At 43.6% G+C, this 288,358-nt stretch overlaps 1 protein-coding gene and 1 pseudogene across 2 annotated transcripts; both read left to right on the forward strand.

Moving 5' to 3' along the window:
• The first annotated feature begins 40,135 nt into the window (after window positions 1–40,135).
• On the forward strand, window positions 40,136–207,325 carry NLGN4X (neuroligin 4 X-linked). Of its 2 annotated transcripts, XM_066619598.1 has the most exons (6): window positions 40,136–40,607; window positions 95,511–95,570; window positions 102,336–102,488; window positions 190,362–190,547; window positions 195,888–196,677; window positions 206,488–207,325. In XM_066619598.1, the coding sequence occupies exons 1-6, from the start codon at window positions 40,136–40,138 to the stop codon at window positions 207,323–207,325; spliced, it is 2,499 nt and encodes an 832-aa protein (XP_066475695.1). The 2 variants fall into 2 exon arrangements, with proteins under 2 accessions (XP_066475695.1, XP_066475696.1); XM_066619599.1 differs by lacking the exon at window positions 95,511–95,570.
• Window positions 103,470–103,587, forward strand: LOC136646454 (5S ribosomal RNA; annotated as a pseudogene).
• Window positions 207,326–288,358: the final 81,033 nt, after the last annotated feature.

Raw genomic sequence — 288,358 nt, forward strand, 5'->3', positions numbered from 1 at the left:
GCTAGAGCGGCATGTCACCCAGAAGCAAATGGACTGGAGTAATCATCCCAATAGCAGTCATGAGTCAGTCGCCGATATGCTCCTTGAGGTGCCTTGGTACTTTTAATCAGAGTAACGCTGAGTAAGCCAGTAGGGCCTCTGGTCTAAAAATCCAACCAATTTTTACATGAAATTTAGGAAAACATTCAAAGAAAAGATTTCCTTGCATTTGTTACATAGCCTTCATTCATACGTCCTGAAATCATTTTTATCTGAATAGCTTTTTCATGATGCTTCTCTCTAGGATCACTTCGCAGCTCAGCAGCTGAGAGGTGCTCCCCAAAGTGACACCTTGGCTGAAGCAGCGCTGCTGAAAGGGTGTTCCATATGATAACGGGGATCTCCCAGCACATTGGCAGCTTCTCCCCTTCTCACCCTTCTTGGTGTGCCCCTTCCCCTGTTCTGTTGATGGCTTTCTGAGGCCTCCTTTCCTCTCTTCCTCCCAGTGTCTTTGCAGAAGTGGTGTTGCTAAAAGGACAGCCTGCTTGATAATTGGGCTCTCCCAGTGCCGCCTTTTCAGCACTGCCGCTTCTACTTATTCATCAGCTGGTGATTCTGCTTATTCATCTGCTGCTTATTCATCAGCTCAAGAACAGGTGGTGGTGCTGGGAGAGCCCAGTGATCATGTAGAATGCATAAAGAGCTGTATCTGGCCCACAGGCCTTATGTTTGACGCCCCTGGTTTAGATTATGATGATAGGAAAAAAACAAAAATTACAGTCCTTTATCAAGTCACAGGATTCAATGCAAATTGTGCTGGCATAAAACATATTTTTTTTAATGCACTTGAATTTTTCCCATCTGAACTTTCCTATAGTAAAAGCATCTAATTTGCATTTAATATTGACATTTTGGGGAGGAAAATTAAGAAGGGAAAATAATTTGGCAGTTCAGTTAATATATTTTATGCCAGGGTGTTTATTATTATTATTATTTAAATAGCAAACATATAATTTGCAAGTAACACTGAGGTTGTGAGGAGAAACATCTTGGTCACATCATAAGCGAAAACAGTGAAGGAAATAGAGGTTAACAGAGCATTTAAAAGATCTTTATTTAAACGATGGATCATTTAGTTGGGAACGTTTCCTGTGTTTGGTTAGACAAATGCTGCCATTGCATGGTTTCCTTTCTCTAAGTCTTAGGAGTGTCCACACATTATTAAGTCATCCTTTGCAGATGTTTGCTTCGTTTAGCCCAAATCATATTTTTTTAAAAAATATCTACATTAATTTCCATAAATTGAGTAAATAATAACATTATTTTGTGCATGTGCAGAATTTCATTCTAAGAAAAACTTGTCAAAGAAATAACATGGGCTGCCCGAACATACAAGGGCTGCCGTGATGATGGAACACATGTTCCACTGGTGCTGGCTACTAAGAAGCAGCCATAAAGTGCTGAAAGTCCAGAGCTTTCCTGTGTGTGCCAGTGAACCTAAGGATGCCTTTTGGGTCAGGTAAACCTGGCACAGCAGTTGGAACAGGGCAGAAGAAGGGTGGAACAGATGGGAGAGTGCACAGTGGGGAGGGGATGGGCTGATCATGCCTAGGAGGAGTGCAGGTTTGGCAGCAGAGCAAACCCCAAACCCCCAAATCCAAACCCCCTTCCCGGGTCTGATCTGCCTGCATGGATCAGCTATAGAGATGGTGCAGATCTGAGCTGACCCAAAATAGTCCTTGCCGCGTGGAAACCTCCAGCAGTCAAACTCCCCTATATCCCACAGAGATACAGTGGAGGCTGTGCCACTGCTGTCGCATTGCCACGTGGGAAGTTGGGTAGGATTTGGCCATCATAATACATTTGAGGGCCCAATTCTATCCCCTGAGGACCAGATGGTCCAGGAGTGGTAACTAAAATTTTTTTAAAACTTTCATCTTAGTAGGCTGCCTGGTCTTCAATGGGTTTCCTTCGACCTATACCAGTGTTGATTATTTAGTTTGCAGGATTTTGCAAAACTACCTTTTGAAGTTTTAGCATTAAAGTTTATGATAACATTCCCAATGAGATTTTCCCTGATTTTTAATATCTGCATATTTTGGAGATCGGTACATATGAAACTATTTTTTGTCACCATTTTAAAAAATGCTGAATATGACGTTTTCCAAATTTTTCCAAGGTTGTATTTAGATTTTGCCATTGTATGTCTTTGAGATATTTGTTCTCTCTTTAAAAACATTTTGTCCATTTGTTGTGAGAAAATCTACTGTCGTGTATTTTTCTTTTCCTAGGAACCTATTTGTTTGAGCCACATGTAGGAGAGTCTATAGGGTGAAAACCACCTGTGTTTCTGACTTTGTCTCCTTACCGTTATCCAAAACTCTAACTCATAGATCTCATCTATGGTCAATGAACTCTGAACGTGAAGCCCTGAATGGGAACTAAGTGGTTCTGAAGTGAATAATGTTAGCAATTGGATGTATGAATGGTTGTTGTATCTGTAATGGCTGTTACAAAATAAAGTCTAGGTTCAACTTGAGATAGTATAGTTCAGTAGTTCCCAAACCTTTTGGTCTGCAGATCCCTTTACGCTTCTAAAGATTGTGGACCCCTCAAGAGCTTTTGTCTTACCTATCAGTGTCTACTGCAATAGAATTTAAAACATGAAAAATGAATAATTAAAAAAAAAATTCTTGTTAAATGTTATATTTTTTTCCCCAAAACAATATTTTTTTGTGAGAAGAGTCTCATTGTTTTATTTACAGTTTTGCAAATGGAAAATGTCTGGATTTTTTTTTTAATGGTGAAAGAGAACAAAATACCAAACCATGAAATAGGGCTGTGAACTGTTTAATTTTTTTCTATTATATATGTTGGGGCTAATGTGGATTGCTTGGCTAATGTGCATAAAACCACTGCGATTGTGCCCTTTCTCTATGCTTAATGGAGAAGGTGTACATCATCTGTCCATGAAGAGGCAATCGTACACTTTTCTCCTTCAATATATTAATATTCAAATGGAAAACGTGACCATATATGCACATTCCCTGAAACCTGTTGGAGATTATGCACATTTAAATCATAATTTAACATGTTGCTCAAATCTTTAAACCACAGATTAAAACACATTATAGGATTTAGTCTCAGTGTTTCACTTTCAACTGTGGAAAGCATCTTCAGGGGTTGTAAAGAATTTGTATCCTCCCATCTGTCGGTTGGCTACTGGCTGGACTGCCAACTCCTGCTTGAATTTTTAAAGGCATGCTCTTTTGCCTGTTAATCTTTACTGCAATTTCTTATATAGGTTTCTCCTCAAAGTTCACATTGCCCGGGAATGCTGATGAGATACGCCACAACCCCCAAAGTCAATGGGCATTTGTACATACTGGTTGCAAAATATGTAGGATTGTCTCTTCATGGGCAGACGACACACACATTTTCCAATGGGGTGGGGTGAATATGAACAAATGGCCAAGTGTTGTGCACACTGTGCACATTAAGCAGGAACATACAGTGTGGGGGCAGCAGTTGAAGCAGAACTGCCCCACTATAGTCCATGGTAAAGCACTGCAGCTGCCCTGCCTGCTTACACCTGAGGAGGCTCTCCTTACACTGAGGAATTAAGCCAGATAGAGGTTAAGCCAGATAGAGGTTAAAAGAGAAGGTGTTTCAGACCTAACTGACAAATTAAAGGTCAGTAAGTCACCGGGCCCTGATGGCATCCACCCAAGAGTTATTAAGGAATTGAAGAATGAAGTTGCTGATTTCTTGACTAAAATATGCAACTTGTCCCTCAAAACGGCCACAGTGCCAGAGGATTGGAGGATAGCAAATGTCACACTGATATTTAAAAAGGGAAGAAGAGGGGATCCGGGAAATTATAGGCCAGTCAGCCTAACGTCTGTTCCAGGTAAGATGGTGGAATGCCTAAGCAAAGATAAAATCTTAAAACACGTGGATGAACAAGCATTGCTGAGGGAGAATCAGCATGGCTTCTGTAAGGGTAAGTCTTGCCTCACGAACAGTTTAGAATTATTTGAAAAGGTCAACAGGCATGTGGATGCGGGAGAACCTGTGGACATTATATATCTGGACTTTCAGAAGGCGTTTGACATGGTCCCTCACCAAAGGCTGCTGAGAAAACTCCACAGCAAGGGAATTAGAGGGCAGGTCCTCTCCTGGATTAGGAACTGGTTGAAGTCCAGGAAGCAGAGAGTGGTTGTCAATGGGTAATTTTCACAGTGGAGAGAGGTGGAAAGTGGAGTACCCCAAGGATCTGTCCCGGGACCTATACTTTTCAACCTGTTCATAAATGACCTGGAGGCAAGGCTAAGCAGCGAGGTGGCCAAGCTTGCAGACGACACCAAACTTTTCCAAGTGGTGAAGACTAGAAGTGATTGTGAGGAGCTCCAGAATGATCTCTCCAAACTGGGAGACTGGTCAGCAAAATGGCAGATGTGTTTCAATGTAAGTAAGTGTAGTCATGCACATTGGGGTAAAGAATCAAAACTTTACATATAGGCTAATGGGTTCTGAGCTGTCTGAGAAAGATCAGGAGAGAGATCTTGGGGTACTCGTGGGCAGCTAGATGAAAGTGACAACCCAATGCGTGGCAGCAGTGAAGAGGGCTAATTCCATGCTTGGGATCATTAGCAAAGGCACTGAGAATAAGACAGCTAATATTGTAATGCCATTGTACAAATTGATGGTAAGGCTGCTCCTGGAGTATTGTGTCCAGTTCTGGTCGCCACATCTCAAAAAGGAAATAGTGGAGATGGAGAAGGTGCAAAAGAGAGCAACCAAAATGATTACTGGGCTGGGGCATCTTCCCTATGAGGAAAGGCTGCAGCGTTTGGGCCTCTTCAGTCTAGAAAAGAGGCGCCTGAGGGGGGGATATGATTGAGACGTACAAAATCATGCAGGAGATGGACAGAGTTGATAGGGAGACGCTCTTTTCCCTCTCGCATAACACCAGAACCAGGGGACATCCACGAAAGCTGAGTGTTGGGAGAGTTAGGACAGACAGAAGAAAATATTTCTTTACCCAGCGTGTAATTAGTTTGTGGAACTCTTTGCCACAAGAAGTAGTGATGGCATCTTGCCTGGCACTGGGACATCCAGTGGCACTGGGATGGCACTGGGAGGGCACTGGGACACAGGTTGTGTCTGTTGTCTTGTGTGTTCCCTGGGGCATTTGGTGGGCCACTGTGAGATACAGGAAGCTGGACTAGATGGGCCTTTGGCCTGATCCAGTGGGGCTCTTCTTATGCTTTCTCGGAAATAAGGAGAGCCTCCTCGTGTGGCAGGGTGGTACTTTTCCATGGACTACGATGGGGTAGTTCTGCCTCACCTGCCGTCCCCACACAGCACGTCCCTGACATTAAGTGCATGTGCAGAATTTCACTTTAAATTGTAGAAAAACTTATCAACGAAATGACATGAGCAGCCTGATCCTGTAGTCTTTGTGACCTTTGTAGACTGGTCAGAATCTCTTTTGTGACACTCCTTCCTCTGCCCTGTGGATTCAGGGAAGAGAAGATGGGAGCTGGAAAGTGGATCTGTGAGCAGTGCTTAGAGGCATGCTCCTTTCTACTCTGTCCCGCCCCTCAGCGGAACTAGATCAAATCTAAGAGCTCCTGGCAGATTATGGGGCTGTGCTGACAGAACCCCTGAAGAGGTCTCACGGAGCCCCAGGGTTCCATGGAGCACAGTGAGAAACGCTGGTATCGTTTATTTGAAAAAAATAAAATAAAATAACTATTAGATTGTATACCATTTTTTATCTGCTGCATTCTACAGCTTTCCCAAAAGCAATCAATCACTGTTCTCCTTTTAAAGTTGGGCCCTGCAGACAGCATAGTCAATATTTCGTTAAATGGCTTGAATTGGCTACTGTGAGCAGAATAAGAAGCACATCAGCTAATTTCCATTTAAGTGCTCCCTAATACTAAACTGTCCGCTGAAGTCACTTCCAGCTTTTTATAGGATGCACCAAATCGTCTGCACAATCTTGATCCACATAAAACACGTTATTCCTGGTAATGAAGTTTTTCACTGCAGAGGTCTCTTCTATGACATTAAAATGTTTCAGATATCCTTCTTGAAATCTTTTGAATGGTACATCATGAGCAAAAGCAACAAACAAGCAAAAAATAAGAGGAAAAAAAATGTGTGCTTTGGTTCAATATTTTATTGCATTTCTAAGACCTGTCTAAGAATAACAATGAAACTGTCATGATCATCCAACATATTTTTTGGTTAAGATGATATTTCAACTCATACATTGGAGTTTATTTTGTATCTTGATCTAAACCGAAGGAGGACTTGTTTATTTGTACAGATGTAGTTCATGATAATATGCGCTGTTTGTTCCAGCCCACATCTTTCTTTTCTTTTTTTTTAAACTGTCAGCTTCCCCTTAATCCAACCTGTGAAGTATTCCATTCTAACCAGCGCAAAATGGCTGACTGTGGAACATGATTTCCTATAAATTCTACCTCTACATTAACTCCCAAGCCCCTTAACTTTCATGGTACTTACTTCCAAGTAAGTGTGTTTTAGATTGCAGCCCATGTTTTAGTACTTGCACCAGTGTCTGTTTTATGGTGACAAATCTCCAGGAACTTTAATAAGAATACTGATACTTCTTCAGTGTTCAAGGCAAAAATTCCTTAACACCCCTCATTTATATTGAGATCTCTGTTGGTTTAATTATATTCCCAGAGAGGTTAGGCAGACTTCCCCTCTGACCACACTTTGGTGGAAACTGGGGATTTTCCTATTCTGGAACACATTTTATTCTACTGCTTGAATATACTTTATTCTTTGCTGTGCTCTATTTTTATAGTACTGTTAACTCTTTGAATTGCTGCTGTTGTGTTTTTTTTTTTTTACAAATTTGACAATGTGCATTCATATTTTGTTTCTGCTTAATTTTTTTTTATAAATGCTTTGATGTATTCTCTTAAAGCTACTCTAAATATACTAATTCAGTGGTTCTTAACCAGTGGGCCATGACCCAATTTTGAATGGGTCTTGATGGGTCTTGAAACTGACAAGCTGATAGCTGACAAGGAAAATGCACTGAGATCTATGGAAACCAAAACAGAGCAACATGTGCATGTTTATTCATGAATAAGCGACTATGCTCAATCCACTTCAAAGAAGAGACTGAAGGGAATGCAACACCACCAGAATGGTGGCCACCCAAACTGATGAATGCAGGCCCCAAAAAACTCTCAGGAAGTAAGTTCCTCTTCATGCTGACAAGGAAAATGTATTGAGTCCAGTGGTGTAGCTGGCTGGTGGTGGTTAAAATGCTAACTTTTTCAGGCACCTGAACACCCATGTAAAGCAGCCCTTCCCCTCACCTTCGGAGCCATGGTGCAGTGAGAACAATGTGGAGAAGACAACTCTGTGTTGTTCCCTCTGCCTACTCTGGCTCAGGCAGCAAGGGGGAGCGGCTGCTTTACACGGGCATTAAATTGCCTGGAAAATGTAGCATTTAGACCCCTCTTTAGCTACACCACTGATTGAACCATATAAAAAACAAAACCGAGCCACATGTGCATGTTTACCCATAAGTAGATGAACTTGCTTTGGCTGTAGTTGAACACCATGCAAAGGGGAATGCAAGGCCACCAGAATAGTTCTGATCCAATGAACATGGAGCTCAATGAACGCTCCAGAAGGTAGTCCCTCCAGACCATAATAAAAAGGATAAAAACAGAGGCTAGAGCATCTGATAAAGTGATTAATCTAGGTGGGTCCTGATAGAGTGTCATTTTAAAAAGTGAATCCCAGTGCTAAAAAGCTTGGGAACCATTACACTAAATAACAACATCAAGAATCAGTGTTGATTTATGCTTTCATTGCACACATTTCAAATGTAATCCTTTTCATATGATATGGATTATACTTCTGAGTCATGGCAGAATCATACAGATTTGGCTTGTGGTCACTTGCTGTTCATTGATCCATACAACTGAAATATATTTCAGTTATCTTTCATTTTATATCTAAAGCTTTCTATTGATGAAATTGTCCTGGATTTTTTTTTTTAAGGAAACATTTCTTTCTCTAAGGACTTAATAAGCCTTGTAGAAAGCCTATGCTTGCAATGCCAATAAAGCAATTAGGTAGAACATGAATGTCTGTAGGGATGTAAACCTGTAATTACATTATAATGTAAGCATCTGAAATTTTCATGAGCTGTTGGGGAAGAAAGAAAATGGCTGCACTGCTTTTCCAGATTGTATATGCTCTCTGGTGGCATTTCACTTGGTTTTAGTAACTAAAAAAACCAATGAATAAGAATTATTCCCTGAATCTACCAAGTCTGGGGTGCATATCTACTAGTACTAATCTTTGCACTGAAGTGTGATTTTTCCACATATTTCAAAGCACTTCTTTTTACGTGCTCAGTCAAGGGTGTGATGTGGGTGGAAGCTGTGTTATACAGGGTCTCTGAGATCAGAGGTTTGAGCTGGAAAAACAGTAACTTCCTTGATTAGGATGATGCTTGACCCTATGCTTTGGGCTAGATGCCTTTAAAAGGGGATTGGACAGATTTATGGAGGAAAAGTCCATCACAGATTACAAGCCTTGATGGTTATATGCAACCTCCTGGTTTTAGAAGTAGGCTATCTCTGAATGCCAGATGCATCTAGTGGGCCACTGTGAGATACAGGAAGCTGGATTAGATGGTCCCTTGACTGCACCCAGCAAGGCTCTTCTTTTATGTCCTGTTGTCCTTGTTCCTGGGTTTTATAGTCGTGGGTGTGTATGTGGTTCCATCTGAACCTCTACATTGCTGCTAAACCTACTTTATTTAACTTTTAAAAAACTTTAGTAGGTTTAATTAGGTTGTTCACATAAGAGATACCACACTTCATGCTTCCAGTGAGAACTATTTATTCTTAGGGTCGGTGTAAAATGGTAAAAACGAAATAACACCACTATAATGCGAAATTTGGCTTATAAAATGATAAAACATGATTTCCTGCCCAATTAATGAAATAACACAGAAATGTCCCTATTGAAGTGGCTGCAGAGTGCCTGTGGATTGTCCTAAGTGCTTTTGACTGTGTTTCTGAAAGCCCCTAACTCCGTTGGAGCATTGTTGGTTGAACTGACCAACAGTTCAGTCTTGAGTTCAGTTCAGTTCAGTTGAGTCTTTTGAGCATACTCAGAAGCTGCCAATGAAAATGCATGGAGCCCTATGGAAAGTGAAACTAATCCGCAGTGTGTATTTACTTGTGAGTAGGTGACCGTGCCTTGGTTCATTGGTCAGGCAGGCTGAGAGGAATGCAGCACCACCAGAACTGTCCTGACCTGATGAATGCAGGTCCCAAAAACACTTGAGAAGGGAGTCCCTCCTTTCCTCCAAGCTGATAAATGTATTGAATCTTATGGAAAGCAAAACTGAGCTACACCTTTGTGTTTACTCATAAGTAAGCAAATGTTTAATGGTTCCTTGCTGTGTTGGTGGTGGTTTTATTTCCCCCCCCCCTGCACTTTAAAACCAGTTTGTTTCCATAGCTATGGAATGCTATGTTCGATTCTGTTGGTTCAAGCCACAATGTTTTAATCTGGCAGTGTTTTAATTAGTTTGTGTTTGGCGGCATTTGGTTCCTTGTAGTTGTTCATTCAAGTAGCATGCAAATCTTAAATGGCTCCTGTAAGTTTAATTCAAATAGTTGATTATGTAGTTGTGCTCTTTGGGTGTGTGTGCGTGAGAGAGAGAGATGTTTTATTCCTGTGGCTATATCTGTTAACAGCCCGAGGCATAAAAGACATATATACCGCCTATATGACAATGATTGCACTTGATAAAAATACTTTAAAATTGAATAAAGTATTAATTTGGAATTAAAACACATAACATGGCTTTCAGCCCTCCCCCTTTTTAAGCATAGCACTGCCATCCGTGAAAAATTAAGACCATTTTAGACTGACTCTGTTTATTGTACATCTAACCCAAATACTCAACTAAGGGCCCAGTCTGATCCAATTTTCCAGTGCTGGTGCAGCTGTGCCAATGGGACATGCACTGCATCTTGTGGTAGGGCAGCAGTCACAGAGACCTCCTTAAGGTATGGGACCATTTGTTCCCTTACCTTGGGGCTGCATTATGGCTGCACTGGTGCTGGAAACTTGGATAGGATTGGGCCCTTAAATCCTTATCTAACAGAGGTGCCTAAATGTACCTTTTTGGCCTTTGTCTTTTTTCTCCGGCACAACCACCCACCAAGGCCTCTGTAGCAGGACTGAACCATTAGACCTTGCAGTCATCTTTTGACCTGTCTCTTCAAGGCACAATGCATGACAGGTTTAGTAGCACATGCAGAGGTGCAGTCTGGATAAAACGACACCCTTGGTGATTAAGAAATACAAGGGGAGGGGTGAGGACATGGTTTAGCCCCGACACATCCTTAAATGTGTGGGTCTGGTCAGGTAACCAAATACCATCAATTGGGCCTTGCATAGTATTCAGAAGTATGCAATGTAACTGGTGTATACACCCCTGAAGAAATGTCATGTGGTTGATGGACTGGTACCTGGGGTGACCAGACGTCCTCTTTTTCCAGGACATGCCCTTTTTATGCCTTGTGTCTCGGAAAAAAGCCTGAAATGCCCTCCTTTTCCCTGTGAGCAGCCCCTGCAGGCAGCACATAGCCTTCTTGTAATTAATAAATTATATGTCATACAGTTTTAAATTTAATAGTAAGTAATACAGTGTTCATATTAACCGCATGAAATCAAAATACGAGCGTTTTTAGCTTTCATTTGGTCATGTACCACATTAATTTTGGATGTCCTACATTTTGGGGTGCTTTGTCCTCCTTTGTGGTTATGAGATCTGGTCACCCTGATTGTGCCTTAATGAAATGTCCACCACTCCAGTGACCAGCGGCAAGTTCATCAGATCTTCTGGCAAGGATCAGGATCAGAATCTCTTGGATCAGGCAGAATCTTTTTGCAAGAGCAGATGTTGGGAGAAGGGAAGAAGCAGAGAGGGGACACTCGTATTGACATGGGTGACATAAGACTCAGCCTGTCAGACTCCCATCAGAGGGCTCAGGTAGCAGGCCTGACTCCTGACTCCTCGGTATTAGTGGCAGCACCCAATGCATTATTAGGAGGCTAGTGTGAAGAATTGGGGGGGGGGGAGTCCAGTGCTGGGCATTGTCTTAGGGCTCACAGCAAACCTAATGTTTGTACTGCCGGAGGGATGAGAGAAGGAACAATGAGAAGGACTTCCTTTCAGGCTTCTCTATACTTACTGGAGCAGTTTCTTCTCACTTTGTGCAGCAGTCTGGAGAAGGGGGGCGGGATGCAGCAGGAGAGACTTCTGCTGTTTCCATTTCCACACCAAAGAGATTAGAAATCATTACCATTTATCAAAGCCTTTTGTATGTGCCAGAGGACTTGGGTCTGTGTAGGATTGTTAGTAAGGACAGAGGCTTGTAAGCCAAGACAATATTTATGAACCACTGGCATCAATATAAACTGTTTTAGGTGTACCTTTTGAGACTTCTTTGCACTTTTTCACTTCATAACCAGGCAGATGGTGGCCATGTTTATTACTGGCTGTGATTTCATTATCTGCCACATGACTTGGCAGGTTTGACATATCTGCATATCTGGGTTTAACTGCGTGTTGTACCAACATATCGTCCCAGTGAGGTTGGTCCAACACATTTTATGCAATTCTGTAGATGTAGAAATGATACATTCAATTCTAAGCACTAATCTGCTGGTTCAAGATGCCTTGGAATCAGATTGTCACTTATTTAGCAATACAGTGGGCCCTCCTTATCCAGCAACAGTGGATTTGAATATCTGTAGATGCCGAGCCCAGTGCTGGAGGACCTCAGAGGACCTCCTGGATATGACCACAGTTGGCCTCCCTATGTCTCAGAAGGCCTCCCTGATGCAACTGGAAGGCACTTCTGGTTTGCCAGGAAAACCAGATGTGCCTTCCAGTTGTGTCCGAAGGTGATGGTATAAGTGGTATAAGTGGTTCCCAAACTGTGAGTTGTGGCACCCTTCGCAGTCACAGGGATGAAGTATGGCCTCTTCATCCTGACTCACTGGACCGAGGTAACTCAAGGCAGAGCATCGTGGACAAAGGGTGCCACAGCAGTGGTATGTTTGGGAGCCACTGGTATGACTACATGCATACAAAGTGTTGCTCCCTCTTTTGAAATGGATAGTGGGACTGATGGTTCCTTGAGTGTGGGAAGATCCCTGTCTGAACTGATCCTCATTGCCTGAAAGAGATGGTAGGTTTGGGGTAATGCTGTGCTATGATCCAAGAAAAGATAAGACAAATTGAAGTTTAATTCCTAGTTTATTATTGCCATTGAATTTCTCAATAATTTCAAACATTTGGGTCTTTTGGCTGCCAGAACTCCTAATTCAGGGGTTCTCAAACCTCTTGGGTCTTTGCGGAGGTGGGAGTGAAGTCAGTGATGTGATTCTCAGAATTGCTTCACTAATGGGGGCAAAGGGGGGGGGGTGTTTGTACTTATAGAGGGCTGGTGCAAGGTCCAGGAGTTGCAGGAAGCCCCATGCAGCCCTGTTCAGGGCTCCCCGAATCTTAGAATACTGAGAAAAAGTGATCACAAACCTCTTTTGGTTTTGTGATCGCAAATGTCCTGCAGCTCCTGGACCTTGCGCCAGACCTCTGTAAGTAAAAACACCCCCCTTCAACGCTGTTAGCAATGAGATCCTGGGGATTGTATTGCTGCCTTCCCCCTTCTTCTGCCCTAAAGGGGCCAGTAGCTGAGGCTCTCAGGCAGGGTCGCCATGATACCTCAGTTTGATAACCTCCGTCCTAATTGGTTCATTTCTGGTGTTCTGTTTCACATTTAAATTTGTAATCTGGGTGCACTGTGCACATTGCTTGTAATCTCTGTCAGAAAGTAACAACTATACATGGAAATAATTGTTTACTGACTATGATCTCAAACACTTTAAGAATAATTCTTTGGGTGGTATCCCAACTAACATTTCTGCTACTGGAAATTCATTTTGTGAACGGAGGAAGAGTGTTCCACGTGTTCAAGAATTCCCTGCACAAGCACGAGGACCTTGCCTAGTGGAGCACTCCTTCTGGAGAGAGTTTCCATTCCCAGATGAAGCTCACAGTGGTGGAAGTGGTAGTTGGGATGCTACCCATAACTTTGTTAAATTTGAAATTATGCGTGTTATCACCAACCCTCTATGTCTTGATTCACTTGAATCATCTGAAGTATGGTTCTCAATGATGAACAAATTGTTTTCTTCTGGTTTATAGGATTCATCTGCCAATCAACCCATACTTATTTACACTACAGGAAAATAGGGAAATCTATCAGATACTCTTTCCTTAAATGATCTTTTCTGCCCTTAGTATTGCTTTGAAATCCAGTGGTATTGATCGATTCCTGGATTGTTGGTTTTTATTTTTTCTTTGAGTGCTACAAGTGCAGAGTAGAATCATGAGCTAATCCTGTTAACATACTTCTGGGGATAGTTTCACCAACTAAGATGATGCTATTTAATCAATTCTCAGTTATGGACCCTGCCACGTCAGGTGTTATCTTTACAACTTGGATTAAAAGTGTAACTGTGGCAGCAGCCAATTTCAGCTGGAGCACTGTGTAATCAATGCTGGTGTGTACAGCAGTTTATACTGAACATATCACAAATGCAACCCATAGAACTAAGGATTTAACCCCTGCTATTTGGTTAAGAGGCACTTTTTCAAGTGGGTGCTCCTTTTTTTAGCAGGGGGAGAGTAACTGGCCCACCTCACCCCAGCACTGTCTGTTCTAGTGGCTGTCTGCTGGTATTCATTTGCATCTTTTTAGATTGTGAGCCCTTTTGGGACAGGGAGCCATTTAGTTGTTTGATTTTTCTCTGTAAACCGCTTTGTGAACTTTTAGTTGAAAAGCGGTATATAAATACTGTTAATAATAATAATAATTTAGCTAAATAATTTGGAAAGGTATGTAAAGTATTCTGTATTCATGACACAGCAACTTTGTCACTTATATAAAATACCAGATTTGGACTGAGGCAAGAGATATACGGTCGTATCTCCCAATGCATTTGTGTTTAAAGCAGTCACTGTTTTTATTGGAGGACTGGATCTGGCTGAGTGTTTAACTCTTTTTTCCTCAAGGGGGTTTGAATTTAATGTTGGGAAAGTCACACTGAGGTCTTCCTCCTCCTTTTTCATTCCATTCATTTCAGTCCATTATTCCAAACACTGTTCCTGTTTCTATACTGCTACAGAAGCCAGGAGTGAAGAAGAGTGTCAGAGCAGCCAACTGTGAAAAAGGAGTAGAAAAAGTTGATAGTTCAGTTCCATGTACAGTGATACCTCGCAAGACGAATGCCTCGCGCAACAAAAAACTTGCAAGACGAAAGCATTTTGCGATTTTTTTTGGTGACTCGCAAGACGAATTTTTCTAGGGCTGTGCTTCGCAAGATGAATTTTTTTGCATTTTTTTTTGTTTTGGTTTGTTTTAAATCACACAACCATTAATACCCAGGATGCATTGAAGTTTTGTGCTTGAAATTTTTGAAATCCTCTGTACAGTATGTATGCCTTTAAAGAGCACTTAATAAACACTTTGTAAACCAAATTTGACTTTGTTCTGACTTTTTTTGCCCATAGGAACGCTTTAATTAAATTTCAGTGCATTCCTATGGGAAACCGCGCTTCGCAAGACGAAATTTTCGTAATACGAAACGACTCGCGGAACGAATTAATTTCGTCTTGCGAGGCATCACTGTACTTCTTTTACTGTTAAAGTAACACCTCCTCCTCACTCTCCTCACCACCATGCTTTGCATGTGAATGATGGCCCTATCACATCTGGTTGCTTCTAACTGTTCAGCTCTTGACATTGGAAATGGCAGTGTTCTTGTATTTTGAGTACAGTGTTAGGAAATTGCACAACCTATTGTGTAAGAATTGGAATCTTGTGTACAGCCCGGCTGGTCAGTACAGGAGTTCCCATGTATCAAGAGATATTTGTGGTGATTAATTATTACTCGTCAACAAGTGAATTTCAATAAGTGACTCAAGCAGGCTACAGATAGCAATATCTATTATCTTAACTGAGATTCTCTATCCCAGCGATGTCAAACTCTTTTTATATAGTGAGCTGAATAGTATTCATGGCACCAGCTGAGGGCAGGAAGTGACATCATTAAACAGATGATGGCCAGAAATAAGCACTTTTGTTCTCACATAGGAACATATTAGCGTAAAATGGCAGAAGAGAAAGTCTGCAACTCTTGATCATATTTTCAAGATATAGGTGAGCCCAATTATCATGCAGGCTGCCTTTTTAGCAGGAATGCTTCTGCTGAGGTGTCACTTCATAGTTCAACAGCAGAGAGGTGGTCTATAAAGTAATATCTTGGTGGAAGTGGCGCTGCTGAAAGAGCAGCTTGCATAATAACTGGGCTCTCCCAGCCCCTCAGTAGCATATCTCTCTCTCACCCCTCTTGATCTGCTCCTTCCCCTCTAATGTTTCTTCTGAAGCCTCCTTCTGTCCCTTCCTTCCAGAACTCTGGCAGAAGCAGTGCTGCTGAAACAGTAGTGCTGGGGGAGTCCAATTAGCATATGGGCCAAAATAAAGAGCTTCCAGCACACGCGCTTTAGATTTGCCACCCGTGGTCTAATGGGTAGAGAGTCAGACAGAATTATCATGCAATAGCATCACTTGATGCGAGAGTCCATCCCCATGATGGACCGCCTCCCATGTAGTGAGTGGGTCAATACCCCAGGCAGTGGGTGTGGTGAGGTACCATCACCCCACCTCCACGGATTTTTTGGCTATAACTTTTGATAGATATTTCTACACAGTTTGTTTCATTGTATTGATATATAACATGATGGTATTCTTCGAAAATACCAAGGTTTAAAATTTTTTGGAGAGTGCTGGTGTCACATTGCCCCATGGGTGTCACCGGTCTGGCCCACCCCCGCCCCCCTAGTGACACCACTGTTATCATGCTTAAAAGCAGCTCAGGCCTTTCAGGTTGCATTTACTTGTCACTGATGTTTTCAATGACTCATTTAAATGACCTCTGCAAGAGCAGAGACTTCTCTATACTGTTTTCTCACAGCGCCCATGCTAGCATATTTGTGTTATTTTGGGATGATAGTGTGAACCTGGAGGGCAGTTGGAGAGACTCAACTGACTCAACATCATTAGATGCATGCTAAGAAAACTATAAATATAACTACAGTATATAGGGTTTTTACTATTCAGATAATATCTTTGAAAACTATGCACAAATAGGAATGGAACATATGTCAAGCTAGCTATGCAGAATTTTGTATAGCAAAAATTAGTGACTTTTGTCTTTGTAAACCCAGGACAAAAACAGGGATAGGTGAATCGTATCTGTCTGCAAAGATACACATACACAGCTCTGTGTGCGTATGAGAAGGACCAATGGGAGAGAAATTTGCAGGAGATAATCCTCTGTGTTGAGAGGCACGCAGAGGCAAGGATGAAAAGGATGTGGTGGGTAACAGTATCTTCTCTCAACTTAAGTATGCAGCTGACATTGACTTGGATCTAAAATTGCCATCCTGCAAGTAGAAAGTATTTTCACCCATATAAGATGAATCCCAAGTTTGTTGATTTACCCTCCCCACTACATTCCCCAACTCGCAACTGTTCTTAAGGCTGTCTCAGTCCTTAGGAGGAAGTATTGAGGGCACATTTGGATGTAAGGGGAATTGATGTAAAAATTGGGGACCCCAGTTGCAACAGCACCTTTGGATTCAAACCATTGTATGTATAACCACCAGTACATTGGTGCTGGGGGTGGTTTGTGGGTGGTTTGCAGATCAGGGCAGAGAGTGGGTCAGGCTGGGGGAGGCAAGGGGTAAATCTCAGTGGCACTAGTGCATAAAGGATCCTGTCCTCCTTCCTGATCTGTTCCTGCCCTCAGTGTCTCCTCAGATTTACACCAGCTAAACAGGTTCTTCACTTACCTTTCTTGGGGTGGCTGATCTTCTGGCCCATAGCATGCCGTACACACTCTGCAAGTGGCGCTCCATGCTCTGGGCTGGCAAGGGATGGGACTGGGCTCTTAAAGAATGGTGTTCAAAAATGTAAAGTGAACTGGAAAACTCCAGCCATCATGCAGAATTTTTCTGTTATTTGTACAATGCTAAGTTGACTGAAAGGTCAAAGCTGTATTTTTGTATGTTTCAAAAAATTCTCTTTGTGCCTGCATCTGCTTCTGATGTGTAATTTATCTCTAGGCAAAAAATGCCTAAAATAGTTGTGAAGACAGCAATTGAAACTCACACAGATTAAGTCTACGTAACTACTGGAAATGGTCAGCAGAGGTCAATGCGGTTAAGTAGGGATGTGCACAGGCTCAATAAAAGTCTGAAAGCTTTTAAAATTACAAATGACCAAGAGGAATTGGGCAGGCTCAAAAATAAGCAGAATGTAAAACACACGCACACACAAATGGAAGCAAATGTTTTCAAGAATGTATGTTAAAATTAACTGTCCTTGTAATTCTGTATGATGAGTGGGGATCTTCAAAATTTTACTTGAAGAAAAATCATGAGTAACAAATTGCACAGAACACTTTAGTCCAGTGGTTCCCAAACTTTTTGGACTAGTGTCTCCTTTGACCTCCTTTGACAGCTGGTCATTGGCACCAGCTCCCCTTTAGGGCTACAATCAGATTGTATGCGGCAACATGTTTTCATGAGGATTCTGCAGTTCCCCAGACTGGTTTCCACTACTCTCTGGGAAGCCACAGCTCACAGTTTGGGAATCTCTGCTTTAGTCCTATTGCTGTTCATAGGTCTCAAAACAAAGAGCTTGAAGAATGCATCTTAAGGTCTTGGGAGTCTTAAAACATATAGTAAAAGGTAAGAGCTTCAGGCAGATAGTCTGGTGATGATTTTGAAAAAAGGAAGTGATGAACAGAAGATGATGTATGCTTACTCTGAAATTTCATTGCTTATACACCATAGGATCCTAGCACCATAGAGGTGGCTGCAAATTCCTGCGGTCTTATGTTGGAGAGTTGCTAACCTGTGTTGTTACCATCAAGTTTGTGCTATAAGGGCAGAGCTCTGAAGTGGTCATTTAGTGAAGTGGCCACTCATTCCCAATTCTCCATTGAACACTATGTACTTTAATGAGAAAGGAAATGGGGAAAAAGTGTTTTCATGGTGTAGGGAATATTGTACTATAAGTGAATGCACAGGGTTGTTGAGAATAATCGTTGTACAGAGTCACAAAATGCCTGCAGTTAGAACAGGCTTCTGAGATAGACTTACAGAAAAATACACAGAAGGGGCAGGATTGGGGGGGGGATAATTGGTGTTAGCATCAGAATGGGTGTTGGTAGTGGGGAGGGAGAGTGGCACAGGCAAGCAGTGGGTGAATGATTGTTCCCAAGTAGTTGTTGCCAAGACCAGCATCTGGTGTAAGAATCATGCACTGAACCAGTGACAGACTTCAGTACTGTCTGATGGGTGTTCTGTTTCTTGGAGAACAATGACAGGTTTGTTATTTTTCTTTTGAAAGACCAAATGTAGCACATGAAGTTTCAGTGTGTGCACTGAAAAGTGCTGTGCCACTATGCAGTTTTGTAGTGAAACACTGCCTAGCATGCTTATGGGTTTTATCAGTGGGAGAGTCCTTCAGTAGCCTTTTCCCTGCTACGCTAACTCCATTGTTTGATTACAGTCTGGGAAGATTTTTTCTTCTTCACAAAAGCATACTTTGGCAGTGACTGAAGCCATTGAAAAGAGCAGTAGAATACCCAGAAGGTATCTCTTTTCTTACTGCAAATTTAGTTTCACACACACCCCCCCCCCCAACAATTCCAAAAGTTCATATGACAATTGACAAAGCATAGCTCATTTCAGAAGAGGGGGCAAAGAAGCACTCAGTCTGAACTTGAACAAGCAAACTATGCATTACTGTAGCAGTTCTCAAACTTTTTTACAGCATGACCCACTTTGTCAGCCACACTGTGCCCCAGAATGCAAGGCTGCAAGGCATATTGGAGTGAAAAGTAGTCTGCAAAGTGCTTTGTGTACTGGTGCAACCGGGAAGCTGCAAGGCATTATGGGGCACAACATGGCCCAGAATATCTTGTGGCTTCTGAGTAGCACTGGCTCCGTAACTCACCAAAAATCAGTTTGTGACCCACTTGTGGGTCGCACCCACAGTTTGAGAATCACTGCATTTCTGTATATGCTTACTCACAAGAGTGGCAGTACTTCCTTCTCTTTTTAAAGTTCTGATATACACGGGCAGTGTGACCTGGAATGCCATCCCATGCTGATGCTGTGGTTGCTGCCTCTGCCTTGGCACTGTAGAAAACTGTTTCTTGTACAGTGTGAGACTCCGTATTTTTATCAAAAGGGATGGCGCGCACCCTGTAAATAAAACTGGAAGTCCTGCAGCTGTGTCTTTGGTTCCCAAATTGTGAGCTGTGGCTCCTCAGGGAGCGGTGGAAAGCAGCCAGGGGAGCCACTGAATCCTTGTTGTTGGGAAAGTCCATCCAACCAGCTCCATGCATTTAAAGAGATGTGTATTCATGGAAACCCACATCATGGCGCCTCTGCTTGCTTCTTTGTAAATATTCCTAATCACGTTGGCGGAGAAGGGTTTATCTAAACAGGTAGAGAAGCAATTCTGACTCCTTCCCTGCTCATGGTTAGAAATATTTAAGGGATAACCACACACATCTTTAAATGTGTGCTTGCCCACTGGACAGAGAAGGTATTGTTTGAACTGGTGGTTGGCAACCTTCAGTCTCGAAAGACTATGGTATAAGCCTACAGCACCCAGTATTCCCAGGCGGTCTCCCATCCAAGTAATAACCAGGCCTGACCCTGCTTAGCTTCCAAGATCAGACTAGATCAGGCATCTGCAGGGTCCTGTTGATTATTGCTGCCGCATTTGGGGAAGCTATGATCCCTGCAGACAGACTTTCCTCCTTCTCACACCCTCGCTTTGGTGAATAGGTAAATAGAGTCTCCATATGTTCCACTGCTCTTGTTGCTTTTTGGATTGGGTCCATAGACTTTAACTGTAGCTGAGAGTTTTCTTAGATGAATGACATAAACAAGGGCAGAAGCCTAACCAATTTGCAATGTTTCTTCCCTTACCTCAGAGTTGCATTGCCCTTACCTCGGTGCTGGAAAATTGGTTAGGATTGAGCCCTAAGTATCATGATCATTATTGAGCAGCTAATAACTAACTTCAGAAGTTGTCTTCCCTTTACAGAAAGTTTATTTTCAAAAAGCTAAAAAATCAGTGTGACATACATTTTGAGGCAGTGCTATCATTTGTTTTACTGAAAGGCATTTGGTACCTCTTTCCAACAGGGGAACAGCATTCTGCCTGTACAATGACATTATGCTGCTTCCCACAGGTAGATTCTGAAGGTTTCTCAAACAATACAGTTGCTAAGTGTTTTAACCCATTTCTGCCCAACCCACAGGTGTACACATTTGATCCCTGTTGCGTATATGCAACGTTGGGCAGAAATTGCTCTAATAAACCACTGCCTGATACTGACTAGGATCGGACCAGCACGTGGAGGAATTTACAACAGCAGAACAAAGTTAGCAGAGTTCCTCTGTCATAAAACGGCTGCTGACAACATTTTTCCAAGTACTGTTGCGAGAGGCTTTTACTCTTTTAACCACAGAGATTCAGATTGCACTGAGATGCCTGTCTACACTTACCTGCGAGTAAGCCCCATTGACTGCAATGGGACTTACAGCTGAGTAGACAGGTATAGCATTGAATTGTCTCAAGATGTATTGTCTTTGTCTCAAGATGAATTAACAAAGCGTGACAGATACTGAAGTTACAGTAAGTAGGGGTGTGATTGATGGGAGACATCTCTTCATTGCAGATCATGGCCTCTTGATATGTCAGGCTCATAACACTCTTAACTTGAGAGGCGCTGATGCTCGCACTTGGGATGCATTACTGATGCTTTCCCCCATCATCACTTAAGCAGAAGCCACATGAACCAGTGTTTTCTCCTCATGTTTTCTCATGAGGAATGCTGATAAAACCAGCCTTTCAGCAAATGAGAGCTTTGCAGTGTCATGGCATCAGTGTTTGTCATATGTTGGCTCCATTAAGCCAAGAGCAAGAGAGTCAAAGATAGACGATAGAAAAGCAAACTAGCGAAATGTTATATGAAATGAAAAAAATTGGAAGACACTGTGAAGTAAACTTATTTTTTCTGATTTGACATGAAGGGGCTTCAGAACAGACTAGGACATTTGAACTTTTTTGCTAAATAATCGCATGCTCATACGGGCAGGAGGTCTGGTCTAGAGGGTTGAGCCTCCATGTGCATGAAGATAACATCCGAAGGTCGCCAGTTCGAGGCCACCGGCACCGTGCGACCTTGAAGCAGCTGACAAGCTGAGCCGAGCTATTCCACCTGCTCTGAGCGTGGGAGGATGGAGGCCAGAATGTGAGACCAGATCAGAAAGAAACATCTGAATGTTGTGGTTTCTTGAAAGATAGAAACCTTCTTTCAAATTGTAAAAATCCCTACGGGGATTTAAAAATTGCCTGCCTATGTAAACCGGCTTGAATAAAGTCTAAGGAGAAATCTGAGGACCAAGAAAGGCGGTGTAGAAATACCTGTATTATTATTTGTATTATTATTATACACATTCCTGCAGTTGGATTTCTTAATTATGTTGGACTTGGGGCCAATCCTATATTAGGCTGCAGTACAAGCATACCGCTGGCTCTGGGTATCGCTAATGTGCTGTAAAGCACGTTTGTGGCACTTGGCGAGGAGGGAGCACCGAAGCTGGGCCAGTACCACTCAGCACAGGGGCCTCCGCTCCGGATAGACGCCATGGAGGAGCAGCCAACGGTAAGCAACAGCACTAGGTGGCGATGGGGCTTTTCAGAGCTGGGGGAGGGAAGGATTGGGCCTGGGAGGGGATGGAGATGGCAGCAGAGCAAAAGAGGGATGGTGTGGTAAGTACAGCACACTCTGCAATGCACGGTGTAAGTGCCCCCCCTCGGTGTCGGAGCTATTCAGGGTAGTGATGGTACCTTGCCATCACTGCTTCAAATGGCTCCAGTGCCAAGGGGGAGGGACTGCTTACACGGCAGGTTGTGGAAAGTGCAGTACTGACTGCGCTGCCCCTCTGCTCTGCATCTGCGGCAGAGTCTGTTGCCATATATTATCCCCTCTCCCTGTGTGTTGGCAAGCTTCAGTCTCGAAAGACTATGGTATCGCGCTCTGAATGGTGGTTCTGGAACAGCGTCTAGTGTGGCTGAAAAGGCCGATTCGGGAGTGACAATCCCTTCCACACCGGGAGCAAGTGCAGTCTGTCCCTGGTCTGTCTCCCTGGCTATGGGCCTTCCTTCTTTGCCTCTTAGCCTCAGACTGTTGGCAAAGTGTCTCTTCAAACTGGGAAAGGCCATGCTGCACAGCCTGCCTCCAAGCGGGCCGCTCAGAGGCCAGGGTTTCCCACCTGTTGGGGTCCACTCCTAAGGCCTTCAAATCCCTCTTGCAGTTGTCCTTGTAACGCAGCTGTGGTCTACCTGTAGGGCGCTTTCCTTGCACGAGTTCTCCATAGAGGAGATCCTTTGGGATCCGGCCATCATCCATTCTCACCACATGACCGAGCCAACGCAGGCGTCTCTGTTTCAGCAGTGCATACATGCTAGGGATTCCAGCTCGTTCCAGGACTGTGTTGTTTGGAACTTTGTCCTGCCAGGTGATGCCGAGGATGCATTGGAGGCAGCGCATGTGGAAAGCGTTCAGTTTCCCCTCTCCCTGGCGGGGCAGCATGTCACAGGCCTCCTTGAGTCTGCGCCTTGTGTCTCATTCTGTGTCCAATTCTTATGCTCACCTTGACTGAATATGAACCTGCAGGACTGGGCACACACCCTTACAGTAAGGGTGCCATGATTCTTATGCTCACCTTGACTGAATATGAACCTGCAGGACTGGGCACACACCCTTACAGTAAGCACAATATTTTCTTGGAAGCAGCATAGTCGTTGCAGGATGAAATGTGGCATAATTTCAGGCCTACATCTGTACCTTTTGTTTCCCGCTCTTAAATATTGGGCTTATTTGTTTTTGTTTTAAAGTAGCATGTTATTGAAATTGGGTTTTTTTTCTGTTTTTACCTGCTTCCTTACTGATGGTGCTCTTTTACTAATTTTATGAATGACACTATGCTCTGGACCTTCCCAAAAGAGGAGGAAAATGAAGTGTAAATTATATAAATTAACTAATGGGATAACAACTGTAATTCCAAGGCCATGGAAATTCAAGCAAGCCAAAAACAACAGGCATGAGAAATTTGCGTTCTGATGTGGTGCTGGTAGACGGTAAATTGTTTGATTTTCAGATGTCTATAGTGGTGACACAGATGGAAGTGATCTGAGACATCACTGCTATTATTGCTTGTGACAGGGTTTCCATTAATAGATGCACTGGCTCAGAGGCTGTAAGCATGAAATGAACTAATCTAAGCAGAAAAGTGAGTGATCCAGGCTCAACTGTGTGTTTAAAAATATACAGTGGATCAGTGGGATCAGGATTTCATCTTGAACATGAAAAATGCAGCACGAAAAACTGGCGAGATGGATTCCCTCTGGACAAATTACAACTGTAAATTGAATGTTGTTGCTTAAACAGAGATTATTCTTGGCTGTGCCACCGTCAGTTGTAAATTAATGACTGCCAAATACAATTTGCACAATCAGGATTGTTTAATTTTATATTTCCGTATAAATTACTAAGGTGTACAGGATAATGGACAACCTCCAGTTCATGCGCAGAGATTGTAATGCAGGGAGGTGAGTCCACATCCTGAACCATGACCTGTGTTTTCTTCAGGCTGATTGTCAGTCCAAAATCTTGGCAGGCCTTGCTAAAATGATCCATGAGCTGCTGGAGATCTTTGGCAGAGTGGGTAGTGATAGCTGCATCGTCGGCAAAGAGGAAGTCACGCAGACATTTCAGCTGGACTTTGGACTTTGCTCTCAGTCTGGAGAGGTTGAAGAGCTTTCCATCTGATCTGGTCTGGAGATAGATGCCTTCTGTTGTAGTTCCAAAGGCCTGCTTCAGCAGGACAGCGAAGAAGATCCCAAACAAGGTTGGTGCAAGAACACAGCCCTGCTTCACACCGCTTCGGATGTCAAAGGGGTCTGATGTGGAGCCATCAAAGACAACAGTGCCCTTCATGTCGTTGTGGAAGGATCTGATGATGCTGAGGAGCCTGTGTGGACATCCAATCTTGGGGAGAATCTTGAAGAGGCCATCCCTGCTGACCAGGTCGAAAGCCTTCGTGAGATCTATGAAGGCTATAAAGAGTGGCTGTCGTTGTTCCCTGCATTTCTCCTGCAGTTGAACTGCGCATGAACTGGAGGTTGTCCATGACTTTGTGTACCTTGGCTCAACGATCTCCGACACTCTTTCTCTCGATACCGAGCTAAACAAACGCATCGGTAAAGCAGCTACCACGTTTTCCAGACTCACAAAGAGAGTCTGGTCCAACAAGAAGCTGACGGAACATACCAAGATCCAGGTCTACAGAGCTTGCGTCCTGAGTACACTTCTGTACTGCAGCGAGTCATGGACTCTTCACTCACAACAGGAGAGGAAACTGAATGCTTTCCACATGCACTGCCTCCGACGTATTCTCGGCATCACCTGGCAGGACAAAGTTCCAAACAACACAGTCCTGGAATGTGCTGGAATCCCTAGCATGTATGCACTACTGAAACAGAGACGCCTGCGTTGGCTCGGTCATGTGGTGAGAATGGATGATGGCCGGATCCCAAAGGATCTCCTCTATGGAGAACTCGTGCAAGGAAAGCGCCCTACAGGTAGACCACAGCTGCGATACAAGGACATCTGCAAGAGGGATCTGAAGGCCTTAGGAGTGGACCTCAACAAGTGGGAAACCCTGGCCTCTGAGCGGCCCACCTGGAGGCAGGCTGTGCAACATGGCCTTTCCCAGTTTGAAGAGACACTTTGCCAACAGTCTGAGGCTAAGAGGCAAAGAAGGAAGGCCCATAGCCAGGGAGACAGACCAGGGACAGACTGCACTTGCTCCCAGTGTGGAAGGGATTGTCACTCCCGAATCGGCCTTTTCAGCCACACTAGACGCTGTTCCAGAACCACCTTTCAGAGCGCGATACCATAGTCTTTCGAGACTGAAGGTTGCCAACTACTAACTACAGGATAATGGTTTGAGTGTTTATTTAATGCAAATATTAGGCTGGCTAGATTTTTAAATACTAAAGCTATGGTGTCTAGGTGTGGTGTAGGTAGCCACTGACTCATAAGAAGCACATCTTACCTTTGTTGCAAGCTTGTGGTATGTGGAACTTAGGCCAACCAGTATTCTCTCACTCAGAAGTGCCTGATCTTTATTGTTTCCATGATACTGGCCTACTTTACCAGGCATTAGGGTTACTGTCCAGGAAACACTTGGAATGCTTGAAATGTGTTCTGTCAATTCTAATAATTGTTACTTGTTAGTAGTAGTCATTTATTTAAAGAGACAGTGTGCTCTTTCCATTGGTGTACACCAATTAATTGATCCAATTTCTGTAGCATCTTATGTACCCTAACTTTTAATATCTCAGTGTTTTCTCCTATTACTTAGTGTGAAATTTCACAGCATTTCCATTTTACAAGTTGGCATGAGGATTCAGCAATAGTGACTAAACTCTATCTGCTTTCTGATAATAGATAGTTGTGCAGTTTAGTTGAACCAGGGAACTGCTTGTGATGAAACCACTATGGGGTGGTACCAGACATGGGTATTTCGATTGCTATATATTTTGAGCTGTTGTTTTTCAGCATAAAGACATTTTGGCTGGTTCTTTCATTGTCCAGAGGAATTCTAAAGCTGTTTTAGGATATAACTGGAGGTAATCATCCTGATCTGTCAAGGAAGATACTGTGTGAAAGCAGCCTTCCATATGTGGAAATGCTACGCATTTAATGAGGTTTTGAGCAGTGTTAAAAAAATAAAGCAAAACAAAAAACCCTCCCCCCCCAAAAAAAAAACAAAACAAAAAACCAAACCTGCATCCAAGACTAATGGTTGCATGCACAGGGATACATGGCAAGTCCATTCCCAGACAAATGGTGGGCAGCCCAACCCTATCCTTCCCAGCGCCCTCTGGAGCAGCAGTGCCAAACACACCGCATTTTCCCCAATGGCCCTTATACTATATGACCCTTCCCCAAACTACCAGGGCACATCTTCAGACCATTCACCAATGTGCTGTGTCACAGTGGTTGAGAATTGCTGAATTAGAGTCTACCCAATCTTCACTTCCCCTCATGTTCTTTTAAATGAAGAACATCATCCTAAGTCATTTATCTTCCCTGAGGGTGGTGAATAAAGATTGAGGAGTTGAGGAGTAAAGATTATTCTGTTTACTTAGGAAGTTCATAAACACTGATTTGTTTCGTCATGTTTGGCAAATTGTTCTTTGATCTCCAAACTTTGAATGCTGTTAGAACAAAACAATGCAATAAAAGGATTTTAACTGATGAGATAGAACTACATCAGTCTCATTCCATGCCAAATGTAAGCAATCCACCTCAATTATGCTAATTAGTGCCCTAAAAGCAAATGATACAGCTGTTTAGTGAATTAGGAAGGTAGAGATATTTTCTTTTCCTTTAGAAAACATTCCACAATGTTCTTGCCAGCAGGCAAGTGCTCTCTCTCTCTCTCTCTCTCTCTCTCTCTCTCTCTGTTCGTTTGTGTGTGTATGTTATTTAAAAAATCATATAATTTGGTGTATGAGCATTAAAATTCTGCATTTGTACGAGCTGCAAATATTTCTACTCTTTGAATAATCTGAAGGCCTGTATTTAGTCAGATTTAGTTGGTGAGATGGCTTCTCACTCACCAAATCAGATGATCATTTGACCACATAAAAATGTTTTCAGTGCCCAGTCTAATAAGCTTAAACAGCACAATCTAAACTGTCCAAATCAGGGGAAAGTAGGCACCTGGCTAGGCTGTTAAGATGGCCCTTTCACAGTATCACAAGTTACTGGCCCTGTTTAGAATTGTGTGACGGTTGAGCAGAAGCATGTGTGCCTAGCTTCCCACATTTACAATAAGCCAGGGTGGTTTACTGGTACTGATGTTGAACCTAAAGGTGAAAGATCCAGATTCAAATCCCTGCTCAGCCGTGATGCTGCCTGAGTGACCTAGGGCCAGTCACTCTCTCAGCTTCACCTAGCTCAACTGGGATCCCTTCTTTTCAGGATTCTGTGACAAGTCTTTCAAACCATACAATAAATATGTGGAGGATGTGGGTGCACATAATTCCCCCCTTTTCATATCACCTCTGTGTACAGCTATGGTTGGCTCACATTTCTGTTTCTTTATTGTTTCCATGATACTGGCCTACTTTACCAGGCATTAGGGTTACTGTCCAGGAAACACTTGGAATGCTTGAAATGTGTTCTGTCAATTCTAATAATTGTTACTTGTTAGTAGTAGTCATTTATTTAAAGAGACAGTGTGCTCTTTCCATTGGTGTACACCAATTAATTGATCCAATTTCTGTAGCATCTTATGTACCCTAACTTTTAATATCTCAGTGTTTTCTCCTATTACTTAGTGTGAAATTTCACAGCATTTCCATTTTACAAGTTGGCATGAGGATTCAGCAATAGTGACTAAACTCTATCTGCTTTCTGATAATAGATAGTTGTGCAGTTCATGGCCAGATTATATAAAACAAAGCAAATACTGTAGGATGCTGTGCAAGTGGCAGATTGAAATGGTTCTCACCACTTATTCCCTTTCTCCACTTTTGCTCCTGCTAGAAAAGCACCGGAACCCTTTGGATGAGTTGTTATCGAATGTGTGAGCTCAGACTTTTGTACGGAACCTTAGGGAACCTGTCCTTTAATGCTTGCAGAGCTAGAAACTGACGTATATTATTATGTATTTTTCTTTGGACTGATTTGGATAACACTGTCTGTTGGCCAGGCCTATATTAACAGTGAGGAAGCTCCTGCTCCACCCTCTATGTGAGTAAGCAGAATAGAACAGAATGCTGGGTGTGAGCAGAACATACTGAACATTAATCATGTGGTGGTGACACTATATCACTCAGATCAGCCCAATCATTTTGTTTATTCATTGCATGTGGGTTCTGTTGCAAAGAACCAAGCTCATGATACAAAAAAGCCCCCATTTTGTAGCCCCAACATTCAACTGAAAGCCCAATCCAAAAGGTACTTTGTGCCAATGCAAGTTTCCTGGGCCAACACAATGACGAACGCTGGCCTGCCAGCTCCAGCTTCGATCCCCACACAGGCCAGCACAGGTGACTGAAGTGGTGCAGGGGCAGGAGAGGATAGTCGGAGGGTGTTTTGGGGGTGGGAAGGGGGTGTTTCTGGGCAGGGAGAAAAATATCTCCTTATCAGCAACCTTATCTCCTGGCCAGCAGCTTTCCAACCTGTGTAGGATACAGTGTGGACCACTGTGGCCTAGTAGTACCGGCGCAGGTTAGGATTGCACCCTGAATTAGTTTCTCTCGTTCATGTGGATGCGTATACACATGTATACCGATACAACATGAACCATCTTCCTAAATTTTACTATTTTTTCCCCATCCAGTGATGTAGAAACAAGCTAGGCACGTCTATGCAAGAAAGATAATAAAATTGGATCTAAGACTTTATGCCTGCCGAATAAGGCTTTACTTGCCAAATACACCTTCTCTGGTTGTTAACATACTGGGTATGTTTGTTTCTAGTTACTTTCTCCGTCACCAATTTGTTTTGATGGTGTCATAAAAGAGCATTCCCTTGGTGTATATAGGACAGTAATTCTAGAAAAACCAATCAGAACAATCAGTCTTTATTGCACTTTTCTCTTTGGTGATATTGCTTCTCTCTAGCTCATCAGCTTTCTGACTAGTGATGCTTGAAGGGCTTGTTTTCTGTCTGATTCAGACAGAATATGTTTGTTAGTTAATTAGATGTGTCTGACACGTACTTATCCCTTGGGAAATGAGCTACTTTCTGTTAATCTAACGTAGTGGTGCATGTCCATGTATGGGCATTCGTGTCCTTACAATGGTCCTTATGAGTGTGGCATATTGGATTGAGTGCAAGACTTGGACTCAGATTCTTGCTAAGCCCTGAAGTTTACTGAAGGCCGCTGGGCCAATCACTGTTTCTCAACCAAGATAATCTGACAGGGTCATTGTGAGTTTAAATTACATAATCCTCATGAGTGTCTTGAGCTCCCAGGACAAAGGCCAAAGAATGGTACATGTTCCTATTCACCTGTATTTAGTTCAATGGGAAGCTCTGCACAAGGATTCCATTTCCTGTGCAAAACTGTCCTGGCATTGCAGGAATCAGGAAGAAGCCTGCATGCATGGAGGTTCTGGGTCTATATCGTATCAGTTTGTATCAGAGCCATATTGTACCATTCATGCTCCTATGACTCATGCTCTTTGTTCATACTGACTTTGGAGATTAATGTAAGTGTTATTTTTGTCCACTGTCTGGTTTCAGTCAACTCTATGGGTGATTGGATTTGTGACACTGAGCAATGAAGAAAATAAATATTATACCTTGCAATGTTTGTTACATGGAAGCCAAGAAAAAAAATATATAAACTTTTGTAGATCATAAAGAATCCTAACGGACATAAAAGTAATGACAAGAATATACAGTTATGCCCAAGTCATACATATTTTATCCATTATTTGTTCCTTAAATAATTGTAGTTTACCTCTTGCAGAACTTGTGATAAACCTGTTGCAAAAAGGTCTGCTGTGTGCTTGACAAACCCCCATTAGTGCAGTCCCAGTTAGGCAACTAAGGGCCTAATCCTAAAGTGGACCAGTGCCAGTGCTGGCACATCTGCAACACCTTGCATGGAGTCAGCACTGGTGCCAGCCCAGCGTCAGTCGATGCTGAGCCCAGTGCCGACCAGACTCTGTTGGGAGCTAAGTACAAGCTCTGAGTGGCAGTAAGAGCCTTGGTGGTGAAGATGAGGTGTTACAGGGTGGGGAGAAGCACCAGGGTGGGCAGGGTGGTACTGGCCGAACCCTGCTCTGCCAGTTCCTGAACTCCAGGTTGGGCTGGAAGGCCCGACGTGGAGTCTCTCAAGTCTGCATCTCAAAATAGCATGTGCAGACTTGAGAAACCTTATTGTGGGGCTTGGGGTTTTCCCCAAGGAGACCTGCAGCAGCCCTGGCAGTGCAGCTGGATGCAGCAATAGCTGTTTTGATGCCGCTGCACGCTGCCACCTTCAGGTTGGGCTTCCCATGTCCAATCCTATGCATGTCTAATCAGAAGTAAGCCCCACAGTAGTGGGGCATACTCCCAGGTAAGGATAGGATTACAGCCAAAAACAGTTTGCTAAGGAATGTGGGCTGACACATCTGGATAGTGGACTGTATTTGGTTTAGTGAGTCACAAGGTAGGTCACAATTCATTTCATGAGCCTTTAAACTCTTTTGTAAATATAATCTGGCCATGAGCTTTCTGAGCTTTCCTTTCTTCCTCTTAATGGGCATTTATTGCTTTATTTGAAATCTGCCTAAATGGCAGAGTGGTTGGCACTAGCTCTTTGAACAAAGTGAACATGCTTTTAAAAGAAAACATGTGTTTGCCAATAATTTTCTTTCAATGATTTGCTGATCTCAATGCCATGTCTACTAGAACACTGTGTATACTGCAACTGTGTACATGCAACAAAACCTCTATGCATACACTGTATATGCCAAACTACACATTATCATAATTATGTCATTGAGATTTATGCATTAAGACCAGCAATATCTCTTCCTAGGCTAAGCATTCTGCAAGAAAAGGAGAGTTATTTAGATGAATGACTATTTACCTAAGTGATGATACTTAGGGCTGCTTTGCTATCCTGTATCTCAGTGACCAACTGGCTTTCTCTTTCTGTGTCCTTTGCATCCAAAAGAGAGTCTTGCTGACCAATGGCAATGACGCTGAACAACTCCTTTTTGAATCTAGCAGCTCCTTCCATGTTTTTGGTTATCCAAGCTTGGAAGGTACGTACGGCTCATTGACCAAGCAGGAAGATGACTGACAGTTGCCCAATTGAAGTAGAGGCAATATAAAGTTTTTAAAACATATGCAGATGAAAGGGGAGTATTTCTATTGTCTAAGTATCTGACAGAGAATTCACAAAGGAAATTAAACATGCCAGCAGGTTGTGTTGGAATGAAGCCTTGGACCTTAGAAGTATGGACCTTGTAAGTTCCCCCCCCCCCCAAACAAACAAACAAAAATCCAGCCAATTTCCATCACATGTGCAGAAAGGAATTTCACCATTGCTCTGACATGCTTGGTTCCATCATGCATATTTGCCCAGAGATGCATGTAATAATTCCACAGAAAAGTGGCTCTCCATTGCTACAACGTGAATGAGCCCAGGCCCAGCCTGTGAAACTGATGAAGGCAGTCCTCTCAGTTGGTGAATTGGCAGGAGCACCCTCTATTTGCCCACCTCAGATGCAAGTGTCGTGGACTGGCCCTGAAGAGAACATAGTTTGGGAGGTCACTTGGACGTTTCATGTGGCCAGAGACTGTCCCTGTTGTGTATGTAGTAAACTTTGAGCCATGTGACATTGGCATCTCATGGGTCCTAGTTGTCCACGTGAGGATCATTGAGAGACTCCCTTACAAACAACAAAGAGCCTTGTTTACTGTCTACATTGGGGTAAGAGCGCCATTATTCTTCATCTCGGATGTAATGTTTTTGCAAACAACAGTGGTTCTTGTGTAAAGAACTGCTGTTAGAGATGGTGAAAACGATCTGATAACCCTGTGAAGTGAAAGATGACTCTGCTTCAGGGAAAACAGAATATGGAGTAAAGCTTTGAAAATAACACAAAGGTCTCACAGTGGCATGGCAAGTTAGTACTGAAGGGGAAAAATTGTCAACTTCAGAGAATATTTAAAGGTCACAGAAAAAGAGAATTGTTGTGGTCATTTCATGACCAAAATACAGAGTACAATTCTACTAAGGAAAATTTTACCATTTTAAGGGAAAGCCTTGTTCACAGACCTTACATTTTATTTTAAATTGATCAGAAAATTGCATAATCACAATAATTATCTATTTGCATAATTGTAATTTAATCATAGAAAAAGATGATACGTTTTAAAGTGTTAAAATAGACTTTAAGACTGCAATCCTATATACACTTACTTGGAAGTAACAGCCCAATCTTATCCCGCACCACTCCATAGCATGCAGCTACGCCAACCGAGCGTGCACTGCAGGCCATGGGTGGGAGGAACCAGAAAGCCAATGAGAGGTAAGTAAAAACTTACTATGGCGGAGTTCTGCTCTGTCATATCCTGAACACAGTCTTGGGCCACAAGGAGTCTCTCAAGTCATTGCCTGGGGCTTTTCCTGAGGGAAGGGGATGAAAATTCCCTTCCCCTGAGGAAACTTCTGGCTGCTTCCCAGCACCTGTTGGATACATCAGTAGCTGCTTTGGCACTGCTGTTCCAGTGGGCACTGGGAAGCTCAGGATAAGGCTGTTAGGGCACAGTCCTAACCAACTTTCCCACACTGGCATAGCTGTGCCAGTGGGGCATATGCTACATCCTGCAGTTGAGGGGGAGTCGTGGAGACCTCCTCAAGGGAAGGCAATGTTTGTTCCCTTACCTCGGAGTCGCATTTCCTTTATGTCAGTGCTGGACACTAGTCTCTTTGAACTCAGTGAGATTTACTTCCGAGAAGACATACATAGGATTGTGGTGTAAGGCAGTGGTTTTCAGACTGGGGTGTTGCAACACCCCAGCCTGAGGTGCCCTGGCCTCTTTTCCCTTAAGGGGCGTGGGCTGGGGGGAGGCAGGGAGGAGGCAGCGACACGATCCCCAGGATCGCACCGCTCAGGAGGGCTGCAGGGACTGGGCTGCACTCACCAGTCCCTGCAGCAACCTGTCTGGGCTTTAGGGAGCCCTGTGCAAGTGTCTGCAGGGCTCCCCAGGTCATCAGAAGTGAAAGTGAAGCGATCGCGCTTCACTTCTGCAAAACTGGAAGTGGAGTGCGATCGCTTCACTTTCACTTCTGATGACCTGGGGAGCCCTGCAGACACTCTTGCAGGGCTCCTCACACCTTCGACAGGCTGCTGCAGGGACGGGTGAGTGAATCCCAGTCCCTTCAGCCCTCCTGAGTGGCGTGATCCTGGGGATCGTGTCGCTGCCTTCCCCCTGCCTCTGCTGCCTTCCCCTGCCCCCACAAGGACTTAAAGCGGTGCAGACTCTCCTAGAGAGTTTAAAAACCGCCGGTTTAAGGTATTCTTATTTTGTACCGTTGTGATATAGGCCGTAGCTAGCCAGTGACGGATACAGGCCCAGGCTATAAGTACCATTTCCGTAAGATGCTATCTTACCCCCTCAGACCACGATGTATTTCAGAATAGGTGAAACACAAAATAATCTTTAGTGCCCCAATTTTGACAATTGCCAGTGAGCTGCAACAGTGGGAGGCCCAGTTAGGATAGGATAGTAACTGGAATAGCTATGGGAAATACTGTTTTATTGAATAGTACTTACTGAAAACTTTCAGCAAATGGAATAATGCTAGAACAGGGAAGATATGAGATATCTCGTGACTATTATTTTGTTTTTGTTTTTTGACTCGCCTTTTTCCGGAACAAAGATGCTGAACTGAGTCGAAATTCTGAAAGCTCATTGATGTGCAAAAATGTAATTAAGCACTGGATGAAATTTTTAAATTTTTTGTGTTTGGCTGGATGATAAGGGCTGTCAAGCAAATCATTTTAACAGGTTTAGCTCTGTTATTACAGAAAAGCACTGAGACAGCATGTTTTCTTACCAGGGACTTGCCATGAATAATAAAATTATGTCTCCTTCCCTTATTCACTGTTTTCCTTGCTTGTAGGGGAATAAGACAGGATTCTAAGCCTCTGCTCATCTAATTAAATTGCATGTCTACAGTATTTTCTCTTTTCAATTTTGTACTGAAATATATTATTAAAAAACATACCATTATGATTATGGCATCTGCTTTTGCAATGCTGGATTTTGTCCTGTAATTGATCATTTTTAGTCCTTTATCAAGGTGAGATAGAAGAGGGATAAAGAATTGGATATTATGCCTTTTAAAAGACAATACCTTAATCTCCTTCTCTGTGAGCTGTTTGAGTAGCAACCCTCGCGGAGCCTTAGTGGAACAGCTATCAGTCCATTTACAATGCTTAGTCAGCCAGTGCCAGTATCAATAGATACAGAAATTATATATGGGTAGAGGAAATGAACAGCTCTATCTAGTTCCTGATCATCAGTTCCAGTAGTCTAAAATTCAGGGCATTGTCATCAAAGGGGTGTGTGTCCTGATTATATTTGGGACTGGTTTCTAAAATGTTGGGTTCCCCCCTCCCCCCATTTTGTGCAAGTCCTCTTACCTGTTTCCTGAGCAAGTATAACGTGTGTGTTTGCAGTTTAGCGATCTCAGGTGCCATCTTGCAGGGGCAGAGAATTGGGAACTTACTGTTAAGTTGCAGTTATCTACTTCACAGTGAGGACTGTATTATATGGGACCCAATATTGGAAAAAAAATACAAGTGGTAATACAAGAAGGATGTGCTTAAACATGCGTACTTTGAAATATGGATTAAATAGCTAATGCTTGCATTCTTTGGCCTTGGTGGTGCTATTGTCCTACACAGTTGGAGTACTGCCCTGTGCCCTTTGCAGACATTCAGAGGATTCTGGCTGCATTCTCACTTAAGTCAGGGCAGTGGTACAAACCAGGCCAAATATAACTAATGGGATTGTTGTGTACCATTTCCACCCCAATCAATTCCCTTAAATGAAGAAAGGATGCCCTTGAAGTGATCTATGTGACAGCATATAGAACTCTGGAGTACATTTCAACTTCTAACGGCCTGCTTCCTTCCAGCCATCTCATGCTTCCTTCTTCCTTGTCTTTGGGGGTGGGGGTGAGAAGTAGCCAGTACTGGAGGCATCTGGAGCAGAAAGAAGATAACCCCCCTTAAGGGTCTTGACTTGGCCTCTGGGTCACTAGATGCCAAACACTGTCTTTTGTAGAGATGGTTAATTCATATTTCATGCAAATTACCCTCTGCAACTGGGAGAGAAACTTTTTGTTCTTTTCTGCAATCCATGAATGTTTCCAAACATAAGAAAAATTTAAGAAATACAGTTTCACAGAAACCATATAAGAAATACAACCTAATTTGGAATAGGACTGCACAAACTGTTGATGTAGCTTAAGAATTTTTATTCATTATTAATGTTATTTACTTAACAAAGTACCTAAAAGAACTACAAAAGTCTGACATTTTCTCAGGCTGTCATTGGTGACTCCATTTCATTTTCTTTGCATGAAAATATTCCTACACACTGTCGTACCTTCCAGGCTGGAACCTTTGTCGACGGTCATTTGTGGGGCAGGTTACTTCATTCTAGCTTGACATCAGTGTAAATTCATGGGGGTTATCGATTGATGTTCTGACATAGCTGGATTGGCAGTGTAAGGAAGGCCTTTTGCTAAAATATATAGGACCAATGTGTAGGAATAGATTTTTTTATTAATAGAAAACCTTAGTGCTGCAGAACTAGTATAATTGAGCATGAAAGACCATCACATTAACTGCTATTTCTTTTATACTTAACTACTATATGATGCAACAAATCTCACTCACCACTTATAAAATATGTGTAGAAACATATTTCTGTTTACACACATACACACACACTTTTATACCACCCTTACTTAAGGTGATGTACATAGTTCTTCCCCTCATTTTGTCCACACCTACCACCTGTGAGGTAGGTGAGACTGAGAGATAATGTGTTTCACTAGTATGATAGAAATTATCAACTTGAGCAATCTCTTCCATTCATGACCAACACTTAGTCCAATTATTGGTGGATAATCTGTCCTTCTTCCAACTGAACTAAGCACCATCAATTTAGGAACAATAAACCAAATCAATCCCACACCATTATTTTCTTTTCCTATTTTTAACTCTGTAATCCTCTGAAAAATAAGTGCCCAAAGTACTACCAGATTCACTAATATGATGGTGGATCAAGGAAACATCCATACATGTCCCAATCTGACATTTCCCAATCATGTCATCATTTCCTCATCCTCATCTTCTGCAGACCTCTAAACAACTCCATCTCCTTAAGCCCCAAGTTTGCTGCCTGTTGTTCTTCACAGAAAAATACCAATGAAGGAATTAAAGGACTTGACTGTTTCCCATTCTTCCGCTTGGTGTCTATGACAGCCTCAATTGGCCAGCTCTCTCATTGAGAAGACTGTGATGTCCCTGTCTAAAACTCCCATATGATAAGGGCAAGCAATGGCTTTCAGAACTGACAGCACCAAGTGTTCATTTCTTCCAAGAATGTTGGCATGGCACAGTGCATTTCGTCGAATATGGAAAATTGCTTCTTAATCGGAATCTTGAATGGACACTTCTGTGAGCATATGTTGCTGCTTTCATTGCTAGAATAATGTAGCTATGACAACGCATCCCTTGACTGCAGACAAATAATAGAATCTACATTTGTTGTAAGCATTTTATCTAGGCTTCCGGTCTGCCCACCCCAAAGGCTCAGAGTGGATAAATAACACATGTGAGGCCTCCCTGTGGGGGGAGGGGAGGGCCTGCCCGGCCTTTCCGAGGTAGACCCCCTTGTGGAGGCCTCAGACTAGTTCACCAGAAGAAAGGGGGGGTTGTGTCAGCCGGCTCCCCCTCTTTGGGTTGGCAGCATTTGCACAAGTCAGGAGCAGGGGCTGCTGTCAGCAGATCCTCCTACCTGCTCTTCTGGCTCCCAACTGCCTTGTCATCCCTGGCCTCCAGGTTTATGTAGGGCAGACCCCTCCCCTTTGGACCCTCCCCTTCCCTCACAGGGATGGTACAAAGAGGGCCTGTCTCTGGGACTGCCCTCCCCTGGGATGACCACAACTCCTCCCCTTCCTCTCCCTGTTTCCCTCCCACCTCCTCTCACCTGGAGCTGCCAGGGTTGCTCCTGAGATGGCTGGGAAGGCTGCTGCCTCTGCTCTGGACTCCGCCTTTGGGGGTTGGGCTGGCCCTGCCCACCTGGGTCTTGTAGCTCTGCAGACGACATCGGAAAGTCCAGCTGTGGGCTCCCGATGTCACAGGCAGGTGCCCTGCCTGGCAAGGCAGGCCCTGGCTGGCTGGGCTAGGGAGTGCTCCCCTTCTCCCCCGAGGCGGGGGGAGAGGTGGCTGCCCAGCAGCCAAATGGCCTGCATCCTGTCTCCCCCCTCCCTCCTCCAAGGCGGAGGGAGAAGCAGGGGGTTCGGCACGCAGTGTTCCTCTGCTGCGCTTTGCTGTCCACAGGAGTGCCCAGGCAGCTTATGGGCAGGTGGCCCCCTGCTCCACCGGCTTCCTCCCTGATCCTCTGACCCAGAAATCCTCTCCCTGGGTAAGTTGGGGACCTGTGGGAGGAGGGGAACCCTGACAACACACAAAAACCTATGTAGTCTGTTAAGCTGCAATAATTAATAGCTAAAAACACATTGTTGTTCCTGATGTAACTATTAAAACCCATCTCAGATACTTCTAAAAGATACTCAGATTTGGATCTCCAGGGAAGGAGGTGTAGAGCACATAACACATGATGTTGAAAGCATTTTGAAACTTCCCATTTACTGTTTGGATACAGAAGTGAGTACAGGTTGTGCCTTGTTATCCACTGGGGTTCTGTTCTGAAACTAAAAAAATATTAAGTAAATACCAAATAAAGTTTGGTATGATTTGGTACCACTTCCAGGTTTCTTGCTCCTCCATTGTCACCCCAGAATGCTTTGGTATAGACGTTATAATGCAGTCATCCACTAGATGGGGTGAATAATGCAATCTAATGGAATGAAATTATAATTGTTTAATAGCACAAAGGTAGGAAATTAGATTTTGGTGCTTTTTTTCCTTGTTGTGAGGCATTTAAAGGTGGACCTCGGTAGCAGTGGTGAGTCAAACTAGTACATACCAAATCAGTGGATAGCAAGATTCCATCTGTATTGTCCATGTTGGAATAGAAAGCCCATTTCAACATCACATTTAGTTGAATGTTTGCCCTACGCAGGTGGGGGAGAGGAGCACTTTTTGTGTCATGTGTAAACACCTTAAGAGATGAGATGGTGATAGACAGTCCAATTGGCTTAACTGTTACCCTGCACATGCCTGATCTTGTCTGATCTTGGAAGCTAAGCAGGGTCAGGCCTGGTTAGTACTTGGATGGGAGACTGCCTGGGAATACCAGGTGCTGTAGGCTTATACCATAGTCTTTCGAGACTGAAGGTTGCCAACCAGACAGTCCAATCCTAACCAAATCACCACTGGGTCAATGGAGTGCATGCTGTATGGGGGGGGGGGGCGCTATGGAGACCTACTTGAGATAAGGGAACTTTTGTTCCTCTACCCCAGAATAAGTCTCCCCTGCCCCAGTGGATCTCCAGATATTTTGCTGTGAAGTTCAAGGAGAGTAGGGAGTGGGAAGGGAATGAGATTACCATAGATACTCAAGTATAAGTTAATCACAGATAGGTCAATGGCAGGTTTTTGAGCCAAAAATCATGGAATTTTCTATGAGCCCCAGATAAGTCCGGGTAAAACTAAGGTGTATGTGAAATTCTTTGAAAACGTTTTTTGAATTGTTCTGAGGCAATAGCAAAAAGTCCAAAAGAAACGGCGTCACTTTACCTTCTTCTCCAAACAGGAAGAGAGATGAAGGTGCTTATGATAGGCTTTGTGAGGAGTAGAGTACCGCACTTCCATAGCAGCAGGCCTCATACAGAACAGTTCCCATAAGTGCCTTCACTTCTCTTCCTGTTTAGAGAAGAAGCTGCAATGCCTACTGTTTTTTGCTTGCTTCTGCTGCTGCCTCAGAACAATTATTGGTAAGTTAAATTGCTCCTTTTCTTCGCCACCCATCCGCATTCTGCTTCTCAGCCCAGTCCCACCCCCACCTCACCCAGCAGCTGCTCTTGGAAGCTTCATTCACCGTGCTGACCCATGTATAAGTCAACTCATGTTTTCAGGACCAGTTTTAAGGCATACATTTTTCGATACATGAGAATATATGGTAAGCCCCAATGAGTTGAATGGGACTTACTCCCAGGTCAGTGCGTATAGGATTGCAGACTTAATGTAACGTACCTCACGGGTTTGAGGAGAAAACAGGGAATGTTTCCTGTAGGCTCAGAGCTTCTTGGTTTGAGGGATATAAATAGTTAATGCACACAACTGTAGTGAAAACTGGTCCCTTCTGTTCAGTTTCTCTAATTCGAGTTATTACTTTACAAAAAAAAAAAAAATTGGTTGACAGATGGTGTATGGTAGACAGTTCTGCAGCTAGTTGCTGATCTTCTGTGAAATGAAATGTGCCTGTACTGCCTGGTGGCAATAACTTCAGTTTAATGGTGTATTACCAAAGCATGTCTCATTAGTGTATATGTCCCACTGGACTGATAGGCCTTGGGGAACCCTTGCCTCCTCAAATGGCCGCACAATCTGTTCCCAAAGTGTGATGCTGATCTCATAGAAATGGATGATGGTAGCAAAGTAGTTGGAAATCATATTGGATCATGTCATATTAAATGTTTTTGGTAACCGAAAGTATACACATTTGATGTTCTTTCTCTTTTTTTTCTTTGCTCAGGTCGTTCCATCATGCTGGAGTTAACTGAAAGGAATGATTACGCCCGTGTTGCCGAGTAGATGCAGAACACTTTACTTTTGCTACTTTTTGGAGAGTGACCGCAATCTGTAAACGGAGCCAAGGGATGGGCTTTAGGCACAAGGACTCCCCCACTTTCTGCACCGCTGGGATTTGTCTATGGTCGGTTTGCTGAGGCACGTACCGTATCATCTTTGGGCTTTCCGCTGCCTTTTTGCCCCTATTTCCTTGGTCAACTGTTTTTTCTCTCTCCTTCCCTTCCTCCCACACTCACACGCACACCACACGCAAACACACTTTTCTCTTTTTTTTCATTTTTTGTCTTTTCCTGACTAATTTGATTTCCTGTCTTGGTGTGGAAGACAGAGGCCTACTAATGTTGATTTAAACCATGTCAAGGCCAATGGGACTCTTATGGCTGCCTTTGATCTTTACTCCGGTTTGTGTCATGCTGAATTCGAATTTCCTCCTCTGGATAACTGCTCTAGCGATACGGTTTACACTGATTGATGGGCAAGCACAATACCCAGTTGTAACTACGAATTATGGCAAAATACGTGGTGTAAGAACACCCTTGCCCAATGAAATCCTGGGTCCAGTGGAGCAATACTTGGGAGTTCCTTATGCGTCTCCTCCAACTGGGGAAAGACGATTCCAGCCTCCGGAGCCTCCTTCCTCCTGGACTGGGGTGCGGAATGCCACTCAGTTTGCTGCTGTCTGCCCACAGTATCTGGATGAGAGATCACTGCTGAATGACATGCTGCCTGTTTGGTTTACTGCCAATTTGGATACTGTGATGACATATGTGCAAGATCAAAATGAAGATTGCTTGTATCTGAATATCTACGTGCCCACAGAGGATGGTAAGTATAGTATTCAGCCATAAGCTGACCAACTAGCCTAAATCCTATTAATAAATGAAGCTAGGGGATCTACTACAGAGAACAGTGCATTCACCTTTTACCTTGTTTTATCTGTCAGGTGTTTCCTTGACTCTTCCGTGGCAAATGTTATATAGAAATAGTGCCATGTTTGTAAGGATGCTGTTGTGTGTGTCTGCTATTTATAACTGTAAATATATATAACTGTATTTGTCATCCTGATGTAATTATGTCTTCAAATAATTGCCATATTTATAAGTTATTAATGGAACAAAAGTAATCAAACAAGGCAAAGGACCTTGGATGGATTTGAGGAAGAGGAAAAACCAAATACACTTATTTAAATATATTAAGATATTTCAAATATTAGTGTACTGTATAGGTCTTCTGAGCAGAAGATTTCTATAGCCTATTTGATTTTATAGACAACTTCTGAAATGTCTTTAATTTTGTGGGAAGTAACTATATTTTAAATTGCTTGAGCGTATCAAACACTGTTTAATTCCCATTTTTTTCAGCTTAAAGACCACATGATTTTTGGAGTAATCACCATTTTAGTAGTGATTTACATATATTGTTTTTCATCCCAGCAATTAAAAAAGATCCAATAGCAATGTCATAAACCATTACCATCAGTTGTTGCAGGATCAATACCCTCTAATAATTGCTGTTTGATGTTGTTTCATTGTAAATATTTCTGTTAGTGGTATACTTTTCAAGTATAATTTTTAAATAGTTCGTGTTGCAACATACAATAAAACTCCAATAGTCGGGCACCTCTGGGACCTAGGTGGTACCAGATTATTGGATTATTGGATGATGCTATCATCCCTGGATCTAGCAACAGGGTCAACTATTTACCTTACCCTCTTAGCAATGCCATCACTGATGGCAATGCCATCACAAACCCAAACTGCTTGGGTTGTCAGTAATGTGTTGGGTTGTTCCTGAGTGGCTTCCGTAACTTGTTTTGGTTATGTCACCACTGAACCAAGCATAACTCTTTGTATGCAAAGGCCAGAGAGGTCAAGAATTAAACTCTTTTTCATGACTATTTTCATGCTGGAGTGCCAGACAATTGGGCCTGGACTATTAGAGTTTTACTGTACTCATCTGTTTTGCTGTTTGTTTGTTTTTTTTTCACTTGAGATATTGATCTCTTACCTCAAGATAACATTATACTGGACAAATAACTTGTTGGTTCTCCTTACAGAGCCAGGAAGAATTATGTCAGGCAACAATATCAGTAATTTACTCAGGGCAGACCTTTTCTATTAGCTTCCAATGTATTTTACAATACATAATCTACACAGGTCCAGGTATGGAAGACTGATGACCACAAGTGATTTTATTTTAAAGAGCTAAACACGTATATGGTTGTCAAATATTTAAATATCCAAATTTTAATTACTCTTGCTTGGTCCTGCTTGGATTCATGATTCCTTGCTGGCTTAATGATCTCTCATTTCAGGCATGGACATGTAGGAAAACAAAGGATACTTGATTAAAAAAATAGAGTATATATAAGACATTGAATCCACAACCAAAAAGAGTTCTAGCAGAAACCAGCAAAACCTTTCCTTCCTTCCTTCCTTCCTTCCTTCTGCTGCCCCCTGCTGCTTCAGTTGACTCACCACAATATAACTAGGCCATTCAAGAAAGATCATCCTTCTACCTCGCTTTGGGGCAGCCAGTGATTTGCTCTTTCACAGGGCCCCTTACTCAGCAACATTGACTGGAGAGAAGTCTTCAAGTCCAACTGGATGTTAGAGGCTTGAAGAATGAAATGCCTACTGAAAACTCCCAAATGAAGTATGGGAGCCTTGGTTTAGTATGAATGGCCTGATCACATTGCAGTATGCTCAAGGAGAGAGTGTTACCAAGGGAGTTGCATGGGAATCATTCATAAATGTTTCGCTCAAGAATAATACAGGATAGCTGGTCCTGCCTATTCCAAACAAAAGTAGCTAAGAAAAACAGCTCTTTAGTAAGAAATCTTTAAACAGGGCAGTGGTGTAGTGAAGGAGGTGCAGGGGGTAGCAACTGCACCGGGCAACAAGCTTTAGAGGGGCAACAAGCTGAGCTTGACACTAGTGGCCAAAATTGTGAAAACCTTGGTATGTACGAGTAATACTATCATGTTATATATCATTGGAAAGGAAATTTAATGCAGAATACAATGAAACAAACCGCATTGGAAAGTTTTGTATTCTATCAAAACTTATGGCCAGTTAACCAGAAAACAGAACTGCCTTATGGAACAAAAAGTGAATTTCTTTAACTCAAAACTGACCTATGAGACTGATTGTTCTGAGAGCCAATGAGATGTTGTTATGAAATAGCTTGGAACCAATGAGGTGTTAATATGAGTCAGCTCTCATTTCCATGTATAATAGTAGTTATCCCTGCTAACTGGGTAAACTTTTTCAAGTGGTACTCCTCTTATATTTAGCAGGGGGAGAACAACCATCCCTTTTCACCCCAGCACTGGCGTCGCTAGCGGGGTGCAGGGGGTGCAGGCTGCACTGGGTGACGCGCCGGGGGGACACGCCCTGGGGGAGGATGCGCTAAAATCGTGGCATTAGGAGCTACCATGTCATGCCATACACTGTTGGATGTGGAATGGCCGGCGGAGTACAATGCAAAAAACAGAATTGCTATAGCTCCTTTCCTTCAAAAGTTATGGCCAAAAAACCAGAATGAAAAAATGCATGGAGCCCTATGGAAAGTGAAAGTGAGCCGTATCGCGTTTATTCGTGAGTAGGCGTACTTGCCATAGTCTGTCGGAAAGGGAAGTCTGAGAAGAATCCAATGACACCACAATGGTCCCAATCCAATGAATGCAGCCCCCAAAAAACACCTGAGTAGCTCCCCCCTCCCAGCTGCGAGTCTGAGCCCAAAATGAAGCAACGTGGCCATGTTTACTCATGAGTAGGTGGACTTGCCTTAGTGGAGGCAGGCTGAGAGGCTCCAAGGATGTCAGAATGGTCCTGATCCAATGAATGCAGCCCTCAAAAACACAGAGAAGGAGGTCCCCCCTCCCAGCTGCGAGTCTATGGAGCCCTATGGAAAGTGAAGCAGCCTCATGTCGTGCTTACTTGTGAGTAGGCAGAAGTGCCTTGGCTGTTGGTCAGGCCAGCAAAGGGGAATGTGAGGCCACCACAATGGTCCCGATCCAATGGAGCTGGAGTGCAACTAATGCTCCAGAAGGCAGCCTCCCCCCACTAAAAAGGACAAAAAAGGAGGCTTCAACTGGTAAAACGAAAGTTTTCTATTTTGCACTTGTAAAGTCAGGTGGGTCCTTGTATTGATATGCTTGAAACAGAAGAACTATAAACTGGGCACTGGGGAGGGCTGGAAATCTCACTGATTCTTTTTGGGGGGTTGTTATTGCAGGCAGGCTACAGAGTAAGCTCTATTGACCATTATGGGACTTACTTCAGAGTAGACATGCATAGGATTGGGCTCACAGGCTGCAATCCTACCCACACTTTCCTGAGAGTAAGCCCCATTGACCACAATAGGACTTACTTCAGAGTAGATTCACTTGGTGGAACAGGACTGGCTCCCCCTTATTTAATTATTTCTTTTATTTTAATTTAATTATTTATAATTATTTATTTTAATTTGCTTGATGATGTCACTTCTGGCCATGACATCACTTCCAATGGGTCCTGGACAGACTGTCATTCTAAAAATTGGGTCCCAGTGCTAAAAGTTTGAGAACTGCTGCAATAAGGTGTTAGTAAGTTGTCACGGGGTGTGTGTGAGAGAGACTCTACAAGTTTTCAAAATCAATAAAATCAGAATTTGGAGGAATAATCCTGTCAAGTTATATATCAATCAATGCGTAATTTCATGCAGAATGCAATGAAACAATCCACATTGAAATATTTGTGTTCTAACAAAAGGCACAGCCAAAAAACCGGTGGGGGCGGGGTGATGGCACATTACCATGCCCACCTGGGGCATTGCCCCGCCCACTACATGGGGTGACGCGCAGGCCTCCCGCACCGGATGACGCGAATCCTAGTGACGCCACTGCACCCCAGCACAGTGTCTCTGACGAATCAGGGGCACACTTTTTATTAATTCATTTAATTAATTGAGGGCCCAATCCAAACCTGAATTTGGGCTGACGCATGTCCCTTATGCCAGCCTGGGAGTGTCACAAAAGTGCCGAAAAACACTTTTGTGCCACTCTTCTGGGAGATAGGATGATACATTGATGTGTGCCAGCCTCCCTGTACTGTTGCGGGCCCTGGAAAGAAGGTGAGTTGTGTTGGCCAAGGTTGGCCAATGCAGGGGTCTGGGGGGGCGTGGGGAGGATGCCTTTCAGGGCGGTGGGAGGGCAGGTGGTGGACGTTCCCAGGGGAGGTTGGAGAGTGGGAGGTGGGACCAGGACCTGGCAGTTATGCTGGATCCTGACCCCAGGTGGCCCAGGACAGTCCTGGGCTGCTCGAATTTGTGGTGCAAATCCAAGTAGACCCATTGGGGCTGCTGCAGCACAACCCAGGGTAAGGAGAAACGTTTCCCCTTGCCTCGCGCTGCAACGCATTTGGCCCCAAACTTGTGCTGGATGCATGCAGGCCCATTTTGTCATGGAGGGGGGCTACAAAATCTTCTTTGACCCCAAGTAGCAGATAGATGTCTTAGCTATGCCACTGGCTGTGGGGAGGCGGCAGAGCAAGTGGGTGGCAAGCTGCTGGAGGGAGGAGGCGGTTCACTGATTTTTTACTTTTCTAAAAGCCTGGGTGTGATGTCACTTCCAGTTGTGACATCATTTCTGGGGCATTATTTTGAGCTTGGCACTTGATCATTAGCTACACCACTGAAACAAGGCATAAAACCAGTGCCGTGCAGAAATAAGGAATTTGTCTTTTAAATGAGGGGGAGAGAGAGAGCGAGAGAGCACTTCCAATCACAGGGTGTAGATTTATTAATTGCATATACACAACAGGGGCCAAATTTGTACACCTGTAGGCTGTGCAGTTATAGAGATAATAAAAATGTCAACATTTAAAAATAATAATAATATGCTTCCCATATTATGTGTGCATTGTATGCCTGACTGTGATACAATATTCAGTCCAGAACCCCTGTGGATGCCAAAACCCACGAGTAACCAAACCCGTGGGTCAGGTCTCTCACCTGACCTCTTTTCATGACTGGAAGTACCTTCTGGTTGTGTGTGGAGTTGTTCTGAATCCTGGAGAGGCTGTGTGTGTCCTCCTCGACCCAGAGAAAGCCTCTCAGAAGTGACTTCCGGTCATGTCTGGGAGGTTGGTGGGGCCTTCCACTGTGGGTTTGGAACCTGCGGTGAGTCAAATCCATGAGTTCTGAACCTGTGGATAAAAAAGACCCACCTGTAAATGTGTATTTAGAGTGCATCTGAGGGAAGAAAGAAGAAAAAATAGAGGTTGGAAAGGAGGTGTTGCAAGGAGAAATTTTTTCTTTATTTGTGTCAGAAGCACTTACAGAAGTGTAATTTTATACATGTAAGATAACAATATACTCGTAAAAAAGGTTAAAACTAGATATCATTCACCCAGTCCCAACATAAGATCTTCCTCCGTACATATTGAAGGGCACCGTATATACTGTAACATATGTGAGGTGGTTTGTTCCTCTCCACATTCTCCACATTCATACAGAGTGTCTTATGGGGAAACCCCATTTCCTCAAATTATCCTTTGATCCTCTTACCCCAGCACACAGTCTGTTTGAAGCTTTCCGTACAGGCCAAGAACATAAGAACAGCCCCACTGGATCAGGCCATATGCCCATCTAGTCCAGCTTCCTGTAACTCACAGCAGCACCACCAAATGCCCCAGGGAGCACACCTGATAACAAGAGACCTGCATCCTGGTGCCCTCCCTTGCATTGGCATTCTGACATAGCCCATTTCTAAAATCAGGAGGTTGCACATAGACATCATGGCTTGTAACCTGTAATGGATTTTTCCTCCAGAAACTTGTCCAATCCCCTTTTAAAGGCATCCAGGCCAGATTCTGTCACCACATCCTGTGGCAAGGAGTTCCACAGACCAACCACACGCTGAGGTTGTTGTTGGTCAGGTGACGGGCAGGCATATGCTTGTTCCCATTTCTCCTTACTCACTTTCCATTATTCTAGAGCAGTCTGTGGTGACTGGTTGTTGGGTGGGGGCGCAGTCTGAAGGAATCTATTCCTCGATCTCAGTCTTAACCATGGGAGTTGATGGCCATATAGTGGATGTGTTTTTAAGGATGTCGTTTTAACCCACTCTTTCTGTGCTGCGCTTTCCCACTGAAATGGGGGGGGGGGAATCTGCTAGATAATACACCTTTTGTATTGTGATCGGTTTTAGACATCCTGTGACCAATCTTGCTGTTTCGTTTAAAGCCACATCCGCCTGTTTTGCATGTTCGATCTATACCAGACAGAGCTGGCATATTCTCCAGCAAAGTAGCAAAATGCAAATGCAGAAGTTCTTAATATATGTGGTTGGGCACCCCATCTTGTGTCTGTTATTTTCCTCAAAGTATTATTTCTAGTGAAGACTTTGTTTGGTGTTAAAACAATGATTCTTCAAAGTAAGTGTATGATCGGGGAGAAAATTCTAACTTTTTAACCCCATCCATAAACTTAGAAGGAGAGGATGGGAAGGTTTAGAGAGGGAATTGGGAAGAAAAGCAAGGAAGCAAGAAATGTAGTTGTAATTGCCATTCTTGGAGACAGCCTGTCAAGCCTTGGTATGCTAGGTTCCGTACCGCATGGGGTCAGCTCTGACTTGAGAGAGCAACTCAAAAGGGAGTTGTTGCATCAAGTAAAGAGTGCTAACCAAAATGACTGACCAAAATGTCCAATATTTATTGGAATTTGAGATGCTCGTTATGTGCTTCTCTGGGGGGCAGTCCTCTTACTAAGGGCTTAGGTTTTTTGGGGGGCGGTCACCTCTTTGGTGTAGTAATGCGTGATGGTTTGTGAATGGCATTCAAACAAGAACTATAATGGGTTATACTGCATGCAGCCAAAATACAAATATGCCAACAGGAGACAGATGTTTTCAGAATGCAATGAGATAGAATGTGCAACCTGGTACGTCTTCCCCAAAATATGTGACTTGCATGAGCTGGTGGCATAGAGGCGAACAGAGGTAATGATGGAACTTTGAGAGTTTGATATTAGTTCAGAAAGACAGTGGCCATATTATGGTCCGTTTATATACATAGAGACTTCAGGAAAATGGCTGAAAATGCAATGCTAATGTAAGCAGGTAGACCAGTGGTTCTCAAACTTTTCCGGCTCGCGTCTCCCCTGATCCTTGTAGCCATTGGCCACGGCTCCCCATTACAACACCTCACCTTAGTTACCCCCAAAATGGGGATGAAGGTGTTTAATTATACACTAGAAACAAGGCTGCCAGCACTCTGAGGCTGCAATCCTAACCACACTTAACTGAGAGTAAGCCCCATTGAACAAAATAGGACTTACTTCTGAGTAGACCTTGTTAGGATTGTGCCCTGAGTTTGTTAGCAGCACACCTGGAGGGTTTTGGAAAGGGAGGGAGGAAGTGATGAACTTGCAGGAGGTGAAGACTTCATTTTGTGTGTATCTGCTAATTGCAAACTGACATGAAACTGAGACCTAGAGACTTTGGCTGCAATCCTAACCCCACTTTCCTGGGAGTAAGTGCCATTGAACACAATACGACTTACTTCTGAGTAGACCTAGCTAGGATTGTGCCTTTTGTCTTACAATAGCAGCCAACAGAGTATCTCCCCCCCCCCCAAGGAGGCAAGAGGAAAAAGGGGATGGCTGAAAAGGAATGGGGATTTTAATTTTTAATCAATTTTTGGAGACAAAGCCATCAAGAGTGGCCTTTTTCTCTTTTTTAGAGGGGGAGGAAAAAGAGAAAGGTGGAGATCCTGGGTTAAGCTGATACAGACCTCAAGCCTCTGTAGGTCTGCTCAGAAGTAAGCCCCATTTGAGTCCATGGGGGTTACTCCCAGGAAAGTGTAGAAAGGTTCCTTCCTTCCCAAGCAGCCTTGACCAATCCCAGGATGCCCAGGGTGAGGGGCACACTGGGAAATGTAGTCCTTGGGGCAAAGTTGCACATGGAGAGAGCTCCATGCTGAGATGCGGCACCTCTGTCTGCCCAGCCAGCCTTCTCTCCCACCTCCACCCAGCATGTTTCATAGCCCTCCCAGGCTCACACTGCCCCACCCACCTCGTTCACAGCTGCAGAAAAGCAACAAGTCAGCAGGCAGCACGTGCAGCAGAGCAGCCCAGCCCAGCCTCTCTCCCCGAGATGCCTGGCAAAGCCCCTGGAGGCTAGCTTCGCCTCCCTAAGGAAGCGGGACGCACAGATTGAATACTTCAGAGGTAGACCAAAGTTGTACTTCGTGGCATGAGTTACAGCCATTTGGGATACTGTCCATTGCACATAGATTAACACAAAATAATATAAAAAAGCACCACTGGTGACAAGAACAACATGACAAATCAGGAGGAGGGAGAGGTTTAAATTAATTTGCATGCATTGTAGTCTGTATGTGGAGGGAGGGAGGCTGCAACCTTAGACTTTTGGAAAGTGAAAGTAAGTGAGATATACATGCAAGCGCTTTTCCTTTCATGGCCTTATGAGAGAAATCTTCATATGGTCATTCATATGGTGCATATGTGACTGCCCTTGAATGAAAGAAGCCCATGGTCTTCGGGAGCTTCCTTTGTGCATTTGGGCTCCTGTGGAACTTTGAAGACATCTTAGAGTACCTCTCACTTGTTTGATTCATTTTTCTACACACTCCTGCTGCTTTCCACCTCAGTACAGTACTGTGTCAGAACAAATTCCTTCTTATTTGTTCTAAAAGAGTCTCATATTTTCAGTGTTAAGTCTGCAGAGTAATTTGGGCAAATTGTCATGGCTGTTTTGAAAACAAACTGTTTTCCCTGTCCGTTACCCTTATCAGTGGATTTGGGACCTACAAATTTAACTCACCGCAGGTTCTGAACCCATGGTGGAGGGCCAGACCTGAGCTCCTGGATGTGATCAGAGGTGTTCTCTGGTCACATCCAGGAGGCTTTCTGAGGGACCGCAGAAGCCAGCTAAACTTAAGCTAGTCTTGTGATACAGTGGCAAAGAAGGTGAGTGCGATGCTAGACTGCACCAACAGAAGTATAGTATAAAAACTGAGAGAAGTAAGGGTTCTGCTTTACCCTGCTTTAATCAGATCTCATTTGAAATTTTGTGCCCAGTTTTGGGTGTTGCAGTTTAAGAGGGATTTGGACAAACTGGAGTGGGTCCAGAGGACGCTTACTAAGATGGTGAAGGGGCTGGAAACCATTACCTACAAGAACAGATTGAAGGACATGTTTAGTTTGGAAAAGGACAGTCAAGAAGTGACATGACAACTATCTATAAATACTTGTCAACTATTTATACATGACAACATGACAACTATCTATAAATATGAAGGGGTATCATGTGGAAGATGGAGCAAATTTCTCAGTTTGTTATACAAATGAGTATAACAACAAGGAAGGTTTTGATTAAACATGAAGAACTTCCTCACAGCAGAAACCGTTCAGCAGTGGAAAAATCTTCTTTGGAAGGTGATAAAATCTCTATCACTGGATAGAGTAGAAGCTGGATAGCCATATATTGGGGATGATATAGCTGTCGATAGCCTACATTGGCAGCAGATTGAACTTGATCATCTAGTGAGTTGCTTCCAAATTTATGGTTTTGTGATTAAGATGTGAGGAAAGTGAAGTCTGAAAGGGATAAAGTGTTCTACTTGCAGTGGGTTAACAGCAGATTGGTTCAGTTCATTCTAAGTAACTCAGGATCTCTGAGCTAAGCCTTATTGTACTATAATTAGCATTTGCTACAGTTTGTTCTAAATAACTTCATTTCAATTCAGGTAGCAGCAGCTTGGGCGTGCAAGAAAAGCATTTAGCACCAGCTGTTTGGTTTTGTTGTTGTTGAACATGTACGCCTGAGGAAATATATTTGTTCCCAAGCTTCCCTGTTGCCCTTTTAATTAAGAGCTGACCCCAACTGAAATCACAACTTTATTTTTCTAATGAGTGATTGCTGGTATTTTTTATTACCCTAGCCCCTGCAAGGCAGGCTGGGAAGATGACACTTGATTGGTTGTTAGTTTGAGGGAAGAAGCTCTGGCAGCCATTCACCATTTTTCTCCCCTCATGTAAACCTGTGAGCTGTTGACTCATAAAGGGCAACCCTTCCCACCCACCCATGGAAACAAACTGAAGCCCGGACCAAATGTGCAACTATTCCATGGGAAAACACATCCATGGGTTTCAACTCACAAGGGATTTCCACCTACAAGTTCACTGCAAGCCTAGATTTTCTTTGAGTCAAAAGCCATGCTAGTCCCTCCTCCAACATTGCCAATTGTTCTTGGCAGGTTTCTTATGTTTGCATGTATCTCAACAGCACTTGCCTGCCAAAAAGGTTGGGAGCTTCTCCCTGAGGACTTGTACTTCTGAAGGCAGTGAATGTCTTGCTTTTTCCAGTGATATTCATGTGCTGTTTGTTTTCAGTGTCATTGTGCACAGAGCTGATCCACTTGTGCAAGACAAGCTGCCAAGCTCCTTAGGACTTCTAAGCAAATGGACATAGGATTATGCCCCAAAGCAGGCACTCTCCCACCCCAACAATTCACACCCATACTCAAGGCAAGCAGACAAAGAGATTTCAATTTCATCCTCTTTCTCTGCCTCTCTCTCTTTCACACCCCACTGCTATGTGACTTGGGCTGCAATCCTATCGACACTTTCCACTTGCTATGTGGAGTAAGCTACATTGATCACACTGGAATTTGCTTCAGAGTGGGCATGTATTGGATTATCATGATAGCATCTCTTGCTGATAACAGCCTAAGAAAGAAACAGAAAAGACTTAGAACAATAGTATTGTGAGAGTCTACTGTAGACCACTGGGCCATGCAAAAGACACAAACAAGCAGAAAACACAAGCAGAAAAAACGATTTGTTGCTTAAAACTGATAACCAAGGTTTCTGTGAGGCAAGCAATAGTGGTAATGGAAGATTTCAACTGCCCTGGCATCTGATGGCATCCCATTTAGCTAAAAGTGAGAGGTCCAATAAATTCTTGATTTATCTTGCAGGCAACATCATTCAGAAGAGGGAGGAAGGAATAAGGGGGCCTCCTATCCTTGACTTAAACCCTATCAACAGGGAAGACTAGGTCAAGGAAGTGAACATGTCAGGGACTTTGTGACCTCATCATCTTAGAATTCTTGATAACAAGGGAAAGGAAAGCTGAGGGTAGAAAGATGCATACTCTGGATTTCAGGAAAACTTATTTTAACGGATTCAGGGCCCAATCCTTTCAAATTTTTCAGTGCCAGTGCAGCTGTGCCACTGGGACATGCACTGCATCCTGTTGTGGGGAGGCAGTCAGAGAGACCTCCCCAAGGTATGGAAACATTTGTTCCTTTGTGACTGCATTGCAGTTGCACCGGTGCTGGAAAACTTGATAGGATTGGGCCCTCATAGAACAATAAGTCATATTCTGTGGCTAAAACTGTTAAAGGAGAAAATGGTCCAAGAGAAATGATATTATTTTGAAAAGGGAGATAAAAAAGGCACAGTAACAACCAGTTCCCATAAGAAGAAAAGTTGGGAGACACATAAGGAAACCAGTGTGGCTGCACAAAGAGCTGTCTGAAAATCTGAGAAGAGAAATGTGTGCAAGAAGTTGAAGGGAGGGTCCAGTTAACTAAGCCACAATATTATAACTATAGCCTACACCTGTGGTGATCAGGTTAGGAAGCCTAAAGCACATAATGAACTGAGGCTGGTATGGGATGCCAAAGACAACAAAAAGTGTTCTTTTGGTTATGTTCAAAAGAAGAGGAAGGGCAAGGAAACAGTAGATCTGCGAAGATGGGGAAGAGATAATGAACAATGGAGAGACAGTGGAATTGTTCAGTGCTTATTTTGCATCTGTCTTCTCCCACAAGGGAAAGGTGGCCCAACTGAACAGTTACACTAATGAAGAACTGAGGGCACAACAATTCAGAACACAACTCAGATTGTAAGTTGTGCCTAGTTACTTCAAATGAGTGTAAGTTCCAAGGACCAGATAATTGCATCTCAGAGTATAGATGAACTGGCAAATGTAATCTTGAAGCCACTGTCTGAAACTTCTGAGAACTCGTGGAGAATAAGTAAGCTGCCTAAAGATTGGAGATGAGCAAATATTGTCCCTATCTTAAAAAAAAAAAGATAAAAAGGTAGTCCTGGGCGACTGTAAAGCCTGATGTCAATTCCTGGAAAGAATGTGAAACAGATGGGCAGCCCAATGCAGAGCTGCCCGGAGTGCAGGGCTGCAGCAGCACTGAAAATGGCTGCAGCTGTATCCAGTATGCTCCAGGTAGCCACCACTGCCTCCTTGGGAGAAGGGACTTTCACCCCCTTCCTTTGGGTAAAACAAGTAGCCCTGCAATTAGGCTATTCTACAACGACCCAAGGGTTGGGGTAGAATTTAGAGTCTCTGTGTCGGGCGGATGACTCAACACAGAAGCTCAGGATCTGGTGGAGCAAAGCTCCATCGGTTCCAGTTTCCTCCTGCCCCACTCGCTCTCCCCAATACACCTCCTTCCTGTCTTCTCTCCTCCCTCCATCTGCCTCCCCCAGCCTTGGATTGCCTCCTCCCCGCCCCCACCTACCTCTCCACTGCCCAGCAGGCCAAACAACTGCTGAGCAGCAGTTTTCTCCAGTGCTCCACTGGCGCTAGCTCAGAGCCGGCCAGCGCTTGGCTAGCACTAGTGCTCCACCAGAGCTAGAGCCCACATACATGCCTTATGGCATGTTTGCATCAATGCGCGTTGGTGGTAAACTGGCGCACACTCTTTAGGATTGAGCCCTGAGGCTACAGTCCCATCCACACCTACCTGGAAGTAAGCCCAGTAGACTATAATAAGACTTTTTTTTTCTGAGTAGACATGCATAGGATTGGGCTTCAAGTGGAATGTTTGTGATTTGAACATAATGGGGTAAGCTCTAGGTTTCAAAGGCTGCAATCTTAAGCACATTTACCTAGGAGTATTACCCCATTGATTATAGTGGAACTTACTTCTATGTACACATTCATAGGACTGGGCTAAAATGATCTTGACAGATTCCATCTGCATGAACATGAACTTACATGAAGTTCAGTGTAAAATTCTGCATGTAGAAACAGAAATCAGAGGCACACATACAGAATAGAGGAAATTGGGCCTGGTAGCAGTATGTATGAAAAAAATCTAGGTGCTGTAGGCTGCAATCTTATGCAGTCTTACTTTGGATTATGTCCCAGAGTGAGGGCCCAATCCTATTCAACTTTCCCGTACTAATGCAGCCATTTCGATGAGGTGTGTGCTGCATCCTGCAGTGGAAGAGGGCAGTCACAAAGGTCTCCTCAAGATAAGGGAACTTCTGAGTGGACATGAATAGGCTTGTGTTGTGTGTGCTCATATGTTGGCCATGAATGTGATGCAGCTGCAAAAAAAGCAAATGTACTACTGGGCTACATTAGTAGATGCACAGAGTCCAGATAATGGGATATAATTATTCTACTCTATACTGCTCACTTGGAATTCTGGTTGGTTGGTTGGCAACCTTCAGTCTCGAAAGACTATGGTATAAGCCTACAGCACCCGTTATTCCCAGGCGGTCTCCCAACCAAGTACTAACCAGGCCTGACCCTGCTTAGCTAGATCAGACATGCTTAGCTAGATCCTGCTTAGACCCTGCTTAGCTAGATCAGACATGTGCAGGGTAACAGTTGCTGCCTAAATGCATAATGTATTCACTTGGAATACTGTGTCCAATTTGAGGCACCACATTTTAAAAAGAACATTGATAAGCTGGAGTGGGTTCAAAGGAGGGTGAACGGAATGGTGAAGGGTCTGGAGGTCAAAAGTGCTTCCTATGTTTAGCCTGCTGAAGGAAAGACTAAGGGAGATATGATAGCCAACTTCAAGAGTGAAGTACTGTCACATAGAAGAAAGGGAAGGCTTGCTTTTGGTGGTTTCTGAGGGCAGAACTAGAACCAATGAGTAAAGTAGATTTAGACTAGATGTGAAGAACTGCCTAAGAGCTGTCAAGCATTGGAACAACCTGACTTGTGCAGTTGTGTGCTGTCCCTCATTGGAGGTTTTCAGAGGTTGGATGGGCATCTGTCAGGGATGCTATATTTGCCTGTGCTGAGCAGGGGGTTGGATGACATCCAAGGATACTTCCCACTTGATTATTCTATGTTCTGTGATGTTTGGCAAAATTTGCACAATTGTGCATATACAAGCCACGACTATAGCATTATACTTCAGTGCCTCTTGAGAGGAATCAGTGGGATTCATGATTATGCCAGAGATAATGGGGGAGGTAATTTGTAGAGGGGCCCAAAACGTCACAAAATAATGGTGCATTTCTAAGAAGCTCATCATGTAGAAATGAAACAATGGAAGAGAGTGCAGCAGCCAAGTGTACCATCCTGGAATGTCATGCCTGGGTTATGACAGGTAACAGTTACTTTTGGATAGCATCAAGTCACAGGGAAAGATTGTTGGGCTTGCCCTTCCTTCTCCATCTGATGCCATCCTATTCTCCAGGTCTGGGAGGTTCACACAGAGAGAGCCTTCCACAGGGCTCCTTGCACCCCCAAACATCTTTTTAAAAAGGAAAAAATGAGCACTTCAGGTTTTTGTTGCAAAACTGGAAGTGCCTATTTTGTTTTTATACATGTTTGGAGGCTCAGGAAGTCCTGCAGATGGCTCCCTGGACCTTCCAGACCCCCAGAACTTTGGCGCTGACTGACAAGTGAAACCTCCTTCCCATCTCCAGCAGCAGCAGCATGATCTTGGGGATTGTGTTCTGTCATAGCCCCTCCCCTGAACACACTTGCAGTGCTCCCAACTCCCTTGTAGGAGTTTGGGAAGCACTATACTAGAGATGATCCACCACAGTAATTTTTCAGTAAATGATGGTTTTGTATTCTCCCTTTGCTTGCTAATACTCTTGGAGTCTGATGTGTTGGTCTCATATCCTGTATTCTTATGAACAAGAAAAGTGAATTTCCACAGTTACACACCTAGATGGTTTTCTTATCTGATCATATAGCTACTTGTTCACTAATAAAGTAACTCAAATGGTGGAACATTTTCACCATAAGAGTTTGAAGCACTTATCTTTCTGAGAAGATCCATCCACATGGTTTTTCTTTTTACCTTACCTTTTAGCTTACCTTTTAAAAAAAACAAAACAAAAAAACTCTTTTAACAGTTTTCTCCAGGGTGTTTCTCCTGTTGTTCTCAAATCATTTGCTGTGCCCTACCATATAGATGAACTGTGAAAAGAGAAGCTATTGTAGATGCCATGAAAACCTTGTATGAAGGCCAATGCTGGTACAATTTTTCTAGATGCTGCTCTCTGGTGGCACATAGTGCATAATACAGGCATTTCACAAGAGCCAAAAACCAAATAAATAACCATAATCCCCCATTCAAAACGTAATAAATTTTTTAAAAACCTAACAGATGTCTGCTGAAAGAAGAGTAGATCAAATGTCTACCTATGTCAACCAAATGATAAACAGCTCAGTCCTATGCATATCTACTCAGAAGTAAGTCTCATTGAACTCAATGCTACTTATTACCAGGAAAGTGCGTACATGATTGCAGCCTAAGAGCCCAATCCTGGGCTGCAATCATGTACACACTTTCCTGGTAATAAGTAGCATTTCATTTACTGAAAAATTACTGTGGTGGCATAAGCTTTATAATTCAGCCAACTTTAAAGAAATTATAGGAGTGAGCATATACAGACAATATTATTATTATATTATTGTTATTATTTGTGTGCTTTGGTTAACTTACAGTCAAATCCTGAGCTGCCCGGGGCACGTGGCTGTGGCTGTGGCGGCACTGAAAATGGCTGCCGCTGCATTCTGCACACTTCAGGCGGTCACTGGCAGCTCCTCGGAGTAGGGGACTTTCGAGCCATGCGTCAACAATATTGTGAGCATGGAGAAACAATCAATTTGAGAGTTCACATTATGTGTACCTGACGAACTGGAGCAAAGTGTATTTTGGCTGTGCAATGTGTTGCCGTTTTAGTTCTGCATTGGACCTGTTTGCAAAGTGATCTTCTGTTATTTCTCATTTACAGCTTACCTTTTTTTGTGTATGTGTGTCTTCAGAATATTAATAGAGGAAATTGAACCTTTGAATTTATATGTAGTTCAGATCTGGGTGGCTTTTTTTCTAGATCAGATTTTTAGAGCTGTAACTCTGTATCAGATTTCTCATGCTACAGGTTAGTCCAGCCCTTTCTCCTTCCTAGCCATTAAATCCAAAATGGATTGCTAACAATATGAATAGCACAAAGAAAGGCCTAGACTTGAAAATCTTTGAGTCAATGTGTTGCCAAATCGTGCCAAAGATATATTGCTTTGCATTTGAGTCCATGGAATCAGATTAAAACACATTATACTACATCTTATGACTTCGGCTGGCAGAAATAAGCAATGTTGTTATGGAGACAGACCATGAAATTAGGTTCGAAGGAGAAGTCTGAAAGTGAGTGATTCTGTGAGCTAAATTCTCATTTGCTGTTGCAAGTCAAATACAGATCTCTTTGCATCCTCCCTGACTGAAAAAAAAATGAACACTCACCCAATACAAATTAATTATATGATTATAAAGCACATATATATAAATAATGTTATAGTTCCCTTTTTCAGCACCAAATATTCCTTCTTTGTTTTCAATAATTTATCAGCTTGCAGCTGTTTTGTTTCCCTTAAAACCAATCTGAAGAACAATATCCAGTTGTAGGTCATTGTTTTAGCTTGGCCCCATCAGTCAAACAACACTACCAATGCAGTTTTGCTCTCACCACAGGGATGAAGAACAAGAAACATTTGGTCCCCCACTGTTGGATGCACAAGTCTTCGCTACCTGAGCCTGTGGCCAATAACTGGCACAAAAACCCTTCATACCAACTTTAAAGTGATCCTATAAAATTAGGCATGAATTTTTGGTGTGAATTAATAGGATCAAGTAATTGGAGGGTAGCTTCTGAATATAAAGAATAATCAGGCACATACTTCTGCACTAGGTATGTTTCAGTTGATACACTGTTTTTTTTTCCCCTCACTGAGTCTGATTTTGAAATGTTTATATGCAAGAGTGAAACAGGATTTTGCTTCTGAAAGTTTGGAGCAGGCCTTCCTTTGGAGGTTGGCAACCTTCAGTCTCGAAAGACTATGGTATAAGCCTCCAGCAGCCAGTTTTCCCAGGTGGTCTCCCATCAAAGTACTAACCAGGCCTGACCCTGCTTAGCTTCCAAGATCATTGGGCATCTGCAGGGTAACAGTTGCTTTTCAGACACAGCTGTTTTATATATGTTGAATAGGTACAGAAAAAATGAAGGACATGAATAAGAAATACAGTATGTAGAGAAGCAAAGGAAGAAAATAAATAAGAAACCAAAATGGAAACTTCTCACAGGAACAGGAAAAGTACTTAACTTTTTTTCCACTGCAAAAAGCCTTCATGCCCACAAATCAAGATCAAATTGACTTGAATTATAACCTTGGTGTCAGGAGGTTAGGGAACCTCTTTTTCATACTAATTTTTTTGTTTGTTTATTGATGTGTTTATATCCCACCCATCACCAGGCCTTGGGGGCAGTTGGTGGTGCCAGCTTGGGGCAATAAAAAAAAATGTAAAAGAAGCAGAAACAGAGTCAGATCAGCAGCATAGCTAGAGAGGGGGCCAGAACAGTTAAGTATTGCAAGTGCTGCAATGTGCTGTGTAAGCAGCTCCTCCCACTGGTTGTTGGGAGCCGTTCTGGGCAGTGATGGCAATGTGCATGCAGGTGCTCACTGAACCAAACGGTGTCTCCTGCACATTGTCATCGCTGGCCGGAATGACTCCGACAGCTGGGGGGAGGGGCCACTTAAATGGCATGTTGTGGCACCTGCAGAATTTGCCATTTTGATTCTAGCTACGCTACTGAATCAGAGACAGAAGGCACAATCCTGAGCTCGGTGTGCCGGCTCATTGCTGGTGTGCACTGTCGCAAGCGTACTGTAAGGCATGCTTGCGGGCCCTAGCGCTGGTGCTCCACCGGTGCTAGCCCAGTGGTGGCCGGCACTGGGTGAGCGCCGGAGCTCCGCTGCTCGGCAGTCGCACAAACCACTGAACAGCGGAGAGGTAGGTGGAGGGAGCTGTAAATATATTTTTCAACTCCCTTTAAAAGCTTTTAAAAATGTTTTTGGATGTTTGGCATGGTAAGCTATAGGGAAAACAAATGAAATATCTAGAGCGCATGTATGAATGCAGTCTTGCATGGCTGTCAAGTGCAATAACAATTGTGACCCCAGTGTTTAGCCCCACAGCCCTTTTGGAACTCGAATGTTACCTACAGTCCCGATGACACCACACCCATGTAAGATGACATAGAACTCCGATCATAACATAAATCTAGCCCCACTCCTGTTCCATTTTCAGATTATATATTTCTACTTGTAGATTTTTATTTTGGAACAATTTTGTGGGTTTTCCAGCCCTCATTCTTATAGCTCCATTTGAGATTAGCTTCCCATTACCTCCTTTGCAGAACAACATACATACAAGAAGCCTACAACTGATAAGCTGATCAGCATCTGAAACAAATGATTTTGTAGTGAACACATTGCTTAGCCAAAAGGCATGTCGCTAGAAGATGTGATGTGAATAATGTTTCTCCCTCATTTCGTTTGCTCTTCACACTTACAGACTCTAAGCCAAATTACCCTCTGCCTAAAAAGACATCTGTAGGAACATTAGAGTTGTGTCATTTAAAGCAATCATAAGGTAAGAAACTGGAAATAGAATGTCACAGCTGATGTGGTTTTGTCAAATAAACTCACAAGGATGGTGTTAAGTTGTGAATCATTATTAGGGACTCAGAGTGCTAGGCAGTTTTCATAGGTAGAAAATTTCCCTTTTCTGCATATGTTTATGATAAAATTAAGAATTTAGGTGAAGATCCAAAAAACTACATAGCTTATTTTGTATTTCTCAGGAGACCTTGGAATTGCTTCAGCCAGTTTCAATAGAAATATGGCTTCTATTGTAGAGGAATAGTGGCAGGAGATAGGTGTGCCTTCATCTCCTTGTGGGCATCCCAGAGGCATCTGGTTGGCCACTGTGGAGAACAGGACAGGATGCTGGATTGTACAGGCCTTTGGCCTGATTCAATAGGGCTCTTCTTATTTTCTGATTGTGTTGATACTATTTACATTAATATTTTGATTCTGACTTCCAGGCGTTCATCTTTGCAAGCTATATTGCATGTAGGAATACCTCACTATTTGTGGGATTCCAAACTGCGCACCTCAAAACATAAGAAAACTTCTATGCAAAGTAGATTTGTAGCATAACATTTGTAAATGTGGTTTGAAAAAGTACATATAAGACGGATGTGATTGTTCCAGCCAAATTCTGGGAATTGAAAGCAAATTCAACTTGAGATGTATAAAGGTACCATATGAATGTAGTACAGAAAAGAAAGCAAAGTCTTAAGACTAGGTCACAACTTCCATTAGCAGCCGGTCTATTTTTAACTACTTCCAATCAATTCTTCATTTGCCAGAGATAAAATAAAAAGGCTGATCTGATGGCCCCAATATCCTCTTGACTTAAGTTACACATCAATAAAACACATAGGGTACTATCCCAGCCGAAGGTACTTGTGCCTATTGAAATTAATGGAACCAGTTTGTCCCCTTCTATTGCTTGCAAGAGATTTAGCTACCATTCCCTTTTGCTGTATTATGTGGTGCTCATAAAGACGTAACATTTCATTTTCCTTTCCCAAAATGCAAGTGATATATACAATGACAAAGAAAATACTGCATTACAGTGTCCACTGAACACATCTTATGATTGAGTACATTAAAGGCAACAACTACAGAGATAATAAGCCTCTTATGAAATCTCCTGATAAAGCTCACCAGTAAAATTCAAGAAGGTACTGATTTCTTCCAGTTCAGAGACATAAAAGCACCTTTCTTGACTTCTTTTCTGAAGGAAAAACAGAGGCATGTGGAACCAGATTTAGGTTAATTCTACTTGCCTTCATTGGCTTCAAGCCACTGGCACACAACCAGATTAATCCAGGTAAAGATATATTAAAAAGTAGATCAAAACCCAGACATTGAGTCCCTGCATGAGCAAAGATGCTATTGCATCTGGGCTATAATCTGAGTGAACCCGCACACTGTGCCAGTCCAGTAATAGACAGTACTGCACAGGGGATAGGCAGCATTGCCAAATGTAGGAAAGTGCTATATTGCAAAGCAGTTCTGTAAGACAGAAATAGATGCGAGAGTATATGGTGGGTCAGGATAGACCCCCTGTGTGGTATCATAAAGGCCAGCATAAAACTAAGCAGTAGCATGTTCATACCAGCAGTTGTTATTACATTAACAACCAGTCCTATGGATATTTATTCAGAAGTAAGTCCCACTCAGTTCAGTGGTACTTACTCCCATGTAGGTGTGCATAGGATTGCAGCCTTAGGGCCTGATCCTAAGCCAGGGCAATGCTGGCAGCCAGCACACTGCCCTGACAACCACCATTGTGTGAGTGCCGTAAGGCACGTCACAGCCACCAGTAAGCCTGCAGTGCCAGTGCAGAAGATGTGCCACGGGAGCTCTGAATTCTGTGCCCCCTACCGAGCCAGAAAGGCCAACACGGGCCTCTTTGGTTCTGCACCCGCTAAATAGTGGGCACAGCATTGAGGAGACCCATTGCCAACTGTGGCCTCAACACGGGTTTCTCTTACCCTGAGGAGACTCCGCGGCTCCCCCACCTCATAGGATACAGAGGCAGCTATTTTGGCCAATAGGTAGCCGCCTTGGGTACCCTTTGGGGAGAAAGGCGGAGTATAAATCAAATAAATAAATAAGTAGAATGTGCTGTGGAAAAGAAGAGGAAGCAAGGTTGAAACTGCTCCTTAGGATTTACAGTGGTTAGAATTTGGCAAGGAGAAACTCCCCTCCCCAAGACTATAATATTTTTTTTTCCTTTGCATTAATACTAGAATAAGGGGTCTTTCTATGAAACCAATTGGTGAGAGATTTAAGATTAGTAAAAGGTACATCTTTACACAACACATAAATAGTCTCTGGAATTCATTGCCACAAGAGGTGATGATGGCCATTAACTTGAATGGCTTAAAAAGGGGATTGGACATTCATGGAAGACAGATTTGTCATGGCTACTAGTGATGATGGATATGCACTGCCTCAGCAGCAGACCTAGCGCTGGGTGAACGGGGCACATGCCCCGGGTGCTGAGCAAGTGCATCTCTAGGAATGCGCAGGACACTTCCTGAGGCTCCCAACGCAGTCGGAAACTTCGCTTGTGGTTTTCTGGAAGTGCAGTTTAAAACCACGGGGATGCCTCACAAGACTTCACCTGTTGGCTCTAAGATCATGCAAGGCTGTGTCGTGCTACAAAGGTAGGCGGCGGCTTTGCATGTGGGGGCGGAGGCTTTGTGGACCTTTGCCCTGGGAGCGGAGAGGGGGACGTCCACCACTGCACTGTCTCTATGTTCAGGGGAAGTATGCCTGTGAATACCAGTTCGAGAGAAAGGGTGAAAAGGATATGTTCCTCTTATGTTCTTTTCATTAAAAAAATGTGTATAGGTTGCCTAGGGTGGAAGACAGGACAAGTGCAAAATCTATTTAAATTTTAAAGAGCAGATGAGGCTCTGATAATTAAGGACATGCAGGAGAATTACATCCGTGCTGCTTTATATTTTCATCTTAGCTAAAAGGCTTGTTGCACAAGCACCCTGACATTTTTCTCTCTGTGATTGCAACATAAAGATCCTTGCCTGGAGCATGACCTTGCTTTTGGACAAGGGATTTAGCAGTCATCAGTTTATTTTGTGTGATTGTCTATTTTTCTTTTCTTTGTGCATGAGGAGTTTTAATGCACTGCAGTATCTTGAAAATCACTGCAATACTGCAAACAAATCAACTCTCTTTTAGGAGGGACTCAAAATATCCCAGGAAGTTATTTTATACTGATGATGCGATCGTTGATGCAAGATTTTCTTATATTCTCCTTAATTTCTTGAGCTACCAGCAGTTGGGCTCTTGTTTCTGGGCCTTTTTTTGCTGACATTTTCCTTGTCAGCTCCCCCCCCCCTCACCAGTTATCAGCATGACTTGTTCCCCTATTTTTGCTTTACTCTGGAGCAGTAAGCAATACTGACGCATTCATGTTCCTGACATTTCTCTTTTACTCTTCTCTGATGTCTTTATGATTGACATTTTCGTGGCTTTTTAGCTGCCTTTCACAATTGGCTCTTGGTACTCTATCCTTTTCCCCATGTTGTGTACATATCTATGTTTCCTTCTCTTGTCTTTTTAATGATACTGTCATCTTATACAGGCCATTGCTATGTTTTGAGAGCATTTATGTAGGTCAATAGTTTTCAAATGTCTTCCTTTCATATTTGACAAGCTTGCAAAGAAACTCCTGTGGTTTTGTCTCAGCAAATCTTTGTTGCAGAATGTTCGAGGACAGTGGTTCCCAAAGTTGTGGGTCGCAACCCACCATTGGGAGCCAAAGCTGGGCCATTCCCTCTTAAAGGGAGTGGCCTAGGAATGGGTCCCTGATAGTACCACCATGATTGCAGTGCTGCAGGGACGCAGGGACATCCCCACCTGCTTGGGGGCATCCTGCAGCCTCCTGAGGGACCTGGAAGCTTGCAGCTGCCTCTGCAGCCCTCCCCAAGGCTGTAATGAGCTCTGTTCTGCTCTCGGACCTCACTTTTAGTTTGCGATCATGCAAACCAGAAGTGAACTCTGAGAGCAGATCTAACATGTTTTATTTGGTCCAGATATGGCATTGCTTTAAATCAGTCATACTGTTGATAAGTTTATATCAAAGGGGAAAGTGATGTCAAATGATTTTTTAAAAATATCCTGCTAATTGCACTTAAGACCTCAGACTAAGCACAAGTGCACTGGCAAGTATAGTCCTTGTTATCTGCTAGGTTTCCTGGAAACCCTAGTGAATAGCAAATTTGCAGATAACTAACCATTGATCCTATGGGATCAGTGGGGATAGGTGGAAGAAGTACCTTAGGAGGGAAGGGGTACCTTATCTGCCATCAGAGGAATCCAGTAGACACCTTCAGGAAGCCAGCAGAGTGCAACAGGAAGTGCCAAAAGATCTCTGATTGCTGCAGAGATCTTCCAGAGGCTGCAGGGACCTTCAGAGTGACATCTGTGACCAGTGCAAACTGTGCAAACTTTTAAAATGGCTGGTAGAAGCTTCTGGTTGCAGACACCATTTTGAGAGTCCCTGCAGCCTTCAGAAGGTCTGTGCATAGCGGTTAACGAGAACAGAAACATGGATAACAAGAGAGAGGTTAATTCTGCCCCTTGTGGATAAGTGAATTCACAGATAACAAATTCAGATATAAAGAGAACTAACTGTATTTTGTGAAGCTGCTGATTCACAATATGCATTTCATATTGATGAAATGCAATATTCACCTTGCTTTATTTAACTGGCACATTTTTTTTAGGACCAGAACTGAGCTTCTAAAGAGGTACAAGATGCAAGGAGCCTCTGCGGCTTTACTGTCAAGCTTAATGACACATGCAGTTCTTGAACTGAACCACATCTTTTCCTTTCTTTCATCTGCTGCAAGCAGCTCCTTATAGTTTGTTTGGTCTGTGACACACTACATAACTGGTCTTTTTTTTTGAGCCTTTGACCTCTTTGTAAACATCCTTTTGCCCATAGCTCTTGAGAACACTGGATTTGGTAGTCACAGTTCCATGTGGGACAAATTGAGGTATTCGCCATTGATCATTTACATGTCTGTAAAATAATTTGATTGATATGCTGTGGTTTACCAACAAAATTAAGGCCCAAATCCTAACCAACTTTCCAGCACTGGCATAGCTGTGCCAGTGGGACATGTGCTGCATCCTGCAGTCATGGAGGCCTCCTCAAGGTAAGAGAATGTTTGTTCCCTTACCTCGGTGCTGCATTGCCCTTATGTTGGTGCTGGAAAATAGGTTAGGATTGCGTCCCAAATTGGATTATATCCTTCAAGTGCTCACAAGCAGAGTTGGGGGATGGATAAGAGATGTACCTTTCTGTAAAGGAGACATATAGAAAGAAGTATAGAGAGATGCCATAAAATTTTGCTTTCCATCCTTAATGCTTCAGCAGCATAGCAAAAAATGAAGCTGTTTAGAGCATCTGAACTTTTAGATTATGACAAAGTTCTGGAAAATGCTGCAGTTGTTCAACTCTGTTTACTTGAACTTTCTATTTGTATACAGCAGAACTAGAATATCCACTCCTAACTCAGACACGGATTGCATCTGTGACAGGAAGTGACCATTTTTGTGAATTGCAGGACTTTCTGAGAAGAATCATTGGGTCCTCTGTCTCTGTCTGTTGCTTCAGAAATTTTTATTCATTTTGCATATTGTACTCCAGACTATTAGTATGGGCATCAGAATAACCAGCAGCAATAAAATATTTTAATTCAATAAGGGGAAGCACAACTGTCAGCTCAAGTACAATTAATGCACCCAATTTGTGCTTACCCACACTTAAAAAAAAATACTGCTGAAATGTCCCTATCATCTCATTGCCTGCAAATTGAGCAGTAAAATTGGGGAGAGTGGGGTTCATTTCAGATAATCCTTTCTGATCATCTTTATACGGGCATCCACCTTTATCCACTGGGGTTCAATTCTGGAACATTTCGGGGATAGCTGAAACCGTGGATGCGAGTGAATGTCCATCCCCATGGTTCTAGGGGCTGCCCCTCCCTCCAGAGGCAAGGGGAGCAGAGCCCCTCCAGGATTTCCTCAGCCTCCGATTGCCTTATAAACCATTAAAACATCTGGTTTCCCTGTGAAACTCACATGAGTTTCTGAGTTCAGCTTCTGCGTTCAGTTTGAGCTTGGCAGAGGCCGGGGGCAGACATCCCCTGCGTCTGCTGAGCTCAGAGGTTCCTCTGGAGAGCAGAGCTCCCCTCACCTCTGGATAGGGCGTGCATCAGGGTGCATGCACTGGGGGGTCTGAACCCAATCTGTGGATAAGTGAATCCATGGATATGTGGATATATGGGCCCTTCTGTAAATACTATGCTCATCCAGAAGTTGGACTACAGTGAATCTCCACTGCCATAAGTCCTGGTCTGGTGCTGTAAAAGCTGCACCGCTGTTATGTACTTTGGGATCGTCACTGCAAAGATTTGGAGGCCTCACTTGTGTGCCACCAGCTCACCTAGCCCATGCCAGAACAGGTAAGGTGGGAGCAGTTTGGAGGAAAATTGGAGCACAGAGCAGACTGAACCAGGGTTGGTTTGGGGGAGGATCTTGGTGGAAACAGTGCATGCCAAGATCCCATGTCTCCTTTCCTTGCCTGACACCCCCCCCCCGAGGCTTCTCATGCTAGCTAAATAGCTGGTGTGCATCCAAGGAGACTCATTGGCAGCCAGGGGGCTTAGAGGGAATTAAGTAAAAATGATTTTTACTTACCTTCCCCAGGCATCTGGTTCCCTCCCCCCCATAGCATGCAGTATGCACTTTGTTGGTGCTGCTGCATTCTGGAGTCTCGTGGGGATAGGACTGGGCTGCCCAGATTGCTTATTGACAAAGAAAAGAAACAAAATGTATGCATACATCTGTTATTCACTTTCCTCCCTGCTTCCTGCACAGCAACTTCCTTTGAATTAACATACTTCAGTTTCTGTTGATTTTATTTCTGTACTTGCAAGGTTTAAATCTAGGAATTCATCACTAGTTTGTAGTCAGCTCAAAAGGGGAGGGGGGAGGGAGCTCAGATGCGTTTTCATATCACTTGATTATCGCCAGCTGGGAAATTATTCAAATCAAATACTTTTGACAACATTGCAGATTAAACTTCAGCCCTGACATCTTTATTGCATGAGCACTTAAGCTTTACTGCAGTTTCATAAAATTTTGTAGTTTTTTTGGTATGTCTTTAAAAGGCAAAATCAACTACATTGTTATAGTTTAAACAATCTATTTTATAGGGTTTTGTGTGTTTGTTTTATTGGCCATTTTAGGAGTTTTCTGGAAACACTGCATTATAGGTTGTGAAGATAAACTTGAGAAATACTGATTATCAGAGTCACTTGTGGCTGTTTTTCTTTCTTGCTTCTGTACTAACACCATCATATTTATTACCACAAATCCATTTCACTTTTCAGGATATAGCACATTGACATTGGTCTTTGTTGTACATCGTTAATTTAATGATGTTTGTTGTCAGAGTCTCCTCTAGTTCATTGGAGGTCCTGGGAAAAAGCCCTTTAAGCCATTTCTGCCCAACATTGCAAAGACGCAACAGGGATCAAATGTGTATACCTGTGGGCTTTGCAGAAATGGGTTAATGGACCTCACATAGCACTCCCTGCCTTTCTCCTGATGTCACACTGCATATTATTGCTGCCACCAAGGGTTGAGCATAAATTCAGCTAGGTTGACCTTCTTATGAGAGTGGATCCTCAGCCAGTACCTAACCAACCCCTAATACTACTCCAAAGCTGATTCAGTGGTATCTCCATTTCCTCTGCCCACAACTAACAAAGCATCAATGGGGAGTATTTATGGAATTTTATGTGATTGCCCATTAATAATAATAATAATAATAATAATAATAATAATAATAATAATAATAATAATAATAAACTTTATTTTTATCCCGCCCTTCTCCCAAAAAGGGACCCAGGGCGGCTAACAACATATAAAACAGATTAAAACATAATTTCACAAACAGATAAAAACATATTAAAAAACATTAGCAGAACCCATAAAAACAGTAGTCAGAAGAGTCAGAATAAAAGAGCATAAAACAGCAGTTCTTAGAGGAATCGGGCCTGTAAAAAAGCAACTAAAAGATATATAAAAGGTGTTAAAAAGGCCATAACGTCAGAAGGCTTGGTTAAACAACAAGGTCTTCAGGCCTCGCCGAAAGGTCTCAAGAGAGGGAGCCATTCTCAAGTCAAGGGGAAGGGAGTTCCACAACATTGGTGCCACTACTGAGAAGGCCCTATTTCTTGCCGCCCCCCACGTACCTCCTTAGGCGGCGGCACTTGTAAAAAGGCCTTCTCTGATGACCTGAGAGGACGAGCCGGATTGTACTGAAGTAGGCGATCTCTGAGATACCCTGGCCCAGAGCAGTATTATTAAATGATATTATGTTACTAGTTCTTTTTTACATTTCAATGCATTTTACTTTTAAATGTACACACTTCAGAACACAATGTTCAGCAAACATTCTTTCATTCTGAGGACATGCTCCTGAATTTCCCATTGCTTATTTATTAAAAATGTATATTCCTGCCATTTTATAAAAGATGTTCTTTCATTGTCGGGGTGGAAGTGTGCTATTCCTACTCTGTAGGCGATCTCTAAGATAACCTGGCCCAGAGCAGTATAGGGCTTTAAAGGTCCAAACCAGCACGTTGAATTGGGCCTGGAAACGAATGGGCAGCCAATGTAGCCCCCGGAGAAGCAGGCTGACAGAGTCAAACCGCCTAGCTCCAGTGACCACACGGGCCACCGCATTCTGCACTAATTGCAGTTTCCGAACCATCTTCAGGGGCAGCCCCACATAAAGTGCGTTACAATAATCTAACCTTGATGTCACCGTAGCATGGATCACCATGGCCAGGTCTGCACAATCCAAGTACGGACGCAGCTGGCGCACCAGCCGAAGCTGAGCAAAGGCCCCCCTAGCCACAGCCGCCACCTGGGAATCCAGGAGCAGCTGCGAGTCCAGGTGGACCCCCAAGCTGCGGACCTGCTCCTTCAGAGGGAGTGCAACCCCATTCAGAGCAAGTAATGTCACCTGTTTTATAGGTGTGGAAACATCGAAGAGTTTACCAGTGGTGGTGGTGGGTTTTCTGAATGTCCAGCTGCTGCCACCATCTTTCCTGGACTTTATCAGGTCATTATGTAAATGCTTGATGCCCTGGTGCACTTTGTTATAGAACAGGGGTGTCCAAAGTTTTTGGCAGGAGGGCCACATCAGCTCTCTGACGCTATGTCGGGGGGCCGGGGGAAAAAAAGAATTAATTTACATTTAAAATTTGAATAAATTTACATACGTTTACCTAAATGAATACATTAAAGATGAACTTATATGAATGAATTCACGTCTTGCAATAGCTCAAGGCCTATAAAAGGCCTTGCACAAAGCAAGGCTGGCCTTTCCTTTGCTGCTGCTACTGCATCACAGACATGAAACAGCAAGCAGTGGAGGAAGCCCACATCCCACAGCTCACGCGAGAGGTCAAACAGTCTCCCTCACTCTGAGAACAGTTGCGTCGGGCCAGTGCGGGCTCCAACAAATTTCTGGAGGGCCAGAGGCTCATTGGAGACTGGGGGTTCCCTCAGGGCCGCACTGAGAGGCCTCGAAGGCCGCAAGTGGCCCCAGGGCCGGGGTTTGGAAACCCCTGTTATAGAAGATAATGCCGAGCAGCAACTGGTACCCAGCAGAGAAACGATGCTATCAGAGGTGCTTAAATGTAAAGCAGGAGGAAGTCCACTGATATCACTGACAATTTCCATGAAATCAAGCTCATTTTTTGAAATTCTTATTCACAATAAACTGGAGCTGTGCTGATTTCTTTTTTTTCTGCTAGCATTTTTGCTGATTTGGGGGAGCTATTTCAGGGTCGAGAAACAGTTCTCCAACCTGTAAACAAAGGACTGAAAATGCTGGCAGAAAACACAGAATCAGCATAGCTTTGGAGCGCAAACCTAACCCACTTTCCAGCACTGGCATAGCTGTGCCAGTGGGGTATGTGCTGCATCCTGTAGATGGATGGCACTCACAGAGGCCTCCTCAAGGTAAGGCAATGTTTGTTCCCTTACCTTGAGTTGCATTGCCCTTATGTCAGTACTGGAAAGGGGGTTAGGATTGTGGCCTTAGTTGTTCATGAATTCTAAGTGGGGGGGGGGGATTGTGAGTGGTTTCTGAAATATGGTGAGGCAGGAATTGTGTAACCAAATACTCAAATCATGTAGCCCGATGCAAGGGAGGGCACCAGAATGCAGGTCTCTTGTTGTCTTGTGGCATTTGGTGGGCCGCTGTGAGATATAGGAAGCTGGACCAGATGTGCCTATGGCCTGATCCAGCGGGGCTGTTCTTATGTTCTTAACCTCCAACATGTGTTCTGTGGTGGTGCTGCCCTATCAATGTATCTCTAAGCATTCAGCTCCTTGTTGCTAGCTCTTTAAATTCCGCTGTCTCTGCGCATTGGCTTTTCTTGACTCTGGCTACCTTTAAATACTTTCACATTATATTCTAGCTCTTCCCTGAGCAACAAGGAAGTTCTGTGCCAATTGTTCTTGAGCTCTAGTGCCCTCTTCATGTGCCCACTGTTACCCTCTCAGTCTGCCTTGGCCTTATGGTTGGCTCGTAATTCTCCAGTAGCCACTGAGACTCTTTGCAGACCCTGTAAAATGTCTGATTCTGCCTTCTCTTTCAGTGCTTTCAGTATCTCTGTTTCCTTATCTTCATTATGTGTTTTGCCTTTTTTCATGTGGTAAACATCCTCCTCTTTAAGGATGGATATTTAGTAGGTTGTTCACATCTTCTCTATTACAAATAGCTGTTATGTCATCAATCCTTGGGAGATCTGATGTCCTTGACCAGCTGCTTACTACCATTATATGCCTTGCTGATGGTGATTGGTATCCTCATAGAGAAAGAGCTTTGTTCTCCTTTGCAGGCCTGCCTCATCTGCCCCACTGAGTGGACACGGGTGACCCGCCTAGGTATGATAGCTTCAACATCATTGCCTGAAGAACATTCCATTGGCTTTGTGGTCCTGAGCTTTCCCCCCACCCATAGCCTGAGTCTCCCAGTTTCTTATCTTCAGTTATCTGCCAGGTTATAATACTTGTCCAGTTTTCCTTTCTGTGTTTTACCTTAGTCTACTACTTTATTTATTCCTGGCTCTGAATTTCCAGAGATGGTGCTCTCATTTCTTCCTGTTGTCTCTCTCTCTTTCCATTACACACCATTTTGGGGACTCTGAAGCTGTAATCCTACAATGGATTTTTGTATACTTATACCTGGCAAATATAACTCAATTTCCCTGGAAGGATAATCAATATTCATTTTCTACGTCCTCTCCAAAAAGATTTCTCTGCATATGTATAAAGCATTATCTGCTCTTTTCCTCCATATTAGTCATAGTGCTTCAGGCAGGCAGGCAGGCAGGCAGGCAGGCATTTTTCCTCGTAGGCTGAAACTTTTCATCCAAGTCAGGTTCATTTTTATTCCTGTCACAAAGCAAATCTACTGTTCTCCAAACAAGGCAGTCTTCTAGTCCTAAAAACTAGTTAATGTCTGTTTTGGGTATGCGTCCTTTACATTTAAGTAGAGGTGCTGAGGTACACAAGTTGTTTTGATGCCTCTGAGAGGAGGTCCATCCTTGAAGATCCATGCATGGCCTACATTAATATCAAAGTTCATAGTAGTAAAAGCAAGGCTGAGCCTCTAGCTAGGGCAGAAACCTTTAGCTATAAATGGAAACTTGCATTGCCTTAGTGCATATGATAGATTAAACTAAAGACTTCAGTCAAAAGAGCTGTCAATGTGACATGTTTTAATGAGTTCTAAATGCACTTAAAGCATTTTAAATCAGAAGAGCAGTTACCATAGCAGCCACTGTGTCATATGAGAATTAAGAGACCTGTTAAGACTTTCTTTCTTTGGCTAATTTGAGATGGGGAACATTAACACAGAAAGCAATTTTCTTGGCTTGTCATTTTTCACAGCCTCTTCACTCGGTAAGATATTGGGGCATGAATATTTGTTTCATTCCTTCAACACCCAGTTCTCTGTTTTATTAACAATTTATGTATAATGCTTTGAAAGCATCATAATGTAAATGGAAATCTAAAATTAGCTTCACCAGAAGAACAAAGAAAAAAAAAAGAATAATCTGGAAAGAACTAGGTAGATAACTTCAATTGACAAATTTATTACTTATTTGGATTAGTAAACATTCCCTTGTTTTTGACTCAGTGGAGTTTGAACCTTTAAAAATAAAACATGCCAGAAAGATGTAAGATATATTTTCAGCTTCCCTTGCCACCTTAGCCCTGCTGCCTCTTCTCTTATGTTCCTGCCAGTAGTTCACAACCCTTCCTGTCTCTCTTGTGCTTGTGAGATTTGTTCTCAGCATCCCAGAAGTCCAAGCAGTGAACTGTGATCCTGTCTGGTACCCAGTGAGGCTAACAGCCCAATCCTATGCATGTCTACTCAAATATAAGTCCTATTTTGTACAGTGGTGCTGACTCCCAGGTGTGTGAGGATAAGAGTGCAGTGTAAGGGCCCAATCCTATCGGGTGCAGTGCTGAGTGTTGTAAAAGTGCCATCAGGCACTTTTCTGCCAGCGCTCAACATTTAGTGCTGGCGGAGAGGCCAGGGCCAGTCGGTGCTGAGCCTCTGTGCCAGGATGACTTGTCAGTGGGCAAGTTTCTCTGCCAATTTTCTTGTCAGTGGTAGTACGTTTCTCTGCCAATCGGCAGAAAAGCTTTTTGGGACTGGGGGAAGGCAGGGGAAGGCAGGGGAAGGGCGAAACTGAGAGAAGGGAGGGTGGACTGAGTGGAGGATCAGGCCCAGGAGGGAAGCAGGGATGAAGGCAGACTGCTGCTGAATCCTATGCCCCCTTCCATATGCCTGGAAGACTGACACAGACCTCCTAGGTTCTGCACCCGCTAAACAGCAGATCCGAGAAGACCCATTCTCAACTGTGGGGTTTGACATTTGTTCCCTTATCCTGAGGAAATACTGGTGGCTGACCCATTCCCTCAGGATACAGCAGCGGCCATTTTTGGCGCTGTTGTACCACATGGCGCTGGGGCAGCTTAGGATTGGGCTATAACTACACAACATCATCTTCTCTACATTACAGACGTTCGGGTTATTGCACCACACCCAGTCCCTTGGTGCATTTTCGTCTACCTGTGTTTGCTTAATAGCAGGTGTGTTGTAGGATTAGCTGGGTTTGGCTCTTGGCCAAGGGCCTGCATGCATCAAAGGATTTATCTGGCTGGTCTGACCCGTGAAACCTCAGTACTGGTGGTAGTGATAGCATCTATTGTGCCATCAGATGGCAAGAGGGAATGGAACTCAATTCCAGGGCTTCGCCCCAGGGCACCAGCACTGCTTGAAGAGTTTGGGATAACTCAAAGGATTACTTAAGATTCAGTCTCTTTTTGGTTGACCCTCATAAAAGCAGCTTTCTATGTATGTACTCACCATGCAGTTAGAAAGAAGAACCACCCTTTTTCAAAAAAGTAAAATAAAATGCCATCAAGGGAGCTAAAAAAACCATGAACAGCAGTGAAACATTGTGCGGGTGCCATAGAGAACACTTCAACACATACATGCTCCTGATCTAATTTCATGCTGAAAATGTACACAAGTGAACATTTGGTCCAGCCTCATTTCAAAGTCTGTGTTATCTTACTGCCCAGTCAAAATAATCTATTAAAACCATATTTTAAGAGTCTTGCTTCTTTTTGAAGGAGAGAGAGAGAGAGAGAGGCCTCAAGGTATTGTTGGTTATTTAAAAAACCTCTCAGGAATGCTCTATTTCTAAATAGTCTAATTCTAAATAGGTAATTCCTCATCAGTAGGCATAGTTTGTGCTCATGGCATACCATTGTAACTCTGCCACTATCCACCCCACACAAGGCAAGGGTGGCCAGCTACTTTCATCCTATTAGGTGTTGTGTGTGAGGGAGCAGGGCTTACGAGCCATTAGTGTGACTTGTCCCTTCCTTCCCCTCAGTATGTCTCATGTCTTTATCTCACCCACCTATTGGGCAGTCTAGCTAGCTGTTTTTTTGGACCTGGATAGAAATTTTTTGCCATCCATCTGATTGGTTTTGATTGGTCATTTTTACACCTACTCAGGACTGTTTTCTTTGGTTGGGTTTTCTCTTAGCCGGGGTGCTCACATCTGGCAGGTATGGTACAGGCCAGGTTGTAGGATGAGGAATTTGGTAGGCATCCTGAGGTAAGTAGGAATAGAGGGGGCATCAGGACCAATCCGTAGAGATACCAGATACCTGCTGGCTGGTTGGCCAGATACCTGCTGGCTGGTAATCTCTTGGGCCTGGATTACAGCATCAACCTCAAAAGGTTTTCAGTGCAGGGAAGGAGTGCAGTTCAGTTTCCTTGATCCCTCGGTGTTGTCATAGATAAGCTCAGGCTTGTCACTTGATGGCTCACAGTTTGGACTCAGAATTGGAACATGCAAAAATGGACAATACACTGGTTTGTTAGCTTTAGGGTGGATGACCATAGTGAAGGGGGAGGATCTGGAGGCAGGACCCACTGCTGAATTGTTTAAGAATTATGATTGGATTTAATTAAATAAAATGGCCCAATTTTTTTTCCCCAAGTTGCTTGTCTTATATGTTTAGGGGGCGGGGGAGTGCAAGGGCAATGCAGATGCCTGGGAAATATCATGAACAGCAGAGGGGCAACTGAGGGGGTCTAGTAAAACATGCACACACATGTAAACTTCTTAGTAATTTTCAATGCATTTCCATTGAAAATTTTAATTGGTCTTACAGCCCAATCCACTATAGGGCAGGAGGTCTGGTCTAGAGGGTAGAGCCTCCATTTGCCTGAAGATTAACATCCACAAGGTCGCCAGTTCGAGGCCACCGGCACCGTGCGACCTTGAAGCAGCTGGCAAGCTGCAGCTGAGCTGTTCCATCTGCTCGGAGCGTGGGAGGATGGAGGCCAGAATGTTAAACCAGATCGGAGTGTAACATCTTGAATGTGGTGGTTCTTGAAAGAGAGAACCTTCTTTCAATTTGTAAAAATCCCTGCGTGGATTTAATAAGCCTGCCTGTGTAAACCGCCTTGAATAAAGTCTTGAATAAAGACCAAGAAAGGCGGTATATAAATACTGTATATTATTATTATTATTATAACTCCCTGCACAGCAGCAATACTGGCATGGCACCCACTGCATGGGGGAGTTGTGGCCTCTAGAGGCCTCCTCAGGGCAAAGAACATTTGTTCCCTTGCTCTGGGATGAACAACTGCTGATCTGTGGGTCTACCTGGAACTGCACCAATGATATTGCTAGCACAAGTCGACGTGGACCTGTAAAGGCAGATTGAGGCTGAGAAGCGTGCTTGGATTTGGCACTCTGCTGCCAGTGAACCCTCCCCCTTCCTGGGCCTAATCCACACTCCTTCCCATCCTATTCCTTCCCTCCCTGTCCAACCCTCCTGCCCCCTACATGATCTTTCCTGTTCTAGTGGGTGTCTGGTATCTGCTAGATGGGAGATCTGGCTGCTTACAGCTTGCAGTGGTGGCCAGCTCACACGCTGTAATGTGCCACATTTTGTGACAGCTGGAAAGTGCCTAGCACTGCTGGAATACTTGTTCTGGTGGCGCTAGGCACCAATAGGATTGGGGCCTTAATTTAGTGTGCCCTTTTAGTCCATCAACTTTCTTTCAGGGCTCACAGGATTCCATATAACGGTAAGAGAAGTACTATCAAGCCTATGCTCACCTAAAGGAAAATGCATCGAAAGGGAGGTTAAGTGAGGCTAAGCATTTGAAAGGTCCATGTTGAGAGGACAGCAGGATTAGCAACTCATCCTAACTTTCATTCCCTTGTGCAGCTAGCACACAGATGGCCTCCTTCAGCATGCGTACGTTTGTTTGCTTTTTACATGAAATCACAACACACTCATTCTACCGAAGAAAAGTCACAACACTGTACTTGAATCTGGAATTCATGCCAAAGACATGCACAGAATTTTGGCATATATATTTTATTGAAATATCTGATCTCGTGTTTTATTGAAGGGCTGGGAGGAAGGGAACACCTTGACATAATGATTCCAGAGAGCAGAGAAATTACTCCTTTCTTTGGGCAAGAAGCTGCTCCTGTGAGTATAGGACACTGCGGCTCCTTCCTTCCTGGGAAGGCGGGGAAGTTCAGCCCTCTAAAGTCTTCCCTTCCTATAGGGGCAATTTGTGAGAGGAGCCTTTAGTGGTGTGTATAAGAGCCCTTCTGCTTGCCATTCAAACAATTAGCCAGGCTCTCAGCTGGAATAAACCAAAGTTCCCTTCCTCCTGACATGCTGGAATTTCTGTCTTCAGAAGAACAGCTTGTCAAAGATAGTTCCTGGTCTGTACAATTTTGTAAAATTCTAAACAAGTGTAGACTTGGGATCAACAGTAACAGTCGAGGTAAGCTCACGGCCTCCTTGTGCCTTAGGTAGTGTGTTGAATGCCTTCTCAGCTCTTCTTGGGCAGTGCCACCTTTCCCCATCTTACCTGGCAATATACTAGCAGCCATTGCTGCTGCCGTCCATCTCTGCCACTCCTCCTCCTGCACTCCATTCATCCAAAAATAAGTAAGCAAGAGAGTGGAAGAAGAAATGTGAAGGAGAGGACTGTCTTCCGTACTTCCTGTATGCTCTACTCTTCTCTTTTTTCCAATTACAGGGAGTTGCTGAGATGAAGTAGGTAGGGTTCCAGGAGCTCTTTTCCAGTCTTCCACTTGAGGCAACTACCAGTCTCATTCTTAGACTGACTGTTAGCATTTTCTGCTCTTTTTTATGTTCTTGCATAAGAAGAGAAGGAATTTCTCACCTCTGCCAGCAACTTACCAGGTGCCTTTGGGCATGTCACCCCTTTTCAGCCTCAGTTCCCCAGCTACAAAATGGGCATAATCATGATACGTTGCTCGCCTTAAAGGGTTGTGGTAATGATTCTATCGAGATAAATACACATTGAGTGTATAAATACACACAGTGTGCACTTTGCACACTGAGAAAGCACAGCATACATATTAAGTGTTAGAATTTAAAAAGAGGATATAGAAAGAACAAAGCAGAAGACCAAAGACTGAGCCCTGTGGGACTGTTGTGCAGAGATGACAGTAAGAAAAAAAGAAGAGAAAATTCACACTTTGATGTAAAGCATTTGCACAGACTAAGGAATTATTGATAGCCAAGGAATATTTCTTTCTTTCTGATCTTGGCTATGCCTCTCCTTTAAATGCAAGTGCTTGCACCACACAGAGTGCCTGAAAGCATGCACTCCCAGAATTTTAACATGTGGATATGAATAAATGTCTTCTCATGTGAAAAAGATGGTCATATTAGAATGTAATGGGGTGCATTTGAAGTTTATATTAACAGTATTCAGCAACCTTTTGAAAAAAAATTAGAACTGAAGCTTGGTTCAACTTTGAAGGCATGATTGCACAAATAATTTACATCGCTGGCTCAGAGTGAATTTGCATTAGAGAACATCTGATACTTCTGTGGAAACTCTTAAACACACAGAGCAGGCATATGTGAGAGAGCAAAGGCCTTTCAAGGTTTGATAGTTCAAAGCTAAGATGAAATTCTCACATATAATACAGTTTTATATGCCTCCTTCATCGTCAATGAAATTCCCACAGATTGGCACAAGGAGCACACACACACCTAGTTGTGAGTTACAGCCCAATCCTAACCAGTGCTGGCGCAGCAGGGCTGCATGGCCCATGCTGTATCTAGCGCTAAGATTGAGCAGGCTGGAGGTCTCCTTGAGGTCAGGGAACATTTGTTCCCTGACCCTGTGTTGAGCCCGTTTGCTGAATGGAGCTACTCAGATCTGTGCCATCAAAATAGCTGGTGCAAGTCCGAGAAGCCCTGTGTAGGGCTTTCAGGCCTGGGAGGGGGAATAGGATGAAACATACATGAGTGCCGTCTATCCCACCCCTTCCTGGTCCTAAACCACTCTCCGCTTTCCTTCTCTCTTGTTAAACTCCTCTAGCCCCATTCCTACCCTCCCCTGCCCACACTACTTGGTGGAAGCTTAACTGCTTTGTCAGGCATTGCTCCTGGATTCAGCAGCAGTGAGATGGTACGGGCCTTTGTGCTAGCACTGCTTACTCATGGGGTGCCTCAGCAGTTAGGATTGGGCCATTAGTCTTTCCAAGGAAATTCTGACAATAGCTATGTGTGTGAGTTTGTACCTTAGGAAAAGTACCTGCCTTATATGCAGAAGATTCTGGTTAATCCCTGACTGGATCTTCAGGTAAGGCTGGCCAAGACTCCTGCTTGAAACCTTGGGTTGCCACTGAGGATAGATCACTTTTTTATTTTTTTAAAAAATTGCTTTTAGACCTACATGATATTTTGAATGATTGCCACTGCAGGCCTATGCATGTCCACCCAGAAGTAAGCAACATAGAACTTCAATGGAACTTGCTATCAACATCCTTACTGTTCATTTTAGTAGGACTAACAGCCCAATCCTATCCACACTTACCTGCGAATAAACCCCATTGACTATAATGTGACTTACTTCTGAGGAGACAAGCATAGGATTGGGTTGTAAGCTGGTGTACATCTAAGTTATGTGAGTTTAAGTGGCTGGTCAATGGATCATATTAACAGCAATTCATATCCCAGTCACGAACCTGTTGCTCTTTTGGTCCCTTTTATCATCAGTGATGTTTCTCTTTTCATTAAAAACAAAGACGAGTAAAGAAATTGCTTCATTTGACTTCCTCAGTAATAACTACTTTTTAGTGTTAGATATATGTCAGATCAGTCTGGGCCAGTCTGAGAATGCCATTCCAAACAAAATAGAAGATGGTTTCTTTGTTATTAGTTAAAAATTCTGTGAACCTGCTTTTGCCCCATACAGCCATTCCTGGTTTTTTTTCCTTATAGGATGCTTGTTTGTTCTTTTAAGACCATGTGATAAAATTGTATGTCCTTTTAGTTGATGAGCTTCTTTGAACAATGCTGAGGGTTGGTAAATAACTTTTTTTTTTCCTGTCAAGGGTTCTTCATTATTAACAGCTATTAATAGCAGCAATTGAGTAGATGAAGCTTTTCCTGTTCCTACCCTCGTTCCCAGAGAGAGCGGAGCGGCTTCAAGCTCAGGAGGTGGTACAAGTCTGAGGAGACCCAAAGACCCAAAGTCTGAGGAGACCCAAAGGGGCCAGCATGTTTTACCTGGAGGTAAGGGGAAAAGTTTCCCCTTGCCTCTGGCTGAGCTGCTTCGGGCCCCTGTTCTGCACTGGATACAGTGCAAGCCTCTTGGCTTGCCTGTTCCAGCGCAGGATAGCATTGCACCCTAATTGACTTATTATTTATTATTTAGAGTATTTAGATACAGGTGTGTCCCTTATCCATGGGGGTTCCATTCTGAAACCCCCAAAGGATAGCTGAAACTGCGGATTTGGGTGAACTCCCATCCCCGCGGTCCTGGTGGGTGGCCCCCTTTGGAGGGGCCTCTGATTTCAGCAGGAAATAAATTCCGTCCCTGATTTATGCCAAGTTCAGACTGAGCTCTGAGGCAAAAAAACAAAAAACAAACATGCAAGAAGAGACTGGAAGTGATGTTTTTTATTCCTTATAAGGCATTAGGAGGCCTGGGGAAGCCCTCCAGGACTTATAAGGTATTAAAAATGGCACTTCCGGTTGCTTCATGAAACCAGAAGTTACGTTTCTTTGACCTTAGAGCTCAGTCTGAGCTTGGCAGAAGCCGGGAACAAATGTCTTTGGCCTCTGCTGAGCTCAGAAGCCTTCTGGAGGTGAGGGGTGCAGAGCTCCCCTCGCCTCCAGAGGTTTTGTGCATAGGGGTGGGCTCACTTGGCGGTACCTGGACCCAATCCACTGATAAGTGAACCTGCAGATGTGCCCAGCTTTAAAAAAAAAAAAAAATTGTTCACAAAGCAGTTTACAGACAAAATTAATAATTCAGCAGGCTGAAATGTAAGAGCAATGATGACAAGAGCATCACTGAAGAAGTAGGGTGTGTTTTAGTTAGTAATGGATATAGCAAGGTGACAGACAGCTGTGTTCTGATTTCGGAGGCATTCTGGTAATCGCTGCAGCTCTTGCCTGCTATATGCACAGTTATACTGTGAGAAATGAAGGATCAAGGTGGATTTCACTTCTTAAGCATTTCTGAGCTAGATGAAGCCATAGTTATTGTCTGGTTTAAAGCTCATCATAGAATGCCATTGAAGATATCATGCTAACTATGGTTAACACTTAAAAAGGGAAGGGAATTTTCAGGGGAGAAAAGAGGGATGGATGGAGCACGTGTGGCTGTTTTCAGTTTCTTATATATAGTTCAGAGATCAATGCTGCAATCCTAAACACATTTTCCTGGGAGAAAACCCCATTGAACTCAATGAGGCTTACTTCTGTGTAGCATAGGATTGTGCTATAAAACATTATGTGTGAACTCAACTTTTCTAAAATTTCAGTTTTTTCCTGGCTGTTACTACAATGCACATTCATAATTTTTCATTTTTTAAAAAAGTATGCATTTATGCAAACACCAATTTGTTTATTATTGGTAATGTTATGAGGAAAGGGGCACGGGGAGGCAAGGGGCTGGGGGACTTGGCTGTTAAGTAGAAGCTGTGTGTGATTTTTTTAAAAAGTGCCTAATATTGTTTCTAAATGCTGAATGTGGTTTTTCTTTCTTTCTTTTTTTCTTTTAGATCTGTGATTTGTATTTCTTTGGAGAAGATTAATTCTAGCCATACTAATATGGCATGGATTTTTTTAAAAAACAAATCTGTACTTTAAAATATGTGTGTTTTTCTTACTTCTTTAGAAAACCTGACACTCAACTCCAAGGGTTCCAAGGGTCTAAATATACCTAGGAAAGCAGAGAGCAAATTTTGTTTCAAGAATGAATTCCCTAGGGAACGTACGTTATTCCACCTTTCCTGTGAAATTACTTTATGCCACCTTGTGATGACAGCAAATGAATATGCAATTGTTAAATGGGGGTATATGAATACATAAGCAGTCATTTGCAATTATGAATCCTCTGGAGGGATTTATACAGGTGCCCTCTTGCTATTTTTAAGATGCACCTTTATAATATTTGCTACTCGCTCCCTTCATTTCCATGCTTAAAACGAACATCAGAACAGGCTAAATTGCCATATCTTTGTAACACTTTTTCAAGCCATGATGATTGTGTAAATTACAGTGGCCTCATGGACAGTCCCAACATGGAAGAGGTGGTTCATGCAAATGGTGCCTTTATATAACTTCTGTTCATCTCCCAAGGCTCTTGAACCAGGAGCCCATTAGCTATTGTGATGCTACTGAATCTGCCTTAAATACATGTTGCAAATATTTGCAACTAGTTTTCTACAAGTGACCAATATAATATGTGAAAATAGTTTTTTTCCTCTTTTTTGTCTCAGTGTGCATTTTATGATGGTTTTGGAAATAATATGTGGATACATACAGTATACAGTACACTTGGATAGCTTACCTCATGCCATAGTATTTTTAGAGTTGTTTCCAACCAATTGCAAGATACAGAGCCTCATGGTGACGAATTTGTTCCAGATTTTTGGCATCTCTTTCTTTTAGCTGGGCAATGTATTTTTGATCCAAGGGGCCATGGGTCCAAGGGGGGGCCATGGGTACGTGGTACGTGGCCCCCCCAACTGTCTGCCAGCAGGCAAGGGTACCTGCCAAACTGGGGAGCAAATTCATGCCTTAGGGGAATGTCCACTGGGCGGGCACTGGTAAGATTGACTGGAATGGGAGCCAAGGTCTACCTAACTGGTAGGTTTGGGCTCCAAGTTCAGGCAGGAGTCCAGGTCTACCCAACCAGTAGAACCTGGGCTCCAAGGCCAGGTGGAAACCCCGGAGCCCAAGTCTACCTGCCTGGTTGTCCTGGGCTCTGGAGTTGGTAGTGCTCATGGCCTACCCAAAACATAAACACTGAATCCACCCCTGCACCTGACTGCCAGTTGTTCAATTCTACTAATTTTAGTACTTTACAATGTCTAAGTTTATAAAATGGGGAATTCAGTTTGTTTAGCTTATTTGTAATGACAGGTTGAAGTTCAGTAGTAGAGCACATACAAAAAGCCCCAGTTTCAATCTGTAGGTAGGACTGGTAAAGACTTTTGTCTGAAACCTTATCAGTGGTTTTCCAGTGTGGACAACACTGAGCTAGGTGACCTGGTGATCTGACTTAGTATAACACAACAATTTGTTTCTGGGACAAGCTTGTGTTTTTTATCCAAACAGTCACAGTGGTACAAATCTAGGTCTCCCTTTGTGTATCCCAGACACTGGCAGCAATTGCAGTGGAAAACTAGCCTTTTTCAGATGAGTTAGATGAGGGGCAGCCCAGTCCTGAGCTGCCCGGAGCTCCTGGACTTGGTGGCTCCATGGAGGCCTGCCGCCGGATCCTGCGCCTCCCGCGCTACTGCAGGAGGCTCCTCAGGAGAAGGGGACGTTCATCCCCTTCCCCCAAGTAAGGGAAGCAGCCCCACAATGGGGCTACTATTTTAGTGGCGACCAAAAATTCGCCGCTAAAGTAAAGGCGCTCATGTAGGGCAAGCTGTCCTGCACGAGTGCCTAGGATCCTGTGGAGCTTGGCTCCGCAGATCCGCCTCTCCCCCGCCCCCTGACACATCTCCTGCATGCCCCCGGCCACATCTCCTGCATGCCCCCGGCCACGCCTCCCCCCTCCCCGGAACGCCTCCCTTACAGCCACGCCCCCGCCTCCCGTTCCACAGCCCAGCCCAGCCACAGATGCTGGAAAAAATGGTGTTTTGCAACAACTGCAATGCCATTATTATTACAAGAAACAGAGCCACATTCATGGTTCTTTCTCTTTCATCTTACCAACCCAGTGACCAGGGACCGCGGAGCTGTGGAACCCGGGCGACCACCAGGCGCTAGCCCAGTGCCAGCGAGTGCTGGGCTAGCTCCGGCAGGAGCCCGGTGGTAAGCCCCACAAACGTGCCTTACGGCACATTTGCAACTGAGGTCTGTGGCTCAGAACCATGCCGCGGACCTCAGTATAATCTGCACAAGTATAGCCAGGCTGCAGTGACCTGCACTGTATCCAGTGCAGGTTAGGAGGCTGCTGAGGGTCACTTTGGGGGTAAGGGAATATTTTCCCTCTTACTATTTTTCCCCAATTTAGCTGGCTCTAATCTGAGAAGCCCATGTAAGGCTGCCTGGGCTGTGGACAGGGGTTAGGGTACAATGCATGCTTTTGTTGCCAATCCCGCCCTCTTCTTGGGCTAGATCTTCTCCCTGTTACACTCTGCCCCTACCCCAAAATGCCCCCCACCCCGGAATGTCCTCCCACCACCCTATCCAACCCCCTGCACGACCTGGCGCAAACGTAATCTTCTGGCCAGTGCAGGGGCTGGATCTGGCCCTGCAGCCTCTGCAACGGCTCAGCCAACTCCCAAGTTGATGCAAATGTACTTGACGTCATGTACTTTGCAACACTTGGGAGCCAGTGCAGGGGGCCTGCACCAGCTCAAATGCCGTTTTGGATCAGATTGTTAGAGATTTAACTGTTATTAGAACTTCATAAAGCAAGAATTTCAGAGCATGGCTGCTCCATGATTTGGATGTATGCCAGACCAATCACGTGGCTGAAAGAACACAAAGTATTAACGTGTATTAATGCTGGAATTAATACTGGAATGATACATACTCAAACCTGCTGATAAAGTAGACTCAGACCTAAGAAGGGGGAAAAGATGCTGGAAAAAATGGTGTTTTGCAACAACTGCAATGCCATTATTATTACAAGAAACAGAGCCGCATTCATGGTTCTTTCTCTTTCATCTTACCAACCCAGTGAATTTGGTTTTGTGGAAAGATAGTATGCCTTCCTCTCCTGATCATGGGCTTCCCAGAGACAACTGTAGATTACTTTGGGAAACAGAGTGGTGGGCTGAGTGGGCTTTTGGCTTGATTCAGGAAGGGCTTTTGTTATTAAGTTTTTCAATAATTTCACTTTTAATGCCACCCTTCATCCAAGGGTGGTGCACTTGAGTCCTGTCCTCCTTTTGTCATCACAACAACCCTGTGAGGTTGGTGAGGCTGAGAGACAGTGACTGGCCCAAGGCCACCCAGGAAGCTACATGGCTAAGCAGGGATTTGAACCCAGATCTTCTAGGTCCAACACTGAACCACTGCACAATCCTGGTGCTCACTAATGTTCATGTTATGATAGTGACTGGGCCTATAATCTTTGTAGTAGAAAGACAATTTGAACTCCTCTCTCCCCAGTCTGTGGCCACATGTTAGTCACTCCAGTGAAGTTGCATCATATGCATATTCAATTTACTCAAATTCAACTATACAAGTTTGGCAAACAGTTTAAATACTGTGGACTCAACAAGTGTATGCTCCTTAGTGAGTGTGAGACAGGAGATGTGAATCTGCTGTTCCCTCAGTTGGTCTCAGTTCTTGCATGTCTTTCATAGAGTGATTCTAGTTTTTAAATAGTAGAGGTGTCCTCCGGAATCTGCAGATCCAGTTATCCATAGTTATTATTATTATTAACAATATTTATATACCGCTTTTCAACGAAAAGTTCACAAAGCGGTTTACAGAGAAAAATCAAACAACTAAATGGTTCCCTGTCCCAAAAGGGCTCACAATCTAAAAAGATGCCAAGGAATACCAGCAGACAGCCACTAGAACAGACAGTGCTGGGGTGAGGTGGGCCAGTTACTCTCCCCCTGCTAAAAAAAGGAGCACCCACTTGAAAAAGTGCCTCTTACCCAATTAGCAGGGGTTAATTAGTTCTCTGCGTCCCCTGCTCCCCCGTACCCCATTACCTTTGTTTATGTTGATTACATTCCCTGAAGTGATGAGTGAAGTGATAACATTTGCTTGAACAAATGTTATAAGCCAATGCTTCTCAAACAGTAGGTTGGGACCCCCTACGTGGGTCACAAGCCAATTTCAGGTGGATCTCCATTCATTTCAATGTGTATTTTGTTTTTTAATATCTTAGACTTGATGCTACCATGGTATGTGACTGTATTTGGGGAAATGTTACAGATCTGTACTTTTAACAGGCTACTATGTATATACTCAGATTTTAGATTTAGATTTTAGACATGGGCTGTGTCAGAATGCCAGATGCAAGGGAAGGCACCAGGATGCAGGTCTCTTGTTATCTGTTGTGCTCCCTGGGGCATTTGGTGGGCTGCTGTGAGATACAGGAAGCTGGACTAGATGGGCCTATGGCCTGATCCTGTGGGACTGTTCTTATGTTCTTACTTTTAACAATGCTTGGGATGTTTGGGGAATTTTTTTAAAAACAGATCAGCAACTGCTTGGGAGGATTAGGAGGGTTCTTTGAATTTTTAAACTTATCCTTATTGTATACTTTTAATTTTCTTATTTAATTTGATTTAGTTTTATGGGGGGGGGGGGTGTTAAAAATTTTCCTGCTTGACAGTGTCTCTTCTGATCATGACAACACTTCCAGGTTAATGACATCACTTCTGGTGGGTCCAAACAGATTGTAATTCTATAAAGTGGGTCCTGGTGCTAAAAAGTTTCAGAACTACTGCTTATAAGCAAAAAGTTTAAGAAGAGCAGGCAGGAAGCCTGCAGTCTAGAAGGCAGACTAAGAGCAGCAGGAAGCAGGAAGTGAACATTCTCTCCTAATCTCCCTTATGGGCTGCAGGCTTCTTGCTTGCTCACCAGGCCATAAGCTTTTTACTTATAGTGTTGGTTTAAGCAAGACACCTTATCCCTTTGGGGAATGTAAACATAAACAAATGTAATGGGGTGCTGGCTACAAAGACAGGGATCTCCCTTATCTGCAGTTTCTGGTACCTGCTGGGGGCCATGAACATATCCCCTGCAGATACTGAGGGACGCCTGTACATACTTTTTGCAAAACACAGCGAAACACATATGCAAGCAATTAAGGAATTTTCAAGGGAAATTTTTTACTATATGTGATTTTCACCTTACGTGCTGATTTTAGAACAAGCCCTGTATGAGATGCAACTCCACTGTATAGTATATTTCTCCCCAAACAACCTTGTCCTGGTGCAACTATGCATCATGAATTAAAAAATGATTTTTTTTTAATTTTTCCTTGACTTTTTTATTCCTAAACATGCTGATTTGGTGTGGGCAGATGGGAGAGAGAATTTTTCAGCTCATGTCAATAAACTGACTTTATTTAAAACTGGGCAAATGGTTATTTGGGTGCTTTTTAAATTCCTGACAGTAATATAGCCACTGATAATCTGAGATTTACCAAGGATGTAGTTAAATGAATGCCTGTACAGTTACGGTGATTAGGTGGACTAGTTGACAACAGCCTAAGAATGCTATTCCTTTAACTCGCTGACAAACTGCGATGTGTGCATTGCATTGCGACGGGTTACATCACTCTTCATAGCATGATGTAACCCAACGCAGCATGATGTAAGCGTCGTGATACATTGGAGATTTAAAGAAACAGCAATATTTAATTTAAAATATACTGTGGAAAGTTTGTTCTGGTCCTGTCCTGCTTTTTTAAAACTCACTCACTCACTCACTGAGATTATTCGGTTGTGTCATTAAAATGAATCATAATGTAACATAGGGCGTTTTCAGAGATGGTGGCTATAACTGGAATGCTTTTTATCTTTAAATGAATGACATTAAACTGTTCCCTGAAGAGGATCCTTCAGATCACTCTGTAGGCTAATGACTTGAAGACCAGCCTTGCATTAGGGTAGTATTTTGGACCTCTCCAACATCATAGTTCATCATAAGGCATCATAAGGCAGATTTTGATCTCAGTAGAGTACAAACAACTTTATGTTAACAATTCACCACGTAGTCAAATGTCAAGGATTGCAACTTAGAAGTTAAAATGCACCCTCCAGCTGTTATCCTATGCACACTTGGGAGTAAGTCCCAAAGAACTGAGTAAGACTGGCATATACAAGATCAGGCTATCAAACACCCAATCATCATCCCTGCCAGGACCATTTTGATGCTTGAGTGACATATTTAAATGTACTTAAATCACTTTTAATAAGATATTTAATTCCCGAATTAGCTTGTTCTTTGGAGTTTAGAATTTTAGTCATACTTGTTTTATCCTTTTTGTTTTGGATTGTACATTTTGTTCTGCATGCTGTAAAATGTTTCAGTGTTCTCTAAGTTGCATCTAAAATAATTTATAGCTACAGTTTTTTTGATTGTGGTAGAGATAAGATACAGCAATGCCTTGACTTTCCTCACTTCGATCTTTCAACCATTTTCAATTATAACCTCATTTCAAATTTTGTCCTCATGCTTTCTTTTTTCATCCAATTTCATCCAACCTTTCATGTCATTTATCAATGTTCTTATGTTTATTTTTCTTTTATTTCTATTTTTTTCATGCATTTGCATGTGTTGTATAGGGTACAATCCTAACTTGCGCTGGAAGCCTGCGCTGCATCCCCAAGGCAAGGGGAAACCTTTCTCTTCACCCACGGCCACGCTGCAGCGACCCCAGTGGATCTACTCGAATCTGCACTACCTGATGAGGTAGTGCTGATCCGAGCAGAATGGAGCAATCAGGGGCCATTCTGAACCACCCGGGAACAGGGCTAGGATCTGGCATAACTGCCAGATCCTGGCCCTACCTCCTGCTCCCCACCCGCCCCAAGAACACCCTCCCCTGTCCCAAAATTCCCAAGGAGAAATTGCAGCAGTGAATGTAAAAGATAATCAAATAATGATAAGAGGTTTGTGGACAGAAGAATAAATAGTGTTTTAAATAGTAAAGAAGTAGCCAGCAGCGTTAGCCTGTAGCCTAGATATTCAGTGCAATAAAGTACAACAGTGAAATTGCAGATCTTGGAGTCTTGGGTGAAGAGGAAATACTGACATTTTCAGAACTGATGGAAAATTAATTACTCAGGTATAAATAAAATTGAAGATTTCAGTTCTCTTCTTGTATTGTGTTGAATTGTGTTTTGAAAGTTTCTAGAAAGTGTAAAAGAGTGCAATGAGATGGGACTGCAAGCTACAGTAGTAAGTGTGGATGTGAATTTTGGAGTCTTCAGTTGTGAGCCATCATGAGGTCTAAATTATAGTCTTTTTTATGATATCATGTAATTTCAAAATGAAATGGTGATTCAGTTGATTGTTACATGACAGTTGGACGATTAGAAACAGACAGATTCCAGAAGAAATGGGACCATTTCTTTCCAACTCCTTAGCTACATTCAAGGAAGCAGACTATAATGTGGGTTTAGCCTAGTGATGTCCCAAGGCAATGGCTGGTTGCTTGAAATTTTCTTGAAAGACAAAGCACCTGATGCTGTGGCAGAGCCTTGCAGAAAAAGTCTGTGGCTGCATATATGCAAGTTCAGGAATGTTAGAAAAACAATTTGTTTTCCTAATTTGAGGGAAGGGTCCCCTCCCAAGTTTTCCTGTGAAATTTTACATTGTCACATTGGTTTTTGAACTCCACTAACTGACCACACAATCCTACCCAACTGCCTTCTCCATGCATCAGGCACCAATGTAGCAGGGCCAGCACATGATGCGCTGCATCTGTAGGGAAAATTGGAAGGCTGGAGGTCTCCGTGTAGTAAGGGAACATTTATCTTCTTGCTCCAGGGTAAGCACCAGCCTGCACAATGGGTCTACATCAACCTGCGTGAGCTAAATTGCTAGCGCATGTCCAAGTTGATCCATGTCAGCAGATCAGACATGGTAGGGGGAATAGGATATGGTATATATACATGGCTGCTGCTGATACAGCACAGACTGTAAAAGGCCGGCTCCTCACTTATACCCTTCTTTGCAAAAGACTAAATGGAAAAAACTTGGTGTGAACTAGTCTCTTCTCAGTACAGCCTGCAGCATCTGTCAGTCATGTTCATAAGTCAAGCAGCTGGAAAAACTGCTGAATTAGCTACTGCTGTACAGTACTCATCAAGAACAGATTACACTGGCCCACAGATAATCTTGTCTAAGACAGCAGACCTAGGTGTGATGTAAGTGGAAGTATTGAAGAGGACATGGAGGTAATAAAACATAAAATACTCAAAAGAGCCAGAAGCAAAGACATGGAGAAAGGGAAATGAGCCCAGAAGAACAAAGGAATATCTGAACTTTTCTCAAATAGAATAAGAATAAAAGAGAGAAAATGGAAAGGAGTGTGAGATGTATTAATGGGAATAGTAGCTGACATTAAGACCAACCAAAACGCTGAACATGGGAAGATGGTAATGAGTCTGAATTATATAAATTTGATCATACTATAGATGGTTGTCTCAAACAAGATAGAAACAACACCACCCCGACCACCTCCATATTTACCGGCAGAATCACATTCCAGTTCAAAATTGGAAAAAAAAAATCAACTAACCGACCAGTTCTTAAAAAAAACAAAACCTGTGAACCATACTGTCAATCCTTTATCCCAGTGCTGAACCTTATCTTGAGATTCAAAAAATAGATTGCAGAAACAGCAAAAGTAGAGAATGTAATGAAATGAATGATAATGGTGTGCATTAGTTTCAGGATGAAACTAGTTAGTTTCAGCATTCATTGAGCTAAACCAGTAGGCATCCAGAGATCACTGCCACATGGAGCTGGCCACTCGCCACTTCTGTGGGTAGCTAGCTCATGCGCTGCAGTGTGTCACTCTTTGTGACTGCCAGAAAACACCTAGCGCTGCTGGTGTGCTCATTCCAGCAGCACTAGCTGCAGGTAGGATTGGGCCTTCCTGCCCAAATGTCCAAGAACGTGATAGGCTTTGTGGAGGAACTTCCAATCAGAGAGTGGCAAGGGAAGGGATTTTTAGAAACATGGAAGACAAACAGGTAGACAAATTGTCTTCTGAAAGACAAACAGGTTTCTTCATTCTTGGGTGTTACAGGGAGAAAAGTTGCAGGTTGAGCCTGATGCTTTGCTTTAAGCAATTAGTTCTGCTTAAGATTTGAATTCCAACAGATTGATTTTGTGGTTGGCTTGCACGCAGCCTCTGTGTGCAAGTGATTTTTTAAATTCGTAAGAATATAAGAACATAAGAAGAGCCCTGCTGGATCAGGCCAAAGGCCTGTCTAGTTCTGCTTCCTATAAATGAAATCCATTTCTCAGCCATCTAACTCCACCTGACCTTCCTAAAACCTGATATTTTTCTGGGTTTGTGATTTTGCATTTGGTTTGGATTCCTTTTGGGTGCATGGTTCAAGGTGGTTGCAGTGGTTTCGGGGGCAAAGTCCTTCACAGGACCCCCTACGGTACCTCCACTATTCCCCATTTGCATATTGTGCAGGGAAAAAAGTGGGATATAAGGGCCCAATCCTATCCAATTTTACAGTGCCAGTACAGATGTGCCAATGGGTCAGGCACCTCATCCTGTGGTAGGGCAGTAGTCACAGAGACCCCCTTAAGCTATGGGGAACATTTGTTCCCTTAGCTTGGGGCTGCATTGTGGCTACACCGGTGCTGGAAAAATTGGATCGGATTGGGCCCTAAATCATTTGCATATAATTACTAAATAAATATTGGCAGGGCACTGTTGCTGAAAGTTCTGGGGTTTGCTTGACCAAGTCAGCCTTCTCATAGTCAGTGCCCAACTTGACTGACCCTTAGCCCTATTTGCATGAAATTTAGCAGACTTGATCCCTTGAACACCTGCAGATTTTATGCAGATTGCCTGGCAAAATATGAACATGGTTTCCCAATGAAATTAATTTGAAGGAACAGAGGCATCAGTGATCAATGGGTAATGTGATGCCCACAAATTCATACACACATTAACACTGCAGTCCTATATATGTTTGCTCAGAAGTAAGTCCCCTAGTTTCATTGGGGCCTGCTCTCAAATAAGCATACGTAGGGTTGCAGCTTGAGCCAGTATTCTGTACTGACTGGCAGTTTCTTCAGGATTTCAGGATGTTAGTTTTTCCAGCCCTATTTGGAGATACCAGAGAATGAACCTGGGACCTTATTTATGCAAAGCAGATTCTCCACCACTGAATTGCAGTTCCTTCCTCTTCCGTTGTAAAAATAGATATGTGAAACATCTCTGTTTTTTTCCTTGCCTGCCCCTGATGAGTAATAGCAGCCAACCTCAAGAGACCCTTCATATTTATAGAACCAGCCACTGTGAAGCAGTCCTTGATTTAATCCTTGATTTAATCCGAAGCAATTCCTATGATTTAGCACAAGATTCAAGCTTTACTGAGGCTGTTGGAAACTATGAACAGAACACCTTCAGATCCAACTTATATGGAAATGGAAAATTGGGTAATAAGCCCAACGCAATCACATTCTGTTGCAGCAGGACGAAATCCTCAAGAATGAGATGATTCATGAAAAAGATGGTGAACGAGTCCAGTTAGAAGGGTAGGTCACATTCTATTAAGTCAAATTTTTCCAGGGAGCTCAGAGGCTACTTAAAAGAACGCCACTATAGAGGCTAAAATGAAAGGTCTCTCATGGATTTTAAAGAGGCTTTACAAAGTTGAAAAGGATGCCTGGGTAATGAGACAGAAATGGAGTTCTCTAGAATGGGAGACTATGAAAACACTTCCAAGTCCATTCAAGTGAAAGTGACAATGGAGAATCAGTGATTTTTGCACTATACCTTGGGAGGAATTATGAAAGATAACTTTCCAGCTCTTGGCACCTCTAGAGAGTGAAAAAGCATATATTTTTTTCCTCTGCCTCCTTTTTGTGCATGTTTAGTCACACTGTTTAACACAGTGATGGCAAACTTTTGGGGCTCGGCACGTCAAAAATTCAGAAAATGCCTAAGGGCCCAATCCTATGGTCCGCACAGTACCTCCGTGACGCGGACCATAGTCGCAAATGTGCCGTAAGGCGTGTTTGCGGGGCTTAGCGCTGGGCTCCCACTGGAGGTGGCTCAGCTCTGGCCAGAGCTGAGCCACCGCCCGGCGGGTGCCCACATTCTGCAGCTCGGCTGTGCCTGCCACCGCCAGGCTGTGGAATGGCGAATGGGGCGGGGAAGGGGGCGTTCCGGGGAGAGGCCAGCATGATGCGGGGAGGGGGGTGTGCCAGAGGCGTGCCTGGGAGCGGGCAGGAGGAGGACCCGCGGAGCTCCTTTCCACAGGATCCTCGGCACTTGTGGAGGCTGTGTGCCTTACACGAGCGCTTTTACTTTAGCGGCACCCAAAGGGCACTGCTAAAGAGAGTAGCCCCATTGCGGGGCTGCCTCCTTTACCCAGGGAGCTGCCTCCTGCGATAGCGTGGGAGGCGCTGGATGTGGCGGCAGCCCTCGTGGTGCCGCTGAGTGGGGGCGCCCCGGGCAGCTCAGGATTGGGCTGCCCTTTAGGATTGGACTGTAATTTGACTCAGCTGGTGTGTTAATTTATTTTAAAACAATACAGTCCAATAATGTGTGGTGTAATATATTATAGAAAGAAATGTCAAATAATTTTTTAAAAAATGAAATACAAGTAAAACAAACTCAGTTGTTGTTGAGTGTTCGTGAACACTTGCGTGTCACCTGAAATAAGGTGGCATGTCATCTTTGACATGTGTGTCAGAGCTTCACCATCACTGGTTTAACATGTTCAGCATGTTTAGGAACACTGACTCATATAATTAACATTTTTAGTTTACTTCTCCTTGACTTACAATCCAATCTTGACCAACTTTCCAGAGCTGATGCAACTGCAATACAGCCCCAAGGTAAGGGATCAAACGTTTCCTTACCTTGAGTAGACCTCTGTGACTGCTTTTCCATCACAGGATGCAGCACATGCGCCATTGCTATGGCTGCACCAGTGCTGGAAAGTTAGTTAAGGTTTGGGCTGATAGTGAGCTGATATTTGGCACACACTCTGTAATACACCCTGAACGCTTTCCACATGCGCTGCCTCCGACGCATTCTCGGCATCACCTGGCAGGACACAGTTCTAAACAACACAGTCCTGGAACGTGCTGGAATCCCTAGCATGTATGCACTGCTGAAACAGAGACGCCTGCGTTGGCTTGGTCATGTTGTGAGAATGGATGATGGCCGGATCCCAAAGGATCTCCTCTATGGAGAACTCGTGCAAGGAAAGCGCCCTACAGGTAGACCACAGCTGCGATACAAGGACATCTGCAAGAGGGATCTGAAGGCCTTAGGGATGGACCTCAACAAGTGGGAAACCTTGGCCTCTGAGCGGCCCGCTTGGAGGCAGGCTGTGCAGCATGGCCTTTCCCAGTTTGAAGAGACACTTTGCCAGCAGTCTGAGGCAAAGAGGCAAAGAAGGAAGGCCCATAGCCAGGGAGACAGACCAGGGGCAGACTGCACTTGCTCCCGGTGTGGAAGGGATTGTCACTCCCGAATTGGCCTTTTCAGCCACACTAGTTGCTGTTCCAGAACCACCTTTCAGAGCGCGATACCATAGTCTTTCGAGACTGAAGGTTGCCAACACTAGAAAAATCTGAAAATGGGACATTGGTACATTTCTTTATCTAGAATATTTATATACCACTTTTCAATGTTAATAACAACAAAATTATCAGCATAGTTTATGTAGTAAAATCAGACAACCCTTAAAATGTTGTTAAGCATCTCAATTCTAATGTTTTCATGACAGTTTATGCTGTTCCTTGATCTTATAGTTCTCAGCAGTTCCTGGTATTTGGGACTCTGCTGGTATTTGAACACACTGGGGGAATATCTTCTTCCCCGTTATCTTATTGCCTCCAGTAGTCCCAGGGAAAACTTTCCTTCCCTAGAAGTGTGTTACTGAACTTGGTAACAAGATGTAAAAGTCTAAAGAGGGGAGGAACTTTTCTTCACCTGTGTAGATAATATCAAAAGGAAAATATAAGGTGAACTGGAGAATTTATATAATTCTATAGATTCTCTGAGAACAGCTACTCAGGTATTGATGGTTCTTGTATTTCTCCTTCTGGGCTTCATACTGTTGCATACAAAGGCCAGGTATGGATTTTATAAGCTCCACCAGCAGCATGATAAATGCTGCAGTTAACGAGGAAAAATCCTTCTGGGAGATTCTGAGAAGGTTTAAAAGAAACACTTTTCACCTGGTTCATTTCTTCCTTTGAATTGCCTTTTGTTCACAAGAAATGTCAGAGCAAAGGGGAGAGCTAAAGGTCTCAGGGCAGGTTACATTTGTTGCATCACTAAGTCTTCATCAGCAGGACTCAAAGAACATAACCTGAATAGGAGATTTCACATGTCAGAAAAATAAGTTTCCAATAGATGTGAGCTGAAATGACTTCTGTATTTTAACTATATTTTATTGTTCCTAGACATTGATCAAAACTAAAAGTTCAGCTGGGTCTTGCGCGGGTCGGTACCTGAAGCGATCAGAGTGGAACTTCATAGTTGACAAAGTTGAGGCATAGTTGGCGTCCTTGAAGAGGTCAGGTGCTAGATGGCTTAGCACAGTGAGGTTCAAGAGTCTTCTAGTACTCCAGTCTTGGATGATCAGAGTCCAAATAAGTGTGTGGTTACATGAAATGGGAAGTATTCAAGAGAGTGGTAGAAACTGGGACAGAGGAAGAGCCAATCATAATCAAGTCAGGGTAGGAAACTGTAACAAAATTAGAAGTGTCATACATTTAGTTAGTACATTGTCCAGTGCTTGATCACATTCAGCCCAATTCTGTCTAAATCCCTGCGTATTGATGCAGTGGTATAGGTGCAGCTACCACTGTATCCCACAGGGGATTTTTGGCCTCTGAAGGTTTCCTTGGGTTAAGGAGACATTTGTACCTTTGCTCCAGGGTATGCCTCATCAACTGCAACAGGTAAACTCAGACCTGCGCCAGCTTTTTTACTGACACATGTCCACGCTGATCTGTTCAGGTGAACCAGGCCCAGGAAGGGAGTTTTGATATGACACAAGCAGGCATCACCAATCCTGCCCCCATCTTGGGTTTAATCCCCTCATGCCACCCCATCTCCTCCTCTTCTACCCCCTCTCCACTCTCCCCCTGCCCTTTTGTTGCTTACCTGCTCCAGTGGATTTCCTGATGGCAATCAGTACATGCAGGAGGGCCCTGGTCTTCCCACCGGCTCACCAGCTCTTGGCATAGATGCAAAGCACTTTACGGTGCTTGTAATCATATATATTTTTTTAATATATATACACCGGAAATGTGTTTTTAATGTCAGAATGCTATGGCTTCCAAAGATTGAATAAAACGCTCAGTGGGTGTTGGTTATTTTGTTATTAATAATTATGGATAACTGAGTTTCAACTTCAGTAGTAAATTTCTCAGAAAACAGGATCCACAGAGCTACTATAGGTGTGCCCAAGAACTTGGGTCTTTCCTGTAGAGTTCTCTTTCCTTTGAACAGCAGGACTCTTTTTCCTATCATATGACAAGATGCTTATGAAATATCCTTCCATTTCAAAAGAATTTTGCCATGGAACATGGCAGCGGTGGGGGGGGGGGTTGCTTTATGAGAAGTAAAATTCTAGACTTCCTTTTGATGTGCAGCACTAATTGTTCAGTTCTTTGGGTCCAGCTGTAATGATTCTGAACTCTTAAAAAATCACGCTTACACAGGTGTTTGCAATTCAATTTCTTCTACATTTTTCACCATCTAGTCCCCAAATTCTCAAAGAGCTCTGCTAGCAAAAGTCTAGTCTTTGATTGCTGTTGTACTATGGTACCCACCTGAAGGTGCTGAAATTATAAAGAATATGTGTATGCAAAACTTTGTATTTTTTTTCTTATCAATTTTGAATGCAAAGTACACAATCATTTTTAATCAAATTATTTGCATTGTCACAATATATGATTTTTTTTCCTCCTAGTATTTTCTTATTTATTATTTTTAGCATTTATTTAAGTGTGCAGTTCACATCTTTTCTTTTTTCCAATTCAGATTTTGACTTTTTGTGTTATCTTTTTTTCTTTTTTTCAATTTTTCAGCTAGTTCTTTTTCTTTCCATTTTTGGGAACCTGCTGTTTTTGAATTCTCTTTTTTCCCTTTATTCTCCTGCTCACTCTGATCCCAGGAGCCAACACAAAGAAAAGCGCAGATGATATAACCAGTAATGATCGTGGGGAAGATGAAGGTATTTTTTTGGTTTTTTTTCCCCAAAGCTCAACCCTGATATGCATGAACATGAACTTTTTCCCCTCCTTTATTTAATCACACACATTTCAGTGTGCTGCTTTAATTTCTTCTTATCAGGAATCAACTTTTTTTTCCTCTCTCTTTTTTTAAAGACACAAATTAGCATTTAGATGACTGCAATTCCCCTTTGAGATAAGTGTACAGGTTAATTTTAAATATGTGTGCAGTGAGTAACATACATATTGTTTACAACCAAATGCTTCCTATACCCACTCCCAACTTTCAACTTGGAAGACAAAATGAGATTTGAAACCATGCATGTTTCTTCTTTTATCCCTTCAGTACATTTGTAACTTCACCTTCACATTACTTCCCTTCTTTCTCTTCCCCAATTATGTACTGTATAGTGGATGCAATTACCTCCTCTGCTGTTTATGTTCTTCTGTCTTCAGTATGTGACGCCACAAGAGGATTAAAAGAAGCTTTCCAGGTTGTTTTGTTTTATTATTGTGTAAAACTTTTTTCCTTTACACGGACCTCAGGCAGTGTGGATGCCACCATCAGTTACTCTCACATTGCTTCCAGGAACAAATGAAAATGTTTGGCTTGTGTATTTTTATAAGAAACCAGCTGTGTCCTACCCCTTGGGACTCCCATCTCTTGCGTGTTGTGTCAACATGCACCGAAATGTGGATGGATGTTTATACGGTTTGGGAAATGCTGTGGGGTCAAGCTCTGAGGTGACAAGGATCACAGAACCCCAGTATGTGTAAATGAAGCTGTACTGTGTTTTGTTTAGTTTTTTTGTTGGGCATTCATTTAAAATTCTATGTGGTATTCAATTCTTATTATCAAATGCAACAGATTCCCCATAGAGAAAGCTAATACCTTCATGCAAGTATCTTAATCCTGTTACATTAAGATGTTTCTCTTTCTGCATTTAAAATGTGCACAAAATGCTGGGCTCATACTTGGTCTCTAAAGTCCCTGAAAGTCCCTGAACTGAAACAAAGTCCCTTAAAAAAAATTCCTAGGTCCCTAAAGTTCCTAAAAATGGGTATATGAAATTTCTTTTGAATAATTTGTGCAAGTTTTTATGCTTTTCAGAATAATTTTTTAGGCAAGTTGCAGCAATTCAAGTCCAATGTTGCGTTTCTCTTGGAGGTATTTCCCAGACATAATGAAGTGTTTCTGAACCTTTGACTTGAAGCTGAGGGCTGCCAAAAACCAAGAGTGAGAGGCTTAAGAAGCCCGGTAAAAAGACTTGAAGAAGAAAAATATATGGATGGTGGAGGGACGAGGGTGTCACAGCACTGTCCCCACTAGGTGGTGCCCCGAGTCATTTGCCCTCCCTGACTCCCCCAGGTATGCCAGTGCCCTAAAGTCCCTAAAATAGACCTGAATATGAAGTATGAGCCTTGAAAATGTGTGTCTGGGTTCACACACACACTCATACAGAGAGAGAGAGAGATGAAGCATCCTGCAATATTCAAGCCAATCTGCAAACTGCCATGAATTTTAGGGAGGATCTTAATTCACCAATGAATTCTCTCTATTCTTCCATGTTCAACATACGTAGCAGGGATTGTCCACTTCTCTTGGGACACTTTTCAGGCTTAAAATATATTTAACCTTTTTCTTAGTATCTTTCCCAGTGGCTTTCCTTTTTTAACCTTACAGCCCAATCTTTTGGGGGACCTGTGCTGGCGGAACCCATGTTCTGCCAGGGCACACTGTTGCAAAAGTGCTTTGTGACAGCACAAGGCCTAAGTGGACTGGCGGGAAGTTTGGAGCCTTCCCACTGGTGCAAGCAGTCATCAGGGAGGCCTTCCAAAGCAGGTAAGTCCAGTGCAGGGGCAGGGTGAGGGCGGAAAAGAATGGCAGTGGGGGCAGGGATGGGCAGATCAGACCTGGGAAGGGGGCAATATTGGTGGCACCAGCACATTCTGTAGCTACACCCCATTCCCAGGCCTTATCTGCCTGCATGGATCAGTGTGGACTTGGGCCAGCAATATTGTTTGCACTGATTTGAGTTTACCCTGGAGCAAAGGGACAAATGTTCTTTTACCCCGGGGAAACCTTCAGCAGCCGAAAAGCCAACACATGATACAGTGATGCTGCTGCGTCACTGCTTGGAAATTTAGGTAGGATTGGGCTGTTAGTTCTTGTCTTGACTGTGTTCTGATGTTTGACACTATCTCAACTAGCATTGTAGGATTTGCCCTTTCTGTTCCCTTCAGAAATGTGTCTAGTATAGTGAGGTCACCTCTTAATTTCCTTGTTTCCAAAGAATTCAAAATTACTGGCTTTTTTGACCTTTTCAAGTACAGCAGTCAAGAGCTCCACTTCCTTGTCATTGCAATTGTTCACCTTTTTCTGCTCTCCTTCCTTGCTGTAGTATTCTCTCCAAAAATGAGTTTTTTACTTCTTTCATAAAATATGTGCCATTATACTAGGATCTCAGTCAGAAATTAGTTCTGATAGAGGACCCTCTGCAAAGGTTTGAGGAGCAAGGCCCTCTACTTTTGAGCCCCCCACCCAAGTCAAGTGAAGTGGTCTACTGGAAAGTTCCAAATTCATAGATGTTACTTCCCTTTCTCTTCTGTTGGCCGCTGGAGGAGCACAGGTTTGGACCAGGGCTTCAAGATTATAGATACCCCATGACAGAGTATGACCTTTCACGTTATGCTAGCCAACAGGAAAGTACTGTGTTCTTAACTGATATGAAAAAAGCACTACTGCAAATGTAACAGCCATTAGAAAATATATATTTTTTTACTCTCTTAGCTGGTATTCTGGATACCTGAAAGTATGCATTGTTTAGTTTAAAATATTGGTCTTCAATCTTTTTCATGCCACGACCCCCCAAAATAAAGTACTGTATGAGACTAGGGCAATGGTTTTCAAACTCTCAGGGAGAGTTTGAGCCGTTCTAAGTTCTTGCGGCGGCGGGGGGAGAGGCAGTGGGGGCAGGGGGAAGGCAGGGGCTTGGGCTTACTTACCCGAGCCTCCTGCAGCCTCCCGGGGGTGCGGGCAGCCCTGCACAACCTTCTACAGGGCTCCCCGCAACTTCAGAAGTGAAAGTGGAGAAATCGCGCTCCACTTCCGCTTTAGTGGAGGCGGTGCACGTTCACTCCACTTTCGCTTTCAAAGCTGCGGGGAGCCCTGCAGAAGTTCGCGCAGGGCTCCCTGCACTCCCAGGAGGCTGCAGGAGGCTTCGGTAAGCATACCTAAGCCCCTGCAGCCCCCCTGAGCCTCCTCCCTGCCTCCTGGCTACCCCTGCCGCTTAAGGGGAAACAGGCCAGGCCCCACAGGCTGGGGTGTTGCAACGCCCCAGTCTGAAAAGCCCTGGACTAGGGACTCACTGCTGATCCCGCCCTCTCCTGGGACCCTATCCACCCACCCACTCCCCACCCAAGCACCCTCCTATTGCCACTCACTCCCTGCCTCCAGCCACCCTGTTTTCCCCTACCTCTTCTGTCTTTAACAAACATGTGACATAGCAGCCTGACCTGGACTGGCCTTAGGAGAACACTGCTTTAAAATATTTTCAATAGATAAGCCTTATTGGCTGTGATATAATGTACAGTATATTAAACACAGTTTTATTTATTTAAATTAATTTAAAATATTTATACCATGCCTTTCCAAAAGTTCAAGGTAGCATACAATATTTAAGGTGGCTCCGTATTTAAAGCAGACTTTCCAGAAGCTCAGTGCAGCTTACTGTACTTACATACTGTATTTCATAAGCATGCACGCACTATTGTTTTTTTCCATTTGATCAAGTATTTTTTTCTTGTGGACCAAGATTGACATACTGATAAAAACACCAGTTCTGTGGTGAGACAATTGCTGGAACAAAGGGGGGGGGGAAGCCCTCATTGTTATAAAAAAACATATTTGCCCAACAGCATAATCCTGTGCACATCTACTCAGAAGTAAGTTCCATTGTATTCAAGGGGGCCTACTCCTAAGAAAGTGTGTATAGATTGCATCCTGAGAGATTGTACACCCTTGATAAGCAATCAGTTTTCTTGGAGAGTAAATCTAAGTAAACAATGAAGGACTGAGGAACAGCTCCCCCCTCCCCCCACCAAAGGATGCTAGCCTGTCCCATTGTTGAATCCATCATTTCTTTTACATAGCCATAGCTGTTATGGATTGTCATCTGAGAGGCCATCTGGCCTTGGTTATGAGAAATCATAATATTCATTTAAACCTAATTGTGTTAAATGTCCTTGTCTCAGCATAGTGTGTGAGAGAGATGCTATTATTTTGGTCACTGTATCAGAGATGTTGAAGGAAACGGAGAAATATTTCAGCAGAAACAGTATCAAAATGGAATGTTTCTGAAATGCAGGTTATCTCTTCAATCTAATTTTTTTTTTTTGGGGGGGGGGGTGTCTGGGTAACTGTCTGCCAAACTGTCAAGTTGCTTGCCACATAAAAATGTGTAACATGTCATGTGGGCATTATAGGGTGCAACAGTTTGTATATTCTGTGCCAAGCATTTTGAACCTGTTACCATTCCCACAGCTGTTGCCAAAAAGCCCTGCTCAGTGTATACGATCCAGACAACAGTGTGAATGTCCTTGGGGATCAACAAGGCAAATGCAGTATGTCTTTGGAACCACTGACAATGGGGAGGATACATGGGGCAGGGCTTTGTGCTGATGACCCAGGCAGTCACTCAAATTTAAACTGGTCCTAATTCATGAGTGCAGCACGCTTCGGACTGTAACGGTTGTTGAACATATCATTTGTTTAGATAAAGCACCGTTTTTAACTATATTAGCTTTTCTCTGGATACGTCAGAATGTTTGCTTGGAGGCCCTTCTGCTCCCTATCCCTTTGAATTTTAGCTTAGGCAGAATGTTGGTGGCAGCTAGTCTGTGGCATATGCTTTGCGAGAAGCAGTAGTATCCATTTTTGAGATTGCAGGTGAGTAGAAAGCTAAACCCCTTACCATCACTTTGTGTGATCACGCAAGGGCTTGTTGAGGGAGCAGAATATTATAAACCAAGAAAGCAGCTGTAATTTGGCACCAGTTTGATTGGTTGAGGGTAGTGTCTCACTCTCTGTCAACATTAGTGTTGAAAGCACCCTAGTTAAGGCTCTGCATTCATGCCTTGACCAGATCCCTTTGAGTGATCACTTCTCTCATCCTTAAACAATTTTATGTGGTGGAGCGGCGGGGGGGGGGGTGTGCTTTTCATTTGTTTGGCTAGCTGTTACCTGCATTGCAGGGCTGGAAAGAAATTTTTCTCAGACTCTGATCATCTGGTGCTTGAAGTTTTTAGTCTTTCTCCTTAGGTCTCCCCATGCTACTTTGAACTGGAAAGTTGTAGGGCAGGGTTTCCCAAAGTGTGGGTCGCAAGATACCAGTGGATCATGAGCCAATGCCAGGTGGGTCATGACTTGGGCCCTCCCAACTAGCCTTTGTCTGTGGGTGGCTCTAAATCAAAGTTATTCCAGAAGCAAAATGGGACTCTGGAGGTCTTTTCTGTCAACCCACTCGGTCAGTCTCTGCGGGCCTCAGAAGGTTTGGGACCCACTGGTGTTGGGGTTTTAGGAGTATTATTATTGCAAGTGTGATATCCATGATAATCTGTTGTTTGTCACAGCATTGGGCCTGGCTACAGCTTTGGTTCTGGCTTACAAACAAGCATGTTTGCAATGTGGCCACACTACCAGATGGGCTTAAAACAGTCCAAGGGAGTTAGATTCTCCAATACTCAGACTGGGAGTTTGAATTCTCAGAATTCACTGCATTTAATTCTTATGTAACAGTGAACTGGAAATATTTACATTGGCTGAATTCCACATATTCTCACCAAGACTGGGGAGCAATCATGTGATGAATGAGACTGACCTCCTGTTATCTTGCAGTGATGCTTGTAATGCCTTAGGGTCCAATCCTATCCAATTTTCCAGTGCTGGTGCAGTTGTGCTGGTGGGGTGTGCGCTGCATCCTGTGGTGGAGGAGCAGTCACTGGGACCTTCTTAAGGTACTGAAACATGTGTTCCCTTTCCATGGGGCTGCATTGTGGCTACACCAGAACTGAAAAGTTGGATAGGGCCAACTTAGTCTAAGGATTGGGCCCTTAGTCTAATTCAGGGGATAACAATAGAACAGCCTGATGGCAATATTATATGTGTTGACCCCACTGACCAAATTTCACATTATATCCTTTCAATAAAGTTGTGACCTGTTTAACAACCAGCTTGTCCTGGTCTTCCTCTCACTCGACTCTCATATGGCCATTATTGCCATTTTGTTTATTGCCAGTGAATTTATGAAAATCTGCTTGTTTTCTTTTTTGTTTATGTTGTGAGCATTCTGACAATAACATTTAATTTGTGAATTTTTACTACTACAATCAAAAAAATCTCTTTACATGTCAGATCCCTATATCCCAGTTTTGCAGTATATATTCAGACACAGCTTATTTAGGAGTGACAATGTTGAGCAGGTGCTAATTTCCCCACCATTTCAATCCTTCCATGATAAATGCTGCATCAGAGGAACTTCAGCCTGTTTCAAACCTCTTCCAGAAGCCTTTCTTTGCTTTTTGGCTGTGATAATCATACAACCAAGACAGAGGCTAGTAGAAATAATAATATTAATAAATATTCTTATTAATAATAAATGAAAGAAAACATGCAAAGGAGTAATTTTTTGCACTTTGGAAAAAGGTAACAATTCTTCTTTAATACTTTTATTACTTTCTTGTGTTTTCCTTACTTGTACTTTTTTCAGACATACATGATCAGAACAGCAAGAAGCCAGTGATGGTCTACATCCATGGGGGATCATACATGGAAGGTACAGGGAACATGATTGATGGCAGCATACTAGCAAGCTACGGAAACGTCATTGTTATAACTATCAACTACAGGCTAGGGGTTCTAGGTAAGTGCTATTTTCTTTCTTTGTTGAATTGATAAGCCCTAAAAGTTCTTCCAAATTGCTACGAATTTATTTCTGTTAAACCTGGTTAATGAATTTTCTGTGTTGGTCATGCCTTAAAAATATTTGCTGTGTAGAGGGTGTGGCGTGTGGTGGGTAGGAAACTCCATATTCGGCTCCTTCCAAGTCCCTGATTTGATGGATCTCTGTGTTGCTGCTGCTGCTGCTGTTGTTTTAATGAACAAGAATGAACTGCCCAAGAATTGTCTAATGCAATTTCCTTGGATTTTCTTTTAATTGACTCGTTTTTGTTGCTGTTTGTGAAGCTGCATTGTGATTGTGGTTTTTCAGATAGCAGAAGATAGTTAGGGGACAATTTAACTACTCATGCATAGGATTGTGCTCTAAGGGCCCAATTCTATCCAACTTTCCAGCACAAGTGCAGCTGCAATGGAGCCCCGAGGTAAGGGAACAAATGTTCCCATACCTTGAGGAGGCTTCTGTGACTGCCTCCCCACCACAGGATGCAGCACATGCAAGGTTGAAAGAAAGCAAGGTGTCAGAAGTGAAGTTTGCAGGCTCTTTATTTGAATTGCATGCAGTTAGCCCATGGGACTCTTGTCTCAAAGCATGGAGCCCCTCCCTAATGGAAATTTGGACATTTATACAATTTTCCAGTCCTTTGTCTTCAAAATTTAGACATCCCATTGGCTGAAATTTACATCAGAGATGGGGCAAACACCTAATAGGTTACAGATAAGGTGCAACTTGCATTAAAGATGGGAACAGGAGGTGGGCTTGTACCTGATAGGTGAGTTTCAGGTTACAGGTTTCCCTAAAAGGTAGAATTAAGCATTAAAATGTATTAAATTACAAACTTTCCAAAAACCAGCAGGGTGCACTATAACACCATTTATCCAGGGCTCAATAACATGGTCATAATTCAAGCCAATTCAAGCCAATTATACCAATTGTTTTGACAGGGCTTAGCAACTGTTACCCTGCAGATGCCCGATCTCGTCTGATCTCGGAAGCTAAGCAGGGTCAGGCCTGGTTAGTACGTGGATGGGAGACCGTTTGGGAATACCGGGTGCTGTAGGCTTATACCATAGTCTTTCGAGACTGAAGGTTGCCAACCAGAATAACATCATTAGCAGAGAGCAGTATAACGCAAAATCCTTAAAGACAGGTGTGGAGACCGTCATGACTGCATAAGTGACAAGATAATTTTTTGGCAGGACTTACTCATCCCTCATTATGATGGCCTGGTAGAAGTGGCCTATCTTATCTCCTCTGCATTCTATAACAGTTACACTGTAAGACTGTCTGCAATACTGAGGCTTCTTGTCTTTTTATTAAAGAGGTTTTTAAAAGCTTTACTAAAAACAAGCAATTTGGTTTCTATGGCTTAATTTTATATTATAACTATTGTGACCAGTGACCTTGGGTACATTGATATCAAGGGATCACTGGGTTTCCATATTACATATGTGTGCTTTTGCTCTAAAAGCATAAAGGTTACAAAATTACAAAGCTGGTGGACACATGCATAAATCAGTGAATGTCATAACATACATTTGCCAAGGCGAGAGCTCACTTCTCCAGCATGCCTGGTACATGATATCTCTGAGCTAGATTCCAAAGTGTAAACAACCTGTAGGAGGCCCTAAGCCCTCGCTTCAGTCAGACTTGCAATTTTGCTCTCTTATTAAAGTCCACTAAGCAGACTTTTACCAGCTTATGTGTTTCTATGCTTTATACTGGGCTATCTATCCAGTGGCCTTTACATGTGGGTTATAGACTGGGGTCAAAGGTCACCATGCCTTACTAGCACTGGAAAATTGGAAAGGATTGGACTCTAAGACAAGTTTTCTCTTTTGCTCAGCTATTTAGGGTGCAATCCTAAACCACTTTCCAGCACCGACATAAGGGCAATGCAGCTCTGAGGTAAGGGAACAAGCATTCCCTTACTTTGAGGAGGCCTCTGTGAGTGACACCCAACTGCAGGATGCAGCACAGGTCCCATTGGCACAGCTATGCCAGTGCTGGAAAGTTGGTTAGGATTTGGGCCTTAATTAGCACTGGAAGGGAATTGTGTTGCAAATGTGCCCTTGTATGCAAATAACCTCAACAATAATAAAAGGTAAATTAATGGTGATTAAAGCCATCCCATGGTGAAATTTGAGTACAAGTTTTACAGAAGTTACAGTTAGCAAACATATTTGGGCTGAGTTTGTAAAATATGGGATTTGCTGGTTTTGAAAAAATGCCAACAGAAGCCATTGTTTTACTGTATTTCAAATCTCAAGCCGTACAAAGGAATGACATAGATTAGTCTCCTGAAAGTCTGCCTCATGTCACTATCATTTGAATGAATTATGAATGTCGCCTGGTTTCTAAAAACCATTGGAACAGGGCTCACAAAATTACATTGCCTCATAATGCTTTGCTTACAAGGTAACTAGCGGCCCAGTTCTTTTGAAACAATACGATGGCTGATCTCATGGTCCACTATCATATCATGTGGACCGCTAGTACAGCAACTGCTTCATCGTTCTGCCGAGAGCTGCTGCTGGCACAAGGCCTAGAAGCCCACATCGCCACATCCAGGCGACAGTAGCCTACAGATTGGCTGGCTCCGTAGATAAGTTGGTGACAGGATGTATTGAAGCCAGGTCAGGCCAGGGCACGAGGGGAGTTGGATCTCAGCAGCAGTGACACATGCTGAATCTTAACCCCATGTCATGGTCTGGACTTGCCCCAGACTCTCCTCAGAATTGCACCAGCTAGAGAGCTGGCATGGGTCTGAGGAGAACCCACTGGGGACTAGGCAGCCTATGGAGAGATAAGTAAAACATATCTTTACTTACCTTTCCCAGGTTGCCTGGTCCCGTGCCTGCCCATAGCATTCATTCCATACTGCGTGGGCAGCACTGCGTGCTCCAGGCCAGCCCTCGACGGGTTTAGACCATAGTTGTTTTTTAAAACCTTATTATTATTATTATTATTATTAATGACACAAATGATTTTCTTCTTTACCTTTTAGTTTTTTGAAATGGATTGTTTAATTTTTAAGTCCATTGGTAGATATGATAATGCTTTTGTGGTTCACAGTGCTATAAACAGGCTATAAACAGTGCTATAAATAAGATATCTGCTTGTGGGAAGAGAAAGTGCTTTTTAAATCTCACATGACATGGGCTATGATTTTTAGGTTGCAATTTTTATTTGTACTGGAACAGGCAGGCTGACTGGCCTGTGCTGAATCCAGCACAAGGTAGATGCAGGCTGGAGTGCAACACAGAATAAGGTGATTTTATTCCTCTTACTCCATGTCGTGCACTAGCCAGTCCTATGGGGTTACTCGGATCTGTAACCATAATCTCACGGGCAAAATCTGTATAATTCTGGTTGGGCCAGGAATGGGGGTTAGGATCTGGCCTGTCCTGCCACTGCCAGTCCCACCGTCTCCTGGACCTGATTCACCTCTCAGGCTGCCCTCCCTGCCTCTGTTCTGCCCTCCTGTCTCCTGTATCAGCCTGCCTGGACCAGTGCAAACTTACCTTCTCCGGGCACAGGTCTGGCGCTGCTAGGTCAGCACACGTACTTGCACTGGCCTAGCCTGCTTCTGAGTAGCCACAAACATGCCGTTCACGACACTTGGGAGCTGGCGCAAAGGACATGTGCAGCTCAGGCAGGGGTCAATGAGTTAGATTGCTCTGCCTGTCACTGAAAACTGACATTATATCTGTTATAAGGCTTAAATTACAAGTGAGAAACAAATATGGTCTTTGTTGAACTGATGAATGCTACAGATGCCAAATCTTGAAATAAATTAAAAAAAAATACTCTGGGAAGGGTTGAAGTTGGGGGTTCAGGAGCAGACCGTGTAGGCATCCTTCTGCATCACCCACAGGAAACAGCCTCTTAAGTGTACAATTCTATTGTCTATTCTTTCAAGCTCCCTGCCCCCAATCACTATCATCCCTATGTGAAGTAAAGACACAGTAAGTTGCACCCCTGCCTCTGAAAATCACCTAAATGCCCCCCCCCCCATTTTGGTAAATTCTTATTGGGCAATGAAAATAGTGGGGGACATTTTGAGACAGCACTACTAATTATGCTATTGAGAACCATCATTGCTCCTTTCTCGTTTGGGCCACTCATTGTACAGTCTAATTTTATGTTTCTCGTCTCATAAAATATGGCTCACCATGTACATTTTGGTAATTCATTTTATGACATGGAAATATCGACAAATTACACAGTTTGCTTAATCTAGGTGCTTTTCTTTGCCTAGGATCATTGGTATAAGCTGAAATTGGAAAGTGCTAGTTTGCAAAAGTAGGGCACCCCAAATTTCCCATCCTTCATGTATATCTTTCACTAAAATAGAATCACCTTCAGCTGTTACGACACACATAATATACAGTACTGAAAACTGCTGAATTTCAACTATAAGCAAGCTTTTTCCAGAAAACAGTATTCTCTTTGAAGTGACACATTAAAATTGTTGTTGGCAATTGTTGTTGTGGGCAGGAGGTCTGGCTCAGTTGGTAGAGCTGTCGCCTTGTATGCCTGAAGATCTGAGGCTGCCCGTTTGAAACAACCAGAAGTACTGGAGAACTGATGACACGCTGATATACTGATGAGCTGACCCTAGGTGGCAGAGAGCAGTTGCCGTCAAGTGGAGCGTGGGAGGTGAAGGGCCAGAGAGAGACCAGACTGGGAAGGAATCCAGCTGGAACGAGGAGTTCTATGAAAGACTAGAACTATTCAATTGTAAAAATCCCGACGGGAGTTTAGAACAGCCTGCCTATGTAAACCACCTTGGATTAAAGTCTGAGGAGAAATCTGACGACCAAAGAAAGGCAGTATATAAATACCTGTATAAATAAATAAATATAAATTTCATAAAAAGTTTCGGAATGGCTAGCTTTTCCCAACTGCTTCCAGCTTTGATACTTAAAATTTTGGCATCCCTGTTCAAGTTGTTGCTAAAATTGTCGGACAAATTGTGTCATATTTGAGTACATCCATAGAGAAACATACAGTAACTGAGGCAATTCCAATATTTTGCAGCACTTCACTTAAGGACTGCATCTTTCTACAGATCAGAGATCTCAAACAGCAGAGGCATCTTAAATGCAGCCGGAGAACAGTGGTTCTCACTTTTTGCACTGGAACCCACTTTTGTCGGGACCCACCAGAAGTGATGTCATGAAAGGAAGTGACATCTTTGAGCAAGAAATTTTTAACAGTCCTAGGCTGCAATCCTACCTACACATACCCAGGAGTAGGCCCCATTGACTATCATAAAAGAATATGCAGAGTAGCCTATTAAAAGTATAGATCTGTAATATTTCCCCAAATGCAGTCACGTACCATGGGAGCATCAAATCTAATAAATTAAAAATAAAATACTGAAATGAATGGGGACCCACCTGAAAATGGTTCACGACCCACAGTTTGAGAACCACTGCTGTAGAATAATTGGTTGTACTTGCAGAGTGAGTCATATGGTGACCCATACTCTGGGATGGCTTGCATATCTGAGAACTGATACCCAGAATGTTTTGCTAAGAGTTGGGGGGAGGACTGTAGGCGGAGAGATAATTTGTTGGTGTTGCTTCTCTCCTACTATACCAAGAACATCAGGCTGTGTACTTTTGAAAACAGCAAAACAAGCCCTTGTCTAGAACTGCCATAGCAGAATACGGACAGAATTTGACCTGAAATACAGTGATTATTCCCATTTGGTTCAGATCCTGCTTACAATGAATGTATGCATACTGAAATAGGGTTTTGTGTACAAAGTGAAGGTTTCAGTCAGACTCATATTAGTTACTGTGACTACAGGACCAGAGTGTCATAGTTGTTCTAGATCAGGGATGTCTAAACTTTTTGACAGGAGGGCCACATCATCTCTCAGACACTGTGTCAGGGGCTGGGAAAAAAGGAATTAATTTACATTTAAAATTTGAATAAATTTACATAAATGAGATGGAACTTATATGAATGAATGAAGGTGTCACGATAGCTCAAGGCCTATAAAAGACCTTGCACAAAGCAAGACCAGGCTTTCCTTCGCTGCTGCTTCACAGGCATGAAACAGCAAGCAACAGAGAGAAAACTCGGGCCCCAGCTCGCACAAGAGATAGAACAGTTGTCCCTTCTGCTGAGAACAGTTGCGTTGGGCCAGTGAGGGCTCCAGCAAGTCTCCAGCGGGCCAGAGTCTCATTGGAGACTGGGGGCTCCCTGCAGGCCAAATTGGGGGTCCCCGAAGGCTGCAAATGGTCCCCGGGCTGGGGTTTGGGCACCCCTGTTCTAGATGAATAATCAAGTCAGTATTTTTATAACTTGCTCAGTACACAGGGAGCGTCCCCACTCCTTAAAAAAAAAAATCCAGAAACATCTCTGCTCCATATCTGCATCCCATGGGGTTATTTGAGAATGTGTTGTTCCAACACAGTATGATGCGCCCCCAGAGTTTTGTATAATTGCTTGCATAACAATTTCATTTCCTCCTCCCTGAAAAATAAGAGCCGTCCTCTTATTGCTTAGGCAAAAAATCAATGGCTTGGTACATTTGAAACCATTCATTTTACTTTTATGTTGAATAAATACAGTTTTCAAATGCTATTGCATTAGCTACACTGCTGCTATAGAAAAACAAGGAATTGCTTTACTTACCTATTCGGAAAATGTGTTAGACTAATGGACAATTTCAATTTCAGTACAGAGACATCAAGGGCAGGTTCATCAGCTTTCTATTAGGCCAGCGATTTTCAACCTTTTTCATCTCACAGCACACTTACAAGGCACTAAAATTGTCAAGGCATACCATCGGTTTTTTGACAATTGTCACATCCATTGACAGCAGGGGCTCGCATCTCCCAGTGGCCTACTAAAAAATGACCCTCCCCCAAACTCTCACAGCACACCTGCAGACCATCCACAGCACACCAGTGTGTTATGGCACAGTGGTTGAAAATGGCTGTGGGCACAATCCTAACCAGGTCTACTCAGAAGTGAGTCCCATTTTGTTCAGTGGGGCTTACTCTCAGGAAAGTGTGGTTAGGATTGCAGCCTGTGTTAGGCAATGACTGGAAGGAAACCTATGCACTAAGAATTTCCTTGGTAAGATGCATGAATGCACACACACCTGACCTTTATATTTTCTGCATTGCCATTTAGTGTTGGGTATTGTAACCTTAATTGATATGTTTAAATGAGCTCTTAGAGGCTCCAAGTTACACTTATTTTCTGAATGTATGGAGTACACCATTCATTTAATGAGCAGGAATAGCTTCAGGCTTTTATTCCTTTGCATATGTGGTTACGCAGTCCTCCCTCCACTAAAGTGATTTTTTTACATGTTCTCTAGTATTATAGGAGGAAAACAAGGCTGGCACCAGTAAATTTGGGGCTATGTCATATGCATAGCATATCCCCCATGTGTCTTGCATGCGTGATCTGCTCTCCAGCTTGTTCCTTGTCTCTCTTTCCTCATTTCTAACCTGCTCACACCATCAGCTGAATGGGCTGGTAGTTGGCCTTGAAGTTTGACTTTCACTGGCTGTCAAGAGAGTCATGAAAACATCACAGTTCATTGTGTTCAGTTATGGTGACTCTAGATTATTCTCAACTTTGTGTGCAAGTTGCACAGACAGTGAAGAAATTCTAGAGTCATAGGTTTTCAAAGTGAAATTCAAGGCTGTTGTGACTTCTGTGGCAGCCCATGAGGAGGTGGGGTAGCCAGGGTTCCAAGATCCTCTGGGGGTCGTGGATAGGCGGACCCTCAGAAGCTGGTGCTGGGGGGGGGGCAATCTTTTTGCACACATATCCAACAGTTCACATGAGGATCCACCAAGTGTCTGTTTTGCCAAGTCTATAGTCATTGTGAAACCACAGTTTAAAGCAGATGTCCAGTGACTACACAATCAGCGAAACAGATCCAATATACCATATGGCAATTGCTAACAGTAACTAACGCTGTGTATTGCTCAGACTTGTTTTGTATTGAGTCAGTTCCACATTTTTGAAACTGTGATTCTTCTACCAGTCTTCACATTAATTTTTATTTGTGGATATTGGTCATCTCTTTTTTATTGAACCAGGCTGCATGCAAGAGCTCCTACATGTGATGATGGGCAATGTGATATCAAGGGTCAGAGTTAATTCTGAAGCAGAATTCTCATAGTGCAGATCAGCTGAGATGAGGAGGGTGTACTGGTGAAGACAGGGTTGGGGACCCAGAGATTACTTTATACCCAGGTTACTATAAAAATTTGGTTTGTATGACATTTTTGAAGGTTTAAATAGATGAACAGAGTATCATTGGCACTGAGCTAAATTAAACTTGGTGTAGAGGCAGCCACATACAGGCTGGGAACAAACATGTTGACAAGTCATGTTGCCTTTATGTCAAGGAAGAGTGTAGAAGCTTCCCAGGAACATAGACCAACAGGATTGGAAATATAATGTTTGATTTTGATGTGATTGAGTAGGGTTTATATTCATAACCTTCACTCAGATTAAGGGAAGACACACATGGATATGTGCGTGCATGTACTGAGCACTGTTTTCTCTTCTGCTTTTCTCTGTTAGCACTTAACATATCCAGGGCTTATGCTGATTCTATCCTATCCAAGGCCTACAGCAGCAGGGCTCATGGTCTGCTGTCCTAAGTCCCAATCCTGTGTTGAAAAAACTGCATTGTTGTCGTGCACTTTGGGGACACTGGAGTAAGTGGTTGGAGGCTCCATGTGTGCACCACTGGGTCATCCAGCATGTGCTAAAGCAGGTAGAGTAGCGGTGCTGGCAGTTTGGAGAAGAAGCAGGGCAGGGGTGGGCTGAACCAGGGATAGGAGGGGGAGGATCTCATCAGTGGATCACCATCACCAATACCAATAACCTATCACCATCACCAATATCCTATCCCCCTTTTACTGGCCTGACATGCCCCCTGAGCCTCCTTGGACTTGCAGCAGCTATATAACTGGCATAGGTCTAAGGAGACCAATTGACGGCCAGGCAGCTTATGGGAAGGTAAGTAAAAATGATTTTTACTGGGCTGTTTGATCACTGCCCCCACCATATCATGCAAGTGTCATTGCCACTACATTGTGAAGGCTGGTGAGGGATATGATTGGTCTGCCTGGCTCCCAAGTGTGACAGCGGGAGCAGGAGACCCGGGTGAGCCAAGCAATAGCCAGTGTGTAAGCAAGAAACCCTCTGGATTCTTGAGATATTACAGATCTTGGGTTGCAGATCAAGTCACAGCAGAGAAGAATTGACTATGAGGGTAAAACTGCTCCTTTCCCCAGCTATTCCTGGATTTGACTGTGTTCAGACACCAGGCTTAGATTTTCAATTCCCGTACTGTCTATGTAAAAAACACTAAGACAGTGACCAAAGAGTAATTGTGATTCTATCATACTCCCTTCACGTCTTTGAAAAGTTATTGTTTGTACAGTCCTAGCCTCTCAGCCAGCTCTTATTGTACTTTCTGTCTCTCACTTTTAAAATCTTATGATTCGGTGAGGAAAAAAGTATAATTGAACATGGTTTTGTTATCTTGAGCTCTTTTTAATGCATTGATTCAGTCTGCACCTAAAGCAGCAGCTGCCCTTGACAAGTTCTATTTTGCTTGTTGTCATGACATACATTCAAAAGTGTGCCTTTGTTTTACTCTCTTATGTTTTAATAATAAATCTTGCTTCTTAGAAAAGGACGCAAGAGGAAAGAATTATGGCTAGAGACCTGAAATACAGGTGTTTTGATATAGCTGTTTTCTTTGAAGCAATGCGAGAAATTGTTTTGTTTTGTTTTCTAAGTTGTAGGAGCAAGTGAAGGAATTCTATGTATAACTGACTGCAGTATCTATTAAAATTTAGTGTTGGGATACTTAGAACAGACAAAAGAAAATATTTCTTTACCTAGCACGTACCATTGAACTCCTTGCTACAGGATGTGGTGATGGCACCTGGCCTAGGTACCTGTAAAAGGAAATTGGACCCATTTATGGAGAAGTCCATCACAGGTTACAAGCCATGATGGGTATGTGCAACCTCCTGGTTTTAGAAGCTATCTCTGAATGCCATGTGGTGGGCCACTATGAGATACAGGAAGTTGGACTAGATGGGCCTTGAAGCAGCTGTACTTATCACTTTCCCATGGCAACAGATTTAATGCTAAAGTGTGTGTGTTCGTACATGCACATACATATGCAAATTAACAGCAAGTCACCCAAATAGCCTGGAGTTCACTCAGCTAATTATGAACAGCTAAGGTGGGTGACCAAAATGGTTGCCATAGTCAAACATGTACAGATGTGGAGGGAAGAGTTTGGGATCATGAGTGCTGACTACACACCCAGTATTCTTCTATACAATATGTGTGCAGTGGATTACATATGTAGGCTCCATATGCACAGTTTGCATTTTAGTTTTTTATAGGACTGAGAATGAAGCACCATCAAAGTTTACCCAAATGTTTGATGCATGTGGGGCACAATCAAGAGGTGTGATCTTGTGTGAAGTGTGATCCCCCTCATATGTTTATCTGTGCATGTTTCAGGGCTTTAAAGGCCACTTTTTGCCATGGTGAGCATTTTGTGTTGAGGTCACACTTCATTTTTCCAGGACTTTCTTTGAAATGTGAGGTAACCAGGAGCTAGTAAGTCAGTCTTATATGTGATATTACAGTAGAACAGTATTTCCCAGCTTGGGCGTCACAACCACCCAGGGCAATGGGAAACTGAATTCCCCCTTAAGGAGAGTGGTGACCAGCTGTGACAGCAGGACAGTGGAACTAAATGCTTGTGGGGCAAAAACCAGGGCACTTCTGGGTTCATGCCACCACTGCCACCTAAGAAATAGAAGGGGGGGTTGGACTTACCTAGCATCAGCTGGAAATGCAGCAAAACCTGGGTTCTCACAGCCGCCGGGTAAATCTGAAAACCCCCTTTTCTAATTTTGGTGGCAGCTGCATGAACCTGAAAGTGCTGGTTCAAAATTGCTGTTGTGTCACCACACCCCATAATGGCCGTTACCTTTGAATAAAGGTTGGGAACCCCTGTTATAGAGCAATAACACAGTGCTTATCATGACATAAAGAAATCACACCATAGGTATTTTAACTCCACAGCTGTATGCCTGAACTGAGGTTTGATGTAAATTTGAAGCTTTCCCTCTTCTCCTCTCTTGGAAGGAGTATGTGAGCCTGAGGGGAACACAAGAGCTTGACGTTTGCCGCAAGTCGTTCACAATAATCTAAGCCATGGTTTTGATGATAGTCAAAACTGGGCCACATAGTTTCAGAGCTTGAGAAGCGCCTAAACATGTATCTGCACTTAGGTAATACATAATGATGCATGATATGCAAAAAGCTGGAGTGTAATATTGCTATAGCGGTTCATCTCTCCTGGCTTGCACTGCTGAAAAGAAAACTATGTTGAGCTTTCATTTCAGTTTTCATGACAAGTGTGAGAATTTGGGTGCAATCCCTCGCTGAAAGCAAGGCCAGAGGCTGAATAACTAATCATCAAACATAGCAAGTTTCAAAGTGGCAGTTATGCCGGATCCCAACCTCTGTTCCCAGGGAGTGGCTTCAAGCCACTCTGCTGTCCTTGGATTTGCGCCACCTCAAGAGGTGGCTCAAGTCCGAGGAAACCCATAGGAGCTAGCAGCCCTTACTCGGAGGCGAGGGGAAAAGTTTCCCTTGCCTCTGTTTGAGCCACTTATGGCCACTAACCTGCACTGGAAACAGCGCACGCCTCTTGGCTTACCTGTTCCAGCGCAGGATAGGTTTGTGCTCTAAGACTGTTTCCTATAGGCACAGGAATGTGGATGAACAATATAATAATAATAAGAAGAAGAATAAGAAGAAGAAGAAGAACAGCCCCACTGGATCAGGCCACAGGCCCATCTAGTCCAGCTTCCTGTATCTCACAGCGGCCCACCAAATGCCCCAGGGAGCACACCTGATAACAAGAGACCTCATCCTGGTGCCCTCCCCTGCATCTGGCATTCTGACATAACCCATTTCTAAAATCAGGAGGTTCCGCATACACATCATGGCTTGTACCCCATAATGGATTTTTCCTCCAGAAACTTGTCCAATCCCTTTTTAAAGGCGTCTAGGCTAGACGCCAGCACCACATCCTGTGGCAAGGAGTTCCACAGACCGACCACACGCTGAGTAAAGAAATATTTTCTTCTGTCTGTCCTAACTCGCCCAACACTCAATTTTAGTGGATGTCCCCTGGTTCTGGTATTATGTGAGAGTGTAAAGAGCATCTCCCTATCCACTCTGTCCATTCCCTGCATAATTTTGTATGTCTCAATCATGTCCCCCCTCAAGCGTCTCTTTTCTAGGCTGAAGAGGCCCAAACGCCATAGCCTTTCCTCATAAGGAAGGTGCCCCAGCCCCGTAATCATCTTAGTCACTCTCTTTTGCACCTTTTCCATTTCCACTATGTCTTTTTTGAGATGCGGCAACCAGAACTGGACACAATACTCCAGGTGTGGCCTTACCATAGATTTGTACAACGGCATTATAATACTAGCTGTTTTGTTCTCAATACCCTTCCTAATGATCCCAAGCATAGAATTGGCCTTCTTCACTGCCGCTGCACATTGGGTCGACACTTTCATCGACCTGTCCACCACCACCCCAAGATCTCTCTCCTGATCTGTCACAGACAGCTCAGAACCCATCAGCCTATATCTAAAGTTTTGATATTTTGCCCCAATGTGCATGACTTTACACTTACTGACATTGAAGCGCATCTGCCATTTTGCTGCCCATTCTGCCAGTCTGGAGAGATCCTTCTGGAGCTCCTCACAATCACTTCTGGTCTTCACCACTCGGAAAAGTTTGGTGTCGTCTGCAAACTTAGCCACTTCACTGCTCAAACCTGTCTCCAGGTCATTTATGAAGAGGTTGAAAAGCACCGGTCCCAGGACAGATCCTTGGGGCACACCGCTTTTCACCTCTCTCCATTGTGAAAATTGCCCATTGACACCCACTCTCTGCTTCCTGGCCTCCAACCAGTTCTCAATCCACGAGAGGACCTGTCCTCTAATTCCCTGACTGTGGAGTTTTTTCAGTAGCCTTTGGTGAGGGACCGTGTCAAACGCCTTCTGAAAGTCCAGATATATAATGTCCATGGGTTCTCCCACATCCACATGCCTGTTGACATTTTCAAAGAATTCTATAAGGTTCGTGAGGCAAGACTTACCCTTACAGAAGCCATGCTGACTCTCCCTCAGCAAGGCCTGTTCGTCTATGTGTTTTGAGATCCTATCTTTGATGAGGCATTCCACCATCTTACCTGGTATGGATGTTAGGCTGACCGGCCTATAGTTTCCCGGGTCCCCCCTCTTTCCCTTTTTAAAAATAGGCGTGACATTTGCTATCCTCCAATCTTCTGGCACCATGGATGTTTTGAGGGACAAGTTGCATACCTTAGTCAAGAGATCAGCAACTTCATTCTTCAATTCCTTAATAACTCTTGGGTGGATGCCATCAGGGCCGGTGACTTATTGGTCTTTAATTTATCAATGAAGTCTGAAACATCTTCTCTTTTAACCTCTATCTGACTTAACTCCTCGGTCAGGAGGGGCCGTTCGGGCAGCGGTATCTGCCTGAGGTCTTCTGCCGTGAAGACAGATGCAAAGAACTCATTTAATTTCTCTGCCATCTCTAAGTCTCCTTTTATCTCCCCTTTCCCTCCCTCACCATCCAGAGGGCCAACCGCTTCTCTGGCGGGTTTCCTGCTTCTAACATATTTGAAGAAGCTTTTATTATTCCCCTTAATGTTGCTGGCCATGTGTTCCTCATAGTCTCGCTTGGCCTCCAGTATCACCTTCTTACATTTCTTTTGCCACAGTTTATGTTCCTTTTTATTCTCCTCATTAGGGCAAGACTTCCATTTACGGAAGGAAGCTTCCTTGCCCTTCACAGCCTCTCTAACTTGGCTGGTTAGCCATGCGGGCACCCTCCTGGATTTAGTGGAACCCTTCTTTCTTTGCGGTATACACCTCTGCTGGGCCTCTATTACTGTTGTTTTAAGCAGCCTCCATGCACTCTGGAGAGATTGGACTCTTTTTACCCTCCCTTTCAACCTCCTTCTAACCAGCCTCCTCATTTGAGGGAAGTCCGCCCGTCGGAAGTCAAGGGTTTTTGTTAGAGATTTGCCTGGTATTCTTCCCCCAACATGCAATATTATTATTATTATTATTATTATAACAACAACAACAACAATAAACTTTATTTATATCCCACCCTACTCCCCAAAGGGACCCAGGGCAGCTTACAACATATTAAAAACAGATTAAAAACAGAATTTAACCGCAAATAAAAACATATTAAAACACATTGATACCCATAAAAACAGTAGTCAGATAAAAAGAGCAAAACGCAGTAAATCATAGAGGAATCAGGCCTGTAAAAATACTAAAAGATATAGAAAAGATGTTAAAAAAGGCCATGAACTCAGAAGGCTTGTTTAAATAAAAAGGTCTTCAGGCCTCACCGAAAAGTCTCAAGAGAGGGAGCCATTCTCAAATCAAGGGGAAGGGAGTTGCATAACGTTGGTGCCACTACTGAGAAGGCCCTATTTCTTGCCGCCGCCCCACGTACCTCCTTAGGCGGCGGCACTTGTAAAAAGGCCTTCTCTGATGACCTAAGAGGACGAGCCGGATTGTACTGAAGTAGGCGATCTCTGAGATACCGTGGTCCAGAGCAGTATTATTAAATGATATTATGTTACTAGTTCTTTTTTACATTTCAATGCATTTTACTTTTAAATGTACACACTTCAGAACACAATGTTCAGCAAACATTCTTTCATTCTGAGGACATGCTCCTGAATTTCCCATTGCTTATTTATTAAAAATGTATATTCCTGCCATTTTATAAAAGATGTTCTTTCATTATCGGGTTGGAAGTGTGCTATCCCTACTCTGATCTCCATGCATTGAGTTACGGTTATATACAAGAGATATGAAGGCATTCGTGCATGAGATAAGTCAGGGGTGGGCAAACATTTTGGCAGGAGGTCACATCATCTCTCTGACACTGTGTCGGGGCTGGGAAAAAAGTATTAATTCACATTTCAAATTTGCATAAATGAATACATTAGAGACATAACTTATATGAATGAATGAATTTTACTGAGCTTATTTATAATACACACGAGAACTGTAACTCAGCCTGCAGCTTACATCTGACAGTTGCGACCAGCAGTCGTGGGCCAGCACAGGCTCCAACATCTCCGATGGGCCAGAGGCTCATTTGAGGTCTCCTTGCGGGCTGGATTGGGGGACCCTGAGAGCTGCAAATGGCCACGGGGCTGGGGTTTACCCACCCCTGAGCTAACTGGATAAGGTTAAATGAACCACAATTTATTTATATTCATATAATATTTCAGTGGGTTCTAACTCTTGACACTAACTTCCTTTTAGTGTAGGCTCCTTTATTGGAGGAGTTAGTCAGGCAATCCAACTGTACCAACAACAACCCCATGAAGAAGTTCTGGATTGCACTGTGTCTCCCCCCCACCTCCAAGGAGTTCTGGGTGGTGTGTGTCCTCACAACAGACCTGTGAGGAAGTTAGGCTGGGAGACAGTGACTGGCTCAAGGTCACTCAGGAAGCTTCATGGCTGAGTGGGGATTTGAACCTGGATCTCCTAGGTCTAAGTCCAACTCCTGAATCATTACACCATCACAAATGACTGTGTACATGGATGAATGATGGGTTGCTTGCATAATCTAATTTTCTCTTTCCATACATTAAAAAAAGATGTGAACTGGGCTTCTAAGATCTTTATAAGTTAACACAAATTTTAAAAATCCACCAAATGCACACATATCATTTTCTTGAAAGGGCTCATAATCTAAGAAATAAATATAATGGCAAAAAATAAAATTAACATGGAAAAAAGTACAAGATTATATGTCAATAATAACTGAAAAACCAATAAGATAACAAGGTTTGCTACAAGATATTATTTTGTTGTTAACAGTATTTATATACTGCTTTTCAACTAAAAGTCCACAAAGCGGTTTACAGAGAAAATCAAATTTCTAACCTTTGATAGTATTTTATTATTATAGCTTTCCTCTTAAAGGTTAGAAATTTGATTTTTCTCTGTAAACCGCTTTGTGAACTTTTAGCTATAATAATAAAGCTATAATAATAAAATACTATCAAACTTGCTCTCTAATTTTTCCCATTGACAAATGAATTTAAATGAGTGATGCTTGTCCTTTCCCACAAGCACAGAGGAATTCAGCTATCTTTCTAGCTTGGGAGGGAAAATGGAGTTACTGATTACTTATGCTTCCAAGAACATCCTGGCCTGCTCTTCAGTGTCTCTCAAAAATGTAATCTTGCAGAAGAGAAAGACTTTCTAAATTATCCAGTTGTCAATTTTCCTTTTACAGTTATCTAAGCTTGTGATGACCAGAAGGCAATTCTTGTAGCGGGCACTTAGAACTTATTGACCATATTGTTTGTGTGCCACACACACATGCACACATACTCCTTTCTGTCTAGTTAGGGTTCTTTCTTGCTGCAGAAGATGTAATAACCTAATTAAAGCATGGCATTTTTGCCACTTTAGCATGATTTGGAAAGCACAGAAGAGTGCAAGAATATGGAGTGTGCCACGAGGCATGTAAAGCAGATTGCTTGTTCAAAGTGACAAGTAGCTCATAGCAAATTTCATGCAAGTATATTTCTAGCAACAGTTTTTTAAAGCCTAAGTGGCAGCTGTCAGTTTCTTATTAAAGTTTTGTGTGTGTGTGTGCTTGTGTGTTTTAATTTCAATGGGAAGTTGTTGGGAGGGGGATGCTGGGAATTTTCACTTAGCTGCATTGTGGCATGACATCCCTCTTCAGCAAAATGTTGTTTACATGTTCTGGCTACAACGATATGCATGCTTTTCTGGGAGTAAACTTCACTGAACATAATGGGACTTACATCTGACTAGGCATGCATAGGATTGCACTAAGAACTTAAGAAGAGCCCTGCAGGATCATGCCCTTACCCATCTAGTCCAGCTTCCTGTATCTCATAGTGGCCCGCCAGATGCCTCAGGGAAGCACACAAGACCACAAGATACCTGCATCTCATGCCACTATCCTGCATCTGGCATTCTATTTACCCTTACACCCCCTAGCAAAGATGCCAGACTACACTTGGGTTTAATGTGAGCCACTTTATTAAACAAAAGTGATCAATTTTTAACGCTTGAAACCTACTGAGCACACCTTCCCTCTCTCACCAGTCTGGGGTAGGTGAAAAAACAGACATCCACGGCCAGTTTGGATGACAGAAAAAAATTCCTATTCAACACTCATGATGAGTGACCAGCTAATCTCAAACTGTTCTAGTTTGTTCTAGTTTGTTCTAGAAGCCATGTACTCATCATGGCTTGTAACCTGTGTTGGAGTTTTCCTCCAGAAATCTGTCCAATCTCCTTTTAAAGGCATCTAGACCAGACACTATCACCACATCTTGTGGCAAGGAGTTCCAGAGACTAATTAGACACTGGGGAAAGAAGTATTTTCTTCTAACTCTCCTAACACTAAATTTTAGTGAATGTCCCCTAGTTCTGGTGATGTAAGAAGGAAAAGAGCATCCGCTAATCTACTCTATCCATCCCCTGTTATGTTCCCCCTCAAACACCTCTTTTCTAGCCTGAAGAGCCCCAAATGCTGTAGGCTTTCCTCATAAGGGAGGTGCCCAGCCAAGTAATCATTTTGGTTGCTCTCTTCTGTACTTTTTCTATTTCCACTATATCTTTTTTGAGATGTGATGACTAGAACTGAACACATTACTCCAGGAGTGGCCATACCATTGATTTGTACAGTGGTATTATACTACTAGCTGTTTTATTCTCAGTCCCCTTTTTAATGATCCCTAGCATGGAATTGGCCTTCTTCACTGCTGCTGCACATTGGGTTGACACTTTCATCAAGCTGTCCACCAGCACCCCAAGATCCCTCTCCTGAGCTGTCGTAGACAGCTTAGAACTCATTAGTCTATATTGTGAAGTTTTGGTTTTTTGCCTCAATATGCATTACTTTACACTTCCTGGTCCTCAACCACTTCTTAATCCGTAAGAGGACCTACCCTCTTATTCCCTGACTATGAAGTTTCTCAGAAGTCTTTGCTGAGGGACTGTGTCAAACACCTTCTGAAAATCCAGATATATAACATCCATGGGTTTTCCTGTATCCACATGCCTGTTGAACTTTTCAAAGTATTCTAAAGGTTTGTGAGGAAAGATTTGCCCTTATAGAAGCCATGCTGATTCTCCCTCAGCAATGCTTGTTTTTATATGTGTTTTGGAATTGTATCTTTAATTAGGCTTTCTACTATCTTATCTGGAGCAGACGTGAGGCTCCAGACTGGAGGCTCCGGACTGTACTTTCCTGGGTCCCACTCATTTGCTATCCTCCAATCCTCAGGCATTATGGCCATTTTAAGGGACAAGTTGCATATTAGAGTTAAAATATCAACCACTTCCTTCTTCATTTCCTTAATAACTCTTGGGTGGATGCCATCTAAGCCTGGTGATTTATTGATCTTTAATTTATCAATTTGGTCTAAAACATCTTCTCTTTTAACAGCTATATGACTTACAACTCAATCCAATGCTTCCCAGATCCCAGAGCTACAGTGGTGCTGAAATGATGACCACTGCATCCAGTGGGGCTAGGAAGCTGTGCCTGGTCTCCTTGGGGTAAGGGAGCTTACTATCTCTTACCCGGGTAAGTCCTGGGCAGCCCCAGTGGGTCTCCTTGAATCTGCACCCACTACTGAGTGGGCATAGAATTGAGGAGACCTGTGTTTGGTCTCCCGGGCCATGAGGGGATTCAGGATATGATGGCAGAGCCTGCTGCTGTTTCCGCTCTCCGCCCGCTCTGGAAATCCTCCCCCCACTTACAGTCCCACCGCCTGGCACTGACCCAAAGCTCTAGGCAGCGTTTAACTGGCTTCCGTCCAGCGCTGGTTCAGTGTGGCCTCATGCTGAGGTGGCGCTAGGCTGACCCAGTGGTAATAATAATAATAATAATAAACTTTATTTGTATCCCGCCCTTCTCCCTGAAAGGGACCCAGGGCGGCTTACAACATGTAAAAACAATTTTAAAAAGCATGATTTAACACAAATAAAAACATATTAAAAACACATTAACAGAGGCCATAAAAACAGTAGTCAGAATAAAGTCAGAATAAAAAGAGCATAAAACAGCAAATCATAGAGGAATCCAGCCTGTCAAAAGAAACTAAAAGATGTATAAAAGTGTTAAAAAGGCCATGGAATCAGAAGGCTTGTTTAAAGAGCAGGGTCTTCAGGCCTTGCCGAAAAAACTCAAGAGAGGGAGCCATTCTCATGTCAAGGGGAAGGGAGTTCCACAACGTTGGTGCCACTACTGAGAAGGCCCTATTTCTTGCCGCCGCCCCACGAACCTCCTTGGGCGGTGGCACTTGTAAAAAGGCCTTCTCTGATGACCTGAGAGGATGAGCCAGATTGTACGGGAGTAGGTGATCTCTAAGATAGCCTGGCCCAAAGCAGTATAGGGCTTAAAGGTCAAAACCAGCACCTTAAATTGGGCCCAGAAACGAATGGGCAGCCAATGTAGTCCCCGGAGAAGCGGACTGACCAAGTCAAACCGCCTAGCTCCAGTGACCACATGGGCCGCCGCATTCTGCACTAATTGCAGTTTCTGAACCGTCTTCAGGGGCAGCCCCACATAAAGCGCGTTACAATAATCTAACCTCGATGTCACCGTAGCATGGATCACCGTGGCCAGGTCTGCACGATCCAAGTACGGACGCAGCTGGCGCACCAGCCGAAGCTGAGCGAAAGCCCCCCTAGCCACAGCCGCCACCTGGGAATCCAGGATCAGCTGCGAGTCCAGGTGGACCCCCAAGCTGTGGACCTGCTCCTTCAGGGGGAGTGCAACCCCATTCAGAGCAAGCCGGATTTAATTTCAGCTTGTTAGTTCCCATCCAGATCCTCACTGCTTCCAGACAGCGCTCCAGGCCCTCAACCGCCACCCTGGAGTCTGGAGGAAAGGAGAGATAGAGCTGGGTGTCATCAGCATATTGATGGCACCCCACTCCAAACCCCCGGATTACCTCTCCCAGCGGTTTCATGTAGATGTTAAATAGCATGGGGGACAGAATTGAACCCTGCGGCACCCCGCACCTCAAAGGCCAGGGTGTCGAACAGGCATCCCCCAGCACCACCATCTGGGACCGACCCTCCAAGTAGGAGCGGAACCACCGCAAAACAGTGCCTCCAACTCCCAACTCGACCAATCGGCCCAGAAGGATACCATGGTCGATGGTATCGAATGTCGCCGAGAGGTCCAGCAGGACCAACAGGGACGCACTCCCCCTGTCCAGACCCCGGCGTAGGTCATCCACCAAGGCGACCAAGGCGGTTTCCGTCCCAAAGCCTGGCCTGAAACCAGATTGAAAAGGATCCAGATAATCCGCTTCATCTAAGACCCTCTGGAGTTGGGCCGCCACCACCCGCTCTTGCCCAGAAATGGGATGTTGGAGACTGGCCGGTAGTTATCCATTTTAGTTATCCATTTTAGTCCTGGTAAATGTTGCAGACGTGCTTTACAGCATATTTGCAACACTGAGCACTCATGCTGGGCCGGTGTGGGTCCGATAGGATCGGGCCCTTAATTACTTAGTCAGGAGGGACCTTTCAGATAGCAGTATCTGCCCAAGGTCTTCTGCTGTGAAGACATGCAAAGAACTCATTTATACTCTGACATCTCCAAGTGTCTCCTTTTATCTCTCCTTTTCCTTCCTCACCATCTAGAGGGCCAACCGCCTCTCTGATACGTTACCTACTTCTAACATACTTGAAAATGCTGGCACTGGAGAAGGAGGTGGGTTACAGCACCCTCCACCGCAGAACAGGTGGGTCACAGCGGGGGGAAGTTTGAGAACCCCTGCACTAGAGAACAATAGTGCTGAGTCTTCCGTTAAGGGAGAGCACTCTTACAGCAGCATTCTAGGCAATGTTTACAGATATCCAGAAATTGTAAGAGTAGCCCTGAGAAACTGCATTTCCCAGGAGCTCTGGCACTTGAGATGCTACTACAACAGTGTTTTAAGCTATAGCAGAAGCTCCAGTGCTTTTGAATGAATGGAGGTCCAGTAAAGCGAATATCAGAAAAAGCTTCATGTTTTCAGGAGGAGGTATCCATAGAACTCCATGGAGTCCACACAATGAAGTGAAGGGGGCAATCCCTGTTCCTATAGACCTCTGTCCATGCATTGTGGTGTATATCTAGACTGCAGTGTCTGTTACAATTTTTTCTCTTTTAGAATTCCTTTTCCATACAAAAATGTTCTTCTCAGCTTGCATCATAAGATTTACACTTGATTTCACGCAGCTGTCAAAGAAATTCAAGGCTTGTAAATTATTTGCATGACAATAACCTGTCAAAGAAATATGAGCATCAGCTAGAGTTTCTGAACAGTTTTTAATCAGCATCACGTTGTATCCATTTTTTGGATATTTTTTATAACTCTTTTTTAAGAAAGAGATTCCATCTTGGCTTTTGACCTGAAAGGTTGCAGAACATGGGAGGCAAATTATATTTCACACCATGGCAGTATCTGGCTTTGCCATGCAGTTTGATATTCTCAAACCCAAAAGTCCCACACAAGAAGTGAAGAATAGAAATGTAAGAGCTCTCATGGAAAAGTGACAGTCATTTCGATATGGTAGTCCCTCATGGAATACATTAGCAAAGTAGTTGTCATGTTCCAAGCCACCAATGAACTCTACCCCCATCCCACTATGGACCCAGTTACTGGAAAGGTCTTGGCCCATAAGCTATATTGATAGTATCATGCTTCCCTCAGAATGGCCTCATGGGTGTTTTGTGACAAATCCTCTGAAAATGACCTCTGTCACACAAGACTGTATTAAAGTATGCATAATATCTAGAAAGCATTACTGGGGAAAAACTGACTAGATGTTTGATCATTGTACCCTGCACATGCTGGATCTTGTCTGATCTCGGAAGCTAAGCAGGGTCAGGCCTGGTTAGTACTTGGATGGGAGACCGCCTGGGAATACTGGGTGCTGTAGGCTTATACCATAGTCTTTCGAGACTGAAGGTTGCCAACCATTGTACATCAGCCCCTTCTTCCCTGCAGTTCAAATTTCCAACGGATAAGTGGTCAGCCCCAGGATGTAGTAGTTTGCATCTGGGGATGCTCTTTTTAGAACAGAAACAAAACTACATCTCTTCTTGAACCATGAAACTCCCATCTTCAAATTTACCTCAACCTTTGAAAATTTGCTCTGCTTTGGATCTCATTTCATACCAGTCGCACCCTTCTCAAACATGGCATAGAACCGCTGGCCATTATGATGTTGAGGACAAAATGCCCGTTTTAGTTCAGTTGTCTGACTGCAACACCAGTAAGGTCTTAATGAATAGTTCTTTATTGAAGAGCACACAGAGCAACAGTGAGCTGTTCTCTGCAAGGACTAGTCAGCCAGCTCTCCCTTCATCACAGCAAAATATATACCTTTCTGCTCAGACAAAGATGATTTAAAAAAAAAATTAGCATGAGAGATTTCTGTTAGCATTCAGTAGCATTTGTTATCATCAAGAATCCATTTGTTGCACCCTGTACATATGCCCAGTGCTTGCCCTTCAACCCTTTTAGCACATTCTGCCTGTTTACTCCAGGTTTCTTTTTGCCTCGGCCTTCTTGACTGCACATTCTATAGCTAATGATCATTATTTAATTAAAATTCCCATTAATGAGGAGTTACAGTGATCAGGTCTTTTAACCAGGAAGGATGTGCTGGGCCTGGGCATTTTTCAACGTGTCTGGTTGTTAAAGAGGAAAATAAAATGTCAGGATAACAAGCCGGCATTTTGCCAATTGATAAGTTCCTAGATGAAGTTCTCAAGGAAAACTCTGTGAAGGTTTACAGTGAGCATTTTTCATTTTGGATCTCATCATAACTTTGTTCCCAAAGAATACCTCCATGCTAACTAGAGTTTAATCAAGAGTTTAACTAGAGTTTAATGTTTCCTATCAACCTAACTTAAGTTGTCAGAGTATGAGACGGACTTATCTAAGGAAGGAAAGCAGTTGCTAGTCACAACTGCTCTTTAAGGCACTATTATTGAAAAAGGTATCTTCTTGTGTCTCTGTCATGTGTGCTTATGGCTTACTATGCAACAGGTGAACACCTGGTGGAGTGGAGTGGGTGGTCTCAACCATCACTATTGAAAAAGTCCAGAACCCACACCACCTACTCTAGAACAGTGGCAGACCTCCCCAGCCCCATGCCCGGGGCAAAGGTCTGTGATGGTGACCCCCTGCAGGCTGTCACCACCACCCCCACGCAAAAATTCGCCGCCGCCCCCACTCACCTGAGGCTCACAGAGCCTCGTATGACCTTAGCCTGCATCAGGAAAGCCTTTCTGAGGTTCTCTGATGCTTTAAACTGTGCTTCCGGAAAACTGGAACACAGTTTCTGACCCCGTTGGGAGCCTCAGAGAGGCTTCCGTGGGGTCCTAGGAGCTCGTGCCTGGGGCATTTGCCCCATTGGACCTAATGGCAGGTCTGCAACTGCTCTAGAAAGCTACTCTCTAGCCACCCAACCACAGCAAGAGATAGGCAAAGAGCCCCTCATCCAGCATTTAGCACTTTGCACATCTGGTTGGGAGGCTGTAGCACATTGACCTATCAAAGGGAGCACTGCATGGTCTAATAAGTGGGCTGGCATGTGGAGCAGAACACCCACTGCAGTGGCCCACCCATCTAGTCACACACAGACAAACGTCCCATGCCCTTTGCTTCATCATTGGCTAGTGCAATTTTCTGGGTTTTTTTCCCCTTCCCCATTATTCCCTATGGGTTTGCTTCTTCCTACGCCTACTCTATCACTAGCGTTGCATTTTTCTGGCATCAGGGTGTGTCCATCAACTGGAAGGAGGTTAGAATATGGTGCACATCAATTGCTCCTCATCCCTTCCACTTCACTCCCACATTATGCTCCAGCCTGCTTCTTATTTTGGCCTCTCTGCCAACGGAGTTGCATCAGCATGTCAACTACATTGGTGCGATATTTTTCCATTGCTGCTCCAGTGTCTGTGGCACATCCACTGATGGGCCGATGTCTGCACAGTGGGGCCACCCTTGTGCCTGCGTATACTGACATAAACGGGCTTATTTCAAGAATAGGATTAGTCTATAAATAAGACGTTCAGCAGGCGTACCATGTGAATCTAAAGTGTCATCAAGCAGTTAAAAAAGGAAGCATAGTTTATGACAGTTCCAGTGTGAAGCTTAGTGATATCGGGGAAAAAAGAACATCTCATTGCGAATCTTAACTGATACTGGTGGATTCCTGGTTCTGTTTTCTCTCTGTCCTTGTTTCTCTCTTGTCCTCTACAAAATACAAGTGCTCTTGTATTTTATAAAATGAGAAACTGTACTCTGGTTCTAATATAAACAGTCATGAAGTCATAAGGAGAATGACTCTTCTGAGAGTATCCTTGATTAATTCTATTGATTAGTGGCATGTGTCATTGATAAAACAGTGTAATTTAAATGGGCAGGCTCAGCAGGACGTTACGGTGCTCATGGGTCTAATCGCCAAATTGGAGATCTCATCTGCCTTCTGGTAGGCAAGTTGTGGTTTTCTCAAGTGGGCTTTTCTCTCCAAATAAACTTGCAAGGTCAGCTTGTTACAGGAAAATTCAGGCAATAATGCACTGAGAAATGTACTATATTATGTATATTAAGCAATTTTTCCTGATCCAGTCTGCTTCTTTATCAATAAATGTGACCTCTGAACAATTAAAACAAACAGGCAGAAGTCCTTATAAATATCTGCTGATCTAGCAAAAGGAATCGCTATGCAGAAGTCTGCTTCCACATATAGGTCACTTACATCGCAATCCTAAACTGCGCCAGTAAAGCCAGGCTACATGGCCTGTGCCGTATCCAACACAGATTGGAAGGCTGATAGAGGTCACCTATTTTCCCCCTTACCCCAGAGATATTTTTCCCCCTTACCCCAGGGCTTGTCAATCTGGGGCATCACAACGCTCCAGCCTGAGGGCCCTGGCCTCTGCCTCCTTAAGGGGCGGGGGCAGTGGGAAGGTGGCTGCAGGGACTGGGATGTACTCACCAGTCTCTACAGCAGTCTCCCAGGGGTGCAGGGAGCCCTGTGCAAGCTTCTGCAGGGCTCCCTAGCCTGCTAAAAGTGAAAGTGCAGCAATGGTATTCCACCTCCGCGAAACTGGAAGTGGAGCATGATCACTGCACTTTCACTTTTAGCAGGCTGGGGAGCCCTGCAGACTCTTGCGCAGGACTCCCTGCACCCCTGGGAGGCTGCGGCAAATTAAATTAAATTAGGAAATTAGGGGGAAACTTTTCCCCTTACCCCTAGGTAAGGCACCCTTGCCCATATGGGTGTCCTCGGACTTGCACCACTTCCTGAGGTGGCGCAAGTCTGACGAGAGTGGAGCGGCTTGAAGCCGCTCAAATCTCCCTGGGAACTGGGGTTGGGATTCGGCATAACTGCCAGATCGCAGCCCCACCTCCCACTCCCCACCCACCCACCTCCAGGGCTGCCCACTGCCCACCCTGCCCCACCCTCCCTCACCCAGGAACGCCTCCCTCCCACCCACCCCAAAGCTTGTGCCGCCCACCCCAAAGCCAGATGGGCTGACATAAAGCTCAAAAAGTAAGCTGCCCTGGAGGCTGGATTCAACCTCCATGTACTGGCGTACCTCCATACACCAACACGGTTTACTCCTGAGGAGGCGCAAACGTGCCTTATAGCACGTTTGCAACCCTCCTGGGTAGCCACAGGTCTCTTGGGCCCTTAGTTTGTTAAAGGATGCTCAGAATAATTTCGTATGAATTCAACTAACTCAGAACCCAATCCTGAGCTTGCACCACTGGCGCTCTGCTGGCGGTGAGTTTCGCAAACATTCTGTAAAGCATGTTCACAACACTCAGTGCTAGTCCAGTGCCAGTGCCAGCTCATCACCGGCCAGCACTAGGCTAGCACCAGTGGGTCTCTTCGTTTACTTTTTCTATTTTAAATCCACAACTTATTTATTGAGCTGGTGAAATGTGATTGGCTGTCATATGATCCCAGGTAACACTGGCTTCTGGAAAACTGTAGTGCCTAAGGGCCCAATTCTATCCAATTTTCCAGTGCTGGTGCAGCCGTGTCAATGGGGCATGCACTGCATCCTGTGGTGGGGAGGCAGTTACAGAGGCCTCCTCAGGGTATGGGAATGTTTGTTCCCTTTTCTCAAGGCTGCACTGCGGTTGCACCAGTGCTGGAATGTTGGATAGGATTGGGCCCTATGGATGTGTTTGTTAAGCAAATGAAATGCTGTTTAAATAATAATGTACCAACAATAAGTGCATCACAACAACTGTAATGACCTCAATATTCCCATCTAGAATTTGAATAACGTAAAGTAATTCCACATTTCACCTTGCAGAGGGCCTCTTGATAATTTTGTTTTCTTGTATCATTTGGCTATTTCGAAGATCTAGGACATGGACAACTGCACTTGGTACCTAATCAAGCAACTAATAAAGTTTGTTGAAGCCTAAGAGAACAGAAACAGGACCATTTATTTTCTTTCATCTCCAAGTCAATATCTCTTCAACTGTCTTTTGTTGATTCTCAGAAACCATTGATCCCTATCCCTTAGGGATTACCCTTGATGTAATTGCCAGGTGATGATTATATCACTTCTTTCTTCCTCAGCAGATACCAGTGTGACAAACAAGATTATCCAAGTCACCGTTCTTTAAACAAGTCAAAATGTACAATTGAAGTGTCTAAGCTAATGTCTCAGAATGATTTGCTAAAACTATTGTAAACAACATGGTGGAGACACTCAGAGAAAGATCTGCTCCACTCCCCATATTTGAATGTTTATGATTAAGTGTAATTTTTTTTTAGGGTGGATAATAAATATTGAAAATGCCACCTAACAAAAATCACATGATGCCTTAAATGTTTCAAGCATGATTCCATTGGCCTGCATTGGCTCTTTAACCAAGGGCGCAATCCTAAACCACTTTCCAGCACTGACATAAGGGCAATGCAGCTCTGAGGTAAGGGGATAAACTTTCCCTTACTTTGGGGAGGCCTCCATGAGTGCTTCCCAATTGCAGGATGCAGCACATGCCCCATTGGTACTACTATGCCAGTGCTGGAAAGTTGGTTATTTGGGTCCAAGTAGGATTTGGGCCTAAGTAGTGGAGTTGCTTGGGCCCCATAGTCATCCTTTTCAAAGCATACAACTATCCAGTGCTTGAAGGATGTTTCTGAGTCTGTGCAGTTGGCTTGGGAGAGGTTGTAAGGCTGTTCTTTAAACCCAGTATTAAAATACAGTACAGTACTTGACATTTGTTGGATATAGTTGAGAACCAGGTACATGTTTTGGGTGAGTACATCTGTTAAACTTCCCTATCTATAATGAACAAATGGATATAATCTTAGGGCACAATCCCGAAGGCACCCTAGTCTGGTGCAAGTCCCTTGCGTCAGCTGAAGAGTGTTGCAAAAGTGCTGAAGGGCACCTGCAATGACCCAGGCGGAGGGAGAATGGCACACACAAAAGCACCAGCCTCCACAGGCCAGCCCAAGCCCCACAGGCCAACACGAAAGGTAAGCCTGTGCCAGCCAAGCCTGTCCCCAAGCCAAGTGTGGGACTCTGGGGGGCAAGGGGAGGTGGGAAGGCGGTGTTTCAGAGTGGGGGAAAGGTAGGCCCATGGGCATGTCACAAATGAGCAGGGGGTGGGGCCAGGATACAGCAATTGTGCTGGAACCTAACCCTGGTCCTGGGCAGCCCAGGCTGCTCAGATCTGTGCCACCTCTTTAGGTGGCGCAGATCCTAGTAGCCCCATTGGGGCTGTTGCGGCATTACCCAGGGGAAGGGGAAGGAATTCCTCTTTCCCTGGGCTGAACCACAACTGGTCCCAAACTTGCATTGGATATGGGGCAGGCTAACCAGCCTCCTCGTTCCAGCATGGGTTAGGATTCAGCTGTTAGTTTCATTATTTATCTCAAGATTGTTCATTTGGAACCTATACTGTTGTAGACAATATTCATTTGCATCTGTAATCCTAAAATCAGGGTTGGACCTGAAGTCTAAAATGGGTTTGGCAAGGCTTTTTTTGGTAATCTGAACTTGAGCCTGAATCTATTCTCTTGAACCAATTCTGTCTTGAACCAGAATCAGAATAAAACCTCTCAATACAAAAAGTGTGAACCAGGTCCAAAGGAAAGATTCAATACATAGACCCTTCTGTGACAATCCTTTGATGAAAGATTTATTTTCTATTCCAGCATTTCCCAAAGTTTTCCACACCATGACCCACTTCATCCTGACGCTTCTGGTGATGCCGGGGGAGGCCTAAGAGGCCTCTTCTGGATCATGCAGGGCCAGCGACCCACTCTATTGGCCTTTCAAGTAAATAATTACCATGAGAGTTTCTTAGGGCTCAGATATGCAGGCAGATAGTCATGTGGGCAAGCAAAATTGCCCCTTTCTCTTTGGTATTGATGAGTATGCAGGTGGCACCCCCAAACTTTTCCTGATATTCAAAACAAGGGTGAAGTCTTACCTGACTCATGCACAGCTCCAAATCTATGCCAGAACTCTCAGTGAACTGGATTTGAGTACAAGGTATGGTAATATTTACGGATCTGTGATTCTTCAGTTGTCAGGGCACATTATATCTCTGTTACTTGATAATGTAACCAATATGAATACTTCAGTGCAGGTAATCTTAGGACAGCCTGTGAAATGTATTTTCACAGTTCACAGGACTTTTCTTTTCAACTTTTTAAAATCAATAATGATCGCTGGCGCAATCTGCAATGTCAACTTTTTCTCATTTGCTTGGATGCTTCGGCAACTGGAACATTTGTTTAAAAAAAAGACAAACACACCGATTCAAACCTAATTTGCAAATTCCAAAAGTCTCAGCCGAGTCTACATTTTCTTCCCATACAGCTTGTTAGTACATAAAAGCCTTGGTGCTGTCTTTCAGAGCCATCCGTTCATGAAGCATTTGTTTTGTTGACGATGTCAGGTTCTTTAAAAATATTCAATGGATTTTGACAGTTAAGGCTAAGGTGCTGAGGTGACTACAAAACCAGCAGCTATTCTTTGTCAAGAGAAATTTACAAATGTGTGTTCGGTGGATATTGAGATGAAGTGAGCTTGCCCTGTACTGTGTACAATGGTGCTGATTCACCTTGTCCAGTTTTGCAGTGTATGTAAGGACGCAATCCTAACCAATATTCCAGCACTGACATAGCAGCAATGCAGACCCAAGGTAAGGTAACAACATGCCTCTCCAGACGCGTGTGGCCTCTGGGAACCCCAAGTGCCTCTGGGACCCCAAGTGTCAGGTAAACTGAGGGTTTAGCATCTGGGCGAGTTCAGCAGCAGGGCGAGGAGGCCAGGGCCCCATACACTGCCCTTCCTCTTCCCTTGAGAAGAGGGCTGCTATCCAGTGTAGGGTTTTTAAAAGGACCCCTAAATAAAACAACAGCAACAACAACAAAAAAGCTATGCAGTCAGACAGCCAGCAGCAGGGTGGGGGCTATCCAGTGTTCTGCATTGAGTGCCACATGTATGATTATATGCCTCTGGGGCATAAGTCATGGGTGTGTCCTCGGTGCAAGGAGCTCCAGGGTCTCAGGGAACGCGTCCGCTCCCTTGAAGCCTTGGTGGCCGACCTGGAGAAGCGCAGGCAGGCAGAGGAGGACCGTGGGGAGACTTCCGGGGACGATCAGGCTTCGTCCCAACCTCAGGCGTGCAGCTCCTCGGCTGCCCGGGTGGGAAGTCTCGGGACTGGAGGACGTCATCCTGGAGAGGAGGGAAACAATCCCCTAGGGGGGACCCCTTCTCCAGGGGATGGGCCCGTATCCGAACGCACTCGGGATACTCCTTGGCGGGAGGGGGGTCGGGGGCTTCTTGTAGTGGGGGATTCAATTATTAGAAACATAGAGAGGGGGTTTGCGACGGATGTGAGGACCACATGGTGACTTGCCTGCCTGGTGCGAAGGTTGCGGACATCACTTCTCGTCTAGACAGGCTAGTAGACAGTGCTGGGGGAGAGGTAGCGGCTGTGGTGCATGTCGGCACCAACGACGTGGGCTAGTGTAGCTGGGAGGTCCTGGAGGCCAAATTTAGGCTTTTAGGCAGGAAGCTGAAAGCCAGGACCTCAAAGGTAGCGTTCTCTGAAGTGCTACCTGTTCCACGCGCAGGGCCAGCTAGGCAGGCGGAGATCAGGGGTCTCAGTGCGTGGATGAGACATTGGTGTAGGGAGGAGGGGTTTAGATTCGTTAGGCACTGGGGAACGTTTTGGGACAAGCAGGGCCTGTACAAGAGGGACGGGCTTCACTTGAACCAGAATGGAACCAGACTGCTGGCGCATAACATTAAATAGGTGGCAGAGCAGCTTTTAAACTGATCCCTGGGGGAAGGCCGACAGGAGCCGAGGGGCATCCGGTTCGGGACTCCTCATCCCTATGAGATGAGGATGGGGAGGTTAGAGAACAACAAGGCAAAGAAAGAGTAGGAGAAGAAATTGGGAAAGGTAGCGTGATGGGATGTGATAGACGGTTTGGCACAATGAGAGGATGCAGGGACAAAGGAGCGAATAAGCAGCCCATCCTGGGGCATTCCGTGTACAAATGCTTTTATGCGAATGCCCGAAGTCTACGAGCAAAGGTGAGAACTGGAATGTCTGGTGACAAGGGAAAACATTGACATAGTGGGCATAACGGAAACCTGGTGGAATGCGGAGAATCAGTGGGATACCGCAATCCTGGGCTATAAACTCTACAGGAGGGACAGGCAGGGGCGTGTTGGAGGTGGGGTGGCCGTTTATCTTAAGGAAGGGATAGAATCCAGCAAAGTAGAGATTGAAGGTGGGTCCGACTCCACCGTAGAATCTCTGTGGGTTAAATTACCAGGCTTGTGCAGCGATGTAATACTGGGGGCATGCTATCGTCCTCCAGACCAGAAATCGGATGGGGACCTTGAAATGAGGAAACAGATCAGGGAGGTGACAAGGAGGGACAGGGTTGTAATCATGGGGGACTTCAATTATCCTCATATTGACTGGGTCAGTTTGTGTTCTGGTCACGATAAGGAAACCGGATTTCTTGACGTGCTAAATGACTGTGGCTTAGAGCAGCTAGTCACGGAGCCCAGAGTACAGGTGACTCTGGATTTAATATTGTGCGGTATGCAGGACCTGGTTAGAGATGTAAACGTTACTGAGCCATTGGGGAACAGTGAGCATGTTGCGATCCGTTTTGACATGCACGTTGGGGGAAGAATACCAGGCAAATCTCTAACAAAAACCCTTGACTTCCGACGGGCGGACTTCCCTCAAATGAGGAGGCTGGTTAGAAGGAGGTTGAAAGGGAGGGTAAAAAGAGTCCAATCTCTCCAGAGTGCATGGAGGCTGCTTAAAACAACAGTAATAGAGGCCCAGCAGAGGTGTATACCACAAAGAAAGAAGGGTTCCACTAAATCCAGGAGGGTGCCCGCATGGCTAACCAGCCAAGTTAGAGAGGCTGTGAAGGGCAAGGAAGCTTCCTTCCGTAAATGGAAGTCTTGCCCTAATGAGGAGAATAAAAAGGAACATAAACTGTGGCAAAAGAAATGTAAGAAGGTGATACTGGAGGCCAAGCAAGACTATGAGGACACATGGCCAGCAACATTAAGGGGAATAATAAAAGCCTCTTCAAATATGTTAGAAGCAGGAAACCCGCCAGAGAAGCGGTTGGCCCTCTGGATGGTGAGGGAGGGAAAGGGGAGATAAAAGGAGACTTAGAGATGGCAGAGAAATTAAATGAGTTCTTTGCATCTGTCTTCACTGCAGAAGACCTCAGGCAGATACCGCTGCCCGAACGGCCCCTCCTGACCGAGGAGTTAAGTCAGATAGAGGTTAAAAGAGAAGATGTTTCAGATCTCATTGATAAATTAAAGACCAATAAGTCACCGGGCCCTGATGGCATCCACCCAAGAGTTATTAAGGAATTGAAGAATGAAGTTGCAGATCTCTTGACTAAGGTATGCAACTTGTCCCTCAAAACGGCCACGGTGCCAGAAGATTGGAGGATAGCAAATGTCACGCCTATTTTTAAAAAGGGAAAGAGGGGGGACCCGGGAAACTATAGGCCGGTCAGCCTAACATCCATACCGGGTAAGATGGTGGAATGCCTCATCAAAGATAGGATAGCAAAACACATAGACGAACAGGCCTTGCTGAGGGAGAGTCAGCATGGCTTCTGTAAGGGTACGTCTTGCCTTACGAACCTTATAGAATTCTTTGAAAAGGTCAACAGGCATGTGGATGTGGGAGAACCCGTGGACATTATATATCTGGACTTTCAGAAGGTGTTTGACACGGTCCCTCACCAAAGGCTACTGAAAAAACTCCACAGTCAGGGAATTAGAGGACAGGTCCTCTCATGGATTGAGAACTGGTTGGAGGCCGGGAAGCAGAGAGTGGGTGTCAATGGGCAATTTTCACAATGGAGAGAGGTGAAAAGCAGTGTGCCCCAAGAATCTGTCCTGGGACCGGTGCTTTTCAACCTCTTCATAAATGACCTGGAGACAGGGTTAAGCAGTGAAGTGGCTAAGTTTGCAGACGACACCAAACTTTTCCGAGTGGTGAAGACCAAAAGTGATTGTGAGGAGACCAAAAGTGATTGTGAGGAGCTCCAGAAGGATCTCTCCAGACTGGAAGAATGGGCAGCAAAATGGCAGATGCGCTTCAATGTCAGTAAGTGTAAAGTCATGCACATTGGGGCAAAAAATCAAAACTTTAGATATAGGCTGATGGGTTCTGAGCTGTCTGTGACAGATCAGGAGAGAGATCTTGGGGTGGTGGTGGACAGGTCGATGAAAGTGTTGACCCAATGTGCGGCAGCAGTGAAGAAGGCCAATTCTATGCTTGGGATCATTAGGAAGGGTATTGAGAACAAAACGGCTAATATTATAATGCTGTGGTACAAATCTATGGTAAGGCCACACCTGGAGTATTGTGTCCAGTTCTGGTCGCCGCATCTCAAAAAAGACATAGTGGAAATGGAAAAGGTGCAAAAGAGAGCGACTAAGATGCTTACGGGGCTGGGGCACCTTCCTTATGAGGAAAGGCTATGGCGTTTGGGCCTCTTCAGCCTAGAAAAGAGACGCCTGAGGGGGGACATGATTGAGACATACAAAATTATGCAGGGGATGGACAGAGTGGATAGGGAGATGCTCTTTACACTCTCACATAATACCAGAACCAGGGGACATCCACTAAAGTTGAGTGTTGGGCGGGTTAGGACAGACAAAAGAAAATATTTCTTTACTCAGCGTGTGGTCGGTCTGTGGAACTCCTTGCCACAGGATGTGGTGCTGGCATCTAGCCTAGATGCCTTTAAAAGGGGATTGGACAAGTTTCTGGAGGAAAAATCCATTACGGGGTACAAGCCATGATGTGTATGCGCAACCTCCTGATTTTAGGAATGAGTTATGTCAGAATGCCAGATGCAGGGGAGGGCACCAGGATGAGGTCTCTTGTAATTTGGTGTGCTCCCTGGGGCATTTGGTGGGCCGCTGTGAGATACAGGAAGCTGGACTAGATGGGCCTATGGCCTGATCCAGTGGGGCTGTTCTTATGTTCTTATGCCCTTACCTTGAGGAGGAGCCGCTTGACTGCCTCCCAGTGCAGGATGCAGTGCACGCCACACTGGCACAGCTATGTCAGTGCTGGAAGGTTGGTTAGGATTGCACCCAAAGTCATGCAAACTAATCCAACCAAATCACAGTAACTCAGCAGTAGAACCACCATCCAGCCCTACACCCACCGCTGATGTAGGCACACCGAAAAGGTGCATGCTATATCTAGTCGGAGCGGAGATTGGGAGGCTTCTCTCCCGTTCCTCAGTGGATCTCCTCAAACCTGTGCCAGATCTTTAGCTGGCAAAAGTATGAAGGTACAAGGAAGTTTGTAAAAGTGGGGATAGTATCCAGTGCGTCATGCCATTGCCACCGCCCCACTTCCCATTCTACCCTTCCCCGCCTGGTTAGTACCTGCTCTCCCTTCCCCTCATCCTGCCTCCCTGCCACCTTACTGTGTTGGTGGGTTCTCAGTGAGCCCCAGGTGCAATGGGAGATGGCCTTCCCACTGGCACTCCAGCATTGCACCCCTTCACAGCCTTTCGGAGTGCTTTTTAAAAATGCTGTAAGCAGCAGTAGACCTCCCCAGCCCTGCATCTGGGGCACAGGTCTGCGATGGCACCCCTCCTGCAGGCTACTGTCCCCCACACAGAAATCCACCCCCCTACTCACCTGAGTTTCGCAGAGCCTTGTGTGACCTCCACCTGTGTCAGAGAAACCTCTGTGAGGTTCTCCAATGCTTTAAACTGTGCTTCCAGAAAACTAGAAGCACAGTTTCTGTCCCTGCTGGGAGCCTCAGAGAGACTTCTGCAGGGTCCTAGCGCCTCGCGCCTATGGTAGGTCCGCAATTGACTGTAAGGCAGTTAACTGTGGCAGAACGCAAGTTTCACCTCGGTTCAAATTGTTGCTCAGCTATTAAACTGACATCTCTCTCAGCCAAACCTCTCTCTTTAAAAGGAAGGGAAGGACCAGTGTACACTGCCCTGAGCTCCTGGGAAGGGTGTTGTATAAGTACGAATAAATATAAGGGAAGGTGAAGTGCAAGAGAGAAACCAGTACAGTATTCTCTTGATGATAAATGCCTTCTTTTGTAGAAGATCTGCTTCTATGGGAAATATCATCTAAAGAGCCATAAATAAAGACGTTTAAAATATAGTCTGTGGACATGTTGCTTTGCTTATTTCACCAGAATGGCTTAACTATTTACTGATTTCATTACTGGCAGATTGATTTAAACGTAACATAATGGTGCATGCAGTAACACCTTGTACCAATTTAGCAATGCTTGAGTAAGCACTGTAGTGAACTACAAGAGCTCTGGTTGGTTCCTGTCTGACTTTTCTTTCACCTGCCCTTGGGGTAGCTAAGTGCTACCGTTTTGAGCAGCCCATCATTGGTGAGTAAATTTGCCCTGACATTGAGGGATCTCTAAAAGACTTGAGTTAAAAATAAGCTGGAGATTGACTGTCTGTCCTGCTGAAGAAGAGAACCTGGTCTTGCTATTATGGGATAACCCTGGTTGTGACACAGAATAGTCACAGGTAGAGAGATACAGTATTTGTATAGTTGAAACTTTCATCTCCCGATAGACTGGTAAGTGAAACTCAAATCTGCCGAAGAGTGTTCCTGCAAGACAAATGTGTGATAACACATCCAACACATTTGACTGTTTAATTATTAGCATAGCAAAAGTATCATGTGCTATGCAACATTAATGAAACTGAGGTTACAAACCTAGACACTTATTTAGGAGTAGGTCTCATTAAACTCACAGGCCAGTATGATCCTTTTTCCAACCATAGCATACAACCCTGCCAAAATAGGCTCCTCTGCAAGCTATGGTGGAGTACCGCATGGGAGGGGAAAAGAAAGACATATTCACTTCACCCGAAATTGTCAGTGGGCCACCTCAGATGTGTACCAGCAAGCCTGAGGAGATATGCTGGGGGGCATGTTGGCTGGCTCTAGAGGGGATAGGATCCAGCACAAGTCCTATGCGGCAGGTGCCTCCCTCTTGCCTCTGACAAACTTCAGCCCGCCCCCGATGCACCCCAGCTTACCAGCATTGGAAGTACGTATTTGCCACCACTCTGCACCCAGTGTCCTAGCGACTCTTCTTCAGCTCCAGTGTCTAATCTATGATTGTAGCTCACATTTAACTTTGGAGCTGGTAATGAGAATTTACATGTATGTGTGTTGATTCTGATTTGCTCAAATGAAGCTCATTAGATTTGAATGCATTGAACCTGAAGTATGCTGTTTTCAACCAATCAATAGTTAATTGTTGTAGAGAATCATCTTAATACATTTTTGTATAGTGTCTATTGATTATCACCAGCATTCAACACGAATGCATAAAACCAAATATCAGATCTTATTACAAAATAGTCTATCATGAATAATTATCAGTGGGTCAGTGCACCAAAGAAATTACTAGGAGAGGGCTGTATGAAGTTGTTTCTATATGTACTGTTAAAATTTAAAGCTGAAGAGGTCATGATTACATAGATTAAATCTATAGGTAATTTAAAATTGAATCATGAATTCCAACCAACCTGCAATGTTTGGAAAATAGTAATTCAGTATATTACAAGAAGTTTTAATATCTTATCAGTTGACTGCTCAGCTGAATAATTTGTAACAAATTGCTTGGTGCTTTATAGAACTTCTGAACACTGATTGCTTTATGTGTTTGTATTGTCTTAATTATATTTTAATATAATCGTTTAAAAATTATATATTCTTAGATTTATAAATGTTCCAGTGCACACTGTAGTTCTGTAGAAATAATTAAATTAAAATTAATTTTGATACATAAGCATTTTTAAAAGAGCAAATCTGCTAACTGGACAAAGAGGCACTTTTTAAGTGGTGTCCTCTTACCAGGGATGGGAACTTGATTCAGGTGACTCAAGTCATGAAAATGTGCATTTTTGGTGACTCATTGACTCACGAGTCACGTGCATGGAAGACTTGGAAAAACTCTAGAGTCAAGGGCCCTTTGACTCGGCACTCTTCCCCACGCATGCTGACTCGAGTCTGCCTGTGTCTGGGTGTGCTTCCTTACTCTTTTTGTGGCATGGAAAACCTTGTGGGGCCATCATTCAGACTGGGCAAGCAGCAGGGAGATGCAGCCATCAGGCAGGGAAGGGTTAATGTTTTCCTCTTGCAATAAATAGGAGGGGAGGAAGCAGGAATGGGCTTTTTGCCTGTCTGTGATAGGAAGGAAAGAACTGAGGATCATTGGATGCAGGAGGAGGAGCTGGGGGGGAGTTCTTGCCTTACGATTGACTACAGAACTCCAGGGAGGGAAAGAAAGGAGGCAGGGAAGTTGCGGGGGAGGGAGGCAGTTTGTAGCAATCACACTTTCCACCATATGGCTGTTATTTGGGCAGAGGAAGGCTCATTGAATGACTGGCTGCAGTGGGACTCCTGAGTAGAGCTGCCAAGGATCAGGTCATCTTGGTAAGCCTTGCAGCTGCTACGCATGACCCACCACCCTCTTGCTGCTTCTGTTCCCTCTCTCTTGCAGTCCCTCCCACCCTCTTTACAGATGGGATGGGGCAGCAGGGGAGTCTTTAAAGTGAACTCTTCCACACACACAGCCTGGCAGCAGTCCCATTTTTTCCATGGCTGGCTTTTTAAAGGGGGCAGGGTGACTCAAATGTGCCGTAAGGCATGTTTGCAAGCCTAACCACCGGGCTCCTGCCTGTGCTAGTCCAGCACCGGCCAGTGCTGGGCTAGCGTGGGGCAGTCGCCCAGCCTCTGCAGCTCAGCAGTCTCTCGGACCACCAAGCTGCGGCACGGTAGGTGGGGGCAGGGATGGGGAGGAGGCGTTCTGGGGAGGGGAGAGGCCGGTGGGGGCGGAGTGAGGGCAGGAAGGAGGCATGACATGGAGGCGTGATGTGGGGAGGGGGGCGGGCTTGAGGTGTGCTGAGGGAGGGAGGGAGGCGGGTCCGTGAAGCTCCACTCCACAGGATCCAAGGCGCTCTTGGAGGGCTCCACACCCTACACGAGCGCCTTTACCTTACTGCCAACCTTTTGGTCGGTGGTAAAGTGAGTAGCCCCATTGCTGGGCTGCTTACCTTACCTGGGGGAAGGAGACGAAAGTCCCCTTCTCCCGAGGCGCCTCCTGCGGTAGCCCGGGGCGTGCAGGATCCAGCGGCAGCCGTTCTCGGTGCCACCAAGCCTGGGTGCCCTGGGCAACTCAGGATTGGGCTGCCCATTGAGAATATTTTTCTCACTAAGAAATTGAAGTTGAATTGAATTACACTGAGAGTAATATTTTTCTCACTAAGAAAGAATTGTCTCCAAAAAAATAGGCAAAAAAGTTAGAGGTGGTATTTAAAATAATTTTCCCTGTATTATTTTTAAATAGGGATATCACACTGTTTTTGTGGCAAAAAGACCATATCCCCATGTCAGGCTTGGACATGGGGACCCTTACACGGCTTCTCAAGAATGCACCAGCAATTTAGCTGTAACAGACTCAAGAAGCCCCATTGCAGAGGCTGGAATAAGGCGACAGATGTCAGCCATTTTGGTACCGCTGTAACCTGCAGCGCTGGGAAGGATAGAATTAGGCTGTAAAGGCAAAGTTTTTTATATCCCTTCCTCTCCTTTCTGCCCAAGCTATCCTGCCAACCACATAGCTCCACCTGCCAGCCACATGGGGTAGGCAAAAAGATCACAGTCACTAAGCCAATAGTAAAAAAATTCCTACCCAGTTCCCAAAGGGTGCCCAGTCAGGCATCAGAGTTAAAGTGCGGGTATGTAATTTCACGTTTCACCAATAGTGACACCTGCCTCTTTCTTGGCTGCTTACAGATCCCAGCTCCTATCTAACCAATCTCTGCCTGGCATACAGTGATGTGTTTAGGGGGAAACTCGGGCATGATAGCCTCCCCTCAATTATTCCTTCCAGCTGCATCACAAGCAAAAAGCAATCGCATTGCCTCTCTTTTCACACACCCCTTGCTAGATATTTTTTCCCCCTCACCTCTGTCACTGGTTATTGAAAAAGAAGACAAAAATAAACATCCTCTAAAACTGCTGAGAAAAATGTTCACCTTTACAGACTGATTCTTAATTGTTCCATGTTTAATGAAGTGATTTTAGCTCAGCCTCCATGCTAGACAAAAGAATGATAAATTGTCATTCATTTTAATAAGCAAATTGCCCAGATCCTCTCGCTCACGCTTAAAACCCTAATAACAGTATCACCCTCTGGAGAATTTCTGCTTTTTGTGCTGCTGTGAACCTACTAAACCCTCAGGAAAAAGAAATATCTAACAATGAAGTATATGTATCTTGAAAACAAGTTGGAAAATGTGACTTTTCTACAGCTTTTCACTTGAAAATCTAAGGGTTTTTTTTTTCTTTCTAAAACTATTTATTCCACAAATAAAATGTTTCTTCAGAGATCTTTCTTTCCATCTTTATCAGTTAATTTCTTGTTACTGTGCCTTCTTCAATTCATGAATTTTAACAGAGTCACAGTCCAAAATAATATAAATTTGGTTCAGTTTGCTTTGCATAAAGACATCTTTTAAAAAGTGGATTTTCAAAAATCTCTCTTCATGGGAAGGTTATTATCTTTTATTCATACTTTTTAAATAGAGTAATGCAGTGATCAGCATGTGGGATAGATATTAGCATGAATATAAATAAAAAAATAAGTTGTTTTCATTTTATCCTATATCAACATCAAATTTCTATCCACAACAAAATGGCCTGATTCTGTCTATTACACTTTTTGTGTGTCTGCTTATTGGACAACGTTCTATTTGTTTTGGAAAGATTTGTGAACAAATTCTAGCCTTTTGAAAGTTGTACTATGGGGTACAGCTTGATCTTTTTCTAGTTAATTGAGAAATAATTATTCAGTTTTAGGAAAATAATAAAAATGGAAACAATGTAATTTATTATCTGCTTTCATGTTTGTAGTTTATTACATTTCCTCACACAGGTGCACAAACCTTTTTTTTTTTTTAAAGGGTTCCTGTTACCTGTTAATAAATTCTAGCTGTCAAAATGTCAAATCTGCTCAAGACAGTTTTTGATTACATGTTGAACTTATATAATATACCGTATTTTTCACTCCATAAGATGCACCTGACCATAAGACGCACCTAGTTTTTAGAGGAGGAAAACAGGAAAAAAAAATATTCTGAACCAAATAGTGTAATAAAATATTTAATAAACTATAACAGAATAACATTTGAACCATGTAAAGTGAACAGCAGTCAACAGTGGCATTAAGAACCATTATCACTGTCATTAACAAATGGAGAGACTTAAAGGTTTGAGTACTCTAGTTTTCTGGAAACCCCAAGAACTCATCATCACTAGAGTCAGAATTTATGAAGCTCACAAAAGCAGGTGCACACAAATAGGGGATCACATTATCTTTCTGCTACAATGATGTTCTGCCAAATCCCAATCCACAGGGCCTTGTGCCCGCTTAAGGCTGATCAGTCCCCCTTGTGCAACTCACCAGTGCAGCAAGCAAAAGTGAGTCCAGTTCCAGTCCACAGATGCCAAGTAAATTAGTCCCATCAATCAGAGTTGCCAAATCAGAGTCCAGAACCAATAAGCCAAATTACAGTCCAAGGTCAGTCAAATCCATCAAGGTATCCAAGTCCAGTCACAATCCACAGTCAGATTCCAAAGTCAATAAACCCAGTCAGTCTCCTCTCCAACCTGCACTCCTTCAAAACCCACAAACCCTTTCTGCCTCAGGTACTCCTTATATCCCTGAGGGCCCTATTGCCTTCCAGTGGCTGCAGCTATGCAGCACACTCTGCTGGATGCCCAGGCCTTACCCTTAAAGGGGCCACTGCTGACACCACATCTACCTCCGCGCCTGTTCTTCCGTGATTCCAATACAAATAAACAAGTGGAAAGTCCAACCACAACTTGAATTCTCAAGACACAACAAACCTCTGGATTTATGGTGAGAACCGAGCCTTACCTGGGGCTTGTGCAATAAGCAAACACTGGCATTCTGACCAAGGAGACAGTTTTTTCTTTGTGATGGGGGGGGGGCTTAAATTCAGATGCTGGATGAGGTGAGTGAAAGTGCCCCTCCCCTGCTGTGTGAGTGAGTGTGTGTGTGTGGGGGGGCAGAGCATCGTGTGTGTAAGAGAAGGGGGCAGCCTGTGTGTGTGAGAGAGGGGGGAAAGTGTTTGTGTTGCAGAGAAGTTGTGATGCTCCAGGCTTGGGGTGGGGGGAAAGAGAAGCTGTGATGCTCCAGGTTTGGGGGGCGGAAGAGAGAAGCTGTGATGCTCCAGGCTTGGGGGGAGAGAGGATGTGATGCTCCAGGCTTGGGGTGGGGGGGGAGAGGCTGTGATGCTCCAGGCTTGGGGGGGAGAGAGAGGCTTTCCTGGGAGAAAGCCCCCCTGACTCTAATGGGACTTACTTCAGAGTAGGCATGCACAGGATTGGGCAGTGAGACTGCCACCCCACCCATGCTTTCCTGGGAGTGAGCCCCAGTGACTCTGTGACTTACTTCTGAGTAGACAAGCGGGCTTGGGCAGTGAGACTGCCACCCCACCCACGCTTTCCTGGGAGTGAACCCCACTGACTCTGAGACTTACTTCTGAGTAGACACGCGGGCTTGCGCAGTGAGACTGCCACCCCACCCATGCTTTCCTGGGAGTGAGCCCCAGTGACTCTGAGACTTACTTCTGAGCAGACAAGCAGGCTTGGGCAGACTGCCACCCCACCCATGCTTTCCTGGGAGTGAGCCCCACTGACTCTGAGACTTACTTTTGAGTAGACAGGAGGGCTTGCTCAGCAAGACTGCCACCCCACCCACGCTTTCCTGGGAGTGAACCCCACTGACTCTGAGACTTACTTCTAAGTAGACATGCGGGCTTGCGCAGTGAGACTGCCACCCCACCCACGCTTTCCTGGGAGTGAGCCCCAGTGACTCTGTGACTTACTTCTGAGTAGACAAGCGGGCTTGGGCAGTGAGACTGCCACCCCACCCACGCTTTCCTGGGAGTGAGCCCCACTGACTCTGAGATTTACTTCTGAGTAGCCTCTGACTGCCCGGGGAAGCAGAGCAGAGCGAGCGGGCAGGGGGCGGGGCCAGGGCTGGGGCGGAGTTTTTTTTTTTTTTTTTTTTTTGCAGTATTCGCTCCATAAGACTCACACACTTTTCCCCCCACTTTTTTGGGGGGAAAAAGTGCATCTTATGGAGCGAAAAATACGGTAATCAATACCATCTTATTGTTGTTATTATACATTAATATGCAGGAACCCAACTCTGTCTTTTATGGGATGTGTTTCCATTAAGGTTTGAACTATGTGACCCCACATGCCTAACACTTGCATTTTTTGAAAGGAAACATTACATGGTGGGACACTGGGAAAAATGGTTGCAAACCAGTTTAGGGGAGTAGGCAGATTTTAGTCCTACTCCCTCAGCTCCTCATAGATTTTTATATCTATATGATCAGTATTTTAGGTAGGGGAAAAAAAAACTGTTTTGACAGTAAGCACAGTAAAAATTGGACTGAACAGTCTGTGTTTCTGAAAGCCCGGTAGTATAATTTTATGTTTCTTGGTACATTTATGGGCGGGAAGCAAAGAACAGGGTTGGCATAGCAGACTGTGTGGCTGGTAACTGAATGCCTCTGGCATCCAGCTCTTTGCTGTCAGAAACTATAAACTGCCTGGCAGGCTTCTCCCAGCTTGGAGATGCAGTAATGATGAAAAATCCATCCTTACCTGATCTGTGTCTGTCTTTTCTTCAGCTCTTAATAAAAGGACAAAACCCAGCCAGGGGAAAAAAAAATGCTAACTGTATTGGCAGAATTCTTTCTGGATCTGTCTGTATCTTTTTGAAAGTATTTTCTGATCTCTGATAATAGACCAATTGGTGAGCATTTGGCTTATGGGTGCAGCAACTGATGGGGCTAGGGGAAGGGGCATCATACATTTTTGCACAGTACTTGAAAAATAATCATGCTGTTCCTGCATCATTCTGGGTTTTTTTTTAATTTTTAAATTAGAACTAAACATGCATTTTTGTTATCAACAACAATGGTGATTTTATTGACAGCCTTAGGACAATTTAACCAATTTGGTCAAATTGGGCTGTCTGCCTGGAGGGGCCCCACACTGGGGCCACAGCTGCAGCTGGCACCCCGCTCCGTAGCTGACACTCTGGCATGGACTCTTCCATGCTGAGGCATTGCAAAGAGAGCATTGCCACTGGGCGGCCCTCCATCCTACCCTCCTCTGAGTCTAATTCGCTTGAAATTCCCCCCCCACCCCCGAGAGCAGATGGCCGTGATGGTGCCGCCAGGTGCCTCGCCACTGCCACTCATCCTGGGGAGTAGGGGACCCACAAATGTGTTTTGCATTAGCCCCTGTGCTTCCTAAGGTGCCTCTTTATTAATACCCATGAGATGTTTTGATGCAGGCTATAACTAGTTCATTTCTCTGTTAATTCTTGTTGTTTAGGCTACTGATATTGAGAAAATATCTACAACGTTATGACATACAATGCTTGGTAAAACATAAGAGACAAATGCCATGTTGATGAACTGTGATGAATTCCCTCTCCCCCCCCCCCCCCCACATTTTGGTTATTTTTCTGGATTCTCCAAAATCTCTTATGCAAGTTCAGCAACTAAAAGATTCTGGGATATCCATCTGTAAGCAAACTTTGACCTTCGTTTGTTTGAAAACTGTCAATTCCCAGACAACCATATGCTGGATATGGATTGACCTATTTGCACAAACTATTCTGTCCAGAGGTAGCCTGCATCTGGCTAGCAGACCTGTCCGTCAAGGTCCAAGGTCCGTGGAGCAGCCAGTGGGTTCCAGTCCTCCAGTTAGGTAACTTGATGACAACATCCTGTCAAAGCAGTATATCCACCAACATCCAGGAAGTCATCATTGTTCTCTGTCGCTGTGACCCGTTCATTTGGATCTTAGAGAGGAGCACCAACTTGCTTACTTGCAAGTGCAAGGACTGGGAATTCCTTGGACAAATAGAAGCTTGCAAACATCACCAATTTGCACAGGGAGATGGCCTATGTGGATTAACCTTTGATTAGTATCTTTGATTAATCTTTGATTAGTATCCCACCTCTATCTGCTGGGCATTGCTGGTGATTGCATCCATTTGATCAACCATGTTGTTGTGCTTTCCAACCAAGCTCGTTGTGCTTCTCAGTCAAGCATTTTCTATCAGCCTTCTTGTACTTTTACTATCCGTCTTTCCTTCTCCATTTTAGTTGTCTTTTCTTTTAGATTTTTAAATAAACTAGTTACATTTCGACTCTTTCTCTGCCTAGTCGATGTTCATGAGTAATTTGGTGTGTTTGCATATCTTCACTCTGCATATGCTATTGTGAGTTTGATTTTTAATAAGGACCTCAGAGGGCAGCACTTCACTGGGAAGGTCCCCCCCCCCCCCCACAGCCCTCCTGGCCTCTTTAGTCTCAGGTGGTGGCATCAGATACAAACTAACAAGGGAAAATAAAGGGAAAGCAGAAGAGCAGGAAGTAGTTTCCTTCCCATTAATCACTAGGCATTACTTCTTTGGTCAGCCTATCTTTTCCTAGGACTCACTCTTTCTGTGACATGAGCCAATTTTTAATATTCAAAATGGTTAGAAAATACATCAGACATTTCAACCAAATTGGTATGAGTGTACCGTACCAGTGCTGGGCGTCAGAAATGTGCCATAAGGTGCCGCCCACGACACCTTGCACCAAATCAATGCCGGCACCGGTGCTGAGCCCAGTGCTGGCTGGACACCATCCAGAGCTTGGTAAGAGCTTCAGGTGGCAGTGAGGGCCTAAGGGGTGGGAGTGGCATTACAGGATGGGGGGAGGGGGAGGTAAGGGGAAGAACCAGAGTGGGAGGGAGGTGGGACTGGTGGAACTCCAGATCCTGAATTCCGTGTAGGATCAAAAGGCCTGACACTTTGGGTGCAATCCTAAAGCACCCTTGGGCCAGAACAAGTCCTTTGCATCGGCCCAGGAAGGTCGCAAACGTGCCATAAAGCATGTTTGCGCCTCCTCAAGAGCAAGCTGCACCAGCACACGGAGGCTTGCTCCTGGCAGGTTGTGTTAGTCAAGCTTGACTGACACAGGGGTCTGGGTAGGGTGGGGAGGAAGTGGGAGGGATATGTTCGGGATGGGGGGAGGGCAGTCCTGTGGCAGGTAGGTGGGGAGCAGGAGGCGGGATGGAACCCAGCTGTTATGCTGGATCCCAACCCCGTTCCCCAATCTACAGGCCGCTCCGTTCTCCTCAGACTTGTGCCACCTCTAGCGGTGGTGCAAGTCTGAGAAGACCTATTGAAGCTGCAGTGGCTTACCCGGGGGTAAGGGGAAAAGTTTCCCCTTGCCTCCGGCTGAGCCACTTTGGGCACCTATCTCACCCCGGAGCCTCCTGGCCTGCCTGTTGCAGCGTAAGATAGGATTGCACTGTGAGTCTCTCAAGTCTGCACCGGCAAAACAGTTGGCACAGACTTGAAAAGCCCCATTGTAGGGCTTGGGGCTGTCCCTGAGGAAGGGGACAAAAAGAGACCTCTGGTGGCTACTGCAAGGCCGTAGGATGCAATGGAAGCTGCTTTGGTACTGCTGCACCTGGTGGCGGCAGCACCTTTAGAATTGGGCCACCTGTCATTACATTTACTTTTTTAATTTCAAAGTCACATATTCACTAGCATTGAGATGAATTTTTGAAATCAAGAGTAGCAAGTGATTTCAGCAATGTCAGTAACAGCTTTGCTGGGTGTGCATGATTCTTCCAATTCATCAGAACAGTGGACAAAGCTCTATACTGTCATGATCCTTGGGTGTTGTTATAGACACCTGCAATTTTCCTGTATACCAGTGGTTCTCAAACTGATGGGTTGCAGCGACCCCACCAGCTTGTGTAAAGCTTCCCCCATCCCTTTAAGGAGCAGGGGAAGGAGGGAGGTAGCGATGCGATCCCCAGGAGTGCATCACTAACGGGAGTGAAAGGGGGCTATTTTTACTTACTGAGGGCTGCTGGCAGCTGCAGGAGTTGTGGGGAGCCCCAACTAGCCCACCACAGGGCTTCCCAATGTGTAGGATGTTGACTTAGAATGTTAGAATGTTGAAAAAAAATTGGTTGCCAAGCAATCAGGAAGTGCTTAGCAACTGGTTTTTCTCAATATTCTACCGGCCCGATCCTATCAAATTTTCCAGTGCCGGTGCAGCCGTGCCAATGGGGCATGCACTGCATCCTGTGGTGGAGGGACAGTCTCAGAGGCCTCCTCAAGATAAGGGAACATTTGTTGCCTTACTTTGGGGCTGCATTACGGCAGCACTGGTGCTGGAAGGTTGGATAGGATTGGGCTCTAAGACAACATTCTGTGCATCAAGGACCCCTGCGGAGGGCTGCTCAAGGCTCCCTGCAACTCCAGCAACTGCCAGGAGCTCTCAGTAAGTAAAAATAGCCCCCTTTCACCCATTAGCGATGCAATCTTGGGGTTTGCGTCACTGCTCTAGCTCCTCTCCAAAAAAGATTCACTTAGGGACTAAATCTCTCCCTGAGTTTGCGAACCACTGCAATATACTAATTGCAATCTTTTTTCTTATCTTTCTTAATTTAGTCTTTTGCTAACAGACATTTATGTATCTGCATCATCAAATTAACTTGAATTGACCTACTTTACTTTTTTCCACCTTGTAGCAGCACCTCCATATGACTCTGTGTTCTCTAACTGAGTTTCTTATCAGATATTTTCCCTTTTTGGTTTTCTCCTGAATTTGAGGTTAGATAGTTAGGGTCACAGTCCTACTGGGCCTTGTGCTGCGCCACTTTGCTGCAGATGGGCCAGAGGTGTTGACTATGGTAAGTTGGTGATGGGGGCATGTTGTGGGTAGAGAGGGGGTGTTTTGGGAAGGATTGGGGAGGGGAGGGAAGGGGAGGAGAAAGATCTCAGTGGCATTTACACGTATCAGATCTTTTCCTCTCTGTTTTTAAAACCTTTCCTCCCTTTTTCTCTCCTTGGACATATGCCAGCAGAATGAGTGGCCTATGTCCAAGGAAACCCATGGGCAATTGGGCAGCCTTTGAGGGAGCATAAGTAAAAATATTTTTACTTTGCTTTGTGGCCAGTGTGGATTTACCCACAACAGATTACTGTACAATTTTACCACTACACATGACTCCTTCAAACTCATTCATTCAAAATCAAAATTTCTTTCTTGGCCTGTTTAGTTTCTACTAATTTTTCAGACGTTATTAGCCCATTTCTATTTCCCACCATACTATAGCATGCCTAGGAGATGCACGGTGCATGCTATCATGGGGGGAGCAATCAGGAGGCCTGGAAGAAGTAAGGACTTACCTTTCCTTATCTTTCTGTAATCCTCCTGATTGACCATGGGTCTCCTTGAACCTTTGGCAGCTATATAGCTGACATATATACCAGGAGAGAAAAGGGAAGGGACCAGTCAAGGGAGAGAAGATCCTGGTGCATGCTGGTGCCACTGCGTTGCACCCCCTCTCTGCCCCTGCTGTCCCCAAATCTGCCTCAAATCTCCCCCTGCCCTCCCCATCCTTGCATACAACACAGGACCTTTTATGGAAAAAATCACAGAACCTTTTACAACAGGGAACTGTCATAAATCAGCATAAACTGAATGCCCTTCAAGGAGATAAAGCACAGTAGAAATTTAGTAAATGAATAAAATAAACAAAATTAATTGGCCATTGGATTGAGCCAAAGGTAATTCACTTATTAGAATTGCCACTGCAAGATGTCATGATTCCCACTAGTTTAGATTTCTTTAAAAGGGGATTACATTAATGGGAGATGGGTCTATCAGCAGCCATGATAGGTAACTTCCTGTTGTGGTGCAGCATACTTTTGGATATGTGGCCAGCAAGCATTTCTCCAAGTTCTATGGTTATCTTCCACCTACTAATCCACCATGCTTATCTTCCAGCTACTTTCACAATTTTCCTTCATTATCTGCTTGTGGTCTTCCCAGAGACACACACGTTCAGTTGTAATACATCAAGTAGTGTGTGTGTGTGTGTGTGTGTGTGTGTTAATATACGCTGATTGCTAATTTATGTTGTCACATTGACACATGAAATCACAAGGAATTAATCTATGAATATTCAGGAGCTCGGAGTTAGGTTGTGTTTGAAATAGGAAGGCAAAGAAGAAGCTAAAAGCTGCTATCCACAAATTCACTGATGACAGAAGGAATCTAACACTGGGGATTAGGTTAGATTTAATTATAGTTGCTAAACTTCATTTTATATATTTCAGTAATGCCCCAGTTTAATCCAGTTTACTGCCATAGGGGGTAATTCAGATTGAATTACAAGTTACTCCAATGAACCTGAACTCTATTGAAAAATTCTACCCTGCTTAAAATACACTGAACATTTTTCAGTGTATTTGATAAAAATAGTAAAATAGTATAGAAAATTTAAGAGGAGGATCAAAAGCAATATGTAGTTTTAAAGAGACAGCAAGCATTAAAATATTCTCTGTTACAGCTGTAGTAAGAAAAATACCAATTTAACTTAGGTTTGCATGCTGGTATCCATCACATAATAATATATAGTTACTGCATAATATTAGATCTTCTCCCAAAGGTATGAATTTTCATGCAGTAAAATCTTGCTTATATGTTCCTATAAATGATTTTTTGTTCTCTGTTGTTGCCTATGACTAAGCAATTTTTATTGCTATAATTCTTTTCTGAGTTTTAGCAACAGAACTAAATGATCTTCTTAATACATCTGAGCGAACTCGTACAACTAGCTTAGAATAAATGACTGGTGATGTTTGGATAAATTACATTCTTTTGAGATAGAAAATAAAGGCACAACATAAATTAAAATAGGTGAAAGTTTACTGTATAAGACTCAAGCTGAGTGGAAATTGCCTGCCCTTCACAAATACATAACATCTAAACTTATATAGAAGGAAGAATATAAACCTCTTTGAAAGGGGAGGTATGTCTGTAATAGCCAAGAACACTGGTTTAGCCCCTGAAATTAACTGGTTTAGTTTGAAGGTGTTTTGGCTGGTAACGTTGCTCCTTCTCTCTTCTCCTTTCACTTTGCTACCATTATCCATTGTTCCTTCTAAGGTGTGCACCTCCCTGCCCTCCATGGCACAGAGCTGGATAACCTGAAAGTTTGGTGATGACATGATGAGTCTCAATGTCACAAAGCTGTATGAGGGGTCTTCACACTAGCATGGACCTCTTACAGGGAAAGCTGCTTTTATCCCAGTAGTGCCTCCTTGAACATTTTCCTTCCCTTCCCATCTCAATTAATTTTCTTCTTCTCTTTCCCTGCTTCCCCTCCTTCCTTTATCCTAGATCTTGTAATGACCCCATTTCTCCTGTGTCGTTCCTTTTGCTCTCTTGTCTAATTTCCTCACTCTTCCTCAAGATGTCTCTTTTCTGTACTGGTTCCTCTTCTCATTTGCTTTTCCTTTCTTCTACTCTTTCTTTCCTCCCTGCTTCTGCTCTCTCTCTCTCTCTCTCTCTCTCTCTCTCTCTCTCTCTCTCCCCCCCCTTCCCTGTTTCTCTATATTTATTTATTTTCTTTTTGTTTCTCCCTTCACTTCCTTACTCTTTCTGTTTCTCTTTCCCTCCAGTTTCTCTCTTCTTTTCTATACCCCTGGAAATAGCTTATACCAACCCTAAACTCCTGTTCATTCCACCAGCTCTCCAACTTTGTTCACCCTTGTACCCAGACACCATTTTCTGCTTGTACCTCCATAAAGTCACTGAGATAACCACACTGTTGTTCTCCTCTCAGTGAAAAATACCCTTTCTCTCCTGTACATCCTAAATCTGAAAAGCACAAGGAACAATTGTCAAATCACATGCCCAAAGCAATGCTGTCTTGTGCTGGCCCCAGCTCTTCACGGATGCGCAAATTCTATGCATTTTACTCATAGCCACTCAGAAGTATATGTGCAGAATTAGAGCTGTCTGCTTCTAATATTTGTCCAACAGTCATGGTGACAAATCTGCTGGTTCATATTTGAAATGTGCCTCTTGACCTTCTGACTACAGAACCATATACTGAAATGTGTTTAGCCCAGGATTAGCTGTTCTAATGGGCTCCTGCTTGTATTGTGGAAAACACGCAGCTGGAGCAAGGCTGTGGCCACACCAGGTCTTGTAGGGGAGAAATAGACAGAAACCTTTTTCAGGAGAGTTATAAGGAGAGGCTGTGCATGTGTAGAATGCAGAAGGTACATTCCCTGATGGGGACTTATGGGATATCAGTGTCACACCTGGCTGCATCCCAGTGGTTTCAGGAGTCTGACATGGTTGGCAACCTTCAGTCTCGAAAGACTATGGCATAAGCCTACAGCACCTGGTATTCCCAGGCGGTCTCCCTCTGACATAAGAGCAGAGATATTGGCAGTTAAATAGCCTCGTCGGTCCAGCCCACTTTGTGGGGGGGCCCTGTGCTGCTGATCTCTGCAACCACACTGTTCTGCTCAAAACTTATGGGATGCAACTGAGTTAGTCCTTATTGTCCAGAAAGGCTATAAACCCTCTGCATCAGGTGAGGCTACCTTGGGGGGGGGGGGGGGTTCCATCATCTGTGAGCTGTGACTGAACTTGGTCTACCACATTGGTTGTGTCTGCACTTCCATAACTGCACCTGCTGGATGGCGCTCCCAGCTCTGAAGAATGGCAAAGTGCTTAAAGTTTGTAAGCTATATTATACTATGACTTAGCTACTATCCTATGTGTTTATGTCATTGCCCTTGGCAAGTTGGTGAAGCTTATGGTGCAGAATTCTATCTTGGGTCAGCCACCCCCCCCCCATTAGTGGTAGTCTTCGTTACTTTCCATATTTCCAAGCAATATATCAGTTAACTTGCTGATATATTAACAGTTTGGTCAAAATGGAATTGGGTAAATGTAGTCAAACTGGCAACAGAAACTTATTAAAAAACAGAAACTCCAAAAAAAATATTGAATGGATGGGCAGCCCAATCCTGAGCTGCCTGTCCTGCCAGGACTGCCACTGCGCTGAAACAGCTGTCGCGGCATCCGGCACATAACAGGTTTGCCATTATCAGCTCCTTGGGGGAAGGGAACTTTTGCCTCCTCAGGGGAAGAGGACTTTCCTGCAATGGGACTGCTCAATTTTGCGGCAGCCATTGAGCTGCTGTAGAATCAAGAGCCTCTGTGTCGGGCCACACAGAGCTCAGGAACCAGTGGAGGTTCCATCTCTCTCCCACCCAGCTCCTTCCCCCCGGCACACCCCCTCCCGCCCTCCCCCTGCCTTGCCCTGCCCTAGAATGCCTCCTCCCTCCATCCCCCACCTCCACTTACCTCTCCACTGCCTGGCCGTTTGGGCGACTGCAGAACGGCAGAGCATCGGTGTTCCACTGGCACTAGCCCAGCACTGGCTGGTGCTGGGCTAGCTCCAGCAGTCCGCTGGCACTATGGCTCGCAAATGTGCTTTATGGAACATTTGCGATAGTGCATGCCAGCGGTAAGCACTGTTTAGGATTGGGCACTCAGTGACCCAATTACAAAAATACTTGATAACCAGCCATGAACTGAAAAGAGGCACATAAAATCCTTTATCATGTTGAGAGCCCAAAGAGACTCAATATGCATATTGATGCAAAGAGTAGGTGTCATGGAACGGATGCACAGGAACTTGTCATGAACCTTTTTTTGAATCAAAAGCAGCATGCATAGTGGAAATGTCTCTGCATGTAATTTAGCAAACTGCAAGGCAATAAAGGGACCAATCCTATTCAATTTTCCAGTGCTGGTGCAACCATACCAGTGTAGCATGCACTGCATCCAATGGTGGGGACGCACTCACATAGGTCTCCTCAAGGCATAGGAACATTTATTCCCTTGTCTTAGTGCTGCATTGCAATTGATGCAGTGCTGAAAGGTTGGATAGGTGCTGAAAAGTTGCTGGCGGAACTCTAGGTCCTCAATGAGACAGCCCAGTAGGTTTGGGCTGTAGACCTAAAGGTTCACTGGCCCTCACTGGCTCTTCTCTCTTTCACTGTGTTTCATAGTCTCCATTACTAGTTCAGCTCCAGATGCAAAACTCTCTATGATTATCATTAGTGGAGATAATGGATTTAGAGGTGTGGGCAGAAGGAGCATTTTGAATCTGTCTGCCTTCACAAACTATTCACACTGTATGCTAACACATACTTTTTCAGCTTCCCTGCCATGAAAAGTAGCGTCTTCATCAATTGCCTCCCTCTGTCTTTGGTTGCTTTAAATACTTGTCATAACCCTAAATGCACATCTTTCATTCTATCCACGTCTCCAGAGAAATAAAAATCAGTCAAATAAGTGCAGATAAAACTCCGAAATGCTGCCACCAGAAGCATCTATGTGCCAACAAATATTGGTATTAATGTGGCTAGAATTTCACTTAACTCCCTACGTACTGAAGTAAGTTGGTGAATTCGATAGTACCAATAATTCTACTTCTTTGTCAGGAGATTTGAGCTTCCTCCTTGTGGTCTTTGTGAAAGCCCATAGGTCTGTGCAATCTAAAGTGTCAGATTCAGAACATTATCAGCCAGTATCAGCTGGACGATACTGTTCTTTTCAGTCTCTCCACAAAATGTCTCAGTTCGAAATATAGGTAATAAGGAAAATCCAGCATCTGTTGAAGGACCTATTTTGCCCCTGCATATATGTTACATTTTAATGTACATAATTGCTAAACTGCAAAGAGGGAAACCTGCATTAATATAGTAGTATAAATACCTTTCTCCTCAAGCTCGTTTTCAAAATGGTTTTTTTTCTTTTCTTTTCTTTTTAATCTTCCAATGATTTGAGAAGCCCAGAGGCAGAGAAACAGTCTCAGAAAATACCTTCTTTGTTATTGTGATGCTGCTTGATCTCTGCTGAGAGAAGCAGGTTTTGCAAAAGACATTTTCAGCTAAGAGGAATTGCTTCAGCAGACCTGCCTTGCTTGAGTAACTAAGCTAAAGTCTTGGGGGGGGGGGGAATAAAATGAAGTCTTCTTTATATATCTTCCTTTTCTCTGACTGCAAATGAGAACTTTTTTATCGTTTGTGTCAGGTACTGTAGGGTAATCATTATGCTGAGATCCACATAACAGTCTGCTGACTGGAAGATGCCTAAAGATAATATACCATACCTTGTTTCATGGTAGGCTTGACTTTGTATTGGAAACACATGATTATAACTGGTTACTTTAATCCATTGATTCATCAAAGCCAGATGCAGCCAGAAATCTGTGCATTCAGGAGCACATGCTCAAGACAATTCTGTGCGTGTGTGTTAAAAAACTGATGCAATGCAATAAATTTAAATCTTTCTCTTCAACACAGAAATGCTTTAGGGATGGTTCACAGAGTCAAGCTGAAATACTATAAAGAGCATAACATCAATCAGCAATGCAGGACCACCAAAAGAGCAGCAAATTTAAAACAGACCAAGGAATCATCAGAAATGCTTAAAATGTTTTAAAAGCCTGGGGAGAGTATTAGCTTAGTGTTAGAATTTGCCAGGCAAGCCTTCCTGGAGAAAGCACATATGGTGTCTCACAGCTGAAAAGCCCTTTTCTTGGTCACCACTCAACTCATTTCAGAAGGAGGAAAAGCATCTCAAATGGAACTTCTTGCAATGACAGCAGGCTCCAGGGTGATCGATGATGGGAGAATGTAGCCCTAAACCATGCAAGACTAAAAAGGAAATACCAGCATTTGGAATTGAGGGCAATAGGTATTTGCATCCTGGGAGATTTTGTCCTGGTCATTGGCATCCCTGGATATTTGTGTTTTTTTTTTGTTGTTGTTGTTTGGCTTTTTTATTCCGGTCATTTGCATCAAACTATAACTGGGAACCATCTATAACTGGGCAACAAACCCCATGTTATACATCCAAAGCCTCTGATCCCAGCCATACCTCAAACCTACTTTTGTGTCTCAAAAATAAAAATATATGTGGAATATAATATTTTGGGACAGAAATATCTGGGATGCAAAAAGAATGAATGCAAATGTCCAATACTGGGGTTCATTTAACCATGACACAGTTCTCTAAACAATGGTCCTGTCACTGAAATTGAGCCCTTATGCAGACTTGGAGCCAATGATGCAACAAGACATGTTCCCAATGCCCAGTCTCAGTTAGAAGCCTAGTGACAGTATGCTGAACTACTGATGTTTCTGAATAGTCTGAAAAGGTAGCCCCATCCTAGGAGGTTAGCAAGCCATCAGTAACTGTGGCCACACTATCTCTGGTCATATTTCTGGGTATGCAGCTGGTGTACCAGTCTGAGCTGGTGAAATGTGCTTCCTGTCACAGATGCCACCATGTCCAGTGACAGAAGCACCCTACAGATGGTGAACCTGGTGATTTAGGGGAAGTGCAGCCACACCCAGCATAGGTGGGACACTTTCCTGAACAGACAAACGTACAACGGCACCTCCATCTTACCAGAACTGAGCTTCAGTTGGTTGATCTTCATCCAGTGCCTTACTGAACTCCACCACCCCATCGGGATCATGTGTAGGGAGACAGAATTCCAAAGCTGAATGGACAGTTTCATGAAAGCATTCATCCCACAGTTGCCTGCAATGTGCACCAAAAAAAAGTGTCCAATAAATATCTTTCTTTATTGCCCCTCTCAGGGAAGAGAGAGAGAGAGAGAGAGAGAGAGAGAGAGAGAGAGATCTACTTCTTGTTAGTTGCAACTAAGGAATGGATTGTTATATAATGGGTGTGATGTATAAAATATAATTGTGAGTGTAGCCTGCAGAATACTTTATTTCTCACTATATAAGCTGATACGTGCTGATGCAGCTGTGCCAGCAGAGCACATAACACACTTTTTTTTGGGGGGGGGGAGTCCTGAAACCTCCTCAAGTTCTCCAGCACTGCCCCCCTCACACAATGCAGTGCTTGCCCCTGATTTGCCCCTTTGCTCCCCCAATGGGTCTCTTCTGTGCCATTTGTGCCATCCGTTTTTCTGGTGCAAATCCAAGATGAGTAAGGGAGCGGGAAGGGGAAAGGAATGGGGATAGGATCCTGCTGCAGCCAGGATCCATTCCTCCCTCCTCTGGTCTGGCTCCCACCTGTTCACTCCCCACCGAGACACTCCAGCAGCAGCAGGCCTCTTACACCACCACCATCTGTGACAGTGTGACCATTTGCAACATCAGTACTGCTGTTCCACTGTTGTTTTAAAGCCCAGTTAGGATTGGGCTGTTAATCACGTTATGCTAAAATGGCTTTGGAGAGCCTTTGAGCTTGTTTTGTGCGAAACAGAGCCCACACTGATTTATATTTAATACATCAGGTTCAGGGGAAGACACGATTTGCAGGTGTCTGGCTTAACAGCATGTCACCAGCAAAAGCACTCTGGTTGCTGAAGAAAGCCAGTGTCTCCAAGTGCCCTGATAGGCATCGCCACAGATCTGAGTGCATTAATCACAGTATAGCAAGAAGAACTCTCCCTTAATCACACCACCCTGAAAAGAGTTTTGGAAGATATGTAGTGATTACTTGATGAGAATTCTTAAAACTCTCAGGCAAAACTGTAATTAAAGCAATTAATACCTAGTGATTAGTACCCATTCTCACTCACAAACTTTGTGTACTGGAATAATCAGATAAAGAGTTTCACCATCTGGATGCACTTTCCACAAATACATTATATTGTCAAATTAGAACGGGTTCAGCAAAATGGCTGCATTTGGTGGAAGAACACAGAAGGAATACTCCCAGACGCATGGAAATCTCTCTTCTCCTAAAGCAACAGATTGTACCATGACTTACATAGCTCAAATAATTAGGGCTGCAATCCTAGCCACACTTACCTGGGAGTAAGCCCCATTGACTATAATGAGACTTACTTCTGAGTAGACATGCGTAGGCTTGGGGTCTGTGTCTTTCAAGAAGCACTTGCACCCATTCTTGAAACTGAGAGTGCCAGGAAGATTATATGATTTTGTTAACACATATTTCGTGCTGCTGCTATTGCTTGTGTAGACACACACACACACACACACATTTATTCTCTATTACACGAGCAGTCACTTTAGAATCATACCTTTAAATTTGGCATATGAGCACAGTGTTTGCTTGTACAAGATTTCCACTTGTAAAGTGCTGCTAGAACTCATGCTGGAGAGGATATGAGAGGGAAAAGGATGGCTTTTGACCATGAGGTGCAAGCAGTTTGTCCAGTTCTAGCTCCTGACCTGGTTGCTCTTATTGCATGAAACACATAAACACACTCCCTCCTTTGGGCAGCAAGGTCCTCCTTCTCCTACCCCCTCACCCCTTAGAATAGGCCACTGCCTGCCACTTGTCTATGCATGCCAGTGTGTCACAGTGGGTAAAGGACTATGCTCATACTGTGGCATACTGGAGGAGAATGCAGGGGAGGAAGCTGATGGGAGAGTTGCTTCTGTCTCCTGGTGTTTCATTGCTTGTGTTGTTTCTGTTTCATAGTGTGTGTGCAGACTGGCCCTTCTTCTCCTAGCCCAGGAGTGTCCAAACTACGGCCCGGGGGCCACATCCAGCCTGCCACAAGGTTTTATCTGGCCCGCTGCAACTTAGTTTTGTAGTCAGAGCGTTTGCTAATGTTTGACATATTTACTAATGATATATCATTTCTCAGTTTAAGCATGGTATTGTTTCTTTGTAATTGTCACATTTCTCTTTTGTTCTGAATCATATCATACTGTTTACAAAACAGATCCATGTATAAAACTTCTTCATTCATTTAAATTTCATCCATTCATTTATAAAACTGATTTTTTTTTGGGGGGGGGGGGTCCGTAAAAGTGTGTAAAATATACGATGTGGCCCTCATGCTGAAAAGTTTGGAGACCCCATTCTAGCCCCCTCCTTCCTGGGACTGGTCCATCGGCCTAGCCATTCTCCATTTCTACAAGCTCAAGCATACCATAATGAGTGAGGAAAGGGGGAGGGGGCGGCAGCAGGGCGGAGGAGGAGGCTGAAGGGGGAAAAGCCTGGCCTCGGGGTACACCCACAATTTCTTCACAGAGAAATCTTACTGGCTTCTTTAAGACTGTACAGAAATAATTCCAAATACCAACTGCAGAAATATTGTGAGCAGTTACCCGCTCATTATAGTGAGATGTGGGACTGTTTGAATACAATAAAGACCACATTTTCCCAGTGTCACCGAGATCCATTTTATTAGAGCGATGAACAAAGAAAATGAATCTACTTTGCTTAGCGTATGTCTGTGACATAGAGGAGCCTCAGGGAATGCCATGACAAAGCCTCACAACGTTCTTCCTTACACTAGACCTCAAAAGGTATAGACCTAAGACAGGAGGGAATAAAGCTAATAAGGGGGTTGCTTTTCACCGTGCGCATCGCAAGTTAAGCAACAGGGAAGGGTGGAATGAATTAAAGAGCTACTCTCAACCGAAATAGGAGTCTGTGGGGGGAAGGAGGTAGCACTCCTTTCGGTCTAGTCTTCTAGATGTTGCAGATTTACAGCATCATCAATTGTCAGATAAACAGTATCAACTTATTGGTATTTATCATTTCTCATGAGGAAAAAAAACAACAGCCTGAGATGGGGGGAAGTGTGGCCTTAGCTTCAGACCTGTGTGCTCTGTGCCGCATTTCTAGACAAAAAGGGATTGGGTTTCTTGAAGCTCATCTCTGTGCCACCATTTTAGGAACTCTGCTGCAAGAAGTGGCAGTGCTCCCTATCCATTGCCAGAACTGTCCACAGACACCAGAAAAGGTAAAGCTGTGGAAGAGACAGGGAGAAGGAGGAATGGGGGTGAGGGCTGTGAGAGGGATTGGCTCCAAAGGCAATGGTGCATATCTATCCCATCCCTTCTTTTTGCAGCCTCTCTGCTTAAGTCTCCCTCTTCTCTCCTCGAAACTGTGCCACCTAAAGAGCCGGCGCAGTCCAAGGAGACCCATTGCAGAATGGGGGCTTATAGAAGGGTAAGGGTATAAATCCCTTTTCCTCTCTGAAACGTCACAATCACCACCAAAGCATGTTCCTTTTTGGCACGGCTGGACCAGCAGGGGAGGAGAACTGGTTTGGTCTCTTAGAGCAGTGGTTCTCAAACCTTTTAGCACCGGGAGCCACTTTTTAGAATGACACTCTCTTGGGACCCGCTGGAAGTGATGTCATTAACATGGAAGTGATGTCATGGTCAGAAGTGTTGTCATGAAGCAGGAAAATTTTTTAAATCTCCCATACAACAAAATCAAATCAATCTTAAGTAAAAGTTTACAATAAGTTACATTTATTTAAAACAAAGAAGAACCTTCCTAACCCTAACAGTTGCTGATCTGTTTTTAAAAAAAAAAAAAAATTCCCAAAGTTGCCAAAGGCTGCAAATCCTATGCACACTTACTTGGGAGTAAGCTCCATTGCCTGTCATTGTTAAAAGCACAGACGTAGTAGCACGTTCAAAGTACAGAACTGTAACATTTCCCCAAATGCAGTCAAGCATCAAGTCTAAAATATTAAAAATAAAATGCACATTGAAATGAATGGAGACCCACCTGAAATTGGCTCACAACTCAACTAGTGGGTCCTGACCCACAGTTTGAGAAACACTGCTCTTAGAGGATAGGTTTAGGCTCGTTATCACTCCTACTGCAGAACTGTGCTTCACCATGACCCCTCACCAATGACACCCTTGGAAATCATCCCTCCTCTTCAACTGCTGTGCAGAAGCTGCTGGTGATTCACCTAACAATGCCTCACGAGCCTTTCAGAAATACAGCCTGCATAAGATCTTTCTTGAAAAAAAAAAAATCAAATGGGAAGGATTGACTAAAATAGGGTTGCATGACAGGGAGACCTCCTTTGATTACACTGGCCATCACACATGTTGCTGTCTTAAACAATAGACCTATTCCTGGGTATATTTGGGATGCTGATTCCAAAAATAGCATCAATTTTGCCCCGTCACGTCTTATTTTGAAGACATGGCATAGTCTTGTTAGTGAATGGTTCAAGCAGCTTCCTCACAAGGGCACTGTTTCTCAAACTGTAGGATGTGACCCACTTGGTGGGTCGCAACCTGATCTCTGGTGGGTTGCGATAGCCTGGCGGCCACATCTTGAAAGGAGCAAGTGAGCTGGGTGGCACCATCTTGGAAGCTGGCAAACTTGGGCGCTGCCGTTTTGAAATTTTCCAGCCAGGCACTAGAGAAGCTTCAGGACTGAAGAGCTGCTGGGGTGAGTGAGTGCAGGAGTATGTGAAACGGGGTGGGGGAAATGGGGAAGTGAATTAAGCAAGTCTGTGATCTGCAGGAATATGTGAAGTGGGCTGGGAGAATTGGGAGTGGGTGGTTTGAGCATTCAGTTGATCTGCAGGAGTGTGTGAAATGGGGTGGGAAAATTGGGCTCAGTGAATTATGCATTCTGGTTATCTGCAGAGGTATGTGAAATGGGCTGAAAGAAATGCAGTGGTGGTGGTTGTCCTGGCAGCTGCCCCTTTAAAAAAACAAAACAAAGCAGAATGTCTCTTGAGATAGTGAGCATGTCACGCTGTTCGCAGAGAGTACTTGGAGAAAAATTTCTTCCACTTCTTTCCCTCCTTCCCCCAGTTCTCCTCCCCACTACTGCCAAATCCCAAGTTTTCCAGCCCCAAGTCCCCCTGGGTAACCTTCTGATTTCCTAGCATGCTCCCCACCTTGCTTATACCATTACGCTCCTCCTTTCCCTTGAAAAGTGGAGGAAGAAAGACTTACTTCTACCTAGAAAACACTTGAAATGGTTTAGAGCTGGAGGTGGGAAGGATCATCTGTTGTTCTTGTGCAAGGAATGATCTCTGAATTGCAAGGCAGAAGTCTGTCCTTGGGCTCTCTTTTGCAGCCTTGCTGGTGTGTGCGCAAGACACAGTTTTGTACGCCTGACTTAGGATTGGTGCAGTAGGAAGTCCTTGCTTGCTAATGTAGCTCTGATAAGCTGATTGCAATTTTTTTCTGGGTTTCCTGCTCATGAAATTGTGACTTACTATGATTCTGATAAGCTGAGATGCTGACATTCTTCCAAGCTGACCTTTGCATAATATTTGCTCTGGCATCCCTGAAGTTCAGGGTATTATTTTGGAGCGTCAAGGTTGTACTTAGGCTTTTTTTCCTTACACTTTGCTATTGGAAAAAGGCTGAGAAATAACTCAAGCTGATAAAAGCTGATAAAATGCCATTGGATACTCTTCCCTTTAATACAGTTTAATACATGTGATGTTGACTATATTAAAGGGAGATGTCACTTCTTGCTTGATGACATCACTTTCGGCTCTGGCATCACTTCCTGTTTGATGATGTCACTTCTGGCCATGACATCACTTCCAGGTTAATGACATCACTTCTGGTGGGTTTCGGACAGATTGTCATTCTCAAAAGTGTGTCCTGTACTAAAACATTTGAGAACCACTGCACTATGGTATATCATTTATCTCCAAAACTAGACATGATTGGGTAAAATGGATGCCGTTTTAGGAATCAGCACCCCAAATTCATATAAAACCAATATAAATTTTGAAAAAGGTTTTTCTGATCCACAATTTCATAGGCCTGTGTTCTTGTTTTTGGAAAGATGCTGCACTTGCTGGGTGGCCATGAGTCAGTCAACTGTCTCTTAGACTAACATAATTAGCAGGGGTGTTGTGAGGATAAAAAGGGAGATATAGGAGGAACATGTTTGCCATACAGAGGTTCCTTGGAGGAAGGAGAGGGTAATTGAAATGTAATAAATGGCAGCATAAAGTATATTATACTTTTAAACTCAGAATAGCGAGAGGGTAAAAATAACACTTGTTTAAAAGCGTCAAAAATACTAATCCATTGCTTTGCAGGCGTAGAAGAATTGTTTAGGGTTTTTTAGTGAGAAAGTCTGTGGAAGTCAAAACAGGAACACAATGTTTTCACCCTGCTAATGATCACAGGGGATTTAGGAAGTACAAGATGAATCTCAGGTAATTTATTTTAATATTTTCTGCAGGCTTTGTGCACCAAGCACTAAAAAAAGGGAAAGCTTTGTCAGAAAGCTCCTTATTGACAGAAAATCAATGCAGAAAGACACTTTATCCACATTAATAGTGCAGGAGGGGGAAAAAGCAGTAGTTTAAAAAAAAAACTGATAGAAATCTTATGCTGCTGGATATCAACTTCTATTCCAAATGAAATTCAGGCTGACATTTCAGGTTCCAGCTGGGACAGACTTATTCTAGGCTGTCTAGACACTGACAGCCAGATTTTGGTGGATTCCAGTCTCTGTACAGTGCAAGCTTTAAAAAGTGTCCCACGGTGGAAAAGCTACCACCTATGGAGATGGAAGGGATAGCGGCAATAAACAGAGCCTTCACCATAGTGGCACCAATCTTATGGAACTCCCTCCCTCTCAGTTTATGAACTGCTCACTCTTTAGAGGCTTTCCAGCGGGGCCTAAATACATTGCTTTTAAAACAAGCCTTCTGAGTTTCTGACCTTCTTAATAAGGGGCACAGGGATTTTACAGGTTTTGCCTTTTCTTAAAAGATGTCTGCTGTTAGGGAATTAGAGGACAGGTCCTCTCATGGATTGAGAACTGGTAGGAGGCCAGGAAGCAGAGAGTGGGTGTCAATGGGCAATTTTCACAATGGAGAGAGGTGAAAAGCGGTGTGCCCCAAGGATCTGTCCTGGGACCGGTGCTTTTCAACCTCTTCATAAATGACCTGGAGACAGGGTTGAGCAGTGAAGTGGCTAAGTTTGCGGATGACACCAAACTTTTCCGAGTGGTGAAGACCAGAAGTGATTGTGAGGAGCTCCAGAAGGATCTCTCCAGACTGGCAGAATGGGCAGCAAAATGGCAGATGTGCTTCAATGTCAGTAAGTGTAAAGTCATGCACATTGGGGCAAAAAATCAAAACTTTAGATATAGGCTGATGGGTTCTGAGCTGTCTGTGACAGATCAGGAGAGAGATCTTGGGGTGGTGGTGGACAGGTCGATGAAAGTATCGACCCAATGTGCGGCAGCAGTGAAGAAGGCCAATTCTATGCTTGGGATCATTAGGAAGGGTATTGAGAACAAAACGGCTAGTATTATAATGCCGTTGTACAAATCTATGGTAAGGCCACACCTGGAGTATTGTGTCCAGTTCTGGTCGCCGCATCTCAAAAAAGACATAGTGGAAATGGAAAAGGTGCAAAAGAGAGCGACTAAGATGATTACGGGGCTGGGGCATCTTCCTTATGAGGAAAGGCTACGGCGTTTGGGCCTCTTCAGCCTAGAAAAGAGACGCCTGAGGGGGGACATGATTGAGACATACAAAATTATGCAGGGGATGGACAGAGTGGATAGGGAGATGCTCTTTACACTCTCACATAATACCAGAACCAGGGGACATCCACTAAAATTGAGTGTTGGGCGGGTTAGGACAGACAAAAGAAAATATTTCTTTACTCAGTGTGTGGTCGGTCTGTGGAACTCCTTGCCACAGGATGTGGTGCTGGCGTCTAGCCTAGACGCCTTTAAAAGGGGATTGGACAAGTTTCTGGAGGAAAAATCCATTATGGGGTTCAAGCCATGATGTGTATGTGCAACCTCCTGATTTTAGGAATGGGTTATGTCAGAATGCCAGATGCAAGGGAGGCCACCAGGATGAGGTCTCTTGTTATCAGGTGTGCTCCCTGGGGCATTTTGTGGGCTCCTGTGAGATACAGGAAGCTGGACTAGATGGGCCTATGGCCTGATCCAGTGGGGCTGTTCTTATGTTCTTATGTTCTTATGTTTGGTGTTTTATTGCAATTTAAGATTTTTATGTTTTAGGATATTTTTTATGGTATATTGTAATGATTGTTTTAAATGTGGCTTTTGTGCCCTCTGGAGAGAAAGCAGGTGCCTTCTGGAGAGAAAATGGCATAAAAATTTAGTAAATTATTCAATCTATCCCTAGCCACTAGAACAGTGATTCTCACACATTTAGCACCAGGACCCACTTTTTAGAATGAGAGTCTATCAGCACCCACCAGAAGTGATGTCATGTCCGGAAGTGACATCATCAAGCATCAGAACGATCCTATGCTGAAATCCTACCCTGGGATTAAGTCCCGTTCACTATCATTGTTAAAAAATAGCTTATTAAAAGTACAGATCTGTAACATTTCCACAAATACAGTCATATACCATGGTAGCATTGTCTAATATATTAAAAATAAAATATTGAAATGAATGGGAACCCACCTGAAATTGGCTCACGACCCACCTAGTGGGTCCTAACCCACAGTTTGAGAAACACTGCACTAGACGATCCCCCCCCCCCCCGAACCTGGCCTCTTACTGCCAGGAAATGAGTCTGAAGAATTGCTCCATCCTTCTTGGCCTTCAGGGATAGCATAGCAGGGCTATCTGGGACAGCATGGAAGGGATATTTTGGAGGCCAGTTTCTTCGGAATCTGGGGGATGAAGCTGTTCAAATAAAAACAGTATTGACTCTACTTGGCTGAGCATGTGAGCAAGGTGTCTTCTATTTCTCGCAGTGGAAATCGGAAAAACTGTAAGACATGATTGCACAGAGACAGCTGCCTTACAGTCTCAAACCATTGGTCCATCCAGCTCAGGATCTGACTGCAATGGCTGTCCACATTTTAGAGAAGAGTCTTTTCCAGGCCCACCTGGAAGTGCAAAGCATGGAATCTGGAAAGCAGATAGTCTCCCACTGTGTTAGGACGCAGAAACAATAGCAGAGCTGCAGTGCCTTGGATATAATGCATTTTATGAGATGTGTCATTGTTTTATTTATCCCTCTGAGTATTTCTAGGCATAGAAATTTGCAATCTAGAAATCTTTCAGATGGGAGATGAGAACTCAAGTCAGGTGACTCGGACTCGAGTTGCGAAAATGAGTATTTTTCGTTGACTTGTGGACTTGTGAGTCGCGCACATGGAAGACTTGGAAAAACACTTGAGTCAAGCGCTCCTTGACTTGGCACTCGTCCCCACGCATGCAGACTCAAGTCTGCCTTTGTCTGGGTGTGCTTGTTTACTGTTTTCTCAGCATGAAAAACCTTGTGGGGCCATCATTCAGACTGTGTGAGCAGCAGGGAAGTTCCAGCCACAAGGCAGGGAAAGGTTAATGTTTGCATTTGCATCCAAGAAGGACAGGGAGAGGCGGAAGCAGGATCTTTTGCCCATCTCTGATAGGAAGGATGGAACCGATGACCATTGAACAAAGGATGGGTGCCTGATATTTTCTTTGGCTGAGGGAGGGCAGGAGGAGCCAAGGGTGTTCTTGTCTTACAATTGGCTGCAGAAGCCCAGGGAGGGAGAGGGAGGTTTTTCCCCTGGACAAGTGATGGGAGAAGGTGGGGGGGGAGAGGCGGTTCCTAGCTATTCCAGAGAAATTCATGGTGTGGCTCCAGCAGGCTCATTGAATGACCGGCTGCAATGGGATAGTTTCTGAGTAAGACTGCCATGAACTGACTACTATATCCTACTGGGCAAGAGCAGCCGCTGGAAGCCTCCTCGAGGTAAGGGAACATTTCTCCTACCCCATGTAGAACACGGCTGGCCCCGAGGGGTCATCTCGGATCTCCACTAGCTCCTTATGGCACTTTTGTGACACCCCGCACCAGTGCTGCAAATACAGTGCTGGTGCTTGCATCTATACGATTGGGCCCTATAACTCCTCATTGTTTTAGGCCCACCTTTCATTTCTTTGTTTTAGGCCATAGAACAGGCTAGGTGTCATTCCATCAAAGTCTCCTCTTAGAATGAGGAAAGAGCCCAAAGTGTGAGGCACTGTGTATTTGAGATCTGTCATATAAAATATTTCGAGCAGAACACCCAGAATGGGAGAAGAGGAGGAGATGTTAAAAGAGGCTGTGAACCATTTACCTTAATTGGAAATCATTTGTGTCGTATCTTCTCAGGGGGGCTTGTATGCAATTCCTATTAATCACCTTCACAAGAAGCCCCTGGAGTCTGCAGGAACAGAAGAAGTTAGTAACAGGCTCTCTTTTAAGGTCTATTTTTAGCCGCTGGGGTTTTCATCAAAGTCATTGTCAGACTAGTGATCAGTCATTGTCAGTTGAGATGGTGCTGATGACTAGGGTCAGCCAGCCCTTTCCATAAAGCCTTGTCAAGGAGGCAAATGTTTATGATTGTCTCTTTTACACTAAGCAATCCAGGCAAATATTCACAACAGTACTAAAGAACAATTCAAAGAACTGAATATACAGCTCATGGATATGACTATAATATCAAGAGACAGACAAAAAGGGATACACTTTATTTATTGTCCTGTGCATCTTTATGGTAACAAACAGCACACTGATAAAAGCAATTTGAATATTCTTAAACTCAGTGGGTTTGATTGTTTTACCTGAATGGTTTATCACTTCCATCTGTGTGGCATTTGATGAGTGTTCTGGTCCAAAGAAGGAGAAATTGAGGGCTTCAAACAAAAGGTGGTATCAGTTTTTGTGGAAAGGAGGCAAAAAAGAGGCCTGATTGTAACACACACTTTGGTTTTCCTTCCCAAAACACCTCTTAGTTTTCTGATAAGAAGCCATTTGCATGAATGGCACAATTAAAAACTCTCTTTCTCTCTCCCCCCCCCCCCCATTTGCATGTCTTGAGGAATTTATGGAATCAACTGACTGACCAGAACCTAAGGTTATCAGTAGAGGCTAAGCCTGCCCTGTAGGGGAAGCACTGTGGTTCATTGGAAAACATCAACTTTCCATGTTCAAGGTTCTAATCCTTGCCTTCTCCAGGAAGGGCAAAGAGACATTTCTGTCTGAAATCCTGGAGAGATGTTGACAGTACTGATCTGGATGAACTAATGATCTGGCTCAATACAAAGCAGCTTTCTGCGATACCATCTGTTTCATTCACAATCTCATTGTTAGATCTTTGTAGAAGAGTACCGTCACCCAAAACCACACCCTGTGTACTCCATCCTCCCACATTGTTAAGTATCATTTAACTATCCCGTCCTCTTTCCTCATTCCCTTTTCACAAGTGCATTTTAGTCCAATGTCTCTTACTCCAAGAAAATTATCTTGATAAACATTGAATGATGTCTGAATTCTATTCTCAAATTATTATTATTTATTTATTATTTATACACTAGTTTTCAATAAAAAGTCATTTATAGTGCAGTTTACATAGCAAAATAAATCATTAAGGGCACAATCCTATCCTGCGCTGGAATAGGCAAACCAAGAGGCTTGTACTGTATCCAGCACAGGATAGGGGCCAAAGTAGCTCAGCCAGAGGTAAGGGGAAGGTGGCGCAAGTCCGAGGAGAGCGGAGCAGCTTGGAGTAGCGACATTATAAAATGATCCAGTAACATTATAAAATAAGGTAATGTAAATAGGTACTCACTAATATTTCCATGCATAACATCATGTGGTAGATGCACAGTTGAGATTTGTTCAAGATATAAAGCATGGTAGGATTTTTTTTCCTGTTACCTGTTTTATAATTAAAATTCATGTATTGCTTCATGAGAAATAATGTGCTTCAGATGACTTTCATATCTCAGAAGACTTGCATATGTTTGTGGGAGAATAAAAATTGAGTGAGAGTGCTGGAGGAAATTCACACTCCTTAATTCCCCACCCTGAATCCTAAAATGAGAATGGTGAATGCCATCAACCATAACCAATGTGGAAGGTGCACATGTTACCAAAAGGTCTGTTTTGTTTAGGGGAATTATTACACTGCCCTTATTGGAACCTTAGGATCGTAGGCTGGATAACAAGACTGCATAATGCAGAGAAATTCCCTTTTGCTTAGACTGAGAGAAAGATAATTTTTAATAAAAGATTATAGTTTTATTACAAAAGCACAAAGGTAAACATAATGCACATGGAGAAATGATAAGTGTATGTTTCTTGGTCCTAATACTTGAATCCAGTGTACCTAACTCTCATGGTGGTGCGTGTGAAGAGTATTTGGTGCATCCGAGGAAATTAGAAAAAGGAAAGGTTGTAGAGAAAGATTTTAGGGGTCCCTGATCTGCCAACCCCAGCTGCTAACTAAAGATGGGGAGAGAAGGGGAGAAAAAAGGGGAGAAGAAGGGAAAGAGTTTCAGGTGCAAGATAGTTACCTGTCCTGTAGAACAGTTTGGGGGGGGGGAGAGTCCTGTGAAGAGGACCCTCTGACACAACACAGATGTGTTGGTCCTTGGAGAGAGAGAGAACATGTGAGAGGAAGCCCTCACTTAAAAGGGGTTGGAGACAGTACTCAGCTGGATGGTAGCTTGATTACTACTACACAGCAGGGTGCTTGGAGTATGTAAAACATGGAAAGAGGATCAGGATGTCAGTTATCAGCAAAATTCAATGGGGTCTTTGGCTGGGTTCCTAGATGGGGGAACTTAAACAATACAATGAATCAGCAACACAAGAAGGCAGTTCAAGTTTGCATACAGTACTTAAACAGTGATTGGGTTAAAACAATACATTGAATACAGTAATGTAGGAGACACTTAAAACAGTGATTTAAGACACCACACTTCCTCCCATAATGTGTGACCATTGGGGGGGGGGGTGGTGGTGGTTGTGTAACCATGAGCTTGTGGCTTGACCAGAGTTCTGGAAATGTGGCCTGTGTGCTGGGAGAAGTTTAGCCTGCATGATTTTTAGTCCATAGTAACATAACCAGATATAGAGAGAAAATCACAACTAAAAGGCAAAAGGGGATTTTCAGGTAACACACAAGACCTTCAGTTGTACAGTGCAATGAGAAACAGAAATGGCTCACAATAGATACAATCCTAACCAACTTTCCAGCACTGACATAGCTGTGCCAATGTAGCATGACCTGCATCCTGTGGTGGGAGGCAGTCAAGGGGGGCCTCCTCAAGGTAAGGGCATGTAAGTTAACTTATCTTGTGTCTGCATTGCAGCTTGGTCAGTACTGGAATATTGGTTAGGGTTGCTTGGTCAGTAGGTTAGGGTTCCAGCTTGGTCAGTACTGGAATATTGGTTAGGGTTGCACCCATCATAACATCTGGAACTGATTAATATCATAACTATACTATACTATTTTAAATGATGCATTGAGGGCCACTTTAGATGACCCACCTCCCCTGCACATGAAGTACCAGTACATTGGTGCACTAGATGGGGGGAGAGGCATGTGCCCATGCTCCTATTCCACATCATTGAGTGAACCAGTCAGAGCATCACTTCTCCTTAAAAATGTTTCTTTCTATAGCACATAGTAATGCTCAACAAAACAGCCAAATTTGAAAAACAAGACAGACCAAAAACTGCAGACAGCAAATATTGATGGCTTTTAGGAAAAGCTGCTGGTCTAGATGAAGTCTTTGTCTTGATCTGTTGTTTAATTCCTTTGTACACGCTACAGAAAGGCTGTTCATGTTGTTGTAACCAGTAGGAGTGCTAGATTTTGCCCTAAATTGAGATGAACCCATAAGGGGCTAACATGGAGTTCCACACTCATGAAAATGTAAAGGACGTACTGAAAGAGGAGGTACGTGTGTGTGACTGTTTCTCACCAGCCACATGCCTTTTTTCCCTCAACGCTCTAAATGACCTGCAGGATATTTGTGGCATGAAAGCAACTTTAGTAACTGCACATTACCCAGTGACTGCTTTGCACTCGACTGCTTTGCTCCCGAATTGATTACACTGGCTTCAGGGAAGCCCTTGACTGAGAAAGAAGGGCAGTGCTGTCTTTCCACAGAACAGGAGCTAGGACACGATGTTGGAACTTATTTCCATCATACGATACATTGTTCTTGGTTTACACGTTTACACAGCATCAGACCGTTTTAAGCATTGGGGCTTGGGGAAAATAGGCTTGCTAGAAGAGAGAAAAACCATGACAGGAGAGTCCCCTCTTCGGTTGTCATTTAGCTGCTGTAGAATAAGCAGAGTAGCGAATGCTCTCCCTGTTAAAGGCAGCCAAGCAGAGCTGTCCATCTCTGCGTCTATCTCTTCTATTTTGCAGATTGTCTCAGATCTGAGAGCTTAAAAAACAGACCGAACAAGGAGCATTACAACAGTGGAAGTTACTTCTACTGTAGTATAATGCAGAAGCCCAGGGACAATGGTTATATATACAGCCATATATATATACTGCCATTATATGTATATAATATATACATTATACTATAGTATAATAGCTGCCGAGGATGGGCACAGCACTCCCAGCAACAGGCAGCAGCACCATCATCACTCTGCTGTCGGACCCTGCCATGTCCACCAGACCCAATAAATCAGAAATGGAGGCAGGGTGGGCAGAAAATGGGGGGGGGAATGGGGTGGGAAGTGGTGGATCTGGCAGCAATGGTGTATGGCAAATCCTATCCCTTCTGGTTCAAAGCCCCTTTTCTCTGTGGACATACGCCACCAAATATGGTGGCATATGTTTGTGAAAACCAAGAGGCTGCCCCAGGGCTTACTGGGAGATTTGTATAAATAATTTGTCCTTACTCCCCATTTGCCGTTGGGTCACCCCCCTTGGATACAGCATGCACATTTTTGGTGTGGCTGCATCAGCACAGCTGGTGGGGGACATGAGAATCAGATGAATTTTACAGGAGAAGCAACTATATATCTTGCAGTTTTTCAGAAAGAGATATTTATATTTCTGATTACACTCTCAGGTCTTCGTGCAACCCCCCCCCCCAACCGTAGCATTACCTGAGGTTGAGGCATCTCTTAAATGTGAAATAAATATGTGGACATTTTTTGTTTAAATTTTTTTTTTAAGCAAAAGTGATTCATAGAGGTAGATTTCCGATAACTTCGCTGCAATAAAAAAATAGCTGATAAAAGTTCTCGATATCACAAAGGTTATTTTTCATTTTAAGCATCAGCTTTGCAAGTTGACAGTTATTAATATAACAGCAATGCCTTTCTTGGCCAATTAAGGTGCTTTTCAGAAAAGAAACCTGCCATTTGGGATTATGATTAATCTTCCATAATCCTTTGCCTTAGTTCAAAATATCCTTTGCCTCCCAGAAGCTTGTAATTAAACTTAAAATATCTCATCTCATTGCCTTTACAGCAGTAACTGTGGCTAGCAGGTTAACTGACTTTATTTTTGATGCATATATTGAGTATTTACTGTCCATCTATTATAATACACTGGAGATATCTATTTATTTCCCAATCCTATACACCCACCTACATGATGCAGCAGCGCCAGTGGAGCATGTGCCCTATGATGGGGGTGTGCCCAAACAGCCCAGTAGAGTTAAGCAAAAATATTGCTTATTTTCCACTCTGTAGTCTGCCTGGCTGACAACAGGTCTGTTTCAGGCATACACCAGCCATTTAGCTGGTGTAATTCTAAGGGGCCTTGGGGCATGTTGGGCTGGGAGAAGGGGGATAGGATCTTGGCGTGTACTGCTGCCACCTGAGCTCCTCACCTTCCCATTCCTGAACTGCCCGAGACAACTCTGATCCTGCCCTGAACCACCCATGAACTGCCCTGCCACCACCTTACTTGCTTAAGCCGTCCCTCAGCACACAATAGCAGCACACCTTTTACAATGCCATAGTGGAGCTTATGGCATTGGATTGCAAGATCCACTGCTATAAGCACACAATAGGATTCGGCTCTAGCTATATAAGAACGTCTGTTTGGATGTGGATTTTTCCATTTCTTAGCCACTGAAAAAAATGAGTGGGAGACAGAAAAATGGAGCTGGGAGAGAAATGGAGCTAAAAAAGTGAGGATGAGAGCAGAGGAAACAATAGTGAGGGCATTCTCTGTGGTAGAAGTGATTCTCCTATTGCAAACTCACCAGCCTCCCCCAGGAACCTCATCTGCTTTGCCCCTCTTGAAGGTGAAGAGCGATTGCCTTTGTTTACGCACCGTCCAAAGAACACTCGAGACAACAGATATGGGAGAAAGGGCCACTTTATTAGTATTTACAACCAAAGGGGAGGCTGAGACCTGCAGCCACAGAGGGAGCAAAGCCTCCTGTGGTGCAGGGGTGGGATCACTGGGCGGTACCAGAACACATCTACCCCCAGGCTGGCATGCACCCAACTCCAAGCCATGCCCCATTCTCAGGTGACATAGCTCATCCAGGTCTGTCCCTTAAGGGGAAGGCAGCCGGCTGTGCCACCCCAAGCCGCTGAGCCTCTGAGGCGGACCCCGTGGTCCCGGCCAGGGCCCTGTCTATGTCCTTGTGCCGCCGGACCCCTGAGGACTGCAATTGGGTTCTGCCCTACCTATGCTGCCTGAAGGTGCATGTCAAGGTCCATTTCACACCTCCTAACCCACACCACCTGCCCACCAAAAGTGACCAGTAGCAATTGAAAGGGAAGACAACCCCTTGCTCCTGACAGTCTGGGGTAGGTGAAAAAACTGCCTGCCCTTGGCCAATTGTGGCAGGCAGCAAAAAATTCCTACCCAGCCCTGAATGGCGACCAGTGAAACTCAGACTGCCTTAAGGGCGGGCAGGCAGGCGGGTGTCCACACAGCACCCATGTGCGAAGGAGGAAGAGGGCTGGGTGTTGTCCTTTAAAAGGCCTCTGCCTCCGCTCAGTTCCAACCCACCTCCGCTTCCTCCATGGAGGAGACTCTTGTGTTCCAGGCCAGGCTAAACAAACTCCGGTCACCCTTGTAATTGGGCGACCGGCCTAATTGCCTCAATCACACCCATTCAACCACACCACTGGCTTGTTGCATCCAAGGCACCAGTGGGTACTGGGTGTTTGGATTCCTGGTCAGTGGCTCTTCACAGAACATGAGCATCAGGCCCAGTCTTTTGAGAACAGTAGCAACAATCTAATAAATAGAGGGCTGATTTCCTCTATGACAGTTTGTGACAGTGCATGGCAGCACAAAGCCACGACGTCAAGCCCAGGATTGGGCTCTTAGGGGGCAAAGAGTTTCAGTCTTTATTTAAATTAAAGCTGTGAGGTATTGGACGTACTGTCCAAGATGTGTTTGACATCGTTTTATCAGAAATTTTCCCCTTTATTTGGTTATTTATTAATTAAGATACAGTTATTAATTATTTGGAACTACATGTGTAACGATTTATTATTAGACTTGTGGGGGCAACTGGCAAGTATTCTCACTTGTATTCATTCCAAGTATATCTTTCATCTCAGGGTCAATGTCTGGAAAGAACCACCATCACAGTTGTACAAGTTTGCAGGAGAAGCTGGTGGCCATTGCCCAGCGACTGTGACATCACAAAAAAAACTTAGGCCTTCCCTCTGCTTAATGTTGGGTCTGTTTTACACTTTTATGAAAAGCTCTTGTTTTAAAATTAACAAGTTCATGCATGAGTGAATCAATGTGAATATGGCATTTAAGAAAAACAAAGGTCAGCACCCAATTTAAATTACTCAGTTGACCAGGAGATATGTCAATCAAATTGTAAAACCAGGAGGAAAGTTGGGTTCTTGCCATAACTGGGGCCCTCACTTTGAGCTCTTTTCTCTGATACATCTGACTTCCTTCTTCAACCATTCATCTTTGCGGTTTTATTCTGTATCTCTTCAGTGCAGTATACAAATTCTTTTTTGCAAGATTTTTGCTATGCCAAGAAAAACAGAAAGTGGTTAACAGATTGTGGCAGATTTAGGCATGTCTGGGCAGCAGGTGTGAAGAGGTACAGAAGCAATACAAAACTGACCGAAATACAGCAGTGACTCAAAATGGAGATGAATATAGACCAAAGCCTGCTTGCTTCCTGATGCTTGCTGCTGATTGATTTCACACCAGGATATTTTAGCTCTCCTGAACATGTGTATGATTAAGCTGGGTATCATTTTTCAGTAAGGAGCACATCCCAGGCTAGCCATAAAAGATTTTGTGTTTTTAGAAAGTCAATAGACAGTGGATAATTAGGAGTATGATTAAAGATCTGCGTGAAGTCTGGCTGCCATCCATTAACTCTGAGGTAGAGATACTACCTTGCTAGTTGTTTATTTTTTATTACCATTCTTATTTTACTGTTTTATTCCTTAAAGCAGGGTTTCTCAAACTGTGGGTCACGACCTGATTGTTGGCAGGTTGCAAAGCTGCAACAGACAAACTGATAGCAGACAAGCAAAATGCATGGAGCCCTATGGAAAGTGAAACCGAACGGTGTGTTTACTCATGAGTAGATGACCATACCTTGGTCCATTGCCAAGGGCAGGCTGAGAGGAATCCAACGCCACCAGAATGGTCCCAATCTGACGAGTGCAGGCTCCCAAAACAACCTGAGAAAGAAGTCCCTCCCTCCAAGCTGATCAATGTGTTGAGCCCTATGGAAAGTGAAACTAAGCTACACATTCGCATTTACTCACGAGTAAGCAGGCGAATGGGAGTGCAAGGATACCAGAGTGGTCCCAATCCAATGAACGTGGAGCTCAACAAGTGCTCCAGAAGGCAACCCCCCCCCCCCATAGTACAGTAAAAAGAGCTTGAGTTGGTAAGACATTTCAGAGAGAATTCACTTGGTGGAACAGGGCTAGCTTCACCATCTCATCTCCCCTTATTTATTTGTTTTACTGTAATTATTTTTAATTATTCATTTTAATTTAATTATTTATAGCCTGCCTATCTTGGAAAAATGGTACAATTTCAGTGCTTGCCATGCACAATTTCAGTGCTTGTTGCATTCTCAAGAAAGCACTTCCAACTTGATGTTGTTACTTCCGGCCATGACATTACCTCCGGCATAATAATATCACTTCTAGTGGGTCCCGGACAGATTGTCATTCTAAAAAGTGTGTTGCAGTGCTAAAAGTTTGAGAACCACTGCCTTAGCGCTATTGGCAGTAGTGTCAACATGGAGGTGCTGGGGGTACAGGCCGCACCAGGTGTCATCCTCAGGAGAGGTGACATGATACATCCTAAGCCTGTGTTTGGCTGTCTTTGGCCTGCTCCTGGCATAGCTACCTAATGCTTTCACCAGTGAAAAAGTGTTTGGACCTAGAAAGTGCTGAAGATCACCAAATAGAGGTGGTCAAGCAGGCTTTTTAAAGCAATGCAGTAGCCCAGAGGTTTAGTATGTGACATGATTATGTCACATACTTTATAAGGTAAGCACTGCACCTGGTGGCACCTGCCCCAGGGATGCCTCTGGCTGTTGGGGTGTGTGTGTGTGTGTGTGTGTGTGTGTGAGAGAGAGAGAGAGAGCCTTACATCTGAAAGAGTATCATGGAAGTTAGGCAGACTTTGCTAGGGCACTTGAACAGCTGTTTAAGGATTGCAGCCTTCCTGTTTCATACTGCATATTAAATGTCCTTATGCCTCTAAAACACACACACACACACACACACACACACACACACACACACACACACAAACTTAGTAAAATAAGAGGATTTTTAAGAATGGCATTTTATTTAACGGTATTTTGAATCAGTTTATTTAGTGGTATTTTGAGTCAGAGGCCACACTGAAAGTATCTGCACTGTGCACTGCGTCATTCTTGTTTGTGGAAAGAAATTGCACTGAGAACAAAAGATTTAATAACCTCTCAATTATCGTGTATCATAAGAACAGCATGGGAAGTATTTCTCTTCCTTCCCCTCCCCAGAAAAAAATCCCAGCAGACTGTTGTTATTAGGACATACCAATTTAATTGTGGACACTTAGAACAACTGCATAACTCTACATGCATGTGTTCACCCATAAGCATTAATAAAAAGGGAGAGGAAAGAATTGAGGTCAGGAAAGAATTTTTTCCAGGTCAGATTGGCTGAACATCTTGTTCATCTTATAATACCACAAATATACATTGAAAGTAACTTACTGCTGTGTTAATAAGGTGGAAAACAGCTAGTTTTTAAGACAAAATTAAAATTTCTGTTATCTGTAGCCTAATCTCTATTGAGACACAGGTACTTTTAAAATCCTAATTCTCCTCTTGCCAATATTCTGAATAATTATAGGCCTAGGGATTAAAACAAATCTAGAGAATACAGGAAAGACCTGTTGGCAAAACTAGGTTTTCAGTCTGGTGAAACACCAGCTGCGATTGGGACAGATGATTGGGTGACAGGGAATTACATAAGGTGGGATCCACCACAGAGATCACATGTTGCTGATCCAACCTGGTCCCAGAGGACTGTGAGATGTGCAAGACTGCCTCCCTACCAGATCAAAGCAGATGGGAGATTCATATGGCTTCTAACCATGAATGTTCATTTTATATACAGCTATATTTTCTTTTGACTACACATTTCAACTTATTTTCTTGAGCTCTTTTATTAAAACCTGTTCCTGTTTTCCTAGAGCAGTGATTTTCCACCTTTTTCATCTCGTGGCACACTGACAAGGCACTAAAATGGTCAAAGCACACCATCAGGTTTTTGACAATTGACAAGGCACACCATGCTGCCAGTGGGGGCTCATATCTCCCATTGGCCCTGTTAATAAATGACCTTCCCCCAAATTCCTGTGGCACACCTGTGAACCACTCGAAGCACACCAGTGTGCCATGGCACAATGGTTGAAAATGGCTGTCCTAGAGAATGCGCTTTATGCCTATCTATGCTTTACCTAGATATTGTAAAATTTGCTTTACTCTAAACCAGCGGTCACCAAATTCACAATCACTGTGCAGTGCTAAATTGATACCCATTTATGATGATGATAATGATGATGATGATGATTAACCGTATTTATATACCACTTTTCAACAAAAGTTCACAAAGCAGTTTACAGAGAAAAATCATATAACTAATGGCTCCCTGTCCCAAAAGGGCTCACAATCTAAAAAGATGCAACACCAGCAGACAGCCACTAGAAAAGACACTGCTGGGGTGAGGAGGGCCAGTTACTCTCCCCCTGCTAAATAAAAGAGGAGCACCCATTTGAAAAAGTGCCTCTTACCCAATTAGCAAGGGTTTTTGGACCACTGCTTACCATACCAGCGTGCAGCATAAAAGAAGCTCCTCCATCTTTGTTGTGCAGTGCTCTGGGCAGTTGCATCTGTAGCACACTGTCCCAGAAGGCATTGTACCTGCATTTCCAGACAGACACAACTGCCTTGATGGTTGTACAACAGGGATTGAAGGGCTTCTTGTGAGCAGCGTGCCAGGATGGTAAGCGCTGCTCACACAGGGAAGGATTGCAGCGTTGCACTGGATCCATTCTGCAGGCCATGGTTTGGCAAGTGCTGCTATAAACTAACGATGGGGTGGCGATATGTCACCCACCAACTTTGAGTGTGAGTGTCCTTTCCCAGTCTCTACCTGACACATGGCTGGGTGACAGGCCAGACACCTGATTTGTGCCAGGGCAATGAAAGGGAGAGCATGAGAATGTGTTCCATGCTCAGCCTCCAATCCCATCATTCCGACGGTGGAGGAGATTGTGACCCAGCCCACCCACCCATAAGAATAATCTGAGATGAGCTGATTGCCATTTAGGGACTGGGTAGGAATTTTTAGCTTCACATCTGATTGGCCTTTAGAGGGGAGGTTCCCCCCCAGCACTCCTTAAGGTGACGTTTAGACATGGGTGGCCACAACTGGTAAAATGTGCAACAGGGAGTAGGAGTAGGTATTTGGTATCTACCAGGTAAGGAAGAATCAGACAGAGAACCAGAACCTGAAAGTGTGTGGCTCAGGGGTGTAGACAGGTAATCCCTTGTGCTTGAGTTATCTACCACTAAAGGTAGCATTCTAAAGGTAGCGTTCTCTATCTAAAGGTAGCGTTCTCAGAAGTGCTACCTGTTCCACGCGCAGGGCCAGCTAGGCAGGTGGAGATCAGGAGTCTCAATGCGTGGATGAGACAGTGGTGTAGGGAGGAGGGGTTTAGATTTGTTAGGCACTGGGGAATGTTTTGGGACAAGCGGGGCCTGTACAAGAGGGACGGGCTTCACTTGAACCAGAATGGAACCAGACTGCTGGCGCATAACATTAAAAAAGTGGCATTAAAAACATTAAAAAGGTGGCAGAGCAGCTTTTAAACTGATCCCTGGGGGAAGGCCGACAGGAGCCGAGGGGCATCTGGTTTCCGGACTCCTCATCCCTATGGGATGAGGATGGGGAGGTTAGAGAACAACAAGGCAAATAAAGAGTAGAAGAAGAAATTGGGAATGGTAGTGTGATGGGATGTGATAGACGGTTTGGCACAATGAGAGGATTCAGGGATAAAGAAGCTAATAAGCAGCCCATCCTGGCGCATTCCATGTACAAATGCTTTTATGCAAATGCCTGAAGTCTCCAAGCAAAGATGGGAAAACTGGAATGTCTGCTGATAAGGGAAAACATTGACATAGTAGGCATAACAGAAACCTGGTGGAATGCGGAGAATCAGTGGGATACCACAATCCCAGGCTATAAACTTACAGGAGGAACAGGGCGTGTTGGAGGCGGGGTGGCCATTTATGTTAAGGAAGAATTCAGCAAAGTAGAGATTGAAGGTGGGTCTGACTCCATAGAATCTCTATGGGTTAAATTACCAGGCCTGAGGAGCGATGTAATACTGGGGGCGTACTATCGTCCTCCAGACCAGAAATCGGAAGGGGACCTTGAAATGAGGAAACAGATCAGGGAGGTGACAAGGAGGGACAGGGTTGTAATCATGGGGACTTCAATTATCCTCATATTGACTGGGTCAATTTGTGTTCTGGTCACGAAAAGGAGACCGGATTCCTTGACATGCTAAATGACTGTGCCTTAGAGCAGCTAGTCATGGAGCCCACCAGAGGACACGTGATTCTGGATTTAATATTGTGCTGTACTCAGGACCTGGTTAGAGATGTAAATGTTACTGAGCCGTTGGGGAACAGTGATCATGCTGCAATCCGTTTCAACATGCACGTTGGGGGAAGAATACCGGGCAAATATCTCACAAAAACCCTCGACTTCCGACAAGCGGACTTCCCTCAAATGAGGAGGCTGGTTAGAAGGAGGTTGAAAGGGAAGGTAAAAAGAGTCCATTCTCTACAGAGTACATGGAGGTTGCTCAAATCAACAGTAACAGAGGCCCAGCAGAAGTGTATACCGCAAAGGAAGAAGGGCTCGACTAAGTCCAGGAGGGTGCCCGCATGGCTAACCAGCCAAGTTAGAGAAGCTGTAAAGGGCAAGGAAGCTTCCTTCCATAAATGGAAGTCTTGCCCTAATAGACCAAAGGAAGATACAACAGCACGTCAGATGCTTGAAGACAGCTTCTTTTATGTCACAGAAGAAGGGGAGAACTTACTTACCTGACCCTGGAGGACTAGAAGCAATGGGTTGAAACTACAGGAAAATAAATTTAGGCTGAACATGAGGAAGGATTTCTGAACTGTTAAGAGTCATCTGCCCCTGGAACAGTCCACCTTACACAGTTGTGGGCTGTCTGTAGTTGGAGGATCTCCAGCAGAACACCACCTGTCAGGGATACTGTAGTGAACTGCCCTGAGCAGGTTTTGGCAAACCATCTCTTTCCACCCCAGCATGGCATCTTTTCCAATGGCCTTTGCTAGTGTCTTTCCTACAACTTTTTTTTTTAGGCTGTGGGCCTTTTCAGAACAGGGAACCATTTATTGATTTATTTAGCTATTTAAACCACTTTGCTAACTACTTTTTGTTGGAAAATGTATATAAATATCCTTAATAATAATAATAATAATAATAATAATAATAATAATCCATATGGTCTATAGCAGTGGGTTCTCAAACTGGTGGGTCATGACCCACCAATTTGTGTAAAGGTTCCCCTGTCCCTTTAGGGGGCGGGGGAAGGGGAGAGGCAGGGAAGCTCTCCGCACCTCCTGCAGCCTGCTGCAGTCCTGTCTTCATAAAATAAGTCATAAGCAACCCCGTCACCCCCCTTAGTGGCGCAATCCTGGGGATCGCGTCACTGCCCTAGCCCCTCCCCCGCAAGAACTTACTGAGGGAGTAAAGCTCCCTCAAAGTTTGAGAACCACTGGTGTATAGTATTGAATTTTCAAAATTCACTGCTGATACCTTAAAGAGGAACAATTTGATAGAGGAAAGAAAGAAAGAGGAAATTTGGGTCTTGAGATCCATTTGTCGCCTTTAGCCACTATTTGGTTTGGGGTCCATAACATCATGTGATAAAAATGAAGGGAGAGAGATGGAGAGAAGGGGGAAAACACCACATGCATTCACAGACAAAATATAGTAGCAGTGGAGAGATTTTCAGAGCTGAATTTCTGTCAGACCCAAAATTGATTTGATATGGAGTCAGCCCTCGGGCCATAGTGTGAAAGAAAAAGAATAGGTTCTTCTGAAAAGAGATAATTCTAGTCAATTCTGTCATAGAAATGGATAGGAGAAAATTGTCACTGTTCTTTGTTTCTGAAATAATAATTTTAAAAGAATGAGGATTAAAATACAAAGTGTTCCAGAATTACAGGCTTCTTTTTTCAGTGAATTTTTTCCCCCTAACAGGAAAGGTATCCTACCCACAAGCTTCAGTTTCTCTTTTTACGAATTTCAGAACATACTAATACACTGAACATCAGCTTGCATTTTAGAAATGAAATGAACAGTGGCTTTGATCATCTGGTCATGATCACATTTATAAGAAGTTCCTGAATCCAGGGGCATATTTGGGCAAGATTGTGTGGAATATGGAGACTGAAGAAACGTGATGGGAAAGCTGTATTTTGATGCAAAACAAAACTTTAAACCATCCTGATTAAAGATCTTAATTTTAAAAAACAGGTCCTCAGCCACATTTTTAATTCTTAGGCAATACTAGTTAATATTATTATTACATTAATTGCAAAATATAGTATCATAATCTAGACAGTTTGGCCCAGATTTGCTGCAGAATTTTAATATAGATTATCTATAGGACCCAATTCTAACTGGCAGAATTAATTCTAATTCTAGAATTCTAATTCTAGAATTAATTCTAATCTGGGTGGGGGAGGGCTGGATTGTGGGCAGGCAAACAGGGAGTGGGAGGCTGGACCAGGATCCAGAAGTTATGCTGGATCCTGTCCCCATTCCCGGGCAGTCCTGGGCTGTTCGGATTTGCACCACCTCGTCAGGTGGTGCAGATCCAAGTAGACCCATTAGAAAACAATTCTTTTATGCACAAAAGTTACTTACTATACAACACTACTTTGTTAGTGGAGAGCCTTTGTTAGGGGAGCCTTTGCTCAGCTGATTTGCCAGCTGCGACCATACCTGAGCTGCGTGGACCTGGCCACAGTAACCCATGCCCTAGTGACATCTAGATTAGATTATTGCAAATGATGGGCTGCCTTTGAAGATGGTCCGGAAATTACAATTGGTACAGAACGCGGCTGCTCGTGCAGTGGCTGGAGCACGTCGGTTTGACTCTGTCGAGCTGTTGCTTCAGCGGCTACACTGGCTGCTGGTTCTGTTCCGGGCCCAATTCAAGGTGCTAGTTTTGACTTTTAAAGCCCTTTACGGCTTGGGTCCGGGGTATTTGAGGGACCGCCTCCTTCCTTACAATCCTGTCCGGGCTCTTAGATCATCTGGGGGGGAGCCCTTTTGACTGTGCCGCCACCAAGAGATGTGAGAGGGGTGGCGGCCAGGAAGAGGGCCTTCTTGGTGGTGGCCCCCGAACTTTGGAATACCCTCCCCTTAGAATTGAGAACTACCCCCTCTTTGTGAACATTTTGGCATGAAGACCTTTTTATTTCAAAAAGCTTTTAATTGTTGACTGGCTGGCTGGCTTTCTTGCTTTTTATATGAGAATCCACAGGGTTTGTTTTTAGATTTTTAATTATTTGTAAATTGTTTTAATTATTGTTTTTAATGTTGTATTTTTAAATGTTGTAAGCTGCCTTGTGCGCCCTTTGGGCATAAAGGCGGGATATAAATTAATAGAATAATAATACTTCTCAACATAATCACCACCCAGATTGAGGCACTTGTCACAGCATGGCATGAGCTTTTGTATGCCCTTGCCAAAGAACGTCAACAAGGACCTCATTTGCTGCTTTTTGTGAACTTCCATGCAGTTTTTGATTACCCACCTTGCAAAAAACTTATGATAGCCTAGTTTCTTTGTCATAGTTTCATACAGAACCATCATGTATGCTCCCTACAACATTCTTGGTACTCCCCTGCAACTGTGATGGCAAACGATCTTGTTAAACGAGTCAACAAAGTAATTTGCAAGCATCATCATTTCACAATTTCTGAACTTTCCATCATCCTTGAAATTTGAGGGAATTCTATGGAAATAGAGAGAATACATTGTTTTCCTCTTTTTTTAAAAAAAAAACAGCCTGCCAGAGGTTACTTTCCAAATAACCCTGATATTTGCAACCCAATGTTCTTCCAGACTGAATAGTATTCAGCTTTTTAGCGTCTTCACACTTTCTATCATAAGCAGGAACTGTTCTAGTTTTGTATGTTTTAGTTTGAACAGATAATCCTTACCTTGATTCTAAAATGGCTTTTGGCAAATATCTGATATTCCAAGCATGAAAGGCGACATCTCCTCATCAAGAGAAGTATTTGTTCATTCATTTGGTGTCAGATGAGACTGACTCTCTTGCCTTGATGATTAATTTTTAAATTAAGAAAACTTGCTCTTGCAGTTAATGAGGATCACGAGAGAACTATGGAATGAAAAAAAAAAAACTATTCATTTGTTGAACATCAGTCCCTGATGATGGTCTCAGTCACCTTTTGGAACTGATAGGAACTGAAAACTGCAGCAAGATTCAAAATTCAGGGTTTAAAATGTGTTATGGCTCCAGTTGTTAATTGTCTCAATATTTTAAAAGGTCATTGGGTCATTGTGGGCACTGTTCCCCTCTTTTGAGCAATGTGCACGCTTTCCATGGTCTCCAAAGAGATTGCTGTAAATTTAGCGGCTAAACTATTTCAAGTTTTGCTATTACCTGAAATAGTTTCAAGGAACAGAGATAAGTTCCTTCATGTGAATGATCCTTCATTTATGAATTTATGAAGAAGGTGGATTCACACAATCAATCCATATTATTTTTTTAATGGAAAACTTATCTCATGCAAGGTTTTTTCTCGATATGGATTCACACCAACCTGATTTTAATATCATCGTTGCAGGTGAGTCCTAATAACCAGGCAGTTGGTTTTATCTGTGCTTTTGTGTGTCAGTCCAATCCTAATTAGGGCTGGGCTACCCTTTATGATAGTGGAACACAGTTCCACTCCTGTAAATGGCAATGCATTGGCATGCTGCACGTACCTCTGGCGACTATTCTGAGTCTGCCTTTGCAGTGTTAGAGGTCTACTGCAGTGGCAGTGCAGTGGCAGTGTTAGAGATCTACTGACACTAGAAGTGTGGAAGTAAGCAGGTAACGGAGCATACAGTGCTTGGGGTTGGCAAAATTGGGCATGGAGGGGGAAGAATGGACCATTTGTGGGTGAGGAGGTGGAATGGGAAAGCATGCAATTGAACCCTAACCCTGTTCTCTGTTTCTCTCCCTTACTCTCCCAGTAATTGTGCCAGCAAAAGAGCTGGCACAGATCTGAGGAGACCCACTGGGAGAGTGGAGACTTGCCCCAAGGTAAGGGAATGAAGGTTCTTTTACATCAAGGAAACTTCTGCAACTGTTCCCTTCTGCAACAGGATACAGCATTCATTCCTTTGGCACTGCTGCATTGGTGGTGGGGGATTTACAGCCCAAACCTGAGCTGCCCAACATGCGGGGCTGCAGCAGCACCGAAAATGGCTGCTGCTGCATCCAGTGTGCCCCAAGCAGCAGCCGCCTCCTCCTTGGGGGAAGGGAACTTTCATCCCCTTCCCCCAGGTAAAGCGAGTAGCCCCAAAATAGATCTACTCAATTCTACAGCAGCCCGAGGGTCAGCATAGAATTTAGAGCTCCATGTCAGGCAGGCAGCCCAACACAGAGGGTCAGGATCTGGTGAAGCAAAGTTCCACCGGTCCCACCTCCCTCCTGCCATGCTCCCTTCCCAGCACACCTTCCTACCTTCTCCCTACCCTCCCTCCACCTCCCCGCACCCCAGAATGCCTCCTCTCTGCCTCCCCCAAAGCCCCCAGCTATCTCTCCACTGCCTGGATGTCCTCGCAACCACTGTGTGGCAGAGCCCTGGTGCTCCACCAACGCTATCCCAGTGCCAGCCAACGCTGGCGTGCACTGGTGCTCCACCGGCACTAGGGCCTGCAAATGTGCCTTGCAGCATTTGTTAAGATTGGGCCCTTAGTTAGAATTAGGCCCCCCCCCTCTCTCTGTGTCTGTCTGTGCATGTGCATGCATGTGTGTGTGTATATGATGGCAGTCTGCATCAATGGGAGAAAGCAATTTGATATTTCAGGGGCATCCAAACCTTTTGGCAAGAGGGCCACATCATCTCTCTAACACTGTGTTGGGGGCTGGGAAAAAGAAAAGAATTAAATTCCATTTCAAATTAACATAAATTTACAGTGAATAGAGATGGAACTTATATGAATGAATGAAGGTCTTGCAATAGCTCAAGGCCTATAAAAGGCTTTGCACAAAGCAAAACTGGTCTTTCCTTCGCTGCCATTGCTGCATCACAAATGTGAAACAGCAAACAGTGGAGGGAGCTCTTGGAGGGACTTGTATAATTGGGTTTCAGTGAGTTGTCTGAATCTACTCTAGATACTCATGTATAGTATGTGAAATTTTTGCCAAGTAATAAAGCTCCAATTCTCACTTTGCCTGATCTCCGGGTCAATCAAAGGGCAGAGCCTTTCAACTCTGAAAAGTTTCCTTTCTCAGCTCTGAAGTTTAGTTTCTCCACTCAGCTCAGGCAGGCCCCTCCTTAGTTGCTATAGTTACTTTCCAGGGACATTGCAGCCAAAGTTAACCTTTTATTCTCCTTCCTTCTGCTGCAGCCTGGTTCTGGTTCTGCTTGGCAAATGCTTGCAAAGCAGGTCTGTTTTTGGAAACACCAGGATGGGATCCTCCTTCCCAGGCTACAATTCAGTGCACCCTGGCTTCAGAATAACACCCATGGAAAGCAGTGGGTCTACTTCTGAGTAAAAAGGGTTGCAAATATCTCATCTCTCTGCTGTGAATTGAATTGCACACTCCCAGTTATGTGTTATGGGTTATATGTTGTATGTAGAGCTTCTGGCTTAACACACTAGGCACCTTAAAGGTGAAGATTCATGGTTCAACCTTTTTCACTGGCATATCCCTTGGCAGCCTATTTCCATAAATTGCACCCTTCCTATTAGTAAAATGTTTGTAATTAGTAAGACAAGCCCTCATCTGCTCCATATGAAAGCCCAGACTTCATGTATTCATCACATATTTTCTCTTTCCATCTGTTTGAAGAACAGAAGACTTTGTCTTTGCACTGTTTTGCACCAGAAGCGTCCTGAGAAATTCTGGGTGATTGATCACTTTCCATATTATGTTCCAGCTTTTTTACTGTGCTGGTTTTCAATCACTGGTTCATACATGAATTGATGACCAAAAACTAGCTATTGGTGGGGCTTTCACAGCCAACTAGCTACCTCCCTTCCTGCCTTGCTGGTCCTTGCAAGGCATTCCTGCCTTGCACGGCATTCTGGAGCAGGATCTGTCTTTTTCTGCCATTATTCCATTCTTTTTCAAGTACCCCTAAAGGTCCTGTTGAGTGTCCCTGGGAGTATATGAATACCATGTTGGGAACCACTGTTTTACTGGTATGTAGTTTACAGTGCACTTTCTCTGATAGTGTTTACAAAAAGGTGGTGAAGACCAGAATTTAAAAAAGAATAAAAATGTATCTTATGATCTATTACTATGTTTTTAATAAATTAGAGACTACAGTTCTTAGGTAACAATTAGTGGCAGGCTATTTTTCAGGATCTGGCCTCTGGTAAAATCTAACAAAACTATAGTCAGATACCCCCCTAAGTTTAACCCCCGACTTATCCAAGAGTCATAGAAAATTCCGTGATTGGTGGCTCAAAACCTGCCCTGGGCTTATCTGTGGGATCAACTTATAGGCGGGTGTCTGCGGTATTCTCCTGTGGCAGCATTCATGTGATGGAGTTATCAGACTATTACATATATTTATCTTTATGCCAAAGAAAAGATGATGGCCATTATCCAGCACAGATTCAGACACATTAAAAGGGACTGAAGTGCTTGTTAGTTGGAGCTGAATTGTGGCCAGGCTCAATGTTCTAGCTACCATTTTTAAATTGCCAGGAAAGTATCCATAACTGAGTAATTATATTGCACTTCAATTTCCAGTAAATTAAATGCCTTGATGACTCCTCCCTTCTTTTTCTCTTATCCTTCCATTCTCTCAGTTGAATGTCTTAGAAAATATAGTTCTTTAAGGACACTTGAAGGTAGAAAAAAAGATTTACTTTCCCCATTTTCAAAGAGGGACAGGAGGGATTCTGGGCAGAGTGTGTTGAAGAGTGCATGCTGGTGTTGCATTGTGAAGGAGCAGCAGATTGGCAGGGAGGCAGTGTTGGCTAAATTAATGCAACAGGGTATTTCATGAAAGTAATCTACAGAATGGGCATCTTTGCTATGTTTATAGAATGCGTCCTCATCATTCTAACTGCCCAATCCTGTTGAGCCGGTGTGCCAGCAAAACGTGGCACACACTGTTACAAAAGCTCCGTAAAACACTTCTAGCCAGCATGCCAGCGGGTTGTCCAAAGCCTTCCCGCATGCACTGGTGCTTACATAGATGTCTACCAGAGCAAGTATGTCTGACACAGGGGTGGGGGAGGGCAGGGAGAGGGTGTAATGGGCCTGAGGGGGGTGGGATTGGCATCACCGGTACACACCGTGTCCTATCTTTTTTCCTGGGCCTGATATTGTTTGCATATGTCTAAGTTGACCCATAGCAGCTGCTGGAGCTTAACCACGGACAAAGGGACAAATGTCCACTTAACCCGGGGATTCTCAAACTCCTTGGGAGTTAAACTCCTGAGGGCAGTCTTGGCAGGGGTGGGAGGAATGCAGTGCAGTGATCCCCAGGATCAGTCCACATTTTGGGGGCCAGGGGCGTTCCTTTATTTACACAACAAAGCAGCAGTGTTATGGGAGTGCAGGGAGCCCCACAGATGCCTCCGCAGAGCTCCCCAATGCACGGAGAATGAGAAAAATAATAATCGCGACCCACTTCCGATTTCACCATCGCAAACTGAACGTGAGTTGTGATAATTTTTTCATTTGCTTTGCCTTGGGAAGCTCTGCAGAGGCATCCGTGGGGCTCCCTGCACCCCAGGGATGCTGCTGCTTCGTTGTGTAAGTAAAGGAAAGCCCTTGGCCCTCCCCCTGACAGCGGCATGATCCTGGGAATTGCTTCACTGCATTCTGCCCTCCCCAGCCCTTAAAGGAGTAAAGGCAGAGGGATTGAGGATGGGGCATCAAGACACCCCAGTTTGACAACCTCTGCCTTAATTCAAGGAGACCTCCAGCAGCCCAAATTCCCCTGTGGGATGCAGTGTAGCTCGCACCGGCACCACTGCGTCAGCATGCGGGAATTTAGTTAGTATTGGGCTGTAAATGTCAGCTGCGTGTTCTCTGACTACGAGAAAGGCCTTTTCAGTTGTTAATAAATTCTTACAACTATTGGTTGACAGCTTGGTCTGCAATGCATGTGCTCTGGTGATCATTTACAAATGCTAATGGCTGATACCTTTTTAGCAGAACACAGTGCTTATAAATGTTTCAGGTGCAATTCCGAGATGTTGAGAATTTTCCATCTGTTATATTGCATTCCTTATAAGCGCATCAAACCCAAATAGTTTGCTGAGATAAGGTCTGCAGTGCAGTTAAAATGAAGCTTGAGGTTGGCAGAATTGAATGGTAAATTTGGACATAGTGATCTGTACAGAATCCAGATTGTTCCGGTCAATGTGGATTAATTGAATGTTTCAGGTGAGCTGCTTTCAGCAAAACAAAGCAAAGCAGAAGCTCACATGTAATTGATGACATCCTGTTCTGCAAGACCATCAGTACACATAGCGCTTTTCATCTCTGAAATCTGATAGCCAAACAGCATTGTACAGGAGCTGGGAATGGAATGGCAGATGGAGTGGCAGAACAGTTCTATACATATATTCAAAGAACTAACAGAACAATTGTAGGTATGTCTACTCAGAAACAGAGCCCAATTAAATTCAATGGGACTTAAGGCTTAAGACCAAAGGCTGCAAATCTATACATATTGACGTGGAAGTTAGTCCCATTGAATTCAGTGGAACATCTGAGAATATATGAATAGGATTGTGCTGTAAATCAGTTTTGTTGTGTGAAGGCTGGAAACCCTAAAAAAAATAGCTAAAGATTACTTGCACCCCTTCTCAAAAATACTCCTTGTATAAACTGGATTTAGTGGACTATTTTATAGAATAGTTTAAATTTTTCTTCTTCTTAACGTGCAATGCCATCATGTTTCGTTTGACGGTCTCCTTAATTCTCAGTGTCACCATCTTTGTGTGCACATAGGGCAGAAGACGTGGATTTGTGGAAGTTTACATGCAGCAAGGAGCCTCAGGGCTCAATCCTATCCAATTTTCTAACACCAGTGCAGTCACAATGCAGCCCCAAGGTAAGGGGACAAATATTCCCATACCTTGAGGAGGCCTCAGTGACTGCAGCTCCACTGGAGAATGCAGTGCATGCCCCATTGGCACAGCTGCACCAGCACTGGAAAAATGGATAGGATTGGGCTCTCAGCCAGTTCTGGCTGTCTAGTATACTAGTGTGACACACATCTTCGCAATCATGTGTACCTCATTCATACATGACATTTTGAGTATATGCTTAAACAATCTTCATAGAACACCTAAAAATGCTATGAGTGAATTGGTACTAAGACAACTTTGAATCAAGCTAAAGAAATCAGAATTACTATGGAAAGGTTCTCGAACATTTTTTGAGGTGACCTGACTTTTCCCCTATGTATTCAGTGGTCAACACCTCATTATCCTTTAGGCTATGTGGCTCACTTGACACTTTTAAATGTGTCATTGATAGTCAGAGTTGGCAACTTTTGGAAAACAGAAGGAATACCTCCATTCTCTCTTGCTTTCTTGCTACACGATGTCTGAAAAGGGAAGAATTATTATTCCCAAATATGCTCAAGTCTCTATAACTGCAAAAAAGCAATCACTGTATTCTTAAAGCTTGCTGATGACCATTTGAGTAGGACCTTGATCTTTCAAAAGCTGGAAAGAGGAAGAAGGAAATATGTATTGTGAATTTGTGCATGCCCTATAGTAAGTTCTGGAACTGTGGAGCTAAATTTTTTCTTTCCCTACCCTTTTTTGTGTTATAGGTTTTCTAAGCACTGGAGACCAAGCTGCAAAAGGCAATTATGGGTTGCTTGACCAAATCCAAGCTTTACGATGGATTGAAGAAAATATTGGATCATTTGGAGGAGACCCAAAAAGAGTGACTATTTTTGGATCAGGAGCAGGAGCATCCTGTGTTAGTCTGCTGACCCTCTCTCACTATTCAGAAGGTAATAGTCCTCCTAGTTGAAACAAGGTATTTTAGAAGTCATCTTTTAAAAGTGAGTTGCAAACACTGATGGAAGCTACAGATAATATACTGCAATTCTTATGATGTCAATAGTTCCAGTATTTCAGATCAATTATTTTGAAGTAAACAGAGTTGACATTATTATTTTCATTTGCTATAAAATCAGTGAAACCAATCAGGAAAAATATACTGTAGAACAGTGGTTCTCAAACCTTTTAGCACCAGGACCCACTTTTTAGAATGATAATCTGTTGGGACCCACCAGAAGTATAAATTTAAAAAATTATTTAAAATAAAGAAGAACCCTCTCAAGCAGTTGCTGATCTGTTTTGAAAAAATTCCCCACCAAACATCCCAAAGGCTGCAATCCTATCCACATTTACCCGGCAGTAAGCCTCAGTGTCGATCATTGTTAAAAGCATATGCATAGTAGCCTGTTAAAAGTACTGAGCTGTAACATACAAATACAGTCCCACAAATACAGTCACATACCATGGAAGCACCAAATCTAATACATTAAAAATAAAATACACATTGAAATGAAGTGCTCCTCTTTTCCCCCAAGGTGGGGGATGGGCGACTGCCCAGCAGCCGAATGGCCTGCGTCCTGTCTTCCCTCCCAAGGCAGAGGGAGAAGCGGGGGGGTTCAGTGCGCCATGTTCCTCTGCTGCGCTTTGCCACCTACAGGAGTGCCCAGGCAGTCTGTGGGGAGGTGGCCCCATGTTCCACTGGCTTCCTCCCTGACCCTCTGATCAGAAGCCTTCTCCCTGGGTAAGTTGGGGACTTGTGGGAGGAGGGGAACCCCAACAAGAAACAATGTCTAGAAAATATAGACATTTCTCCACTGCTATGATTATTATTTTTGTCACTTCAGTAATCTTTCTCACTTACACCCCAATCCAATCCTTCCCCCTGCTGATTAAGCAACACCAAAATGGCTACCATTGCAACCTGCAAAGGGGGGGCAGTCAGTGGGGTCTCCATTGGGTGAGGGAACACTCCCCTTACTCAGAGGAGCACCTACTAGAAGCACTGTTGCAAAGCACTTTATGATGCTCTTGTGACAGTACACTTCACCAGTGCAGGCCTAGGATAGGATTGGACCATAAAACTGCATCCACATTTAGCTGGTAGCAGGAGTGTATGTATCTTTGTGTGCGAGCATGTGTATTTTAAATGTTTTAAATGGGTGCTGCGCAAGAGCAGATAAGGTGGAGGCGGGGGCAGTTTGAAGGCAGAAGGCGGAGAAGCAGGGTGAACAGGGGGTAGTTCAAGGGTGGAAGGAGGTGAATCTGGGCAGCACTAGCACACCTCTCCCAAGCCATTTAGTCCCTCCCCCACCATAGCATGCAGCACACTTTCCAACAGCGCAGCTGCATTGAGTAATTTGGTGAGGAATAGGATTTGGGCATAGGTCTGCTGTTCTATGCACATTTACCTAAGAGTAAGCCCTATTACAAACATATTGGTACTTCTGAGTACATATGCTAAGGATTGTGCTTTGTAAGATTGAATCAGCACTAATATATCTGTGTCACTCACTCACTGTATCTCTCTGGCTCACTGTCTAACCAGCTAGCTACCATCTATTTCAGAAAAGAACAAAGCTCATGACCCAAAAAGTGCAGTGCAAATTATTTTGAATGTCAGGATAATCACAACATTCAAAATACTGTCTTTGATTTTTTAAAATCCTGTCATGAATTTTGGAATAGTTTTATATTTCCTAGGCCAAAGCATCTTATTTGTTTTGTTCAAAAACAAAATCTCAGATGGACACAAATTTCAGGTGGGAGAACTAGAGACTCCAAACCCGTTCTCCCACCTAAAATATGTATCCATCTGAGAGACATTAAAACAAATCAAAAATGCAGAATAGTTTTCAACCAGTTTGTGATTACTTCACATAACTGGAACATAACAAAGAGTTGCACTGTGCTGCTGAATCTGATTACAACTTCCCCGCTCCTTTAGAAAAATGCTAGATGATTCTAATTGATTAAATTGGTCAATTATTAAATGAAGAAATACCCATGCAAGCAATGAGAAATGATGTTGCTGGAAATAAAATAAAATAAAATAAGCTCCTGGATGACAAGCCTATTAAACTGATTTTAGCCTATCATCCTTTTCCAAATTATATGATGCATGCCTTCTGTGAGACAGAGGAAAATGTATAATTTTCCTTTGACCTTTTTGCTGGTGGGGAGCTTATTTGTGCAAGTCATTCACACAAAGGGGAGGTGATTGCTTGCAGTTGTCATTCCTATGAAGTCCTTGGCTACAATTCAATTCAGTGAAGTCATTTATACATGTGAAAGAGGCTGCCAGTGATGGACTTCTTAAAAAAAAACTTAATGCACATATAAATGGCAGTTGGGGAATACCGGGTGCTGTAGGCTTATACCATAGTCTTTCGAGACTGAAGGTTGCCAACCATTAAATACAGGCTCTCTCAGTTTCCCTTTATCAAATCTTAGACTATAGAAAACAGAGGTGAAAGTTAAACTAGTTCTTCTGGGATTATACTTAAAATTGAAGAAGAAAACCCAAAGGCAAAAATATTTGGGGACTTTCTGGAGTGGCAGACAGGGGTCTTTTTCAGCTCTAACTAGGGATAACAGGGATTGAACCTGAGATGACTTGTATTCCAAACTTGTTCTATCGCTCACTCCCAAAGGTACAGCCTCCCCCCCTTTCCCCTCTGGCAGAGTGAGCCCCACTAGGGACTCAAACAAGCAGCTGCACAAGGCCCACAGCTTCCCTCTGTTATCTTTCGGGCACAAACCTAACCCCTTATGTCTGTGCTTTCCAAGACTGGCATAAGGGCAGTGCAGCTCTGAGGTAAGGGAACTAATGTTCCCTTACTTTGAGGCCTCCGTAAGTGACACCCAACTGCAGGATGCAGCACATGTCCCATTGGCACCGCTATGCCAGTGCTGGAAAGGACTGATATAAGGGGTTAGGATTGCGCCCTTCAGGACAATTCAGATAACTTTGGAAGAGGATAAAGCACAAATAGAAAAATTGTGGCCACAACCGAACAGTTACTGTTCTTCCTTCATAGACTCAGTGGCATCGCTAGGGGGGTGCTTGGGGTGCGGGCCGCACTGGGTGACGCTCAAGAGGGGGGGTGACGCACACTGGGAGGGTGACACGCTAAAATCGTGGTGGTTAGGAGTAATACCATCCTGTTATATACCGTTGGATGCGGAATTTTGAGCAGAATGCAATGCAAGAAATGGGAATGAAATATCTCCTTTCTATCAAAAGTTATTGGCCAAAAACCAGAAAACAAAAAATGCATAGAGCTCAATGGAAAGAGAAACCAAGGGGTATTGCGCATTTACTCGCAAGTAGGTGAACATGCCTTAGTCCATCTGAAAGGCAGGCTGAGAGGAATCCAACAACACCAGAATGGTCCTGATCCAATGAATGTAGCCCCCCAAAAACACCCAAGAAGGAGGTCCTTCCCTCCAAGCTGGTGAATGTGTTGAGCCCTATGGAAAGCAAAACTAAGCCACATGGTCACTTTTACTCACAAGTAAGCAAACATACCTTGGCTCCTGGGCAGGTCAGCCAAAGGGAAATGTGAGGCCACCAGAATGGTCCTGATTTGATGCAACTGGAGCTCAACAAATGCTCCAGAAGGCAACCCCCCTCTAAAAAGAATGAAACATGCTTGACAGGGGAAGGTGAAATATTTTTGTTTTAGGCTACAGTCCTATCCACACTTTCCTGGGAGTAAGCCCCACTGACTATAATGGGATTTACTTTTGAGTAGACAGGCATAGGATTGGGCTCTCAGACTTGCAAAGCCAGGAGAGTCCTGATAGTGATATGCTTGAAATATAAGAACTTAAATTGAACTGGGTACTGGGTAGGGGTGAAAATCTTACTGATTTTTTTTTTTTGGGGGGGGTGTTATTACAGGCAGACTACAGAGAAAATTCACTTGGTGGAACAGGGCTGGCTTTCCTTTATTTATTGATTTTACTTTATTTATAATTATTTTAATTTGCTTTATGATGGGTCCTGGACAGATTGTCATTCTAAGAAGTGGGTCCCAGTGCTAAAAGTTTGAGAGCTGTTCCAATAAGGTGTTAGTAAGTTGACACCCTGGGGGGCGGTGACACTACTAGTGACCAAAATCACTAAAATCAGAGTTTGGAAGAATAATACCATCATGTTATATATCAATCAATGTGTAATTTCATGTAGAATGTGATGAAACAAACTACGTTGAAATATCTTTATTCTATCAAAAGGTACAGTCAAAAAAACCAGTGGGGGCGGGGAGATGGTAGATCACCACGCCCACCATCTAGAGTGTTGTGACACCACTGCATAGACTCCAATAGACCAGAAGGGGAAAAACATCAAAAAATTATTTTTACTCCTACTGGTACCTATTTACAGTTCTAGGATTTGCAGCTGAACATCCAATTTCATTTCTCATTTGCATCCCCCACTCTGGGTTCAGCCCAACCTACCCCTGGGTGTAGCTAGGGGGTTGCTGTGGGGAGAAGGGGACATCAGGTCCTGTTGCACAAGCAGATACTGCTCATGAAACTCTGGATCCAACCCATTGTGTGTTGTTGAATGTCCCAAATCTTTTCTGTTTTAAATTCCAATATGAATCTTTTAAAAACTAACAGCCCAGTTGTGTGCACAGTATGCTGAGGGATCTTGCACTCTGTCAGTACATCATACAATACACCATCACCCAGCCTTGCTACTATTCTTTGGGCCATTTTAGCGGTGGCATGGCAGCTGGGAAGCCCTTCATTGCCAGCGCTGGGCTGCAGATAACCTGCTGGAGCAGGTAAGGTGATGATGAGGGCAGATCAGAGTGGAGAAGGCTGGGGGTGTGAGGGGGAGAAGATCTCAGTGGCAGCCAGTCATTTCGCTCTTTCTCCACCCCAAACCACCCCCTGAATTTTTTTGGACTTACGCCAGCTAAATATCTGGCACGAGAAGACCCTTTGGAGGCCAGACGGCCATCAGGGTGGTAAGTAAAAAAGATTTTTACTCACTTCTCCTAGGTCATCTGGTTGCCCCCTCCCAATATGCAATATGCACTCCATCAGTGGTGATATGTAGTCTGGGCTGGCGTGGGATAGGACACGGCTGTAAGTATTTTAGGACATTCTCAACCATAGACAGAAAAAAAATAACCTTATCTTGAATGCAAAAATAACCTCTCTCTTGAAAATTTCTCTTCACTCAAATGCACTTCCTCTAAGTGTTGTATAAAGGATTCTTTTGCTTGGCAAATGTTGCTTGTCCTGTGTTTTAATTTTAAAATGTGCATCTGCAGGTCTGTTCCAGAAGGCAATCATACAAAGTGGAACAGCCCTGTCCAGCTGGGCTGTGAACTACCAGCCTGCCAAATACACAGCAATTTTGGCAGAAAAAGTGGGCTGCAACACCTTGGATACTACAGACTTAGTTGAATGCTTTCGGAATAAGAACTACAAAGAATTAATTCAGCAGACAATTACACCGGCTACGTATCACATTGCCTTCGGACCGGTGATTGATGGGGATGTAATTCCAGATGACCCTCAGATTCTGATGGAGCAAGGAGAATTTCTCAACTATGACATAATGTTAGGTGTCAACCAAGGGGAAGGCTTAAAATTTGTAGATGGCATTGTAGATAATGATGATGGTGTCTCTCCGAATGATTTTGATTTCTCTGTATCCAATTTTGTGGACAATTTGTATGGCTATCCAGAAGGGAAAGATACACTGCGAGAGACCATTAAGTTCATGTACACAGACTGGGCAGATAAGGAAAATCCTGAAACACGAAGAAAAACCCTTGTAGCACTATTCACTGACCATCAGTGGGTTGCTCCAGCTGTCGCTACAGCTGACCTGCATGCCCAGTATGGCTCCCCAACATACTTCTATGCATTTTATCACCACTGCCAGAGCGAAATGAAGCCCAACTGGGCGGATTCAGCACATGGTGACGAAGTCCCTTATGTGTTTGGCATTCCCATGATTGGTCCTACAGAATTGTTTAACTGCAACTTCTCCAAGAATGATGTCATGCTTAGTGCCGTCGTCATGACATATTGGACAAACTTCGCCAAAACTGGGTAGGTTTTTGCGATATAACTGCTTGCTTGTATTGCTTCTCCCCTGAAATGCCTTAGCCCAGCACTTGGGATTCTAATGAAGTGCTACAGTTTGGCGTAGATATTGCTTCACAGGGTGTTCCTTGCAAAGTTATTAAAGCAATATTTTAAAAATACCATTGGGCAAAGCTCAGTTAAAGGGGCTTTGGAGAGTTAGCCTGCACAGTTATAAAAACAGAGAGAGGTAATCATGTGGACAGACCTTCTTCTCCAGTCCAATAAATTCTGCTCAGTGATATACCAGGCCTAGTCGTTCTGGTACTGATGCTGTGCAGACTGTTTCACCACAAGCTTCCTGCCAGGCTTGTGTGAACAGAAACTGCATCTTATTCTTTTCCAGACATGTTTAGTGAACAGAACTGTCACTGTAGCCGGAACAGGGGTCCAAACAGAAGGAAGAGTACAGGAAAGGGATCAAACTCACATCGTTTTGGAGGGAGGCAGGACTTCATCAAGGAGAGTCCAAGGAAGGAGTCAGTACCTTGGACAGCTCCAAGAAGAGTCAGGAGAAATATGACTGGAGCCTACTCAGAACAGAAACAATCTGCAACTGAGTCCAAATGGTCTTTCCCTTTCTCTGAGGAAACCTTCCATGTCTTAAAGAAGCCATGTCTGAATTTGCAAGTGCATGCTCCAGTGGTACTTAAGGGAACTTTGGCTTTGTTGTAGAGTTCTCGTGGTTGGGGGAAGAGGGTAATGCAACATCCTCTGGCCAAAGAGAGGGTTTTAAACTGGTTTTTGCAATACTCTTTGTACAGGGGGTTCTTTTTGATAATACAAGATTTATTCTGAATTCACCTTCCCTGTTCAGCTACCTCCTCAGAGTCTTTCCTCTGGGTCCCTTTAGGGAGAAGGGCGGGATATAAATAAAGTTTATTATTATTATGATTATTATTAGTGAGGCCTCCCTGTGGGGGAGGGGAGGGCCGGGCCGGTCTTTCCGAGGGGGACCCCTTGTGGAGGCCTCAGACTTGTTCCCCACAAGAAGGGGGGGTTGCGTCACCCAGTTCCCCTTCTTTGGGTTGGCAGCATTCATTAGCCAGGAGCAGGGGCTACTAGCAGCAGATCCTCCTGCCTGCTCTTCCAACTACCAACTGCCTTGTCATCCCTGGCCGCCAGGTTTATGTAGGGCAAACCCCTCCCCTTTGGCCCCTCCCCTTCCCTCACAGGGAGGGTATAAAAAGGGCCTGTCTCTGGGCCTGCCCTTCCCTGGGCTTACCACAACTCCTCCCCTTTCTCTCTCTGTTTCCCTCCCACCTCCTCTCACCTGGAGTTGCCAGGCTTGTTCCTGAGAGGGCTGGGAAGGCTGCTGCCTCTGCTCTGGTCCAGAAGCCTCCTCCCTGGGTAAGCTGGGAACTCGGGGGAGGAGGAGAACCCCGACATTATTATTATTATTATTATTATTATTATTATTATTATTATTATTATTATTATTATTGATTACAAATTGTAAATAGCTTAGCAAAGATAGCAGACAAGCCCACTTTCCGTAGACAGACACATGCTGTTAATGAGGGCTACAGACTTATACTCCAGTAATAGACATTCATTTCCAGGAAGCCTTAGTAGTTGTTCTTTTGAAGAGTGCTGGTCATTTCTAACAGAGAGTTCTCAGTACTGGTGGTAACATGAGTAACCAAAGGATAATTACCAGGGATCCAAGAAACCAATTTACTGTACTGGTTTGTAGTGAAGCTATGACCTTTCTTGACTGCGTTGACTGCAGTTTGGCTAACTCTGTGCCAAAGCTAACGGCACATCCCTCTTTGTTATCATAAATACTCTTTATTTTCTGTCTGTTCTGTCTTTTTTCTTTTTTTCATTATGCTGCTTCACTTCACACTAGCTAGTGTGAAGAACAATGTATTGAAGTTTCATGTGCAACCAGTGCACTTACAAAACATAAATGTTTAAGAAAGGAATAGGCCTCAGGTGATAGCTATAAAGTGGAAGGAAAAGCATAGTATGATGTAGATCAACCAACCCATCATACCTCTTCCACAGAATTACCTAATTGCCTTTGTTCAAATCAAGAAAGCAAGGGGGAAAGAATTACAGAGGCTCCATTTCTCATCCTAGGCATGCAAATGGGATAAACATTAAATGTGTAAAACAGAGTTTCTCAGTGTTGGTCCCCCAATGCACCACTTGCTTGGATACTCTTCACAGAAATGCAACCAGAACTAACTGGTGATGACATCAACGCCAGTTACTTCCGGGTTTGGAGACCGCAATGTTAGCTTCCAACAGCAGTAACAGTCTCAAGGCAGGCAGGCTTTTTCAAGTATGTAAAAGCTGTGATCTGGAGCTCTGCCCACCGGGCTGAGCCTTTTACTACTATTTGAAACGCTTGTCATGGTCTTGCTGTCAGGCATCAGGTGCCACATATACCATCCAACAATGCCCAGCATATCACCAGTGGTATGTGTACCTCTGGTTGAGAACCCTGGAGTAAAATCTCAAAATAAATCAGAAACTTATTTTATATATTGAACTATGAGCAAAGGAAGTAAGAAGAAGAAACTTTAGATGGGAACATGAGACATTTGTTAATAAAATGGGGAAAATAATTTTCTCTAACTTTTTTTTAAGGGAGATTGCAGTATTTTCCCCTGTTAAAAGCAAACAGGAATTGTTGTTCTGATTTTGCTTTGACATTTGTGAGGCTTTTTTTTCCTGTCTCTTTTCTTGCTTTAGTATTGAATTAAAACAAACGTCCTCATGGTGTACCGAGGGCCCATAAATCTTTCCAATGAACATTTAATGGCAGGACTGGGCTTTCAGAACTGCAGCTCTACTGCAGTGCAGAGAACTGGATGCAGCAGTATTGGAGAATTCAGAGATGCATAGTGTCCTGATTCATTTAGGGTTCTTAAGAGGATCTTAGTGTTTAAGAAAACCAGAAGGTACACTGAAATGATATCCGTTGGGCAGAAAACAAGCAATTAATTGTATTAAAGAAAGACATTGAGAAGGGGGACACATTCTGCTTCAAAGCAAGAGAGGAGAACTTGCTGTTTGCTCTTAAATTGTATGGGTGATCCTTAACTTTTGTTACCACCTGGTAACAGGCAAAATGGCAGAAAAACCAGGCAAACCAGGCAAAATGGCAGAAAAAGCTCTCTCTCTCTCTCTCTCTCTCTCTCTCTCTCTCTCTCTCTCTCTCTCTCTCTCTCTCTCGTGTGTGTGTGTGTAATGGGTGGGTGATGGTTGGGCACTGGTGATATCAAACTGTGCCCCCCCCCGGGGAGATTGTCCTATAGTAGCCAATAAGCTTGACTGCACGTGTACATTGTTGTGGGTCATCTTTGTCCACTACAGTGGCAATTGCAAATATGTAATGATATTTCAGGTTCATTTAACAGTGGAGAAAATTGTTGGCACTGGGATGGTCAGGGATATCAGGAAAAAAGAGAGTGCCACATTGGTGAGTGGACCACATTGAGTGAACTTGCAACTGGGTAATTATAAACATGTCATAATTGATGTTTTTATTATAGCTAATACAGTATTTGTAAAGTCCAACATGTAGGTGTTTAAAATGTATGGAATACAGTTCCTGAGATGTCAAAAACTCCTTTATCTGCTTATTACTTATTATCTGCTTATTATTATATTACCTTTACTATTATTGCTGCAGAGTGTTAGCAATGCTTAGACTTCAGCATTTATCTAAGGATTACAAGTGCTCCCTCGTGATCCCATCTGTCAGTATTACTCATAATTTCAAGCTGTTTTCACAGGCTGCCTGCTCAAGAGCTCCTTTCAGCAGGGTGTTCATAAAATGGTACCGTCTCCTGGGTCTGGATTTATACTATACTTCCAAAAGACAGCACAAATGTTTAGGAAGAGTCATTAATCATGTTACCACGCACCCAACTGTTAATATGATTACTAAGTAGAAATGAGACTGACTACAACAAATACTCCCTGTTTGGGATTTGCTCTGATTTGACAGTAAGCAGTTAGACCAGCAACTCTGTGACCTTGAAATTCCACCTGTTTTACAATAGAGTTTTCATGCATGGGTTTCACTTAACATTTTTAATTTTCCGGGGGGACAACGACGACAGAGACTCAACCAATTATTCCAGTGTTTCTAAATCTTTTTGGCACTGGGACCCACTTTTTAGAATGACAATCGGTTGAGACCCAGTGGAAGTGATGTCATTAAGCTTGAGGTGATGTCATGGCCAGAAGTGACATCATCAAGCAGGAAATTTTTAATGCCCTCCATATGACAAAATATGAACCCCCCTAAAACTTTCAAGCAGTTGCTGATCTGCTTGAAAAAAAAAAATCCCCCAAAGGTTGAAATCCTATCTACACTTACCCAGGAGTAAGCCCCATTATCTAGCATTGTTAAAAGCATGTACTTAGTAACCCGTTAAAAGTACAGATCTGTAACATTTCCCCAAATGCAGTCACATAACATGGTAGCATCAAATCTAACGTATTAAAAAAAATACACATTGAACTGGATGGGGACTCACCTGAAATTGGCTCAGGACCCACCTAATGGGACCCAACCTCAGTTTGTGAAATGCTGAATTATAGCATTTATGTCCCAGAATAATAAATAGATGCAAAAATTCCAGATCAACAGTTTTAATGGATTTCCTCTCTCCATTTATTAGAAGAAAAAAAAGAGAAATGGTTTGCATCAAGAAAAAATTGCCTTGCCAAGAATAAGCTCTCTCTCTCTCTCTCTCTCTCTCTCTCTCTCTCTCTCTCTCTCTCTCTCTCTCTCTCTCTGTGCAGATAAATAGAAAAGTACAGAGTGATCTTCTAATGCTCCCCTGGGGTTGCTAGGTCCTCTGTCAACCTGGCAGATGATTAACTTTAACCTAAGGGCTTCACACACCTTCCATTTAGCCGGCTGTTTTACCCCAGCCACTATTTAGCTTTTCCTGAGAGGAGATGAGTGCGAGGGGCCTAGAGGAGGAGCAGGCTGCTGGATGAGGGTATGCTTTAGTGAAAACGAAGGGCCTGTCAAATTGCAGCATGGATGTCAAAATTAACCTGGAGCCTCAGGAAGAGCCAGGCTGCACCTTGCTTTCTGTTTGCAGACATTTCAGGACTGTGGCCTAAAAATAAGGACTATGTCTTGATCTAGAACAGGGGTGCCCAAACCCCGGCCCTGGGGCCACTTGTGGCCCTCGAGGACTCCCAATTCGGCTGTCAGGGAGCGCCCAGTCTCCAATGAGCCTCTGGCCCTCTGGAGACTTGCTGGAGCCCACACTGGCCTGATGCAACTGCTCTCAGCATGACAGCCAAATGTTTGACCTCTTGCATGAGCTGTGGGACGAGGGCTCCTTCCACTTCTTGCTATTTCACATCTGTGATGCAGCAGCAGCAGCAAAGGAAAGGCTGGCCTTGCTTTGTGCAAGGCCTTTGTAGGCCTTGAGCTATTACAAGACCTTCATTCATTCATATAAAGTTCCATCTCTAATATGTTCATTTATGTAAATTTATTCAAATTTGAAATGTAAATTAATTCTTTTTTTTTTTTCCTGGCCCTCGACACAGTGTCAGAGAGATTATGTGGCCCTCCTGCCAAAAGGTTTGGACACCCCTGATCTAGAACTTGCAAAAGTACCTTTATTGTGGTCACTATCACTTCAGAAAATCTTCACTACATGAAAGAAGTATGGAGACCACATCTCTCTCTTTCTCCAGAATCTTGGTTTTCCTCTGACTTTTTCATTTGGAACTTTCCATTTCTACAGCTCTCAACCTAGACTGAACAATTCATAGATCACAGGGCTGACCAAATCTCTGCTTTTCTAGACAGTTCAGTTTTTGCTCCCCAGGAGTGGAAATGAGAGTTGCCCATAGAAAATAAAGGAACAATCCAGGATTTTAGTGTAACTTGGATTAGGCCGTACTTTGGGCAACTTCCTGTTTTGCAAAAAAGACAGGAGTTCTCTTTCTTCTCCAGATATTAAGATGAGTTTACCATTTTTTTTTTTCCTATTTCTATTCAGATGCACTGAATGTCTGAAAGGTCCTGAAACCTCAAAGGACAGTTTTGGGGTGTGTATGTTTTAAAAAAATAATGCACAGACTTATCTGCTTCTCAATATCTAGGAGTCTCCCTGAGTAGTACAACACCATCTATTACCCTGACCTTTTGGAAGCTACCATCCATTTTTGGAACAAAAGGTTTTCTGAGACAGATGAAGAAAAGAAGGCAGAGAAAGGCCAAATGAAGCAACTAACCATCCAAAGCTGTTTCAAATCAGCTGAGTCCAAATCAAAAGTACACTCCTAGTATGGATCAGCATGCTCTCTGTCCCCCAAGGCTTGCTGAAACCAGAACTGTTGGACATATCCATCTCTCATGGTGCCTGTCAGTAATGACATCACCTGAGATGGTTCTAGGGTCTTGTCACATCAATGCCAGTAGATTCTGGAAGGGGGCAGAGCCTATAGGGCTGGGGGGAGGCATTTTGTCACTCCTTGTTGGTGGGGGGAATAAAAGGTGGCCAGGTGAAGGAGAAAAGAAGGTGCTAGGTGGAGCCTGTCTGGTCATGTGCATTGTCCCATCACTTCTATGGGCCAGTGACAAAGCTCACTGTTGAAGGGGAGGAGCCACTGGACCTCTGTGAACCAATCCAAGGTAGCCTGTGTCAAATTGAGAGTGTGAGAAGATTTATGCAGTCAGGGTGCATAGCAGCTATGTGGTATCTCAGTGCTTTTGCTACAAAATTACAGTTATTTGTGCACTGATCTGCAGTGTCCACAACAAACAACAGTATGATATTTAGGGTTTCATGGTATCTTCCTAAGGGACTGAGATAGAAGCAGCAAATTCCAGCATAGAGTCCCTAGTGCCTTTGCCTCTGAGGTTGTAAAACTATGGACATAAACTTAATTAAAATAGGTTTGGAGGATTCAGTAGGTTTCTTTATGGGAATGACAGGGTCGTACATAGACAAGGAGCAACCCATGAACCCAAAGGCATATTGCAAGATACAATGAGTGTTCTTATTACCTTTGGGCTCGGGTGAGGATCCTGACAATTTATACTTTCCTAAGATGAATTCTACATACAACACCACTGAGTAATATTTAGGGCGCAATCCTAACCAACTTTCTAGCACTGAATAGCTGTGCCAGTGGGGCATATGCTGCATCCTGCAGTTGGGGGGGCACTCACGGAGGCCTCCTCACAGTAAGGCAATGATTGTTCCCATATCTCAGAGTTGCATTGCCCCTACCTCACTGCTGGAAAGTTGGTTAGGGTTGCTCCCGAAGTTTCTTGCAGGTGCCCAGCTTCCATGTGTTGGTCTAATTTAGATTCTTTACTGTGCTTACACTGCAAACCTTGGTCCCTGGTCTTAGTTCTTTGAATTGGAATGAAGTGTGCTTAAGAAAGAAGGTCAAAAATGTAAGGCTGTTTTCACTTGAAATGTATTCCAGACTTTTTGTTGTTGCTTATGACAGACTGGGAGCGCAATCCTAAAGATGCGCTCAGCCAGCACAAGTCCTTTGCACCGGCCTGAGAAGGTCGCAAATGTGCCATAAAGCACGTTTGCACCTCCATGGAAGTAAGCCACACCAGCGCACAGAGGTGCACTGGCCTGCAGAGACTGCATCCAACTCCACAGCAACAGAAGTTAGGTCCACACCAACTGAGCTTGGCTAACACAGGGGCGTGGGGAGAGTGGGGAGGAAGCTGGGAGGAAGCGTTTCAGAGTGGGGAGAGGGCAGGGGAGGGTGGGTGGCAGGTGGGCCCGTGGGCAGGCGAGGAGCAGAAAACAGGGCCAGGATCCAGCTCCAGGCTGCTCTGTTCTGCTTGGATCTGTGCCACCTTGTCAGAGGCATTGGAGGCACCTTGGAGGCATTCTGGGATGGGGGGAGGGCGGTCCCGGGTGCGGGCAGGTGGGGAGCAGGAGGCAGGGCTAGGATCCAGTCATTATGCTGGATCCTAGCCCCCATTCCCAAGCAGGGTTATTTTTAGATTGTGAGCCCTTTTGAGACAAGGAACCCTTAGTTATTTGATTTTCTCTGTAAACCGCTTTGTGAACATTTTGTTGAAAATACTGAAAATACTGATGATGATGATGATGATGATGATAATAATAATAACAACTCAGTAACATCATGGCACAATATTAAAAGCAGGTAAAACAAATCGTCTTTAAGATAAAAGTTAATGGCAATAAAAATGTCTTCACCAGCTGGTGAATGATCTGCAAGGATGAGGTCAGTTGCTGCTGATCTGACCATGAAGCCATTTGCTATCTAGTAAAAGGGTGATAGATTTGGGGAGTTATTCACCTTGAGTCTGTTGCCATCTTCCTCCAACCTTCCATGGACTAGAGCTGCATTGATCTACTTCCCACTCAGTTGAGATAAAAGCAGACCTGCCGCCATATTGTTGTTTTCCTTGAGTTCCTTGTTATGTCCCAGGACTTCTGGGTTTTTTTTACTGGGAGCACATGAACAAAGAAGCTCCACTTTGTTGGCATGGGCCCCTTCAATAATGACAAAACTGGCTCAGACAATTCTTAGAACTCAGTAAAAAACAAACAGAAAACTCAACCATGCTGGAATTCTTATTTTTAAAAGAAAAGAAAATGTAATATGGCACAGGGAATAGACATGAAAAATTGCATTGTAATACATTTTGCATTTGAGGACAATAGTCTGAATGCATTCTTATGAAGAACAGAACTCAGGAAAAACCATGAATTCATAACAAAAGACAGAGTGCTGAGTGTGACTGTTGCAATAGAATCAATTTATGAAGACATTTGTATTGTGTTTCAAGGAAAGCTATGAGTAGCTTAGGTATGCATACAGCCTATGTATTTTATATTTTCCCCATTCCTGTCTTAAAAGCAATGTCAAAGTTTGAGTGATGTGTCTGATGAGGACACATGGTCATCCAAGGACTGATAATCACTCCAAGACAACAAGGCATCTCTAGGACTGAAAACAGTTTTCCACTCAAAGATCTCATGATTAGATGGGCCCTGAAACCATCTCCGGTCTGGTAATTCTTCCTTCCACAAGTCTGAGACTTAAGTGGGAGACACCCACATACTTTCAACCCTGTTATGCATTCTTAAAAGGGGAGCCAGAGGGTGTACACTGCAACACCACTACTGGCCAAAATTGTGAAACCTTGGTATTTTTGAATAATACCATCATGTTATATATTTTTTGATGTGTAGTTTAGTGCAGAATGCAAGGAAACAAACTGTGTGAAATAGCTATATCCTATCAAAAGTTATAAACAAATAACCAGAAAACACAACTGCCTCATGTAACAAAAAATGGATTTCCCTAACTCAAAACCGACCAATGAGGTTGATTGTTCCAAGAGCCAATGAGGTATCATTATGATATAGCAGGGAACCACTAAATGTCAGTATGAGTCATGTGAATGTCATCAAGTTGGCTACTGGTTTTTTGTTGGTTACTGCTTAATATACACACACACAAGAACCCTCATGATACCGCAGCATTTAGGCTGTGCTCATGGTATTGTAAATTATTCTGTATGGTCTGGTATGGAAGGAGGTCGATCATGGGGGTGATGCAAAAATCCAAGCGATGTCTCTGATGCAACCCACCCTTCAATTTTGAAGAAATGGCTGGATCTACTTAGAAAGACCAGCTCTATTTTCGAACAGCTGGAAGCCTAATGTCTGGTATTGCTATCAAACAATAAAAAATTGTTAGTGCTTGTGGTATATTTGAACAACATGTTTCAGGTCTTGGATTGCTTGTAATATTGGTTTGTTTGTATGTTTTTAGGGATCCAAACCAGCCAGTTCCCCAGGATACAAAGTTTATCCATACGAAACCCAATCGTTTTGAAGAAGTAGCCTGGTCTAAATATAATCCCAAAGACCAACTTTATTTACACATTGGCTTGAAACCCCGAGTCCGGGATCACTACCGAGCAACGAAAGTCGCTTTCTGGCTAGAACTCGTACCGCATTTGCACAACTTGAATGAAATATTTCAGTACGTCTCCACGACAACAAAGGTACCGCCTCCTGATATGACATCATTCCCTTATGTCACCAGGCGCTCTCCGGGAAAGTTCACCACCAAGCGCCCATTAATGACACCAAGCAACAATCCGAAACACTCCAAGGATACACAAAAACCAGAGGATACAAGCGTCCTGATAGAGAACAAGAGAGATTATTCCACAGAGCTCAGTGTCACTATTGCTGTTGGCGCATCATTGTTATTCCTTAACATTTTAGCATTTGCAGCACTGTATTATAAGAAGGACAAACGGCGTCACGAGACCCATCGGCGCCCCAGTCCTCAGCGGAACACAACCAATGATATCGCCCATATACAGAACGAAGAGATTATGTCACTGCAGATGAAACAGCTGGAGCACGACCATGAGTGTGAGTCACTACAAGCCCATGACACCCTGAGACTCACCTGCCCACCTGATTACACCCTGACCCTTAGAAGATCTCCAGATGATATTCCACTTATGACGCCCAACACCATAACCATGATTCCAAATACATTAACAGGAATGCAGCCTTTGCATACTTTCAACACTTTCAGCGGAGGACAAAACAGTACTAATTTGCCTCATGGACATTCCACCACTAGGGTATAGCTCTGTCATTTGCCCTGCCCCAAGCCACCTGGAAGAGTCAACATAAGAAAAAGAAAAAGAAAAAAAAGAGAAAAATTCATATTGTCCATCCAGCAGCTTGTCCAAACAAGAATGAAAGGTGAAAGAGAAAGGCAGACATAATTTTCTTACTGATCCTTTCCATAGGAAACTTGGATATTTTAAAAAAAAGATCACCTTCAAACCCTGTGAAATGTGAATTGTGTACATTGCTATTAGGATACTGCTTTAATCTCAACCACTTTGATTGAAAGTTCAGAGTTGAGGCCTGAAGAAAGTCACTTAGAAAGGATATGTGTATTGAGTGTATCACACAGAAGCAGAAACTTCTGGAACACAGAGCCAGTGACTGTACAGTTTTTTAATAAATAAAATTTTAAAAAAAAGTTCTATATGTGCCATACCGTGAATGGCCCTTGTTATACAAAAGACATAACCATGGGCTTTTACCCATCATACGAAGCTGTAATCCAGAATGGGGGAAATAAGATTTTATTATTACAAAACAATAAAAATAAAAATAAAATAGGACTGACTATGCAGTAAATACGTATAGTTCTGTGCAAAGAAATGACTTGTCAGCCTGAACTATATTTAAGAAACTTTGTAAAAAAAATTGTACATAGCTGTGAGTTAAAAAAAAAAAAAAAGACAGAAGCTTTTATTGATGTTTTCAGTTTGAAAGAACTTTTAGAAAGATTGTGCTTTCAGTTGTGACCTATATGTATAAACATTATTCATACCACCTCTGTTTCCTCCCAGACCAAAAGGAGGATTCTTTTTCTTAATTACTAGTGGTAAACCAAGACATGAGGTTTTTTTTTCCGAATGTTTCATTTCTAGGAGGACGTGGTATCGTACAGATGATACAGATGACCTTGTGGCCTGACAGATTTTCTTTTACAGGTATCAAACGTGCATGCGAAGGCATTCATAGATAGGAAACGGTTAGGTTTGTTTTTTGAGGGAAAAAAATCTCTTTTTTTTCCTTTTCTTTCCTATTTTTTTGTGTTCGCTTTCATGATATTGCAACACAGAGATGGTTTGGAAGAATGACAAAAAAAGCTTGTTAAATTGAGCAAAGAGTACAGTTTTGCAGATCTTATGACTTTCCAATCGAGTGCCCTGATGCATCTTAAGAAGGCCTACCTTTTGGTCAGTCTTTAATTTATTTTGTTTTCACTTCTTTTTGGGAAAAATTAACTCTGCCTTCGCCAGCAGCTGCAGAAGAGGTTGAGGCAAAATGGCACCTGCTCGGTTCAGTTGAATGGGGGAAAAACACACACAGGTTGGAACATGGGGGAGAAAACATTCTTCTGGCTATTTGAATCAAATAAGAGGAAGGATCTGGATGGATCTGGATAGAAAAAGCTTGTGAGCCAGTAATAATTCTTAACCGAGCCCACCATATTTGCTGGTTGATTTTGTTGCATCGCAGAAAGGATGAATGCCCGAGAGAGCTAGAAAGAAACCGTATCAAATGTGGGTTAGGTGAGTTGCCTTGAAGAAGCTGGATCATTTGACTGTGCAAGAAATTACACCTTTTTATTCCTCACCCCATTTCCCTTTAACAGGGACATTCAGTAGGAATCACAGCTGCCCTGACCAAATGTTTGGCACTGCAGTGTCAAGCTGTCAAACAATTCAACTGTTGAAAAAAAAAATAGGACCAAGTTGTTAATGAATGATGAATGGTTTGTAGTCTGTCTTTAGAAGACTAACGTTAAAGATGGTAACCAAAGATATTTGAATAGAGTTTCTCTACGCAAGATCGTATCTTTCCCAGGATGTATATTGCATCTGTCTTTCCCTCTGTTAAGAAGGGCACCGCACCACTACATTGTCATTCCTAGGTATTCATATCTGACACAAGATGCCTTCTGCCCTTAGTATAGACAGCATCTGACATTCTAACTTACAGCTCTCTTGACATCTCACTGGCTGTGTGATGTGAACAGCATAATGCTGTTGCTGGCAGAGAAAGCAGGTGCTAAGAATAGCCAAGAAGAGGGTTGGTGACATAGTTAAATTGATAATGCAACCTATTCCGTAGTCTTTGGAAGTGAATTTAATATATGCTTTCCTTCTGCTTCTAGGTGAGATTTTATTTGAGCCAACAGCTCCACTTTTCACCCAGTAGTCAATGGGAAACGGTCGCCTTCCCCACTCTTTACCGTAATCTTAAGTAAAGCGGGTTCTAGTCCATGCCATCTTCACACAAGCAGTGGATTGCCTCCACTAAAACACAGCCGTTCTTCATGACTTGGGGGGTAACAAGGGAAATGATGGCATCTTAATCGGTTGAGTATGTTTGTTATGTGAATTACGGTATTTGTTTAGTACTTCCAGTTGTCTTCTGCTAGCAATATGTACAGTATTGTGTCAGGCTTGTGACATTTGGGTAAAACCATTTCTGTAAGCGAATGATTTTAGCTTTTAAAAACAATGACGATTACGTCACTTTCATAACTTAATACGTCTGGAGAGATGTATGATTTATAAATGGCAATTTTTAGGCTCTTCTATAATAATAACAAGAAAGTATACTTTAAAAAACTATAAAAGAAAAGAAAAAAAGAACTTTCCCAGGCTTTTCTTCTTGACCTTAAGAGGCACGCAGGGTTGATTTGGTTATTGTTTCTGCAATTTTTTTTTTCTTTTTTGGTTTTGCCTTAAGTAAGGATAGAAGATATATATGGCTAGACACATATGTATAAACTTTTCAGCAGCATTTTTAATAATAAAATATCACAGTATTTTCTAATGCTTTGTGCAAAGAATTATGTGTTTATCTTTTTTTTGTTAAATCCTTTTTGAAATCTCTGATATCTGCACTAAATTATCAAGCCTACAATGGGCCTTATGTGTACTGCAAAGTCTTAGACTATACATTGGGATTCATATTACAGTTTACATTAGTTGGCAACCTTCAGTCTCAAAAGACTATGGTATAACAGTTTACATTGCTATACGCCCATTGTCAAGGTGACGGAATGCCAGACCGGTGAAGTTTAGAACTGCTGAACAGCAAGTACAATTTGTTATTGCCCATGAACTCAATCACTTCTCCAAAGTTGTGGTTTTGTGCAACTGCATCAGGTGAAGATGGACATTAAATGCCTGGAAACAAAATGTGTCCCCATGAAATTAAGATGTCAGAAAGTACTAGCTGTTATCACTGGTAGGTATTTAAATCAAAATTGCCTTATGGAGATAGGTCAATGTCTTGCCTAGCCTTGTTTCTTTCACTTGCCACTGCAGTTTGCTTGAAAGAGAAATATAAGGACCTTAGTGCCACAGTTTGTCTCTATTGTGATCTCTTCATTTCTCACAGTCTGAGATCAGACTTGATAGGGACAGAATTTCAATGAAGTTATTTTTAGAAGGAAGATTTTGAGTCATTGTTACTGGTTATAGAAATTCTGCAATGCACCTCTTTGTTAGGTTGTCGTGGTCATAAGGAACACAAAGTTAGCAAACAACAAATGATGTATTTTTAATCTAAATAATGGCTAACGTGACAATCTCAAAGTTAGTGACTCACATGTTCTTAGGCAGGAAAATGTACTTATTTATGTATTTAATATATTTCTGCAGTGGCTTTTTACAAGTTTCCTTTTCCTAAGGTGCTGAACATGAAAATAATAAACACCACAAAACTCTGAATGATGACCAACAACTAGAGCAACAAGACAGACAAGAAGAAAGCTCAACATTCTCATAAAAACCAGCAATTATTGAAAGCGAAGTGAAATAAAAACATGTTAAGGCTTACTTAATAAAGGCCAAAGAAGGTCCCTGATGTCTTTCCTAGGAAAGAAATTCTACTGTTGTGGCAGCAGCACTGAAAAGAGTGTGTCGTTTGCCAGCCAAATGCCTGTCAGAGAGCAGAACCAAATCTCAATGCTTAGGTACATTCAGACTGGTAACATGGATCTCACATATGTGCAGTCCTATGATCTGCAGAACTTAGATCTGTGCGTTCCTTTTCACATTTTCCTGTGTGTATTCATAACACGTTATCATCACCATTTAGTATGTTTTGTATGGCACAATAGTTCCTAAAAAAAAGACTTCTATAAGAGAAATTGTCCATAACTGTATATCCAATGTGCAGTCGGTAGGAAATGGGCAAACTACACTGACCACACCAGTTGGTTAAGTCATAATTACTCCTAGGAGAGTTACATTAAATTTTTTTTTTTTTAAAAAACAACATTTTATACATTTGATTTTTGTTTTGCAGGGCAGAAGGCACCTGGAATGCTTACTTTATTGGCCATTATTATAAATTTCAGTTTCTATCTTTGACAGTAAACACTCACTGCCACATTGTTACTGGAAGAGTTTTACCTTGATACCATTAGTCAGCAACAGAAATACATAAGAGGGTATTGACAGGTAACACACAGCAAGAAGTTATGAATGGAGTTGTACAACTTTGTACATTTTTCAGGAGAACTTGGGATACATTAAATCAGTGGTTCTCAAACTCTGGGTGGAGGCAGTGACGCGATCCCCAGGATCGCCTCACTAAGGGGGGGCGCAGGGACTGGCATGCACTTACCAGTCCCTGCAGCAGCCTCCCGGGGGTGTGGGGAGCCCTTCACGACCCTTCGCAGGGCTCCCTGAGGCTTAGAAAGTGAAAGCGGAGCGATCATGCTCTGCCTCCGCAAAACCGGAAGTGGAGTCCGATAGCTCTGCTTTAACTTTTTAAGCTTCAGGGAGCCCTGCAAAGGGTCATGAAGGGCTCCCCACACCCCCAGGAGGCTGCTGCAGGGACTGGTAAATAAACGCCAGTCCCTGCACTCCCCTTAGTGACACGGTCCTGGGAATCATGTTGCTGCCTCTCCTCTGTCCCACCCCTTAAGGGGGCAGAAGCCAGGGCCCTCAGGCTGGAGCATAGCAATGCCCTGGTTTGAGAAGCCCTGCATTAGATTATACACTTCCAGATCTCCCATCTGCTTGGCATCCACATCAGTACATGTGTGTTAACTCACTGGTGTGCAGCCTACAAACTCGGAAGGCAAATGTTGGGAGCTGCCAGTTTTTTGAGGTATGCAATGCATGCAGAGCAGACATTCTGTGCATTCAGTCCCACCACCATTACAATGCAAGCTGATCATCAGAAAGCCTGTCTACCAGTACACAGACTTAAGAGGAACTGAGTTCCGGTGTTAAAGGCAAAGGACGAATTAGAAGATGGCTCTCCTTGACTCCATGAATTGGTAGTTCAAGTAAGTTGCAGCTGTTCTTACGTATGCATTTATTTATTCATTCATTCATGTATTTGAATTGATCCTTTAGTCTATCCCAAAGGCTCAATGGTATGTGTATATACATGCACACATTTTACAAAGTTACTGGTAAAAAGTTAAATGTCCATATTTGCTATAAAGTATATACAAAGCTATAATTTTATTTTCAGCATTTTTATCCTGTCTTTTTATGAAAAAAAATCAGGGCAGCTTGATAGCAAATAAGCCCAGACCGCCAGGTGTTGGAGAGGTGAGTGGGGCTGTGGAGGGAGGCAGGGGGAAGCCATTCCAGGGTGGGGGGAGGGTGGGAAGAGGGCAGGAAGGAGGTGTAGCAGGGGAGGGAGCGGGGCAGGAGGATCCTGAGCCCCTTGTTGGGCCTCGCACCCCGACACAGGACTCCTTGATTCTGCACCTGCTCAAGAGCCGCCACAGAATCAAGTAGCCCCGTTGCGGGGCTACTTCTCTTACCGAGGGGAAGGGGACAAATGTCCTCTTCTCTTGAGAAGCCATGTGGGCTGCCCGGCATGTATTGGATGCTGCAGTAGCTGTTTTGGTGCTACGGCAGCCTCACACGCTGGGCAGCTCAGGATTGGGTTGTTAACGGTCCAATTCTAACGGGCAGCCCAATCCTGAGCTGCCCAGCAAATGAGGCTGCCGCAGAGCCAAAATGACAACTGCAGCATCCAAAATGCTGCCCACAGTAGCTCCTCAAGAGATGTGGATATTTGTCCCCTTCCTCTGGGTAAGGGAAGTAGCCCCACAATGGGTTTGCTCGATTCTGCGGCAGTTCTCACCCAGCACAGAACCAAGGAGACGCATGTTGGGCTGCGAGGCCGACTCAGGGCTCAGGATCCGGTAGAGCTGAGCTCCGTCAGCCCCACCCCTTCCCACCCCGCTCCCTCTCCTGCCATGCCTCCGGCTTTACGGCCCTTTTGTGATAGCCTGCATGTTCTGACAGCACATGCATTGAATAGGTTTGGACGGTTAAGCTTATAACTACATGCAACTAATGTACTTTTCCATTCCTTTTGATGGACCTAGAAGCGGAACCAAAATTAATGGTCTGCAAGTGGTAATCTGTAATATCCAAATCCTTGGGACAATTGGTAAGTCCTCTTTCCAGAGGACATGGTCTTGATCTGAAACCCAGGACAATGTTCCTAATCCCCCCTCCCCCCCCCCATAGAACAGCTTGTTAAGAAATCCTGGAAGCATCTAGCAGCACAACCAACCATGGCAATCTTTTAAACCAATGTATTTTCAACCAGGAATTCTATGCTTCAGATCCGCTGTAGCACGTCTGTTGAAATTGCCTCCTTCCTGACCAGTAAGCTTTGTGAATCTTAGGTCATTATGATGGAATCCAATCTTGTGCTTACCAAATAGTGTGTTTGTGAAACAAAACTGCTCCAAGATAGCTTGAGAAACAAAATGGTCGTAACTTGTTAAAACCAAGTTACATGCCACTTGGCTTGCTATGGCAAGTACTAGAGAATTAGAAACAGATATCAACATTATAGCATCTGGGCAACGTCCATCACCTTGTGGTGGTAAATATATAAATATACTGGAGTGCAGATTGTCAAATATTGTGTGCTCAATGACAAGTTCTCTATTCTCTCCAAACCAAGAAATATATAGAAGCATTCTCCTCAACCCTCCACTACCAAATTTCTCCCTGGATTTTGAAGGCCCTACAGCCTATTGGAGCTGAACTGAGAATGACAGAATTGCCTGCAATTTTCCCACAGTTGTATATCCAAAATACATATAGTAAAATGTGTGTGTGTGTGTGTGTGTGTGTGTGTGTGTGTGAGAGAGAGAGAGAGAGAGAGAGAGAGATGGGGGGAGAATTTTGAAGGGATTTATTTTTAAATTGTGTGAGAATACTGGCAGGCTCCTACAGAGACAGAGAAAAGGAAAAAAAATATTTTTGTCATAAAAGTTATTTTACTTTTTTCATGGGGGGTTGATGTTTGTTTATGTTTTTTCACTTTGGTCAAACATTCATGAATTTCTTTGGAAAGGCAACAAAAATAATTAAAATATTGTTTTTCTTTCATGGTGTATTATTTTTATTGTTTTTATTGTAGGGTAGATCATTTTTATTCCATTTATGCATCTCACAGAAATAAATATTTTTTCTTCTACACAATCCATTATCAGTATTTCAAAAGTTTCCTTTTTTGTTGAATGACAACTGGGACAGAATTGAAGGTAAAAGGTAATAATGAAGTGCAAATGAATGGATTGCGAATCTCTAGAATTATAGATGAATCCCAACTGATTAAGGACCCAATCCTATCTGACTTTCCAGCACCGGTGCAGCCTCAATGCAGCCCTCAGGTAAAGGAACACATGTTCCCATATCTTGAGGAGGCCTTTGTGACCGCCCCTTCACCACAGGATGCAGTGCACACCCCATTGGTACAACTGCATCAGTGCTGGAAAATTGGATGGGATTGGGCCCTAAGTCTCCACTATTTAAATATCAATCATGGAGCCTATGTTTGCATTGCTTAATGAAAATATGTCTTGTTAACATCTGTTCACCTGATATTTCACTTGACCTTTGGGGAGTCATATTTGAAAAGAAATTGTTCTTACCATCATCCCCCCCCCCCCCAAAAAAAGGCTTTTTTACTCAGTTTGCCTGAATATCCTCCATCTAGCATCTGAGGCTGGATTGGGGCTTAACCTACACCTGAAGAATAATACATGATCGTCTAACTTCAGCCAGATCCCCTGAAAATCATTTTAAAGTACGTAAAAATAATTTTCCAGAAATCAATAGATATCAAAACATAATTTGTGCATTTTGAAACTAAAATTTGTGAATTTATTTATGTAAGATTGCAAGCGTCTTTTTCCCCTTCCAGTCTTTTCTGGATCCTGTTTTCCTGTATCTGAGCTATAAAGAACCAAATCTATTTCATTCTGATTTTTAGGTTACATGATTATTCCTGGTTCCTTTAGTGTTGCTTAGTTCCAAGGAAGAGGAGTTTAGCCTACCCAACTAAGGGCCAATCCTATCCAACTTCCCAGCTCCAGTGTAGCTGTAGTGCAGCCCTTAGGCAAGACAACAAATGTTCCCTTACCTTGTGGAGGCTTGATACCTTCCCACCACAGGATGCAGCTTAAACTCCATTGGCATGGCTACACCAGGGCTGGAAAGTTGGATAGGATTTGGCCCTAAAACCTTTCTTTAGATGCTCAGGCTAAAGGGAAATTTCCAGTCTGAAGCTTGACAGGACTTGATTGAGTGGGGTTGTTCTTGGTGTCAGGTTCCCTAAATGGCACTCTTGAGAAACACAGCTCTACCTGCAACAAATTCTTCCCTTGTATCATGTGGGTTTTTAGAGTACAAGCCTATGCTTGTATTTGTATTTTGAAGCCAGTTCCATGGTCTTCATTGGGGCTTAGTCTCCCCAATGAAGACCTTTTTAAACAAAATAAAATCCACCTATACTTTTATCATACAGGAATGACTTTTCTCTTCACTGAGCCTTTTAGAGAGTCTTACTGGCTCTCAGAATTTTACTGATTCACTGACATTTTCTTTCCTTCTTAATTTTGCTTTGTGTACATTGTTCTGTTTTTAAGTTTGAATATATTGTCATTTTAATTACTGTTTTTAGACTTGTATGCATGTTTCATATAAAGAAAATGAAGGCAATGTTTTGGGTGATCACAGGTATAAATCAAGCACATTTGCCATGCTGGCATACTTTCTATTTTGTTTAAAAAGGTGTGACCAAAACCATAGATGCTAGTGAAAGGGTAATAACACTGCAATGATAGTGAATGCCCAATAGTCTATCTGTCAGTTATCCTTTCTTTGACCCTTGCCAGTATTAAATCCTGATCCTAAACACTGTGCTCAGATCCACAATCCTCAGTATATAAGGGGTTCCCACTGCGGGCTCAGAGAGCATGCTCTTTGCCATTCTGTAGTCAAAATGCAGGTTGCCCTGTTTGTGACACACTGGATCATAGACTTGGATAAAAACAAACTGCAGATAACTCTTCCATGGGCAGAAGAAACAGGGTGACCAGATATAATGGAGAACAGAGTGCCTATAATTTTAATCATTGTATAGAAGAGCGAATTTGGGCACGTGCTGCTCAACATGGAAGGGTTTAAATGCTGAACCTACCCAAATTCCCTATGGTTAAGAACAGCCCCACTGGATCAGGCCATAGGCCCATCTAGTCCAGCTTCCTGTATCTCACAGCGGCCCACCAAATGCCCCAGGGAGCACACCAGACAACAGAGACAACCTACCTCCTGGTGCCCTCCCTTGCACTGGCATTCTGACATAGCCCATTTCTAAAATCAGGAGGTTGTACATACACATCATGGCTTGTAATCCATAATGGATTCTTCCTCCAGAAACTTGTCCAATCCCCTTTTAAAGGCATCCAGGCCAGATGCCGTCACCACATCCTGTGGCAAGGAGTTCCATAGACCAACCACACACTGAGTAAATAAATATTTTCTTTTGTCTGTCCTAACTCTCCCAACACTCAATTTTAGTGGACGTCCCCTGGTTCTGGTGTTATGTGAGAGGGAAAAGAGCATCTCTCTATCCAGTTTATCCTTCCCATGCATAATTTTGTATGTCTCAATCATGTCCTCCCTCAGGCGTCTCTTTTCTAGGCTGAAGAGGCCCAAACACCATAGCCTTTCCTCATAAGGAAGGTGCCCCAGCCCAGTAATCATCTTAGGGCGCAATCCTAACCCACTTTCCAGCACCGACATAAGGGTAATGCAGCTCCTAGGTAAGGAAACAAACATTTCCTTACTTTGAGGAGACCTCCATGACTGTCACCCAGCTGCAGGATGCAGCACATGCCCCATTGGCACAGCTATGCCAGAGCTCAAAAGTGGGTTAGGATTTGGGCCTTAGTCGCTCTCTTTTGCACCTTTTCCATTTCCACTATGTCCTTTTTGAGATGTGGTGACCAGAACTGAACACAATACTCCAGGTGTGACCTTACCATTGATTTGTACAATGGCATTACAATATTAGCTGTTCTATTCTCAGTACCTTTTCTAATGATCCCCAGCATAAAATTGGCCTTCTTTACTGCCGCTGCACATTGGATCGACACTTTCATCATCCTGTCCACCACCAGCCCAAGATCTCTCTCCTGATCTGTCACAGACAGCTCAGAACCCATTAACCTATATGTAAAGCAGGGGTGCTCAATAGGTGGATCGCGATCTACCAGTAGATCGCGAGGCAAAATGAGTAGATCGCGGAGTGCCGACCCCCCCCTTCAGGTGCCTCTGGGAGGAAATGCCAGGAGTAAGGCCCATTGTACTCAATAGGGCTTACTCCCAGGTAAGTGTGGCTAGGATTGCAGCCTCACAGCCTAATCCTAGGCATGTCTACTCAGGAGTAAGTCCTGTTATACTCAGTGGGGCTCAAGGTACACCAACATACATTGTACACATAAATGTTATATGTTATGATGGCGCGAACATTGTAAAAAAATACTCTGGTAGATCTCCGGGCCTTGCTGGGTTTCAAAGTAGCTCTCGAGCCAAAAAAAGTGTGAGCACCCCTGATGTAAAGTTTTGATATTTTGCCCCAATGTGCATGACTTTACACTTACTTACATTGAAACGCATCTGCCATTTTGCTGCCCATTCTGCCAGTTTGGAGAGATCCTGCTGGAGCTCCTCACAATCACTTCTGGTCTTCACCACTCGGAAAAGTTTGGTGTCGTCTGCAAACTTAGCCACCTTACTGCTCACCCTGTCTCCAGGTCATTTATGAAGCGGTTGAAGAGCACCGGTCCCAAGGACAGATCCTTGGGGCACACCGCTTTTCACCTCTCTCCATTGTGAAAATTGCCCATTGACACCCACTCTCTGTTTCCTGGTCTTAAACCAGTTCTCAATCCATGAGAGGACCTGCCCTCTAATTCTCTGACTGTAGAGTTTTTTTAGTAGCTTTTGGTGAGGGACCATGTCGAACACCTTCTGAAAGTCGAGATATATAATGTCCACTGGTTCTCCTGCATCCACATACCTGTTGACTTTTTCAAAGAATGCTAAAAGGTTTGTGAGGCAAGACATACCCTTACAGAAGCCATGCTGATTCTCACTTAGCAAGGCTTGTTCGTCTATGTGTTTTGAGATTCTATCTTTGATGAGGAATTCCACCATCTTACCCGGTATAGATGTTAGGATGACTGGCCTACATTTTCCTGGGTCCCCCCTCCTTTCCCTTTTAAAAAAATCAGTGTGACATTTGCTATCCTCCAGTCCTCTGGCACCGTGGCCGTTTTGAGGGACACGTTGCATATTTTAGTCAAGTGATCAACAACTTCATTCTTCAATTCCTTAATAACTCTTGGGTGGATGCCATCAGGGCCTGGTGACTTATTGATCTTTAATTTATCAATTAGGTCTGAAACATCTTCTCTTTTAACCTCTATCTGACATAATTCTTTGGTCAGGAGGGGCCGTTCATGCAGCGGTATCTACCCAATTTCTGCCGTGAAGACAGATGCAAATAACTCATTTAATTTCTCTGCCATCTCTAAGTCTCCTTTTATTTCCCCTTTCCCTCCCTCACTATCCAGAGGGCCAACCGCTTCTCTGGCAGGTTTCCTGCTTCTAACATATTTGAAGAAGCTTTTATTATTCCCCTTAATGTTGCTGGCCATGCATTCCTCATGGTCTCTCTTGGTCTCCCGTATCACCTTCTTACATTTCTTTTGCCACAGTTTATGTTCCTTTTTATTCTCCTCATTAGGGCAAGACTTCCATTTGCAGAAGGAAGCTGCCTTGCCCTTTAAGGCCTCTCTAACTTAAAGGTATTAGGCACTCTGCCCTCCATTGTATCTGGTCACCCTGAGAAGAAGACAGTTTTGTGAGCACAACTCTCCTTCCGTGAATGGAGCAGTACGTTTATAGCCAAGTCAGTGTGGAAAGAAACTTTTTATGACAGCACTCGTCGTTCCATCTGAGATAAGAAAATGGCACCAAACGCTGCTGTATTACAGAAGCAAAGTGGATATATAGTCATGATGATTGCTGCTCCAAGAAAAAAGCAGCATATAAACATAATAAAGGAAATATCAGTGCTAACAAACAACTTCTGCATGTTCCTGATGCTCAGTTGTCAGCATTTAGTGGTCCTGTCATAGAAGAAAACATGTGGGCCACTGATAATGATTACAAACCCATCTCGGATACTAATGTCTGCAAAATGATAGCTGAGTAATGTCTAAAGAAGCAAGAGTCTAATTGTCCTTACTGATTTGCATCTTTTAATGACACGCTGTTAACACACTATACATATCATTGCAAACATAGGGCGGGTACTGAGTGATCATGGTTGGGAATACTGTATTTGAGTCATTCTGCAATTTTTCCTCCCATAATGTTTAACTTTAGACATGGGGAAAAAAATGCAGAACAGTGGCATAGCTAGAGGGGGTGCAAAGCTCTAAGTTTTGCAGGGATTCTCACTGCGGCGTGCAGGGGGCCCCTTCCCCTCCCCTTTTGAGCCACTCCTGGAGGTGGGAGCAAAACAGAGATGAAGGCCTGGATCTGAAGAGGAGGGGTCATTTGCATGCTGCAGTAAGGCTCCCTGCAAAACTTGCACCACCTCTAGTTATGCCATTGATGCTTAAAAATAATGTGGAGGAAATAGATTCATAAATATGGCTGATTGGTTTTGGCCATCTGTTGGGTTGAAATAGGGATACCACAATACGTGTGATCTCTTTGTTTCCATGTGCAATTCAAGGTGTCACCATAATAGGCCAAATTATTGGAATTATTCCTACCTGAAAGATTATCTCTTCCTTCTATTCTTTCTATTATCTCTGTCCTAAAATACCATCTTTAAGGAACTTGTAGTAGCACAACCTCCAGAGGTTCCAAAACTGGAACTTCTTGTGTGACCTTCAGGTAATTGAGTAAAATCTACCTATTTTCATCATGCTAAGGCAAGACTGTAGGAGGATAAACATGTAAGATTTGCCCATCTATTTTCTGCTTTTTATTGTATATTTCTGTAATACACATTTTAACGAGCAGGTCATTGTTTTGACTATTAGAAAATAAATTCACAAGTTACTTGTGCCAATTTAGTGTACCTGGACCAGAAACATTTATGTACTGTGTGCATTTCAAAGATAATCAGAGTGTGATTTAAAAACTATCTTTTAATCACTTGTACCATTCTGTCAAGAGCCCAGATTTGTACAGAAGGTACAATGGAGTTAAATAGCTCCAGTGTATATTAGCTGGTGTATTACTTCTGTTGGGCATCAAGGACTGATACTATGTGTGAAAGAGGGGGATTGGACCTAAGAGATATGTGGATGAGTTTGAACTTATTTTCAGTATCTAAGCAATGCCCATTGCTATGGAGTTCTTCCCTAAGACTGAGCTCAAATTTTACTCTTCCCTATTGATAGAAAATGCCTGTTATTTTTTATCCAATATACCTGAAATTTGCATATCTTTTCATTTGTGAGTTTAATTCTGTGCCAGTTCATGCTCACCAATGTCATGTCTACTGGTGCTATGAAGTCCTGTAATATACATCACCAGGCCACACATAACATCATGCTGTTTGCTATATGGTGTCTCCCCTGCAAAATGTTTGCATTTTACTTGCCTCACTGGCATGAATGATCCTGCTAGTTCTTGCTCATCAAGGACCTTTTGTGATGCACCATCCTTCTGCCCTGTTGCAGGCATAATCCTTCATTAATGTACAGGAAAGTGACAGAAAATCCGCTTTGCCAGTTCATTTACAGTGATCTCAGGAAGAATGGTGGAATACATGAAATGGGACTTGGGGGGGGGGGGCTGTTGGCAGGCAGGAGGGAAAGTGTCTAGTAGAAAGGGTGTGGGTGAGCAGAGTCAGATGACTTCATCCTGTCCGAAAAGTAGCTCCCATGTTTTGAAGCAAAGCCAGTTCTTCTGCTGCAGTATTCCATGAGTCGGGCTCCTGATCTTTCTCTCCCCTTGCCACTCCGCTGCTCTGAGCAGGTCTCCCTTGATACTTAGAGCAGCCATGGAAGAAGAATCAGTGCCTGGATTGCTGAAACAGGCTGCCTTGCAGAGCATCCGTCTGCCCCAGAGCTGGCCTCTGGATGGTTCATTTAATCACTCATAGGCACAGAGTACATTATTCAACCTCGCCTGCAATTCTTTATGGCTCTGTCTAGTCTCTCGGCATGACAGGTTTTGAGCGACTGAGGTCAGTTGTGCAGTGGGTATTCATCTGTGTAGGTTTCAAGTCCTTCATGTCTAGAACCTCTCTCTATTTTCACTTTATCTTTTTTCCCCCAAGGGCAGCAGTGACAGGCATTGATCTACCTGACTTTCCTCTTTTCTTCCAAGCCTTATTAGCTGTAATCTCTGCCCCCATACTGTGCTTGCTGTCCCTTTTGATCTTAGGTTCATTTAACCCCATGTTGGCCCTGCTCTCTCCCCACTGTCTACCCTGCTGAACCCTTGCTCTTGTGCTCTTTGCTCTTTGCTGAATGGCTCTGATGTTTAGTCGACTTTGGGTGGGACAAGGTATCATGAGCACTGGTGACAGTAGTTACCAACAGCAGTTGAGTGAAACTGACACCCTTTTGTCTGTGTGAGTGTCAGTGGCAGAAATTGCTTTTGTCAGTGGCAGCCATGACAGCAACACTACAGCTCTCATAATAGAGAGCAGCTTAGCTGTTCAGCTCCAAAACTTGCATGCTGTGGCTTTCAGATTTTGGGAAGAGAAGGGAAAACTATTGGGGTGAGTCCCAATGACTGCTTTCATCCTCTTTAGGTTGGTGTTTTTTGTTAGATTTTTGCTGTTATCCCATTGTGGTAACTTCCATGTTGGTTGTGTGGAAGAATCAATCAGAGCTATTGCATACAGTCAACTTTGTACACATCATGAATTTTTTTTTCACAGCAGACATGCACTGTAGCAGAAGGAGACCACAAAAATAACATACGGGACCTAAGATGGAGCCATAGCTCAGTGGTAGAACACAGGCAGAAAGTTCCAGGTTCAATCTCCAGGTAAAGGCTGACTCAGGCAACTCCCTCCAGTGTGAAAAAGAGTCCTTAAAAATTGATGTGTGAAGACACAGAAAAATGGAAGCAAATATATGACATTTACAGAGTAAATATTTATTTATATATTCAATTTGTGTCCCACTTTTCTCCCCATAGGGTGCCCAAAGTGGCTTACAGGACCATAAAATTATTAAAAAAAAAAAAAAAACCTCATAAATTAAAAACACAGCGGTTCATAATATTAAATCATTAAAACATTAAGCCATAAAATGTAACAAATAAACCACAAACCAGCAGCAGTTACCTATAAATAAAAGAAGGGGAAAGCCTGTAAAATGCAAATCAGCAACAAAACATTCCCATAAAACCTGAGGTATAGCTAGTATTAAAATAACCATAATAAAATCAGAAGGCTTGTCTGAAAAGTTTTTAGGACCCTCAGAAAAATGTCTAAGGAGGGATCAGTTCATAAATTTGGAGGGAAGGAATTCTATAAAATTAGTGCCACTATCGAGAAGTCTCTGTTTTTTTGCCACTGCCCCTCTGTAGACGGGGGTACCTCTAAAAGGACCTTCTTTTGACTGCAATGTATATTGTATTGGCAACCTTCAGTCTCGAAAGACTATGGTATCGCGCTCTGAAAGGTGGTTCTGGCACAGCGTCTAGTGTGGCTGAAAAGGCCAATCAGGGAGTGACAATCCCTTCCACACCGGGAGCAAGTGCAGTCTGTCCCTGGTCTGTCTCCCTGGCTATGGGCCTTCCTTCTTTGCCTCTTAGCCTCAGACTGTTGGCAAAGTGTCTCTTCAAACTGGGAAAGGCCATGCTGCACAGCCTGCCTCCAAGCGGGCTGCTCAGAGGCCAGGGTTTCCCACTTGTTGAGGTCCATCCCTAAGGCCTTCAGATCCCTCTTGCAGATGTCCTTGTATCGCAGCTGTGGTCTACCTGTAGGGCGCTTTCCTTGCACGAGTTCTCCATAGAGGAGATCCTTTGGGATTCGGCCATCATCCATTCTCACGACATGGCCAAGCCAACGCAGGCGTCTCTGTTTCAGCAGTGAATACATGCTAGGGATTCCAGCACGTTCCAGGACTGTGTTGTTTGGAACTTTGTCCTGCCAGGTGATGCCGAGGATGCCGATGACTGCAATGTACAAGCCAGATTATTTAGAAGAAGGCAGTTTCTCAAATATGCTGGACTCAAGCCACACAGGGCTTTAAAGGTCAAAACCAGCAATTTAAATTGTGCCTGGAAATGAATCAGCAACCAGTGCAGCTGATGGAGGAGCAGCCCAACAGCATCAGTCCACCAGTCTTCAGTGATCACATGAGCTACCCCATACTGCAATAATTGCAGTTTCCAAACCAAGTTGTGGCAGATGCAACTGATTTCATCTTCAAAGTGCCTTGCAAAATATCACAGTAGACCTCCATGTGTTCCTCCTGATCAATCAGAGGGGCCACAGAGTAGACCTCACACAACATGGAACAGTACAGCTGGACGGCTCTCTGCAGATGTGATGGTGTCAGAGGAGATTTACTTCGCTGCCATCACTGCCGCTCAGTAAGCTCTACAATGAGCACTAGACTGTGTTCGATCTAACATGGGACAAACTTTCCATCACTGTTGCTTGAGGCATCCATCCAGTCACTTCATCATTCACAACTCCTCAGTGAACCAAACACCTGCTCTGAGTTGGTGATATGGCACAGATTGCTCAGGAGGGATCTGACCCACTGCCCCAGCCATTTCCCCACACCAAAGGTCAACCACAGATTTGGATGAGTCATCAGCCTTGGCAGCCAGAAAATCCCCCAGAGTCCTCAAGAAATCCTCAGGATCCATTAGCCTCTGGGGACTGACCATACAATATGCCCCCCACCTCTGCAAAAGTAAGAAGTCATGACAAGCCTCAACCTTATCAGGAAGTGAACTGTCCGAGACAATAGAGACAATTTTAATCTCCTCCACATACAGATCACCATCCACTTGCCCAGCAGCACTTGCCCTTGCAGGCCCAACGTATGCCCTCTCTCCTGTCTCAGGGCTGAAACCCTCTGAGTAGAGGCATTTGTTTCCTGTGGGTAAGACAATGTACACGATGGGCTTACTTTTGAGTAAAATATCTAATACCATTTTCAAACACCTCTACCTTTGAGATAGGCCCATGGTGGACATGGCAACCATGAAATCCTGCACTGCACCTATCCTGAGACCTCAGCATTAACATTGAAATTCCCCAGCACTAGTAGGCAGGGAGATCCCAATGCCATGCCCTAGACCAGGAGTGTCAAACATAAGGACTGTGGGCCAAATGTGGCCCCCAAAAGCAATTTTTCTGGCCCCTATTATAAGTGGACTCTCCCACATGATGATTGGGTTCTCTCATGTCTTGAAAATATGAACAAGATTTGCACATTTTCTCTTCTGTCATTTGCAACAAATGATTTTCCATGAGAACAATGTGTTTATTTCTGGCCGTCATCTGCTTAATGATGTCACTTGTTGTTGTTGTTGTTGTTGTTGTTGTTGTTAATAATAATAATAATAATAATAATAATAATAATAATAATAATAATAATAATAATAATAATAATAATATACCGCTTTTCAACAAAACTTCACAAAGCGGTTTACAGAGAAAAATCAAATAACTAATGGCTCCCTGTCCCAAAAGGACTCACAATCTAAAAGATGCAAAACACCAGCAGACAGCCACTAGAAAAGTCACTGCTGGGGTGAGGTGGGCCAGTTACTCTCCCCCTGCTAAATAAAAGAGAAACACCCACTTGAAAAAGTGCCTCTTACCCAATTAGCAAGGGTTAATGATGTCACTTCTGGCCCATAGCAGGCAAAATGAATGTTATCTTTGAAGCTCTGTATGAAATCAGTTTGACATCCCTGCCCTAGACCCAGTGGTGTAGCTAGTGAGGGATGGGGGGCAGTCCACCCTAGGTGCCAGCCTCAGGAGGGGGGTATGTGACATCACAAGTAACCAAAATCACTAAAATAGCAAGAATAATACCATCATGTTATATACCATTTGATGTGGAATTTACAGCAGAATGCAATGAAAAAAAACCAAACCAAAATATCACAATTCTATCAAAAGTTATGGCCAAAAAACCAGAAAACAAAAATGCATGGAGCCTTATGAACAGTGAAACTGAGCCATATCGCATGTTTACTCGTGAATAGGTGAACATGCCTTAGTCCATTGGAGAGCGCAGGCTGAGAGAAATCCAGCGACACCAAAGTGGTCCCGATTCGATGAATGCAGCCCCCAAAAACAACCACCAAAGAAGTACCTCCCTCCAAGCTGACGAATGTATTAAGTCCTATGGAAAGTGAAACTAAATTACATGTTTACTCACAAGTAAGCAACTGTGCCTTGGCTCCTGGTCAGGTCATGCAAAGGGGAATGCAAGGTTGGCAGAATGAGAATGGTCCCAATCTGATGAAAGTGGAGCTCAACAAACACTCTAGAAGGCAGCCCCCCCCCCTAAAAAGAATAAAACAGAGGCTTGAACTGGTAAGATTAATTTTTTTCTATTTTAGACTTGTAAAGCAAGGTGTGTCCTGTTAGTGATATGGTTTAAGCATAAGAACTTCAATTGAACTTGGAACTAGGTAGGGCTGTAAATCTTACTGATTTTTTTTTGTTGGGGGGGTGTTATTGCAGACAAGCTATGGAGAAAATTCACTTGGTGGAACAGGGCTGGCTTCCCCTTATTTAATCATTTGTTTTTCTTTAATTTAATTATATATAAATATTTATTTTAATTTGCTTGATGATGTCACTTTCAGCCATGGCATCACTTCCAGTGGGTTCTGGACAGGTTGTCATTCTAAAAAGTGGGTCCCAGTGCTAATAATTTGAGATCACTACCTTAACTCAAAATGGACTAATGAGACATCCTAAAAGGGGGGGGGGGCACCACTAGTGACAAAAATTATGGAAATCTTTTAGGCTTTTAGGAAAAATACCATCATGTTATATGCCATTTGATGCAGAATTTCATCTATTGCTTGTGGGGAAATATTCATTGCATTTATTTTCTGGCCATTAATATTATTATTCGTTTCATGTCATGACTATTACTATCTCTCAGTCTCACCTGCCTCACAGGGTTGTTGTGAGGGCAAAATAAGGGGAGGAACCATGCACACCACCCTGGGCTCCTTCAAAGATGGGTGGCATAAAAATGTGAAAAAGATTGCTTGATTGATTGATGGCATATGGGGGGATGACTAAAATTTATGGGCTTCGGGTGTCAAATGACCTAGCTACGCCACTGTCGAAACCAACCTGGTCAGATCAGGCAGAGGGACTGTTGGGCAGCAAGTCAAATGCTACATCAACAGAACTGAAAGTTCAGAGATGGGCCACCAAACTGATACCACCCAGAAAGACACAACATCTTAAGGAAGTTTAATAAGGTCTCATTCCCAGCTTCAGTCCTTGATATGCCCAGGTAGGGCTGGAATATCTGGTAGCAGACCCTGACTTAGAGTGAGGCAGCCCAATCTTAACATTAGTCCCATGCTGCGATCTCCTTGGGGAAAGCGGACATTCTTCCCCTTTCCCCAGGTAAAGACTCAGCAGCCTCTATGGAGCTACTTGGATCTGCACCAGCAATATCACTGGTGCAAATCTAAGCCACTTTCATGACCAGGAGAAAGGGATAGGATGCAGTAGTAGCCGTGGCTGCCATTTCTGCCCCCTTCTGGGCCTGAACCACCCCTGCTCTGCCCTCCCCCACTCCATTCTACCCCCTTCCCCACAAAAGGCCTACCTGCTTCGGCAGGCACAAACCTCCAAGTAGCAACAACAGGCTGGTGCAGGCCTTGTCACTGGCGCTGTGGACTTCTGTACTCCCACAATGTGCTTTACGGTACTTTTGTAACAGCATGCTTGCCTTTTCTACTAATACTAGCTGGCATAGCATTGGGCCATAGATCTTTGCTTTGAGAGCATCTGTTAACATTTTAACAGAATACTTAGCATTCACCAGAGGGAGGATACTTTTAGATAGTTTGTATCAGCCACTTCCTGTTCACATAGGTGTGGATTTAAAAATGTAAGTAGTGGAGGAGGGTATGGACTGTACCACTATCTTGTGTTTCATAGATACCTGCAAATTGCAGGCATTACTCAAAATGTTTGATAATTGCTTCTAGCGAACACATTCTTTATAGATGACTGAGGCTGCAATCCTATATACACTGTCCTGGGAGTAAACCCCATTGAACACAATGAGACTTATTTCTGAGTGGACATGAATAGGATTGCACTGTGAATGTGGTATATATTTCAGTGCAATGGGACTATTAATGTTTCATTTAAAAAAGTTAACTGCATATGGATTACATAGTTCTTTATCATACCTGATAAACATCTAAACATGGCACTGGTTTGCCTTCGATATTAGGTATGAGCAATACCTCACTTGCAGCCTAGTGGTCAAATTGGCCATTGCTCATGTTAAAAATACAAAGGTTCAGGACTGCTCAGGTTGTTAATGGTTCTACTCTGTGGAGAGGTGAAAATTTGGGGAAGCATTGGACACAACTGTGTGACTGATATGCCTGTACATATATCGTACTTGGAAATAACATCATTGAAATGCATTAGATTCACTTGAAACTGTTGGTCTGTACTCTTAAAATATGGATTATGATGAGTGAAAAAAAACCTCCATTTATTATGGAGAACTTGGTTTTAAACCACATGAAACAGACATGGATGCTATGAATAACATCTGTCAAAGAGTGGGATCAAGAGGCATAGGGAAGCACCATAACTCATTTTTATATTATGAATTGCTCCGTGTGTGTTAATATGGCTATGAATGAAGCCAGATCAAAGGAATGTAATTAAGGAGGAAGTTCTATGTTTCATTGCCTTGTCATCCACCCAAGCAAAATTTTATGATTAAAGCCATCAAAAGTACTATTTGCATAAACTTTTTATTAGTTGTTTTTCTTTTTAAATTGTTTTATAGTCAGATCTTAGAAAGTCAATGAATTGTTTTATATATAAGAGACATGAATTGTGTGACAACTAGATAAAATCTGAGTTGTAATTCTTTTTCAAGATTTGATCAAAAATAGTACAGGTGGAGCCTGTTTATCCACTGATCTGTGGATCTGGCTCAATGTGAGGTCTCCTGAACCCGTGTTGAGCCAAACTTGGCCCAACCTGAACCCTCCTAAGGTGACTAGAACTGTGGTCCAATTGCCTCTGGAGAGTTTTCTGGAGCCCACAGAGGCTGCGTACAACTGCTCATGGCCTTTGCGGGCTTCAAAATGGCTCAAAAGGCCCCAAAAAGCGACTTACCATTTATAACCAAAAAACCTTTGGTTTCCCTCCCGAAAATGGAAGTAGCTTTTTTCAGTTTTTTCCATCATTCTGAAGCCCACAGAAGCCGTGAGCAGATGCAAGTTGCCTTTGCAGGCTTTATAAAGTCCTCCAGAGGCAACTGGAGTACAGCTCTGGTACCCCACATTCTGATGGGGTCCTTACAGAAGGTTGCAGAGAGGAGGAAATAAGTGCACAGTCAGTCTACAACTGAATGAAGTGAGTCATGTGGAAGATGGAGTGATTGTTTTCTGTTGTTCTAGAGGTCAGAACAAAAAAAAAGGGTTTAAATCACAAGAAGGGGGATTTCGATTAAATGCTAGGAGGAGCTTTCTGATGGTACAACCAAATTGACAGTGGAACAATTTGTCTTGGAAGACTGTAGAGTCCTTTGTTGGAGATCTCTAACTAGAGGCTGGATAGTCACCTATCAGGGATGTTTGAGCACTGGAGACACTGCATTGGCAGGGGGTTGGATCCAATGATCTTGTAGGCCCCTTCCAACTCTATGATTCTATGGATTTATATGAGTTCAGCAAGTGGTTGAAGCATAAACTAGAAGACAGTTCACGGGGAGCCAAGAGAAGAAACTGAAAGCAACTGATGTTCTTTGAAAGGACATTAGCCATTGAAATGACCTTAGCCATTTCAGACTGTACAGAGTTTGTCTCTTCTTTATCAAGGAAGGGAGAGAACTTCTCCCATTTCTCAGAACCAAAAAAAAAAAAAAAAAGCTCCAGTACTCCATAGAAGCCTGAAAGTCCTGGAGAAAACCAAGATATACTGGTGAACTTCTGACTTTCCCAATGGCATAAGTGAGGAGCATTAACCCATTTTTGCCCAGCCCACAGGTGTACACATTTGATCCCTGTTGTGTATATGCGATGTGGGGCGGAAATGGCTTAAAACAGATCCTGTTCCTTGCCCAGGGTGACCGGGTGTCGTAACCACAAAAGATGACAAAGCACCCCAACATGTAGGACTTCCAAGAAAAATGTAGGACATGACAAAATAAAAGCTAAAAACACTCATATATTGATTTCATGTGGTTAATTTAAGCAATGTAATTTATTACATACACTCTATTAATTGCAAGAAGGTTATGCACTAACTGCTCACAAGGAAAAGGAGGATGTTTAAATTCTTTTACAGGACATGAGGCAAAAAAAAGGATGTGTTCTGTACTTGCCTAGAAAAGGAAAAACAAACTCCCTGTAAATCATGAAGTAATAGAGCAGTGCAAGAAACAACACAAGAAATGCAGTGTAGTAGATGAAGCAGCCCAATCTTAGCCTTCTCCCTGCCATACCATGCAGCCATGCCAAAATGGGCTGCACTGTATGCCATACTTGGGGGGGGGGGGTCAGATCTGGAGGCTTAGGAGAGGAAAGGAAAAATATTTTCCCTTACCCCTCTGTAAGTCTCCCAATCACCAGTGGGTCTCCCTAACTCTTTAGCTGGTGCAAATCCAAGGAGACAAAGGGGGCATGTTGGCTATTCCCAGAGGGAATAGCATCCAGCTCAAGTTGCCTGCACTGGGTGCTACCTCCTCCCAGTCTTCATCATGCCCCACCCTTCCCCTTTTCAGCCTCCCCATTAACACAACTGACTCAGTAGTTCCTTGTCCTGCTGTCACACATAGGACTGCTCTAGCCTCTCCAATGGAGTTCTAGACGTGCGCCATTTTGTGCACTACTGCAGTACCATTTGCAATGGCCATAAAGCAGCTACTGCACAAGATTGCAGCCTTATCCTTCTTTGGGATTAGCCACAGCTACAGTACTTAATCAGTACTTTATCAGATATAGGAAGTGTGTTAACTGTTAGAGGCTTAGTACGATGACACCGGGCGATTCTTTCAAAGGTAAAGATGGCACTTGTTCTAACACACATTGATTTCTTTCTGTCTTAGAAAAGGTACTCCCTGCTCTTTCTTCTTCTTCTCTTAGTAATTAGAGAAAGGCGCTGTCATTTTTGTTTCACTTCTTCTCTGCAAAGAGTTGTAAAGTTCAAATTCCTTTCTAAGGAATATATTAAGTGAAGCCTAAACTGTCTCTCCATCAGGTGAATTTTCGGTTAAAAGATAAGCAGCAGGAGGAAGGAGGCAGGTGGGCTTTGAAATGCAACCGAAGCTGAACTTTAGTAAGAGGCGATCACATAACAAAAAGTGCCTTTCTGCTCATCACTTTGGGAAAGGTGCTTTCCTTCCTTGTTTCATGATAAAAACACTCAGAATTTAAACTCTGAAACCAGTGGGGTTTTTGCCACCACTTCTGTGATTGCTCAGTGGGTAAGCGAGATCATTGTCTGAGAATGGATATGAATAATATAAAACCAGAAGCACAACCTGCTAGTGTGAGAGAGAGGAAACAGGTGTAGTGGGAGGCTGTGGGGGTCAGGCACAAATGGAGCCATATGTTAGAAACTTATGAAAAAAAGCACACATGAAAATTGCGTACAAAAGAAAGAGCCACTGTCATTGCCCACACGAAAAAAGTATGCACTTAGAAAAATTATCATGTTCACATTATAAAGTAAGAGCACAGTTCAAGAACCAACAAAGGTTCTTGAACAACAAAGGGACAGAACCCTCACCACTTCACCTCTACATGAAAATTACTATATGTGCATATTGTTATGACAGTGCCATTTTCCTGTGGGCTGTTTTCATGTACGTATTTCTCTGATTACCGTTGGGGACAGGGGTGCATATGTAATCTGGATCAGGCTGATTCAAGGTCCAGAGCAGCAAACAAAGTCCAGAAGATACTGGAGGAGGAAGCAAAATCAACATCAGACTGAGCTGTGTTTCACAGCAGTGAACATAGTTTACAGCGGCCAATGGCAGATACATAGTCAGGGCTATGCAAGTGGTCACATTCCAAAAGGGGAAGGACAAGAGGCGAGCCAAGGCTGTATGCCTTCTGTGACATACAGGCCCAAATCCTAACCAACTTTCCAGCACTGGCATAGCTGTGTCAGTGGGACATGTGCTGCATCCTGCAGTTGGGGGGCACTCACGGAGGCCTCCTCAAAGTAAGGGAATGTTTGTTCCCTTACCTTGGAGCTGCATTGCCCTTATGTTGGTGCTAGAAAGTGGGTTCGGATTGCACCCTAACTTGCTCTTCTGCTATGAAACCAAACTGATGGACCATGCACTGCATGCTATGGTGGTGGTAGTGGGGTGCTCAAGCAAGAGATAAGTAAAAATCTTTTTTATCATGACCAGATAGGCCACCTCACCATCTATGGGTCTCCTTGGACCCTAGCCAGCTATTTTTCTTGCATAACTCTAAGGAGAGGAAGGGGACAGGATAAGCTGAAACATGAGGGAAAGGATCCAGCGTGCTCCTTTGCCATCAGGATCAACTCCTTCCAGCCAGCTCCCTGCCCCGTCCTCTCCCCCCTGCTCAGAACTGCTCTCTCACTTGGGGCAGCAGAGCATTTGGGCCTGTTCTGGCATGCACACGGAGCTGCTGGCTATTCCCACCAGTGGATCTATCATGTTGAGAGCTGGGCAGTGTTTGCTCTGTCACAAGGCCATTTATGACAGTCGGTTGATAGATCTGCTGTCAGAAATGGCCCATAGGATTGGGCTGTTGGGCTACAATCCTACACACACTTTCCTGGAAGTAAGCCCCACTGCACTCAATGGAACTTACTTCTGAGTAGACATGAGTAGGATTGAGCTGTAAAGAACTAAGTTTGATATAATAGGGCTACTGATGCCCTACTGGCTATCCAGATTACCTGAACTGGCAGTACTCTCTCTGGCCATTACTAGGTGGCACAACAAATGCCAGACCAATAGCTGAAAACTGCCCTAGTGTTGCAAAGTATAAGTACAAATGGTACAGAATGGGCCCAGTATCATGGTTAAATCTCCCTCCTACCTTAAAGGGAAAGAGACAATGTTGCGATATCAGAATTTTAGATAAGACACACAACTGCACAGTTGTGATGTCTAAATAAGGAATATCTTTTATAAAGTCAATCTGTTTAAAATAAAGGCATTTCCAAATCTGTCTATCCATCTTCTGGATATCTAGTGATTTTAGAATATGGGCTAGTAGTGAGAGAAGATGGAATTTTTTTTAAGTATAGACTTGCAGCAGGTATAAGATAATTTGTACTTTGATCCTAGAAATCTTTTTTAAATACAACGTTTGCCCAGTCCTCCAGGAAACTAGTTGGGATCCAAAGAATTCTGTCTGAGTAAAAGGATTGCAGAGTGACCCCTGATTTCCATAAATTCCATTGCAGTCTCCAATGTCACATCTCCCACTCTTATGGAGGGACCGACAATCCTCAGAAGTGATAGCGTCTGTGTGCATGTGTGGACCCAATTCAGCACTTTTAGCATGCTGAGTAATGGGAACAGAAAGCGTCCATGTGTCCAAATGCATGCACAAAAATGCACACGCATCTTCAGTTGTGCCCTAACATTCTGTATCTGGAAGCTTGAGTCATTGTCAAGTGTTCAGGATTTAACCTATGAAGCCTCAAAATATTAGCCAAATGCAGATTTGGTAATTCACAGTGAATCCAGTTTATGCATGTGACTGGATTGTGCAAGGACTAACTTAAAATGTCTGAAGGACGAATAGCCCGCAAGTTTCACTTACAACAGCATTCAAAGCATATGTGGGGGCAGGGGGGTACCTGCTGGGGTCCAAAGAATTTTGATATCCAAAGACATCCAGAGAATTTTGAGGGAAGCTCAAAGAATTAGTAATTTCTCCAGGGCACGAGTTTGAAGTGATTCTCATTTTCTTCAACTGACAGTAAATTCCACCTAAAATGAATTTTCAGGTGAATTTGGAGGTCATTGTCCAGACAAATCAGAGACAGCTCAAGGGAATTTAAAGATGTGTTCAAGATAAGCAGAATTTCTTGGCTAAGAAGTGAACCTACATGCCTAACTCAACACCTTTTTTAAGTCCAATCAAAGAAGCAAAAACAGACGGTACTCTGATGAGATGTGAATGTGTTGATTAATCTAGATGAAATTCTGGCATCAATGTCTCGTTATCATTTGCACTCCGTTGCTTTACCCCAGTTGGACGACAAAATTTAGCCCTTTGCATGCCTTTCAAGTACATGGGAAGTGATACATATTTTTGAACCTGATGACCAAGTCAGTAGGAATGCCATGTTCACATTTTGAGCTCCAGGCTACTCACTGATGAATGAGATCAATTTAAGTTAATTAAGTGGCTACTTCACTGACAGAAGGAAACTTCCAAACCTGCTTTAACTGCACAGCCAGATGGACTGTAAAGATTTTCAGGCCTGAGGGAGGAAAACAGCAAATACCTAAACTCCAGAAGCAGACGCTTTCTAAAAGCAGCTGAGTTGTGATTATGCACTGGGATGGGCACTGCTGGCAAAAAAACCCGACTTCACTGCTGTTCATTTTAAGCCTGTAAATAAAACTATATTGACAAAACAACATAAAGAGCCCATTAGCATTTCCTCAAGTGTAGATCATTGCCCTCGACTATTGTCGTTGTTTTATAAACACTTGTTTAGCCAGATCTATGGGGTTCGGTTTGAGCGCATCTTTGTTCTGTGGAATTTACTGTCACAAGATGTCTCTGAATGCCAGTTGCAGAAGAAAAAATGCAGGAGGGGCAAGCCTGCATCCCTTTCTTGTGATCTTCCCATAAGAATGGCCCCTGCAGGCATAGGATACTGGACTCTAGGTGTTTGGTCTGATCCAGCAGAGCTCTTCCTATAGTATTGAATTTAAATTTGATTAATAATGGGTGGATGAGCATATATTTGTGCCTATGCAGTGCTTTTTCATCCTTTTAATGTTGTTACAAGGACTGTTTGAATTTTCTGTTGCCGATGCTGGGCCACCATCTTGGTATGCCCTTGAAATGAGGGTTCTATTGTGCAATACCTTAGAGCCCAATCCTGCGCTTGGCGGCACGGCTCCGTGCTGCCAAGCACAGTTGCAAGTGTGCCGTAAGGCACATTCACAGGGCTCACTGCCGGACTCCTGCCTGGTGCTAGCCCAGCACCAGCTGGTGCTAGGCTAGCACCAGGCGCTAGCCCAGCTCCTGCAGCTTGGCGGTCTCCTGGACTGCCAAGCTGCAGAACGGTAGGCAGGGGCGGGGATGGGGGCGGGGAGGAGGTATTCCGGGGAGGGAGGCGTGCCGGGGGCGGGCGGGAGGAGGATCCGTGGATCTCAGCTCCGCAGGATCCAGGGTGCTTGTGTAGGGCTGCGCGCCCTACACGAGCGCCTTTACCTTACCACTGACCTTATGGTCAGTGGTAAAGTGAGTAGCCCCATTGTGGGGCTGCTTACCTTACTTGGGGGAAGGCGCCTCGGGGGAAGGTGCTGCCAAGCCTGGGTGCTGCGGGCAGTTCAGGATTGGGCTGTCCGTCTCTTGGAAGATAAGGCAGCTTGATCCTAGCCCTTCTGACAGTATAAAGAGCCACCAATTAAGTGATGGCTCTCTTATATTTTGCAGCGGCCAAGATAACTGTCCATCCTATCCTAGCATCCTTCTATATGGCTATCTGCTGGTGTTTTCCTTGTATTTCTTTTTCAGATTACAAGTCCATTTGGGATAGTGGACCATTTTTGCTAATGATGGACCAAATGTATTTTGCTATGTGGAGCGCTGTGTGAAAAAGGAGTTTTGCTGAAAAGTGCTATATAAGTATTAGTAATGGTAATAAGAGTAAGAACATATTGGAAAGTTTATCATTGTGGTCAAATGTCTGATGTTCTCAGGACTAAAGGGAGACCCAGAGCTATGTGTACACTCAGCCTGTGAGAGCCCACATGAAACCTGCAGAGCTATAGGAAATGTAACCTTTAGTGCTCACTGAAATTCTTCAGAGCGGGAAGAGCATCTAAACTAGCACAAACATCAATATTTTTCCTTGCATTAACTGCTGTTTTTTTCAACAAGCAAACTTATGGGCAACAAATTATTTCATCAGTGTGTCAGTCTTATGTTAAGTTTGTTTTCTGAGGACAAAGCAGCTGATCTTTCAAGAAAAAAAATCTCACTGCCCCAGTACTGCTGAAAGGTCAAAGCAGAACTCTAAGGGTTATATTGGCAGTCACTGTGCACTGAAAGAGTGCAATGACATTATAGGTCTGCAGACAAGTACTATACATCTAAACTGAGCACTGAGCAGGAGATTGATTGCTCCAGTGGCAGCCTGCTAAAAAAAGAAGCAGAGATTTGAAAAAAGTGAAATATCAGAAGATTTATCTTATACTTATGCATCTCCAGTTAAAGAAAGAGACAGATGTGCCACGGGGATTTGTTTCAGGGACTCCTGTAGATACGGAAACTGTGGATACAAGGATGCCTGTATTAATAGCGACCAGCATGCCCCCTCCCCGCCCATTAGCATTGTTTAAAAACTTCTCGGCAAGAGTTTCTTGCTTTAACAGTTTGCTATAAGCATTCAAGCTTATAGTGCAACATGAGCAGGCTGCCGGCAGACAGAATGCTTGAAGAGAATAGATGAAAGGTTAATAAGAAGCAGTTAACTTCCACTTCCTTTAAACCTTTGAGCTGTTCTCTTCAAGCATTTGGGCTGCTGGCAGCCTGCTCACTTTGCACTATAAGCTTGAATGCTTATAGCAACCTGTTAAAACAAGGAACACTTGCTGGTAAACTTTCAAATACTAACTGGCGCCGGGGAGTTATCCAGATCTGCAGATAACTGAATCTGCAGATATGGCCACCCGCCTGTATACAGCATGACAAGATTCCATAACTATCTATAACTGGCCATGCAGAATTAGAATTAAAGTGCACCTGAGGACAGGAATGAGCAAACTTCCTGAATTAATGGTCATTGGAGAATTAATGGTCTACTTACCCATACCGACAAGGTTATGTAAATTATCGTATGAATGTGATTTGCCATTAAGTACTATCATCAACATCAAGAAGAGCATTTACTTTGCCATTGTATGGGATCCACACACGTGTGTACATATGCACAGGATATCCATAAGGATATACTTTTGATAGCCAAAGTATAACCTTAGGGCCCAATCCTATCTAACCTTCCAATGCAGCTGCAGCTGCAATGCAGCCCTGAGGTAAGGGAACAAACTTCCCTTTACCTTGAGGAGGTTCTCTGACTTCCATTGCAGGACACCCCACTGGTATGGCTGCATCAGTGCCGGAAAGTTAGATAGGATTGGGCCCTCATCCACTTACAGAAACGCAGCAAAGAATCTTGTTTTATTTCAATGGCAATTTAATTGCTATTGCTTTTAATTGTGAATAATGGATGAAGCGATACGACATCTCAGGTATACTGAAAGGCAATATAATGAAGTCATTTGTATTATTCTAAGGTCATTTGTGGTATTAGCATAGAGTCAGTCACTGGGGACACCACACACCTGCCTTTGTCCATTGAAAGATCGCAAAATCTTTCTTTTCTTGCCCTTTGGATTCTGCTTTTAAGAATCTAAATAAAACAGGGTATGGATTCCAACACATTTTGCTCCTAGGATCTTTTAGTCTTCATGATCATTAAATTCAAATGATACATAGTGATTTTCTACCTTAAAAATCACTATTTATACTTCTGGGGGGAAAACAACCGTCAAAACCAAAATATGCCCATTATTAATAATATTGCTATTTATTACTTATTGAATACTTGTAATAACTAGATGTGGTACAAAGCTCAGATCTTTGTTCTTATTCTGGCAATTAAAACCTTACTAAAGTTTTCTGAATGGTGTTATTTACAATCAAGCCATTTTTGCAAGATCAAGAAAAAAATACTTAGCAATTAATTTCCTCTTTGCAACATGATTGACAGCACAATCCTACGCACATCTATTCAGAAATAAATCTTCCTGAATTCAGTGGGCTTGCTCTTGGGTAAGTATGTCTAGAATGCAACATACAATAGGATTTTCTTTGCAAGTTAAGCTTAACACAACTCAGGTCTTTTGCAGGATGTGTTGCAAAGTGCTTTGCTTTGATCTAGTTTTGCACTGATCATGCTAGCTCCACTTTTGGCCTTTAACAAGCCTTCCAAACTAAAGCTGTTAGATCAAAGAACATAAGAACATAAGAACAGCTCCACTGGATCAGGCCATAGGCCCATCTAGTCCAGCTTCCTGTATCTCACAGCGGCCCACCAAATGCCCCAGGGAGCACACCAGATAACAAGAGACCTCATCCTGGTGCCCTCCCTTGCATCTGGCATTCTGACATAGCCCATTTCTAAAATCAGGAGGTTGCGCATACACATCATGGCTTGTACCCCATAATGGATTTTTCCTCCAGAAACCATAATGAATTTTTCCCAGGGTCCAGGGGGTGTGGGGAGCCCTGCGGAGCATTTTCAGGGTTCCCCACGGCTTCTAAATTAAACCAGAAGTGGAATTTCCAGTTTCGTCACGCTTGGAACTTTCACTGTTTATAAGCCGTGGGAAACCCTGAAAGCGCTCCGCAGGGCTCCCCACACCCCCTGGACCCTGGGAGCATGTAAGGTTAGTTGAAAAATAGCCCCCCCTTTCCCCACAGGGACACAATCCTGGGGATCACTTTGCTGCCTCTGCCCCCGCCCCTTAAAGGGAATGGGGCATCGTTACACATACTGGTGGGTCGCGTCCCACCAGTTTGAGAACCACTGGGCTAATGGGTTCTGAGCTGTCTGCAACAGAAATACATGGGTTGACCGCACTCTCCTCTGAAGTCTCTCTTTCAGTCTACCTCTAGCCCACAACCAACTCTTTCTCCTCCTTGGCCCACTCCTTATATTCTCTGTTCCTCCTCTTCCAGAGGATGGGAAAGCTCCTGCATATATTTGCAGCATGGATAGGTGTGCTCTGCTCAACTGGCCAATGCTCTGCCATGCTCCATGCTCTGCCCTGCTGAGGTCTTCCCAGCCCCTCCTGGTATACACCTGGACCTGGGCTGACTAGGCAGACTGCTTCCTGAGGCAGGTAAGTCCAGCCCTGGAGAGAAGTTTTTTTTTTCTTTTTCTTTCATGCAAGACCCCCCCCCCCCCATATCTAGCCACCATGTGGAGGTGCTCCTTCTCACAAGTGATGCTCTGTCAGGGTGACCAGATACAATGGAGGCCTATAATTTTAACGATTGTATAGAAGAGGGAATATGGGCAGGTGCAGCTCAACATGGAAGGGTTTAAATGCTGCACACCTGCTCAAATCCCCTCTTCTATACAAAAGTTAAAGACATAGGCAGTCTGTCCTCCATTGCAACTGGTCACCCTGTGCTCACTGTATGAGCTGTCAGATTCCTAAGGTGCACACATAGCCAACCCGTCCCCCAAAGGATGAATTGGGCTGATATGCTATTATCACTATTATCATCTACCCCTTGAAACTAGTCCATTGCACTTAAGTATAGTTTGTAGGGGTTCTGTGGTTCTGGATCTTCTTTACATTTTAAAATGATAGCCTATCAGTCAAGGGTTATCCCAAAATTAAAATGTCAGCCATTATGGCCCTGGTTCATGGAACAGCACCTCAGTGCCACTGTTAGTTTACCCACAGATGCACTCTTGTAGGATGTAGTCAGAAAAAGCTGTTACCATTTGCTTTGCGCTGTCCCTGGAAGATCGGTTTCTATATTTGCAATTTGTTCTCAGTGGCAATATTTATTTTCCTCCTGTGTAATCCCCCACTTTTACAGTGCTTTTCTTTTTCATTCTGTTTCTGCATCTAATTAACATTTCACATCTCTTAATTTCTTTTCTGGATTTGCGTAATTTAGTCCTGTTAACACTTCAAAAAAGGAAAAAAAGGAAAAAGAAGCAGGAAAGGGTGCAAACTCTGAGCAGATTGCTTAATTGCATAAGTAGTTAATTTGCGATTACAGAGAAACTCATACATACTGAGCAGTCTTTAACCTTTTAAAATTCCATCTGAAGGTATCTGAAGATTAACACACAGAAGTATTGAAAATCTTTTAATACTAATTGTTTGCTGGGCTGTTATGAGATGCATTAAAAGAAAAATGGCAACTCTGGTATTTATGTGCTTTCCTTTGAGCTCTGTGTACTGCTAATATGCTGCCGCTCCCTTAAGGCAGTGTCTTTCCATCTAATACATTCGGAAAGCACAGTTATCTATCAACATCTTGGTTTGACAAAAAAAGCTACTCTGCATGGCCATTCATAGGCTATTCATAAGCACAGCAGACTCCATTTTGTACCTCCTGGGAAGAACGTTGTCAGATGTTTGATCTAATCTGTATAACAAATTACAGGTTGCACTTTCCTTTTTTGGCTTTGTTTACCACCCCCATGCCTTTTTTCTTCAGAGCAGACTGATTGTAACTTTCCACTGGCACAGAGACAAAAGTCAGTTGCATCTTTGAACATGGGAAATACAGCTTGCCTATAGGGTGGCCAGATGCCAAGGAGGACAAGATTCCTCCACCTTTCATCGTTGCACAAAAAGAGGCCATTTCAGCAGGTGCAGCTTTTGCATCACTGCGTGACAACCACCCTACCAAAATTACCATGTTCAACATGGTTTTTAAAAGCACTGAAAGCCTGTTTTCTTTTGTCACTGCTCAGTCTTCTCCTGTACCTTGAAATGGTTGTCATATAGAAGAGGGAACCTCAGCAAGAGCTGTTTTGCTGATTGACGTTATAACCGGACACATTCCACCTCCAAAACAAGTATTACAGCTGAGGGATGCTGGAGCATATGCGACGCTGTCGCTGGTCCCTGCACACCTCCCCCCAAGCCTCCGAAGCCAAGGCAAGCTCTGCTTCCCTCGCCTCTGGAGGTTCAGAATGCCCACATTGTGCAAGAGACGCGACTTCTGGTTCTCCCACTGTTTTCAACCGCCATTTTTTATGTCAGATGTCGTCCATGTATTCTTTATTTGTTTTATGTTCATTTTGGAGAAGCGTTGTTAGCAAATGATGGTGTATCTATATAATGTATGAAGGGATGAGGGAGTTCCCAGTGCTATAGCTGATATGATGCTCTGTAACTCGCATGCAACAAGGAGAGAAACCAAGAAGCTCAGATTTCAGTTCCCACATCCATTCAGGCAACACGGTTCTAGGAATTAATAACACCAACCCCCCCCCCCCTTGGGAGCGTATATACCTTCTCATTCTTCAATGTGCGATTTGCAATTAGCTGGCAATAGTATCCTTAGCAGATAGAATAGTATCCTTCTGCTATTTACATGGAACAAGTAGGATAGCCCCATTTGGAACCACATCTCCTTCGGCAGAGAATGAAATAATTTTGTGCCATCAAAACTCCTGGCTGGATTGCAGAAGCCTGCACTGCCCATGAGCTCTAATGCACAGCTGTAGGGTGTTATACTTTCACCGCCCAAGTCTTCCTAAAGTGAGAACAGCAGCACATAACATACCTCTTCTTATAACTCAAATATTTATTGCTGACAGCTCACTGGAAAAGTTTAGAGCAAAAGAAAAATTAATAATTAAAAAATTAAAAGCACAATGTACCTGAGCCCTCTAGTATCTAGTTAATCAGGGCCTGTGACTATTTAATCCCATAACATGGCATGTATAGGGTCTAGTATGACCAAGGAGCTGAGCTATGGCCCTGCTTCCTATCCTAAAGGTAGGAGTATATGAAGATGGTTTTATTTTTTCACAGATTTCGTGATTTGAAAAAAATGATAAAGGCAAAAAGCGGTGTTACGTGTTTTTATTCCAAGTTCACATTCCAAGTTTTCCTTTTATGAATTTTAAACACTACAAAAGTGTACTAGGTAGGTGATATATTTATTTACTGTATTTCTAACCCTGAAGGGACCCAACGCGACTTACAACAATGTTGAGAAATACAAAGAACATAAAATCACAGTTAAAAACACCAATTATACATTAAAATCCTTCGCAGTTAAGAACATCTTTAAAACAGCAATAAAACATTAATGCAATAAAAGAGCAGCAGCATATAGGTAATATAGGCTGCAATCCTAACCACACTTTCCTGAGAGTAAGCCCCATTGAACAAAATAGGACTTACTTCTGAGTAGACATGGTTAGGATTGTGCCCACAATGGATAAATATATATGAATTGTCATGCAGCCAAAGATTCAGGTATGCAAGGTAAAATTGATGTCAACATGGCTATGTTGTTAAGCTCTGTAGTAAAGCAATAAACACATACAAATTGACTTGTCCACTTCTAAGCTATGTGAAATACATCTCTTAATGCCCTAGGTGCATCAGTTCCAGCAGGATTCCTCAAATTGCTTCTAAATGCTAATTTCCCAGGAGGCAGTAATTTACAATGTTTGTTTAATTGCCTCATTGGCCATTATTATAAGATAAACCTTCCTCAACTCAATTGTGTTCTTGATCCTGTTCATACTGTGCTCTCTCTAAAACATTGAGTAAATTAACCTTTTGTACATATGTTTTAATTTTTTTCTCATTTTCTAAGATTGATGTCATTAGTCTTCAGTTGATAATCCTACCCCCACAGTGGTTCAGCTAATGGACTGTAGTCCAAAACAGCTAATGTTGCAATATGTTTGTGCGTCTTTAAGGTACCTCAGGGCCCAATCCATTCCAACTTTCCAGCACCAATGCAGTCATACCAATAGGGCATGCACTGCATCCTTCAGTGGCCAGTCACCAAGTCCTCCTCAAGGTAAGGGAACATTTGTTTCGTTACTTCAGGGCTTCATTGTGGCCACATTGGTGCTGGAAACTTGAGTAGAATTGGACCCTTAGGGCGCAATCCTACCCTGTGCTGGAACAGGCAAGCCAAGAGGCTTGCGCTGTATCCAGCATGGGATAGGGGCCCAAAGTGGCTCAGCCAGAGGTAAGGGGAAACAGGTAAGGCACCCTGGCCCCTAAGGGTCTCCTTGGACTTGCGCCACCTCCTAAGGTGGCACAAGTCTGAGGAGAGTGAAGTGGCTTAAAGTCGCTTCGAACTCCCCGAGAACAGGGATTGCAATCCAGCATAACTACTGGGTCCCAGTCCCACCTCCCGCTCCCCACCGCCCACCCCGGGGCCACCTACCTCCCACCCTCCCCCTGAACTGGAACACCTCCCTCCCGCCTCCTCCCCGCTTATCCCAGCTGGGCTGACACAAGGCTCGGTGCCTCTGTCAGGGTGGAGGCTTGTGTCAGCCTCCACAGGCTGGTGCACCTCTGCACACCAGCCTTGTCGACTCCTGAGGAGCCACAAACGTGCCTTGTGGCACGTTTGCGATCTTCCTGGGCCAGCTGGCCCAAGGGCACCTCTGGATTGTGCCCTTAGTTGTTTTAGCTGCAACAGGATAAGTCACGGAACAAACTTTATGTGAAACTCATTTCTAGGCCTGCGCTTGACAATCAGTGTGAACATTATTGGATGAGATGGGCCAATGATTGGACTTGGTCGAAAGCAGCTCATGTGGCCCCAGTTATTCACCCAGATATTCTAAATGGGAAAAACTGATAAAGTAAACAAACAAACCAATTCCTTAATCAAGACTTGAATATCTTGAGTAAAAGAACTCAAGAACTCTTGAGTAAAAGGTATTATGCTTGGCATTAGAGCATAACATATAATATAAAGTACATTCTTTTGGGGGATGGAATCAATATCATCAACTGTAATCCATTCCGTTTACAAGAAGAAGGGGAACAAAATGTTAAGGAAGACATATAACATTGATTTTTCTTCCAGTGAAATCATTGGGGTTGAAGACAGGAACTAAATGCGGCAATTGTTATTCTGTAGGTGAAACATAATAGTTGGCTAGCAAATTGATCTAAAATAGAGATAGCACCTTGTGTAATACATCAGGAAATTGTTCCTGGCCAGCCAAGGTTGGAGCTCCAATGTCTGTATTTATGAAATGTGAATACAAGTATGCAGTACCAGTTTTCACCATCTCTTTTCCTGGTATAGACCATTCCTCTTTAACAGGTCCATGGGAAACAACAGCTCAAAAAGTGAAGCTTTCTCCAGTACATCCTGGAGTTGGCACCAAAAGTTTGAAAATGTGAAATTCAAAGTGAAATTCAAGGTTCCGTCAAAGAACAACATTCAGGAGAAGCCAAACAAGTTTCTATATGAGAATTTTATCATAAAACATGAAGTGATTTTTATTGATACATAATTTTGATTAAGTAGAAGGAATAAAAAATAATGAAACTTGTCTGGGGGTTTCTGCAATTCCAGCAGTAGGAAGGCCTCGTCATGCATAGAGTGTTCATGTGCACATCTGTATAGGGGTATACATGTGTGAGCTTGAAATCCACCCATTGTACACTGCATGTTCTGTGAATACAGTCAGTGCATTTGCACCCATACATATTGGAGTCTACAAGAGTATGCCCTTATGTAGATATTTTAATCTATATATTTAATCTCTTGACCTCAATGCAAAGAGGAGGAAGGACCTCCTTCTCAGTGCAAAGCACTGAAGGTCTTCCTTTCATGCATATCGTGTAATAGAAGCTAACCTGCACAGGCCCATAGTAACATAAATAAAAGACAAACCCCACTGGATCAGGCCAAATGCCTCTCTAGTTCAGCAATCTGTTGCCCACAGTAACCAACCAAGGTATATTTGGGAAGGCCATAAACAGGAAACAATGGCATGCTTTTATTTTTCCTGTCCTTGCTCTCCTGCAAGTGATTTTCAGAGGCATACTGCTGCTGAATAGAGATATAGCACAAAGGCATGCATTATGCAGGCTGGTGGGGTATAGGAGTGGTCTGACCATCAGTTATCAATCCATAAAAGGACTTTAATTCTTATTCCATGACTGCTAGGTTTGCTCAAGAGTCAGGGGCATTGTCAAAGGCTCCTGGAAAACCCAGGTATACTATGTCACCTGGATCACCTCTATCAACATGCCTGTTGACATTATCAAAGAACTCTAGAAGTTTAGTGAGGCTGGACTTACCTTTTCAGGACTTACTTTTTTTAGAATCAAGACTTACCCGATTCTCTTTTTTGCAAGGCTCATTCTTGTTGATAGTAATTTTATCTTAAATTATGCTTTCCAGCAGTTTACCCAGAACAGACATTTTGACCGATCTGTATTTTCCCATATCTTCTGGGATTACATCAGTGCTACATTGGCTATCTTCCAGTTCTCTGGCACAGAGGATGATTTAAACAACAAGCTACATATTTTTATTGGAAGGTCAGCATTTTTGTATTTGAGTTCCTTCGAGAATTCTTGGGTAGATGCCCTCTGGACCCAGTAATTTCTGATGTGTCAGTATGCTCTAGAACCTCATCCCTTGTCATTTTTATTTGACCCAGTTCTTCAGACTCCCAAAGAACATCGGTTTAGGCTCTTTTGCCTTTTGAAAATCTGTTTGAAGACAAATGCAAATAATTAATTTAGCATCTCTGCAATCTCCCTATCATCTTTCATCTTTTATTCTCACATTATCATTATCATCTTTTATTCTCACATTATCAAATGGTCCAACCACCTTCCTGGCAGACTTTGATTTGTTTGAGGAAGTGTTAATTGTTTGTCTTGATGTGTTTAGTCATTTAATTCCCTTACATTTCTTTTGCTAGAGTTTGTATTCTATTTCAGTAGGTTGTGACCCAATTTTTGGTGGTTCACCAAACAGACAGGGCAGATTAGGCTATGCGCATAAAGGGTTAAACAAGTTGCTACAGGGGGGTATACTGCTGCCCAAACACCATTCTTGCCACACCCCTTGGCATTTATAAATCAGGCGTCAGCCTCTAGTAAATCTGAAAAGTTTGGAAGCTACTGTTCTATTTTGTTCTCCTCATTTGGGCAAAATGAAATGCAGTTTGAATTACAAACATTCAATGAGATTCAGACCTGACCTCCACAAGTTTCAGCCTCACACAATGCATCTGTTGGTAGATTGTACCACTTCAAAATGCAAGCGAAGGCATGGCGATTTAAATAGTCCTCCTACAAAATAAAGTCCTCCTGAGCATAAAACAGAGCATGGAAGGGAAACAACTATGGCCGTCCCCCAGCATGCTGATATGAGGGGCATTTTGTTCCCCAAGTATTGGCCATATTGAGATATTTGGTATCCCACAAGCAATATGAAATGATGCAGTCCAGCAAGAGAAACTAACAGCCCAATCCTATGCATGTCTGTGTGGAACTTAGTTCCATTGTAGTTAATAGAGTTACTCCGAGGAACGTGATAGGATTGCAGCCGGGCAGCCTGATCCTATCGAGCTTACTGCCCGTGCTCTAGCCCCAGCTCCAGGTATTGTAAGGCCTGCACTGGTGGTAAGGCCACAGAGCCAGCACCAGTTGGTACAGTACTGGGCCTCAGCACCAAGAAGATGCATTGAGGGAGTGCTGGGTGGTGAGTATCGTACCCGTCGCCAGCAAGGCTTTTCAGGGTGGAGGGAAGGCAGGGGAAGGGTGGAACTGGGCAGATGGAGTGTGGGCTGGAGGGAGAATTGTGCCCGGGAGGGAGGCAGAGAGGGTGGCAGAGGCTGCCACTGAATTCTAAACCTCCTCCTGAACCGTGGAGACTTGACACGGGTCTCCTCAGTTCTGCACCCACTCAATAGTGGGTGCAACCCATTGGGGCTGCCTGGCCTCCATACAGGGGAAGGGAACCATTGCTCCCTTACCCTAAGGAGACCTCTGGGAGCTGCCCTGGTCCATAGGATACAGCAGTGGCCTTTTCAGCACTGCTGTCTTCCTGGGTGCCAGGAAAGCATAGGATTGGGCCCTTAATGTGAGAATTCTAGTTGACGGCTGAAGATCTTCATTGCAGCTCACTTAAGTCCCATTTCTTTTATGGACTGCATTGTGCCCACATTCCACTCAAGATTTTGGAAACATTACATCTGCCCTGGTCCAGTCCATTAAAGCTGCATTTCCTGGAAGCATGAAGTTCTAAAAGTTTCCTTATTATTATTATTATTATTATTATTATTATTATTATTATTATTATTATTATTATTATTTTGCTAGACTGTGCTCATTAAATGGTCCTCGGCTATCATAGTTCTGAAGTTCAGCAGGTTTCTCTATCTTGCAAAGGTCATGTCTCACTTGTTGAGCTGTAAATTGACAAATTATATTAAAGGGGGATTTCTTCAGCCAAATTGGATGGAGCTTTGGCCAAAGTTCTCTCCCCCACCTTTCATTATTGTCGTTCAAGGCATTTAATTTACCTCTGGAATTAATTGATTTTGTGTAAATTTTGATCTCTTAATCTTTTCCAATTTTATCCAGTTAAAAAATGACACGGAAAAATGCACACACCCTCAGCCTGTGACCAAATGTTATGCAAAACGAGTTGTATAAATATTAGCTGATGGCTTCCAAAGGACTGGCCTTTTGAAATACTTAGGGTTACCATAGGAGAAATTAGAAAATTAAGCAGCAGCTGAGTAAATGCAAATATTTTTTTTCCCCTACGCTTGGCTTTTTCAGTAATTACTTTTATGACCTTTTCAGATGCTCTGTACAAAAGCAAGACCAGCTTCTCTGCGCAACAACACTGCCTTTTTCAAAATGTTGTCATAAAAATTTCACAGTGTCTCTCCTCCAATGAATGAATTACTTGGACTGCTTCCCATTGCAACATGACTCATGTTTTCAAATAATGCACAAAGAAATAGGCTACATCATCCCTAAGGTTTATTTTGCTCTAGTTCCATAAACTAATTTGAGCTAGAGCTCAGAAGGGATTGCCTTGGAATTTATGGTGCACCTCTGAAATGGGGTGGGGAAGAAACAATGACACACATTTTAGAATGTGCAGAAGGTCATTTATGTACCGCCAGTGGTCTACATCTACTCCCTAGGCATCTGATAAGAACTGTTATGGTCAGTGCACAGACTTGTTTCTGTAAACATGTTTGTTGATGTGCATTCATGCACAATTATTCACTCGTCACATTCAGCATGCATATAACAGTATGCAGGTCCTCTGGGAGGAATTTTATCAGGTGGTACAAAGTTTATTTTGGACCACTTCCCAAATGGGAATGGGAGGGGGTAAAACAGGGGAGGGAGGGCAGCTACGGGGTGGGCAGAATGGGGGCAGGAAGGAGGCAAAATGGGGCAGAGAGATGGTGTTGACAGCCAGGAAAGTCTTCAGAGACCAAGTGTACTGGACTAACCAATGCAGAGCCCAGATCTACCTACCTGGTAGACCTGGTCTCCCAGTTGTCCCAGTCTTCATATTTTCTTCTCCACAAGGCTCGCTGAGAGCCCAGGAAATTTCCAATGCCCCTCCTTTGACACCGAGGTCCCTTGGGTCCCCTTTTTGACCCCAGGCCCAGGTATGTTGTACCCCCTGCACCCCCCTCATCTTTAAGGCTCTGAGTACATCTGCACGCTAACTTTTGCAGGGGTCCAGTCTCTGTATTGAATTCTTAAAAGGAATTCATATCCTATCATTAATATGAAATCCTATTGTTGTGCATACAATATAATACTTGAATAGTCCTGAGGGATTAGAACCTCCAAGCCCGAGGGTATGAATTTCAAGGGGATTTCATCCCTGTTCTTTCTCATTTAGGAATTATAATTTTTAAGATTCACCTTCCCTATTACTTTGGCTGTTTTATATCTTTAATTGGACTTTGTTTTCATTCATTTGCATTTATTTAATAGCAACGTGTTTTTCTAATGTTGGTTTTGCTATGTGCTGCATAGTTTATAATTTCAATACTGCCATTGAACAATGTTATATATTATCTTTTTTGTGTTCTTTCATCTCCCTGCCCATTTTACCTTCTTATAAATTTGTTCCAGTTTTTCCTCTTATCCAATCCTTAATATCTTCATTCTGCTATCATTACTTGGCAGTAATTGGTGACAAATAATCCTATTTGTCTGCTGTTTCTGTCTGAACAGCATAGATGGATTTTGTGGGTTAACTAGTCGGGGAGACACACATTTGCCATTGATGGGGACGCCACACTTTTCTGGACAGAAAATATATCCAATCTATAAACAAGCATTCCTTGTTAGGGGGGGAAATTACTTGTTGTATACCCCTGGTGACTGGAGTAAGTGTTGTGGTGTGTCGCTATGGAAACCAGGAGACTCTTATCTGAGTTTCAGCAAATCTAGAAGTTACACTCTCAAGGAGCGAACTGATCAATTTATAGCTTGTACTTATAGCATGAACTTATAGCATGTACACTATAAGTAGCTATAAACCAAGGAGTTGCTTTTACCCTGCGACTGGGCAGAGGATGCTAAGGAGCAATTTGATCTAAAGCCCCTTAGATCTGCCCCAGAGAGACTGGCTGAGTGGACAGGGAGTGCGGTGAATTCATCTTTAAGATCACAGACACTGAAGCTGGTGGTGGTTTGTTTCCCTCTGAAGGAACCCTCTCTGGATCCCACTATTTTGGTCAACTTCAAGCCAATCTCCGATATCCCATTTTGGGGCAAGGTGAGGAATGGTGTCCCAGGTCCAGAGGGTCATGGAGGAACCAGATTATCTCAATCCATTCCAGTCTGACTTCAGTACCTGCATACAAGTTTTCATGAGAAGTAATGTACGTGCATTGATTTTAAAAGAAACTTCTCATGACGTATCCAAGGTGAGTCAATGTGAATAGAAGAGACAGTGATGCACATTCATTTGAACATCTGTGTGGAGTTATTAATGCACATACCACTAGAGAGAGAGAGAGAGAGAGAGAGAGAGAGAGAGAGTGCTTGCCCTGAACAGCAGGGCAAGGTTGTCACACAGTGCCCCAATTTTGCAGGCTTCTTCAGGGTTATGGGTTTGTGCAACCTCCTGGTTTTAGAAATAGACTACCTCAGAAGGCCAGATGCAAGGGAGTGGCATCAGGATACAGGCTTCTTGTGGTCTTGTGTGCTCCCTGAAGCATCTGGTGGGCCACTGTGAGATACTAGATGGGCCTTTGGCCTGATCCAGCAGGGCTTTTCTTATATTCTTATGGGATGGAAGAGACTAGTTTGTGGGTAGCCGTAGATTTGGACATGGGCTTGGACTTGATATCTGCCTGGCTCTTTTTAGCTACCTGGTTGTAACGGCCAGGGCAAGGCCCAGCACCTGTCCTCAGTCTTGTATGCCTGTCCACGTGTCACCCAGTCCCTGGGAGCTGCCTGCTTTCTTGCTGAGCTGTTCCCATCGGAAGTAACACTGGTTCTGTGTATTTGTAATGTAGATAACATTGATCCAATAGTTCTTGGGAGTTGTTGGATGTTGAGCAATTTGGAACATCCATTGCAAAAAATGGATCTCTCAACTTAAATAGAAGTTTTGCAATGTAATGTCTGGCATCTCTCTTTCAAGATCTTGGTCACGGTGATTTCAGATTCACCATGTTTAATCAGCATGTCTCCATGCTTTCAGAGCAATTCCCAGCTCATAGTTTTATATTTCACACTGTGTAAATAAGCAAGGCAACACGATCCACTCTTCCCTCTTTTGCTATTGATTTCCTCTAAGGATAATCCCACAAACAGGCTCACACTCAACAATGTTTCATTATACACACAAAAGATATGGCCAAGGCATCTCCAGTAAAGCCAAGGCCATGTCAAAAGTTGATCTTCTATAGTTCAGTGTGCAATACACGTGCTTTGGCATTTGAATGTAATGTAGCATTTTTCTGCCAGGGATTTGACATGGCACCCATCACGTTTTCCCTGTCTGTAGAGAATCAAAATGGAGCTTTCCACTGGCTTTGATATCAGGGCAAGTTTATACAGTCAGCAGAGTCAAGTCATCATGTTTTGTTTCCTGGAGCCTACCACTTCAGCCTCCACAGGAAGAGTTGTTCGTATTTACCTAGATTAGTGGTCTCCAAACTGGAGACCACCATGCAACAAAAACTCCTTTCCCATCCCGAGCAGCTCTTACTGTTCCACTGCTCTGTTACATTGCTTTCCAGTCATGTGGGCATAGGTGTCATCTGTTGCAGGAGGCCAGTATTGTCACCCTCATGATGGACCTCCTTCCATGCAGTGGGTGGGACAATGGCCCCGGCGGTGGGCTTGGCGGTGTACCATTGCCCCACCCCTGCTGGGGTTTTGGCAATAACTTTTGATAGAATAATCTCAATGTGGTTTGTTTCATTGCATTCTCCATGAAATTATGCATCGATTGATATATAACATGATGGTATTATTTGAAAATACCAAAATTTTAGAAATTTTGGCCAGTAGTGGTGTCATCTTCCCCCCTGTGCATATCACCTGGTGCAGCCCGCACCCCTCTAAGGATGCCACTGCTCTGGGCAGTTGTGTCTATGGCCCAGACATTCTGGTACAAAGCCTGATGGAACGTTGGGCCATAGACATGCATAGCATCCCTATGCCCACATGGCTGGAGAAAGAAGCAGCAGAGCATTGGAACGATTAATAATAATAATAATAATAATAATAATAATAATAATAATAATAATAATAATAATAATAATAATAATAACAACAACAACAACAACAACAACAACAACAACAACAACTTTATTTTTACCCCGCCTTTCTCCCTGAAGGGATTCAAGGCGGCTTACAACAGGTTAAAACAGATTAAAAACATAATTTAAAAACAGATAAAAGCATATTAACACATATCATAAAAACAGTAGTCAGATAAAAAGTAGTCAGGTAAAAAGAGCACAGAGCAGCAATCATAAAAGAATCAGGCCTGTAACCAGGTATTTAAAAAATATTAAAAGATGTTGAAGAGATGTTAAAAAGGCCGAGAACTCAGAAGGCTTGTTTAAACTGAAAGGTCTTCAGGTCTCGCCAAAAAGTCTCAAGAGAGGGAGCCATTCTTATGTCAAGGGGAAGGGAATTCCATAGCGTTGGTGCCACTGCTGAGAAGGCCCTATTTCTTGCCGCCGCCCCACGTACCTCCCTAGGCGGTGGCACTTGTAAAAAGGCCTTCTCTGATGACCTAAGAGGACAAGCCGGATAAGAGCCGGACAAGCCGGATAAGAGCTGCTCACAGAGGGGAGGATTTGGGCAAATGCTGGATCTGTCCCACAGGCCAGGGTTTGGTGAGCCCTGATCTAGGTAATAGCAACAGGCTCAGCTGCAAAGTCCAGTGAGCCCTGGGGTAGGGAATAGGTGGAGGGCACCATACAGCCCTCAGTAGTACTGAAGAGTAAGGAAGTTGTTAGATCTTTCAGTGTCTAGTCTAATGTGGAATGTAATTTTTTTGTAATACCCTGGGGGGGGGATAAGTTATTAGGAAGATTAATAAATATTCCATGGAGGTAACCTTTTATATTCAAGTGTTTAGCCATAGAGTGTGTATATACATATATTCCATATTCCATATATATATATGTGTGTGGAAATGCTGAAACACATATAACATGTCTTGAGCTAAGAAAACAAAGTCTTGCAGTTATGTTCCCCCTCATTAATTCTAGAGCAGAATAGCTTTTCTTGCCATGACGAAAGAGCAGCCTGCGAGAATATTCCAAAAATAGCAAGGGAAGCAAGCGCTTCTCATGTAATATCAAAAGGTTAGGGGTGAATGGATAGTTCAGCATAGAAGAACGTCAGATCCTGAGTGTCAATCAACATTCTTAAGCAGACAAGCCTTGATGGCATCAAGGCTGTGGAAATGGGAAAGTCTGAAAACTCTTGGTAAATAGTAAAATAGAGATTCTTGATGCAGAATTGGATTACAATATCTGGCCACCACTATAGATACATGTCTTTCAAGTTAAGGCATTCCTTGTAATTCCTACTCTGATATTTTCATAGAACAAGAAAATATCTCTGTATGGAATGTACACATCATGGGCAATAATGATTCAATTGTACTGCCTTCTAAGCCCCCATCCTATCTCCCACTACCATAGCTGAGGCAGCCACTCCAAAAAAGTGCATGTTCCATCCACTGGTGGGGAGGGAGAATCAAGGGCCAATGGAAAGTAAGTGCCTCTTTACTTACCTCCATGTATGCCTTGGGGCTGCCTGTGGTTCTCCTCGGACATATTCCACCTCTTTCTGTGGCCTATGTCTGAGTTAAGGAATCAGGAGGTTTAAAATGGAGGGGATAGGATCAGGTGTGCCCCATTACCACTGGATCCACTCCCTCCTAACTCCTCCTCAGATCTGGCTCCTCTCTCCTCCCTGCCCAGTTGCATCCCCATTCCTCCCACACCCTCCCCATCCACAGCCTGCCCCTGCTGCTAAGTTACCAGTGCAAAGGGGCTCCAGACAGGCTGCTGCCATGTGGCCAGGGCTGCTGGTTGTTTCTAGAAGCAGCCGGGTCATGTGCAATACAGCATGGCATTTTGCAATGCCAAAGGTCAGTTTATGCTTCTGGAATGTGAGTTCTGGCAGCACAGCCCAGTCTTAGAATCAGACTGCTAGTCCCCACAGCCAAACCTTTCCTTTTCAAAAAATAGCTGGTTATCATATTACGTGTTTCCTTTATGTGAATAGGAAAATGCGCATGCCTAAATTTTGAGTGCTGTGTATGTATCTGTGCTGACTCTATCCCTGTATAGCTTTGACTTCAGGCTATGTAATTGGCTGTATGCAAGAATAAGGTGGGGGAAGAGAGCTGTCATGAAATCTTTTGCCTCAAGTTCAGTTAGTACAGCTGAGGAATTTCAAGGCAAATGTAAAGTATATGTATGTAAGCAATGCTGTGTTATGACATGTCTGGATTGGGGCCTTGTTACCTATATTTTTGCATATGCTCATATAAGCTCTTACAGTAAGGCTAGAAATAAATGCACAAAATTGGGCTTAGGAAGTTTGTACTGCCCCAAATTGCAGAACCAAGTTAACACTTCAAAAGTTAATCAACTATGGAGACCAAATATGCTGTATGTATTCATTTTCCGACATTGTTGGATTCATAGTTAGGTCTTATGACTCAGAGTGGGGATGATTTGCCCTTCTTTAATGTTGGGGCTTGCAAATCCTTATATAACACTGGCATGTGGGGAAGATTCCTTTTCTTCTGGCGAATCTCTGTCAAGAAAGTCTTACCGAGTGTAATGATGAGCTCTCTGTGTAATCTCTCCATTGTTAAAACTCCTCAGGATAGCTCGAAGCTTCTATAGAACAAGTGTCCTTCTCTGTTAAATTATGTAAGCAATTCCTGCTCAGAGTCTATTGGCCTTATCCCAGGTAAAACTGAGAGAGAATTGCCTAGAAAGCAAACCTTTTATCGCTATTGTACTGTAGCTCCTATAAAGCATGGAAAACCACTTGAGAGATTCTACCACTCCCACTCCACGTTCTTTCTACTTTGTCGACATCGGAACATTACAAAGATTTGCAACCATTTCCCCATGCGCCTGACAAGTTCTGTTCTGGGAGACTGCTTAGAAGCTTAGTATTAGCATTCCCATTCATGGTATAATACTGAAAAAAAAAAAAAACAATAACAAAACAAACCTCTTCAACATAATAGACACAGGGTCCAATCCTATGCTTTCCCCTACCATAATATGCAGCCATGCCAACATGGTCTGTGCTGCATGCTGTGGTGGTGGGGAAAATGATTGGAAGGTCTGGGAGGTGAAAGGAAAAATATTTTCCCTTGCCCCTCTGTAAGGCTTGCAACCATCAATGGGTCTCTTTGGACCTTAACTCTTTTGCTGGTGCAAGCCCCACAAGACAAAGGGGGTGTGTTGGCTCAGTCCAGAGGGAATAGCATCTGGTGCAAGTCCCTCACACTGGGTACCACTCTAGTCAAGTCAACATGTTCCATGGCCATGCCCCCCCCCCCAGTCAGCATTTGTCTGCAGGTACTGAACATGAAGAGAGCTGAAGCATGACTGGGGAGCACAATGGCATTTGCACAATGGCTATAATATAAAAGAACACATGGATCTTGAAGCAAAGCTATGCTTATCAATCCCTAGTTGCTCTGCTCTTGTAAGTGTGAACTGGGTAAAATATGACCTTAGCTCTTTTTTCTTTATCTTCCTGGAACCCAATCCTGAGCTTGGCACCATATGTCAGTGCTGGGTGTCGCAAAAGTGCCATATGGCTGGGTCAGCATTGGCATGAGCCCATCATCAGTCCACACTGAGCCCAGTGCCAGTGGCAAACCATCTGCACGCCACCTGGAGCAAGGGAGAGGTTTGTCAGGGCGGAGGGAGGTGTTCTAAGGGGGAGGGGGGAAAGTGGGGGTGGGTGAGGCGGGAGGAGAAAGCGGGGCAGGAGGGGTGCGGGAATGTTGGATCTCTGCTCTGCCAGATCCTAAACTCTGTGTTGGGCTGAAAAACCTGATACAGAGCTCCTCCAGTTCGCAACTGCAAAATAGCCAGCGCAGAATGGAGGAGACCCATTACTTGAGGGAAGGGGATGAAAGTCCCCTTTCCCCGAGGAGACCTGGCAGTTCCAGCAGTGCCTCTGGATGCAGTGGTAACCATTTTGGGACCGCTTCACCTGGCGGACCCGCTGGGGATAGAACTGTCCTGCCCAACATCTTCTTGTCCTTCATTTTCTTTTTCCAACTGCCATCCAGTTTCAGCAAATGCAAATTTTCTCATGTTGTAATGATCTATGTAGATAACCTTTCAGGTACAGTTTTTGCAACTGCCTTTCCCCTCCCCTTGAGAACAGCAGAATTGTGACTCCGATTTATTAACCTTTCCACAGTCCTTGGCTGCCTATGTGCACTTCTTTTTTCTTATAGAGCAACTGATTAGAATAATCATAATTAGAGAAGTGCAAAGCATCCCCAAATAATTTAAATAATCAATTTCTTGCCATTTGCAGCAGTCCATGAAATCTATGAATAATTCAGACTTCATGCCTTGGATCTTCAGATTTTTGATCAGATAATGGCACTCCACTGCACACGATCATCACTTCTGAAATTAGAAGTGCTCTCTGCCCTAAATGAGTGGGCCATTGTGCCATGTTGCTGGAATCCATCGTTTAACTGCAAAACAGGAAGCTACTTCAGATGGTGCGAATGCTGAGTTATAGATAGGAAGGTGTCGCTTTTGTCCCATTTTGGATACGAATGCTGATAACTAAATTGCTATTCTGGTGATAAATTTGAAAATCAGCTGTGCGGAAAATGATTCATATTTGCATAATTCAATAGTCGAAAAGCAGTTTTCTTTTATCCAATTCCTGTGTTGAGAGGCTGATATTTTTCATCTCTCTCACTCTCTCTTTTTAATTTTCATTGAGCAATGTTGCTCCAATACAGTAAAGCACCTTAATATCCATTGAATTTTACACAAACATTGATTGGGTTTTTGTACAACCTTGAGGATCTGTGCAGTCTCCACTGAAGTCTCTGGGCCACTGTTTTGTGGCAGGAAGCCCTTGGACAATGCTGGGGGTGGGGTCTGTGCCAGGGCCATTGCATGGGGCTCTAGCCTTGCTACATTGCTGCATGGGATTTCCTTTCTTTGCTTGCCTGTGTGGGGTGCATTGTCCTTCTCTTGTTGAGGTAGTGAGGTGGAGATTCCAGCTGGGTGTTTTGTTTGTGGGGACCTCCTGGGGCAGAAGACCTACAACAGCAATTCTGAGGGGACAAGAGTTAACAAAACATCACATCATACATGTTGTGCAGGCTGTGAGGATGTTTGTGCAAAGTGCTCGTTTTGTGCACCAACCACCATGGTTCCCGACATCAAAGTTCCCCTTTGAGGAACGAGAGTGGTTTACCCCCATGCCATGTGCCTTATTATCTCAATGGTGCTCTCCCCAACAGACTTATAAGCTGGGGTGGGTGTGCTGTGATTGGTTACCAGATGTAGTCTGTATCCTGTGCTCCATCATGATGGAATTGGCAAGACATGAGGGAGACAGGAGTTGCACTTTTATCTGTTTTTACTTTCCCATTGTTCTTTATGGGGTTCCTCTTACCTTTACCATCTATCAGTGGCATAGCATTTTCTTGGCATCAGGGCATGTCCATCATCTGCAGCAGTGGCACATGCCACACCCTAGCCACCTTCCTGGGCCCAATCAGTTGGCACCGGTGCATGTGAACTTGCACCAGGTATGAAACAGGTCCAGGTTGACCCATTGCACGGACTGGGGCTTTCCCCAGTACAAGGGGACAAATGTCCCCTTACCTCAGGGAGACCTCTAACCTGCAAAATTCCCATGCCAGCCCCGCACAGGCATTTGTGCTCGATTGGGAAGGGAGATTCTTCTCTGTGATCTAACAACAGTCCCGATTTGTTTCCAGTTGTGATGCAGTCAGTAGTATTTAGTGAGATGGGATAGAGTGGTAAGAGGCAGGCAGTGTAAAATGGTGACTAAGGCTAAACCCTTAACACTGGCAACTATTCTCCATTGGCAGTGGCAGCAGAGGAGGCGAGATCCGTTGGAGCAACACTAAACAGTCGTGTCACTGATGAATGCCCAACAACACCCTGTATGGCTATCTAACAATTGTGTACCTCTCCATAATACTGCTTCAGACGCTACCATGTAATGTCCCCCCTTAAGTCGATGGTCAGTGGTGGTGTCTTACTACTTTCCTCACAAGTGCATCAGCTGACTAGCAGCCCAATCCTATCCACACTTTCCTGGGAGTAAGCACCACTGACTCTAATGAGACTTACTTCTGAGTAGACATGCATAGGATTGGGCTCTAGGACTGCACAGTGGTTTGTGGATTCCACGCTTGTGCCTGAAATAGGACAAAGATTTGGCCTTTCCTATGACATGTCCCTTTCCATACCTTTTAAAAAAGTATGTGAAATATTCTTATATTTTTTTTATTTTTACAGGCTCAGATCAGGATCCAAAGGGTGTGGAAGCATTCCATTTTCCTAAGCTTCCATTTTTTTAAACTTCAACTTCTATTTGAATCTGAGGTGATCTGGGCAGCCCAATCCTAACCTGTGCTGGCACAGCTAGGCTACATGGCCTGTGCTGTATCCAGTGCAAGTTAGAAGGCAGCTGGGGTAAGGGGTAAGGGGATATATTTTCCCTTACCCCAAGTAGCACCCTAGCCTGCCCTATGGGGCTTCTCGGATCTGTGCCAGCTATATTGTGCAAATCCAGGGAGCCCAGTGTAAGACTGGGTGGTCTGGGAAGGGAGTTAGGATATGAAGTTACCTCTGTCAATCCTGCCTCCTCCCAGGTCCAATCCGCCCCCTGTTCCACCCTCCCCCACTCAGAAACGCCACCTCCCTGCCACTCTCTCCACTTCCCTGTGCCACCCTGTATGAGCCTACCTGTTCCACCCAGTCCTGCTCCTCAGTGCAGCACTGGCAGGCCAGAGCAGGCCTTTGGGCCAGTGCTGCCAGCTCATGGGTAGTTGCATATGTACTTTGTGGCACATTTGCGACACTCTGTACCAGCACAAGGTTGGCTGCACCAGCTCAAGCAGCCATTTGAATTGCACTGAGAGTCAATTTTATGTCATCTATCATGTTCTTCATGAAGAACAGAACATAGACTAGAAATCAGAATACGTTCATTCCCACCAGTGTAGGTTTCATATTCACATTACAGACTGATTTAAGGCACAGTCATGTATGCCTCTTATGTCAAAGCAATCTGAAGTCAATGGTACTTAAGGGACTGACTTGGTCAATTTTAAAAGTGGTTTCTGCCAGCAACCCCATTCACGGCTGCTGAGCCCTGACATTTGGATGTAGCATTATTGGTTAGATTTATTATTTTAATCCAAGAAAGCAAGCACCGATCAATAAATGGAAGCTTTTTGCATTAATAATAATTGATCCCACATACTAAAACAGGCTTCCTAATGCTAACATTTTTTTTTTTTGATGCATAGGAAAAAGCAAATTAAGTAATTTTGCCACCATTAATATGAAAGCTGAAATTGGTGGATGCATTGTGTTAAAAATCACATGACTACAGTACCATTTTTGCCCGTTGAAACAATAGCACAATTCCCTATCAGAACTGTTTAAACCTACTCATGTCAGAAAGAAGTACATCATGGCAAATAGTCGTTCTCGTTCAGTATGTTAGCAGTGTGGTCCAATGCCTTTGGACATGTAGATCAGAATAAATGCAATAAACAATGTTGTAACTATATAGCAGCGTACAGTGCTTGTTAAGCAGAGATGGGCGATGCAGCTTTGTTCCACTTTGAAAAGCCTAAAAGGTCCCTTGTCCAATCAATATAACATTTGCCAGTATAACACTGCACCACAGCCAAGAATATTCTCCCACACTCATGGTTGTTGGGGTGCAATGCAACTACCCCCCCCCCATCAACATGTACTGCTCAAATATCACCAAGAATATAGCACACTACAAACATATTTATTATTGTTTGGCTGACAGCAATTGTTACCCTGCACATGCCTGATCTTGGAAGCTAAGTAGGGTCAGGCCTGGTTAGTACCTGGATGGGAGACCGCCTGGGAATACCGGGTGCTGTAGGCTTATACCATAGTCTTTCGAGACTGAAGGTTGCCAACCAACCATTGCTTCTCCCAAAGAGTTCTTGAAATTAGTTAATTGGTGAGCGACTATTGTTAGTGAACCATTCTATAGTCTCTAGGGTCTTTAGGGGAGAGGGAAAGCCTATGTTGAACCTTGGTGCAGATATTCCCTGAGCATTCTCATAGTAGCAGGGATGACCCTTGATGCCCCATTCCAGGGACCTAGGACCAGTTTCCACTTCCAGCTTTGTGCTAATGCCTTTTCTTGAGGGGCAGGAGCAGTATCAATGGTCTGTTAAGCTGCATAATGATTAAGAGTGAATCCCCATCATACCCCCCTTGGCCAGGTCAACCTCTGAACTCTCAGCACCAGTGGCTGTGGGAGCACTGAATGTGTCACCAGGAAGTGTGCAGAGAAGACATGAGAACCCAGTGCAGGGCTTTGCTTCCAGACCCCTGGCAGCCTGGTGCTAACTTTGTGCAGGGCAAAAAAACTAGAATAGGTTCCAATACTCTGCTGACCGCAACTTTTCTTATCAACAGTACCAAAACAGGAAGGTGAAAAAGACCTTCCTGAAGAAGAGGTACTTATTAGCTGAGAGTATTTCGGCCAGCCACACTCAGCAAGTGGATGTGTTCAGTTCCAGTGTGGATTGTGTGTGTCAGCCGTCTTTACTGTGCAAACCTGACATTTGCTAACTGCTCTTCGTGGAAGCACCATTACATCTAGAATAATGTATGGCATTGAAAGCTGAAATACATATGCATTATTAAGTCTTTGAGACCTGAGTGAAGGAAGTGTAGTATTCTCATAGGCTCCATTTTGACTGTTATAAGAGGCACTATTGAAAACAGCCATAGCTGCCGTTTGATATGATAATGGATTCCCACTTTTACTTCAGTATAGGCAGCTTTCTGTAAGAAGAAATTCTCATTTTGGGAAATATAATAAGAGCTATTAAAGTTGATACCAATACCCGTGACCATGTGGGTCCAACCACGTTCAGTCTGGGTAATTGAGTGACTATGCAAAATGACAAGAGAACATTTACAGTAGTAGAATATGATAGAAGCTTTGCCATCTACGAGAAGCATTTCCAAATGATAAAAAGAATAAAAGAAACATTATTTGATCTGGAGATAAAATACTGTATTGCAGAGTTAAAGTAAGGCACTGGGGTATATTTTCATTATGGCTGCCTATTTGATGTTGACGCAACAGCACTGCAGTGGAGTTCAAGTATAGTTCATGGACCACTGCAAGAATCCTGGGTAAGAAAATTCATTAGTAAGAACAAGAGGCCTGTCAGTAGGTCCATCACCAAGAGTGTGAAAGGTAGTGTAATATCCATTTGTGTTCTTCGGCTACCAAAAACCGAAAAGTTTACTTAGCCTTTGGACTGTGTGTCTCTCATAACTGAGGCTGCAATCCTATACAAACCTTCCTGGGAGTAAGCCCCATTGGATACAATTGGACTTATTTCTGAGTAGACAGGCCTAGGATTGTGCTCTAAGTTTGCAATGAAAAACCCACTCAGTAGAAAGTAGCATTCAACTCATTGCAACTTGGGTCTGAGCAAGCATGCCTCAGACGGTACTGCTTGTCCCACTGAAATTAAGGGGATTTAGGTTTGTCACACCTAACTTGTTTCAGTGATTTCAGCTGTACTTGGCCAAGCCTAATCTCTTCTGGATAGGCCTGAGGAGAGGGTCCCTGGGTCCGGATTTCCAGGTGGGCCAGGGCCATGGCAGAACAAACTATATTGTACAAAACAAATTTATTACAAAATTTGTAATCTTAATCAGGCATTTTGTCAGCTCTCAGCAACCCTGTGGATACCGAGCTTCAGCTTTGTCCCCATAAGAAGGAATGCTAGAGGTTGGGGGCAGCCTCAGTGCCAGTTTTGGGGGAGTCCTCAGACACAAGCCCTGTGGGGCATGCCTTATATAATGTCAATTTTTGTGACCCACTAGGTTTAGGTTCCTGGAAAACCTAGTTGATACTGAATTAGCAGATACTGAATCATTGAGCCTATGGGAAAAATGGGGTTAGGGTCCAGGAACTCACCATATAGTTCATGAGCTTTATGAGCCTGAATCTTAATTTGAAGTCTGTGGGGCTGGATGATAGTGAGGGCTCATCAACATCTCCAACCTCTGATGCTTCCTCCTCCTGCTGGATATCCTTGATGTGTTGAAGGTTATGGCAATTTCTCCCTGCTTGCTATCCCTCAACTGATTGATGGCCCAACTATGACACCTTAGAATTCAGCAGTGGGGGGTGTTGCTTCATCCATCCTCCTCCTCTACCTGTGTCTTGGCTCCTTCCCTGGGTTTACCCCAGCCCTACAGCAGCCCTCAGGTAGCCTTCCAGAGATCTCTCATCATCGCCAGGGATATGAAGTTTCAGTCAGAGTCCCTGAGATGGTATGCAAGATGGAGGGGCAACTCGGGACACAAATTTGTCCGCTGATTCTCCACAGGCCAATGTCTGTTTGATGTGGAAAACTGACCCACTCAATTAACGTCTCATTTCTAAAAAAAATATGAGGAGTATAATTGACTGGCTGCAATTACTGCAACCCCTCCTCTGTCAGACGTATACTGTATAGACAACTCTTCCTCTCCTTCCTGCATAACGCTGGTGCTGCCTTCTGCTCATAAGATGGCCACTGTCTCTCTTCTTCCTCCTCCTCCTGCAACCTCTCTTGCCCCCTTCTGCCTGCTTGTAGCTGCACCAAGGCCCTCTCAGCCCCAAGTGCACTGTATTGTAGTATGAAACTTTTTAAATAAAAATCTATATTCCCCCCCCCCCCCAAAAAAATCTGTATTTCCCAAGTGCACTGGCAGAGTATTCAAGGATAATGAGAACGGAGTTGCAGATAATGCCAATTCTGCCCCAGTTCTGCCCCTTGTGAATAAGCAAATGCACATGTAAAGAGAACTGACTGTATGCACACATGCATCTCATTGGCTGCTGTGGGGGGACAGATCACTGTGACAACTGCCCAGCATCACTTGACCAACCACAAGGTCACCTACTGGACAGTGGAAGGTTGGAGCACATCTGCAGTGGATGTTAGCAGCGGTGTGACAGAGAACTCTCCCATGCCTGCTGCCTGGAACATGGGAGGAGACCAGAAGAGAGTTCTCTTTTGGGTTGGAAGGTTGATCTTGCATTTTGACACAGTGGCTGACACAGATACTTGTGTCTCTGTTATTGCGAAACAAACAGTGGCACCATCAATGCAGCCAGAGAGTGTTTAATTAAAAAGATAAAATTTACATCACCGGCTGCATTTCTGGAACTGATCGTATCAAATTAATTTACGGTCGTGTAGGTCAATGATGAGGGATGGGAATGAAATAACATCTGTGCTTTTAAAAGCAGTTTCTTTTTCAGAAACTAGGGTTAGAATTATGTTAGGTTTGCAGTGGCTCAAGTGAACTGTGAAATAGTTTGCAGGTTACAGTACATTAATTCTTCTGTAGGCTCAGTGTGGTTTAACTGTCCATTGGGATCAATGTGAGACACTGATTTGCTATTATGTAGTTGGATGCAAACCCAGTACTGAGTGGTAAATAAAGACAATTTTCACATGCCAGCTTACGCATGCTGGGCACAGTGTTACTTGATCTAAAATAAGGTGAAATATGGAACCACTTTCGCCTGATATGGAGACTGGAGAGGACCCATAGGTCAGTGGTAAATCACCTGTTTTATGTGCAGACTGTCCCAAGCAGAATCTGTAGTGAACAAATCTGAAGCAATCTCAGCCTGGATTGGATATCATGGAGAGCCATTACTATTTAATAATCTTGGGGCAGTTGAGCCATCTTGAGATAGTTTTGGAACAGCTCTTGGGACTGATGGGCTATGTGCTGCATCCTGTGGGGGGGGGGCAGTCACAGAGGCCTCCTAAATGTAAGGGAACTTCCCCCCCCTTTGCTTTGGGGTAAGCCTCTGCTTCCTCAATGGGTATCCTGATATATTGCTGGAGTATGTCTGAGGAGACTAGTGGAAAGTGAACAGGGATGCAATTCGGGCACAAGTTGCTGCTGCTGGGACCCATCCCCTCCCTCCCCAGTTCCACCTCCTGCCCTCCCCCATCCAGAAGCTCCTCAGTTCCTCCCCTCTCCACCTTGTTCCTCACTCTGCCTGCCCCCCAACCCCAGCTTACCGCAGGAGCACAGGTAGCCAGTAGTGGCAGCGTGCCTCTGGGGATGGTGGTTTCAAGATGTTCACCAGTGGCACACCAATTATCAGTGTCATTCGTGTGTTAGGATCAGGCTGTTAGAGAAAAATGCCTACACAGGTAGCTGCCTTATACTGAGTCAGACCATCTAGCTCAGAACTGCATGCACTGACTGGCAGTCACTCTCCAGGGTTACAGACAGGGGTCTTTCTCTTCCCTACCAAGAGAAGCCAAAAATTGAATCTGGGATCTTCTACAAGTGAGTTGTGCCACTCCCACAGCAGAAGGCATAGTTGGCTTTCCAAATGTTACTGATTTTTAGTATGTGACACCAAGACAGCTTACAAAACACTGAAATTTTCAACTGAACATTTGTCTTTCAGTGTCTTTTGCATCCTTCTTTTTCCATTTATTGCTGGGCAGTGTGGCCTTGAATGCAAGAAGCTGCACGAATGAGACGTGTGCCAAGGAAAGGTACTGGAAGGCCCAGGAAAATACCATGTACAACATCCTTGAGAAGCTGCTCTGAAACTTGGTTTGCAGCTGCTTGCAAGAGCTTGGAAAGCACAAGAGCTGGCAGCCAGGATGATGACTGCACTATGAAGGGAAAACACCTGGAGAAATGGAGATTGTCTCATGGAATAATACTTGTCAAAATCTCATTGAAAAAATGGATTTATGTTCAGCCTTCTTTTGTAAAGCGCTTTGAGTATATTGAGAAAGGGGGTATATAGATGTTATAATAAATAATAAAATGTATTTATTTCACCATTATTCCTCATAATGCCATGTAAAAAAAATTGTTGGACAACTTCCTAGTATGTTTGCATTGCCAAAATTGGTACCAGATCAGCTACAATCTGGAAACATGTATCGTTCCATAGACTGACTGTTCTTTTGGTACACATTTGTTGGGTGGCTAATGAATATAGAAGGCTCGAAAATGGCTTGGCAGTAACCTTGTGTTGGATATGCTTCAGACACATAAAGGCATCATCTGAGATTCTAAATTGGTGGAAGAACTCAAGCAGGCATTGCTGGCTTGGGACGATGTGTTCATGCCTGATCTGCACCGGGCATCGATGGACAAGGTTAGCCTGTAGGGAAACTGATATGTGACATGGATGTGGATCAGTCAATGCATGCAAGTTCTTGCCTTTGACAAGCAGTATTGAACTAGATGAAGTTTAGACTTGTTCCAGTCTTGTGTTTCTTCAACATTCTAGGAAATGCCTAATAAGAAAGCACTTCACTTCACTTGCTTTCTTATTAGGCATTTCCTAGAATGTTGTAGTAACCCAAGACTGGAATGAATCTAAAGTTGGACAATACAGGCAAGAAGAATCTATACTGAGCATCTGCTGTTGCTCATAGTTCTTGGAATGAACAGGTCTACTGTCAGAAGCATATGATGTATTGACTTCTAGCTTGCTAGCCAAGATGCAGTCACTCTTTCACAAACATAAAATATTTGAACCCTAGTAGCCTATGGGGCATGGTCATTGATTGTGGTATACCATAGTCTTTCGAGACTGAAGGTTGCCAACATGATGATCTTAATCATAAATCGAGTTGGATCTGCGCTATAAAGACTCATAATTGTGTTATTTATCTAATATAATCCAAGGTTAGTTTAGCAGATGTTTGTGTCTATTTGTATTCAAAAAGAAAGAGGGGAACAGAATGGAAAAGGACATGTGGAAGAGAGAAAAATGGTTGGCTAGAGCATTTAACATTTAACTCCCCAGCAGCTTCTGTGCCATTTAGATGCTAATATATTCTTTACAGGCAGCTTTTGCCCTTTGGTAAAAACCATTGGCCTTGTCTAGATGTATATTCAGCTCCTCCTCCTGCTTGGGATAGGTAACTTCCTGCTGAGACTGAAATGTACCTATCAATTGGGGAGCAACCATGCCTATTTTGATCCAAGAGGTGGGATGAAGTGATCAGGTAGTTTTCATTCCTCCATTCAGATAATGTGATAACATCATTATCGCCAAGAAATAAAACTTCCAATCCCACAGGAAGGAGGGTCATTCTCTACCAGTTGCCTCAGTGATCCATCCATTGGAAGACGAGGAGAGAAGAGCACTCATTTGCCAAACCGAAGGTGAAAGAACTGGGGATTCCTTGCCATGTGAGTAGCTGAGGCCAGAGGCTATCTAGCTAGGATCATAAGGCTTATGCATTTTTATTTTTTACATGTTTGTTTTGATTCAATTTGGCTTAGAAATTTCTACTGCATGTAGAATGGAGTACATTCTATACATGTGTAGAATGTGTACTCCATCTACACATGTGCAATGGAGTAGCATCACAGCACCAGATACTGGGCAGTAGTGGCTATTGCATGAGGAGGTCTGGTCTAGAGCAGGGGTGTCCAAAGTTTTTGGCTGGAGGGCCACATCATCTCTCTGCCACAGTGTCAGGGGACAAGGAAAAAAAAAGAATTAATTTACATTTAAAATTTAAATAAATTTGCATAAGTTTACATAAATGAATATATTAAAGATGAACTTATATGAATGAATGAAGGTCTTGCAATAGCTCAAGGCCTATAAAAGGCCTTGCACAAAGCAAGCTGACCTTTCCTTTGCTGCTGCTACTGTATCACAGACATGAAACAGCAAGCAGTGGAGGGAGCCCTCATCCCACAGCTCACGCGAGAGGTCAAACAGTCACCCTCACGCTGAGAGCAGTTGCGTCGGGCCAGTGTGGGCTCCAGCAAATCTCTGGAGGGCCAGAGGCTCATTGGAGACTGGGGGCTCCCTGAGGGCTGCATTGAGAAACCTTGAGGGCCGCATGTGGCCCCAGGGCCGGGGTTTGGGCACCCCTGGTCTAGAGGGTAGAGCCTCCGTTAGCCTGAAGATAACTTCAGAAGGTTGCCAGTTCGAGGACACCAGCAGCTCCCTGAAAGGCTGAGAATGGCGAGACCTTGAAGCAGCTGACAAAGCCAAGCTGAGTGATTTCACCTGCTCTTGGTGTGAGCAAGAAGCGTCTTGGCTGCCTCCATGTGAGAGATGGAGCTGCTTGTCAGCCTGCGTGGGAGAACTGGAGGCCAGAAGTGAGACCAAACCAGGAAGATCCATTCTGAAATGTGGCTGGTTCTTGAAAGAGAGAACTTCTATGATTGTAAAAATCCCCTTGAGGGATTTAGAAATGCCTGCCTATGTAAACCGCCTTGAATAAAGTCAGAGGAGTTATCTGATGACCAGAAAGGTGGTATATAAATACCTAGTTGTTGTTGTTGCATCCTTTTGGTGAAAACCTGTTCCTTATGCTTTCCTGCCCAGTATTTTTCATCTTCTTGCTGTACTTTCATTACCCACCTTTCTTTTCTCATTTTTTAAATCGCTTTTGCTTAGACTTTAAGAAACTAGTTATGTTTTGATCCTTGATCTGCCTGGTCAATGTTCATGGGTAATCCAGTGGATTGTCATATCTCTTCACTCTGCAGATGTAACTGTGGGATTGATTTTTAGTATGAAACCCCGGAGGTCAGTGTTGTCAGGGTGGGGGTTAGGTTCCCAGAAAGCCCTCCTCTGCCTTGTTTCTATAGCCTGGAATTGTGCAACTGATAGAATAGTGGCAACTGGAATAGCAGGGCTCTGTTGGTGGGATGTGGCCTTTTGGGCCTTGCATTGATGGCAGCACTCTGTGACAGCAGACAGTGCAGTATGCAAGCTTATCACATAGAGAGGATTGGGCCATTAGAAATGCTTCACTTGAAAACTGTTTTAATGTTGTTTTGCGTTAGTAACCTGTCTCAGAGGTAAATGACCTTGCTGTGGAAATGCGGTCTGTGTGCAAGAATTTTTACTTGATGTCACCCAGTTTTCTACTGGACTCCTTGTAGGAGATTCCCAGCATCACACCTGCCCCAAGCCCCATATGTTTTGTCTCTGAACCCACGGATGGGCCAGCCTTATGCAACAGGAAAGTCTAGCCTGTAACAAATCTGCAAAACCTACTTTCTTCCCTTTCCACTTGCCTGATATGAATGAGCTGGAATGATGATTTTTTTTTTTCCAGTCACAATCCTCTTGCTTACATAAAGATATGAAGCACTTGTGAGCCCACCAAGAGTTATACACGTTTACTCATGGACTTTTGTTTTTATTAGAACAACAAAGATTGGCTGATATTGTCAGATGTTGGATAGATAGTCTCGAAAGAAACAAGAAGGTTTGATTTGTTTGCTTTGGAAGTTGGAAGGACTCCCTTTACTGAGAAAATTACAAAACATAAAAGTCAACTGGAGAGGCATTATGCCAGAGGTATTTACCATGCCACATAGTCAAGATTTGTCTTTGAAACTGATAAGGCCAAGAATGTCCCTGAAGGAAATTTAAAAATGACTCAGTTTCTTACACAGTGGCAGTATGCGCTGAGAAATATAGGTCAAGGGAAAAGTCTGGAAATAGCACAGAAATATTCCCCAGGTTGTCTGACAATAGCTAACCCTTTTGGTCCCTTGTGCTTGGTTTGATCCTCTGGGGCCTTGGCTTTGACTGCAACCGTTAAAGAATAATGTTCAGTCTTGTTAAATGGGTCAACTGAAGGTCTGTACACTGGTTTGATCTTCCTTAAATGAAATGCAGGCCTCATGCTTTCCTTGTGCACAGAGGTGGGGTGTATAATTGTGGAGGGGGAGGGATGGTTGCCGCTGTATCCCGTGGACACAGCTGCCATCTTCCAATCCAGACCTGGTTCTTGTCGTTTTAAGGTTATGATCCTATGCAACTTACTTGAGAGCAGCAGCCTCTTCTTTACTGACTCACAGCCCAATCCTATGCATGTCTACTCAGAAGTAAGTCCCATTAGAGTCAATGGGGCGTACTCCCAGGAAAGTGTGGATAGGCTTGGACTGTCAGGGCCCAATCCTATCCAATTTTCCAATGCTGAGGCAATTGTTCCAGTGGGGTGTGAGCTGCATCCTGTGGTGGAGGGGCAGTCACTGGGGCCTTCTCAAGATATGGGAACATGTATTCCCTTACCAAGGGGCTGCATTGTGGCTACACCAGAGCTGGAAAGTTGGATAGGATTGGGCCTTCATTCATCAGTTTTAGGTCAAAGTTAGAGAGAAGTATAAGTGTGAGCAGGCAGCTGTGAGGAAGTGGTGAGAGCACTTTGGGAGAAAGCACTTATTGTAGCCCTTTTGTCTGAGATTCTCCCCAAACCTCAGGCCGGCACTTCTAGAAAAGCAACAGCATTCTCTGTCATGCAACAGGAGTGGAGGCCAGAAGTTGGTCAACATAATGAGCAAATGTGACCTGAAAGTCTTTATAGGGGTTCAAAAATATCTCTGGCCCTGCATTCAGTGCTGGATTTATCCTGGTAGCAAAAGCAGCTTATGCTACGGGCCCTGCATTTTCAAGGGCCCGACACTAAACGCTTGCAAGCTGTGTCTGGTAAAATTGCCATCTCATGATCTGACAACCCTCTAGTTTTGCGGAGCTGCATGCTGCGTGGTACATAATCATTACAGACATCATTAATAACATGATAGGAATAGATAATTTCATAAATTTAACTGCAGACACAACACTGGAGCAAATAAAAAAATTGAGTTTACTATGCAAGCAAATAATGTATATTTTAATATTTATATGCATTTTTTTGGTAACTGAGGGCCCCTTTATTACATAAGCTATAAGGCCTGCACTAGCTTAATGTGGCCCTGTCTGCTTTGATCTATTTTTGGTAACAGGCTTCCTTTCTGGTTTGAACAGTTGGATGATTATGATATAGAGGTTCTTACCTCTGAACATCCCTGTTCAGGACTATTCGGGACTGTTCAGAATCCCAGTTCAGGACTGCCACTGAAACCTGAGTCCTAAAAGCTGGTGGTGTTGAGAAATCATTGATGTTTCATGAAATCATGAAAAAATGCTGCTGAACTGGAGTGGAATCATCTGTGCTGACATATATGCAAAAGGAATCATTTATGCTGAATCATCTATGCTAACCTTATGAATTGGGCACTAAGATTCATTCCAGATAAATGTAGCTTAAGGGAGAGCAACTTGGGTCTCCGAAAAAGTCATGCTGTGGTTTCTGTCATGCCCAAATGCCAAATACATTGTGCCCAGTAAACATGGATGGGAAGATCCAGCACGGCTCGACTCGACTCGAGTCTAGAGTCACTGCCTCCCGAGACTCAACTCAAAAGTAAGTCATAATGGTGGCATTTTTGGGTCACCGAGTCATCCTTTTGTGACTCTAGAGTCGCCCTGCCCCCTTTAAAAAGCCTACCATGATAAAAAAAAAAATGGGGCTGCTGCCAGGGGTGTGTTTGTCGGAGTTCTCTTTAAACACTCCCCTGCTGTCCTGCCCATCTGTAAAAAGGGAGAGGAGGTGGGCGGGACTGTGTGAGAGCAAGGACAGAAGCATCAAGAGGGAGGAGGTCATGTGCAGCAGCTGGGAGGCTTACCAGGACAATCCAATCTTTAGGAGCTCTACTCAGAAGTAGTCCCACTGCAGCAGGTCATTCAGTGAGCCTGCTGGAGCCATGTCATGAATTTCTCCAGGATGGCTAGGAACCACCTCCCCCGTCTTCTTCCCTCATTCATCCAGGGGAAAAAAAAAAACCCTTCCTCCCTAGGCTTCTGTAGCCAATTATAAGAAATAAAGCCCTAGGTTCCAACTTCTGCCCCACTCTCAGCCAAAGAAAATATCAAGCCTCCCATCCTGCATCCAATGATCATAGGTTCTTTCCTATCAGGGATGGGGAAAAGAGCTTTCTCCCACTTCCAGCCAACTCCTGTGGGCTCCTCCTCCTGCCAGCCCAAGAAAATATCAAACCTCCCATACTGTGTCCAATGACCACTGGTTCCTTCCTTTCTATCAGAGATTGGGAAAAGAGCTTACTCCTACCCAATGCAAAAGGAAAACACTGACTCTTCCCTGCCTCATGGCTGGAACCTCCCTGCTGCCTGCCCAGTCTGAATGATGCCCCCGCAGGGTTTTTCATGCCATGAAAACAGTAAGCAAGCAGACCCAGACACAGGCAGACTCGAGTCTGCATGTTTGGGGATGAGTGCCAAATCAGGCGGCCCCTGATTCAAGTTTTTTTCCTGAGTCGTTCACATGTGCGACCCACAAGTCAGTGAAAAACATGCATTTTTGTGATTTGATCTGAGTTGAGTTTGGACACTGCCAGTAAACAACTAAGAGTGCAATCCTAACCAACTTTCCAGTACTGACCTAGCCACAATGCAGCTCCAAGGTAAGGTAACAAACTTACCCTTACCTTGAAGATAACCCCTTGACTGCCTCCCCACTGCAGGATGCAGTGCATGCCACGTTGGCACAACTATGTCAGTACTGGAAAGTTAGGACTGCTCCCTAAGCTATACCACACCATTGCTTATTTTTTGTTTTCATCTGATAGGCCAAGTATGAATGAAACACAGACACAGATATATGGCACTGTCTTATGCTGAATCAGACCATTAGTCCATCTAGAGCAGGGGTGTCCAAAGTTTTTGGCAAGAGGGCCACATCATCACTCTGACACTGTGTCAGGGGCAGGGGAAAAAAAGAATTAATTTACATTTAATATTTGAATAAATTTACATACATTTACATAAATGAATATATTAAAGATGAACTTATATGAATGAATGAAGGTCTTGCAATAGCTCAAGGCCTATAAAAGGCCTTGCACAAAGTAAGGCTGGTCTTTCCTTTGTTGACGCTACTGCATCACAGATGTGAAACAGCAAGCAGTGGAGGGAGCCCTCACCTCACAGCTTATACAAGAGGTCAGACAGTCAACCCCATGCTGAGAGCAGTTGTGTCGGGCCAGTGTGGGCTCCAGCAAATCTCTGGAGGGCCAGAGGCTCACTGGAGACTGGGGGCTCGCTGAGGGCCGCATTGGGAGTCCTTGAGGGCCGCAAGTGGCCCCAGGGCCGGAGTTTGGGCACCCCTGATCTAGAGAAGTACTGTCTACAGGGAGCGGTTCTGCATGGTTTCAGGTAGGGGTCTTTCCTAGCTCTACTTGGAAACATTGGGCATTTTAGCCTGCAACTTCAGTATACAAAATATGTACTCCTGCACTGAACAATGGTCCTTGTGTCATCTCGCTCTAGAAGATAGTAATTAATTAAAGTAATAATGCACTTTTGCACCACTGCAGGAGAAAGCAGGCCAGCGCATGGATGTGCATTGGCCTCCAGTGTGCCAGCAACCAGTAAGTTTGTGCTGGCCTGCCTCAGCTGGCAAGGGGATCTGGGGAGGGTGGGGAAAAAGTGTTCCAGGGCACGGAGAGGGTACACAGTGGGTGGTCCCTGTGTGGACTGGGTCCGGGAGAGGAGTGGAGCCAGAATCCATCACTTAGACAGATCCTGATCCTTGTACTGGGCAGCCCAGCTTAGGGATGTGCTGCTCAGATCTGTACCACCTGTTGATGCTGCAGATCCAAATAGCCCCATTCGGGCCACTACTGCATTACCTATGGTAAATGGAATCAATTCCACATGCCCTGGGTTGTGCCACAGCCAGTTCTGGCTGGCCGGCCTGCCTGTTCCAGTGCAGGTAGGATTGGGTTGTAAGCCCAATTTTCACAGTTAACTATGCAGTGGGAGTCATTGTGGAAATGCCTATGGTTAGAAGTGTTTTAAAAATTTTTTTTCCTTTTACTCAGAAGTAAGCTCATTGTGTTCAGGAAGACTTAGGGTCCAATCCTAAACAACTTTCCAGCCTTGTTGTAGCCATGCCAACAGGGCATGTGCTGCATCCTGTAGTGGATCGGCAGACAAGGTCTCCTCAAGATGAGGGGAAGTTTGTTCCCCTACCTCAGGGCTGCATTGCAGCTGTATCAGCACTGGAAAGTTGGATAGGATTGGGCCCTTAGGCTGTAATCCTATCTTACTCACAGGAAACAAACACTTCTAGGAGAGGTTCTGAGTTGCGATAAGTAAGTATACAAACGTACTGAAATGGGCTTCTCCCTTTTGTTCCCCTTTGTCTTGCTGAATCCCGCCAGCAGTAACTGGGGACGTCACACGTAAAACCAGTTAAAAATGAAAAAAGAACACAAATGCTCAGGAAGACTGTGTGAAGGGAACAATCTGACACAACATAAATCGGGCTGCAAAGTGTTCTCGAAAATGATCTCGAAAGATTACAGCAGGTAGAAAATAACTGTTCGAAAAGGCCTTATTTCACTCCTACAGCTGCTGTTCCCCTTCCTTTTCATCCCCTAATAATATCACATCCAGAGGCCTGTGGTTCCTGTTTGTTAATCATATTGGGAGCTGCCTCGGAGGCAAAAATGAGTGTTAGAAAACGGGAAACGGCAGACTGCAGTTTCTTTTTCTGTCTCCCACCTCCTCTGAGCGGTCCTCTCAGGAAAGTTTAGGTTGACGCAAGTTTCATTTCTTTCAGGGTATGTACATCAGATAAAAACCAGTCTCCAGCAATAATGTCTGCCGCCGCTTCATTTTAAGCCTAGAGAAGAAAGAGAGAGAGAGAGAAAAAAAAGCTCACTGTTATCTGAAGGAAGGGTGCTTTTGTTGTTTCTGCTTTTAAATGTGATACCTTGACATTATGCACAGACAAGAAAAGAGGGCTCCCAAGGCCAAAAGCACCCCCCCACACACACACACACACAATGAAACAAAACAAAGCAAGGGGGCAGGACACCAACATTATGAACACTATTCAGGCTGATTTCCCTTTCTGATCCTTATCGCGTCACAATAAAGGTTAAGCTTTTCATCCTTTCCTAAGCTATTTATGTTACTTTTAAAGATCCAAATAGATACACTCCATCCATATTTCATTTAGAACCTCTTTCCACCCGTGTGTGTGTATGTGTATGAATGTCGGGAGATTTTTCAGATACCCTTCTGTGTGTGGGTGTGTTTATATTCATATCTTACATAGAAAATCCCTTAATCTTTTTTCAAGGGCATCCTAGGACAGCACCACAGATCAGCCCAAAGCTAGTTTTGAAGGAATTTGATGACTTTTTTTCATAAAAGGAAAAAGCATATATCCAATACTCATATTGGATATAAAATGTATACACAAATATTCTTTGTGTACACAGAGAACTGCACAGCCCCACAATGGTACAAAAATCCAAACCTATGAACAAATGCTAAGCCTAAAGGCCACAATCCTAAACATATTTACCCCAGAGCTCAGTGGGACTTATTTCTGAGTAAACACACTAGCCTTGCACTGTAAAGGTGGAATCCTATGCAAGTAGGTTCCATTTATCAGTAAGTCCAATTGAATGCTTGGTAGTAAATCCCATTTAATGCTTCTGTGTCAGTGGTTCTCACACATTTAGCACGGGAACTCACTTTTTAGAATGAGAATCTGTCAGAATCCACCAGAAGTAATGTCATGACCGGAAATGACATCATCAAGCAGGAAAATTTTTAACAATCCTAGGCTGCAATCCTACCCACACTTACCAGGAGTAAGTCCCATTTACTATCATTGTTAAAAGAATATACATAGTAACTTATTAAAAGTACAGGACTGTAACATTTTCCCATATACAGTCTCATACTAGGGTAGCATCAAGTGTAATGTATTAAAAATAAAATATTGAAATGCATGGGGACCCACCTGAAATTGGTTCGCGATCCACCTAGTTGGTCCTGACCCACTGTTTGAGAAACACTGTTCTATATAAACATGCATGGCATTGGGCTGTAAGACTGTAATTCTAAACACACTTCCTGCAAGTAAGTCCTAATGAAATTAGAGAGAACTGCTTCTGAGCACATGTATGCAGGATCAGGCTGTCGCTCTGTTCTGTAGAGCACTTAAGCCAGAGAGATGTCTACAGTTACCCAAATGGGTTTTTTTTTCTCCTTTCAGTTCACATTTATGTAATTCTTCTTGAATTCTAATCATATTTTCAATATTTCAAGTCAAATACAAGTGCTCACTTTGTTATTGCTTCAGCTCTTTAGTCAAGTTGACAGATATTGTCAAGAAAAGTAGTTGCGTTTAAAAGAAAGCTGAAGTTTTATTAAAAAAAAAAAGAAAGGCATTGTTGGAAATAAGTGATGAAATCTCCTCAAGTGTCATCCACAGCAAACTGCAGGAAGTCACATGTCACATTGATGCTTTTCGTTCCACTCAAGCTCCAGTGATATTAGAATAGAAACCTCCTACCTTTACTCCTTGATTCAAAACCTGCATAAACACTGAAATCAGTGTCCTTGGATTCGTTCCTAGCCATCACCGTGGAAAAACAGAACCTCTAAGAGTCAACTACATACCTAGTTAACGAGCAAATGAATCAAAGTGAAAGCAAATGAATCCTTCCAATCAAAAGTGTGTATGGTTTCCCTTTTGTGTGTGTGTGTGTGTGGGGGGGGATCTCATTCCAACTTGGAACACATGGAAAGAATGTTCCAAGAAGAATTCTGTCTACTTCAAGCTTTTTTCATCCGGTGCTCTTGGAAATCTCCCAAGCAAATGAGCAGATCCCCATTTCAATAGAGTAATTTTCAGAGTAAATGCAGTACATTGGGAAACACTGGCATACCTCAGGGGGGAATCAAGGGGGCAAATGTCCTGGGGTGCGACCCAGCAGGGGGAGGCACTGCAATCCCCTCCCCCACCACCTAGGGGTTTTTTTTTCCCCTTCTGAGGCCTCCAGAAGGCCTAAAAAGTTCACTTTACACAAAGGTCCAAAAGGTCCAAAAACTAGAAGTGAATCTTTTAGACCTTCTAGAAGCCTCAGAAGGACTACCAGGGGCTGGGGAGGTGGCACACAGCCTCTCCAACCCTCATAAAGCCTAAAAAACATCACTTCCAGTTTTTCCAAACCGAAAGAAATGTTTTTAGGCTGGGGGACAGCATTTTGCAGTCCTAGCCCCAGGCAGCCCTTCTAGCAACGCCTCTGCCAACACACTCAGGAGGCCACATCTGCCCCCTGGTCCCCCCAAGCCTGCTGTTTAACCCCCCTGAACCCACATCTAAGAGGAAGAAGATTGTGGTGATTGGGCCAGAGGATGAGCTTTTGAGGGAGCTGTCCTGCAGTGCAGCTGTTATCATTATCTTTCTTAGACAAGACCTAATGATTTAACTCTTTTTCTTTTATGCATTTTTTCCCTAAAAATGGGTAGTATAGACATTCTACTTTCCTGATCTGACTTTATCATATAGGGTTATTTTGTTTTGCTTTACATCAATTGTCAATGGCAGCAATGGAAAAAGCAGCCAGCAGTCAGAGTGAGTAGTTCCACATGTATGTGGAAGATCAGTGAAAAGACCAATATTCCAGCTGCCCTCATTGATATGCTGTAATAATATCTCTTGTCAGTCTTTGTCTATTGTCTCTACTCCACAACTTCTGGTGTAACCTTGTTAATCAAGATGCTTAAATTAATGTTACCCTTTCTTCTCAGTTTCCTCCTTCGCTTCTTCTCCTTTCAGAGGAGATGTTCAAGCTCCTTGGGGCAAGGACCTGTCTTTGTTTTCTAACATTATTCTAAAAATGTGCCCTATACTTGTATGTCTGCAAAGTAATAAGGGTAGTGGCCCAATCCTATGGGCCCACTGCACAGAGGGAATGAGCAGTTCAGTTGCACAGCATGCTTTACCCCTGGTATGTTGACCCCTGGTATGGGGGTGAGGTAGCTGGACACTGCAGACCCCTCAGGCAATTTGAAAAGCTTCTGACTTTGAGAAGCCCTGTTGGTCAATGGTCTTAGATGGCTTTGAACCAGGACGTTATACCCTTTTATGCCAGGAGAAGGAAGACGGCTACCGCTGTTTCCCCCAAATTAGAACCCACATGCAAAGGGGGTTTTGGTTAATTTAGAGCCCAACTTTCCAGCACTGGTGCAGCTGCAATGCAGCCTGAACTAAGGGAACAAATGTTCAATACCTTGAGGAGGCCTCTGTGACTGTCCCTTCACCGCAGGATGCAGTGCATGACTCACTGGCAATACTTTATCAGCACTGGATAGTTGGATAGGTTTGGGCCCCCAGTTACCCCCTAGCTCGATGTTATTAATGTTCAATAAAGTGGCCCTTAACCCAAGCTTTGGTCTGGCATGTCTTTATCGGTGGGTGTACGGGTAATTACATTTTGCTTATATCTTGCACTTATCACTTAGATGTATTTCACAAAGGTCTCCTTTTTGAAATTAATGGAATCTAAGGGTAGAACGCCATGTTATGGGAGATGCCTAGCAGCTAACCAAAATAGTTACCCTGCATATTCTCCAATGCTTTCTCATGGCAAATGTGTGGTAAAAGAATGTGTGACCTATTGCATCATCTTCCCCAAGTTTCTCCTGCTCCACTTCATAAACTGGAGTGAGGAAGGGAAACTCAGAGTGTGATGACTTCCATGTCATATCTCACTTTCTACCATATGTTACCACAAGGCAGAGAGGAAAATGGAGATTGTTGGGTTTGGTGGCCACTCCAAGGGTCCTATAATATGCTGCCCACCCTCGATACAACTCTTTCATCGCTCCATGTACTATGGCCATGTTGTCATGTTCTGCTACAGAAGCAGTTGGGAGAATGAAGACATTTTCAAAAGCAACCTGTGAAGCCCTTGCACCAGTGTGAGAAAAGAAGCCCTTTCTATACTGCTTGTTGCACAGAACTGTCAATATGGTTCTTGCTGATTTCTCTTAGGCAAATGCTTCCAAATCAGCATAGATATTTTTATCAGCTCAGCCAACTGTCGGCTAAATAAAGTACATTATGTAATGTGATGTTAAAGCACTGAAGGCAGCCAGAAGCTACGTTGCTTCTGGAATTCACAACAGAACAGATGCACAAAGAGTAAAATGCTGCACTTGGTACTAGGAAAGGACACCAGGTAAGACCTCTTTAATGTAGCATGGCATCATGAATGTTCCCAGGTCTACCTCACAATATAATAAGGAAATATACAGGCTCCAAAGGCTTTCCAGTTGTTCCCCAAGATAACCCCTGATCAGGGCCTTCAAGAGGAATTTTTTTTAAAGTGGCTACAAACAGTGGCATCACTAGGGTATGGGTCACCTGGTGCGGGAGGCCAGTACATCACCCCCATGATGAGCCTCCTCTCGTGCAGTGGTTGTAGCAATGACCCAGGTGGTGGGCATGGTAATGTACCATTGTCCTGCCCTGCTGGTTTTTTGGCTATACTTTTTGGCAGAACACAGGTATGTCAATGTGGTTTTTTCATTGCATTCTGCCATAAATGACACATCAAGTGGTATATAACATGATATTATTCCTACAAAATGCAATTTTAGCGATTTTGGTCACTAGTGGTGTCACTGCCCCCCCCCCAGGGTGTCACCTTACTAACACCTTATTGGTCCCATGCTGTGTCATAATAACATTTCATTGGCTCTTCAAACAATCAGTCTCATTGGTCCGTTTTGAATTAAGGAAATGTACTTTTTTGTTACATAAGACAGTTGCATTTTTTTTTCTTTTTTTTGGTCATAACATTTGATAGAAAGGAGATATTTCACTCCAGTTTTTCATTGCATTCTGCTGTAAATTACGTATCAAATGATTTATAACGTGACGGTATTATTCCTACAAACCACGATTTTATCGATTTGGTCACTAGTGTGCATCACCGCCCATGTGCGTGTCACCCGGTGTGGACCGCACCCCCTAGACTCCAGTAGTGATGCTACTGGATACAAAGTTTATTTTGGTCCCCTTCCCAAAGACAGAGCAGACAGGATAAAACAGATCTGGAATAGTGACAAGTATGGGCAGAACAAGGGTGGGGAAGGGGGCAAAACAGGGCAGGGGGGAGGGTGGTGACAGCCGAAAAGTCTTTGGAGTCCAGGTCTACCTGCCTATGCAGCATTGGCAACTAGCATCTACCCCTGCTAATTAGGTAAGAGGCACTTTTTCAAGTGGGTGCTCCTTTTTTTAGCAGGGGGAGAGTAACTGGCCCACCTCACCCCAGCACTGTCTGTTCTAGTGGCTGTCTGCTGGTATTCATTTGCATTTTTTTAGAATGTGAGCCCTTTTGGGACAGGGAGCCATTTAGTTATTTGATTTTTCTCTGTAAACCGCTTTGTGAACTTTTAGTTGAAAAGCAGTATATAAATACTGTTAATAATAATAATAATAATAATAATAATAATAATAATAATAATAATAATAATAATAATAGATACAATAATACGGAAAGCCAAACAAAGCCCTATGCCATCTCCTAGCTTGTGTAGGTGAGTGGACCAAGTCAAAGTTGCTGTCCCTTACGCCATGCTTCATTGACAATCTCATTCCTGTTAAAAAATAAAAATACTTTCTGACCAGAAAAATCAGTGACTCTATCCAGATGTGTGGATTAGTGTCCTTGGGTAGATGACACTGTATTTAGTTGCATCATGAGTTGAAACAGGAGTTTCCTCTTTGCTATTAACTTCTCTTAACCATACAGTAAAGCTGCATTCACCATACTGAATCGTGTCCTCTGGCCTTCTCATGACACAGTGTTTAGTTTTTCACATTGTCCTCCACATTTATGCTAGCCCAAGCTGGTACCAGATTGCTGGTGATTTTAGGGCAAAGCCCTACATTAGGGCCCCCACTGCCACCAGTACTAAGTTTTTACAAGTCAGCTGGGTCAAGTGGGCCTTCAGATGGGCATGGGCGCTTGGCCAGGGTCCAATCTGGCTGCCCCCTGATATGATCCATGGTAAGTAACTAATTAGTCCTTTACAACCAAGAACATCCATCCAAGAAGCACAGCACCATCTAGACCACATTAGTGTGCCGCAAATGGTCTGCAGGTGAACCGCAGGAGTGTAGGGATGGTCATTTATTAGTTGGGGCATGGGGATGTTGGGCTAATATGTATAATTGGAAATAATTAAAAGAAGGGGGGATTAAAACCCTCTTTTGGTGGATGTAAGCCCCCTGCTCTCAGCTGCCTTGTCAATTGTCCAAAAACTGATGGCATGCCTTGAAAACTTAAGCACCTTGGCAGCATGCTGTAAGATGAAAAAGTGGAAAATTGCTGATCTGGATGCCCACATATCTAGTGGGGTCTTTTGTCAAACTTGAGAAAGATCTCAGTTATCCTCAGATGGATTAATATGCATACTTTTGGGAAGTTACTCCTGTTGAAAACATGATGTGTTTCTTAATTATGAACATTTTCACCTTCTTTGTATTGAGTCAGACCACTGGTTCATCTAGCTTTATATGGTCTGCACAGAGTAGGAGCAGTTTTCCAAGGATTCAAACTAGGGTCTTCCTCACCACTACCTAGAGATGCCAGGAATTGAATCTGAGACCTTCTTATGTATTCTGCCATGGTTCTACAGCCCATAATAATGATGGAAATCATGGAGTAAACATTGGACATGGGTAGTATATTTATGATCCAACATATGTTTTCCATTTGGTTATTTCCAGATCTGTCTACCCAATTTACCTTCCCCTGATCAATAAAACAAAAAACAAAAACAAAAACACAATATCCGTCTTAGAAGGAATTGGCTGTAAAAAGTTGGGTACAGAATCCACGTAGAAATATATTATTTCATTCCCAAAGCTATACTGGACAAAAAGGAGAGACAAGCCTGTTAGTTCAATGTGACCTTCTGTACTGACTGCTGGATGGTGCATTTGAACTAGCAGACATGTTCAGAGACACAAATTACTCCATTTGATGAGCAGCGCTTTCTCAGCAGCATTGCCTGCCAGAGGCAAAAATATGATTAGCATTCTCTTTCACTGGACGAGTTAAATGCCGAGGCTCATAATTTGGCCCTTCTGAATTACAGAAAGAAAATCCAGTGGTGAAAAATCCACCAGATAGTTTTGTGGTTAAGAGCTATCCATTGGCATGACAGAACGAGCCCTGCGGTCTTTTACCCCGCAGCCTAAAAGTGCTTTAAAAACAGATAAATGGTTTGCGATTTTCATTATATGCTGGCTTTATACAGGTTAAATATAGTGAAGAAAAAGCGCTTGTGTCGATCCACGTTCTTCAACAATACTTGAAAGGCTTTTCCGGATAAAGCGTTCCTCGCAGCCTTCAAATGTTCCCCATATAATCCATTATGTTATACAGAGATATGCAGTCGAATTCAAAGTCCAAATCTGCTGTACAGTTTGATCCACAGGAACCTGTAACCTGTAACATGAAATGATTTTTGAATTTAACCCCAAGACTATCTTGAAAGGAGCTGCATTCTTGCCATTGTAGTATGCTTGCTGCTGAGGGCAGAAATTGCCTTGTTTTTAATATCCCTCTAAAATTTTCAGTCATCAAGTTATGTCTGAATTGTTGCTGAGTTGGCTTTGTCATTGAAGGCCCTAGACCACTGGTTCCCAACTTATAGTCTGTGGACCACAGGTGGTCCACAACAGCCTGAGAAGTGGTCCATGAGGTCTCCAAAAAACAAACGAAAAAAGACTTGATCATTTCCAGTTTCTCGCCATCAAGCAATTGCCTATGGACCACCACTGGTTCCCAACCTATAGTCTGTGGACCACAGGTGGTCCACAACAGCCTGAGAAGTGGTCCATGAGGTCTCCAAAAAACAAACGAAAAAAGACTTGATCATTTCCAGTTTCTCGCCATCAAGCAATTGCCTATGGACCACCACTGGACCCCCACTGGTTCCCAACCTATAGTCTGTGGACCACAGGTGGTCCACAAGAGCCTGAGAAGTGGTCCGTGAGGTCTCCAAAAAACAAACGAAAAAAAGACTTGATCATTTCCAGTGTCTCGCCATCAAGCAATTGCCTATGGACCACCAAAGAGGGTGAAGAATGGGTTTCCCACAACCACAAGGCAGTCCTTTCTCCATCCTCTCTGATAGTCCTTGAGGTAGTATTTGGATCACCGGAGAGAGAAGAGACCAGACTGCCCACAGCCACATGTCGTCCACGACAACTGAGATTTTTGCCTCAATGTTCTGCAGGCTTCTAAAGGTTGGGAACCACTGCCTTGAACCTATTCAGACTCTTATCCATGTGACAAAAGGTCCGCTGGTGGTGATGGGACCGCTTACAGTTGAACCCCCATATCCAGAGACTTGGTTTCTGTGGTTTCAAATTGTGCACCATTCTGAGTAAGGTAGTGACACCTTCCCACCCTGTCATGCTCAAGTCTCTCTTTGTCCTTTGTACCCATGCTGGCCCACTTTCCTCACGTCCAGTTAGCCTTTTACGTTTTTGCTCTCTACATTCACTGCCGCCTTATCACAGTGTTGTTGTGAAAATAACTTTATCATAGATATGTATGTCAATGAAAAATGACATATATTGGGTTCACTATTATCTGCTGTTTTGGGTATCTGTGGTAAGTCTTGGAACATACCACCTGAAGATATGGGGGGGGAATTCTGTATTATGCCAATTTTCTGCTTCTCCATGTGTACAGCATTTTTCTGCATATATAAACACTGCATGGAGTAGGAATTCTCCCCATGTCTGAGAACTCCTGAATAGTCAATAGTGAATAGTGCACAGTCAAATGTTTCAGGATTATGCTGCCCCTCCATAAAGGTCTTCCCTCGAAAACTGAAACTCTTTCCTACTGATGCCAAGTGACTCAGTTCAGACTTGATTCTGGGAAGAACATCCCAAAGAAATAAAAAGACCCTTTTCCAGGTCATCACCTGCCTCTGATGGGAGGAGGACCAAAAGAAGGATCTCAGTTGACAATCTAAATAGCACTCAGACCACATTCTCTTCCTGAACTTCTGTGTGCGAATTCTCTTCACATGCTAAAGAGAATGTGGAGAATGTGGACTCTTTCCTAGTCCCTTCTTGATTAAAATAGAATCTTGGCTGCCTCTGATCCCATAGTTCACATCAAAGCCACCCATACAAATGTTTAAACATGCTGATCAATGTTGCTTGTGATTATGACTCTAGTAGTATTTTCTGGCTAGTGCAGCTTAAAGGCACTCATTGATAAATGAGCTTGTATCATAATGAAATATTGGAATATCAAAACAGAACATCTGATAAGCTAGCAAGAAAAGGCACCGACTTCTTCCAGCAGAAGAAACTGACACTGAGAGTGTTGTCACCTTTCCTTCTGGTATGCAGGGTTTGAACCTAAATTGATGTCATTGTGTTCAGCTGTAATTACGAGTTTCACACTTTACACTGGAGTTAATCTTTGTCATGCAATGCCATGTTTGTGTAATAATGTTTGTTCACATGTATTGATGGGTGCCTTTCCTTTTCTTCCTCCTGCTACTGGCTGTATTATATACTGCACATGTGAAAGATGAGACACTGTTGGCTTGGAGATTAGACCAGACATTCATGAATTGTACAGTTTTGTTTTTTTTAAAGCCACCTCTGTTGAGCTGCAGCATCGTTGCAATGTTCAACAATGGCTCTGAGCCAGGCCAAGCCCCAATCGGTTTGCATTCTGTATGAACTTCATCCGGTTTGGTTTCACTAAAGGGTGCTTATGGAACAGTATCCGGAAACGGTCTAATTGAACATTGCACATAATTATGCATTTGTTCTGGTAGGTGAATTGAGATGTGGGTGATTACCGATGTACTTCAGCACGACTCGTTTACATTTTTTAAAAAAGGAATTAACATTTATCTATGTGACTTAGAAAACAGCCCCACAAGTGAATGTTTTCAGAAAGGGAAGAATGAAGCATCTCAAAATGGAATAGTAACATAATTTTTCGTGCACTGTACTTGTGCTGTTTATGTTTTTTTCCCCATCTGCTCTTAACAGAAAATAACCTTGTCCTAAAATCTTGTTTATCTGGTTGTCAATCATTTACCGCTATTTATGTTCTCTTGTGGAAGCCTCATTTACATGAATGTAGAGCTGCTTCCCAAGGATGCTATGCCATACTACTCTGGAGCTACGTTAGTAGTATGTTCTTGCTACACATGGCACCTTACAGAGGGACGTAAGCAAATAATGGTCCTCTGCCCCAAGGAACTTACAATCTAAATTTTGAGAGGGTGGTGGCAAAAAAAGAATGAGATGGGAGATAGTGGAAGAGAGTGGCAAGGCTAACAAGAGAAGAATATATACAAGATCAATTACACATACTAGGGTTTAGTTTCTAGGGAATCTGTGCGATTTATTGCCTGGGACCAGCATATTTGCAAGACTGCCTCCCAATTGCGGTCCTGACCGCCCTGCCTCTTGGGGCCATGGAATGAAATGCTGCCCCCCTGATTCTGTGCTGAGTGGAGCCCCTCAGAGTGTGGTCCAAGACTGCCTGCAGCAGTGGGGCCTCTGGAGTCTGTCAGCGGCCTGGCTACTCCTCATGTATGTCGCATTTGCAACCGCTGTGAAGTACCTTATGTAAGGGAGCCTTAGGACTGGGCTGCTAAAATGTTTATCAAACAAGAGACGTATCACTGATTGACTGAATGAACACATCTGCAGAATGGCTTTTCTTCGTCTCCATAACTCAAACAAAACTCCGTTGAATATTATGAAAACTGTCACACAAGTAGAACTTCTGAAAGTGGAAAAAAAAGCAAAACCTGTCCTTTGATAGTCAACAGCATTTTGTGCTTTGAAGAAGTACCATAAAGACAATCAAAAGATGTACCTTTGTGCTCCACCACTACCTGTTTCCTCTTTGTTAGAGACAACACAGATAACAACCCACCCGTGTTTCAATCTTCAGCTTGATTTAATGAAGGAAGGTTGGCTCTAACCCTTTGGCACAGTCTTTCCAGTTATACCTGCAAGGATTTGGATGTTGTAAAACACCTCGACATTCCTGTTTTTAATGTCTGGTTTAACCTTTTCAACCACATTAACCTTTGCATCATTATTGGCGGAATGAGGCTGCATTTCACTTTGGTATTCATAAATTCCTCTCCCATACTCAATGTGTTTAATGGCAAACACGGGTTACCGCCATCATAAAGTATTTTTAAAAGCTGTTATCACCATTTGTCATGATTTACTTCTCCCAGATCTCAAACCATGGAGACAGGCTGATGCCCATTAAAGTGATTGCGTATTTTTTCATGTTAATTTGGCATGCTAGATTATATTGATGACATTATCTATCTATCTATCTATCTATCTATCTATCTATCTATCTATCTATCTATCTATCTATCTATCTATCTATCTATCTAGACCTTTTACATCTACTTTTTATATGCACTTTTTATATCTACATAATTCACTGAATTCACACATTTCATTGCTTCTCTATCAGAAAGCTTCATGATACTTATGTCTTTTGAGTATGAAGACAGTTGGTCATAATTTACCAACTGCTTAACCCCTGCTAATTGGGTAAGAGGCACTTTTTCAAGTGGGTGCTCCTTTTTTTAGCAGGGGGAGAGTAACTGGCCCACCTCACCCCAGCACTGTCTGTTCTAGTGACTGTCTGCTGGTATTCATTTGCATCTTTTTAGATTGTGAGCCCTTTTGGGACAGGGAGCCATTTAGTTATTTGATTTTTCTCTGTAAACTGCTTTGTGAACTTTTAGTTGAAGAACGGTATATAAATAATAATAATAATAATAATAATAATAGTAATAATTAATAAGACAGTTGTAACAAAAAAATAAAGCTTTCTTTGTTGCTAGGACAAGTTAAACGTGTTGTTTACGGATTTATCGTGCTGTGCTCTAGATGTTACTTGCTGACATTTCTCACTGCGTAAGAATAGAATGCAAGATAATTGGCAAATCAGACATTCATTTACTTGGACTGTATGTTTAGTTTGATTTTGTGCAGGCTGTAGTTATTAAAAATTATCTTAGTTATTATCCCGTTAAAGAAAAAACAGCAACATGCACACACCATCCCTACCAGATTTCTCCTTTGTGAAAGGTTCCATGAAAGCATAGGTTGTGGTGGTGGTGGTCAGCTGGCTCAAATCTGGGAAGCCCCATGTAGCACTCAAAAGTAAGTCCCATTGTGGAAAATGGGGCTCACTGTCAAGAAGGTATGTAAAACATTGCAGCCCTTTTTACTCCATATATATGGAAAATACAGATATCCCCACCAGAATATCCTTTGTAGTAAAAGGGACCCATTTGTCAAAGAAGCAAAGCTTTTTTTAAAAAAATATATGAACCAGTAACCTTTCAGTATGGCCAAGTCACCAATGAATAATCTGCCCTATATACATTGGGACTTCATTTGAATCTTCTAAAACGCTCTGGCTCTGACCTTTTCATGCAAGATAAGTCAAACGTAGTGACATTATCACATTGCATATTTTATTATTTGTATATTCATCATTTGTCAGACCTCTATGGAGAAAATGATTGCAATACCTTTGCCCCCTTTCAAATGCAATAAAGCATCATTACTTTGCAAGAATTTATTATGCTTCTACAAAACATATTTCTACAGGAAAGGGGTTTTGATAATGTGGCTATTCATCCCAATTCGTTTCTCTTTTATACATCCCTTTTAACTATGTAAAATTAAGTACTAAGTAGACCTTCTAGTTGCATTCCTATGGAGAGAGTTCCCTCTCCAAGACAGCAGCAGTAATCTGACTGGTAGCATTGCAAAGGGGAATGCTCAAGAGCACAACCTGGTCCCGATTCACTCAGATTAGATGATCAAGAAGGCATATTTGTACATATAACTTTGCCTCCAGAACCTCAAAAGACAAAAATCAGTATTCACAATTGCAATGAAGTGTCTTCTCGTTTCATAGATATTCGTAATTTTCCTGGGTTTGCATACTTCTGGGTTGTACTTCGGCTATGATCAGAAGTTATTTTAAATGAGTATCTAACAGTGCAGAACCATACAAGGTTACTCGGAGGTAAGCCCATTTATTTTATGGGATTTGCTCTCAGGAAAGTATGGATAGGTTTGCAGCCAGGCACCCGAAATCTGAAGCCAGTGGCTTCACCTGGTGCAGCAGCAACAAAACAGCAACTGCTGAATCCAGCAGCACCCCCAAGGCTGCCAGAGGTCTTCTCGGAGGAAGGGGAAGAGTTTTGCCAGTGCTGACTTGAGAAACTCTGTGTCGGACTTTTTCCCACCCCCCTCCTGCCCAGTTCCTCCCCGGCCCGGCCCTGCCTCCATTCTGCCAACTTTCCGCCCCCTCCCCAGCCCTGAAACTTCTTGCTGAAAACTGGCGCTGCTGGAGGGCCAGCCAGCCCTTCACATGGCGCTGAAGTTCAGCACTGACTTGTGCTGACCCAGCACTGGCGGCCCCTCCTCTCCGGGTGCCGTGGACATGCCAAACAGTACGTCGTTTACCAAACATTAGCTCTGGAGCTCAGCACCAGTGCCAAGGATGTTTAGGATTGGGCCCTTAGTGCCGTAAGACTGAGTCCTCAGCCACATAGAAGGCTTCTGATGAGATGAACAAAAGGAAAACAGAAAGGGGACTACAAAATGGCTACGAAATGAACTACCTATATTAGGGTCACAATAGGCATGTCCTGATTGCTAGAAGTACCTCTTTATTTTTCAAATAATAATAATTAAAAACAACAACATGATGAGGTTTTTTTCCTGAGAAAGCTGCCCCATCGATTTCTGCACATTAACTTTGCTTAATTGCATTGAGTTCTTTTTTCGGTTGTTTATTTGTTTCCCTTCCATTCATTTTCCTCATGTCTGGAAAAAAACCAAATTAGAGTCTGATGTACGCCTACTTAGAAATACATTGTAAAGAGATCTAGGCATCAAGTCAATTAGCTATTTCTAGGAGCCCCATAACTCAGGATGTCCTCTTGGCTTTGTAGCAGAGGTGGGCTGTAGCTACAAATAAAATAAGTCACCCTTGACAGTTGGCATTCTATTTAGGCTTGTGTGGGTGGTGGCATCTCTCTCTGTGACTCAGAATTCCACCATTTGTCTTCAAAATACTTAAAAGCTGAAAATGTTTATTTCAGCAATTTGGATGCTTTAACATCTTCACCATTAATAGATTGGGGAGGGAGGGGCAACAAATAGACTTATCAAAGTCTCCTGGGCAGACCTAGAATATTTTTTTAGGAGGTATTTTTGATGTTTGAATGAATTGGAGCAAAAACCCTAGAGCCACAATCTACTATAAAGTTCTCCTGGATAACCCTCCCCCCTTAAAGAACCCTGAAGAAATTCAGGTTATAAACCGTTATAACAGGGCAAGGCTTTCAGCCCTCTTTTCTTTTTGCATTTATTATTCAGTGAAACACCATGGACATTGATGATGATAGATATGGATAAAGATTGTGAACAAATGATCGTGTGTGTGTGTGCTGCTCACATGCCTGTTAGTGTGGCATTCTCAGGAGATCATCCTGTGCCCGGGGTGACCAGAGATAATGGAGGGCAAAGTACATACACCTTTAAATGATGTGTATAAAATAGGAGATTTTGGCAGGTGTAACTTTTTAAACCCTTCCATGTCGGGCTGCACCTGCCAAAATGCCCTCTTCTAATCAGCGGTTAAAGGTATAGGCACTCTGTCCTCCATTGTATCTGGTCACCCTGCCTTTGCCCCCAGATAGCACTGAAACCATTATAGAGTTATAAGGCATCAATTATTTTAATTATTTTCTATTTCTATGCCCCATGTAAAATAGATTCTAAGTTTATTTGTACAAAGTCTCTAGTTTTTTTTTGGAGGATCAGCATCAGCAAAATCATTACCTTTCCCAGACCGTCTGGTCACCCCTACACCATAGTATGCAGTACATGCTCCACTGTTGTTGCTGCATTTTGTAGGCTGGTGGGGGATACAACCAGAGTACAAGTTAAGATGGTTGGTCCATTTAGCTCAGTATTATGCATATTGACTGGAAGAAGATCTCCTGAGTTTCAGAATGGGGTCTTTCCCTACCCTCGCTGGAAATGCTGGTAACTGAATCTAGGATTTTCTTGGAGAAAGCTGCTGGATATATTGCCTTTAATCATGCACAGAGAGAGAGAGAGAGAGAGAGAGAGAGAGAGAGAGAGAGAGAGAGAGAGAGAGAGAGAGCCCTTTCATAAGGG

This window comes from Tiliqua scincoides, chromosome 3, assembly GCF_035046505.1.
Source record: "Tiliqua scincoides isolate rTilSci1 chromosome 3, rTilSci1.hap2, whole genome shotgun sequence".
Classification (NCBI taxonomy): domain Eukaryota; kingdom Metazoa; phylum Chordata; class Lepidosauria; order Squamata; family Scincidae; genus Tiliqua; species Tiliqua scincoides.

Excerpts from the sequence above, each read along its gene's own strand:
- NLGN4X (XM_066619598.1), top strand. The coding sequence starts at position 40,136 with ATGTCAAGGCCAATGGGACTCTTATGGCTGCCTTTGATCTTTACTCCG. Across the intron at positions 40,608-95,510 it reads CTACGTGCCCACAGAGGATG|GAGCCAACACAAAGAAAAGC; the intron begins GTAAGTATAGTA and ends CTCTGATCCCAG. Across the intron at positions 196,678-206,487 it reads ACAAACTTCGCCAAAACTGG|GGATCCAAACCAGCCAGTTC; the intron begins GTAGGTTTTTGC and ends GTATGTTTTTAG.